General features: G+C 42.1%; 8 protein-coding genes across 39 annotated transcripts; 6 read left to right on the forward strand and 2 right to left on the reverse strand.

Annotated features, from left to right (window-relative positions):
• The first annotated feature begins 1,665 nt into the window (after window positions 1–1,665).
• Window positions 1,666–14,299, forward strand: slc38a11 (solute carrier family 38 member 11). Of its 2 annotated transcripts, XM_054787236.1 has the most exons (12): window positions 1,666–1,734; window positions 1,810–1,915; window positions 2,396–2,470; window positions 3,173–3,307; window positions 4,116–4,181; window positions 4,259–4,365; window positions 4,435–4,514; window positions 4,999–5,069; window positions 11,491–11,652; window positions 11,729–11,841; window positions 13,352–13,483; window positions 13,553–14,299. In XM_054787236.1, exons 1-12 carry the CDS (start codon window positions 1,723–1,725, stop codon window positions 13,790–13,792), a joined length of 1,299 nt encoding a protein of 432 aa, XP_054643211.1. In that variant the 5' UTR covers window positions 1,666–1,722; the 3' UTR covers window positions 13,793–14,299. The 2 variants fall into 2 exon arrangements, with proteins under 2 accessions (XP_054643211.1, XP_054643212.1); XM_054787237.1 differs by lacking the exon at window positions 11,729–11,841.
• Window positions 14,300–15,020: 721 nt separating this feature from the next.
• On the forward strand, window positions 15,021–48,266 carry cobll1b (cordon-bleu WH2 repeat protein-like 1b). 4 transcript variants are annotated; one of them, XM_054787207.1, is made up of 14 exons: window positions 15,021–15,398; window positions 15,484–15,543; window positions 38,103–38,291; window positions 39,033–39,237; window positions 39,610–39,835; window positions 39,921–39,962; window positions 40,025–40,119; window positions 41,717–41,956; window positions 42,015–42,126; window positions 44,071–44,212; window positions 44,287–44,369; window positions 45,101–46,212; window positions 47,514–47,641; window positions 47,712–48,266. In XM_054787207.1, the coding sequence occupies exons 1-13, from the start codon at window positions 15,370–15,372 to the stop codon at window positions 47,607–47,609; spliced, it is 2,631 nt and encodes an 876-aa protein (XP_054643182.1). In that variant the 5' UTR covers window positions 15,021–15,369; the 3' UTR covers window positions 47,610–47,641; window positions 47,712–48,266. The 4 variants fall into 4 exon arrangements, with proteins under 4 accessions (XP_054643182.1, XP_054643183.1, XP_054643184.1 ...); XM_054787208.1 differs by having other exon boundaries at window positions 40,028–40,119; XM_054787209.1 differs by lacking the exons at window positions 15,021–15,398; window positions 15,484–15,543 and adding an exon at window positions 33,137–33,332.
• A 4,138-nt stretch (window positions 48,267–52,404) lies between these two features.
• scn1laa (sodium channel, voltage-gated, type I-like, alpha) lies at window positions 52,405–88,692 on the forward strand. Of its 2 annotated transcripts, XM_054786947.1 has the most exons (27): window positions 52,405–52,720; window positions 57,904–58,220; window positions 58,417–58,534; window positions 59,519–59,609; window positions 59,687–59,815; window positions 60,325–60,416; window positions 62,116–62,379; window positions 63,214–63,277; window positions 63,342–63,483; window positions 66,702–66,908; window positions 68,022–68,270; window positions 71,232–71,573; window positions 74,186–74,306; window positions 75,019–75,257; window positions 75,333–75,506; window positions 75,589–75,945; window positions 76,088–76,570; window positions 78,610–78,742; window positions 78,829–78,983; window positions 79,069–79,242; window positions 81,151–81,273; window positions 83,124–83,399; window positions 83,458–83,514; window positions 83,605–83,742; window positions 84,501–84,605; window positions 84,670–84,940; window positions 85,016–88,692. In XM_054786947.1, the coding sequence occupies exons 2-27, from the start codon at window positions 57,957–57,959 to the stop codon at window positions 86,194–86,196; spliced, it is 5,949 nt and encodes a 1,982-aa protein (XP_054642922.1). In that variant the 5' UTR covers window positions 52,405–52,720; window positions 57,904–57,956; the 3' UTR covers window positions 86,197–88,692. The 2 variants fall into 2 exon arrangements, with proteins under 2 accessions (XP_054642922.1, XP_054642921.1); XM_054786946.1 differs by lacking the exon at window positions 71,232–71,573.
• Window positions 88,693–93,997: 5,305 nt separating this feature from the next.
• LOC129187924 (tetratricopeptide repeat protein 21B-like) lies at window positions 93,998–114,279 on the reverse strand. Of its 16 annotated transcripts, none has more exons than XM_054787759.1 (29): window positions 114,191–114,279; window positions 112,940–113,069; window positions 112,764–112,874; window positions 112,535–112,701; window positions 112,364–112,477; window positions 110,810–110,967; window positions 109,679–109,763; window positions 109,501–109,599; window positions 109,231–109,423; window positions 107,495–107,592; window positions 107,156–107,248; window positions 106,952–107,081; window positions 106,075–106,232; window positions 105,738–105,965; window positions 104,704–104,942; window positions 104,544–104,616; window positions 102,286–102,396; window positions 102,078–102,216; window positions 101,205–101,311; window positions 97,836–98,024; window positions 97,595–97,705; window positions 97,439–97,520; window positions 97,212–97,362; window positions 96,984–97,142; window positions 96,729–96,924; window positions 95,103–95,327; window positions 94,617–94,737; window positions 94,461–94,528; window positions 93,998–94,376 (listed from the first exon to the last, which is right to left on the reverse strand). In XM_054787759.1, the coding sequence occupies exons 1-29, from the start codon at window positions 114,212–114,214 to the stop codon at window positions 94,299–94,301; spliced, it is 3,837 nt and encodes a 1,278-aa protein (XP_054643734.1). In that variant the 5' UTR covers window positions 114,215–114,279; the 3' UTR covers window positions 93,998–94,298. The 16 variants fall into 16 exon arrangements, with proteins under 16 accessions (XP_054643734.1, XP_054643733.1, XP_054643735.1 ...); XM_054787758.1 differs by having other exon boundaries at window positions 93,999–94,376; window positions 107,156–107,356; window positions 112,535–112,599; XM_054787754.1 differs by having other exon boundaries at window positions 94,000–94,376; window positions 107,156–107,356.
• A 1,156-nt stretch (window positions 114,280–115,435) lies between these two features.
• Window positions 115,436–137,011, forward strand: ttc21b (tetratricopeptide repeat domain 21B). Of its 2 annotated transcripts, XM_054787735.1 has the most exons (29): window positions 115,448–115,850; window positions 116,001–116,130; window positions 116,771–116,881; window positions 116,964–117,130; window positions 117,188–117,310; window positions 117,437–117,594; window positions 118,806–118,890; window positions 118,971–119,069; window positions 119,159–119,351; window positions 120,383–120,480; window positions 120,565–120,765; window positions 120,840–120,969; window positions 121,689–121,846; window positions 122,336–122,557; window positions 122,628–122,866; window positions 127,597–127,669; window positions 130,229–130,339; window positions 130,402–130,540; window positions 130,831–130,937; window positions 131,098–131,286; window positions 131,417–131,527; window positions 131,602–131,683; window positions 133,863–134,013; window positions 134,085–134,246; window positions 134,329–134,524; window positions 135,083–135,307; window positions 135,373–135,493; window positions 135,578–135,645; window positions 136,392–137,011. In XM_054787735.1, the coding sequence occupies exons 1-29, from the start codon at window positions 115,827–115,829 to the stop codon at window positions 136,467–136,469; spliced, it is 3,951 nt and encodes a 1,316-aa protein (XP_054643710.1). In that variant the 5' UTR covers window positions 115,448–115,826; the 3' UTR covers window positions 136,470–137,011. The 2 variants fall into 2 exon arrangements, with proteins under 2 accessions (XP_054643711.1, XP_054643710.1); XM_054787736.1 differs by lacking the exons at window positions 135,373–135,493; window positions 135,578–135,645; window positions 136,392–137,011 and having other exon boundaries at window positions 115,436–115,850; window positions 135,087–135,283.
• Window positions 137,012–138,684: 1,673 nt separating this feature from the next.
• galnt3 (UDP-N-acetyl-alpha-D-galactosamine:polypeptide N-acetylgalactosaminyltransferase 3 (GalNAc-T3)) lies at window positions 138,685–146,455 on the forward strand. Of its 4 annotated transcripts, none has more exons than XM_054787134.1 (13): window positions 138,685–138,836; window positions 138,898–139,085; window positions 139,272–139,410; window positions 140,356–140,903; window positions 142,367–142,539; window positions 143,255–143,404; window positions 143,470–143,704; window positions 143,770–143,887; window positions 144,045–144,245; window positions 145,442–145,573; window positions 145,639–145,740; window positions 145,810–145,965; window positions 146,045–146,455. In XM_054787134.1, the coding sequence occupies exons 3-13, from the start codon at window positions 139,408–139,410 to the stop codon at window positions 146,156–146,158; spliced, it is 1,932 nt and encodes a 643-aa protein (XP_054643109.1). In that variant the 5' UTR covers window positions 138,685–138,836; window positions 138,898–139,085; window positions 139,272–139,407; the 3' UTR covers window positions 146,159–146,455. The 4 variants fall into 4 exon arrangements, with proteins under 4 accessions (XP_054643109.1, XP_054643110.1, XP_054643108.1 ...); XM_054787135.1 differs by having other exon boundaries at window positions 138,898–139,081; XM_054787133.1 differs by lacking the exons at window positions 138,685–138,836; window positions 138,898–139,085 and having other exon boundaries at window positions 139,174–139,410.
• Window positions 146,456–149,771: 3,316 nt separating this feature from the next.
• Window positions 149,772–179,561, reverse strand: csrnp3 (cysteine-serine-rich nuclear protein 3). Of its 2 annotated transcripts, XM_054787137.1 has the most exons (6): window positions 179,363–179,561; window positions 178,894–178,937; window positions 156,510–156,679; window positions 154,522–154,781; window positions 153,402–153,698; window positions 149,772–153,083 (listed from the first exon to the last, which is right to left on the reverse strand). In XM_054787137.1, the coding sequence occupies exons 3-6, from the start codon at window positions 156,658–156,660 to the stop codon at window positions 152,085–152,087; spliced, it is 1,707 nt and encodes a 568-aa protein (XP_054643112.1). In that variant the 5' UTR covers window positions 156,661–156,679; window positions 178,894–178,937; window positions 179,363–179,561; the 3' UTR covers window positions 149,772–152,084. The 2 variants fall into 2 exon arrangements, with proteins under 2 accessions (XP_054643112.1, XP_054643113.1); XM_054787138.1 differs by lacking the exons at window positions 178,894–178,937; window positions 179,363–179,561 and adding an exon at window positions 164,464–164,765.
• Window positions 179,562–184,793: 5,232 nt separating this feature from the next.
• Window positions 184,794–226,741, forward strand: xirp2b (xin actin binding repeat containing 2b). Of its 7 annotated transcripts, none has more exons than XM_054786985.1 (8): window positions 207,527–207,759; window positions 209,635–209,780; window positions 212,427–212,516; window positions 215,426–215,480; window positions 215,558–215,646; window positions 215,841–224,577; window positions 226,394–226,524; window positions 226,591–226,721. In XM_054786985.1, the coding sequence occupies exons 2-7, from the start codon at window positions 209,730–209,732 to the stop codon at window positions 226,483–226,485; spliced, it is 9,114 nt and encodes a 3,037-aa protein (XP_054642960.1). In that variant the 5' UTR covers window positions 207,527–207,759; window positions 209,635–209,729; the 3' UTR covers window positions 226,486–226,524; window positions 226,591–226,721. The 7 variants fall into 7 exon arrangements, with proteins under 7 accessions (XP_054642962.1, XP_054642966.1, XP_054642960.1 ...); XM_054786986.1 differs by having other exon boundaries at window positions 207,528–207,937; window positions 226,594–226,741; XM_054786984.1 differs by having other exon boundaries at window positions 207,528–207,759; window positions 226,594–226,741.
• Window positions 226,742–228,630: the final 1,889 nt, after the last annotated feature.

Here is a 228,630-nt window from a genome sequence, read left to right on the forward strand (position 1 = left end):
TGGCTTTTTATTGCAGATTTGAATCATCTGGCAACAGGCACAATAATCCCTGATAAAAATAATCCTTACTAATAACACAGTCTGCTGGGAACCCCAGATGCCACTCAGCTCCCCTAGAGAACATATTTCTAGCAACACACACAAGTCTTATTTATGTCTTATTTTCTCTTTTTATGTCTACTACATTGGGTAATAGGAGCCTAAAGGTGACTATAGCTGTGTTATTTCACTTCTAGAGGGCTCTAATAATGTTAAAAAGCATATTTAGAAGGTCATAAACATTTTCAATGTCATTTATTATGTCTTATTTCCTCTTATTATGTCTACCATTATGGGGAATAGGAGTTTAATGTTGACTGAAGGGGTGTTATTTCATTTCTAGAAGGCTCTAATAATGTTAAAAAGCATATTTAGAAGGTCATAAACAGGTTTTCTATTCTTATATATGTTATTTTTTCGTATTACGTCTACTATATTCGGTAATAGTGTAAAGATGACTATAGGGGTGTTACTTTATGTCCAGAGGTCTCTAATAATGTTTAAAAGCGTATTTAGAAGGTCGTAAACAGGTGTTCTATGTCTATATGTCTTATTTTTTTCTTATTATGTCTACTATATTGGGTAATAGGAATGTAAAGGTGACTATAGGGGTGCTATTTCATGTCTAGAGGGCTCTAATAATGCTAAAGAGCATATTTAGAAGGTCATAAACAGGTCTTCTATGTCTTATGTCTTATTTTCTCTTATTATGTCTACTGTGTTGGGGAGATGAGTTTAATGTTGAGTAAAGGGGTGTTATTTCATTTTTAGAGGACTCTAGAAATGTAAAAAATCATATTTAAAAGATAATAAACAGGTTTTCTTTGTCTTATTTTTTCTTATTATGTCTACTATATTGGGTAATAGGAGCATAAAGGTGAATATCTGTGTGTTATTTCATGCCCAGAGGGCTCCAATAATGTTAAGCTGTATTTGTCTATGTCTTATGTGTTATTTTCTCTTCTTATGTCTACTATTTTAGGTTATAGGACAAATGCTAGAATTGAAGTTGTAAATGTCTACACTTTGTTCATATAGGTTCCCTTCGACATATCAGACATGTCACTTGTATTCTAATATGTTTGAATTAATAATAGACAACAGTCTACCACCAAACAGCCATCATTTATTTCCATACATTTCCAGTGGTATGTGGTATGTACTGTAACATCATTGCTTTGCTCCTCTTTCCTTTTCTTATTAAAAAAAAACAAATGTTGTGCAACTGCCAAGAGTTGTGTATCTAAAAGGAAGGTGTTATTGACGCATATGAAGTGTTTAGTTGTTGCATTCTTGCATGAGAATGAGATTTGGTGTGAAAGCTTGATCCTCTCATGCGAGTGGTGTGAGTGAACACTTGGTCTTTTGTCTTATTTTCAATCGTTGCATTGATCCAATGCTGCACTGTAACACGTGCTTGCTGACTTTACAACATTTCATCAATCATGACACATCCACAATTGTAAAAGTTTAAAAAAAAAAGTAGAGGAAATATGAATTGTAAGGTCAAACCTTGTTTGATTCCACTCACAACCTGCTGGGGGCGCCATTGCAATGTTTTGAAAGTTGCTGCTGTGCTAAAATGAGATTTTTCAGCATGATTTTGGCATTTGCACACAGGCGGTCCTGAGATAAGGACCAGCAGGGACCAGCAGGGACCAGCAGGGACCAACGGATGCGTCAATGGATAAGCAGGTAAGCTGCACGTGACAACTTGTCTTGTGTTGCTTTTTCTTTTTTCAGCCACCTTGTTCTTTTCTTGCTTTGCAGTTGAACGAAGGAGGAAGTTTACTTCCTTCAGAAAAAGTTGCAAGATATTCTATGATATCTGCGTGCTTTAATTTTGTCAATTCCATCATCGGATCCGGTGTGATAGGTAAGGATGCTTTTATGTCTCCAGTGAAATGAAAACAAACAAAAATGCAGTGCTTGTAAAGAGCCATGTTGCATTATTATTATTATTATTATTATTATTGTTGTTGTTGTTGTTGTTGTTGTTGTTGTTGTGTGCAAAAGTATCAGCTTTCATAAGACAACATGCAAGTGTGGCATGCAAGTGTTAGTTGATCATATGACCAGCGCCTGTTTGACCCCCTTCAACTCTTAAACTCTTGCAGCCTCACATTACCCCCACCTCACTGCTGGGTCACGCAGCACCCCACCAGGCGTAATATATCATTCCTTCAAAATCAGTAAAAGGCTTTTTTGGATGCATAATTTCACCATTTGATGTGATTTCTAATTGATGAATTTAGCCTGTCAGGAGTGTGTGATGGAACTTTATTACTACTTATTATTACTGCAACTGATGGTGTGGAGTTTTTCTAGCATTTTTACAAATGTTTTTTATGAGCAGGTTTGCCATACGCATTCAACCAAGCAGGACTTCCTTTGGGCTTTTTGCTTCTGATCCTGGTTGCTTTCATCACAGGTACCTTCTTCTCTTTCTTCAAATTCACATTAGTCACATTATATCTATGTCCTATTATTATGTCTTTGTCTTATTATTATATCTATGTCTTATTATTATATCTATGTCTTATTATTATGTCTTTGTCTTATTATTATATCTATGTCTTATTATTATGTCTATGTCTTATTATTATATCTATGTGTTATTATTATGTTTGTCTTATATCTGTCTTATCATTGTTATTATTATTATATCTTCTTATTATGTTGTTATTATCATGTGTAGCTGTTATAATAATGTGCACTTGTATTTATGTGTGTGTGTGTAATGTATGTATGTATAACGGATGTGATAACAGGGGTGTCCAAACTTTTTCCAGCAAGGCTTGCTTACTGAAAAATCAAAGGATGCGGGGGGACCACTTTGATATTTTTATATATTTTTAGGCCAAAAAAATTATATTATTGTTTTTCTTCTTATTATAAGTAATTATACTTATGTGTTGTGTTGAAATAATAGCTATTAGTATCAACATTTCATCTTTGTCATCTACATTGTGCCCTTTTGCTCTATTCTTCCCATGTTTACTGTTGTTTGGTGTTCAATTTTATCTTTTAAATATGCCACCGGCCAATAAAAAAATGGCAGTTTGGACACCTGTATGTTGTAATAATGTGTAGGTGTGTGCATGTGTTGTCATGGTGTGTGTTGTGATGTCAGACTACACCATCATCCTGCTGATAAGAGGAGGTCATCTGTCACGAGCCAACAGCTACCAGCGTTTGGTGCAAAGCGCCTTTGGTGTTCCAGGACTTGTGCTTTTATCGGCACTGCAGTTCCTGTATCCGTTCATTGGTGAGTCCCAGAAAGATGACTTGTTGTCCTGCGTGACTACCACTTCTTAGGTGTCACTCATTCAAGTCAGTCGGCTACTTGATTGATTTGTCAGGCATTGATGAAGTCACCAATTCTAATAATCGTGGCTACAGTGGATGAATATTGCTGCAATATGTTTAGGGCTGTCAACGCGTGAATGGAAGTTTCCTTTAGGGATACTAGTTTTTAACGTCCTGTTTGAGTCTCGGCCCACACCGTGGATGTGGAGCCACAAGCCGGAACAAATATTGATGAGAAATGGAAAAAGAAAAGGTTATTTTGATTGGTAAATTTAGCTTCAAAGCCCCGGCAGATGACTCTCGCAACAAGACCAAAGTTATTCGTATCTAGAGTTGAGTCATACAGAGAACATCGACTCTCAAATGCCAGACAGAAGTGAGAAGGTTTTGAGGTGAAAAGAAAAAGGCTAAAAATACAGCATAGTAGTCCATGTGTGAAGAGGGGGACAAAGTTAAATGGTGTGTTCAAGGACTGCCCTACAAAGTGGGACAAGTTGCGTCTCACGTTAAACATTCAAAAACTGGCGGATTTCTAACTGTATATTATTTTCTGAATAAACTAATGGCCCATATTTCCAAAGTGGATATCCCCTTGCATCAAACTTGATGTACTTATTTATTTCTTTTTTGTATGATTTTGCCTGAACGTGTCCCACGGCCCGGTGGTCCTGGAGCCCTGCCTTACAGCATGTTTGGGGATATGATGTCGCACATGTGGAGCTTGTGCTGCTTTCATAAGTCATTACTGCTTTGTGTTTCTTCCTCAGCGATGATCAGCTACAACATCACCACCGCTGACACGCTCACCAAAGTATTTCAGAGAATTCCTGGAGGTATACTATCCTACCCTACTGCACTACACACACCAAATACTGCCAGTACTCCTCAGTACCTCTTACTTTTGTTGTAGTTGGTCCAGAGCACATCCTGGCCAACCGCCGCTTTGTCATCATTGTGAGCACGCTGATGTGCACGCTGCCGCTCTCGCTCTACCGAAATATCCACAAACTTGGCAAGGTGAGCGCTTCGATTGCACAACATCAGCTTGTCTTGCGTGTCTTGTAAACCATGCGCCTGTGTCGGCAGGCGTCCTTCCTGTCCATGCTGCTGACACTCATCATCCTGCTCATCGTCATTGTCAGAGCGGCGACCTTGGGACCACAAATGTATGAAAGCCATCTGTGATCATATTAAAGGGGACCTATTATACTCATTTTTGGGCCTTTGTATTGAGTTGGCCTCCTGTAGAGCAGCTACACACGATAACCCGCATGAAAGCTTTCTAGATCTTCCAGACTCTGCACATCTTCCTGCAGTGTTTCCTGCCTCTCGCCCAAACTGTCTGGGTAATTTACTCCACCCCTCCTCCAGGTACGCCTCCCACCGAGCGCACGCCACTGTTATCAGTCACACTCCCAAAGCACTCCCGACAAGTTCCGGAGAGTTGCCAAACCCCTTTTGTCCGATTAGGCTTAGGACACTGAGAAATTGTTACTAACATCTTGCTCTTCTGACTCTTCAACACCACCAAGTAACATCGGAAAGCATAATAGGTCCCATTTCAATGGATTATTTGTAATGTGATAGTGTGCTACAGCATGACAGGTGTTATCCCGATAGATCAATACGAGTGTGTGTGCTTGCTTGCAGCCCCCCAACACAGGATGCTTGGATGTTTGCAAAATGGAACGCCATCCAGGCCGTCGGTGTCATGTCTTCTGGTGAGTTGACGTCACCTCATGCAGCTTTATCAAATGTGATCCATTTAATTTCATTTCATTCATCAAATGTTCATTGAAACATTTCAGATCATCAAACACAATTCAAACTTTATTATGAACTCATTCAATACCAAACATGTATATATACGATTTTATCAACAAAAGACACTACCACCACCATACTTGACCTTTGCTCTGATGTTCTTTTTCTGAAATGCGATGTAATGCCAGATGTAATGGGACACACAACTTCCAAAAGTTCAACTTTTGTCTCATCAAACCACAGAGTATTTTCCCAAAAGTCTTGGGGATCATCAAGATGTTTTTTGGCAAAATTGAGACGAGCCTTAATGTTGTTTTTGTTTAGCAGCAGTTTTGGTCTTGGAACTCTGCCATGCAGGCCGTGTTTTGCCCAGTGTCTTTCTTATGGTGGAGTGATGAACACTGACCTGAACTGAGGTGGTGAGGTCTGCACTTCTTTGGATGTTGTTGTGGGGTCTTTTGTGACCTCTCAGCTAAGTCGTGGCTGCGCTCTTAGGGTCATTTTGGTTGGCCACCCCTCCTGGGAAGGTTCACCACTGTTTTGGCCAATTGTGGATAATGGCTCTCACTGTGGTTGGCTGGAGTACACCACTGTATATATTAGGGATGTCACGAGACACAGTTCACTAGCATCATTTGTTCATTGTGAATTTCTCTTGGAGATCAATAAAGTATCTACCGTATCTAGATGACACGATACACAAGATTTGTGTCTATGAGAACGACAAAAGACGAGATTTCAGCTTTACTTTTTAGAAAAGTACAATGAAAGAATATAAAAACCCTGCGAGACAAAGGGACTGTATGACTGACACAAGCGATCACTCCTCCCCGCTTCCTGTCTGTTTTATCCTCCGAGTTTTTTCTTTGTTATTTTTTAAGCAATGGCCTTAAACTTTTGATCAGCTGATAAACAGCCTATTTCGGTTTGTTTGTTTTTGCTTTTGCATATTCTAGCGCTACTTAAAACCTCATTCAGATCCAAATGTGCAAAATGCAAATTCTAGCTACAGTATTTTTCAAATGGTCTTAAGATTTTGATCATATTTATTTCATTGTTTGGGCATGGATGTCATTGGAAGTTGACAAAAATGGAGAGTTCCAGACAGTGGATGCCCTCCGTTAAGCCATCTTCACCACCTGGAGCAACATTCCCACTCGCCTCCTGGAAACACTGGCATCAAGCACGCCCAAAGCCATTTTTCACCTCATTAGCAAGAATGGCACACAATGTAGCCGCAAGAGGATACAAGCCAGTGTCTTATTGTGCCGGTCCTAAGCCCGGATAAATACAGAGGGTTGTGTCAGGAAGGGCATCCAACGTAAAACTTTTGCCAAATCAAACATGTGAATCAAACCTATGACTTCCATACTGGATCGGTCGGGGCCCGGGTTAACAACAACCGCCATCGGTGCTATTGACCTATAGGGTGCTTGTGGAAATTGGACTACTGTTGGTCAAAGAAGGAGAGGAGTAAAGTGTGTCTGTAGGAAGAGAGAGAAGAGGAACACCAAGAGAATAGGACTGAGAGTAGGGACGTTGAATGTTGGAACTATGACAGGAAAAGATAGAGAGTTGGTTGACATGATGCAGAGAAGGAAGGTAGACATACTGTGTGTCCAGGAGACCAGGTGGAAAGGTAGCAAGGTTAGAAGTTTAGGAGCAGGGTTCAAGTTGTTCTATCATGGTGTAGATAGGAAGAGAAAGGGAGTAGGAGTTATCTTGAAGGAGGAGTTTGTTAGGAATGTCCTGGAGGTAAAAAGAGTGTCAGATAGAGTGATGAGTCTGAAGCTAGAAATGGAAGGTGTGATGGTCAATGTTGTTAGTGGGTGTGCTCCACAGGTAGGATGTCAGCTGGAGGAGAAGGAGAAATTCTGGTTGGACTTGGATGAAGTGATGCAGAGCATACCTAGAAGAGAGAGAGTTGTCATTGGTGCAGACCTCAATGGACATGTTGGTGCAGGAAACAGAGGTGATGAGGAGGCCATGGGCAGGTTGGGTATCCAGGACAGGAATGCAGAAGGACAGATGGTGGTTGACTTTGCAAAAAGGATGGAAATGGCTATAGTGAATACTTTCTTCCAGAAGAGGCAGGAACATAGCATGACCTATAAGAGTGGAGGTAGGAGCACACAGCTAGTCTACATCTTGTGTAGACGCTGTCATCTGAAGGAGATCAGTGACTGTAAAGTAGTGGTAGGCCATAGTGTAGACAAACAGCATAGGATGGTGGTGTGGAGGATGACTCTGGTGGGGAGGAAGATGAAGAGGACAAAGACAGAGCAGAGGACAAAATGGCGGAAGCTGAAAAAGGAAGAGTGTTGCATGACTTTTAGGAAGGAGTTAAGACAGGCTGTGAGTGGTCAGGAGGTGCTTCCAGATGACTGGACAACTACAGCTAATGTGATCAGGGAGACAGGCAGGAGAGTACTTGGTGTGGCATCTGGAAGGAAAGTAGACAAGGAGACTTGGTGGTGGAATGAGGAGGTACAGGAGTGTATACAGAGAAAGAGGTTAGCTAAGAAGAAGTGGGACACTGAGAGGACTGAGGAGAGTAGACAGGAGTACAGAGAGATGCAGCGTAAGGTGAAAGTAGAGGTAGCAAAGGCCAAACAAGGCGCTTATGATGACTTGTATGCTAGGTTGGATAGTAAGGAGGGAGAGACTGATCTATACAGGTTGGCGAGACAGAGAGACAGAGATGGGAAGGACGTGCAGCAGGTTAAGGTGATTAAGGACAGGGATGGAAGTCTATTGACAAGTGCCAGTAGTGTGATGGAGGATGGAAAGAATACTTTGAAGAGCTGATGAACGTGGAAAATGAGAGAGAACAAAGACTAGAAGAGGTGACTTTTGTGGACCAGGAAGTAGCAAAGATTGGTCAGGATGAAGTGAGGAGGGCATTGAAGAGGATGAAGAGTGGAAAGGCCGTCGGTCCTGATGATACACCTGTAGAGGTTTGGAAGTGTCTAGGAGAGGTGGCAGTAGAGTTCCTGACTGGGTTGTTCAACAGGATCTTAGATCATGAAAAGATGGCTGAGGAATGGAGGAGAAGTGTGCTGGTGCCCATTTTGAAGAACAAGGGAGATGTGCAGAGCTGTGGCAACTCCAGAGGAATAAAGCTGATGAGCCATACAATGAAGTTATGGGAAAGAGTAGTTGAAGCTAGACTAAGGACACAAGTAAGCATTTGTGAGCAGAAGTATGGTTTCATGCCAAAAAAGAGTACTACAGACGCAGTATTTGCTTTGAGGATGTTGATAGAGAAGTACAGAGAAGGCCAGACGGAGCTGCGTTGTGTTTTTGTAGATGTGGAGAAAGCTTATGACAGAGTGCCCAGAGAGGAACTGTGCTATTGTATGAGGAAGTCTGGAGTGGCAGAGAAGTATGTTAGAGCGGTACAGGACATGTATGAGGACTGGAAGACAGTGGTGAGGTGTGCTGTAGGTGTGACAGAGGAGCTCAAGGTGGAGGTGGGACTGCATCAGGGATCAGCTCTGAGCCCCTTCTTGTTTGCTATGGTGATGGACAGACTGACAGACGAGGTTAGACAGGAATCTCCATGGACTATGATGTTTGCAGATGACATTGTGATCTGCAGTGAGAGCAGGGAACAGGTGGAGGAGAAGCTAGAGAGGTGGAGGTTTGCCCTGGAAAGGAGAGGAATGAAGGTTAGCTGCAGTAAGACAGAGTACATGTGTGTGAATGAGAGGGACCCAAGTGGAAGAGTGAGCTTACAGGGAGAAGAGATCAAGAAGGTGGAGGATTTTAGGTACTTAGGGTCAACAGTCCAGAGCAATGGAGAGTGTGGAAAAGAGGTGAAGAAGCGTGTACAGGTAGGATGGTACGGGTGGAGAAAAGTGTCAGGTGTGATGTGTGATAGAAGAGTTTCAGCTAAAATGAAGGGAAAGGTGTACAAAACTGTGGTTAGACCAGTGATGTTGTTTGGTCTAAACACAGTGTCAATGAGGAAAAGACAGGAGACAGAGCTGGACGTAGCAGAGATGAAGATGCTGAGGTTCTCTCTGGGAGTGACCAGGAAGGATAGGATCAGGAATGAGTACATCAGAGGGACAGCACATGTTAAAAGTTTTGGAGATAAAGTCAGAGAGGCCAGACTGAGATGGTTTGGACATGTCCAGAGGAGAGATAGGGAATATATAGGTAGAAGGATGCTGAGTTTGGAACTGCCAGGCAGAAGGCCTAGAGGAAGACCAAAGAGGAGGTTTATGGATGTAGTGAAAGAGGACATGAAGGTAGTTGGTGTGAGAGAAGAGGATGCAGAATACAGGGTTAGATGGAGGCAATTGATTCGCTGTGGCGACCCCTGAAGGGAAAAGCCGAAAGGAGAAGAAGAAGAAGCAAGAATGGCACAGCTCCTCATTCTGGATTGGCTGACGACCAGTCCAGGGTCTACCCCGCCTCTCGCCCAATATGGACCCCAGTGGGGGCAAAGCAGCATAGAAAAGGGATGGATGGATGGACAGTATGAATTCATTCTAATCTGTCAATTTAACAGAATAATGCCAACCAAAATAAAAATCCAAGCAAGAGAAAAGCCTTTTCTGTTTCTTTCTTGTACAGAACAAACTATTCATGTTAGCAATTTCATTCAATACTCTTTCATAATCATCTCTTTAAATAATCACTTGAGCCATCAGTGCTGATGAAAGAATGCGTTGTTGGTGGAACATGCAGTCAAGGATATGAGCTGGAAGGGATTCAAGAAGAAAAAGATCTTCATTCAGAGAGAGAGAAGAGAGGCCAGCATGCTTGTATTCATCAGAAAGATAACAAGCGGTGGCCCTGAGGAAACAACCTGATGGATAGAAAGCAGTATTATGATGCATGTGCTGCATGCATGACGAAACTTACGCACTACAAAAGACAAGCTTTAATGTTGGCTAATTTAGTCACATCCTTCCATCTTCTACCTCCTATACGAGGTCGAGTAACAGGAGCAGCAGCCTAAGCAGGCAAGCCCAGACTTCCTTCTCCCCGTTACTTCATCCAGCTCCTCCTGGCAAGCCCCGAGGCATTCCCAGGGCAGCTGAAAGACATAGTCTCTCCAACGTGTCCCGGGTCTTCACCGAGGCCTCTACCGGTCGGACGTGCCCTGAACACCTCCCCACCTCATCTGGCTCCTCTCAATGCGGAGGAGCAAAGCTTCTACTCCACGTTTCTTCCGGATGACAGTGCTTCTCACCTTATCTCTAAGGGAGAGACCAGCCACCCTTTGGAGAAAATCATTTCGGCCGCTTGTTCCCGCCATCTTGTCCTTTCGGCGGTCAGTACCCAAAGCTCATGACCATAGGTGAGGGTAGGAACGTAGATCCCCGCTAAACTGAGAGCTTTGCCTTCCGCATCAGCTCCCTCTTCACTGCAACGGGCCGATGCAGAGTCCACATCACTGCAGACGTTGCACCGATCCGCCTGTCCATCTCACGCTCCATCCTTCCCTCACTCGTGAACAACACCCCAAGGTGCTTAAACTCCTCCACTCGGGGCAGGATCTCATCCCCGACCCGGACATGGCCCGCCACCTTTTTCCAGGCGAGAACCATGGACTCTGACTTGGTGGTGCTGATTCTCATCCCATACGCAGCTGCAAACCCATCCGGTGATAGTTGAAGGTCATGGCCTGATGAAGTCAGCAAGAACCACATCATCTGCAAAAAGCAGAGACCCAATCCTGCAGCTTCCAAACCAGAACCCCTGAATGCCCCGGCTGTGCCTACAAATTCTGTCCATAAAAGTAATGAAGTGAATCGGTGACAAAGGGCAGCCCTGGTGGAGTCCAACCCTCACTGGAAACGAGTCTGACTTACTGCCGGCAATGCGAACCACTCTGACATCGGTCATACGGGGAACGACCCCCTAAACGAACCTCCTGGCCCTGCCACAAGGAGCTTTTTGACAACCTCTGCAACCGCAGCCCCAGAGATAGAAGAGCCCCAAGGCACTGCTTCCCTCTTCTGAGTGGATGGTGGTCCAGTCTGGAAGTCGTTCTCCATGGCTTCTGTAAACTCCTCCCATGTCCGAGTTTTTTGCGTCAACGACCACGAGGGTCACAAGACCGCTTGGCCTGCCGGTACCTGTCAGAACCGGTGCCCCATGGGCCAAAAATGTAGGCCCCGCCACCGGATGCTGGTCATTGTGCCCCACCTCCAAAAACTCTGTCCAATGATTTTTGTCTTCATAGTCTGTTGAGCCACGTTTAGTGTTAGTATGTGTCATGTGATGATGCATTATGTAATGATATCATTGGGGATTTGACTTCTTCCTGCTTCTTTTCACATTCTTTGCAACTCTTTTGTTTTTCATAATGCAAGTTAGTTGACTGCAAAAGGTTGTTTTCATTCACGTGTTTGTCTCCAGCCTTCATATGTCACCACAACAGCTTTCTCATCTACGGCTCTCTGGAGCCGCCCACGCTGGCCAACTGGACTCGGGTGACTCACATCTCAGTGGGCTCGTCACTCGTCATCAGCGCCACCTTTGCGTTGGGAGGCTACGCCACCTTCACGGGATACACGCAAGGTAGAACACCAGCACTCGCACTCGATGTCTTTCCACCTCCAGGCCACACGCTGACCGTGTTTTTCGTATTTAACAGGAGACCTCTTTGAAAACTACTGCAGAAATGATAATCTGGCAACCTTTGGCCGTTTCTGTTTTGGCCTCAGCATCATCACAACATTTCCACTGGAATGTTTTGTTACTAGAGAGGTACGCTCATTAGATTATATTGTAGCATTTATTTATATTTGCCATGTTTTGTAGCTAAAGACAAATGTTCATTTTAAAAACAACCTCCGCTTTGCGCTGTGCTTGGCAGAGGTTACGTTTTTGCTGGCGTTTTTCTGTTTTTAAAAAAACTTGAAAAGTTCTGAATGGATTTGGATGAAATTTTCAGGAACTGTCTGAAATGGGATATGGAAGGACTGATTATATTTTGCGGGTGATCCAGATCACCATCTGGATCAAGGAATTTTTTCAAGGATTCTTTAACATTGCGAGAAACAACCATTTTCAGCATTTCTGCATATAACTACACAAAACTCCACTCCACCTTCCCTGTATATTGCTCTATCATGCTAGACGTTAGCTAATGTTAGCATGTTAGCATTGTTAGCATGCTAATGTTAACATAGTAGAATTTTTTGCTATTTTCATAGATAGATACATGTATAAACACTTACCACTATCATGCTAGGTGTTAGCATGTTGACTTTAGCATGTTAGCATTGTTAGCATGCTAATGTTAACATAGTAGAATTTTTTGCTATTTTCATAGGTAGACATGTATAAACACTGACCACTTCAAGATTCAAGATTCAAGAGAGTTTTATTGTCATGTGCATAGTACAACAGCAGTTATACCATGCAATGAAAATCTTATTCTGTTCATTCTCCCAAGAAAAGAAAGAAAACAAATGAAAGAATAAGAACATAAGAAACATAAACACATAAACATATATACCAATAAATTAAGCAACAACAACAGACGAGACATTAATACAAGTAAATAATACAAATAAATAAATAAATAAAGTGCTATGAGTGTGTGCGTGTGTTGCGTGCGGCGTGTGCGAGTGCTTCGTTGAGGAGCCTGATGGCCTGTGGGTAAAAGCTGTTTGCCAGCCTTGTGGTCCTGGACTTCAAACTCGTCAGCACTATCATGCTAGGTGTTAGCATGTTGACTTTAGCATGTTAGCATTGCTAGCATGCTAACAGTAGCATAGTAGCATTTTAGCCATTTCCATAGGTAGACACTATTATGCTAGATGTTAGCATGTTAGTATTGCTAGCATGCTAACATGAGCATATTGGCATTTTTTGAGATTTTCATGAATATAAACTTAAGCAGACATTTAGTGCTATCACGCTATCATGGTCAAGGAATCTAAATATATAGATAAAATAAATGTAGGACTAATATTTACGGTGTAAATCAGGGTTAGGTCCTTGGCGGAGGTCTGTGCTCTCCGAAAATATTATTTGTTGTATGATTTATCTGTACTTCCACTGGAGTAATCATGATGGAAAAATTAAAGGCAAAATCGCAAAATCGTTCAATGATCTTGAAAAATGCTCCAAGTGAAAAGTATCGGTATGGGTATTGGTGATACTGAGTCTGTTTACTTGGTATTAGATTGATAGCATACTCATCATTTATTTTCTAATAACCGCAATATGACGTGTAAAATGAAACGAAGGTGTGTTTTGCTTTGGTCAGGTGATATGCAACGCTGTCTGTGGTCGGGCGCTGTCAGCGGTGGAGCACGTATGCGTGACTGTGGTCATCGTTGCAGTTTGCACGGCCGTATCGTTGGCCTACGACTGTCTGGGAATTGTTCTGGCTCTGAATGTAAGTCGTAACTCCTTCTCTTAGTGTTCCGCATATGAAACCTTCTCATCTGATTGCTGTTCTTCTCAGGGAGTTGTGAGCGCCACACCTCTGATCTTCATCATCCCCTCCGCGTGCTACCTCAAGCTGTCCTCCGCTCGCTGGTATCACAGCGAAATGTTGATTCCCATCATTTTCATCCTTTTGGGCGTGTTTGTCATGGTCACTGGCTTGACCTTGACGGGTCTTAACCCCCAAGACTGTTCACACGGGGTGGAGATGTTCTACTGTGCAGACGCCAACGTCTCTGCTACTCAAGCACCTGTGTGACAGGTGTGGACACGCCCACTGTGATCACGCCTATGGAAGCGTATTGTATCATAATACAGACAGAATGCAGCGTTTACAGTATTCTATGATTTACTCATATTCTTATCGCCTTTGTGGTCACAGATGCTTTTTGTTTTCTCTTGCATTTGTTTCGCTTGCATTTGATCAAAGTGGAAGCACTTGTGGTTGATGTTGAGGATGCGCGACCCCACAAATTTGCCACTTTTTGAAAAAAGAAATGCAGTTTCAATGATTTGTGTGTCACAGTTACATTTGTAAAGAAATGTAACATCATTGTGACACGAGGAGCACTTGCTGACATCCGTGCTTTTGCGAAGGTTCTGATGGATTATTCCATGACGCTGGTGTCCAAAATGAGGCCGGGGGTCAGCTTGTTTTTATACTGTCCCCTTGGAATATTTTAGATTTAGGGTTTTTTTTTAATATAAAATAAAAAAAGTGTTTTGTCTACTTTTCTGAAGAGATGAAATTATTGTATTCATTAGTTGTAAGCATTAAAAGTATATAATAAAATAGCATACATGTAGTTTGTATTTAGTCTTTTTCCTGTCAGGAGCTGCCACAGTGAGTTCATCACGAGTTATTTGGGCTTCGTTTTTCTCCTGCTGGTGTCGTAACTTCCCCTGAGTTCACCTGGAAACAAACAGACATTTAGTGTGCTCGTTGCACCGAATGCTCCATGATGAGGGCAGAAAAAAAAACACGGAGCACACAAAAAACCTTATCAGCCGCCTGAAACGCCTGAAAAGTGCAAAAGGTTTGCCAGAGTGGCGTCACACCAGCTGCTCAAGGAATGTGCCCGAATACAGCACACCTTGCTGGGCCGCAGCAGGCGGCTCCTCCCCCTCTATACTCTGGTTCTGCTGGTAGTAGGGATGTGCTAGTAGTCATGTCAGGAGATTTGATTAGGACACGTCAACAGATGCAGTTGATCAACTTGTCCTTCTTACTTCCAGATGTGTACAAACTACACTTCAATCTACATTTTTTTTTAAGTAGATATAAAAAAAGTTACCTGTGTTGAGAAACAGAAAGTTATCGTCCACTGCATCAAACTGAGAGCTGCTGTATTTCTAATATGATCAAATGAACTAAGAAAACAAAGATGTCTATTATACTGTAGTGAGCGTACGCTGTGTTTCCAACTCCGGCCACACGGGGTCACTGTTGACACATGAACGCCGCCATTCAATGGAAGAAGACAACAAAGTCTTGCTTGTGTGTGTTTTCCTTTCACTTTTGACTTTTCCCAGCCATTCTTGGGTGTTAATTTTCAAAGATTTGGTGTGTTATGGATTTGTGGTGAGCCAGGGCACGGTTGTGTTTGTGAACCGCCCCGTCGGGATGGACGGAGGGACGATAGGAACGCCCCACTTTCACAGCTGCTTCTTTTGCAGCTAAACTTGCCGTCATGGAGGACTGCTGTGTACAGGATCACATGTAAATACCTCTACAAACACGAATGGCTGCCTTAGAAAAAGGATAACAACATAAAGACGAATGGGTGGCTCATTTTTTGTTTCTGGTGTTGGTTTGGTTTGGTTTGGTGACGACTCATGGATGTCGAAAGGCTGCTGCATTCACGGTAAGTCTACTTTTTTCTGTTTATGTTCAACTTTGGTAAAAAAAAAAAAACTTTGTAAAAAAGCTTCTTCTGTGTCCTCGTCAAGTCCGGTGAACCTGGTGGAGCCAATGAGTGTAGTGATGGATGATGATTTACCTGCTAAGAGGTAAGCAACATTTGTCACCAGCCTGATTGGGCACTGCGTGCGTGCGTGCGTGCGTGCGTGTGCGTGTGTGTGTGTGTGTGTGTGTGTGTGTGAGTGTGTGCGCGCGTGTGTGTGTGTGTGTGCGTGTGTGTTCACAATGAAAGCTTTGTTGCTAAAGGTCATTGACACAACTAACATTCCTTTCAGTGAGCACAGTTGCTGAAATCACACTTGTTGTAGATGTTCGCAACGATCTTTGAACACCCCCCCCCCCCCCCCCCCCATTTCCTGCTCTCCCGCGTTTACTGGGAATTTGCCGTGACCATATGTTATGTTGTTATGTTGAGGTCATGGGAAATATTTAGCACTCATGCCATGGAGCGGATGTCCCCCCCCACACACACACACACTTCCTAGCATGTTTAAATGATTTATTTACTAAATCAAGGGTGTCCAAAGCAAAGTGTGGGGGAGGGGGGGCTATTTGCGGCTTGTGGCTGTTTTTTCATTGGCCAAATATAAATTGACAAGGACAAAAAGGAAAACTGCAGTAATTTGACAAGAATTAAGTCCAACAGAAAAGATGTTTTGTTTTTTTTGCCATTTTAGTAGTTGAAATATTCAAGAAAAAAGACATATTTTTTAAAGCTGTAATATTACGAGAGACGAACAAAACAATTAATAAAATTGGAATTTTTAGAAAATTAGGTTGCGGAAACAGTTGTTATAATATGAGAATAAAGTGAAAATATTATGGGGAAAGTCATAATATGAGAAGAAATTTGCAAGACAAAACTTTGAAATTGTTGGAAAATTTAAAAAAAACAGTATTTTAGTATTTTATGAGAGAAAAATATGTTTTTTTTTTATCATAATAAGAGAAACAAAACTGTTTTTCGGAAAATGAAGTTGGGGAAAAAGTTATAATATTCTGGGAATAAAGTCAAAATATTAGGAGAAGATCATTTACAAGAAAAAAGCTGAAATTGTTGGAAACATTAAAAAAAACAGCAGAAATGGAAAATAAAACTGCTCTAGTTTGATGAGAATAAAGACAAAATATTATGGGAATAAAATCAAAATGATGAGAAGAAAATTTACAAAAGTTGCAAAAATGGAAAAATGCATCACAATAAAGCCAAAATATTACCAGGAAAAAGGTCTAAAATTGACCATAGGTATGAATGTGAGTGTGAATGGTGCCCTGCCATTGGCTGCCCACCAGTCCAGGGTGTACCCCGCCTGTCGCCCAAGTCAGCTGGGATAGGCTCCAGCATGCCCCTGGGCGACCCTAAAGAGGAGAAGAGGTATAGAAAATGGATGGATGGATGGAGGTTTGGGAAAACATGGTACTATTATGGGAATAGTGTCAAAATATTCCAAAAAGAACATTTATGAAGATAATTTAAGAAGAAAGTTGAAAGAATTGGGGAAAAAAAGGTAGAAAAAATGTGGGCACCCCTGTTGTGAGCAACATTGTGAGCAGTACACATACTTTTAGTTGAGGACGGGATGGAATTTCCCATTAGTTCTGGTTCAGGGAGATGATGTCAGCTGCTCGTCTTCCAGCGGTTGGAATCATTAAAAAAGGAGGCGTGACTTTCCAGCGCTTGTTCCTGTGCTTTGGCAGCATCAGATATCATGGATATGTTTTCCCTCTTTAAGTTGAAGGTGAGAGAAAGCCTAGGAGGTTTTGACACGTGCAAAGTTTCCATTCCGACCCGGTAGGCAGCAAGTTCTACTACGGCGTATTTTACACCCTGCAATCTTCCAGGACACACCAGGAGACATGATCTGTTCCAGGGTTAAACTAGAAGACTTTTCATGTGAATGCTTAACTGCTGAAGAAAAAATGCTACTATGATAATGTTAGCATGCTACCGCTGACATGCTCAGACCTAACATGATGGCAGTAACTGTTGATACAAGTTTCTACATAACAGCTAAAAAACAGCTGAAATGTTACTATGCTAACGTTAGTGTTAGCAATGATAACATTAGCATGCAAAACCCAGCAAGATAGTGCTGTCTGCCAATGTTAATACTCATGAAAATGCTATGCTAATGTTATCATGCTTAAATGCTACTATGCCATGTTAACGTTAGCGTGCCAACAATGATAACATGCTAATGTTAGCATGCAACATGTAGCATAGTGCAGCTAAGTGTATGTGTATATTAATACACAAAAATGCTACTATGCTAATGTAAGCATTCTAACACTAACCTGCTAACACCTAACACGATGGCAGTAAGTGTTGATATACTGTAAGTTTGTACTTGTGTTACTACACTACTGTTACTATGCTACGGTTAGCCTTAGGCACCTTAACTTTGTAAAGAAGTGACAGCATGGCATGTCCCACTTGACAGAGTGGAAAAAAAAGTTCTCCTCCCATCCCGTGTGGAAGTGGTACGTTTTTGGCTTCATAAGTTAAGAAGAAATAAATTCGAGGCTAACTGGTTGACTGGTTAGCTTGCTAGCTAGCGGCCGTCTCAAGTCCAAGCATAATGGTTTTTCACGACGTGCTGGTGGTCCCGGGTGGTAACCCCCATGAAAAGCGAGGTATTGAGTTTACTACAATCAGTATTTGTTGTTTGGCATGGTATTGCTCATAACGAGTCGTAGCAGAGTGTGCAAATGTGCACTTCATGTTGCCACCGGGTCATTCTAAACAGGATGGCTCTTCCAAGCCAGTCCTTTCTGGAAAGCCGCTGACATGTTAAGAATTCATGTGTCAAGTCATGTGATTGTGTAACTGTACGATCCAATAAGCCTTGGACACACGTACTGCAGTAGGGATGCACGTGCACACAGTTGCTCACATGCACGCACTTGACAGCAAAGAGATGCCACGGCATGGCGCACAAGCCTTCTTGGAGATGCTTGGGATGAGACACCACCAAGGTGCTCTCATTGATTGTAATTGTTGTTATGATCCAGAATGATGTGACGCGTACAGTAGAGAGGCAGAGAAAGATGAAGAAAGATCAGCATGTACGGTCCAGTGCTGTTGTTTAGTTTGTCCTGAAGGCTTTTCCTGTGTCTGGTTTGTGCTCCTCATCTGTGATTGCTTTCACCTGGTCTCGTCAGGTATGCCCAGCTCTTCATCTCCTTCTAACCTTGTGCTGACCAGCTGGGGCTTGTCTGCTGATGAAGTGCACACCGTCAGATGATGCACCACTCCTCTGGAAAATGCTCCCGCAACGTCCTGAAAGGAAAAGTGCACTTGTTTTGGCGTTATTCCCATCATCTGCCGTCCTCGCATGGGACATGAACACACACGTCTTTCTCTTTTCTCTGTCTTCTAAAGATATAAAAACAGGTAAAAAGAGGCAGCTAAGAATGCACGTCACGGGACACACTTATTCCACCTACAAAGTCGTCTGAAAAAAACTCCAAAAAGCGCCACCAACGCTCCATTTCCATCATGTGACCTGCACATTACCCAAGCTACAGCGACATTGTTATTATCTGTAAACTGACATGTGCATGCATGCGTGTGTGTGGCATCTGCTAGTCTGTCTGTGCCACATAGGCTAGATGACGGAGGGTTGATTCGGCATCTGTTTGGTTCTATAGCGGAATGAACGGAGAGAGTGAGCCTTCGATCATCTAATTCAGCCTCTTTGTGGAGGTGGGGCTACTTGTGAGTGGTAGCACCAAATTAGCCTGCTGAGAAAGTATATGCTAACATGACTGAAGTCACAGAAGCGATGGTTTCTAAGGCGAACGCAACAGCCCCAGTGTGGGATTATTTCGGTTTTAAACAGAATGAACAAGGTGAGCACATGAACATCGATGAACTGATATGTCGCATTTGTTGGAAAGTAGTGACAACGAAGCAGTGGAACACGGCCGACTTGTATGCGCACCTGAAATGCAACCATGCTTTTCAGTTTTAACAACTGATGGGAAAAAAAAACTACCACTGGAGGTGCAGCAGAGCCTTTGTCCCAACAGCCAATGCTTACTGAGGCGTTCGGTTGGCAATGTCAATATCACCAAAATAGCACAAAAGGGTGTGCGCTCACAGACAGAGTCGCTCGCTACATTGCAAAAGAAATGCAACCATTCAATAGATAAATTTTATGCCACATAACTAATGAAAAATGGTCTCAAAAATGTCAATAGTATCGATTATCAATGATAATTTGTAACAATTATCGGCCAGCAAAATTTGTGATCGTGGCAGGCCTAGCGTTAACAAACCATGCAGTGGTAGAATTGCACCAACCCAAAATCAAGTGGAAAAGACGCACCAGATCGGCCGGGCCAGACGGTCGACTGTCCATGGAGTAAGTCACCATAAATGTTAAAGGGTCTTTCACTTGTATCGCGCTTTTCCACCTCCAAGGCCCTCAAAGCGCTTTGACACTGCTAGCACATTTACCTCCTGATGACGCATCATCAGGAGCAGCTTTATCGATTATTGTGACAGGCCTAGTTAGCGCGAACAATTCTCCCTTCATTTTGATGCAGTCTCTTGGAGCAGTGTCCTCCTCGCCATATACACCAAGCCTTTCCATCCACGGTGACACTGTATGCTGCTCAGTGCAGCACAAACACCCCATTTCGGTCGGCATACCTTGGCAAGCTCCACATTCACACCACCAAGCCATGCCCTTCCCGACTTCTTGCGCCCAGTCTGCTCTGATGTTTCCCTCTCCTGTGGGCTCTGCTTCTAAAACCTGTAGCCCATCCTCTGAGTGTTCGAGTTCTGGATCCTCATTTGTCCAAAAGCCTGCCGTGATTGTGGCTGATGGGCAAAATTCCACAAAAAGTGCACTTTTCCTTATAATATGAGAATGCCGGGATGTTTGATGTCATGGATGCGCTCTGCCTGACAGGGCGTAAAAGGATAATATGGCGACGCTCCAAGAGGCTGGGAATAATGGTGGTCTTTGTCGTCACGCATTGACCGTAAATACCAGACAATATTGAACAATCACATGCTTTATGAAGACAGATGCTCATTGCCGATAATCACAACATATCTTTCATTTCTACATGATGGTGTCTTCATAAAATATTTCTATTTCGCCCCGAAGGCGTTTGGACGCTGGTATAAGTTCTGTAACAAATCCCTTCCAAGACGGGACAGTTCCAGGCTTCCCACTCTTGGGCTGTGCATGAAATGCAGCATGAATTAGCTCTTTGTGCGCCGCTAACAAGAACTTTCACTTGTCTGCAATAACATTCCAGCATTGTATGCAGCACGTTGATCTGATTAGCCGTGTTTACGGGAGATATTTATGCAGATAATGGCGGACAGAGCCTGACCTTGACTTCCTGGACAAGTTTTACTCTCGCTGCCTTGAAAAGTACAATCGTCGTCTTCTTTTGTGTCATCATCAAATATCCAGCTAAGTATCATTCAGCCACGTCCTCGTTTCAGGTCCCACATGAAGGAGGCTGGCCTCTGAGGGTGGTTAGTAGAGGGGGGCAGGTGGTGACAATGTGGTCCGCCAGGCCCCACTTCCTCAGCGATGCTTTCAAGCGTCCAATCCCAGTTCGCAGGCGCTTCGGCAGGGTCCATCTCTTTTGATGCCGACTCCCGGGTACCTGATGCAGCGATGGATACGTGTGGACCCTTCCAACTCCCACTCCAGCTTCCAGGATGCCAGCAGCCGTGTGTCTGTTGAGGTCCTCAGGGATGGAACTAAGCAGCTCTTGTGCCGCCTTGCTGTAAGGACGGCTTGGGGAGACACCGTCGTGGTGGTGTTGTGCAGAATGTGCCAGTCGTGTGTCAGGGCCTTCCTGGCTAGGGCAAGGGTGGCAGCCCCCCGTCGGAGGCTGGCTGGGGCTATTCCCACTAGCACTGGCAGGTGGAAGACGGGAGTGGGCTTAAAACAGACAATTATGGTTCGTACCGTCTTGACATGGGGGCTTCTACACCAGACTGGAGCACAGTGTTCAGCTGCAGAGAAGACCAGGGCTTGCGTGGAGATGCGCAGCACCTTGGCAGAGGCACCCCAACCAGTACCTGCGAGACGTTGAATTACTGACACCCTTTCAGACACTTTGGCCGTCACCTCTTCAAGATGTTGTTTGAAGGATGGTGTTCTGTCCAAATGTACGTACGTACCTCGGGGCTTCCATGCGCTTGTTCTTGATGAGTACAGTCAGTTCCCTTTTGGCTTGTCTATGGTTGAGATGGTAGGCTGCTGGTGCTGTCTTGCTGCATGGATAGGCTGCCAGGACACCCATGTCCTGGTTGAGCCCACCTTAAGTTGCTTCCCATGTTGGTCGTCGTATCATAATGGCCAGGTCATGGGCGTAGCCATATTTCTGTGATGTTGTCTGTGGTAGGTCGTGGATGTAGATGTTGAACAACAGAGAGCGAGGACAGACCCCTGTGGAACGCTGTTCCTCAGCCTCCTCAGGCTGCTGCCTCTCAGCATCTCCATGATGGATTTCACCATATGCCGGTTTGGTGTGGTCTTCTAACAGCTGGGAGGTCAGGAACACTACTCCAGCCTTCTCCTTCTCTTGAAAGCTGTCCTCAATATCCTGAGTGAGTAGTATCACCTGGGCCCCGTGGGAGCTGGGGGTCCATCACTGGCTTGATGCGGCTATGGATGAACCGCTTAGTCAATATGGTTACAGAGCCAATGTTTCAACTTCTATGGCACTGATGGAAACCACGGAGGAAATCACTACTGCTATGGACAATAGAAGATATGCAGTAGCAGTATTCATGGATCTGACAAAAGCCTGACATACAATTAATCACAATATCTTAATTTCAAAATTAGAAAGGTATGGAATTAGAGGATTCGTTTTTAATTGGGTGAAAAGCTACCTAGCAAAGAGAAAACAATTTGTAAAGCTAGGAGAATACACATCTGGGGGTTTATACACCACGTGTGGAGTACCCCAGGGGTCCATACTGGGACCAAAACTGTTCAATTTGTATGTCAACAACATTTGTAAAGTAACAAAGGACTTAAAATTGGTCTTATTTGCGGATGATATGACATACTGTATATGTACTTTATTTATCCCACAGCAGGGAAATTCACTTGTTACAGCAGCAAGCAAGATACGCAAGTAAAGAATACATCGTGACTACAACATGGTTCAGGTGGTGCAGGTGTTGTAGAGCCTGACAGCGGTCGGTATGAAGGACCTGCGGAACCTCTCCTACTTACCACTGCCTTTTGTTCTGGTGAAAGCACACAAGAACTCATTAAAAAGGTCAAGGGTGAAAAGGTCATATTAAAGTCATGGTTTGACAGGAACAGATTATCCCTGAATTTTTTTTTTTTTTTTTTTTTTTTTTTCCCCCTGTCCTGTCCAGCCTTTAAAGCAGATAGAATTGTATACCTAAATGCCGTCAAGTGCTCAACAGATTTATTCTGCCAGAGAGAAGTGTGATATACACTTCCCCTGTCATACAAAATTTATTCGACCTTGATGCTTGTTATAAAGCAAATTTGGAGCGCCCGGACCGGAGCAGGAGGGGACAGAGAAGAAGAGAAAAGGAAACGGGGGGGGGGGCGAGAGGGGACAAAAACAAAAAAAAGAGAGACAAGAGACAAGGACAACAGCAGCAACAACAACAATTGTGACAGAACAACAGAAACATACCGAACGACATCAGCAAATAAATGTCCGTGACAACTATAAAGACGAACAAGGATAAAGGACAAATCAATATCAACAACCACAATGACAAAGCTGTCAATGACAATCAGACATAATAGCAGTCATGAAATGATGACCTATGACAGTGATCACAATGACAATACTGCATTGAAACAGTCGCACACAATAGCAGTCATGAAATGATGAACTATGACAGTGATCACCATGATAATACCGCATTGAAACAGTCACACATAACTGTAGTAATGAAATGATTATCCATGATAGTGAATAGAATCAAAGTTACTGTAATGCACATCATTGTAAAAAAAAAAAAATACATATACACACATATATACATACATACACATACATAAATACATATATACATATATATATATATATATATATATATACACATATATACCGCACATACACACATATATATATATAGTCATACTGCTGAAATCACCGTCGCTGTAATAAAACCAACAACATAATAACACCCTGGATAACTCAGTGAGTAATGTGGGGAAGTACGTATGTACTGTGAGTGTGCATATGTACAGGTATCTCTGTATGTAAGGAAGACTTCATATATATATAAAGGTGCAGGAATGTGTGGGCGTGTGATTGTCACTGAGAGTGCATGAAAGGAAAGGGGCCGCCTTCCACCTCCCAGAGAGCCCCGCCCCAAATAGCAAGGCCGGGCCCCGGCCGCCAGAAGGCCACCAGGCCCATAGGGGCAGGCAGCACAAAGAACAGTGCCCCAAGAGCCAGCCCAGAGAGCCCCCCCCCCCCGGGAAGACCAGTAAGGGGCCGAAGAGAGGTAATCCCAGCCAAGGACAGGGCGCCAGCGGGCCGGAGGACTGCCAACCCCCGAGACCAGCGAGAGATCACACCCCACAAAGGCAGACGGGTACCGGGGGCCACAAACCGGCAGGCCCAGAGACGCCTCCACAGCCGGAAAGAAGCCCGCCCGCGCCGGAAGCGCCAATTCCCCCCCACCGCCACCCCCACCCCCAGGGAGCGGAGCCCGGCCCGCCCCGGGCCAACCCCCGCCCGACCCCCGACACAGGGCCGCCCCGCCTAGGGATGCAGGAGGCACACCCTCCACCCACCCGGCGGAGGCACGGGCGGCAGAGATGTATCGCCCAGCACCTGACCCCACGGAGCAAACCCCTGTATGCCCCCCCCAAATAAATAACTAAAATAAATAAATAAATAAAAATACACACACGCACGCACATACACACTCCTACGCACCCACACACACGCACATAAACACTCCTACGCACAAACACACCCCTATGCGCACGCTCATACACACTCTTACTTACTCAAGCGCGCACACACACACACACACACACACACACACACACACACACACACACACAGTGGTCGACTGCCCGACACCCGGAAGCCCCACCCTATCCCCCGTTGGTAACCCAAGGAGCAGCGGAGCCGGGGACCCCGGGGTCCCAGACATACGATTCAGAACCCAGGGGCGGAGAGCGCAGACCGCCGGGGAGCAGGAAGACACCCGGCCACACCCCCCCAGCGGTAGGACGCCGCCAGCGAGGCAGACAGGGGAGTCAGCGAGGAGGAGAGCGGGAAACCGAGCAGGCAGGCGGGAAAACGGGCGAGCAGCCAGGCGAACCACCACACAGCGCCAACCGAGACCCGCGGGCCAGCAAACCCCGAAGAGAGAGCGGGAGCACCACACCCCAAGCCGCAGGGAGGCCAAGCACCAGCGCCGAGAAGGCGAGACCAGCAGCCGACCAGCCGACGGCCCCCACATACCACCAGAAGCCAGACCAGCCACATGCCACCAGAGCCGACAGCGCACCACCCGCGCACCGGAGCCCCACCCCCGACAAGCCCACAGACAGACCGGGGGAGGCGAGGACACAGACAGCGGCCCGGCAGCGCACAAAGCGCAACGGCGACAGACGCCCAAGCGCCCGGCAGAGCACGACCCCCCCCAGCGAGCCCGGCCCCAGGGCACCCGCCCCCCCACCCCCACCCCGCCACCCAGGCCCACAGTACCCGCAAGCATGACCAAGCCCCAACCCACCAGCTGGCCCGGCGCCCCAGCAGCCGCCACAGCGCAGCAACCACCGGCCGCCGCGACAGCACACGGGCCACCCGAAGCACCAGCACCGCCCCCCGGAGACCGCCGAACCCGCCCCAAGAGCGCAGAGGCGCCCGCGGCACGTGTCAGTCCAGGGGGGGCACCGCAAGCCGCCCCCCCCGGCGCAAGCCCCGGCATCAACAGGCCCCAGAGGGCCACCCCAGGGAAGGGCAGGCGAACCAGACAAGGGCACCCCACAGGCCAGGCCGCCCCGGGCGAGCCACCGCGACGGCCAGGCCCCCGGCCACACCGCCGACCCTGGCGGGCAGACGCCGAGGTGCACGAGGCACCCCAATCCAGCCCGCCCCACCCGTGTATGTGATAAGGTGTGATAGTGTCTATGATGCAATTAAAAAAAAATAAATAAATAAATAAAATAAAATAAAAGAGGATGGTGTATCTGTGTGCATGTATATGGAGTGTATGTGGATGATAGCTAATGATGCAATTAAAATCGGGGGACAGCTGCCGCTCGGAGGGCCCCTCACCTGGCCAGCCCCCCCAAACCCTAAGTGTCTACTCTGCGATTAAAATTGGGGGGCAACAGGTCAGTGGCACAGCAGGAGCAAAGGAGCCCCGCAAGGCAGCTCCCCTCCCCAATCACGCCCGACCGTAGGCCACCCCCCAATGTCCTATATATATGTGAGGTGGTGCAGTGGCACAGGAAGGACGGGGGCCCCACACCCCAACGCCGCCCAAACCGAGCAGGGGGGGGACCAAGGACACATGACCGACCGGCCGATTATCCCTGAATTTAAGTCAAACTAAAATAATGCTATTTGGAAATAGCAGAAGGGATACGTGTGAGGCTCCAGCATGCCCCCGCGACCCTAATGAGGATGAAGCGGTATAGAAAATGGATGGATGGATGGATGGATGGATGGATGGATGGATGGATGGATGGATACGTGTGACCAAATACAAATTAATGGAGTGGATATTGAAAAAGTGGAAGAATATAAATTCCTTGGGGTTATAATAAATGAAAAAATGAGTTGGAAATCTCATATTAAATATATACAACAAAAGGTGGCGAGAAATATATCTATATTGAATAAAGCAAAATATATTTTTGATCATAAATCACTCCACACTCTACTGTTCCTTAGTATTAGCATATTTCATGTATTGTGTGGAGATATGGGAAATAATTACAAAAGTAATCTTCACTCACTCACTGTACTCATAATGTATTCATTCATGATACCAAGTATAGACAACATACACACCTTTATTTTTAATATCACATATTAGTATCATTCATGATACCAAGTATAGACAACATACACACCTTTATTTTTAATATCACATATTAGTGATGATCATTCATGATACCAAGTATAGACAACATACACACCTTTATTTTTAATATCACATATTAGTGATGATCATTCATAATACCAAGTATAGACAACATACACACCTTTATTTTTAATATCACATATTAGTGATGATCATTCATAATACCAAGTATAGACAACATACACACCTTTATTTTTAATATCACATATTAGTGATGATCATTCATGATACCAAGTATAGACAACATACAAACCCCAGACTTAGTACACTTACAACCCGCTAGAATAATGTATAAAGTTAATAAGAATTCGTTACCCAAAAACCTCATACAGTATTTCTCAATCAGAGAGGAGAAATATGATCTTAGAGGAAAGTTCAACTTAAAACATTGATATGCCAGAACTAGGCTGAAAAGCCACAGCATTTCTGTATGTGGAATTAAACTATGGAAGGGATTGAGTAAAGAACTCAAACAAAGTCCAGAGATGAGCACATTCATAAACAATACAAGCAGTTGATGTTTGCTAAATACAAGGCAGAAGAGTCTTCATCATCACAATGATGTTCTGTCAGGTTTGTTTTTTTTTGTTTGTTTTGTTAAAAAAAAAAGTTTTGTTCTCTATTCATATTTATTTTGAACATTTATTTATTTATTTTTATTATTATTATTATTAATGTATATGTATGTGCGTGTATATATATATATATATATATATATATATATATATATATGTGTGTGTGTGTGTGTGTGTATATATATATATGTATGTATGTATGTGTGTATGCAAACCTACATACAGTATGCTTTATATATATATATATATATATATATATATATATATATATATATACTGCTAAAAAAAAAGAGAGGAACACTTGGAAAACACATCAGATCTAAACTGGGGAAAAATGATGTTGAATATGTTTCCTGATAATAAGTGGGTGATGTATTAGTAACAAAATGATGCCACATCATTTGATAGAAATGAAAATGATCACCCTATAGAGGGGGGAAATCAAAAACACCCCAAAAATGAAAGTGAAAAAATGATGCAGCACACTGGTCCATTTAGCTAAAATGTCATTGTAGCAACTCAAAATGATTCTCAGTAGTTTGTGTGGCCCCCACGTGCTTGTACGCATGCCTGACAACGTCGGGGCATGCTCCTAATGAGACTACGGATGGTGTCCTGGGGGATCTCCTCCCAGATCTGGACCAGGGCATCACTGCGGTACCTGGACGCATGGAGGAGATTCCAGGAGACAGGTAGTTACTCCAGGAGAACATCATTTTTCCCCCAGTTTAGATCTGATGTGTTTTTGAAGTGTTCCTCTTAATTTTTTTGAGCAGTATATATATATATAATATATATAATAAAGCATATGTAGGTTTGCATACTCACTATGTCTGTCACATTAGGGGCATTTCATAGAGTAGAATAGGCTTGTATTGTTGTTTGACACAACAAAATAGTGTTCTTGTTGTGTGATGGACCACCGGTCTCCCCAAATGCTAAATAAGATGGCACATGTCGCTGTTTTTGTCCTCCAGTCTGACTTGCAGAAAGCAAAGCTGTGTCCGAGTCAGGCAGCGTAAGTGATAACGTAATCACGGTCTCTGCAGTGCGCTCGTTGCTCAAGCGGTGTCGCATTAGCGCGTGTGTGTTATCAAACTGCTGATTCCACGTTGACCTTTTTTTTTCTCCACTGTTTCTTTTGCAAGCATTTGTTCAGTTGTCATTGTGAAATTGGTAAATACGCCAGCTCTCATAGTCCTCACTTTCACACACAAGCCTGAAACATCACCTGGGGTCCCACATGAAAGAGGCTGGCCTTCACCTTGTTTGTGCTCCATAGCACAGATATCCTCGTTATGGCCCACTGGTTGCTAATGTTGCTTCTTCATCCAGTTATGGCTCTCTTTGGTGGGGGCTGGGTGCATAACCTGCAGTTCTCCACCAAAATGCTAGGGGCAGTGTTTTCCTGAGAGTGTGCTTGACTAGCTATTTAGCTTCCTGTGTAGCAGTTGGAAGCAAAGGTGGCTGAAGTGCATCCGGGTGCTTGTTGGAGCTGGAACCGCTCATCTTTCTAGCATATTCATAGAAGAGCTCATATTTGCAGACTGCTTTTGCTGCAGGAAAAAAACAGAAATGCGCTGTAGCAATATGGCGCCTCGAGTCCCGCCCACGTCTCTGAAGAGACGTTTTGGTTGATGTTTCATGTTTTTCAACCAATCCTGCTCAAATGTGCTTGTCACTTCCTTAAAAGTGTTTCAGGAGTAGAGGAGTTATCTTCCATAAACATGCTGTAAATATCATTGAACAAGGAAATTTAAAAAAAAACAAAAAAACTGCAAAAATGTTAATCAGGTGCAATTTTACAAGAATAGAGTCAAAATATTAAGAGGAAAAAGTAGTCATTTAATGAGAATAATGCAATATTATGAGGAAAACTATTATTATTATTATTATTATTATTATTATTATGAGCAACAACAAAACAATGAATAAAGTTGTCATTAAAAAAAAGGTTGTAGAAAAAATGATAAAGTTATGAGAATAAAGTTAAAGAAGTTTGAAGTAGTTGGAAAAAACTGTAGTTTTACAAGAATAAAGTCAAAATATTAAGAGAAAAAAGTTGTATTGTAACTTTTATGAGACTATCTAATTTTATGAGAATAAACTTGTAATATTATGAGGAAAAATAATGTCACTTTCGTAGCGCAGAGTTGAAATATTAATGAAAAAAGATGTTGTTTTTGTTAGTGGTAATATTATGAGAAACAAGAAAACATGAATGAATAAAGTTGCCATTTATGGAAAATTTGGTTGCAGAAAAAGTTATGTTCCGAGAATAAAGTCAAAGAAAGTTGAAATAGATGGAAAATCATTTTTAAAAACTGCAGAAAACATAAAAAAACACTGTATTTTTATGAGAAAGTCCAAATATTAAGGGGAAAAAAGTCGTCTTCTGACAAGAAGAAAAGTTTTACGAGGAATTACGTGCAATTTTACAAGAATAAACTTGTTATATTATGAGGAAAAATAATGTGATTTTAGTAGCATAGAGTTGGGAATAAATGGGAATGGGAATAAAGTCATAATACAGCGAAAAGAACATTTATGAAGATTATTGAAAAAGAAAGTTGAAATATTTGGGGAAAAAAACCCTGCAAAAATGAGGAAAAAAGAGCAAAGAGTGAATTGATATTGTGAGCGTTTTCACCCTCATGCTGCATACAGCCAACTTTTTAGCATCCTTTCATGTTTCACTGCGTGCCCTCGCTGGGCAAAGTTAGCTGTGCTAAGCTGTGCTTTGCTTGGTGTCGTGTAAAAGTGCACACTATCTTACTATGCTGGAACTAGAAGGATGTGAGTAGAATGAATGAATGAATGAATGAATAAGGGATATGATCAGGAAAAAAAATGTGAGGAAAAAAGCAAAGCCAAAGTGTAGACTTAATAAAGAATGGACACAGGAAGTGGAGAGTTCTTCCAGAGGTCCTTGTTGTCTTCCCCTCACTAATCTCCTTCCATCCAACACACTTTAATGGCCTCTTCTTAAAGGCTTGTGTTTACTGGGACCGCCTTCTCACCAAAGCAGCAGCTGCTCCCCAACGGCTTGCGTCTTTCCTCGGGGATCAAGTGCCCCGTGGACGTGTGACACTGCAGCTCCATGCTGGTTGTATAAATACAGTATAAGTACTTTTACTACAAGGTTTGGGCTGGGGGGTCACAAAGAAAGGACACCTGCAACCTGCACCTTGAAGTCTCAAGCAAATCCCAAGTGGCTGCGGTGAGACTCAAACAGTCACATGGTCACATGGTCACATGTCAGCCATATTCAATTCCTGATGGAAGACTGCTTCTCCATTTCCTCTTCACCACCCCACCCCCTGCAGATATTAGTTAGCATTCCAATGTCCTCCTCTCATTCACTCATGGACCACTTCATCCATCTTTAATCATCTTAACCCCCACCTTGGCCCCCTGGCCTCACAACAGAGTCATCATCGTCACTCACAAGTCATGCAAGTCATCATTTATCAAGCTTAGGAGCAATATCGAATCACCCTCTCTACCGCCACTATCATTGTATTATCCATCCATCCATCCATTTTCTATACCGCTTCTCCTCATTAGGTGATGGTATCATTGTATCATGTTACCATCATGGTGTCATCATATCATCTTGTCATGTCTAATCATGGTATCATCATGATGTCATCATATCGTATTATGTATGATTGTATCATGCTGTCATCTTGTCATTGTACCATCATATCATGCTATCATCATCATGTTATCATATCATGGTATCATCATGGAAGGATTGTCTCATCATTGTATCATGCAATAATAATGCTATCATTGTATCGTCATGTCATCGTATCATGCTGGCATGATATTATTGTGTCATCATATCATTGTATCGTGGTACGATTGTATCATATGGTATCGTTGTATCATCATATAATGTCATTGTATCATGCTAACATCATGGTATCATTGTATCATTATATGGTATCATTGTGTCATCGTATGATGCTGTCAACATATTGTATCATGGTATCATCGTGGTGTTATTGTATCATCGTATCATTATATGTCATCGTATCATCACATCATAGTATCATTGTATCATGGTATCAACATCGTATCATGGCATTATTGTATCATCATATCGTATTATTGTGTCATCTTTTGGTAACATTGTATCAATCACTGTATCATCGTATTATGATTTCACCATGGTATTATTGTATCATATCACTGTGTCATTGTATCTTGATATCATAATCATCTCGGTATCAACATGGTATCATGGCATCATGATATCATTGTACCTGCATATCATGGTAGCACCATATCATTCTATCATCATATCATGGTATCATCATGGTTTCTTGGTATCATTGTATCATGGCACCATGATATAATATGATATTACAGTATTGTATTTTCATAGCACCATGGTATCATTGTATCATCATGTCATTGTATCTTGGTATTATCATGGTATCATCATGGTATGATGCTTTTACTTGAGTGAAAATTACACACAAGATGGCTTTTCATCATTAAAATAAAGCCATGGTGAAAGTGGCATCTAGTTAGTTAGTGGTGGTAGGTAGTACATGTGGCTTGCATGAGTTAGTTGGTAGGTAGTGTTAGTTAGTAGCTAGTACATGTGGCTTGCATGAGTTAGTTGGTAGGTAGTGTTAGTTAGTAGGTAGTACATGTGGCTTGCATGAGTTAGTTGGTAGGTAGTGTTAGTTAGTAGCTAGTACATGTGGTTTGCATGAGTTAGTTGGTAGGTAGTGTTAGTTAGTAGCTAGTACATGTGGCTTGCATGAGTTAGTTGGTAGGTAGTGTTAGTTAGTAGCTAGTACATGTGGCTTGCATGAGTTAGTTGGTAGGTAGTGTTAGTTAGTAGGTAGTACCTGTGGTTTGCATGAGTTAGTTGGTAGGTAGTGTTAGTTAGTAGCTAGTACATGTGGCTTGCATGAGTTAGTTGGTAGGTAGTGTTAGTTAGTAGCTAGTACCTGTGGTTTGCATGAGTTAGTTGGTAGGTAGTGTTAGTTAGTAGCTAGTACATGTGGTTTGCATGAGTTAGTTGGTAGGTAGTGTTAGTTAGTAGCTAGTACATGTGGTTTGCATGAGTTAGTTGGTAGGTAGTGTTAGTTAGTAGCTAGTACATGTGGTTTGCATGAGTTAGTTGGTAGGTAGTGTTAGTTAGTAGCTAGTACATGTGGCTTGCATGAGTTAGTTGGTAGGTAGTGTTAGTTAGTAGCTAGTACATGTGGTTTGCATGAGTTAGTTGGTAGGTAGTGTTAGTTAGTAGCTGGTACATGTGGCTTGCATGAGTTAGTTGGTAGGTAGTGTTAGTAGGTAGTACATGTGGTTTGCATGAGTTAGTTGGTAGGTAGTGTTAGTTAGTAGCTAGTACATGTGGTTTGCATGAGTTAGTTGGTAGGTAGTGTTAGTTAGTAGCTAGTACATGTGGCTTGCATGAGTTAGTTGGTAGGTAGTGTTAGTTAGTAGCTAGTACATGTGGTTTGCATGAGTTAGTTGGTAGGTAGTGTTAGTTAGTAGCTGGTACATGTGGTTTACATGGAGGATCTGCCAGTGTTGTCTTGCTGCAGGATGGTAGTGTGGGGTTTCCTTGCAGGTGTGCAGCTGGGGCTGAAAGCATGCTAAGTGTGCTATGAGTGTATTTATGCTCTTACTGATGTGTATTAGAGTTGGATGAAGTTATTCTCCTTAGTAAAAATGTCTGCTGACAGGATTTAGGAGTGAATCAGAGGTGAGGTGTGGCTTGTCAAACGTTTCACAATGCAAAGCAAACACAAACGCTATTAATAAACGGCGCCCGATGAAATGAAATTAGGGAGTGGGGGAGCGTCCCAAGTCTTTTGGTTTTTTTCAACTTCTGCTGTGATAATGAAATCATTCCAGCCCTGATGAGCTCAGTGCTGATGATAAGATAGATTGTCATGCTGACGTTGCTTGGAATGTCCTGCTGGCCCCGCCCACAGGTTCATGTCTGCACAGGGAGGAGGCAAAGCTGCTTACCTTTCTTGTCATGACCGCGGGGGAGTGCTATCAACACACACGCCAAGCAGGATTTAGGCAGAGGAGACGTGTTTGGGATTGTGCAGCTCAGGCGTGGCATTAAGGTGGGGGCCCTTGGAGGTTCTGCTCCGTAGTCTTCAGTGTATCTTGACAGCCCCACAGGGAGATCCAGACAGCATGGAGGTTATCTGAGCTGAGGCAGAGTGAGGTAAGCGTGTGGAATGAAATGTTGGCAAAGTGAGAGGAAGGAAAAGCAGGTCCTTCACACCTGCTCTCCACTTTATTTTGTACATTTTGTCTAAAATATTGGTGCTCGGCAGTCGCAGAACCTTTCCTTAACTCACTGAAGAGGCAATTTGTGGCAACATTGTTTTCATGTTACACTCTACTGAGGCAGAATATGTGTTTTATTGTTACATTCTACTGAGGCATGTTGCAGCCTGTGCGGCCAAATTCTTCACATATGTGAGTAAAAAATGATCATTTTCTTTCTATGAAATCATAATCTTGCCCCTCCGTGGGGCCAACCTTGGCACCCAGGAGCTGCTGTACATGTACCGCTTTTTATTTGCCTCACAGAAATGCACTGGATGGGATGATGGCAGCTGGAATGTAGGAACTTGGGAGGTTTCTTTCCCAAATAGTTGGCCACAAAGCAATCACTTGGTCTTTTCTGCAATCAAATGAATGGCTGTCTTTGGTACAAATGCTGTAGATGCTATACGTACTAGAAACAGTCTTCTCTGTCATGCAGTCCCAACCAGACCACTGCAGCATCCCCCACCTTGTCATGCATGCCCCATTTAGAAACACACTTGAACAAGAAACTTTTTCTATTATTTTCTTTAAACCAGCAAATATGGAAAAATCAGCTGTCATTTTTACAAGAATGCCATAATATTACAAGGAAAATTAAATCTTGTTAGCAGCATAAAGATGAAATATACAAGAAAAAAGACACATTTTTGAAAGTTGTAATATTATTTTTTTTTAAATAAAGTTGTAATTTTTTGGAAAATTTGGTTGCCGAAAAAGTTACAGTGATGCAAGAATAAAGTCAAAATATTATGGCAATAAAGTCATAATTCTTGTAAAATTGCAACTTATTTTCTAATAATACTACAAAAATTGAAGGAAATTTGGAACACTGAAATATTTGGAACATTTAAAAAAACTACAGCAACAATGTGGAAAAAAGAGTGACGCTGATATGAATAATTAGCTTTTTCACCTACTGCATACGACAAAGCCAAGATGCTCAGGTGCCCTTTTTCTTGACGTATATCTACTGTATATCTTCTTGGCATAGAAAATAGTAGAAAAGTTGCGTCCCTTTGTTTTCACTATGTGGCCGTGCCTGGTAGAAACAGCTTGGGACACCCCTGGTGTACAGTACACTGTATCACACAGCATACAGGACAACGCTACACCAGTGCTCTTGTAGTTGACTTGGACTTTGATGTAGTTTGTTCCATGTGGTAAAAGATGTCGTGAATAAATGAAATGAGCACGTATGGAAGTGAAAGGGTGAACTGGACAGTGATGTGTCACATGACTATGTTTGTAAACACTTCCTTTTTGAATATTCCTCAAGTGTCCCTGATGTTGTGTCCTGTGAGTTTGTTGTTGAAGCGCAGCGGGCAGATACCTGGTGGCACGATGACAGCGTGGGCGTGTTACTTCCTGCTCTGTCTCGTACTTAACTATGTGTCGGCTGCCGTTGAACAGGCTTGTTTGCCAGCGTCACACCCTCCTGGGAAGCCCTCGTCAAAAGAGGCACAGGCACAGTCAAGCTGCAACACGTCTAGCTGCTTTAAAAAAAAGAAAAAGAATAAATAGGCGAGCAAAAAGCAGCTCCCACCCTGCATAGGCTAAGGCACATACTTCTACTTCCCTAATGAATGCATACTTAATTCTCCTGAGTTACTTGCAAGTAGAGCTGGTAAGAAGTAGGAAAAAGCAGCGAGCATGCAGTCGTGCAGTGCAAATAATTGCAAAGCCAAACAAGCAAGCGGGACCTTGAAGTCGGGACTTTGCACTCAGCAAACAGCAGCCATTCTGTATTTGCTGTGCTTTGCTACTGTTTTTTCCATTTCCTGTCATTTTGTTGTCGTATTTAGTGAACTTGTGAGGGTCCCCAACCGACTGAACATTTCACTTTTATTGGGCAACTAGAAACATAACGATCTGATCACGTTTCATTGATATTTATTGGAGTTCATCACATCATTGCAGTATGTTGAAGTCATCATGTGTTCCAGTACATCGAGTGTGACGGTTGAACTCTGGTTGCCTGCGATGCCAATCTCCTCACCTTCTCAGCTGGCAAGCGTAAAAACACTTTAACCAGCATTCATATTAAACAAGACACCCCCCTCAACTTAAATGATGGAGGTGCCTCGCAGGTGCGCTTCTTGTCTTAATCTTTTACATTGTTGATGCTCACGCAAGTGTAAAAACAAGTTAAGCACTGTGAAAACAACTGAAGACCTAGCTTAGTTTTCATAACAGGCAACACGGACCATGTACCAGGTGACACGTACCAGGTGACACGTACCAGGTAACACATAACAGGTGACACGTACCAGGTGACAGATGGTTTCATGGTGATTCCACTTCACATAAGGTCAGGTATATTTTATTCTTCACTCTTCTAAAGGTAGAGTGTGATTCTATGTATGATGGGGTCCGACGTGACGTGACGTGACGTGACGTGATGTGACGTGACGTGACGTGACGGCATATGATGACGTATGATGGCTGCTCTTTTTAACTTTAGACTTTCTTGGATCTTTGTTTGAAATCCGAGTGGCCAACCTGAGGGGCGTTGCTGTAAAAGTGTATGTTTAGTTACATGTGATGTTTAGTTACATGTGATGTTTAGTTACATGTGATGTTTAGTTACATGTGAGGTGTTTCTTCAGCTGGTAAAGTAAGGAATGGACACTTGGTGCTTGTACTCACGTCATGTACAATCGCTTCATATGATGGAACCAGATTAGACATGTGCTTTTTTACATGTGTTCAATGAAGTGTCCTGTATCAGTGTTCGTCTTGAATGAACCTGGTGATTGCTGTCTGTACTATGAAGCTGTACTGTATATCGTGTACTGTACATTTGCAGAGGGCTTGGTTTCACTACTTCACACCTTTTGTTGGATTCTACTTTATTATTGAAGGGATTCTGTTTGACTATGACGGCTAACAGCTAAGCAGTCCTGTTCATCTTTGCTCTTTGTTTGTTTGTGATGGTGAGAGGCACATGATTGACCCACATCTGACTGGACCAATCAGCACAAAGCTTTGTGAGAGACTTTCTTTCACTGAGTAAAAATATGATTTACATCTTCTCTTCATCTGCATGCATGTTAGCGACACTTAAAGGCTTGAAATATTACAGACGGCTCTCAGTATGATGCACAACACTTCCACAGTACTACCACAACATGGAATTATATGTATTATTATTACTTTTGACATTCTAAGAATGATAGAATATAATATTTGCCATCAGTCACAAGTCATGCACGTCATCATTTATCAAGCTTAGGAACAATGTCGATTCAACATCTCCACCTCTGGTATCACTGTATTATCTTATCATCGTACAGTATCATTGTAACATCATATCATCATGTCATACCATTGTATCATGATAATATCATTGTGGTTTCAGGTAGCATTGTATCATAATATCATTGTGTCATCATATCATGGTATCATCATAGTGTAATGGTAGCATGGTATCATTGTCAGGCCAGTGTGAGCCTGGATAGGTGCCAGCTCTCGTGTGACCTGAAGTGAGTGAGTGAATGAATGAATGAAGTAGAATAGATATTAGTGGTGTTCTGAAAGGTATACTGTACGTATTACCTGAGGTGAGTATGAAGTGTATGGAATAAATGTAAATGATATCGTTTAAGGACTGGCAGCCCCCATAGCATAGCAAAGCATAGTACATGGTAGCACATGATAGCACAGCATAGTACATGGTAGCACATGATGGCATAGTACATGGTAGCACATGATAGCACAGCATAGTACATAATAGCACATGATGGCATAGCATAGTACATGGTAGCACATGATGGCATAGCATAGTACATGGTAGCACATGATGGCATAGTACATGGTAGCACATGATAGCACAGCATAGTACATGGTAGCACATGATAGCACAGCATAGTACATGGTAGCACATGATAGCATAGCATAGTACATAGTAGCACATGATGGCATAGCATAGTACATAGTAGCACATGATAGCATAGCATAGTACATAGTAGCACATGATAGCATAGCATAGTACATACCTGTAGTAGCACATGATGGCATAGTACATGGTAGCACATGATAGCACAGCATAGTACATGGTAGCACATGATAGCACAGCATAGTACATGGTAGCACATGATAGCATAGCATAGTACATGGTAGCACATGATGGCATAGTACATGGTAGCACATGATAGCACAGCATAGTACATGGTAGCACATGATAGCACAGCATAGTACATGGTAGCACATGATAGCACAGCATAGTACATGGTAGCACATGATAGCATAGCATAGTACATGGTAGCACATGATAGCACAGCATAGTACATGGTAGCACATGATAGCATAGCATAGTACATGGTAGCATAGCGCAGCAAGAGGTGTGTGAGTGGTGTGACCTTGCATTGCTGAGATTCCTCCATAGCCCACATGACACTTGAATTGAAGGCGATGGTTGTGTAAAAAGCGGCTTTATCAGAGGCGGTGCAGACAAAATGTTCACTACTTCAACGCCCCCCAAACCCCCCTTTGACATGTTTCCAACATCAATGCTTTGTCTTTCTAAAGCCTGAAGGCCAGGCCTTCGTGTCCAATCTGATTGGAGGAAACAAACGTAGTGATTGAAAAGGGCAGACAGTTTGTGGTGTCTGCCTCCTAGCAAGCATTCCCAAAGTCATTTCTACATTTCTTTCATCAACAGGGTGTCCACCAAGAGCAAAGCCCCGTCCCCACCAGCACTCAACACTTTGGATTCCTCCCATTTCTCCCACTGGTATCCAGGAAGCGCTCCTTTCACGATGGACCACAAGGACAATCTCACCAATAAAGACCTCTCTCTGGTTGTGGTTTTGCCGGACGGTGTGGAAAAGATGACCACGGTTCACGGCAGGTAAAAAAAAAAAAAGTACCACAGACAAGAGGCTACTCTACCAGGCCAAAGAACCCTAAAAGAACCTTCTTGATCTGTGGGGATGTAAGACGTCACCTACCTCAGCGATGCTAGGACATAAGTACAGTAGTAATAAACATAAAACATATCAAGTAGAGGTGCGCCATAATTACTGGATGAGGGAATTATGACATCATACTCATAATCTCATCCGATAACATTAAAAATATCTTAAAAAAAACACTCCTATAAAGCGAGATTACCTATACTTCACGGGTGAGCAAATCAAGCGCTCCTTTTTTCTCCTGCCTGAAGGATGTTGTACCAAATGCTGCGCCATGAGGGGGGAAAAAAACATGGAGCACACAAAAAAAACCTTATCAGCCCCCAGAAACGCCGTCACCGTGGCATTTGCAGAGTTCATAGGTTTGACCTCTGTGGCGTCACACTGGACGTCCGGAGCGTGTGCCTAAATACAGTGCACCTTGCTGGTGCATGTCGTGATATTTGATTGGGACAAATCAACAAATCCTAATTTGTTCCATTCCTTCTTACCTCCAGGTGTGCACAAACTACACTTCCATTTAAATAGCTTTGGAATAAAAGTTATCGGAATGGTGAATGGGAGGATTTACTGTACTCCCAAATTTGCTTTGGTGCAACTTTGCATTGGAGAACTGGTACGAGAAGCCGTCCTCTTTCCAACATGCAAATCCTGTATGTGTTCTCCGTGTCTGGCAGCAAACCTCTCATGGATCTGCTGGTGACGCTCTGCGCCAGGTATCACCTCAACCCGTCGAGTCACACGCTAGAACTGATGACGGCCGGCCGGCACAACATCAAGCTCAAGCCCAGCGCTCTCATCGGAACCCTGGATGCAGAGAAGATCTTACTCAGACCCAAAGGGGATGATAAGAACAAGAAGAGCGGTCCTCACGTGCCAGAGGTACATCAGCGGCATCTCGTATGGGCTAAACCACGCTTGTCCAAAGTACATTCACACATTGTAACAATACCCTTATCAAGAAAACTAAAAAAGTGATAATAATTAAAGCAAAAATGGAAAAAAAATTGAAAAATGAGTATGTTCTAAAGAAAAGTTCTAATGTTATGGGAATAAAGTCAAAATATACCAAAATTATTTGAGAAGACAGTTGAAATATTTGGAAAATTAACAAAAAAACCCCACCAAAAATGGGGAAAAAAGAGCAACGAGTGAAGTTGATATGAAGACCAAGCTGACATGAAATATCATCCTCTCACTTCTCACTGGCTGGCAGAAAGATGTTTGATCTCATGGTATCTTCTTGTCCTGCAGGCCACAGTCCGGATGGTGATAAACTACAAGAAGACCCAGAAAACTATTCTAAGGGTGAATCCCCAAGTTCCCCTGACTGAGCTCCTCGCAGCAATCTGTGAGAAATGTGAATTTGCAGAGGAGACCACCGTTCTACTGAGAGACGTGCACTCACTGACCCCTTTGGACTTGTCCTGTTCCCTCAATGATTATGCAATCAGGGAGCTTTATGCAAGAGACACCAGAGGTAAACATTGCCATGAAATGTTGTTTTTCATGCACGCCAGCTCACTTGCTTTGCACACTTACACTTATCACTCTCACTTTCCTAGGCGCTGCTTCTCCCACATGCCCATCCTCCCCCACCCATGCAGGTATACTCTTTTATTCCTTCTTTTTGCTCATTTCTGTGGCTCCATCACACATCTTCCTCCAGCAGCAGTTCCACCTGGGAAAGATAAGCATCAGAAAGAAAAAGAAAACAAAGGCCTCTTCAGCAAGTTTAGAAAAAGCAAGAAAACCTCTGAGCAGGTACGTTTCCTTCCGGGACCACCAGCAAATGGCCCAAAAATCTAAATGTCTCTTTTTCACACAATAAACACAGAAGAAAAATTATATTCTTACCAGAAAAAAAGAATAAACTTATGAGGAAATCGTAATATTATGACAAAAAAAAGAAGAGGTCGTTTTTGGAAAATGAGGTTGGCTAAAAAGTTATAATATTATGGGAATAAAGTCAACATTTTATGGCAATAAAGTCAGAATTACGAGGAAAAAAATGTCCAGAAATGGCAAAAACAGCTTTTATTGTACAATAAAGACAAAAAAATAAATGACCTTCCGGGACCACCAGCCATGTGCAGAAAAGTCTAAATGTCTATTTTTCACCCTCCTGCTCGCTTGATGTTGACGTTCTCCACCAACTCCAGATCACCAATTGTGACACATTCATCCCTCATTTGTGGCAGTTAATTGGTTCCAGACCTGACTGCGATAAGTGAATTTCCACCAAGTAGGATTCAGTATTAATAAATGGAACATTTTCATAGTTCTAAATGCAGTTTTTAACGTTATTGGAGCCCCGTGGACATGAAATAACACCCCTATGTAGTTTACACCACTTTTGTAATGCGCAGGCTACAGGATCACTACAGGGACACGAGATAGCCATGGCTTGAAACATTAGCAAGCTAGCGAGCTAGCTAGTTAGCCTCCAACTTATTTACTATGTTCTAAACTTAAGAAAGGGTTAAAGATGGAGTGGGGAAGAAGGACAAAGAAGCCAGAAATGTACCACTTCCTCACTGAATGGGAGGAAAACCTCTATTGCCTCATGTCATGTATCAATAACGGAACATATTTTTGCACTAATAATACGCCATAGTCAACCCCGAAACAGCCATCATGTATTACGTGTTTATAAACAATTTCCGGCTTATTTTCTGAGGAAAAAGAATAAATGTCATATTTTTTGGGCAGAAAATGGGCAAACCTGTGGGGGCATGAATGCTGAAAAATGTGTGGCGATGTACTGTACCGTTATATACACTTAAGGGCCACTTCATTAGGAACGCCTGAACACGCTCATGACATCCCATCAGCTTCCAAGGAAAAGAGAGAGACGTGTCTGTGCCATCTAAAGTTATAAAAACAGCTAAAAAGAGGCAGCTAATGAAAGCATGTAATGGGATACACCTATTTGGACTAGAAAGCCCTCTAAAAAAGCTCCAACAAGGTTTAGTGGTGTTCCATCCATGCTACTAGCTAGTGCTAGCTAGTGCTAGTGCTAGTATCATGAAAGTAGCTAGTGACAGCTACTTTCATGATAACATGGAATACTTCCTTCCTGGGTGCATTGATGTCACATAGCAAAATAGAAAGGAACGCTACACCTAGCGTCAAAAACAAAAACACAGCAGCAGTGGCAGCAGCTCCAATATGTAGTGTACCTTTGGCTAGTGGCCTGAGGCATTCTTAGATGCCTCTTTTTATCTCTTTTTATATCTTTAGAAGGCACAGACACGTCGACATTGAGAGGGAGGTTTGTTCACGTAGCGTTTCCATTGGTTGCCTGTGTGCCGTGTGCTTTGGCTTATCTTGCCCCCCGCTGGATGTTTGCTTTCAAAAGGCCACGACGGCTAGCGCCCCCGCTTCCCCAGTGCTGGTGAGCAAGCCTCGACCGCTCAGCATGGCCTTGCCCAGCTCCACCTCTCCTCCGCTCGGGTCCCCGACGTCACCCGTCAGCGACGCGCCCAAGAAGAGACGAGCACCTCAGCCGCCCATCCGCGTGTCTCAGAGCTGCCGCGCCGACCCACGCACCCGCCAGAGACTCTACTCAGAACCAAACCCCCCACTGGACTCTGATCAGGTTGGTCAAGCATACATTCCAGGTGGTGGGTGTGTTTCTGATGATGTTTGTGGCGTAGGTGTCGGGTTTAAGCCGCGGCTCCTCAGCAGAGTCGTCTCTGAAGAGAACCAAACGCAAAGCTCCTCCGCCTCCGACACCACAAACTCTTCCTCCTCAAGGAAACACTCAAGGTTTGTTTTTCTTCCACCAATGTACTCATTCACTGCTTTTGATGGCCTCTTATTGCTGTCTTATTCAGCACAGTAGCGTTTATGAGACTCTTGTGCCCCCTGGTGGTCATCATCGCACTGCAGAACCTTGGAATCATCACACACATCAAAATGTTAACAACACTTGAAAATGGGCAAGAATGTACGTTTTGAACTGTTGGATCTTCTAAGTAGAGCTTCAAAATGCAAAAAGAAGAAATGGGAAGGAGACAAAACAAAGAAGCATTCCAGTGAAATAGGTTGAAGAGCACAGCCTTTAAAAGGCAAAACGTTGGTGAAGATGAGGATTGAATGTGACGTAGTGTCGGGTATTCACATGTCGTCATCTTTTCATGCCAAAGGCAGAAAAGCTTTCTCTCTTAGAAGGCGGTGGGATTGTTGAGCTACATAAGCGAAGCGCGCCATTGCTGCCGAGGTTGGATGCAGTAAATCAGTCATTTCAAACTTCTCAAAAACATCCTGAGGCTCGAGGAACAAAAAAGTCAAGTGGTAGACCCAAAAAAGTGAGCCTGATGATCCCATTGGCCATCTGTCAAGACACGGGACCATCCTCAGCCCAAATGAAGGTTGTTACTGGTGCCGAGTGCGATCCAATAACCGTCAGACGCCATCTGCCAGAGAAGAAACATCTTCAAAGGCCTGGTCTCCTTCAAGGTTTGGAATTTGCAGGAGAGCACCAAACATGGGACATTGAAAGGTGGAAGAAGGTTTTATTCTCCCTTGACGGTCCTGACGGCTTCCAACGTTACTGGCATGACAAGGAGATCCCACCTGAGATGTTTTCCACCATCATGATCCTTCCATGGAACAATGCAGCTTCAGGTTGCGCAGGGGCGTCAAATGGCAGCCAGCTATGTGGAGATGTTGCAGGGGGGCTCCCTCATGACTGAAGGCCCTCGTCTGTGTGGTGATGACTGCTGTTTCCACAGGACAACGCTGCACTTCCTAATCAGTACTTAATAATGAACTGATGGTACTTTCTATGACTCTTAGAAAACCTTGTGGGTTCCCGTTGTTGTCCTGGAATATGAAAGAAAAAGTGTGTTTTCAGGTTCTTGCTCGGTTTGCGTGTTGGGGGTGGGATGAAGCTGCTTTCCGGTAATTGTCCAGACATATTTGAGGAGGATTGTGTCGTCCTGTGAGGGAAGCCCCACCCCCGCCTGAACACAAACATTTAAAGCAACAATAAGACTATTTCATCTTTCTTAAAAACAAACCTAGCGTGTGTTTACACGAGAAGAAGCGCTCTGTCGCCACCCGGGATTCACCAAGAGGAAGTTTGACCTCCATGATCACGGCACTGAAAACATTTCTGCCAGTTTCCTTGTTTCTCCTCATCTGCTCGTCACGCTCACGCTGCTCAGCAGATGTCAATCACAGCCTGAGATCTGCAGTACCTTTATGACTTCATTTACCTATTATACCATTATGACCTTTATGACTTGATTCCCATCATATTAGAACTTTTTCCACAACCTCATTTTCTGGAAATGACAATTTTGTTTTATTTTTGTTAGAATTTGACTTTTTTTCCTCTTCATATTTGGACTTTATTCCTGCAAATTACTCTCATAATATTGCGACTTTAAAAAAAGGGTCTTTTTTTTCTTTAATATTTCAACTTAATGCTACTAAAATAACGTTACTTGTTTTACATAATATTACAAGTTTATTCTTGTAAAAATTCCAACCTTTTACCGTTGTCAATTTTATTCTTGTAATTATGACTTTATTCCCATAATATTATGAATGGATTCCCATGATTTGACTTTATTTTGTCTTGTTTCCCATAACATTGGAACTTTTTTTCAATATTTCAAGTCCATGCCAGTGCAATGATGTAACTTTTTGTACGTAATATTCCAAGTGGAACATTTCCCAAATAGCGTGCCGCTGTGTTTGCAGACGTTGAGGAGGTTCAAACGCTGCAGGAGATCATGGAGGAAACGTCAGCCGCTGGCGTCCAGAGAGAGGAGCCAAGTGTCAGCTCCGTGTCGGCCAAAGACCTTGGGGAAGATCAGCCTCATGATCTGTCCTCAGATGGCAAGTACGAACTCCTCTTAAGCTCTCATCACAACATCAGACACTTTCAGTCCTCCTTACGTGCTTTTATTCTGGCAGGCAACCGCAGGACAGCGTTCACGCTCTGCCACTTCACACGCGTGTCGCAACACCAGATGGCACACAGTCAGCTCACCTGGCAGGTATGCATAGACCAACAGCATGAACGGAGTGAGACCTTGTGCCAGTCATACAGTCTCTTTGTCCCGCTGGGTGGAGGCGGGGCTGCCAGCATACACACATAGTAGAAATTCTATTAGCAGATTGCAATATATTATCTTCATCATTAGCTTCCACAGTCAATCCCGCCTCTAAACGTGAACTGAGGCGAAGACAAGTTCATACAAGATGCTAAGTCCTGACTGGAAGCAGTGTGCATTATCTAGCCTTTTCAAATTTTGATTTAAGCATAGTTTGTGCACACCTGGAGGTAAGAAGGACCGGAACAAATTAGGATTTGACCAACTGCACCTGTTGATGTGTCCTAATCAAATATGGCGGCATCACTACTAGCAGGAGAACCAAGGTGTAGAAGGGGAGGAGCCACCTGCTGTGGCCCAGCAAGGTGCACTGTATTCAGGCACACGCCCCGAGCAGCCGGTGAGACGCCACGGAGGTCTCTTTTCAAACACAAAAAACATATTTTTTCTAGAATATTTCATGTCTGTTACTAAAATGATATTACATTTCTTATATAATAATACTAGTTTATTCTTCAAATAAAATGGTGACTATTTCTTGCTAGAATATTGCTTTATTCCCATAATATTTAGACTTTACTCTGGTGGACATCCATGGAAGATTTCAGTTGTTTGATGCCGAGTGTGGAATGGTATGATCCATTTGAGGTGTGAAATGTTTGTGTTTCGTGCAGAGAGTGTCGTGTGTCAGGTTGGAGACGAACATCATCATCACGAGTCCACATCTGACGATCCTGTGAGTGTCAAAGAGGAGCGCGGTGATGCAACAAGTCACCTCCAGGAGTCACCGCAGGATGCAGGAACATCCGTTGAGGAAAAGACTGCCAAGTCCAGGCAGGAGATGGAGATCATCAGCACGTCACGCCCTGCTGGTGAGGACGTGGAAGTTCAAACGGAACTCACAGAGCAAGCTCTGCCTTCTGTGGAGGAGATGCGACCCACAGAGCTGGAATGGAAGCAAGCCTCAGAGGTTTCCTCGTGCCGTCTTGCATCTCCAAAAGCCGGCGTGAAGGTGGAGCCAAAGCCCAAAGCGTCCAATGAGCTGACGAGGGACTACCTTCCCAAGGTGGGGATGACCACCTACACCGTGGTGCCTCCCAAACCCAACGAGAAGCTGAGATACTTTGAAGTTGCACTGACACTGGAGTCGCCGCCCCCCCTCGCAGCACAAGAAGGGGAGGGGCCGCACCCCCACATACCCAGGGACCAATCACTGAGCGGCACCGCCGCCACCCAAGACACTGTCCATGGACGTCTGCATGAAGCCTGCAGCTCACCTCCAGCAGGTTCATCAGGGGAGCCAAAGGCCACCAGAACCCCGCCCGCAACCAAACCCAAGCCCGGTTCTTTCCGCATGTCCAAACACAAAAAGACACCTGGATATTACGTAACCTCGGCCGCAGAGAAGAGCCCGGGTGTCTGTCCTGCTTCTCAAGTAGATAACCCAACGTTACCTCCTGCACTTCCCGCTCAGCCACTAGAGGGCGCCGACGAGCAGGCGAGCCCTAAAAGGGACGTGGGGGTGACGAGGCGGAGCGATCCGCCATCCAAAGAGTCCAGCTTTGGGTTAAGCTTGGAAAAGCTGCGGAGCTTTGCCGCGCCGAGGCCTTATTCTCCCAAAACGCCGTCCCGCTTCGCCCAGGCTGTGTCCTCGGCTGTGAAACGCAGCCACTCTTTGTCCCGCGGCCCCAAATCACCCACTCACTCACCCCTCAAACCCTGCCCCCCTCCCAGTCCTGAACATCTCTATTCACTCATTCACAAAGATGCACTCTTCCATGTCAAGGTCAGTTCCTACTTTTACTCCACAAACCTTCTCTGACGAAAGCTTTTCTCTAGCGCCACCTCGTGAAACATGAAAGCATAACACGTTCATATTGTTACAATACGCCAACAAGTTATACAGATTTCTAGAAAAAAGCAGCATCTCAGCTTTGTCTAATAAGTGCTCTTTTTGCCCATTTTTGCTGGGGTTTTTTCCAAATATTTCAACTTTTTTCTGAAACAATCTTTGTAATATTAGGACTTTATTGATTATTTATTTCATTAGGATTTATTCCCATCATATGTCCACTTTATTTCCATAACATTTTTTTTATATTTTATACCAACCTATTTTTCCAAAAATTACAACTTTGTTTTCTTTGTTGTTTTTCATATTGCAACTTTTTTTTTAAGAAAAAGTTATTTTTTCTTGACTATTTCATGTCCGTGCTGCTAAAGTGACATATTTCTTGCTAATAATACTGCAGTCATTAAAATTGTGACTCTCTTATTATTATTTTCTTATTATTCTCGTATTTTGACTTTGTTCTTGTAATATTTTGACTTTATTCCCATAATATTCAAACTTTTATCCCACCTCATTTCCCCAAAATTACAACTTTATTTTATTTGTTTTTTTCTTGAACATTTAATCTCTTTTGCTACTAAAATACAGTAAATACATTTTATGACACAATATTACTATTTATGTTTACTGTTTACTCTCAAATTCTACATTGTTTTTTTTTCATTTCTCATGTGTTTTTTTTTATTTTCCAACTATTTCAACTTTCTTTTTGTAAATTCTCTTCTTGTAATTTGGACTTTATTCCAATAATATTGAGACTTTATTCTCGTAATATTATAACTCCCCCCCACCTGATTTTCCAAGAATGACAACTTTATTTGTTTTGTTTGTTTCTCATAATATTTATAATATGAACATATTATATATATATATAATATTTAATATACTATAATATTACAATAATATTTAGAACTATATATACAATATATACTGTATAAAAAACACATTTTGTCTGTAATATTTCAACTTTATGCTACTAAAATGAGATTATTTTTCCTCATAATATTACCATTTTATTCTTGTAAAATTTCCCTTTTTGCTGCTGCTACTGCTTGTTTTGTTAACTTACATGAATGAATGAAAAGAATGAATGAATGAATGAATTGGAGCGCATTGACGAGCAGCTGTGTGTTCATGCAGGAATGCTGATGATTCTAATGTCATCAGGCTGGAACAGCACGAAAAGAACGAAAATAACGTCACATCAGGAGTCACATGTGTTTGCAAATGTTCAGGGCGATGAGAGCGGCGAGGCGGGGGGGGTGCCAGGAGGGGTGGAAGGTGCAGCGTTAAGCGCGCTGGCGGAGATGGCGGTGGAGAGTTACCCGTAGCGGAGCCTCATGACGACGTGTCTTCATCTACTGTAAGAAAAGTCGGCGCTGTGCGATCAGACATCTTTTCATGCCTGAAGGATGATTGTGTTTTATTTCCAGGAGAACATCCTGTCTGGATGTTTGGATGCCAAGACCCCCCAGCACGCTGGAGTTTTACCTCCTTTGCCTTCATTCCTGATTCAGAAGTCATTTCATTAAGTAACAGCCTGCCTTGAATTGCATAATTTAATTATTTTTGTGTGATGCTCTAACTTCCTGTGTTCAGTAGCAAATAAGAAGAATTCCATAAATGACCAAGATGATTTTCAGACTTGTGTTCATCAATATTGGCTCTATTTTTGAAAAGTATGAAAGTCCAGGTCAGGCTTACGGTACTAATATCATTTCTATTTAAATGTATGACTTGTATGCAAATAATAAAGGGGAAGTAGAACGCAGTGGACACTTCTCATGCTGTAGCGAAGCCTCTGAGGGAGAAGTGAAGGGAACACAGCTTCAAGAGGAAGGAGGTAAGTAAGCTTACCATACAGACTAAAAAGATCTATTTTTATACATTACTCAGAACATATCAGGATGAAGTTCAAATGTGGCGCAGCGGTCCCTCATAACATGACTGTTTTTCACAAATTCATGAATAAATTATGCTGTTTTGTGGTTTCATTAGTCCAGAAATTGCACATGTAAGCACATTGTACATATTTCTTAACCAAATGAAGCATTTCCAAGCATAAAAATGTCTAAATGAACTAACTAAATGAAGTAAAATACAAATACATGGCAGAAGAAGCATTGTAAATGTGAATGTAGTATTCTACATTGGCCACTAGGTGTCGGTGTTGGGTGAGACAGGCACTAGACTCCTCGTTAGGGTTCCACATTTACTGTGACACTGCCCCAGCAGGAGTTTTATTTACATCTTACATGGCTTATTTGTAAAGGAGTGTAAAGGTGACTATAGGGGTGTTATTTAGTGTCTAGAGGGCTCTGATCATGTTAAAAGTGTATTTAGAAGGTGGTAAACAGGTTTTCTCTGTCTTATTTTCTCTTATTATGTCTACTGTATTGGGTAATAGAAGCATAAAGGTGACTATAGGGGTGTTATTTTGTGTCTAGAGGGCTTTAATAATGTTAAAAACCAGATTTAGAAGGTGGTAAGAAGGTTTATTATGCCTAATATGTCTTATTTTCTCTTATTACGTCTACTATATTGAATAATAGAAGTGTAAAGGTGACTATAGGGGTGTTTTTTGGTGTCTAGAGGGATCTAATAATGTTGAAAAGTGTATTTAGAAAGTGGTAAGCAGGTTTTGTGTGACCTATATGTTGCATTTTCTTGTATTATGGCAACAATGTTAGGTAATAGGAGGGTAAAGGTGACTATAGGGGTGTTATTTCATATCTAGAGGGCTCTAATAATGTTAAAAGCCGTATTTAGAAAGTCAAACTGGTTTCCAATACTCTAATTACAAAAATATTCCCTTTATTAACATTCAATCCTATATCGCGGTCAGGTATGTAACCAATTAACCGCCATAAAACGATGATGATGATGATGATGATGCAAAAAAAAAACTCGACTGTATTTCTCTATGATCACCACAACCACTAGAGGGCGTATTTACACTAGTAGCGGCTTATGTTATACTGCATTGTAGTAACGTAAAAAAAAAAAAAAAAACCTTTCATTGAACATTTCAAAAGTGTATGCCAGTGATAAAGAAAATAGAGAGAGTGTTTGTGATGCTTGGATACTTGGCGTACATGCTGTCTGTTTCAGATATCAACTCAGGAGACCCATGGGCGTTGTCAGCAGGTTTGACGACTTTCAAAAGGGTCAAACTGAAAATATGACATGTGCAGTCGAGACATCCACGTGTAGAGTGCATAGCTGCTATATAAAGTGTGAAATTAGTGTAAATAATGTGCCCTTGTACTGCCTACACCATCTTGGACGAGCTCCCAAATGGCAGGTAATTTACATAAAGACTTGTTTCGACAGTGAAATAATGAGTTCGCTAACAACATCTCTCACAAACTTTGAATTAGATGCCGGCGATGTCGCCTTAAACGAAATATGTATGCAGTATTTTGTTTTTGTTGAAGTGCGTGCTAGGCTAGCACCGTCATGAGTTTGCTTGACTGATGCAACATTTTGTTCAATAAAGTTCCATTGAAAGCGAAGGCGTTCTTGGCTTGCAGTACCTGACACGACCGCCCGAGGGTGCTGAAACAATTAAATGAATGAAAAGTGACAACATTTTCCAGCCTTTATTTCTCGGGAGAAAATGTGATCTCTTTGGGTTAATCCAGTATTTTATGATTTATCCTCATAAATGAAAATGTGGTGCAACAGGGATTTTATTTCAGACTATTAAAGCCTCAGGATGTTTTTTAATAGAATGTCTCGTTAGAGTCCGAAGCAGTACTTTACTATGTTCAACATTTTGACAGGGTTTTTTTTCCCCAACTAGAAGCATCCAAATGATGGAGAAATACATTGTTGAACTAGTGTTTATAAAATGTGCTATCTTGGTTTGAGTTAGTGAATCTATGGAATGTACAAGTAGTAGTAGTAGTAGTAGTAGTGGTAGTACTTTATTAATCCCACAGCAGGGAAATTCATCTGTTACAGCAGCAAGCAAGATACACAAGTAAAGAATGCATAGTCATTGGCAATGCATGCAATGCATACACGAGTTTCACTTAAGGAATTGAAATACACATTTTCAAAAATTTACTCATTTATGTAACTTTTTGTATAAATATATATTACTATTCATTTATTCATGTATTTAATTTATTGGTGGCCAGCCTCAGTCCGCCATATTGTTTTATGTGGCCCGCAAAAGCATGGAAATAATGCACAATAAAAAGACACTTTTTTAATTTTTTTTTTTTTTTTTACAGTATTTACGTATATATATTTTAAAGGGGTTTTTTTGTACTTCTTTTTACTTTTTATATAGTATTTTTTTATTTTATTTTTAACCTTATTTTAAAAATGTTTTACATATATATTTACTTTTTTATATACATCCATATACTTTATTTATATACAATAGTCATATTAAGTAAAAAAAAAATTTGAGTATTTTTTTTTTTTACCTTTTATATAGCACTCTTTGGTTTATTTTATTTTATTTTTCATCTTGATTGAAAAATGTTTCACATATTTTTACTTTTATACTTTTATATCATCCATCCATCCATTTTCTATGCCGCTTCTCCTCTTTAGGGTCACGGGGGCATGCCGGAGCCTATCCCAGCTGACTTCATTAAGTTAAAATCATTTAAAAATCATTTTACAGTAAATGTTTTAATTTGATTATTTTTTTATATAGTACTTTTTAATATTGTTATATTTTATTTTAATATTTTAAAAATGTGTTATATACTTTTTTATATATTCATATATTACGTTAATTACTATTTTTTCTTTTTTATATAGTATTTAATATTGTTTTATTTTATTTTCAATATTTAAATTATTTTAATTATATTATATAGTCAATTATATAATATAAATATAATATATAATATAATTAGAAATAATGTAATTATATTAATTAATTATTCATATATTTACTTTTTTATACAGTATATTCATATTATGTTAAGTTAAAAAATAACTTTAAAAAATCATTTTTACAGTATATTTACATTTTATTTTTTATTTTTTTTACTTTATCACTTTTTAGTTGAGCACTTTTTATTTTATTTGTAATATTTCAAAAATGTATCACATGTATGTTTTTACTTTTCATATATTCATATTTAAGTAAAAAGTCATTTGAAAATCATTTTACAGTATATATATTTTAATTTGATTTTGTTTTTCTTTTATATATAGTACTTTTTAATATTGGTATTTTTAATTTTGTTTTTAATATTTAAAAAATGTTTTGTATATATCACATTTTTATGTATTCATGTTAAGTAAAAAAAATCATTTTACAATATATATATTTAAATTTGTTTTAATGTTTTATGAAGTACTTTTTAATATTTTATTTTAAAAATGTTTAAAGTTTTATATATTTTTTACTTTGTTATATATTATTAAGTTTAAAAAATCATTAAAAAACTACAAAAAATAATAATAATCCAAAAGACACATATGCTGCTGAAAGGATGTTATTTTTTCTCATAAAATTACATTAAAATTGTAACTTTTAACTTTTTTCTTGTAAATTTTTCTTCTCACAACTTACTTTATTCTCATAATATTATCACTTTTCCACAACAAATGAAAGACATAAATGACATTATTATAATACTCTCATAATATTACGACTTTAAATTAAAATCATTCTTTTTTCCGTTAATATTTCTACTCTATGCTACTAAAATGAGATGATTTTTCCTCAACATATGACAAGTCTATTCTCGTAACAATGCAACCTTTGTGCTTGTCAGAATGACTTTATTATTTTATTAATAATTGGACTTTCTTCTGATGTCATTACATCTGTTTTTGTATATTATGAACTATGAACTATTTCAACTTTCTTCTGGTAATATTACGACTTGATTCCCACAATATTCTAACTTTTGCCCCGCCTTAATGATGTAACTTGTTGTTACCAGATGTCACCACCAGATGGCGGCAGATCACCCGAGGTCTTCCTGCAGAGGAAGCTTTAACAAATGCATACAAACCAAAAGCAACACAGTTTTTAAAGGGCTTTCCAGGCATCCTCCTCTGTTGGCCATCTTTGTGTGAACTTTGTACTCCAACCTCCCAACCTGTGACCTAAGCTGATTTTTTTTTTTTTTCAAACAGCCCCAAAAGTGAACCTCAAGATGTTTTGCTCACATCTGCTTCAGTGAGACACGTATTGCACTCATCCACTTGATCTTCATATCCATTTGCCAGCGTGGTCCAGTGGAGCAGACAGCGAGGAGGCGTCTCTGCCCTCTTTTGGTACCCAGGAAGCTGCGGTCCGCCTCTCAGAGAGGCTCACAGAGGGCGGACGAGGCGAGCGCTCTCTTTCCAGCGGGCTTGGAAGTCCTTCAAAGCTTTCCAACTGCCGGCGCCGAGGTCTGAAGCCCCTAATTAGGACATTTTCTGGAGTGGGGGGTCGTCTGGGAAAGATGGAAAACTAACAGTGAGTACAACTTTATGTCCTGATGCTGCTTGTGTGTATTTCATGTACTTTTTGCAGAGTTTCGTGCGCTATCACGCACTGCTTTGACCTTCTGATGATATTTGATGCGATAAAAAGAAAGACTAATGAATGTACTTGAATGTATTTCCATGTTTCCAGAAGGCATGTAAATAGAAAACAGGGCTGATGGTGCGTCTGAGGTGGAGTGCAGCAGTTAATGGGCACTTCCTGTTTGCTTGGCTGTCAGCAGCGTTATTAGATTGCCGTCAAATCCATCCTGCCCTGTTTGCTGTGCACATGGCGTGCGTGTGAAATACATCTCCATGCAGACTGGGCCGCCAACGCCCTAAACCAGCAACATGTTCACGGTGTTGTCTGCGAGCGGGGAGCGGGCGGGCCAGCCGGCACGGCTGAGGAGCACTTAGGAGCAGCCCGTGGACGTCCCGTGGGAGCTTGTAGACATTATACGGTGTGAGCACATCAAAGGAAACTCATCAGATTCAGAAGGTGCCTTGGAAAACATAACAGAATCGACAAACATGATTCCATCTCTTGTTGTGGTTGGTCAGTTAGCTTTTTGTCTTTTTTTAATGTAAGAAAAGGTGAAGTCATGTATGAGCACGCGTACACGTGCCACTGGTAAAACCATTTCCATCATTTCTATTCATTATTATATCATATTATAAAAGAACTATTTCAATTAATACATTATTTAGATTTATTATTGTATAATATTTCATAATAAACAATTCATAAATCCAAAATGAATAATCTAATAATAAATACAAAATGTCAATTGTTTTAACAGTGGTATACTGTATACTGTATGTGTACGCGTTCATTTGATTATATCATATATATATCATTAGTACAATTCATTATTAATTGCTTTGTTTTCATTATATATAAATGTATGATCATTTATTATTATATAATATCTAATAATATTATAACCTAATAATATTACATACATACAAAATAATGATAAATTAAGTACAAAATCATTTAAAAACTACAAAAACATTTTTTTAAATCCAAAAGACACGCATGCTACTGAAAGGATGTTATTTTTTCTCAAAAAATTACGTTAAAATTGTAACTTTTTTCTTGTTAATGAGAGATGAGATGGTTTTTTTTCTTAATATCTTGATTTTATTTTGGTAAAATTACAGCTGTTTTTTTCACTTCTGCTGTGTTTTTCTTCTTGTAATTTTTTCTTCTCACAACTGAGACTTGATTCTCGTAATATTATCACTTTTTCCACGACCAAATTAAATCAATAAATGACATTATTGTAATTCTGTCATAATATTACAACTTTAAATAAAAATCTTTTTTTTCCGTTAATATTTCAACTCTATGCTACTAAAATGAGATGATTTTTCCTCATCGTATGACAAGTCTATTCTCGGAACAATGCAATATATGTCAAATGAATGAATTCAAACGAAAAACAGCCAATAATTTTGAGATGTTTATGCTTTATGCTTGCTGCTTCTTTGCCAAGTGTTGGGGCCCTTGAACGCACCATAGTTAAACGTTGCATAATTCCATCTTTGGTTATCATTGATAGTGTCGAGTGTGTATACGTTTTATGCTGTGAAGGTGTTTCATAAGAAATGTGTGAGGCACATTAAAGGGCCGAAACCTGGATTGTGTGGCTGGTGAACAATGGCAATTGAAGAGAGAAGGGATCTGAATCTCATCTAATCATTTACAACACTCAATTTGATTGCAAATGTTGACCCCAAATCGGAGGAGAACGTCAACATCAAGCTAGCGGGAGGGTTTTGCAGGGGGAGGAGCGCTGTGTCAGAAATAGCCAATTTTATGGGCGTTGATTTTCTCCATTTGCTGGCGGTCAAGTTAAAACACAATAACAACACAAAACGGCATTGTAAGATACACTGGGATAAAAGTAATTATACTACCATCAAATCATCCATTTAAGGCTCCATTTAGTATTGAAACGAGTACAGCAATCCTTCATTGGCTCCACCCCCCACCGTGATGAATCCATGGACGTGATAAGCATGATTCCTCCTCAGGAAAAAACAAAACCTGTTTACCACCTTCTAAATATGCGTTTTTAACATGATTAGAGCTCTCTAGACATGAAATAACACCCCTATAGTCACCTTTACACTCCTATTACCCAATATAGTAGACATAATAAGAGAAAATGAGACATAGAAAACCTGTTTACCACCTTCTAAATATGCTTCTCATCATGATTAGAGCCCTCTAGACATGAAATAACACCCCTATAGCCACCTTTACACTCCTATTACACAGTATAGTAGACATAATAAGACAAAATAAGACATTTAAGACAGTTTACCTAGCAGAATAGGTGGCAGACAGGAAGTGACATCGGGGGTTGACGGTTGAGTTTTAGCTTGTTGTGGGCGATGGCCGCACCAGTAAGCTGTGTTATGATGATGACTATGATGTTATTATTATTATTATAAATGATCATTTATTAACTTTGAATCCCCGATATGTGCATAGAGTCATTTTACCGACCGGCACATAGTGCATGTATACACAGGCTAGCATTGATAGGCAAAAGACAGGCACGGTGCTTTGTATTGGCGTAGATTAAAATACACACGTAAAGAAGATGTATTCAGAAGGATATTATTATGAAAGAGTAGGAAGTAGTCAGTGTAAGGTGTTTATGAGAGCACCTGCTGTGTTCAGTAGTCCTGTCACATTACGAGAGCTAAAATGTCAAAAACAGCATGTTAATGGCGGTAACTCATTTATTTCATCAATTACCTTAACATTTTTACCGTCGTTAACGACATCCAGCTCAAAAACACCTCTCTAGTCCTTGGAACCACACTTTCTCATTGGCACGCGACGACCGCGAGATGCATTCAGGGACACCTCGAAAATCGCAAGAACATCTTTACTGTGAGCGCATGTGTGGTGTCACTAAAGAGAAAGACAAAGGAAAACAGTAAGTGCATATTCTTCTCTCTCTCTAACGTAACTCTTAGCTGAGGAAGAACAATTTGATGCATTTAAGTATGCTCGGGAATCCCGAAAATACATGCACAGTCAAAACATGTGAATTCAACTTCAGTTACGTGGTGTGTTTGAACGCAACTCTTCATTCAATTGTTGCTACCATTGAAGAGACTAGCGTTAGGCAAATACATTGGACAGTGGATATTTTTAATATTTTTATTTATGTATTTATTTATTGTGTGTGTGTCGGTGGGAGGATGTGCGTTGTGCTCCAACGTTGACATGTTGGATGCACGCCGGCGATGCTGACAGGTTTCAGATAAGGCCGAGTGAAGCTTCAAAGCTTCATCTGGTATCTGGAGTGGCATGTGAGGAGTTGCCGGCAGACGTCTTTAGAGGTTAGCGGCGGCTCCACCGCATCATGCCAACATGCAGGCAAGGTTCAACCATTTTGGATTTCAGACAAACATTCCCTCCAATGACTGAAGTGTCAAAAGTATCCATACGTTGACTCAAGAATCCATTTTACAGCATGAAGAGCTGGTATCAATATTTCAATGTCGATCCACACATCACTTGAGCAAGGAACTCTCTCAGTGTGAATGTGTCAGCCTGTATTATGTCTCATTATGTATTAGTATATTGGCAATAGGAGTGTAAAGCTGACTATAGGGGTGTTATTTCATGTCTAGAGAGCTCTAATAATGTTAAAGTGTTTTAGAAGGTGGTAAACGGGTTTTCTATGCTTATTGTGTTTTAGTTTCTCTAATTATGTCTACTATATTAGGTAATAGGAGTGTAGAGCTGACAATAGAGGTGTTATGTCATGTCTAGAGGGCTTTACTGTAATAATGTTAAAAAAAACTATTTAGAAGGTTGTGAACAGGTTTTCTATGCCTTCTATGTCTTATTTTCTCTTATTATGTCTACTATATTGGTAATAGCAGTGTAAAGCTGACTATAGGGGTGTTATTTCATGTCTAGAGGGCTCTAATCATGTTATTTTTTCCACTGGTTTGCCTGTGGGACCCAGCATCACCCCTTCATGACTCAAACTGCTCAAATCTATCAAATATCTTATATTTCGTGAGAAGAATAAGTGCAAAATAAGACAAGTTTAATGAACATTTCAGGAACAAGAGGTTTTGATCCATGAAGTGTGTCTGTTAAGGTTTTTCTATTTGCTTTAGTTGAGTTTGACTTGACTTTGAAGCATCGTAAAAGTAAACATACACAAATAAATCCCTCCTTCATGGCGGTGATAATTGAATGTCCGCAAAGTAGGATTCAATATTAATCAATAGAATGTTTTTGTAGTTATGGCATAAAAAAACAACCTTTCCAACCTTCTAAATACGTGTTTTGACATTATTAGAACCCTCCAGACATGAAATAACACCCCTATAATCAAAATGCTATGGAAAGAAATGCTATGAAATATAACAATATGGAAGATAAAGACTATGCAATATAAACAATATGGAGGATGAAAACACGGGATAGAAAGTTCGGCGTTACGCTGCGTGAGGTCAAGCTTGTGCACCCCAGTGCTTGATTGGTCAGCTTGTTAGTGATTGATTCCATGCAAAGCAAAGTGTGCACGTATACAATGATGATGCCATGATACTGAAGGTAAAAAGCTCTGCAGTCTGAAGAGCATTCATATTTAATGTTGCAATGGACTCCCTCACACATCACAGCAGTCAGGCCTATTAGCAGGATGAATGTGTTCAGGCTGCTCAGGGAGGGAAGTCTCACCTGCCATTCATCATCCTCACGTCACATCTTCATTTTATCCAAGATAATTAGCTCTAATTTTACCTCCGCTGGCAGGAATTTGGATGTTCCTGCCTTCAGATGATGAAATAAGTCAGCTCAACCTCTTCATCGTGTGTCAAGCACATGCTGGTACATCGTACTTAAAGCACATGCTAGTACTGCTAGCACGTCACTACTATCAGGAGAACCAGAGTATAGAGCGGAGGGAGCCGCCTGCTGTGGCCCAGCAAGGTGCACTGTATTCGGACCCACGCTCAGAGCAGCCGGTGTGACGCCACGTAGGTCTCTGACAAACCTTTTGCACTTTTCCAACGCCGCGGCGCTGCCGTTTCAGGTGGCTGATAAGGTTTTTTGTGTGCTCCATGGGTTTTTTCTCTACTATGATGTCGTCGGTTGGCTTGAATGAAATCCTACTCTCGTGTGTCCAGGCCTTTCTGACGGGGGAGGCTGGCCGTTCCGTCTGAAGGTGCAGGATGAAAAGATGGCGCAGCTGCTTGTACCGCCAGGACCAGACAGCTTCCGCCGCTTTAGTCGTGAGTCCCTCGCCGCCATCGAGAAGCGGGTCGCCGAAGACCACGCCAAAAAACCCAAGGGAGAGAAGAGGAAGCGCAACGATGCGGACGAACTCAAACCCAGTCGCGACTTGGAGGCGGGCAAGTCCCTCCCCCTGGTGTACGGGGACGTTCCCAAAGGCATGGTGTCCACACCGGTGGAGGACTTGGATCCGTACTACAGGAATCAGAAAGTAGGTTTCTTTTAGCAGTCATGTGAGCGCCCGGAAGGAAGATGTCAGGTCAGGATTGATGTGTGTTGACATGATGTGCATCAGCAGCCCAGCAAATAGGATTAGTTGGGTCTGTGCGCTGAACAACAGGCCAAGTGCGGCTTAATGATGTGAAGTGCTGATGTGATTAGTCAACTGTCTTTTGTCTCCTCTGCAGACTTTCATCGTAATAAACAAAGGAAACGTCATCTTCCGATTCAATGCTGCTCCCGCCTTGTACCTCCTGAGTCCCTTCAACCCCCTCAGAAGAATATCCATTTGGATTTTGGTTCACTCATATCCTTTTTGTCACCTGATACGTTTGCTGCCTTCTGTCTTCCACGCTGCCTTTCTGGTATGACGTGCTCTGTATGCGCTACAAACTCGCTCAGCGTCCGGGATTCCTTCCAGTACGGAGAGAAAGTTCTGTCTTTTTATCCAATCAAAGAAGAAACATTTGCGAGGAAAAAAATGATTTACAAACCCCCCAAAAAAAGATTTGTAACCAAAAAAAAAGTAACCCCAAAACATATTTGCCATAAAAAAAAAAAACGATTTGCAAGCAAAAAAAGAGTTAAAAAAAAGATGATGAAATATGCGAGTTTTTTTGGGAGGTTTTTTTGCTTGCAAATCGTTTATTTTGCTTGCAGGTGCCATTTGACAGCAACAGCGTTTGTTGACATCAGAGTCGTAGGGAGATACACGGCGTAACAAACACGTGGACCGCACGAAGGACACGACCACCCTCACGCACGACTTATCTACACCTGTCTCGTCCCATTTGACAGCACCGCTATGTTTTTTTTTGGTTGACAAACTGCTGTTACAGTATAGGCTTGTTGTCCTTTTGTTTTGTCCAAGGGTGTCCACTACAGGTCAAATGATGTCAAATGTTTGACTTGTCCACTTACATGTCAAGTTATTTAAACGTAAAACTGTGCATCCTTTGACAGACCTCTCTGCACAGACTTTTTGTGGCATGAGTGCAGAAAGAGTTAAAAAAAAGGGATTGCCCTCCAAGCATAACATCACAACGAGGTAGTTAAATGTTCATTTGTCATTTGAAATTGTGTTTACATTATTTTGTGCATGTCAAACTATAATTATTGTCTATAAAATGTGCTTTTGGGTATCATTACTTTCTGTGGGAACATTTACCTCGGTTAGAGCCCGTTTTGTTTTGTGTACAGATTAGTGACGTTAACCGAGGCGCCGCAGTACTTGGTTTAGATGAATGCTGATGTCGATTGTGTGACGTTTCCTTGACATGTGCGTGTGCACATTGTTCAGCGTGGTGATCATGTGCACCATCCTCACCAACTGTGCTTTTATGACACTCAGTCGGCAGCCCGACTGGGCAAAGAATGTGGAGTAAGTCTTTTCTTGACGTCCCACAACAAGGAGCGCTGATGTTGGCGACGGTGGCGTGATGCGTTTGTCTCCAACAGGTACACGTTCACTGGCATCTACACCTTTGAATCCTTGGTGAAAATCTTAGCCCGGGGCTTCTGCATAGGCAAGTTCACCTTCCTTAGAGACCCGTGGAACTGGCTGGACTTCTCCGTCATCGTTATGGCGTGAGTATTTTCACTCTAAAGTGTACATTTAAAGACAAAATTAACTGAGAGAGTAAACAGTGTCTGAAAACGCCACAAAAAAAGCCACAGATGTATTCTGTTCCTGGAGGAACACCCCCGATACACAATATGGACTTTTAAAGACTTCTCCTCAAGTTTGACTGCTGTGCTTTCCTGTCATGTGTGTCTTTTTAGCCAATCAAACAAAAAATGATTTTCAAGGAAAAAAAGATTTGTAAGCAAAAAAACATTTGTAACCAAAAAAAAAGATTTTATCCGTTATTTTTGTTTGCAACTCTTTTTCTTTTGCGTGCCAAACGTTTTTTTGTTTGATTGAATAAAAAGAGATTGGCGAGCAAAAAACGGATTTGCAAGCACAAAGCAAAAAGATGCAAAACAATAATAATGGATGAAATAATGCAAATCTTTTTTTTGTTTGCAACTCTTTGCTTTTTGCTTGCAAATGTGTACTTTTTGTTTGTTTGATAAAAAGATATATTTTCCTGCAGGTATGTCACCGAGTTTGTGAACCTGGGAAACTTTTCGGCTCTGCGAACGTTCAGAGTGCTGAGAGCTTTCAAGGCTATTTCTGTGATCCCAGGTGAGATGTAGCTAGCCAGTGCTTCTCGCACGAGACGCGTCCGTTGGAAGGTTGGAAGGACCCTGTGTATAGCAGTCACCTGTCCAACGCGGCCAGCGGCCACCCATTTTGTCTCCCTTGGTCAATATCTGACTGCATATAGCGGCCAAATTACCAACTCAAGTAGAAGCTTCATGCACGGAAAAGTTTTGTTTTTCAATCAATGAAGCCGTCGTGTGTAGACTTTAATTACTGAGTCCTAGCTCAGTCACAATCATTCACAAGATCCACACAAACTGTCAGTTGTTCCACATAAAAAAGCCGTCTTCTTTTGAGCTTGCTATTTCCTGGTCAAACATGTAACTTTAAGAGCATTTGCACCAAAACATTACCGCAAAGTAGGCTGGGAACAGGACGTGCTCCCAGCGACGCTACAATAAAAAAAAAACATACGCTAGCATGCATGCGGCAGCGGGAGCAAAACTGAGTTGGGTTGTACTTAATTGAAGTATTTTAGAATGTACTCACGTTATTTTTCATCAATCCTCATCCACAAATCCATCAAAGTCCTCATCTTCTGTATTCGACACAAACAAAGCCGTCTTCTTTTCCGTTCGCTACTAGTCTGTTAACTTGTCAGTGTTATTCAGCTCCGAAGCAAAGAAGGAAACTTCTCCTGTTGCTTCTGCTGTAATGCTAAAGCTGTAATGACACTCTGTCGTATAAAAAGTAAAATATTAAAAACAAGCGTAAGACATTACTAGCACAGCTTTGTTCTGTGGGTGGTGGATAATAACAAGCCTAGTAGATTCAAGAGTTTTATTGTCATATGCATAGTAAAACAGGCCGTTATACTAAGCAGTGAAATTCTTATTCTGTTCATTCTCCCAAGAAAAGAAAGAAAACACAAGAAAAAGAATAAGAACATCAGTAGTGCTGTACAACTTTTATCCGCAGTCACACAGTGCCATCTACTGGTCAACATTATTATTCCCCCCCCCTTTTTTTTTTTCCTTTTTTTTCCTCTACTGGTCAACATTCAAACTGGACACCAACCTGTCTATAGAGGCCACCTGTCTATAGCGGCCACTTTTGCAGACTCCCTCTAGTGGCCGCTATAGACAAGTTTGACTGTACATATAAAATATTTTTACATAATGAAAATAAAACAAAATGAAAAATATAACTATATTAAGAAAGCACTATGTAAAAAAGTAAAATGTTAAAATATATGTAAAAAAAATAGATAAAAAGAAAATCTGTGCATTTTTATTGTGCATTATTTCCAGGCTTTCAAGGGCAAAAAATGTTTGTCAAAACTGACAGAATACAGCAAGAAAAATGAAGTGTCTTTTATTTTTAAAAATGTTTGTAATGTTTTTAATGACGTTTTACTTGATACAAAGCAAACGTAACATAGCTAACACAAGCTGACAACTGAGACTGAGTTGGAAAGCGCCACAGTGTTTCGGGTGTGTGTAACTTTTATGCTAATAAGCTAGCGTGTGCTCGTTGAGCCACTTGTCCGATGCTACCTATGCCGTATCTCACCTGCAACGAAGCGACACGAAGGAGCGGGACAGGAGGACACTAGCATGCTAACATTACATTTGACCATCATGCTAGGTTAGGCTTTCATTTAAGGCGTGTAGCGAAGGCTGCTAGCGAGTGTTCCACCGCAATAGTGTTTCTTTGCTGAGCGTGTGCGTGTGTTTGGTAGGCCTGAAGACCATCGTGGGTGCGTTGTTCCAGTCGGTGAAGAAGCTTTCAGACGTGATGATCCTCACCGTCTTCTGCTTGAGCGTCTTCGCCCTCATCGGCCTGCAGTTGTTCATGGGCCATTTGAAGCAAAAGTGCGTGTTCATGCCCGTACACAACCACTCCATCGTCAACGCCACGTCCTCCGACGACACCTACATCAACGCGGCGCACCCCGCCCACCGGGAAGCGGCGTTCAACTGGACCGAGTACTCGCTGGATCGGAGTGAGTAGTTGACTCGTCATCATCAGGGAAGGAATGTTCTTTTCTTTGGAACTTTCACGGTGACGTGCCATTTTTTTATTGTTTCAAATACCGTGTTTGCATATTCATAGGATTTTGTGGGATGGTTTTTGTTTTTTTCTGTTGTTGTGTTAGCTCGGCTCTCTTGTGAATCATCAATATACTTCAATCAATCGATACATCAGGAAATAACTTCAATTCATCTCTGCATTCTTTAGTTGTTTAAATGAATCATTTCTTGGAATTCATATCATCAATATACTTTAGGGTTTAAAATAAATAAATAACTTCAATGAATGAATTTGCTGAAATGAATAATTTATTTATATTTTAATTTATTGAAATGAATAATTTATATCAATATACTTTCAAATATATTTATTGTATTTTATGTATTTTTAATTCTATTTTTTAAAATAAAGAAATAAATAACTTGATTTTATGATTAAAATATGAATTTCTGGGAATAAACATGTTTATTGAAATTGATGTCATCAATAAATAACGTAAATGAATTATGAAACAAATGATGGATGTAATTAAGAAATGAATGAAATGTCTTGTATTCCTTATGAATGGGTGAAAAGAATGAATGAATTTCTGGAAATGATAACGTCGAGCAGACACATGAGGTGAATTTGCACAAAGTATTGATATGGGATCGGTATCGCCGATACCAGCCTGATTTTGACTCCGTACGGGATGGAAAATGAAGTGAGCGGTATCGCACACGACGACACAATGACCACCGCCGCCACGAATGACGAATGGTGACTTCATGTTGAGTAATCCCCGATGTTGTGTGCTGTCGTCCAGGAAATTACTACTACCTGCCGGACAAACGGGATCCTTTGCTGTGTGGAAACGGCAGCGAGGCCGGGTAAGAAATGTTGGCAAAATGGGACACGGTGCAGAATGTGAACGATGCGATGCTTTCCATGCAGGCAGTGTCCGGAGGGCTTTTCATGCATCAAAGTGGGGAAGAACCCAGACTACGATTACACCAGCTTTGACTCGTTCGGATGGGCCTTCCTGTCTCTCTTCCGACTCATGACGCAGGATTACTGGGAGAACCTCTACCAGCAGGCAGGCAGCAACGCCTTTCCTTTGTGCTTGCGCAGGGGCGTCAAACTCACACATCACAGTCCTAGTCACTTGTCACTGTGAAAGCAAATACACGTACAATTATCACACATTTCATTAGCATTTCTATGTTCTATGTTCTATGTTCTATGTTCTATTTTCTATTTTCTATTTTCTAATCAAGCTGCAACGACTGTTCAACTCCCACTCATTTATTCCTTTTAGCTTTACCTCGCTTTTATTCCATCGGCAGCAAATCCGTCACAACTGACTAAACAAATACATTTTGCAAGAAAATGAAGTGTTTTTTTCTACATTAATATGTTAGTTTTGACTTAATATAATATAAATATATAAAAAGGTTTTTCAAAAGTAATATATATAAAATATTTAAATGATATTAAAAATAAAAAAAGCTATATTAAAAAGTACTAGATAAAGTTAAAAAAAGTAACAAACAATATATGTATGTATGTATATATATATATATATATATATATATATATATATATATATATATTGTAAAGAAAAATAAATAAACAAAATACAAAAAGTTCATTATTTTCAGGATTTTGAAAATTAAGTGTCTTTTATTTTTTTACATTTTTAAATTATTTTTTTACTTAATATAATATGAATATATAACAAAGTAAAAGAATATATAATATATATAAAATATATAAACATTATATTGAAATGATATTGAAAATACAATAAAAAATACAACTATATAAAAAATTACTATATAAAAAAGTCTAATTAAATTTTAAGAAAAAATAAAATTAAATTTACATACAAATATTGTAAAAAAAAAAAATATATATATATATATATATATTAGGTACAATTTAAAATGAAAAATAAGTGCTTTTTTTATATGTGCATTATTTCCAGGCTTTTGTGGGCAAAAATGTTTGTCAAAATTGACGAAATACACTAAGCAAGAAAAATTAAGTGTCTTTTTCTTCTTTTTAGATTTTTGTGATTGTTTTAAAATTATTTTTTAATAAATATGATAGAAAAAAGTGAAAAATATATATAGTGTATATATAAAATATTTTTTTAATAACATTAAAAAGAAAATAAAAAATATAACTATATTAAAAACTACTATATAAAAAAAGAAAAAGAATAAAAAATAAATAAATAAAATAGAAATATTGAAAAAAAACATTAAAAAAAAGTTATTTCCATGGTTTTGCAGGCAAAAAATGAAATGAAGCAAGAAAAATGAAGTGTCTTTTTATTTTTGTGATTTTTTTTACTTAATATAATATGAATATATAAAAGTTAAAAATATATGATATATCTAAAATATATTTTTTAGTCATCTTAAAAATAAACTAAACTAAAAAAACTAGAATTATATTCATAAGTGCTATTTAAAAAAAGTAAAATAAAATTCAAATATATATAAAAATATTGTAAAACAAAAAAAAAACAATTAAATGAATGAAGAAAGTCGGTGCTTTTGTTATGATGCATTATTTCCAGGCTACACAAAACAATACGGGGCCGTGAGTTTGCTTGACGGAGGCTCTGAAGAAAGCGGTGTTGTCATCCGTGCTATCACAGCACGCGTGAGACATGAAGGATGAACACACCAGCCTGCACCTCAATGCGAACGAGCCATGTTTTCCAAAGTACAATTGCAAGAACACTTGCAGGTAAAAGTGGATTCATCTCTGATGAGATTTGGTAAAGGATCTTGTTTCAGGGATGAGCTGATGGATGCCTCAGCTTTTTCCAGGGAAGCCCGTCGTCTGAACACGGAGCGTTAGCGCTTGACCTTTTACCTTTCAAACGATGTGTTTGTTCAGGCGCTTTGTCCTTTTTCAAAAAAGCAGCTGAGCTTCTCACGTTACCGTGTTTGCAAAGAAATGCAAGGTGGAAATGGGGCGCAGGTGCAGAAGGAACCGAGACAAACACGGGATGATCAACGCTTGACTTTGTAATGTTGAGCTTCTCTCGTTACAAACTCATGCAATAAACGTTGCAAACCGCCACCACAACCACCTTTCACTGCTCCGCTTGGCACTGGGAAGGACAGATGAACAAAGACACGCTGCTTGTCATAAAGAGAAAGCCTGGAAATAATCCACAACGAACAGGCACTGATTTTATTTTTTTTTTGTACAATAGTTTTGTGTACACTATAATTTTTTAAACCTTTTTTATAACAGTACTTTCTGATATAGTTTTTTAAATTTTATATTTAATATCATTTAAAAATATTTGATATATACATATATTTTTACTTATATATATATATACATTATATTCATATTAAGTAAAAAAAATCACAAACATTTAAAAAATGAAAAAGACAGTAAAAAGGCACTGATTTTTTAAAAGATTTTATTTAATGTTTTTTTGCAATATTTGTACATACATATATATTCATATACGTATATATATATAATTTTTTAATGTTTTTTACTTTACCTTGGTATGATAGCACGTATGACAACACCTCTTTCTTCTTCAAGCAAACTCACGGCCCGTATTGTTTTATGTCGCCCACGAAGGCCTGGAAAGAATGCACAATAAAAAGTCACTGATTATTTTATTTTATTTTATTTTGTATTTTTTCAATATTTTTATATATATTTAAATTGTTATTTTTTAACTTCTTTTTACTTTTATCTTTGCTACTTTTTAATATAGTTCTATTTTTAATTTAATTTAATTTTTCTGTATTTATATTAAGTAAAAAAAAAGTAAAAATTAAAAAAATTAAAAAGACACTTTAAAAAGCCACTGTTTTTTTTACTATATATATTTTTTTCATTTAATTTTTGTTTTACCTTTTTACTTTTTCAAGGAAATAACAGACAATAAAAAGGCACTGATTTTTTTTCTTTTTTTTTACAGTATTTTTTTACAATATATATTTTGATTTTGTTTTTTATATAGTAGTTTTTAAATGTAGTTCTATTTTTTTATTTTATTTAATTTTTTAACGTTAATATAAATATTTTATAGATATATATGTTTACCCATTTGGTATGTTCATATTATATGATGTTATGTAACAAACATTTTGTGCTATAATGACACGTCATTGTTCTTGCTAAATGTATTTGTTTCGTCCGTAGTAGTGCTCGTCCAAGTACTTGTGAAATGCTATTGCTGATGGAGCAAACACGTCGTGGTGAGGATGCGTGAGGGGATGGAGGAGCAAAGCGTGCGTTCAAACGAGCGTGTGTTTGTTGGGACAGACGCTGCGGGCGTCCGGAAAGCCTTACATGGTGTTCTTCGTGCTGGTGATCTTCCTGGGCTCCTTCTACCTCATCAACTTGATCCTGGCCGTGGTGGCGATGGCGTACGAGGAGCAGAGCCAGGCCACCATCAAGGAGGCTCAGGAGAAGGAGGAGGAGTTCCAGGCCATGTTGGAGCAGCTCAAACGACAGCAAGAAGACGCTCAGGTCAGACGCGGTCATGGATGTCCTCACCGTTTCTCATCACTTTGGCCCCACACTCATTTTCCAAAATTACCTCTTTATTTTTGTTGTTTCTCATAATATTACTACTTGACAAAAAATGATATTCTTTTCTTGAATATTTCACCGCTATGCTACTAAAATGATATTATTTCCCTCATAATATTACCGTTATTTTCTCCGTAGAATACCATTTTTTCTCTTAATATTTTGACTTTATTCCCATTTTCCCAAGCTTCATTTTCCAAAAATGACCTCTTTATTTTATTTGATTTTTTTTTTTCATAATATTCCAATTTTGTAAAAAAAGAACATATTTTTTCTTTAATATTAAAATGACATTATTTTTCCTATAATATTATCAGTTTATTCTCATAAAATTGTGACTATTTTCTTTTAATATTTGGACTTTATTCTTGTAAAATGACTGCCCTTTCCCCCTTTTGGCTGTTTTTTCAACTTTTCCAAAGCTAAGTTTAATCAATTTTTCTTTTGTAATATTTACATTTTATTTGGATATTATAACTTTTTGGCCAACCTAATTTTCCAAAAATGACAACTTTTATTTTCCTTTTGGTTTTTCATAGTATTATGACTTAAAAATAGTTTTCAACTCTCTGCTGCTAAAATGATATTATTTTACTTCATCAAATTACAATTTTATTCTCCCTAAAATTGTGATTTTTTTTTCCCATTACGATACAATTTTTGTGACTTCATTTTCATAGTAATATAACTTTTTCCCCAACCTAATTTTCCAAAAATGGCCTTTTTAGTTATTTATTTTTCATAAGATTGCGACTTTAAAAAAAAGAACACATTTTTCCTTTAATATTTCAGCTTGATGCTACTAAAATGCTATTATTTTTCCTCCAAATATGAGGAGTTTATTTCCATAAATTGCAACCTTTGTGACTTCCTTAAGAGCCAAGAGTGCCAAAGGTGTTTTGTTGTTTTGGTGAAATGATGGCTGTTTTGTTCAAGGCTGTCCGTGCATCAAAGGTAAATGTCACATTCTCTAATCCAATCCTAGAAATGCTTGATTGCGTTACGAGAGATCAAATGGAACACTTGACATTCTGCTTCGTCCCCGCCTAGGCTGTGGCGTCGGCGTCCGGCGAGCGCGGGGAGGTCGGCGACGACGCCGGCGGCGCCGAGAGCTCCTCCGAAACCTCAAAGCTCAGCTCCAAAAGCGCCAAAGAGAGATGCAACAGGCGCAGGAAAAGGAAGGAGGAAGAGAAGGTCCCCAAGTCCGAATCTCAGGATAGCATCAAGAAGGCCCGATGCCGCTTCTCCGTGGAGCCCGACTTACTCAACTGTGACACCAAGTCCTCCTCGGCCCACCAGGTTCACCACCCTCCTTTTGCGCTCTCGTTTCTCCCGCTTCCTGTTTTTATGTGAACGTAACGAGTCGTGACGCTCATCAAGCATGACGGAGCAGAAGAAAACACTTTTGAAATCACATTGAACGCAACATGACAGCAGAAATGCAACACTTTTAGAAAGTAGCATATCACAAAGTTTTACAAATAATCAAGGGAAAACATATCTAAAAATATTAAATAAAATGAAAACATAAGTGCTTGGGATTTTTTAGGATTTTTTACTGAATATAATATGAATGTAAAATAATGTAAAAAATGATATGTATATAAAATATTTTAAATAATATTAAACATTAGATAAAAATAAAAATAGAGCTGTATAAAAAAGTACCATATAAAAAAAGTAAAAAAACGTTTTAGAAAAATATGAAAATTAAATCACATTTTAAAAAGTGCCTTTTTGGTTGTTTTTTTTTACATTTTTTTTGTGATTTAAAATTTTTTTATAATACAAATATAAAAAGAAGTTTTATATATATTGTTTAAGCAATATTAAAAATAAAATAAAATACAAAATAGAACTATATTAAAAAGTCAAATATAAATGTATATAAAAATATTGTAAAAAATATTAAATAAAGTTTAAAAATAAGTGTCATTTTTATTATTTTTTATTTTTGAGTTAATATTAAAAAGTACTATATAAAAAAGTAAAACGTTTTTTAAAAATCTAATTAAAATACATATAAATATATTGTAAAAAAAATTATAACATTAAAAAAATATTGTCTTTTTGATTTTTTAAAATGTTTTTTTTACTGAATATGATATGAATATATAAAATAGTTATCGTAAATATATATGTTGTCCAAATAATATTACAAATAAAATAAAATAAAAAATAGAACTATATTAAAAAATAAAAAAAATTTTATATGAATACTTAGACGTTTTATATACAGTATATATATATAATGTATGTATATATATATATATATATAAATATTTTAAGCAATATGAAAAATAAAATAAAATAGAAAATAAAACTATATTAAAAAGTAAAAAGAAGTTTAAAAAGGCAATAAGTAAGTGTCTTTAATTTTTTTAAAATGTTTTGACAATGATGGGGGCTCTGCTTCTTCCTGCTCCCTGTCGGACATGTTGGCTGCTGTTAAATGTACTAAACGTGATGGAATCATGCGCCGTTAGATTGTGAAGGCGGTGAGCTTTTAGGCTTTCATACGCTGCCTGACCAAAACAAAGACCTGACTCTCTAATTCAAGAGTTTTTTTTATTGTCATGTGCATAGTAAAACAGCAGTTATACTATGCAATGAAAATCTTATTCTGTTCATACTCCCAAGAAAAGAAAGGAAACACAAGAAAGAATAAGAACATAGAAACATAAACACATAAACATATATACCAATAAATTAAGCAATGCCAAGTCACAACCGTTATTTGTCCACCACTTTGGTAATGCAGGCTATTTGACCGCTTATTGCACGCGTGCACCAGTGATCCAATGGGAGACTTTTATGACTTGTCAGCTTAGTTCAGTCCAGGTGGTGACTTGTTTTGGGCAGGCAGTGTACCGCCAATAAGCTTTATCATTGACATAGATTTATTAGTAGTAGTATTGTTATTATCATACATACTGTATAGTCTTATTAGGGCTGTCAAAGTTAACCCTAACACCCCCAGTGTTGTTGACACACAATTAACATGTGCATGTCCTGTTTGACCCCCCGCCCACTCTGTAGTTGGAGGAAAGGCAGCAGTGACAGTGAAGGTACAAGCGGGAACAAGTACTCAGCAGAAATGGACAAAGAAAAGGGTGTAACGTCCTAAATTTATGAGGAAAAAAATCGTAAATATACAAGAATAAAGTTGTAACTTAAAAAAGGCATAAATCTACGAGAAATAAAGGGTTTTTTACTCATAAATTTATGACTTTATTCTCAAAATTAATCGGATTATTATTCTTTTTTTCCAATGTGGCCCTAAATATTCTCGTAAATTTGCGACTTTTTTCTCAAAATCTCAGATTATTATTCTTTTTTTTACAATGTGGCCCTTGATATTGTCATAAATGTACAAGTTTATTCTAATAAATTTACAGCTTTATTCTGGTAAATTTACGACTTCATTCAAGTTTTTCCACTGTGGGCCTAAATGTTCTTGGAAATTTACTATTTTATTTTTGAAATCTCAGACTCTCATGACTTGTTTAACAATGTGGCCTTCAATGTTCTCGTAAATTTACAACTTTATTCTCACAAATGTATGACTTTATTCTGGTAAATTTACAACTTTATTCTTATTAATGCAGGACTTTTATATTTATGACTTTCTCAAATGATTGTTGTTTTTTCCCAATGTGGTGCTAATTCCATTTGGGAGCAAATATGAGGTGAAAGCAAAAGGGTAAAATCCTGCAGATGAGAACGCTGGAAGGTGCGTTCAAGGACCGTCAAACAAAGTGGGACGAAGCACCGCTGGCATTAAACATGCAAAAAGTAGGGGGTTTCTAACAGGATATCATTTTTGTGTTCGAAGGGACTGACAGCCCTAATCGTGATTATCTTGGACTTCATGTTGGGGTTTTGTTGTGCGCCGCATGCTCTGCTGACGTGTCTGTGCAGTAGCTGTTGTTATTTTCATCAAATGGAATGACGCCTCCAACGCTTCTTTTTGTCCCCATCATCATCATCACCTTCTTCTTCTTCTCATTGCTGACGATGTCACCAAGATGCTTTTTATTTCAACCACCATCATCACCGCTTCCTCCATCCTCGTCGCCACGGCACAAGCGGCTTTTCATTTGCTTTCTTTTCAGCGCTCGTGCGCATTGGCCATCGCCATCATCATCGTCACCATCTCCATCATGGCACCCCTGGTTGATATGAGCATCTGAAAGTTGTTTCTTCTTCACGCTCGCCGTGTATTCGTCCTTGCTACTGAAGAATATCTTTCTCTCTTAGTCCTTTCTGAGTATTCACGGACCCCCATTCTCATCCAGACGGAACAGCAGGACCAGCGTTTTCAGTGATGTGGGCTCAGAAAATGAGTTTGCGGACGATGAGAACAGCATTTTTGAGGACAGCCAGACCGGAAGGAGCTCTTTGTTTTTCCCCCGCCACAGCAGCAGCGTCAGCCAGTCCAGCTTCTTTCCGCATCCGCTGCTCTCGCCCTGCAGGACCAAGCGCAGCTCTGTAGACTGCAACGGTGTGGTGTCCTTAATGGGGGCCCATTCTATCCCATTGTCGCCCCTGGGCCGCTTTCTTCCTAAAGTGACAGTAGATATGAGCTCCGCTAGAGACAAAGTAAGAAAGGCTCGTGGGGCCTGCTTGTCACATATCCTCTCTTTTTGTCCTTTTCCTCTTCAGTACAGGATGCAAACAATGATCAATAAGTGGGGGCTGTAACGCTGGTTAATAGATACAAAGTGAGGGCACCACTCACACTTCAGCAACCATCTTTGTCACAGTACATTATTCATCCATCCACCCATCCATTCATTTTATTCCGCTTATCTGGGTCCGGGTCGCCGGGGCAACAGTCTCAGTAGGAAAACCCAGACTTCCCGGTCTCCGGCCACCTCTTGCTGTTCCACCGGGAGGACACCGATACCCCTTTCCCACTGCTGGGGCAGATTGACTTCAGAGCTGGAGTTGAGCCTTGAACAGGCTCTACACCAGATCCATTGTCCTTTGTCCTGGGGGGGCGTGTCTTTACGTCACCAGTGTTACGCCCCCCGACACAATCCATCAACTTTGCTTAAATACGTTATATATTGTTTGTAATGTTCTGCATCGTTCCCTTTTTTGAAATTTGCAAAAACTGACGTTTATAGTTGACGGTGCCAGCCAGGACGAGCTTTTCATCTGTTGTCCCTGGACAGATGTTGCTCATTGTCTCCCTAAAACAACAGTAAAAGGATGATAAAAAGAACAGTGCAAATATAAAAGATTAGTGAAACAGATGCAACAAGATAATTGACCACAGTGCAGACGTTGGATCAAATGACCAATGACCAACACCCACAATACTTCAACATGAATCACGCCAAGGGAGAAACAAATGACAGCTCAGTGGGGATAACATGAAAAAACTTAGAATATATACACAGTATAAGTAATAAATACTGTACTATTAATGTTAGTACGAGTGATGACATGTATGATGTGTTAGGAACCAGTTTTTTAGATATTTTTGGAATAAAGTATATGAACTCAGTTCTCTAATGATCTGGGGGAGGGAGTCCCACTCCTGTGTAGCTGTGACTGAAAAGGCATCCGACTAAAAGTGTTTTTCCAGAGAGGAACAAAGCAGTCTCCTCGTGCCCCTCGTGTTACCTTGAGAGATGTTCCGTATGTTTGCAAGCTGACTGAGGGGAGCAGATGACAGACCGTGGATGATTTTCTATATCAGTCCCAATTTAAAAGGTGATGTTTTTGTAAGACGATACAGTGTCTTATCGTTTTGTAGAGTGATTCTATAGGTTTTACAGTACTTTTATTTGCCTGTGACCAGGACTTAAGACGGTAGGTGACATGTGGCAGGACCATAGCATGCATGAACATTTCAGGTGTGGTCTTATGTACTGGAAATTTGAAATATTATATTTGACACGATTACAGACCTTTTTTATTTGAGATTGAAATGTTAGTTTAGAATAGGATACCAAGATATTTGAATTCTGACACAACTTGAATCTTTCCCCCATTTGCATAAATATCTGTCTGATTATTGGCAATGTTGGATTTAGAAAACAACTTAGCAACTGTTTTGTTTACACTGAGTTTTAAGCGGGACTGCTTCAGCCATTCTGAGACATGAGCCGTGGACTGTGTGTTTTTACCATGTGTATAAATGACGGTATCGTCTGCATACATTTGAATGAGGACGTTGGGACAGTCTGAAGGAAGATTGTTGATATAAATTGAAAATAGCAAACGCCCTAAAATGGAACCTTGCGGAACACCTGTGGACAGAGGGGGTGGAGGGGAATGGTGGTCCCTAAGTCCGACTGACTGTGATCGATTTGATAAATATGATTCTATCCATTTCATTGCATCGGAGGAAAAATTGAATTTGCTTAGTGCTCAACAATATTCTATGATTTACAGTATCGAAAGCTTTTATGATATTTTCTATGAACAACAATTAGCAGTCTCTGTGGAGTGTTGAGCTCTGAAACTAAAGAGTTGGCAGTTACTCAAATTTGGCATCCACCTGTTCTGTTGATGGCATATAACCACATTGCTTGTGACAAGCAAAGTCTGTTCCTTCACATTTGAGCACCTGTGAGACATCCTCTCAGGGATGGGCGGAAGAACCTGCTTTGGAGATGCTTTGGAGAATTCCGTTCCCCAGAGGATTAAGGCAGAGCTAGATAACAATGGTGGGCCGCACGGTGGCCTGGTGGTTAGCATGTTGCTCACACAGTCAGGAGATTGGGCAGGAACATCTGGGTTGGGGTCTCCGTTTGGGCATCTCTGTGTGGAGTTTGCATGTTCTCCCTGTGCATGCGTGGGTTGTTTGCGGGTGCATGTTATGTTCATCGGAGACTATGGAGGTATGAATGTGAGTGTGAATGCTTGTTTGTCTATTTGTGCCCCGCCATTGGCTGGCAACCAGTCCAGGGTGTACCCTGACTCTCGCCCCAAGTCAGCTGGGCTAGGCTCCAGCATGCCCCGTGACACTAGTGAGGACAAGCGGCATAGAAAATGGATGGATGAATAACAATGGTGCTCACAGTAAATATTCATACCAAGGACACAGCTACTCCCACGATGATGTGTGAGATGAACAATGGCTCAATGGCTGTCCCATCCCAAGCAAGCCATGTTTACTAAATGTATTTGGTGTTTGTATGATGTGATGACTGATGACTTGGCCGTCTTAGCATTCACACAAGCGTTTCTCCCGACAGGCTGACAACACCACGGACACGGAGGGAGGAACAAACCAGGAAGGCGCAGACTTTCCCGAGCACCCAGAGGTCAGGGACAGAGCTCATAGCGTTGCAAGTGTCATAACCAGCACCGTGGAAGGTCGGTACTGAGCAGCCACAATGTTTCAGCCTGCTTGTAGTTACCTCCGCCAAGGAGGTTATGTTTTTGCCAGCATTTATCTGTTTGTTTGTTTGTGTTCAAAATAACTTAAAGTTCTGAATGGATTTGGATGAAATTTTCAGGAATTGTTGAAAATAGGATATTGTACAACTGATTAAATTTTGGGGCTGATCCGGATCACCGTCTGGATCCAGGAATTGTTTTTAGGATTCTTTAACATTGCGAGATAGGACCATTTTCGGCATTTGTGCATATAACTCCACACAAAAGAAAACATACAGGACACGTTTTCAACAAGTTCTGCAAAATATCAAAGACTGATCCAGATAATGGAATCATTCTGGATACTATGATACAGAATATGGAAAAAAATAGGGGACACTGTGAAATTTGGAGTGTGCCAACGGATTTGTTGTATCTTCAAAAGCTATGGAGCGAGAGCCAGAAGAAAACCGCCATTACGGAAAATGCCATTTTTGTGAATAACTACTGAACTGATATTGATCATTAAGAATCCTATTGCTAATGCTATGTTTCATGGTCAAGGAATCTAAATGTGGAGATTAGATTGTGTAGACTAATATTGATGCTGTAAATCACAATGTGAGGGGAACTATGGCGGAGGTCTGCGCTCTCTAAGTGCTTTTCTAGTTATTTGTATTTTGAAAATGTCCTTGTTTTTTTGCACCAGAGCTTGAGGAATCGAGGCAGAAGTGTCCTCCCTGCTGGTATAACTTTGCACACACCTTTCTCATCTGGGAATGTTGTCCAGCCTGGCTGAAGATTAAGAAGATTGTCAAACTAATTGTGATGGATCCGTTTGTGGACTTAACCATCACGATCTGCATCGTCCTGAACACCTTGTTCATGGCCATGGAGCATTACCCAATGACCAAGAGTTTCTCCAGCATCCTGGCTGTGGGCAATATGGTGAGTGACGTTTTGTGGCGTTAGAAGTGGGATCTCCCATGTTTGTGACAAGCCGCTGTGTGTGTTTTTGCCAAGGTGTTCACCGGCATCTTCACGGCTGAAATGGTCCTCAAGATCATCGCTTTGGATCCGTACTATTACTTTCAGGAAGGGTGGAACATTTTTGATGGGATCATTGTCAGTTTGAGCTTGATGGAGCTGTGCTTGGCCAACGTGGTTGGCATGTCGGTCTTGAGATCTTTCAGATTGGTGAGTTCCAACACGCACCACCGGGCCAAAAATGGGGTTAGTTTGATCCGTTTTGTCCGCCTTGTCTTTTCTTTCTCGACAGCTGCGAGTGTTCAAGTTGGCCAAGTCATGGCCCACGCTCAACACCCTCATCAAAATCATTGGTAACTCCGTGGGGGCTTTGGGCAATCTGACGCTGGTGCTGGCCATTATTGTCTTCATCTTTGCTGTGGTGGGCATGCAGCTTTTTGGGAAAAGCTACAAGGACTGTGTGTGTAAAATCTCCAGCGACTGCACTCTGCCCCGTTGGCACATGAATGACTTCTTCCATTCGTTCCTCATTGTGTTCCGAGTGCTATGTGGAGAGTGGATAGAGACCATGTGGGACTGCATGGAAGTGGCTGGAACAACCATGTGCATCATTGTCTACATGATGGTCATGGTTATTGGAAACCTCGTGGTACATTTTTCATCTCTTGTTGTCAATTCACGAGTCCCAGTCATCGATAGGTCGAGCTAAATGATGCAAAGCCTTTTATTAGAACGCGTACCCTATGCAACGATAAACATCCCAAAGTCGATATCATGTTATTGTCCGACAGGTGCTGAATCTGTTCCTGGCCTTGCTGCTGAGTTCTTTCAGCGCGGACAACCTGGCCGCGACAGAGGACGACAGCGACACAAACAATTTGCAAATCGCGATCGGACGGATCCACAACGGCATCGCCTTCGTCAGATCGCTGCTTCAGAGCAGCTGCAACAGCGTTTGTCTGAGGAAGAGCAGGCAAAACCAGACAGTCGATAAATCTTCCCTGGATGACTTCCACAAAGCTTCCGGACCCAACGGCGTCCCCAACCACACCATCAAGGAGCTACCGAGGAACGGCAACGGCGACGTGACCGGAGTGGACAAAAGCGGGGACAAGTACATAGTCTGCAGCAAGACGGACGATTCCATCATGTCGTTCATCAACAACCCCAGCCTGACGGTCAACGTTCCCATCGCGGCGGGGGAGTCCGACTTTGAAAACCTCAACACGGAAGACTTCAGCAGTGTCTCGTCTGACGCGGGGGGATGCCGGGTGGTAAGGATGCTCTTTAACTTTCTTCTGCTTTGCTGACAGATATTTTCCACCAAGAATTACCTGAAGTTGTGTACCAAAATCATCAATTGTAGAGTATATAAGACATATTAGGCAAAAAAAAAAAATGTTCACGACCTTATCAATTACAAACAATTACTCATGGTTTTTCGCCTGTTGCTGGTGGTCCTGGAAAGTAGCCCCCATGAAAAGATGGAAACGTGGCCTTGGGGTCAATCGTGTCTTGAAAAGAAGCATACAGTATGGAGGGGTTTTTTCATCTGGGAATGTTATTGCAGTCCCATGGAAGCAATGGCCAATTTGGAAATGAGTGCAATAAAACACATCCCTTGAACAAGGAGAGGCCATCCAGACAAGAACATAGCAGTTATGCACGTAACCTTATGTAGCATTCAGTCTGAAGTGTTTGTTTAGTTTGGATGGAGGAAACACGATACTGTCATTTAACACGTGTTGCCCAAAAACATTGTCCATGATGCATCATGTTTAGGGAGCACTTTACCGTACATTCCACTCATCATGGAAATGTACACTAATCACCCTAAACCCTTTTAGCAGACTGCCCATTTTACTTAACTTGATTCTACATTTGTGGGTGTGTTTTTATTGACACAGAAAATATCTTTTTTCTCTTGGTTTATACTTTCAAAGGAGAGGTCTCCATTCCAAAAGTAGTGTAATATTAATTGCGTGTGCTATTCATTTGTTCTTCCAAATCAGTGAGAGATTGAGAGTGGTAAGACTGAAGCGTAATTGGTGGCGCAAACACATTAAGTTTAGTGCTGGGAGCGTATGGCAGCAACATGTTACATCATTCCCCGCACTGCATTAGCCCGTCCCAGGACTCCTCCGTGTCCGCTCCAAGCCTGTTCTCATCCACTCCCTCTTCGGGCACACCCTGGCTTAAACGCTGAGAGACAGCACACACTCCACATGATGTTATTACCGATACATTACACCACTTGTACCATTTATACATAGCACTTCATCACATCCAACATCCAACAGTTTGCTTCTGCAGTGCATACATAATAATGCTTGCTTTTTATTCATATTCAATCATCTGTGTGTTATTGTGCTTATAGTTTGTTTCTATGAAACTACATATAGTCATCCCTCCTTTATCAAGGTTCATTTTTTGTACTTAGAGCATAGGAAACCTGTTTACAACCTTCTAAATATGCTTTTTTAATCATTATTAGAGCCCTCTACACATAAAATAATGTCACGTTTACACTTCTATTACCCAATATAGTAGACATAATAAGAGAAAATGAGACATAATATAGACTCACACATGTTTTATTCACTATTGTCTCATCAATGTAACATTACTGACACCTAGTGACCGGTGTAGAATACTACATATCATCACAATGTCTTTGAATGCATCTTTGAATGCATTATATTTGTATTTTACATCATTTAGTCATTTTTATGTTTGAAAATCCAAAAAATACACAACATTTGCTTTCACTTGCCTATTTTTGGACTAATAGTAGGCCATATTCAACCACCAAACAGCCTGGTTTATTATTTCATGTATTTTGGAAAAGCTGTGATAGAGTGTGGGGGGGATTGCTGTATTTCTAACATTGGTTCATTGGAAGTATGAGACACAGTGAAGCAGAGAAGCAGATCTTACTTAAATTCAGTTGCAAATGCTGGAGGATTCTGTTGGCTGTCTTTCAAATGAAGGTGCTGAGCCTAACCCGAACCCTCTTAAACCTTTGGTTTAACCTTTCATTCATTTCATCTGAATGCTTCTTCGCAATAAAAGGCTTTTTTGTCTCACTCCCATTTCTTCTTTTTGCACTTTGAAGCTCTACTTAGAACCTCTTAAGATCCAACAGTGCGAAATGGACATTCTTCACACGTCAACTGTTATTAACGTCAGTCGTTTCATTATTTATACGTGAAAAGTAATGCAAATGAAAGTGTTTTAGTTTGCTTTTGTCTTTTTCAAGCACTGGAGCGAGATGTCCTAAAAGTCAGATGTTTGTTTGGCTTCATCTGATTAGATTGTGGATGACGATGGCCAGCTCAGCTCCTCTGAGGGCAGCACGGTGGACTTTGGGGAAAACAGAGATGGAGGAGAGTCGGTGGACTTTGAATTAGAGGAATCCATGGAGCCTGACGCCTGCTTTCCTAACGGTGAGTATGATTTGTCCAAAAAAGCCGCTACGCTACGAAGCTCTGCGCTCCAAGTAAACCAGAGTCTGTGGTTTCTTCCTGCTCAGGCTGCGTGCAAAGGTTTCAGTGTTGTCAAGTCAATGTGGAGGTGGGCCGGTGGAAAATGTGGTGGACTCTCAGAAAGACCTGTTTCCGGATTGTGGAGCACAACTGGTTTGAGAGCTACATCATCTTCATGATCCTGCTTAGCAGCGGTGCTCTAGTAAGTCCGTTTCTATCTGGATACCATCATTCCTCTTAGGGACGTTCTTCCTGCCAAAATGGATCTCCTCCATGTTCACATCCAGGCTTTTGAGGATGTCTACATTGAGACCAGGAAGAACATCAAAACCGTGCTGGAGTACGCCGACAAGATGTTCACCTACATCTTCATCTTGGAGATGTTGCTGAAGTGGGTGGCCTACGGCTTTGCCAAGTATTTCACCAACGCCTGGTGTTGGCTCGACTTCCTCATTGTTGCTGTAAGTCCCACAACTCCAAGTACCAATCACCAATAGTACCTGCTGTGTACAACTACTACATATAGTACCTGCAGTGTACAACTACTACCTGTATACTGTTGTAGTCACTATGTATTCTTTACTTGCGTATCTTGCTTGCTGCTGTAACAAGTCAATTTCCCCGCTGTGGGATAAATAAAGTACAAATACCTGTATACAGGTATACCTGCATACCTGTACAGCATACAACACAGGTGGGAGCAAGTCAGTATTTTGAGTCTAAGTCATGTCTCGAGTCAAGACAAGACAGGTCGAGTCGAGCCTGAAGTCTTGAAATGTTCGAGTCTTTCCAAGTCATAAGCTGTGTTCAGTGCAGGGGTGTCATACTCAAGTTATCAGGGGGCCGCTGGAGGCAAGGCTGGGAGGCTGAGAGTCATGCTGGGAATCTCAGGGTACCTCATGATGCGATACCATATGGTGATACATGGAAAAATCAGCATTCCATTAACTCGACACTCGTTTCTCCACAAGCGTGGTAACGAACGAGATGGTTGTGCGTGTTTATTCTTTTCTTCACTTCTTTTGTTCTGCCAAGTCCTTATCAGACGTCGTCTCGTTTCTTCTTCTGCTTTCATTTCTTCTTCTTCTGTGACTTTCGCCCAATTTTCTGCCGTTCTCGTGAGGAGCTCCTCCGAGATGACGTGTAAGATGGTGACTCCACTCACTGAGAAGTAACGGAATAGAAGTTTATAGCGGCTGTATTTTAGTCAGAATGATAATGTTGACAAACATGCTCATCCACAGCAGGGTTTAGTATCACTGTACTTGGATATATACTGTAGATATTCATTGTGGTACTTGGCTTCGAAAAAGTTGCTGAAGTTACGTGTTTAGATAGATTAATACTTCATTCATCTCCAAGTGCTGTGGGGTAGCGTTCTGTCTAGTGACTCCCCTGTTCATTTCTCCATGGGACACACTCACTCTTAGTTGCACCCTACGAGTAACACCGCCTCAGCTCAGACCTCTGATGTGACCCGGCTGGTCACAAATGGCCCGCAGGCCAAGGGTTTGGGACCCCTGGTTTAGCGTCTCTCAAAGAAAATACCATTTTAACAATGTAACAATCTTATTACATTTGAAAACTACAATGAATGTATTTTGAATTGTTTTATTTCTGCATTCATGTCATCCACGCACTCGTTGTTTGTTCTTAAACCTGATTGGACGTTAATAGGTGCATTCCATCAGGCAGATTCTGTGGGAAAATGTGTTGTCTTGCTGGATATGACATCACGATTGCATTAGGGTCAGAGGTTAGGGTTTGGGGGTCAGGGGTTAGGGTTGGGGGGGATTAGGGGTCAGGGGTTAGGGTTGGGGTGAATCCAAAAAAATAAAAAACTCAAAATAGATTCATTGTATTCGTCAAATGTTATTTGAATACGTTGGATGGGGACACATTTTACTCAACACACTCACTGCAAATCTCAAGTGCTTTCAAGTCATCAGACTCAATTTCAAGTCACAAGTCCAAGTGGAGTTGCAAGTCTTTGACGGTATTGTCAAGTCAAGTCCAAAGTCAGCAAACTTGTGACTCCAGTTTGACTCGAGTCCCAACAGCGATCACGTTCCCCATGACGAGATGAGCAACAAGCAGCAACGAGCTTTACGCCTCCCGCCCGTTAGCAAATACACACTAGAAGGATGAAATATTGGCTGCCAGTGACATGTACTTTAAACTTTCGTTCAAGTTCAACGTGGTTTTAGAAAATGAGCTCATAACACGATTCCCTGCTTCCAGTGAATACCTGCTCCTCTTTGTGGTTTGGGTCCATAATAACTGCAGCATTTATACTTCACTTCTCGGGGAAAGTGATTTCAAGTGTGCGTTGGGTCAATAATGTGACGCTGGGAGTCGGTGTGTTCCAGGTGTCTCTGGTCAGCCTGACAGCCAACGCCATGGGATTTGCTGAACTTGGTGCCATCAAGTCTCTCAGAACCCTGCGAGCCCTGAGGCCCCTGAGAGCCTTGTCAAGGTTCGAGGGCATGAGGGTGAGTCCTTTCTTGTCATGTGTCATTTTACAATCGAACCAGTGTTCATCTAACTCAGCGCTGAGCCATATTTTAGTCATGAGTCATTCCTATACACGGTATTTATTCACTGCATAAATATGTCATTTTGTCGTCTTATTTAGTGCAATTTTTACATTAAATGTTTGCATGCAGACATATTCTTCTTCATTTTCTTGACAAAATGCCTTCATAAATTCCTCTAAAATGCACCTTGGAAATGTAATTATGATTATGTGCGTTAATGTTTCAAAAAATGACATTGACGCAAGACGACACATTTGCTTGGTTTGACCTAAATAAAAGTATAAGTAAATAAAATAAATACATAAATGAAAGCATAAATAAAAATATTTAAAAATTTGAATATTACTTAACGTCTAAACTAAAAAAGACAAATAAAAGTGTAAAAAATAATTTGAAAATAATAAAAATGACATTATAAAAGGGGTAAAACATAATTTAAAATACATACAAATAAAAATGACTTAGATAAAAGTGTAAAAACAGAATTTAAAATACAGTAAATACAAATAAAAATGACTTAAATAAAAGTGTAAAAAATATAATTTAAAAATAAATAAAATTGAATTAAATAAAAGTCAAAAAATAATTTCAAATTAATAAATACAAAATGACGTAAATAAAAGTGGGTTGCAACTAAATGACCTTTGGAAAACGTTGCTCCCAGGTCGAGGCCAGCTGAGAAGGGGAGACAGACCAAGCTTCAGCGACATTGTTATGGTAGCAGCTAACAGGAAGAACTATTTTTCTGGCGTAGAGACGCAGCGCCTCGCGCCGCTACCAAGTGTTAGCAGGCAATGCGATAGATCACCAACCCGTACTGACTGGGAAACAACAGCAAGCATATGAACAACTAGGAATACACAACCAAATGATGTGTAAAGTGTTAGTTTCTACACAGCTAGATGGACTGTGTTGTGATATCATGTGCTATGTGCTCCATGTATCACAATCAGTATCATGGTGACTTACTCCATAGACACTTGTTCATCTGGTCCAACTGGTCTGGGGCGTCTTTTCCACTTGGTTTCGGGTAGGTGGAAAAAAGTTTCGACCACTGCAGGGATTGTTAGCGCGAACAATTCTTGGTTCGTTGTGATGCAGTCTCTTGGAGCAGTGTCCTCGCCATACACATCCATAGTAACACTGTATGCCACACATGCAGCAGAAACACTCCTCACTCATTGTGTCGGCATGACTTGGCAAGCTCCACATTTACAGCACCGAGTCATGCCGGTCCTGACTCTCTCGGCCCACCCGTCTGCTCATTCTCCGTATATTCAGGCTGAGATAAGCTTCTGGGTCCTCATTTGTCCAAAAGCAGTCTTTGGTGGCAGCTCTTGCAAAGTCTGCCATGATTAGTAGATGCAAACAGACACGCGCTTTCTATGCTGCTATTGTTGATGGAAGTAGCGTTAGTTCCTATCTATGTTGCTATGTGACATCAATGCACCCAGGAAAGAAGTTCCGCTAATTTTTAAAATGATCAAAATAGTTAAGTATGACATGTTATCATGAATGCTCCCAGCATGGATGGAAAACCATAAAACCTTGTTGGAGCTTTTTTAGAGGGCCTTATAGTCAAAATATGTGTATCCCATTACATGCAACGTTAGCGCCCTCATGCTAACTATTTTTACATCTTTACAACACACAGAAAAGGGAAAGACATGTGCGTCCATGTTTCATAAATTCCAAAAAAAGCGCACTTTCCCTTTAAGAAGACTCAGACCCGAGCTAAATGCACATGTTGTGTCAAATATTCCCAGAATAAAGTGAATGTTTTGTGTTTATTTGATGTTGTGCAGGTGGTTGTCAATGCCCTGCTGGGGGCCATTCCATCCATCTTCAACGTGCTGTTGGTGTGCCTCATCTTCTGGCTCATCTTCAGCATCATGGGAGTGAACCTGTTTGCGGGGAAGTACTACCACTGCGTCAACAGATCCACAGATGAGCGTTTTCTGCCCTCAGAAGTGAGGAACATGACGGAATGTCTGGCCTTGGGGAAGGAGGCGGCTCGTTGGAAGAATATTAAGATCAACTTTGACAACGTGGGACTGGGTTACCTGGCACTGCTGCAAGTGGTGGGTATATCAATATCTCACGCATGAGGTCCTCCATTAAAATGGAACATGCACACAGGCTACTTTCAAGGGTTGGATGGACATCATGTACGCTGCAGTCGACTCCCCAAGCAAGGTGATGACTTGTGACGTTTCTCTTTTACAATGTACAACAACAAAAGATGATAAATGTACTATGATTGGATTTTGTCTTGGCTTGTTCCAGCCCGAGGAACAGCCCGCCTATGAGATCAACCTGAAGATGTATCTGTATTTTGTTGTGTTCATCATTTTCGGAGCATTCTTCACTCTCAATCTCTTCATTGGCGTCATCATAGACAATTTCAACCAGCAAAAGAAAAAGATAAGTGTTTTATGCTTGTATAACTACACGTTCACCTGCAGAAAAACACCAAAGATGCATCCAGGGACACAAGCTCAGATTTGTTTTCCCGACACAAACACAGTAAATATTCACAACTCAGCATTCACGACCCCCCACAGTCACACATATTTAGTCTTTTTTTTTTTTAGGCGCTTTCTTTCCACAGAAAGCACATCTCGTTCACCGTGAGCTGCTAATCATTTGTAAATACTTGGTAATACAAGTCAATGTACAGCATGAATGTACCACTGTAAGGCCCACAATTGTTTGTTTTAACTTTTTGCTTTGTCCACATTGGACAGCAGCTCCAACTTATTGTTTTTAGGGGTGTCTTGATCCGATATTAGATATCGGTCTGATATCAGCCAAAGTAAGCAATATTGGAATATATCAGTCAGCACCTGATTCCAATATTGGCACTCCAATGCAAGCAGTCCATTCCTTGTATTCATGCACGTTTAGCAGGGGGGTACGACTGACGTCAGCCGTGCGGATGTATGTTTCATTAAAGTCAGAAAAAGACGTTGCAGACGACTTTATTGTCAATAAAAGTGTACACCACATGCATCAAGAAGTAAATGGATCTCTTTTCCTCATACCGACAGTTGATGACTATCATCCATATTTGATACTGACCAGCCAGGACAGTCGTTTGTACAACTTCCCTACATCTACGCAGATTCAATATTTCAGCTTGTCAAGTGTTGGTTTTCACGTTCCTCTCATCCGCTCTATACTTTGGAGGCCAAGACATCTTCATGACTGAAGAACAGAAGAAGTACTACAACGCCATGAAGAAGCTGGGCTCCAAGAAGCCCCAGAAACCGATTCCCAGACCGTCGGTACGCAGCCTGAACATCGGATCGGTCGTCATTCTCCTCTGATTGCCTGTCTGCTTGTTTTCAGAACAAGTTCCAAGGCTACATCTTTGACATCACCACCAAGCAAGCGTTTGATGTTGTCATCATGGTTCTGATCTGGCTGAACATGGTGGCGATGATGGTGGAAACGGACGACCAGTCCGAACAAAAGAAAGAAATCCTCAGCTGGATCAACGGTGTCTTCATTTGCGTCTTCACGGGCGAGTGTTTGCTGAAGATGATCGCACTCCGCCATTATTTTTTCACAAACGGTTGGAATGTGTTTGATTTTATCGTCGTGGTTCTCTCCATCATCGGTACGACCCGTGGTGTTGCGGTACATTCTGATCCGGGTGTGCGCTTTACTAACAGCCTTTGCTTTCCTTCCTCAGGTATGTCTCTCTCTGAGCTGATTGAGAAATATTTTGTGTCGCCGACCTTGTTCCGGGTCATCCGACTGGCTCGAATCGGACGCGTCCTCCGCCTTATTAAAAGTGCCAAAGGGATCCGTACGCTCTTGTTTGCCTTGATGATGTCACTTCCTGCCTTGTTCAACATTGGCCTCTTGCTCTTTTTGGTGATGTTCATCTACGCCATCTTTGGCATGTCAAACTTTGCGTACCTGAAGAGGGAAGCGGGCATCGACGACCTTTTCAATTTCGAGACCTTCGGCAACAGCATGATCTGCCTGTTTCAGATCACCACCTCGGCTGGGTGGGACGGCTTGCTCGCCCCGATCCTCAACAAGTACGAAGACGATTGCAACAGCGCCATGGAGCACCCTGGCAGTTCTGTCAAAGGAGACTGCGGTTCTCCTTCTGTGGGCATCGCCTTCTTTGTGAGCTACATCATCATCTGCTTCCTGATTGTCATCAACATGTACATTGCAGTCATTCTGGAGAACTTTGGCGTAGCCACTGAGGAGAGCGCCGACCCGCTGAGTGAGGACGACTTTGAAATGTTCTACGAGGTTTGGGAGAAGTTTGATCCGCGTGCAACCCAGTTTATGGAATACAACAAGCTTTCTGAGTTTGCTGACGCTTTGGACCCGCCGTTACGTATAGCCACGCCTAACAGGATCGAATTGATCTCCATGGATCTTCCCATGGTGAGTGGGGAACGCATCCACTGCCTGGACATCCTCTTTGCCTTCACCAAACGGGTTCTTGGCGAGGGAGGGGAGATGGACATCCTAAGGGGACAAATGGAAGAGAGGTTCATGGCCTCCAATCCTTCCAAAGTGTCATACGAGCCCATCACCACCACGCTCCGCCGCAAGCAGGAGGACACCTCGGCTGTGGTCATCCAGAGAGCCTTCAGAGAGCATCTGAGGAGGCTGGCGACTGATAAAACCTCAGATGAGGCCAAAGACGACATCCCCAAGGACGAGAAGCCCGTCGACAAGGAAGATCCGGTCACGGACAAGCTTGTTTCCAGCTCAGACAAGAAAGAATCCTCAACTCTGTCTCAACCTTCTTGTAACAGCGTGACAACAAGCGGGAGGAACACGTCTGAAAAAGACAACAGTGAACTGGAGCTCACAGGCAAGGACGTCACCGAGCGTGATGCGTGAGAATGTGGGAGATGCCGCAAAGACGTTGTGATTCATGACAAAATGTTTACAGCGGCACTGGACTCCTCGTGGTGTGGACCTCTATGCCAAAGAACCTGAAGGTTGGTGCCTAAAGGGAAAGATGGCAGTAAAAGCGTCTTTCAGGAGGGATGGATGGGTGTGGGACGTGTTCCAAAAGACACTTGAGTTCATGCTTGAACTTCTGTTGCAGCTAGTGTCGTCTTGGATTCCAACTATATCACGGACTCTTCTGTTGCCTACTTCTTCTGCAGCATTGTGTGGGATGTCTTTTCTTTTTGCACGACTGATTGCCTTTTTATACGCTTTCTTTTTCTTTAACTTTTCAAAGGTGTTCTGTCGGGGGTCAGGGAACTGCTCCAATGCTAGCTGTGCTGCGAACAGCGCGTAGAATACTTGAAAAGTCCAACAGACGATGCTGCAGTTCATGTTGTTTCTGGAATTATGCATGTGTACCATCTTCATCAGCTTGTTTGTTCCCTTGCTTCGTGATATGAGGAGTCAAGACGTGGATTTTTCTAGAAAGGGAAACAGAAATGTTGCAACAATTCTTCTTGCCAACACGTGTGTGGTTGGAAAGTTAGTTTATTTCTCTTTGACATCAACATGCCTGTGAATATTCTCATTCATCCTGGCAACATCTGTCTTAGAAGATGCTCAAAGACTAGGTGGGACACACTAGTCAGACTAGATAGGACAGCTCTAGCTTGAGAGGTGAAAGTGATACCATCGAAACTATCGTAGGTGGGCAGAGGCCCACTCCATTGTATCCTAACCATGGTCATTTGAAGACGTCCTCCTTTAGAGGATAAATAGATTGGATCTTGCACCGAGCTCTCAGACTGGAGCTGTCCTATCTAGTCTGCCTGGTCAGTGTCCCACCGAGTTTTTGATCAGAGGCCAAACGTCTTCTAAGACAACCTCAACATCCCAGTTGGCATCCATTCAGTGCCCTGGGTTTACATGAACATGCATTTGTGTCAGAGTTGAAGGTCATGCAGGGATGTGGACTCTGCATCGGTCTGTTGTGGTGAAGGGGGAGCTGAGCCGAAAAGCAAAGCTCTCAATTTGCCGGTCCATCTACGTTCCTACCCTCACCTATGGTCGTGAGCTTTGGGTAGTGACCAAAAGGACAAGATCGCGGGTACAAGCGGCCGAAATGAGTTTTCTCATGGGGGTGGCTGGGCTCTCCCTTAGAGATAAGGTGACAAGCACTGTCATCCGGGAGAAACTTGGAGTAGAACCTCTGCTCTGAGCTAGATGAGGTGGCTCAGGCATCTGGTCAGGATGCCTCCCTGGGGAGGTGTTCAGGTCCGACCGGTAGGAGGGCTCAGGGAAGTCCCAGGACACGTGGGAGAGACTATGTCTCTCAGCTGGCCTGGGAATGTCTCGGGATCCGCCCGGAGGAGCTGGATTAAGTCGCCGTGGAGAGGGAAGTCTGAGCTTCCCTGCTCAGGCTGCTGCCCCCGTGACCCGACCTCGGATAAGCAAAAGAAGATGGATGTGTGGACAAAAATTTTTTAAAAAGTACAGTTTTCCTTTTAAGTTCAATGAAAGAGTGAATGGCAAAAGCAGAAGAAGCTGTGAGATTTAGCACGCAGATGCATGTTTCTAACAAAGAGGTCATCTTTTAAAGGGGAAATGAAGTCGTTCTGATTGTTTGATGTTTATTGTCAAGAAGGACTGTTCCAAAAGACAAACGATCAGCCACTAAAGCGTTTGCAGCCTTTTTGTTTTGTGGTTCCACTGGCCCGTCACTCATCAGCAACTTGGCAGGGGAACAACTTTGCACATTCAATTTTGTTGTGATATTTGTGAAGGGCATCTCAGGTCACTGCGTTTCTCAGTGTACCATTCTTCCATATTGCTGATTACATTCAACTTTTATCATCAAACTGCTAAAAATAGACCATTATCAGTAATATTGTCTCAGTTGGGCGGAGGTGTCGCACAAGTTTCACGCTCATGTCTTTCGTTGTGGTCCTCACCCTGTTGGTTGTTGAGCAGGTACAAAGTTGTGGCTTTCAAATAATATTGGTTTAGTAAAAATGTCTGTGAACACGTGTGCCCTAAAAAAGACGACCGCTGCTGACATGAGTGCATTTTAGTCCAGTGTGTCTTTTTAATGTTTTGGTGGGACTTTTTCAAATGTTTTTTTTTTTACCTGGCCGTCTTTATTATCATGATAAATATCAAAATTAGAGGTATGCAGGACTGAACGTGGGCACGCGGCCCCTCCTCTCTACTTGTGTTTACATTGGACGTGTGGCTTTTTTGTCACTGATGGCCGTTCGTGTTTTGTGGAGTGTTTCATACATGAATGCGAGTGTATGTTGTGCACGTCATGAAAACATTCAATACGTAACTGCTTTGGGTGGATGATGACACAGACGTAATATCTCCCATCATAAATATGCATAATGCTGTAGCGCATGGATGCACTGCATGCAACACTGCTGTAACCCATTTCAGTGAAAAGCCAACAGAATAAAGACTACATGTACCTCAAGTATGCGTCATGCTTTTATTTTCTACCACTTATTCTGTTCAGGGACAAGTCGCCTTTGTAAGTATTTACACGTTATTACTCTTCCGTGAAAAGTACAAATATTGCGAGTTATGAGATGAAACCACTTTTTTTCCAAGAAAAGTACATCTGGAAAAGCAGATACATGCTTTTCATTGGTTACAATTTGGAGATATATTCTTTTATTCTAACAGCTGTGAAATTAGTCTCAAGGACAGTTTCCAATTGCATTCAAACAGGAGTACAGGCAATCACTACGCTGGAGAGAGCGATGAGCAGCCAACCAAGGGTTAGCAAAGTCCAATCCAGCTCCGAAGAGGAACCCTGTTCCGCTTTCTTTTATGAACTGTGTGAGTTTCACTGATTCACGGGCACTTGAGGAAGACTCAAGTTTCATTGACTCACATGTTGACAAAGATTCAAGTTTCACTGACTCGTGGTTTGACTATGACTCCAGTTTCACTGACCTTCGGGTACTCGGCGAAGACTAGAGTTTCACTGACTAACGGGTGCTCATTGAAGACTCAAGTTTCTCTAACTCTCGGGCACTCAAAGACTGGAGTTTCATTGACTAACACGTTGATGAAGACTCGTGTGTAACTGACTCGCGGGTGCTTGACGAAGACTCAGGTTTCACTGACTCAAAGGTCCTCGACGAAGACTAAAGTTTCACTGACGGGTACTCGACAAAGACTTGAGTTTCACTGACTCATGGGTACTCGACGAAAACTCGAGTTTCACTGACTGACTGGTACTTGAAGACTCGCGTTTGATTAACTCACAGGTGCTCGATGGAGACTCAACTTCCACTGACTCACGGGTACTAAAGTTTCACTGACAGGTACTCGACAAAAACTCAAGTTTCACTGATTCATGGGTACTCAACAAAGATTTGAGTTTCACTGACTCACAGGTTGCCAAAAACTCATGGGTACTCGACAAAGACTCAAGTTTCACTCACTCGTGGCTTGACCATGACTCAAGTTTCACTGTCTCATGGGTGCTCAACAAAGATTTGAGTGTCACTGACTCGTGGTTTAATCATGACTAAAGTTTCACTCACTCTCGGGTACTCGACGAATACTCAAGTTTCACTCACTCGTGGCTTGACCATGACTCAAGTTTCACTGACTCATGGGTGCTCAACAAAGATTTGAGTGTCACAGACTCATGGTTTGATCATGACTAAAGTTTCACTCACTCTCGGGTACTCGACGAATACTTGAGTTTCACTGCTTCACTCCAAGAAATCTGCCATTGGCCCATGAAAGCCATGCGTATGTGTGGTGTTAGATGAAGTGTATACTGTACGTGTAAGCATGGCATGTGAGGGCGTGGATGAAGAGTTGTTGCTATTGTGGCTACAAATGAGCTCCCAGTGTGCGACGTGCGTACGTCCAGTATTCGAGTATTAGCCATCATATTATTGCTATGATTTGTGATGATGACGAACGTGTTCTATTCTGGTTTGTGAGTGTGCTCTGCGGCTTCTGCCGGAAGCAATTAGGGTCTTAAGTGGGTTGAAGATTGGATGAATTATTCATAATAGTCCAAATATTCATTGCAGTCCAACATGCTTTTTACTGCGTGTGACAGCGGTACCCTAAGTACCTAACAAGAGGATGGTGACCACTCATTGATGATTCTCTCTCGCATGGACTGTTACTTCCCAACCGTCCATCCATTTTCTATAGCGCCTATCCTCACCCGGGTCGTGGGAATGCTGGAGCCTATCCCAGCTGACTTTGTGTGAGAGGAGGGGTGCCCTGGACCGGTCCACTTCCAAACCAAAAACAGTAAAATCCTCCTTGGTGGAGGAAACTCCTTAGAAACTCACAAGTTTTTTACTGTATCGGGATGCACGGGTACTCGTCTTCGTTAATTCCTTCACTTACTCAGCCCTGCTACCGCTAGCTAAGTTAGATAATAAAGGATAGTCTTTGGTATGATTTGTATAAATGTATTTCAATTTCACTGAATCACAGGTGCTCGACGAAGCCTTGAGTTTTACTGTCTCTTGGGTACTCGAGTAAGAGTTTCACTGACTCACGTGTTGACGAAGACTCAAGTTTCACTAACTCGCGAGTACTCAACAAAGACTCGAATTTCACTAACCCGCAGGTTGCCAAACACTCAAACTTCACTGACTCATGATTAGTCGACCTTTCACTGTCACATGGGCACTCGAGTTTCATTGACTCACGTGTTGACGAAGACTCGAGTTTCTCTTACTCACAGGTGCCGAACGAACATTCGAGTTTCACTGACTTGTGGTTTGGACCATGACTCAAGTTTCACTGACTCACAAGTGCTCAATGAACACTCAGGTTTCACTGACTCACAGGTTGCCCAAGACTTGGTTCCACTGACTCACAGTTACTCAATGAAGACTCAGGTTTTACTGACTCACGCGCACTCGATGAAGACTCGAGGTTCACTGACTCCCGGGTACTCAGTGAAGACTCGAGGTTCACACGATTCGCCGGTAGTCAACAAAGACTCATGTTTTTACTGATTCGCCGGCACACGAAGACAAAAGTTTCACTGATTCATGGTTGCAACGTGTTGTGCATGTGCTTTGTGACGAGTGACTCAAGCGAATCGATGCTGATGACCTGATTCACTTCGTGTGTGAGTCATGATAAGTAGTTTGCCATCATTACCGTGCAGTAATTGTGACTTGAGTGAATGTGCGTGACTCATGCTGGTAGAGTCGGTAGAAGGAATGGCGTTTCTGTGCAGTGTTTGCGTTGATCATCTTGTTGCAACATGGCCTGCATCCGGATCCACGAGCGTGCTGCCGTTCTGTGAAATAAGGTCCGTTTGGCTTCGGACGCTACCGCTGGAGTGCGCGGAGGAGAAATGTGAGAATGTAAGAACTCTATGTCAGAACTCTAATTCTATTTGCCATAGCTCGGATGTCGATTCCATTAGATTAGCTCGTGGTGAGTTCCTCCTCTGCTCACCAACATTCAAGTGACTCGAGCACTAAAAGTCTTCCCACTTGAAAAAGGTCGGAAAGGGAGCAGTGGGGGTAAAAGAGCAAGTATGGGATCATGTCAGTGACAGGCCAACACACGCTAAGGCTAATGTAGCACATAAAAGAGTTGATTAGCAAGGAAGCGGCCGCAGGTTGGGTATGATTGGGATCAATAACGCTCCATAGAAACCACAACGGAGATGGCCATTAGAATCCAACAGCAGCACATCCCAGGGCGAGCATATTCCACAGTCTTTCCTCTAAAAGCTTTTCAGAAGCATTCCTTGTAAGTGCAGCAACACATGCAATATTTATTGCTTTTTGCAACGTACAACACCTCAATCATGTAAATACTCTCCGCCACTTTTATTCCAAACCTCATTTGAATGGCAAAGATGACGCGCCGCGAGCGCTGGCGAGGTCACGACTTGTGACAGCGTGTCGTCAAGTGAAGCGCACCGCGTTGGACACCAGCATGGACACCGACACCAACGTGATTTACGCTCCAGCTGATCACAGTTAACGATTATGTGCCAGAGTTGCTGCTAAATAATATCTGACAGGACCTCTCTTGGAACAGTCGTACCCGTGCCGGACACACGCGGCTTCTGCTATTGAATGAACGCTGTCAGCGTCAACAGTTCAAACGTAGCAGTCGATGCAGTGTTATATAACACCCCGGCAACAGTTTAGCCACCGCCCCCATGCAAATACAATTCCACGGGTAAACAATGCACAGACAACAACAAACTTGCCTCTTTGCTCCAAAAAAAATAACAAATCATCCTAACCAATATAAATATACCTTCGGTTTTATTCAAACCAGATACATACATTATAAACTTTATTATATTACAATTTAAATCATCGAATAATATATACACTTATATGTGTGTGTTATTTGGATGTTAAAAAGATAGTTCTAAAGGTCTGTCCCTGTAAGAGAGAATGCATTTTGTATTATTTGTGTTGGCAGTTATACATTAACCCGGTCAGGTAGGCTGTAATCAAGTAAATGTATTAGATTAGGAATGCGCCACCCTAAGGCCATATCTATAGGTCAATATTGGTCTTACAGTAATTAAATGGCAAACAGAGAATGAGATAACTGCTTTTTTTAACACCTAGCATGGGAATGGCTGATTTAAGAATAGCGTGTGATGAGCGCCCCCTGGTGGCTAATGCTTGTAATTACAACGACGTGGGTTAAATCGTCCGACCCAAAACAATCACTATTTTTCGAAAGGTAAGGGACTCATTTGGAGTAATATCGTTATTAAACCCTACGTTGGCGTTATTTGTAATGTTATTTTTTATCCTTTGGCGAGATCTCAATATTTTTGGGGGATCTGGCAAAATTGTTTCCATGAAGAGCGTTGTACTTCCGTGTTGAGAGGATGTTTCCGTTGAAACTTCAAATTAATAGCAGCACATTCGTAGAGTTTGTGATTATGAGCGTTATTTATCGGGCAAGCAGTGCACACAAGTGAAACAATCCCATGTATTGCTAAATGATGTCTTTCGGTATCAGTACTCATTAAAGACGTGTCTCTACAACACTAGCTAGGACAGGATGTTACCATTTTATTTTCAAAGGACCAGCCGAATAACCATCACGGACTTGAAAACGTCTTCCTATCGTTACAGTATCTCTTTATACCTTATATTTGTGCATTAGGGGATGCGGAAATGCTGACGATGGAAATAAAATGATGCCTTTCCACCCGATTTTCGCTATGTGGAATCATAGTTTAAGCCGGAAGGGGTTATGACCGGAAGTGTGTCTTGAATTTTTTTCTCCATGTCCCCTAGATTTTTATTGATTATATTATGTTACAAAAATGAAATAACCAGTCACTAAAAAGGAAAAAAAAACATCAAAAACAAATGTTGCACTTGCTGCCATTTGCTAAGCCTGTTATGAATGATTGTAAAAATGAAGCAAATCATTTGTAAAGCAGCATATCCTCCCTATCGCTGCGCGATGACGTCATGCGGCCCACAAACTGGGTTCAACTGGGTTCTACGCATGTGCAGAACGCGTCTAGTCCGGTCGGCCTATTTTTCGCCAGTAGCATGTTAAGTATGTGTAATGTGCGCCATCCGATCTATTTTACGGCATCAGTTATGTCCCCCCCCCACTCCCAAACACGTTCTCAAGAGTTGAGAAATTACAACACAGTCGATCTTTTTTTTTTTTTTTACGTCACATCCATGGTGCAAGTGGACAATTTAGTAGTCTTTAGTAGTTTACTATTGCGTAGTGACGCCACGTAAGTGTGATGGTGAATAAAGACGGAAGAAACATCCACATGCTCGCGAGTCTGTAATAGAGTGAATAACGAAAAGAACCCCCCAAAATCTTACATGTAAGACAAGTAATAATGTTACAATTTCACTGAAAACATATCCTGGAGCGTTAACAAAGGTTTTATTCGTTGGATGAATGAATGAATTGTGGTCCAACTTTGAGGTGTCAAAGCATGAATCCACGGCATCTGTCGGCTGGTGAACAGCCTATGCAACAATTCATGCAATTAAACTGGAATCCTACATTTGGGGTGAAAGCTGGACCGCTTACGGCCTCAAAGCAGCACAAGCTGGCTCCAAGATGTCCTTTCTAATGCCCAAGTAATTGGGATAAGTAGCAAGCACCTGCAGAGACAAGAGTACACACATGAACACATGAATCATGCAGGGTTAGGGAAAATAAAACAGAACCACCCAGAGAGAGCTCACTTTATGGCAGACGTCGATGGCATCCACATTTTCTTTTGCTTTCAGGTAATTCAAAGCAAGTTTGTATCCTGAAAAAGACACACACGTTGTTATCACCTTCAACGTGAGCTCATGTAAACGTAGCAACGGAGCTGGACGTGTGATAGGAGGACGTACCAATGGTCGGGTTGGACTGGTTTCCGTATTTCCAAGCCAATTTATAGTTGAACGCTGCGTCATGGAAGGCCTGCTGTTTTTCCATCATGAAACCTCGATATGCGTATGCTTTGAAGCATGACTGCAGAGGAAACGGTACGTATGACAATCATGTTCACATGCTCACAAACTCCTGCTCCGCCAATAAAGCCCTCTAAAAAAGCCCCAACAAGGTTTAGTGGTGTTCTATCCATGCTGTGAGCGTGTAGTGACACGTACATTCATGATAACATGTCGTACTTGCAATATTTTGGTCATTTTAAACAACATTTTCTTTTAAGACAAGACGTTTTCATTGATGGTTTAGTTACACTTTTAACACAACATGAAGGGGATGTCATGATGTTAAAATGCCAAAATGCTCCTAAAGTGGCCAAATGAACTTTGTCAGACAGCAAGGATTAGTTGCGCTTTATGATTTATTGTGCCTAACTCGTAGTGAGTGACCTTGTTGTGATGGAGGCATCTCTTCAGGAGGTCATCGGCCAGGTCGTACTTCCCTGAGTAGATGTAGATGTTCGCCAGGAGCAGCCAGCTCTTCTCAAACTGGTCGGCGTCAACAACACTCCAAGTCATCCTGGCGATGTGTTTTAATTGGCTCCTGGCTTGAGCGGGTTGCTTTAACACCATGAAGGACGTGGCCATGGCCAACAGGGCTGGGACGTGGTTTTTCTGCTCAAAACAGGATCAAGACAGCTGCGCTAGCCCCTCCCCTTCCTGTCTGTCACTGGTTTTACTTCAAGCCGTACCATGGATGGAAATCTCTTTGTGGTAGACGGGTTGACATACGATTCAAAAGCCATAGTTTAAAAAAATTCGATATGATTCCATACAGCGTACAAACGATACAGTTGGATTGGACGTGATTTGTTGACGTAGACGTTGGTCTTACGTTATAAAATAAAGAAGACAATTGTACAACATTGGCATTCTTACAGATAAAATGATAAAATGATGATTTTTTTTTTCAAAATTTAAAAATAAAATCATTTGTAAATAACTGCATCAAATTTTACGTAAAAGGATATCAATTTTGGAAATATGGGCCATTATTTTATTCCAAAAAGTAAGATACAGTTACAAGTCCCCCGGTTTTTGCATGTTTAATGCGAGCAACGATTTGTCCCACTTTGTTGGACAGTCCTTGAATGCACCATCTGACTTTTTCCCACGCTGTCAGACTACTATACTGTATTTTTACCCTTCAAATTAAAGGTTGTTGCTTTTGATACTTCGATTATTATGCCACATACATTCATGAACAAATGATGTTGACAATAATATCGTTTCTGTAGGACAATTATTGTCCAGCAACATTTGGTATCATGACAGGCCTGTACGTAAGTTTTGCTGATGCGTTGAAAATCTTTCCCGCTGACTAGCTAGCGCGCTGCTAATGCTAGCGCTGCTACTGCTATTTACATCCATTCTGGGCTTCAGTCATCCTAAGCTACGAAAATTGTTATGCCGGCAGCCCAGGCTACCACGTTGTTAAAAAGACGGACCGTCAAGCGGTTGCTCGTCTTGTATTGTTGTATTGTATTGTATGTACTTTATTCATCCCACAGCGGGGAAATTTACTTGTTACAGCAGCAAGCAAGCAAGACAAGTAAAGAGAACAGTAAAGTAAAGTAAAGTAAAGCATCGTGACTACACATGGTTCAGGTGGTGCAGGTGTTGTAGAGCCTGACAGCGGTACGATCCATTCATCTACGGATTTATGACTGATTCTCATCCCTCCAGGAGGCTGATACCGATGCAGCCGCGTCTCTTGCTTGTCAAACACTTAACCGGTCGCATCGGATGCTGTAAATGACAAAAACAATTTTCCTTATTGACCCGCATGATTGCGCCAAGTCACTGGCATGTGTGAGTGACAGGAAGACAAGCTTGGACTCCCCTAAGGGAGAAGTCATGTGGCAACGGCCGGTTTGCATGGATACTGTCAGCCTCTCAACCTTGAATCTACGACAACCCCACGCGGCTTTTTCAGACAGTTTTCCGGGTAAATTCGTATCTCTTCGGGAACGTAACTTTTCCACTTCCAGTTAACTCCAATATGTTCAGTCTTACCATACTTGTTGCGATGTCTGTGAATACCGAGAGGGCTTTGTCTACGTTGGCCTTCTGCTTGGTGGCCAGTAAGCAGTAGCTCTCCAGGATACGAAGCTGGACGTGTCCTGCTGGGGTCTCTGGCTTGATCTCCTTCAGGAGCTGCTGAGCTGTTGTCGTGGCAACCAACTCCATCTCCTGTTTCTCTGTGGAAGCCCTGATGGGAGAATATGGTGACTTGTCCAGCCTCGTGTCTCCTGCCCATCATCTACTTACCCGATTCCACCATCTAAATGAAACAACTCTACCCCCATGGTGTCGTTATTGATATTTAGGTAGATTTCAATCATCTTCTCGAGAGCATTTTGACCCCACTTGTTGTCTTTTCGTGCCTGGTTGAGGTGTTGCAGGGCAGCATGAGGTTCTCCTGTGTGCCTGAGCACCGAGCACAAGTTCATCGCAGAATGTGGACAACATCATCTTCAAAAAGCATTGCAAGCTTACCAAAGATAAAGTCCTTTACAGTAGTTGAAGCCAGGATCAAACCACGCCCTGGAAGAGCGGTTTTCCGCTCTATCAAAATATCTGGGCACCTCTTCCAACTTCCCCACCCTCCTCAGCAGGTCAATGAAGCGTGAAAAAGTAGCATAGTTGTCTTAAAAGGGGGACAAAAATCTCAAACATACGCAGAGATTTTCTCCAAATTCTAAGAAACGTGGTGATTTGTGCACCTGGCTTGCGCTCCAACAGTTGCTGATAGCGGAAGACCGCCTGCTCATAGTCTTGCCTCCTGAACATAAGGTCAGCCATCATCTAAACACAAACACATGTTGAAAAGAAGTTCTGCTAAGAAGACGAGGAGCAGACATGAGGCCAAAGATACACACCAGAGTTGCATCCTCATTAAACTGGTCCTTCTTCAAGATGACGCTGCATTGCTCCTGGCACGCATCCACCTCGTCTAGGGTGAGGAACATCTGCGCCAAGTCCAGCATCACCTATGAAGAAATCATATCCTCTTCCGTATGTAAAGTGACTCAAGGTAGGGATGAGAGTGTAAAAGATGCTCAGGCTGGTCAAGCACAGCTGCGGGGAGGACATAGGAGGTTTTCATTCCGCAGTACGGACCTTGTGATCGCTCTCACAATACACAAGCGCTTCTTTGTAGAACTTGATGGCTCTCTCGTAGCCCCTCTGACCGGTGTAGTGTTGCGCGATCTCAGCGCAGATCTTGGCGGCGAGCTGCTTCTGCGCGGGGACGGCGTCAGGCGCCTCCGATTCCACTCGCTTCAGCACCTTGGCCTGGACGTCTTGCGCCTGGCAACGCCACACCAATAGATACCAACATCTCAGCGGGAAGGTCATTAACAGCTGTCGCTATGACTACTACGATATATATTAAGCCTCGGTCACAACTGGTCGTACGGGCTCCTATGTGCAAGAAATGTGCGGAGGGCGCGCGTGTGACGTGTTGATTTTGGCGCCACAGAAATTCTTTGTCATGTCAAACAAAGTCTACAGACGCTTACGTCTTTTTCAGGTTGCGAAACAAACTTACGCACTTTGTACGTTTCGTGCATCGTCCGTATGGCCAACGTGTGTGTTTCGTACATTTTGCTGGTGTCGGGTTTTGGGAATAATGTCAATTTTTTCTGTACATCGCACTTGCGGACTCTGTACGTGTGTCGTGCGCCACACGTGTGTACCCCGCTGGTTTCAGCCAGCCGCACGCAGGACTCCAACAGAGGACCTTTGGAATGGCAGTTGAAAGCGCTAACTGCCGTTTAGCGCAGCTCTTAAGGCTGAGGGAATACGGCTTTTTACCACTGTACACTTGCGCAGACGCACTGCATGGCATCTATTACACGTGTACCCCACATACGTAATTAGGGCGGTATTTCTTACGTGCTCCGTGCATGTCGAGTTAGCCAGTCGTGTGTTGCCCGAACGACGAGAGTGCAAGATGCAAGGGTTCCTATGGCTGTGCTTGATATGCTTCATTGTATCTGTATTTGTATTCATCATTGATGTTTGTTTGCTGTGGCTCTACTGTAATATATAGAGAAATATATATTTACATATGATTCCTACAATGCATATTGTTATTTATGTGAGCAGCCTGTGGTGCATGTGTGCATGTGCTGCCTGAGGTCACGGTTGGCGAGTAAAGACCACCTACATGCTGGCCAAGTCTTTTAATAAGCCTCATGAAGGAAAAGAAACCCCAATCTATGCCACATATTACGTATGGTTATTGACCATTCATGTTCATTAAATAAATAATACCACAGCACGTGACGTCACAGAAGCTCCCTGGTAAAAAAATGCGAGTGGAGGAAGTGACGTAGGTCTCGTGCGTGTGCAGAGCCAGTCATGTTTCCGGTACGGCTCTTATGTGGTTGGTACGCACAACATAAACGTCAGGCGTAGTTCTTGCAACCTTCAAATGAAGCCTGCATGGAACACAAGGTCAGTACTTTTATTGCAAGTTTGACAGACGTTGGTCTTGCAACTGGCAGATGATGTGGTCCTGCTGGCTTCATCGAGCCTTCAACGCTCACTGGATCGGGTCGCAGTGTGAAGCTGCCGGGATGACCGAATCAGCACCGCCAAGTACGAGTCTATGGTTCTCGCTTAGAAAAGGGTGGCGTGCCATCTCGGGGTCGGGGATGAGATCCTGTACCCGGTGGAGGACTTTAAGTACCTTGGGCTCTTGTTCACGAGTGCGGGAAGGATGGAGCACAAGATGGACAGGCGGATCGGTGCGGCGTCTGCAGTGATGTGGACTTTGCATTGATCCGCTGTGGTGAACACGGAGCTGACCGAAAGGTCAAGTTCTCAATTTGGCGGTGGCTCAATTGCATGGCCAAATTATCATAGATCCGGTTGAGACTGATCAGGGTTTTATGCTGCCGATTCCGATACCTCATCCATGAGTGAGATCAGCCGGATGAACTGTACATTAATGATGAGTAATCACTTATTGTTTCAGGAGACTTTCAGTGTGAGACTACAGTTTTTCTGACTGTGGCGGTGCGCCGTCTGGTGCATTCAGGAACACGTAGCGGGGCTCCAAATGAGAGAGCAGTCGGCGGAACCCGGTTTCTTCCACGACTGTGCAAGGCTGGTCATCTGGTCCGATGAATTCCGTTATTTTTCCAGTTATTTGTTTGCTGCGTTAGCTGGCGTTAAGAAGTCGCTACTTCGGCTGCCTTGCTGTCATTCTCTGCTCTTCAAATGCCGCATTCAGTTTGTTGTGAAGAAGCTTTTTAACGAGGTATTTTTTCCTGGCCTTCTTTGCAGGATGCAAACTTTACATCACTCTGACGCCACGGCAGACATGTTTGTTTGGGGTTTGTCGCCGTACACCTGCGCAGTGTGAAGGAAAGGGGGAGGGGACGCTACACTGCACGCCAACCGCAGCCTGTGTGCCACAGGTGATCAATTGGCCGATAGTGATCAGTGGCCAAGCGATCGCAGCATCCCTAGCATGTACAGACTAAATAGTCATTTGTACAAGCTACACATCACTAAAATAAAAATGCAAGGCTGGCCACAATAAAAGGTCACTCCAAAAGGCAGCTTTACAGCAGCACAATGCCACAGATGTGGTGAGGGTGCGTGAGGTAGGCATGGCGACTGCAGGAATGTCCACAGTAACGGATTCCACCGTCGGGAGTTGACATCTCTACTCTACTCCATTCATTTTCAATGGAACCTGCGCCACAGGGCCATTATCCGAAGTCACCGTCCGGCCAAGCGACAAGCAAAATTCATGCGTTTTGTGCTCGGCTTGAGACGAGATCCCAGAAACTGGAAAAATGTTCAACTTTTCATTGCTGTCGCCCAGACGAGGACCAACGAGTAGGAGTTTCATTGACCAACCAATGAGTGGAGAGTTTGCTCTCGCAGGTAAACATGGAGGAAAAAAGTAACACTCGGCGCGTCAGATTTCCAGGAGCTATTTGATATTTCAAAAACAGAATATAGATATGAACAAAAACAGCAGCGGCATGAGAACTTGTCGGCGCCAAAGTAAACGTATCATCAATGTACACTGACATTTATGTTATGTAAGTTTATCTCCGATACTAGCAAGATCCGGTACTAGCGAGAGTACTCCATCAACACCGGACTACTTGATACCCCAAAATTCCCTCCAAATCTCAAAGCCAATCAAAATAGTGGGAGACTCTTAAGTTGTCGCTCATCGGTGTAACCCTAATCCTGACCCCTGACCCTAACCCCAGCCGCTCGTCGCCTCCCGTGTGTAGGGTTTCACCAATCACGACCGTTTGGAACCCAAATTTGTCAACAATATTCAAGAGAAATACAACTTTGGTGTACACATTTGACATCTTTGAGTTGAGCTCATGAAAGACAGAAGCCACAACCAAAGTATTGAATGCTTGCCTTGGTTTGCGATAAAAGCATTTTCATACAAATCCAATACAGATGCCTTTGTTTACAGAGAAGCAGCGAAGTAGAAGTACTTACTCTTTGCAGGGAGATTAAGGCTTCCTCGCCTTTGTCATCTTTATTTTGGACCTTTGCCAGCAGCATGAGATAACGGCAGTGGTTTGACAGGACACATCTTCTGTTCACTTCATAGCAAGCAAAGCAATTCAAAGGTTCTGGTTAGCTTGCACGTTGGAGGCTTTCTACTGCAGTTGGAGACGTTTCTCAGGAAACGCAGCATTGCTGTCCAATGAAAAGCATCTCACCTCCAATGCTTGGCTTTTATTGAAATTTATGATTCTTTCCATTGGACAGCAAAAGTTTGAAAATGCACAAAAAGATTTCACAACTGACCTCATAAAATGATGACATTTTAGTAGTAGCATCATGTTGAAATATTCAAGAAAAAAGCTGTTACTTTTTAAAAAATTGCAATACTATGAGAAACAAACAAAACAACAAATAAGGTTGTAATTTTTGGAAAATTAGGTTGCAGAGAAAGTTTGAATCTTGAAGTCGAAATATTGTGGGAATAAAGTCAGAATTACCAGATGGAAATTTACAAGGAGAAATTTGAAATGGAAAAGACGGCTGTAATTTTACAAGAATGAAATCCAAATATTAAGAGAAATAAGTTGTAAACTACCAAGAAAAACCCTGGCAATATTGGCAATATTAGCTGGGCAATATTAATAGAGATGAAGACGTGAATTTCATAAATTTACAAGAAAAATGACTTTATTCTTGTAAATTAAGACGTTTTTTCTTCTAAACCTTTTTTTCTTAAATTTATGACTTTGACAAAATGTTTTTTTCAAATGTGGCCCAAATACTCCGTCGTAAGAAACAAATTAGGTTGGAGAAGAAGTCCTAAAATTAGGAAAAGAAACTGAAAGTGCGTTGGCTGTGTACCTGGCTCATGGGCGACGGCGTGGCGCAGAACCGCCTCACAGCGCTCGTACTGCTTCATCTTCATGAGCAGCTCGGCCAGGTCGTAACGCAGGAAGTTGTGTTGCTCAGTCGTCAGCGCGGCCTCGTAGTGATGTATTGCCTGTTCGCAGGACATTCGTCAACGCCGGCTGCTTCTGGGGGCGCATTCTTCAACCCAGTAAATACAAACCTTGTCGAAGTAATGCGCCTTGACCAGAAATTTGCCAAATTTACTGACGAGAGCGGCATCATCTGGGTTTTTGTCCAGCGCATGCTCATAGACCTCAATGGCTTTCTCTGGCTGAGGATAGAATCTTTTCAAGATGAGTGAGTTTTATGAAATAATTTGTTTATATGCTTCACTGATCATGTTTTTTCATCAAGCGCTGAGACGCTGAACTTTGTTTGGTGGTCTTTGAACGCACCATAGTTCCTGTAACTTAAGACCAGAGTTTGTTTTGTCGATAGAGTACCTTTACATTTGATACCGTAAAGGGTCGTATCAGCTTTGATTAAATATGTTACATATTGTTTGGAATTATGTTCTACATTGTTCTGCTTTTGAAAGCCATTTGACATTTGTAGTTGATGGCGAGCTAGCCCCCGCTGCTCAGCTTCATGTGTCAATAGTTTTGGAGGAGAAAAGAAGGGAGATGAAATAGAGAACGTTTAGAACGTAGACTTAAGCCTGAAGACATGGAGATGAAGATTGGTGGCATTCCAAACACGGAATGGTAAGTGGAAGTGACTCTGATTAGTCTTTTAAATCTACTTCTTAAAGCGCGTAAAGGGGTCTTCAGAGCATGATTTACAGTATGTTAGATTTCGGTGTGAAAAGATGTATATTATATAAGATGTATAATGCTTTACAGCCTTGTCGCTATCATGGAAGTGTTTACAAGACATGATGTAAACAAGACATGACTTACTCTGTTCTGTGGCAACCTTGTCGTTTTTCCTGTGTACCGGTGGAATAACACACTTTTTCAAAATGCATTTATAGCGTACTTTCAAGCCAAATACTTCTTGTAAAGGTGTTCCTTCATAGCAGTCATCAGTGAAATGATCACTGCAAAGAACAGAACTCAAGGTGGGCGTCCAACTGTCTCTCGATCGTCCATTGTTGTTTTAAACCTTCCTCTTTTGGAAAAGAAAACAAACGTACAGTATGACTGGGTACTATAAACATCCAGCAGCAACACAACCTTTTGGCATGACTACTTTTTAGATGGAAAATATACTGAACCAAGTCCACCATTTACCCCCACAAGTGTTAGTTTACTCTGCTTTATAGCTGAGAGGTGTCACCCCGATGGAAATGAGGCTGAACAGCGAGAGCTAGCTCGTCATGGCTGGCGTCAACTATCAATTATAATATATTATTGTAATATTATATAAATACAGTAGTACCTCGCATAACGTAAACCTCCTTTTACGTAAATTCCACTGAACGTAAAGAATTGATTTAAAGTTTTTGCATTGTATTACAGAAGAAATTCCATGTAACGTAAAGCGTCAAGTTGGTGCAAGTTCAGACCTCATCAACACTTGGTGACGCCTTCTGACGCTTCACGCTCTCATTGGCTGATTTTCGGGGCACCACCTCTGCTCTCATCTCATTGGCTGATTTTCGGGGCACCGCCTCCGCTCTCATCTCATTGGCTGATTATCGGGGCACCGCCTACGCTCTCATCTCATTGGCTGAGTTATCCAGCACGTACGTGAGTTTGTGTGTGAGACAGGCTTCTCCCTTCAACCTCCTTCCTCATCGTAGTCTCCCTTAAACTAACTTAAACAATGAAGTTAAGTTACAAATTAACATTTGGCACACAGCATTATCGTGTAGTGCGTGTGCGTTTGTCTGTGAGACCAGCTGACTCTTAGACTCTTTGAGTCGCGTTTCGACTCAGGCTAGTCCTCCTCCTCCTCCTCCTCCTCCTCCTCCTCCTCCTTCCTGCCTCCACTTGCGTGCTCCTGATCAAGACATCTCGTGAACGGTAGGATTGTTTTTGTTTTTCAGTTTTATTCATTTACAGTAATCTTATTTATTACCTTATTTTATATTGGAATGTTACTCTACTATGTTTATGCTGTTTTTCATATTTGGTGGACTTTGAATATTTTGAAGGGCCAAAGGGGTGAGTTTGGGAAGATCTTGGAACAAATTAGGCTATTTACATGTATTTTACGCTTCGTATAACATCAAATCTCTATAACATAAAGGTTCTCGGAACAGATGATTTACGTTGTATGGGCGTCTACTGTATTTATAATTATATTATAATAATTATAATATAAACTATAATATTTCGTCTTGCTTTGTTTTATTTTGAAGGGATTAAGTTTGTTATGACATGTTTGCAGAGCTGCTGGAAGTGTGAATTTGTCTTGGAGATAAGTCAAGTAGATATCTTTCACCGTGTAAACCACAAAGTTGTTGCTACCTACCTCTAAAATGTGCATGTAAGCTTCCCCCAGTAAGACGTAAGTGTGAGCGCTGGGTAGCTTGTCCACTATTTCCCTGGAGAATCATGAGACATAAAAGACATGAAGAGCATTTGTTGTATCTTTGGTTACTCTGCTGCATCGCTACATGCTTACTGCTCACCTGTAGCAGCTCACATACAGACGCTTGTCCTTTTTGTGGTTCAGGTAAATGTCTGCCATCTTTTCCTTGGCTTGGATGTAGTACAGCTGCTCGGGTGTGATGTTTCTGAGCATGCTCAGCGCCAGCTCCGTGTCGCCGTGCAGCAACGCCAAGTCTACGTTGGCGATAGTGACGCAAAGCTCTTCGGGAGTCCCCGAGAACTCATTAATGGCGTCCTGCATGACTTGGGCTGCTTCTTGCTGTAATATTACATCTGTTTTTAACTATACAGTCCTTCCATTGTCGGAAATATTCTTGGATGACCTTCTGAACATCAGCTGGCGAGCTGCTGCTAGCTCACGAGCTACCAGTTAGAGACCCCTCTGGTAGAGTCGCTGTCTTAAAGCTGGATACACTGCGTGATTATGTTAAACAACTAGTGTTTTAAAGACCAGAGGTAATTATATTGATAACGAGAGAGCAAGGTTGGGAAGTGAGTTAGCACGTACCCCATGAACATGACAGCTCTTGTAAAAGAGAGCTACGAACTAACCACATTGCTCGTATGTTTGAAAGACAAAATGTCACTGTGGCGTTCTTAGCGACGTCGTTTTTTGATCCTTCCATCCCTGTCGACTTTTCCTATCACTGTGAAGCAGAATCCACCAAGCGTTGGATTGTTCACCCACCAAGAAGTCACATTTGGTGTCCCAAGACCAGAGACTAGGCAGACAACTACGCGGCTAGCTAGCTGCCACCAGAGAGACGAGGCAAAGTGTGTAAACAAACATGGCAGGAAAGTGGAATAGCAATGAAATGGAAAGGCCGATCGCACACGCTGGCATTGATCAGCTTAGCCTGTAACAGCTGCCATCAATTTACGCCACATTTATCAGACTATTTTTTCTTCTCACGGCACTAAGGGGCAAAGGGCCTCCTCTTACGCCATAAAGAACGGGACAATTCCGTTTTTTAGAGACGCTTGGCAACCCTGACTGTACACCCAAAACACAACACAAACGTATTTCAAAATCAACACCAGCATTGAACAGCACCTGTTTATCGCTGAGCCGCAAAGCCTCGGCTAACTCCAAGAAGATGGAGACACAGTCGGCAGGACTCAGCTCAATCTTCTTGTTTTTGGACTTAGTTGTTGTGGATCCAGCCCTGCAGACGCCTGGAAGACTCACTGCCATTTGCAAAATATGAATAGCCTCGCTCAGCTCCCCCATCTTCTTCTTTGCCTGAGCTTTGATCAGGAGATACAACGGATGTTCTCGAATCTGGAATGAGCATGTGGCGTAGCTGCACAGATCTAGGTCTAAACTTCGAATGAAAAAAGTGACAAACTGAAAAGCCGAACAAGGGGAGGGATTCAGTTGATGATCTTACCTGGAAGTTGTGGCTGAGGCAGAGTTCCAGTGACTGGAAACACAAAGAGAAGTTCCCACGCAACAAGTGGATCTGTGCCATGAGCAGATGGGCGTCAGTGTGAGAAGGGCATTGTTCCAGACAGTGATGCAGACTGCTCTGAGCAGCATCAACATCGCCTGAATGAACACAAACATACGCCAGTTCAAAATCAGACCAAACATTTCGTGCAGGGGCGTCAAACCGGCGTTCACTGCGGGCCACGTTGCATTTATGGATGCCCCCAGAGGGCCGCCTGGAACTGGTAAAGCATATAAATATATAATCACCTCCTGATAGGATTACACATTTCATTATTTACTCACTTACTTACATTGAAATTACAAGTCAAGGTGCCAAGCAGAAACTGGAGAAAATACATGAAAGATTGTGTCTTTTTAAACAATGGTCACACTTTACAATAAGGTACACAAAAATACAGTAGTTGCTGAGGAACTAATGAAGAACTGATGAGGAACTAATGAGTACAGTAGTTACTGAGGAACTAATAAAGAACTCATGAGGAACTAATGAGTAGTGGTTAGAGTTAGGTACGGTAGGTTCCTTCCTCATTAACTACTGTAATTTTGTGTACCTTATTGTAAAGTGTTACCAAAATAATTTAATAATTGAATTTAATAAAATAAAAATTAATAATATCAAAATGTAGGCATATATGTAACAGTTTAGATTCATAAAATAACAAATCATTATTAATAAAGATAAAATACAACTAAATAATACACTTTTTTTTTTAAGTGTCTCCTTATGTGCAATTTTCAAGCTTTTGCGGTCCACATGAAACAAATTTGGCCCCCGGGCTTTGACTTTGACACCAGCGCTTGAGCGCCATCCTCACCAGACTGGTATCTGACTTTGGCCTGGAGGAAGACCCCTTGAAGGAGACCCGGTACAATCTTGACCACGGTATCCAACAAGGCGGCACAGCGTCTGAGCTGCGGAGGAGGAGACTGGCCCTGAGCCGCAGGCTGAAACAAAAACAGTCAAGGTGATTTGGACAACAAGCCCCCTCCAAGGTGGACACGTCAACCCTAGGTTGTACCTTAGCAGGGCACAGGGCTAGATACTCCTTGACGATCTCCAGCAGGAAGTCAGGGTTGAGCTTCTGAAAGTACTCCACACTCAGAGGTAGACCCTGCAGAGTAGAGAAGTGGGTTTCCACGGCGTCATCCAGCAGCTTGGTTACCTCTTCTTGGGGCCGGTGCTTCTTCACCGCCACCAGCGCACGCAGATACAGGATCTCCTGACAATATTCACCACCACCAAAAATCACTACACACTGCAGGGGCACATTCCCTGACCACAGAAACGATCCTACGTGATGAGCAATACTTCCTGCATAAGGTAAGTCGAGTAGAAAATGGACGGACGAAGGATTTACCCCTGATCTTCCGGTGGATTGTTGAATTTCTGTCAGAAATTCCAAATCTTTCTCTGCTTCTTCAAGGCAGCCCTCCATCAGCTGACACCAAATGATGCCTGCAGGGAAGAAAGAATGAACACCGTAGCTTTACAAAGGACTTGACACATGTTGCGGTACCCCAGCATCACCTTTTGCCGGTGTGAACTTTGTCCCCGCAGTGGTATGCAATTTTGCATGCCAATGAGTAAATTGGTGGTTTACAGGTGTGAAGTATGTGTACCGGGCTCGGGGCTGTGTGCCAGTGCACAAAAAACATTTTAAAATGTTGTCTTCTAGCCAGCGATTCCTTCCCTTACACTGTCAGCTGCCTCCTTTATTCTCGTTTATTGCCTCCTTCCTGCTCTTTGCACATTCTTTATCTGCAGCTGCGAGAAAATCCAGACTTACCTTACTTTTTGGCATGGCCTTCTTCTCTGGAGTTCAATATTAGTGATGGAAATTCCGGCTCTTTTTAGAGAGCCGGTGTAACATATGGCCGCATGCTATGTTGTTGTGGAGTCGCGGAGATGTGACGTGTGGGGTCATGAAGGTTTTTGCTTTTTGTTTTGTGAGACCAACTGTGATAATAAGTCGTGTGAGCAGACGGTTGTAATTGGTGCTTTCTTCAACACAACTCTTGGCTCAGCTCACTAAAAAGGGCCAGTTTTTTTGGCGCCCAAGTGGCTCCTCAGATTTTTTTTTTTTAGTGTGAATGTGTTCTACACCGTTTCTGTCATTTGTTTGCCATTTTTATCATGCTAATATTAGCATAGTAGCATTTTTTGCCATTTTCATTAGTTTTAACATTGGCAGACACTTAGTGCTATCACGCTAGGTTTAGTATGCTAATGTTAGTATTGCTAACATGCTAACATTAGCATAGTAACTGTTTTTGTATTAACACATACAGACACTTAGCTCTACTGTATAATGTTAGCATGTTAGCATGCTCATTTTAGCATCGTAGCTTAACTTATTTAAACACTCAGTGCTATCATGCTAGTTTATTACCAAATTATGTGTATTGTGTAAAATGAATTACTAATGTAAAAAACGCATGACATCGGATGTCTATTATTTAAATTGAATTATTTGAATCCTCAAAGAACAGCTACAAAAAATAGCAAATAAAGTACACAAACAAGGCCCATATCAATTGACAAGATCAAATCTCGGCATGCAAATGTTTAAAGATTTACAATCAAACAACACAACACCAACAAAACACCACCACCAGAGTGTGAAAACGCAGCATCCAGACAACAGTTGTGTCTTTACTGAAGATTGGCATTCAAAACTTCCCAGTGTCCCTCCCTGCTGTTCGTGTGCTGCTTTGTTGCGCTCCGTGTGCCGTGTGTGTGTTTAACGCCGCCCCTCCCCCTGCTCAGTGTGCACACAGGGATGCCGCCACACACAAGAAAGACGAGGAAATCGGCTCCCAAATGTCTCCCGACGACACGAGCCGGCTCTTAGAGCCGATTCGTGCGCGACCAATACATCACTCTTCCGTATCTTGTAGGTGTCTTGCAAATGGAGGAATTAATGAAGCTCCTGGGGTGATGCCCGTTGTTGCGTGGCGTCACGCCATCATGAATTGTGCGTAATTTATGCGTAAGCAGAACGCAAACAGTTCACAAACTCGTCTTGATGCTTTTCAGGCGTGCGGTAAATACAGTAAATAAATAACACGGGCAAAGGTGTAAATGCTGCTTTACCAATCAGGGCAGAGAGGCTGGTCTCATCCAGAGCCATGGCGGTCTTGTACCACTTCATGGCCTCCTTGATTCTACCTTGAAGCACCATGAGATAGCCCGACTCCGTGGCTAAATCCGAGTGTCCTGATGTCAGACCGAAGGCTTTCTCCACCATTCTGAACAGCTGTTCCAGCACTTTCTTGTTTCGGCCGCACTAGAAGGAATGAGAAAACATGCTGTTCTGTAAATGACACACAAACTCCAACAAAACCAGACGACAGTTTGTCTTACAGCTCGGCTAAATGCGAAACACATCTTGTAAGCAAGCTCTGGGTTGTGTGGTTCCAGGACCTCCAGACTGCTGATGAGTTTGGAAAGAGTCTTTGCCGACTGCCCGGTGGGATACAGAAACAATTTCAGTACACATCGATGATATCACCATTTCAACTGTAAAAGTCCATTGGTGCACCTCAGCCGTATCTCCACTGACACACAAAGAATGCAGAGTAATCATTTGGAGGGCATCCAGATTGTTGGTATCCATTTGTAGAATGCTGAAACAAGATGTGGCTTGCTTTACAGGTAGGGGTGTCATGAGACGACACACGACATTGGGTCTACGAGACAAGACGAGACTTTGACATTGCAGTTGTCCCTCGATTGTCGCGGTTAATTGGTTCCAGGCCATATCAAGATAAGTAGGATTCCTTATTTATAAGTGGAATATTTTCCTTGTAACAGCATAGAAAACCCGTTGAAGACCTTCTAAATGTGTTTTTAGAGACATGAAATAACACCGCGATGGTCACCTTTACAGTCCTATGACCCAACATAGCAGACACGCTCAGAGAAAATAAGACATTACATAAGACTCACACGTTAGCATTCATACTTGGTGGCGATTGTCTCATCAATGTAACTTTCCTGACGCCTCGTGGTCGATGTGGTAGCCATGACTCATGCCAGTCACTGGCGCTCTCCACGCTGCTCACCATGACAACAGCTGGCGTCACACACCAGGCCCCGCCTCTTCAAGGCACACGCATTTTACACAACGTATAACATCTAAATGCCTTATATTTGTATTTCCCTTTATTCAGCCATTTTTAGGATTGAAATTGATTCATGTTTTGACTAATAACGGGCCGTATCATGTATGAATTCATTTTTGAAAAAACTATGTAGCCGTGATGTCGCGAGGGACGACTGTACTTTTAATAAGAGTGCAATGAAAAAATATATGACAAAACATTGCAATCTACTCATTTCTTTTCTACTACCTCGCACTCTTCTGCACTTTGTGTGTATATGCTAGCGGCCCCGCCTCCACCCCTTGAGACAAAGAGACTGTGTGACTGACAAAATTCAGATTCTTCCTGCCTGACGAGGAAAACAGACACGCGTGCACATGGCAGTATATTGATTATCCACTTCATTTTCATCCATTGTGTGATTAATTGATTCATTTATTATCGTCCCAGCACTCGTGCACATGAATCTCATGACACCCCTATCTATAATAGAAGCCACGTGCCAAAGTGGTTGTTTAAGCTCTTTTTGGTCCTAAAGTGTCTTGCAGTCATTTTTTTGCACGATTTACCTGAAAGCTGCATCGATGGTTTGCTCCCAGTCTTGGAGCTTTAAAAACAACTTCATCTTCTTAATGACAGCAGGCAGGAACCCAGGGAAACTGGCAATGATTCTGTTAGCCACGTCTAATGCTCCATCGTAGGTTTGGCAATATTCACAGTATTGCACCTGCAGGACCGTCGCAATTATGAGCGCCACACATGGGAGGCCATGGCGCCTCTAGGCCATTCATTTGCACGACACGGCCATCATCACGAGCCACCGTCCAGCCAAGCAACAAGCCAAATACGGGCTATCAACTATCAACCAGACGAGGACCAATCAGCAGGACTTTCACTGATCGACCAGGATGCTATTTAGCACTCTCTCGCAGGTAAAAATGGACGAAAAAAATACCGTTTCAAATTTCCCGGATCTATTTGATATTTCTAAAAAAAAAGAAGAAAGCGATATAACAAAAAATAAAGAGCAGCATGGGAACATATCAGGCAAGTTTGCATTCATTTATCTATCTTCAGTACTAGCAAGGTCTGGTAATAGCAAGAGTACATGATCAACACCGGCCACTTTTCCTCCTCTGAACTACTTTTATACCACAAACTTCCCTCCAAAAAAAACTTTAATCAAAAACAAAGTCCAGGCTGGTACTGGTGGGTGGTGGCTCTGTATTCATTTTGTACTTTTGATTTGATGTAGTTCCTGTCATAGATTTACACAGTACATAATAAATAAGATCAATTCAATGCCTGCAACGTTCGTATATTTTGCTGATGCGTTGAAAATATTTCCCGGTGACTAGGTAGCGCTGCTAATGCTACAGTATTTACATCCATTGTGGTCTTCAGTCATGCTAAGCCAGGAAAATCGTTTCGCCGGCAGCCCAGCTCTCACATTGTTTAAGAGATGGACTGTCTAGCAGTGGCTCGTCTTGTGATACCCGGCGCATGTCTCTACAATCCATTCATCTCAGGATTTATGGCTGATTCTTATCCATCCAGGAGGCTGCTGCATCTCTCTGCTGCTTGTCAAAACCGGATATCCGGTCGCATCGATTTATCCTTCACGCTCTGGATGTGAGTACGCCGCCTCCCGTGTGCAGGGTTTGCAACGCGTCTGCAATGAGTTTTGCCAATGGCAGTCGTTTGTCGCCTCCCGTGTGTGGAGCCCATGATTGAAACACGCCAAATGCCATAGTTTTAATGATGAAAATGAATGTTATCAAGGAATACTTCAGTTATTGAGGGAAGACACGAGGGAGCTGATGAAATGTGACACATCTCAGGAACTGAAATCAGCATGGATGTTATCAACATGGCTTAAATATGTTATATATTGTTTGTAATTATGTTGTATGTTGTTCTGTTTTTGAAGGCGAACAGTAAATTCACAAACATGACATTTGCAGTTGATGGCACCAGCGATGACAAGCTTTGTTCAGTTTCATTTCCGGAAGTGACACCATTGGATTACTACCACCCGGGTAAACAAACATGGCGGTGTACGAGATCAAATCGTACACCACCAAGTTGATGCATCATGTCAGGGACCCTTTTAATATTCTCACCTTCCCCATGAGTGCAAAAAGATCTTTCGTCCCTTCATCAAAGCATTTTCCAGCCTTCCTGGCATGATCGTCTTTCCCACACGTCACATCTATCCACGCTTTCAGGATTACCCCCTGAACAACAACAGTCAGTTGTACACACGTCAATCCATCATAACTTTGCTGTCTCACCTCTTTGGAGCCATTGGAGAGCTTGATCATTCGCTCGGTGTATTCTCTGGCTTTATCGTGTCGCCCTATGGTCCAGAGAAACATCCCAGCATGATACAGGCTCTGGTGAGATGCACTGTTGCGATCCTCTCTGATTTTAGCTTCATATTCATGAATGACATCTTTGTCTGGGAATCCGAAGACAAGTATTGAAATACCATCCACGGTCACAGTGACTGTGTTGGCTTACCTGGCTGGATCTTTCTTTTCTCCGCATAGATGAGAGCCATCATGGTGCAGAGAGACACCTCTGCTCGATCTTTGATTGAGTCCAGCTCTGCTGCGGCTTCTCCAACCTGGCCTGCAGATGAATGTTGACATCTATGTTGTAATGACACCTCATTGGACACCCTGACCCCAGCATACCTTGCATTAAGATGCCGTATGCATGGAAGACACTGAAGATAGGGTCACTACGAAATGTAGTCTGTGCAGCTGCTGCAGTGTTGGCAACATGGTTGAAATATTTCTCATTGCAGTAATGTCTAATCAAAGCCTGGGAACAACAAAGTACACTTTGTTATGTATTTCATGACAAAATAAGAAAACAGCCACACACAGCCTTAATGTTTGACCATTTCTCAACCATTTCAAATCAATCTCAGAGGTCCCAGCTCATATCCATCGTTTGTTGATCAAAATCTAACATTGATGCTGGAATGTAGATAGTATAAAAGCGCTGTTTAGTAAGCCCTACTGGGAACATGCCACTTTGTGCATCTGTTCCTTTAATGCCAACACCCGACTTGAGAGATGCACGAAATTGAGTCCACGAGAACGAGACAAGATTTTTACATTAACTTTAAGAAAAGTCCATACATCCATCTCCCTCCATCTCCATCTCCACTCGGTGTCCAAGAGGTATGCTGACCAGATGCCGGAGCCACCTCATCTGGCTCCAATCAATGCGGAGGAGTAGCGTTTCTACTTCGAGTTTCTCACAGATGACAGTGCTTCTCACCTTATCTCTAAGGGAGAGCCCAGGAGAGCCCAGCCACCCTACGAAGAAAACTCATTTCGGTCGCCTGTACCCGCCATCTGTGAGGCTAGGAACGTAGATGGACCGTAAATTTGCCTTTGGGCTTAGCTCCTTCGTCACCACAACGAACCGATGTAGACACCACATCACTGCAGACGCCTCACCAATTCACCTGTTCATGTTGCATTCCATCCTTCCCTCACTCGTGAATAAGACCCCAAGGTACTTAAACCTCCTCCGCGGATGGCACTCCGCCCTTTCCTGGACGAGAACCATGGACTCGGACTTGGAGATGCTGATTCTCATTCCGGCCGCTTCACACTCGGCTGCGAACCGATCCAGTGAGAGTTGAAGTTCATGGCTCGATGAAGCCAGCAGGACTTCATCGACAGTCCCTGCATGAGCTCCCGTGGCAAAATCTAATTTCTTTCAATTCATAATTTGTATTTTCTTTGTTTTTGGTTATTGGTCGATTGAACTGGCTTTGAAACACACAACGACTATCTCGTTCAAATCGTAAAACCAAATGTAACAGTATTTACTGCAGTTTATAATTCGTCTGTGTAGGCTCTCAGTCGTACAGCAGTTGTCCATCGAGGCAGTTTATAATGATATCAAATGATAAGTAACGTATTTACCATCGTTGTGTCTTTATTCTCCATCTTGTCTGACGGGTTTTTAAGTGTACACAGCTGAAACGTTGCTTGACTGTGTGCTATGTGGTTACCACATGGATGCATTTAACTTGAAAGCACTGTCTGATCATATGTCATATAGCATATATCATATGATATGACGCCGCATGCCGGCTGCACGTCTATTGCAGGCGTACCTAATCTTATGACCAAGGAGCTCTGAAGAAAAACCACACACAGCAATGTAGCAAACAACAAGTCTTTATCAAAGTAATTCAAAAATACACAATTAAATAAAATAAACATAATATTAGCGAACAAGGCATTCTCGAGCAATGCAGTTTGCAGTAAGGGCAAAACCATTTAGTGAGATTACTGGGGGGAGCTCGAATGCCCCTTTTTATTCCCACAGAATACTTCGTCTCCTCCTGAACCGAAATCATTAAAATAAAAACTTACTTCAATATCTGAAAAATATTAAAGAGAGAAAGAAAGGTATAAACAAGTTATCGTATTTTAACGTGTAGTCCAAACTAAAAGTACCGCCCATTGGGAGGCGAGTATGTAGTCGCTCATAAAGACAGGACGTGCCAAAAAACAGTGACAGTAAAGTAATACAACAAAAAAACGACTCATGAATCACAACAAAAATATCCATCAGCTATTGCTTAACATTTATCAGTTCCGTATTTTGCTGGGTTTCGACCATGTGCGCACGTCACTTCCGGTGTTCAAGCTGCCACATACACACAGTATGTTTATGCAATATTTGGGAGATTAACGCGAATAACGGTGCATGTCGTTGTGTGCTCCAATTGTGTGAATATACGTGAAAACATGAAATAGTTGTTAAACAAGACGATGGAAAATGAGTGAAACTCAGTGTCTGACATACCGAAAGTAATGCTTGTTGTTACAATAGGATTGTGATGGAATGTTCCGGCTTGGCACAAGTTGCAGGGGGAGTGTTTTGAGTGTCACACTATACCGAAAGAGAGTCAGGTCTAGTTTTACAAGTAAGAATTGTACCTGCTGTAAAATTTTAAATAATGTTGAAGTGAGCAACAATGTTTTAACTTCGAATTTAATATAAATTGTGCTTCTGTTGCTCACTGTAAACTGGAGCATGTTTCCTCGGCTGCACTCCACGAGAGCCACAGCTGGTTAGCAAACGCCACAAAAGGCGGCTTCTCGGCGTTTTCTCAACTTTGTTCCCATTATTATGGCCTATCTTAGTAATAGAGTTTTCCCAAATACATATTTGAACCACAGTAAATATATGCGGAATTTTTGCTGTGATTTGATGCTTGTTTCCCCCCCATTTGAGGCGTGTCGACAAGAACCGGATGTGACGTCATGTGAAATCCAGCAATTGGAAAATAGGTCTTTTAATCACTTGTATTTTCCACTGTATCCGGCTAGTGGCAGTATGGCGCGCACCACAGAGAAAAACACACCGAAGAAGAGAATGATCAGTCTGCGGTTACTAAGACAACGAAAGAAGCGTGAGATTCAATATGGCGAATGCTCGACTACAACTGCAGTAGTTGTTGTTTACCATACACGGCGCTACCAGGCGGGTAAAGAGGTTCTTGTTCGCAGTTCAGTTGTTCCATAGGCACACCGTTTTTCAACCAAGATGGAGAATGAAGAGACAGCATTGGTAAGGTTTTTTTTACTCATTTATTTACAAGCCACGATTCAACTGTACAAATACAATAAATGTTGGCCGTGCTTAAACCGTGTTAAAAACTAATCCGTACAGATCATAAAAGGTTAACAAGATGCTCATGCCAATGCTGTTCTTTTTTAGGCTTTAATCAGATACTATTGCAATGAAAAGTACTTCAACCACGCTGTGGATGCTGCAGCAGCTGCGCTAACAAAATTCAGAGGCGACCCTGTTCTGCGTTTCCTTCATGCTTATGGCACTTTAATGCAAGGTAAGATGCACATCATATATCTGCTACGGCTGTCAAAAATACCGCGTTAACAGCGGCAACTCGTTTATTTCGTTAATAATTTGGTTAAAATGTTTACCGTTGTTGGCGCATGCGCAATCGTGTCAAGCCACGTCTCTTGTGAAGACAAGACCCAGCCTCAATAGCGCCCCCAACTTCCTTATTGTCACTATACCATCACGAGATGCATTCACGAACACACCGAAAATCACAGAAACATTTTTAGTGTGTGCGTATGTGTGGTCTAAAACAGAAAGACAAAGAAACACAGCTAGCGGATATTCTTATCTGTCACTAACGTAACTCTCATTGCGGAAGTACAATTCCAGAAACTACATCTACACTCAAAACACGTGATCTCAACTCAAGTTGCATGGTGTCATTGAATGCAACCCTTCATGGCTCATGATAAATAACCTTTTAGCTTGATTTAAACTTGCAGTTCATTATATATATATTTGTGTCCTGTCATTTGTCATTCTCTTCATAAAATACAGCAAAAATGGGCATCTTTCACAAATGGTGGCATCATTCTGAATCATGATTAATTAATTTATTTGACAGCCCTATTATCTGCTTTTGTGAGCTACTTTATACTTACATACTCATAAATGAACGGCAGATCATATTGGAGAAGCCACAGCAGAGCTGGACACAATAAAAGACACGCCAGACATGTCCCTCTGCACTCTGATGGCACTCGTCTATGCTGAGAAAAAGAAGACAAAACCAGGTAAGCCTCCAAAGTCTTTCTTCCTTGACGTAAACACGTGTCAGACAGAACCTTGGCGATGTTTGTGTCTTTGTATTCACAGACAAAGAAGTCATTCAAGAACTGGAAACTAAAATTAAAGAGGATCGCAAAAGCGCGTCTCCTCAGAGTCTGTATCACGCCGGGATGTTTCTCTGGTTGCTGGGCCGACATGACAAAGCACGGGAATACACAGAGCGAATGATCAAACTCTCCAATGGCTCCAAACAGGTGAGGCAGTAAGACGGGTGAGATTTTGTGTGAACGTGACGGGTATTTATTGTCCAGGGAGTCATCCTGAAAGCATGGATAGACGTGACATGCGGGAAAGAAGCATACGCCCGAAAGGCTGGAAAATACTTTGATGAAGGACTCAAAGATGGAGCAGATGTTTTTGCTGTAATGGGAAAGGTGAGATACTTCCATTTTTCGAGTTTGTTGTCTCAGCTACACCCAAAATCATTGCAATTTGTCCCGTTTTGTATGCATCCTCATGCTGTGGTTGTTGTCAACTATTTCCTGTCTCTTCCATCACAGGCACAATACTATGAATATCGGCAGAACTACTCAGGAGCATTGGACGTGGTCAACAAAGTGATTGCCAGTTTCCCCACCTTCTTGCCTGCTCTCATTAAGAAGATGAAGCTGTTTTTAAACCTCCAAGACTGGGAGCAAACCACGGAGACGGCTATCAGGTAAACCACGTGGCGGTTTTCACCATCATTCCATCGCAAGTCGCCGCGCACCGGTTCCCGATTTCAAGGTATACCACGGTATGAAAAAGTTGCGCTTTCAAAACCACTAAAACAGTGCGTCACGCCGTTTCAACCAGTGATGTCACAAGATCTCGCAAGATTAATATGTGACAAGAGTTCTCGTTTGAGAAAAAAACAACAACAAATAAATGAATTAATCATATATGAATCATCAATTAATAAACGAAAACAAACTTGCCCAAGTCATCGCAAAAGGAATGATGCTGTTTAATACAGTTCAAAAGCCAGCATTTCAAGAAATGCTGCAAATGTTCGACTGTACCAATTGTGTGTGAGAAAATATATGTCACAAACGAAAATCCCACAACTTTACAACTGTGAAAGATGACATATTAAGAGGAACTATTGCATTATTATCATGTATTATTATTACCTCCGCCAAGGAGGTTATGTTTTTGCCAGCGTTTATCTGTTCGTTCATTTGTGTTCAAAATAACTTGAAAAGTTCGAAATGAATTTGGATGACATGCTCAGGAATTGTCGAAAATAGGAAATGGCAGAACTGATTAAATTCTGGGGGTGATCTGGATCACCACATGGATCCAGGAATTTTTTTAAAGGATTCTTCAACATTGCAAGAGAGGGTCATTTTCAGCATTTGTGCATATAACTCCACAAAAACTGGTCAGAGCACTTGGAAAAAAAAATACAGGACAAGTTTCCAACAGGTTCTACACCCTTTCAAAGATTGATCCAGATAATGGAATCATTGCGGATACTATGATCCAGAATAGGTAAAAATAGGGAACCTTTGGAATTTTCATTATAGGAAGACAACAAATGAAGCTATAAACCTGCAGCAAACACCAACAATGTAAATCCGATTCATCCCTTTCAGACACTCATAAATGTGAACACAAAACACATTTAATAGACAAGAATGACAGTTTTACATGCACAAAACAACACAAACATAATTACAAATGAATGGATAACTGAACATTTAACATCACTTTTAGCTAGTTTTGCAGATGCTTTTTTAAACTGTATTTTTTAACTAATAGTGTGTGTGTGACTCTTGATTATTAAGCATAAAACCCATCTTGCCACTTCAGTTCTGCCTTATCAGCAGAAGTGGATAATGTATGATTATTCAAGATTACCGCTGACACGCTGCTTTCTCATTTCAGGGTTCTCCAAATGAATAAAAATGACTTGGATGCTCTACAGATGCTAACGCTGCATTGTTTATGTAAAAATGGAGATATAGCTGAGGTATGTGTACACAAAGTCTACCTCTTGTTAAATAGGAGTGCCCTTCTGGTCGCTCATGCTGTTTGTGTCCAACATGACAGTCGACAAAGCACCTTTCCAACATCACCAGCAGCCTGGACGCACGGGAGCCACACAATCCCGAGCTGGCGTACAGGACGTCTCTCGCATTTAGCAGAGTCGTAAGACACGTTCCTGTTGTCCTCTTTGGCCACAGTTGTGTCCGGTGTGGAATTTTAGCAACTCCGACGTGCTTTGTCATTCCTTCTAGTGCGCGCGGAACGAGAAAGTGCTGGAGCAGGTGTTCAGGATGGTGGAGAAAGCCTTCAGTGCGGCACCAGGGAACTCCGATATTGCCACAGAGTTGGGCTATCTTCTGGTCCTTCAGGGTAGAATCAAGGAGGCCATGAAGTGGTATAAGACTGCCATGACGCTGGACGAGACCAGCCTCTCTGCACTGACTGGTCAGTAACTTTGTAGGTAATTCTGCACTGTTGGATCATAAGGAAGTCAAAATATTAAGAAAAAAAAATATTCCAACGAGAAAAAAATTTAAATTTTCTGAGAATAAACTCATAGTATGATGAGGGAAAATAATGTCATTTTAGTAGCATAGAGTTGAAATATTAAAGAAAAAATATGATGGGTTTTTTTTTACAGTCATGATATTATGAGAAACAAAAATTAAGAGGTAATTTTTGGAAAATTAAGTTGGGGAAGAAGTTATAATATTATGGGAAAAAAAAACATAATTTCAAGAAAGAAATGTCAGAAATGGGGGAAAAACAGCTGTAATTGCACAATAAAGATAAACTATTAAGACAAAAAAATCGTTTTCTTCTCCCTTGACGGTCCTGATGGCTTCCAACGTTACTGGCATAACAAGGAGATCCCACCTGAGATGTTTTCCAGCATCATGATCCTTCAATGGAACAATGGAGCTTCAGGTTGCGCAGGGGCGTCAAACGGCAGAAGGCTATGTGGAGATGTTGCAGGGGGACATCCCTCATGACTGAAGGCCCTCGTCTGTGTGGTGATGACTGCTGTTTCAACAGGACAACGCTGCACTTCACAAAGAGGAATAAGCCCACTCTTTTGGACCGTCCTGCGTGTTCCCCTCATCTAAATCCAATGGAGAAAAATGGACATGAGTTCCAGACAGTGGATGCCCTCTGTGAAGCCATCTTCACCACCTGGAGCAACATTCCCACTAGCCTCCTGGAAACACTGGCATCAAGCCACGATGAACAAAAATGGTGCAACATTTTATTTCTATTTCAGGGTTAAACCTTTGATCAGCTGATCAACAGCCTATTTCACTCCAATGCTTCTTTGCAGTGAATTGCTTTTTTGTCTCATTCCCATTTCTTCTTTTTGCATTTTGAAGCTCAACTTAAAAGATCCAACAGTGCAAAATGTACATTCTTCACATTTTCAATTGGTGGTGTTAACATTTGGATGAGGAGTGTATGCATCTGATGATTTTGTTGTGCAGGTATCATTCGGTGCCAGTTGATAGAGGGCCGCCTTGAAGATGCGGACCAACAACTGGAATTCCTCACAGAAATTCAGCAGTCAATAGGAAAATCAGGGGTATCGCTATTTCAAGACTGTTAAAGCCTTTTTTACTTTCAAAAGCATTTTCTACAAATTGATTTGTTTTTTTAATCACATAAGGACCTCCTGTATCTGCGTGCGCTGGTGGCGGTGAAGAAGCACCGGCCCCAAGAAGAGGTAACCAAGCTGCTGGATGACGCCGTGGAAACCCACTTCTCTACTCTGCAGGGTCTACCTCTGAGTGTGGAGTACTTTCAGAAGCTCAACCCTGACTTCCTGCTGGAGATCGTCAAGGAGTATCTAGCCCTGTGCCCTGCTAAGGTACAACCTAGGGTTGACGTGTCCACCTTGGAGGGGGCTTGTTGTCCAAATCACCTTGACTGTTTTTGTTTCAGCCTGCGGCTCAGGGCCAGTCTCCTCCTCCGCAGCTCAGACGCTGTGCCGCCTTGTTGGATACCGTGGTCAAGATTGTACCGGGTCTCCTTCAAGGGGTCTTCCTCCAGGCCAAAGTCAGATACCAGTCTGGTGAGGATGGCGCTCAAGCGCTGGTGTCAAAGTCAAAGCCCGGGGGCCAAATTTGTTTCATGTGGACCGCAAAAGCTTGAAAATTGCACATAAGGAGACACTTAAAAAAAAAAGTGTATTATTTAGTTGTATTTTATCTTTATTAATAATGATTTGTTATTTTATGAATCTAAACTGTTACATATATGCCTACATTTTGATATTATTAATTTTTATTTTATTAAATTCAATTATTAAATTATTTTGGTAACACTTTACAATAAGGTACACAAAATTACAGTAGTTAATGAGGAAGGAACCTACCGTACCTAACTCTAACCACTACTCATTAGTTCCTCATGAGTTCTTTATTAGTTCCTCAGTAACTACTGTACTCATTAGTTCCTCATCAGTTCTTCATTAGTTCCTCAGCAACTACTGTATTTTTGTGTACCTTATTGTAAAGTGTGACCATTGTTTAAAAAGACACAATCTTTCATGTATTTTCTCCAGTTTCTGCTTGGCACCTTGACTTGTAATTTCAATGTAAGTAAGTGAGTAAATAATGAAATGTGTAATCCTATCAGGAGGTGATTATATATTTATATGCTTTACCAGTTCCAGGCGGCCCTCTGGGGGCATCCATAAATGCAACGTGGCCCGCAGTGAACGCCGGTTTGACGCCCCTGCACGAAATGTTTGGTCTGATTTTGAACTGGCGTATGTTTGTGTTCATTCAGGCGATGTTGATGCTGCTCAGAGCAGTCTGCATCACTGTCTGGAACAATGCCCTTCTCACACTGACGCCCATCTGCTCATGGCACAGATCCACTTGTTGCGTGGGAACTCCTCTTTGTGTTTCCAGTCACTGGAAGTCTGCCTCAGCCACAACTTTCAGGTAAGATCATCAACATCATCCTCATATTTGGTGTTGAACAATATGATGCTACTGTTAGCATATTAGCATTGCTAGCATGATGATATTAGCATAGTAGCATTTTTTGCGATTTTCATGAATATGAACTTAAGCACACTTACCACCATCATGCTAGGTGTTATTAGCATGCATAATTAACAAAACATAATTATACGAACATTTTTAGAATTTTCAGAAGTAGGCACTTATACAAACACATGCTGACGTTAGCATGTTGCCATTCTTTAAGTCATTCAAACCCTTCCATGGTATGTTTTAATGGTCAAGACATCTAAATAGTTAAATAAAACAAATGTAGGACAAACATGTATGGTGTAAATCACAATATGGGGGTAACTATGCCGCTCGACGGAGGTCTGTGCTCTCCGAGTGCTTTTGTAGTTCTCTTCTGTTTTGTTTGGAGAACCCACTTTTTTAAGTTTAGAGCGGCTTCACCACATTCTATTTCAGATTCGAGAACATCCATTGTACCTCCTGATCAAAGCTCAGGCAAAGAAGAAAACGGGAGAGCTGACGGAGGCTATCCAGACTTTACAAATGGCAATGAGTCTTCCTGGCGTCTGCAGGGCCGGATCAGCAAAGTCCAAAAGCAGGACGATGGAGCTGAGTCCTGCAGACTGTGTCTCCATCTTCTTGGAGTTAGCTGAGGCCCTGTGGCTTAATGGAGAGCAGGTAGGTATAAATCATACGCAGCGTGTAGAATATATCATGTGGGGACTCGCATACTAAATCAACGTTCCAGCATGAAGCAGCCAAGGTCATGCAGGACGCCATCAACGAGTTCTCTGGGACTCCCGAAGAGCTTCGCGTCACGATTGCCAACGCGGACCTGGCCTTGCTTCGAGGCGACACTGAGCTGGCACTGAGCATGCTCAGAAACATCACACCCGAGCAGCCGTACTACATCCAAGCCACGGAGAAGATGGCAGACATTTACCTGAACCACAAAAAGGATAAGCATCTGTATGTAAGCTGTTACAGGTGAGCAGTCGCTGTGGTGGTCCTCGTTTTGCAGCGTTTAGTGGTAATGACGTACTGCCGTAATTTATTAACTCATTCAAGCCATTTTTCAAAAGACAGCCCCTTCAGTAGCCTTGGCTGATCTTTCAAGGCACACAGAATATTGTGTTCTATGGCTATATAAACATGGAACCTACTAAAAGAAACATTAGACTCCCGTCTTTCATCAGAAAAAAAGGCTTGTTTCTAGCTACAGTCAAACCTGTCTTAGCGGCCACCTGTATAGAACGGCCACCTGCCTATAGCAGCCACTGAAAATTTGCGTGTTATAGACCCTGTGTATCACCTGTCACCTGTCCAACGCGGCCAGCAGCCACCCATTTTGTATCCCTTGCTCAACATCTGACCGCATATAGCGGCCAAATTACCGACTCAAGTAGAAGCTTCATGCACGAAAAACTTTCGTTTTTTAAGCAATGAAGCCGTCGTGTGTAGACTTTTAATTACTGAGTCGTAGCTCAGTCACAATCATTCACAAGATCCACACAAACTGTCAGTTGTTCCACATTAAAAAAGCCGTCTTCTTTGGAGCTTGTTGCAGACAGTGACACCGTTTATTTCCTGGTGTGAGACAATGTGCACTGGTCAATACTGTAATGCCGCTTGTTGTGGGGAAGGAGAGACTCACGTCACGATGCACTTTAATGGCTTTATTAACAGCGGTTTATTAACCTAGTAGTTCTTTACAACTTTTATCCGCAGTCCCACAGTGCCCTTTACTGGTCAACATGTAACAGTATAATTACTGTATATGTACACTAAGTCCCCAACTAACGAACACAATTGGTTCCAGACGACCGTTCTTATGTCAAATCGTTCTTAAGTCGAACCAAAATTAATATTAGCAATGATATAGGTACTACATGTACAGGTATACATATACAGTATATGTGTATGTATGTAAATATTAGTTTGGATGCAGTAGTAATATTAAATGAGGATAATTAATGAAAGAAACAATAATAAAAATGATATAATAATACGTAATGATAAATGTTATTTACCTTTGAAGAGGAGTGGTTGAGCATACGTCGGTGTAGTGGAGGAGGAGACGGAGATATTGAAGAAAGGACAAATCTTCGTCGTCGTTAGACTCCTCTTTGTAATGATAATGGATGCCATTGGTACAGAAGTCTTCACATGTTCCATAATGCGAACCTTGCCTTTGTAAATTGTTCCTATGGTTGAGCGATTCACTTCATAAGCACACTCTAAATTAGCCATTTTCTCGCCACCGTCCAACTTCCTGGTGATGGCCACCTTCGTTTCCATAGAAATTGCTTGACGTTTCCTGCCACTACTACTAGCACTTGCACTTGATTTATCAGCCATGAACGGATAACAAACGTCTCTGTAAAGTATCAAATGGGATACAAACGGCGTGCTCCGAGATGTTATCAGCGACAAGTGCAGACGAAATGAGAAAGATCGCGCGAGAGGGATGCTGCTACCCACCATTCACAGTGGCGGAATGGCACGCAATACAAAAATAGCACTTTTGTACTTCGAAAAAATTTAAATGACAAAATATGGCAATTTTCAAAAAAAAAATCATGAAAAAAATAGACGAGTCGGCTTGTGTTTGTATCGGCGAGTGTTCGCACGTCGAGTGTTCGTTACTAGGGGACCTAGTGTATCTGCAAACACAACAAGCTTCTAACCACAGACATGTTAATATGTGCGCGCACAAATTCAAAATGGCCACCAACCTGTCTATAACGGCCACCTGCCTATAGCGGCCACTTTGGCCTTTTCCCTTTGGTGGCCGCTTTAGACAGGTTTGACTGTATTTCCGTTCTTTAGTAATCAGCAGTAGAACATAGGTCAGTTTCTTGAAAATATCAGTTCCTGACTAAAAAAGGGAGAAAACCAGCTTTTTCTGAAAAGATACATTTCAAGCATAACCTTCACTTAGACACAAATATTTTTTGCTTTTGTGACAACTGAAATATCTAAACAACTACATCAACATCAACAACACAAAAAGGCTTGTTTTACATCAAAATAACAATTTATTATTTATTATTTATTTAAACAATCCAAATATAACACCATCAACTATTTACAATTTTCACATTGGGAACTGAACTAGGTTTGTGCATGTGTGCACACGTGTGCATGTGCATGTGCTGAAATGTCCCTACAATGTGTAACCTTCTGCACACTACACTCCTTCACGCTCTCTCACTTCCCCCTTCCTGTCATGTGCGATCCTCCCTGCACACGATCCCTGCCGAGCTCTTATCAAATGCACTTCCACCACCTTGTGGATGTTTTTATGGCTTAAAATTGCTCTGAAATCTTAATGCATTAGTGCAGAGTTACATCATCAAAAAACGTAAAAAACGTATGAATACGTTGTTGGGATTGAAAGAGTTAATACTAGTTATAATCAGTTCACACTAGTTAATAAACCAGTTAATACTAGTTAACATTACGGGTGCACCATAATCATTGGGCCGATATGAGGGATTTATGGCATCATACTGATAAATCCGATAACATTAAAAATAGCTCAGATGACTGATTAATTTAAAAAAAATACTCCAATCAGTCGAGATTACCGGGTGAGCAAATGAAGCAAATGAAGGGGGGGGGAGGAGGAGCCATGGAGCACCCAAAACACCTTCTCAGCCACCTGAAACCCCTGAAAAGTGCAAATGGTTTGCAAGAGACCTCCGTGGCGTCACATCGGCTGCTCGGAGCGTGTGCCCAAATACAGTGCACCTTGCTGGGTGACTCCTCCCACTTTATACATCCTATACCACACTAAAGTACAGTCAAACTTGTCTATAGCGGCCACTAGAGGGAGTCTGCAAAAGTGGCCGCTGTAAACAGGTGGCCTCTATAGACAGGTTGGCGTCCAGTTTGAACGTTGATCAGTAGAGGAAAAAAAAGGGGGGGGGGGGGAATAATAATGTTGACCAGTAGAGGACACTGTAGGACTGCAGATAAAAGTTGTACAGCACTACTAGGCTTGTTATTATCCACGACCCACAGAACAAAGCTGTGCTAGTAATGTCTTATACTTGTTTTTAATATTTTACTTTTTATACGGCAGAGTTGTCATTACAGCTTTAGTTCATCAGGAAGTGACGGGAGGTGACGGTGGGCGTCCCAAGCAGGAGAGCTAGGCTCAGTGCTAGCTGTGAGTTTGGAGAGAGTGTGTTTATGTTGGCGTGGATGTAAAGTCCTGCAGTGTTCTCCGCTGTTAATAAAGCCATTAAAGTGCATTGGCGACGTGAGTCTCTCCTTCCCCACAACAAGCGGCATTACAGTATTGACCAGTGCACACCAGGAAATAAACGGTGTCATTTCTTACAGGCATTGGCTGGACAGCTATGGAGTGGGGCTTGTTTAACCTTTGCCTTGTGGGCAAGCAGGAAGGAGAGACGATGCTGAGAGATGTGTGTGTGTTCTGAGCTGCTGTCTGGTGGCCGCGTTCAATAAATAAAGTTGGCAGAAGCAACAGGAGAAGTTTCCTTCTTTGCTTCGGAGCTGAATAACACTGACAAGTTAACAGACTAGTAGTGAACGGAAAAGAAGACGGCTTTGTTTGTGTCGAATACAGAAGATGAGGACTTTGATGGATTTGTGGATGAGGATTGATGAAAAATAACGTGTGTACATTCTAAAATACTTCAATTTAGTACAACCCAACTCAGTTTTGCTCCCGCTGCCGCATGCATGCTAGCGTTTTTTTTTTTTTTTATTGTAGCGTCGCTGGGAGCACGTCCTGTTCCCAGCCTACTTTGCGGTAATGTTTTGGTGCAAATGCTCTTAAAGTTACATGTTTGACCAGGAAATAGCAAGCTCAAAAGAAGACTGCTTTTTTATGTGGAACAACTGACAGTTTGTGTGGATCTTGTGAATGATTGTGACTGAGCTAGGACTCAGTAATTAAAGTCTACACACGACGGCTTCATTGATTGAAAAACAAAACTTTTTCTTGCATGAAGCTTCTACTTGAGTTGGTAATTTGGCCGCTATATGCAGTCAGATATTGACCAAGGGAGACAAAATGGGTGGCCGCTGGCCGCGTTGGACAGGTGACTGCTATACACAGGGTCTATAACATGTGCATTTGCTGCGGGGGATTTTTTCAGTGGCCGCTATAGGCAGGTGGCCGTTCTATAAAGGTGGCCGCTAAGACAGGTTTGACTGTAGTTGGAAAAAAAAGAAGATACCATGCATCTTTAGTTAATACAGTAAAATGATTACTACGGTCCGAAAAGAAAAAGAGAAGTAGAGGACTGAGAAAGAACATCACTTTTGTTCTATTTTGTTTACTTTTTAAACTCTAACCTTTTATGTTGTCTCCCAAGCGTGAGGCAGATTCTCCTGGGTGCAGTGCCCCAAAGAAAAGGACAGTGAAAAGTAAAATCAAGGTTGGTTGCAAGCCAGCCATCATAAAGGACAAACATGCAGAACACGTGAAAGTATCAGCTCCTATGAAGTGGACTGATGATTAAGCAGTGTAGTGGTCTCGTCTCGTCTTGACACGTCGTCCTCCCAATAATCCAGTCGGTCTCTCCCTCCCTTGCAACGCCCCTTCCAGTGTGTGCAAGACAACCATTCTTTCTGGAGATGCACAATAGAACTCGTCTGTAGAGCCAGGAGCACCTGCATATCTCTGTAGTCAGTATTTAATAGTAACATATTTCATACAATATATTTGACTTTTTCTGCAGGGAAATTGTGGACAAGCTACCGAGTCCTCACACATTAGTCTTACTGGGGGACGCTTACATGCACATTCTCGAGGTAGGTGGCAGTGTTTTTTTTTTTAATACTCTGGTCATATCCTGTTGCGGAGGTTCATGTGACGTCACATCCGGTTCTTGTCAGTCGCGCTTCAAAAGAGATTGGGGCAATCAAGCGTCAAATCAGAGCAAAAATGCCGCATATATTTGCCGTTCTTGCATGTGGGAATCGTTCAAATATGTATATGGGAAAACAATAGGAATAAGATAGTCCATCATAACGGGGGAAAAAAGTCGAGGAGACACTTTTGCTAACCAGCTGTGGCTCTCACGGAGGGTTTGTAAGTGAGGCTTGCTAGCTAGCTTCTATCAGCCCGGAAATAGTGTGTAAAATCCAGCTATAAAATTATGGAGCTCAAACGGTGAAGGGAAACGATGAAGGACATATACAAGAATGTATTCATGCACACTGATTGGGTGAAAGACGGCAAACTGACATGTTACAAACCTTATTTTCATGATGGCTGATGCTGCTCACCTAACCGGGTCTAGGTCACGTGGTTGAACCCCTGCAACGTGTGTTCCCATTGCGACCTACTGTCCTCTTTTGGTATTGCAGCAACCACACGGTATGTTTAAGTCATAGTTGGGAATTTTTGACTTGAAGTTGTATGACATCCCCAACAGCAATGGACTATATAAAATTCCCAACTATCCCTTTGATACAACCCACAGAACAGATTTTCATTTACTTTAGGTTCAGTTAGCGATTGTTACTCGAGCATTTGTAACCCCCACCAGTATGAACACTTACAGACCCTTTCCAAAAAACTAGAATATCATGGAAAAGTTGTTTAATTTCCATAATTCCATTCAAAAAGTTAAACTTTCATAGATTATAGATTCAGGGCCCACAATTTAAACGATTTCAAGTGTTTATTTGTTTATTTTTACGTAATTTGGGCTTCCAGCTCATAAAACCCACGAAAACAGGAATTCAAAAAATTAGAATACTGTGAAGAAATCACCATTTACTTCTCAGTTTTTGCAGGAAAAAAAAAGAAAGAAATTAGGATCACATCAAATCAATCAAAATATGGTACTTTCAAAACGATATGTCAATCTTCAATACTTGGTTGGGAATCCCTTTGCCTCGATCACTGCCTCGATGCCACGTGGCATTGAAGCAATCAGCCTGTGGCATTGCCTGGGAGTTATGGAAGCCCAGATTTCCTTGATGCTTGCTGTCAGTTCTTCTTTGTTGTTGGGTCTGGTGCCCCTCATTTTCCTCTTGAGAATACCCCATAGATTCTCAATGGGGTTTAGGTCCGCTGAGTTGGCTGGCCAGTCAAGCACTGTGATGGCATGGGCATCAAACCAGGTTTTGGTGCTTCTGGCGGTATGGGCAGGGGCCAGGTCCTGCTGGAAGATGAAATCTGCATCTCCATACAGATCCTCAGCAGAAGGAATCATGAAGTCCTCTAAAACATTCTGGTAGACTGTTGCGGTGACCTTGGATTTAAGAAAGCAGAGTTTACCAACACCTGCACCGGACATTGCACCCCAAATCATGACGGACTGTGGATATTTCACACTGGACCTCAGGCAGCTTGGGTTCTGTTCCTCACCCGTCTTCCTCCAAACCCTTGGACCTTGATTCCCAAATGAAAGGCACACTTTACTTTCATGGGAAAAGAGGACCTTGGACCACTGGCCAACAGTCCAGTCCTTCTTCTCCTTGGCCCAGTGGAGACGCTTCCTACATTGGCTCAGGTTCAGAAGTGGCTTGACCCGAGGAACCCGACAGTTGTAGCCCATCTCCCGGATGCGTCTGAATGTGGTGGTTTTTGAAGCTGTGACTCCCGCCTCATTCCACTCTTTCTGGATCTCTGCCAGATTCTTGAATCTTCCCTGTTTGATAATCCGCTGAAGCCCACGGTCATCTCTTTTGCTGGTGCATCTTCTCCTGCCACATTTTGCTTTTCCTCTAGACTTTCCATTGATATGCTTGGACACAGCACTCTGTGAACAACCAGCCTCCTTAGCTATGAACTTTTGTGGCTTACCCATCCTATGGAGGGTATCAATGATGGTCTTCTGGCCAGTTGTCATGTCTGCAGTCTTCCCCATATTGAACCGAAATTAGACAATTGAACCAAACTGAAGCAATGTAATGACACCTGGGGAAGCCTGTGCAGGTGATATGACTTTAGTAGATGATTAGTGTGTGACACTCAGTTTAAAACATTCATGCCCTGCAAAATTTGGGCTGATTTCTTCACAGTATTCTAATTTTTGGAATTCCTGTTTTCGTGGGTTTAATGAGCTGGAAGCCCAAATTATGTAAAAATAAACAAATAAACACTTGAAATCGTTTAAATTGTGGGCCCTGAATCTATAATCTATGAAAGTTTAACTTTTTGAATGGAATTATGGAAATTAAACAACTTTCCCATGACATTCTAATTTTTTGGAAAGGGTCTGTACATTGCATAGCATTTGGTAGATAATGTAATGACTGTGACGTACTCTTATTGTACGATGTACAATGACAATGTACATGTACATGTACAATGTACATGACAATAAAACTCTCTTGAATCTTGATGTGTGAATGAAGCCGGAGAAAGCCATTGAGGTCTACGAGCACGCCCTGGAGAAAACGCCCAAAGATGGCGCTCTGGCCAGCAAGTTTGGGAAAGCTCTGGTCAAGACTCATTACTACGCCAAGGTTTGTATCAGCGTTTGCACGTATGTTCCCGCCAGTGTTGACACAAAGCTCCTGTTCCCCAGGCAATACATTACTATGAAGCCGCCCTGAAGACCGAGCAGCAGAACTTCCTGCGCTACGACCTGGCGGAGCTGCTGATGAAGATGAAGCAGTACGAGCGCTGTGAGAAAGTTCTGCATGATGCTCTCTCCCATGAGCCAGGTAAACAACATCATACTCCTCCTATACAGCCAACGCAGTCACAGCATCTCTGCTACGGCAAATAAAATACAACAGGTGTCCACGTCCACAGAGCCATTTACGGCCCGTGGCTGTTTTTTTTTTATTGGCCCTTGGCACATTAGTAATTTACGAGAATAAAGTCATATTAAACTAGAAAAGCACACGGAGAGCGCAGATATTATTTTTAAATTATTGTTTATCTGAGCTATTTTTAATGTTATGGGGTTTATCGTGCACCCACAGTTTTAATGTCATTTTTATGGTGGAAGTGAACGAAGTGGCTGGCCTCTCGGAGGATTGCCGGTATCTGCTGCTGCTGGCAAAGGTCCAGAATAAGGTTGATAAAACAGAAGAAGCCTTGCTGTCCCTGCAAAGGGTGAGTAGTTTGACTTCTTTGGTGTTTATTTTCTATCTACATATTGTGCCATTGTCTCTGGAAAAGAAAAGTACACTTTGGATTGATACAAATCAGCATGAAATATGTATCTTTTAGTGTTTTGTGGGTTAATTGTTGTCTATTGGTGTGGCGTTGCCAGGCGCGAGACGTCCAGGCCAAGGTGCTGAAGCGAGTGGAATCGGAGGCGCCTGACGCCGTCCCCGCGCAGAAGCAGCTCGCCGCCAAGATCTGCGCTGAGATCGCGCAACACTACACCAGTCAGAGGGGCTACGAGAGAGCCATCAAGTTCTACAAAGAAGCGCTTGTGTATTGTGAGAGCGATCACAAGGTCCGTACTGCGGAATGAAAACCTCCTATGTCCTCCCCGCAGCTGTGCTTGACCAGCCTGAGCATCTTTTACACTCTCATCCCTACCTTGAGTCACTTTACATACGGAAGAGGATATGATTTCTTCATAGGTGATGCTGGACTTGGCGCAGATGTTCCTCACCCTAGACGAGGTGGATGCGTGCCAGGAGCAATGCAGCGTCATCTTGAAGAAGGACCAGTTTAATGAGGATGCAACTCTGGTGTGTATCTTTGGCCTCATGTCTGCTCCTCGTCTTCTTAGCAGAACTTCTTTTCAACATGTGTTTGTGTTTAGATGATGGCTGACCTTATGTTCAGGAGGCAAGACTATGAGCAGGCGGTCTTCCGCTATCAGCAACTGTTGGAGCGCAAGCCAGGTGCACAAATCACGTTTCCCCCACTAATACGCTCTTTTATTTGTGCAGTAATGTCTTATGCCACCACTAGCTGCCTTGTTTTAATGGCATTTATACACAGCACCCACTAAAGCAGAACATAGTACAACTGATCACGGCCCCGACGGCCTATGGTTGTTGTTATATTGGCCCGCAGCACTTTCTAAATATACAGTGAAACAAGAAAACTTCAAAAAACAGCAAAAATAGAAAAAATAGCAGTCATTTTAGAATACAATACCTTTATTGTCATTATACAAAGCTTCTCCTGTTTCAGTACAAACATTAATAAAAAGCGCAAAACACACTACACTATCAACTATGTATTGCACAGAACTACAGTTTCCCTCCATTCATTGCACGGATGAGGAATAGTGAGCTAGTTTTGGCAGCAGCAGTAACAGTGAACGGAATATCAGTGTTTTACATGTGAGACTTCAGGATGGTGACAGCTCTCAGAAAGAAACTTTCTCAGCCTGTTTGTCCTTACTTTAGTGCATCAGTAGCGCCTTCCAGATGGCAGCAGCTCAAACAGATGAAAACCGTGATGAAGTGTCCTTGATGATGCTCTGAGGTCTGCTGAGACCCCGGGAGGAGTAAACGTCTGTCGGGGGGGCAGACGGCAGCCACCGATCCTCTGAGAATTAGGAGAATAAAGACCAAATATTAAGACAATTAACTCATAATATCAAGAGAAAAGAGTAAAGTTGCAATTTTTAGAAAATTAGGTTGGGGAAAAAGTTATATTGTGGTAATAAGGTGAGACTAAAGTCATAATATTACAAGCAAAGAATGGACAAGAAGAAAGTTGAAATATTTGTTAAAATAATGAAAATCACAATTATAAGCTACAGTGGTGTGAAACAGTGTTTGCCCCCTTCCTGATTTATTTTTTTTTAATGTTTAATTCAGATCATCAAACAAATGTAAATATTAGTCAATGACAACACAACTGATCACTTGATGCACTTTTTAAATGAAACTTTGTATTATTAAGGGAGAAAAAAACATCCAAAGCTACATGTCCCTGTGTGAAAACGTGATTGCCCCCCAAACCTAATAACTGGTTGGGCCCCCCTTAGCAGCAACACCAGCAATCAAACGTTTGGGATAACTTGCAATGAGTCTCTTTCAGCGCTGGGGAGGAATTTAGCAGTATTGTTGTCATTCAGACACATTGGAGGCTTTTCCTTTTGAAGGTCATGCCACAGCATCTCAATAGGATTCAGGTCAGGACTTGGACTAGACCACTCCAAAGTCTTCAGCCATTCAGAGGTGGACTTGCTGGTGTGTTTTTTCTTTTTGGGACGCACACCTTCCAAAAAGTTTCCCAAAGGTCTTGAGGAACATCAAGATGTTTCTGGCAAAATTGAGACGAGCCTTAATGTTGTTTTTGTTCAGCAGTGGTTTTGGTCTTGGAACTCTGCCATGCAGGCCGTTTTTGCCCAGCGTCTTTCTTATGGTGGAGTCATGAACACTGACCTGAACTGAGACAAGCGAGGCCTGCACTTCTTTGGATGTTGTTGTGGAGTCTTTTGTGACCTCTCAGATGAGTCGTCGCTGCGCTCTTGTTGGTTGGCCGGCTACTCATGGGAAGGTTCACCAGTGTTCCATCTTTTGGCCATTTGTGGATAATGGCTCTCACTGTGGTTGGCTGGAGTCCCAAAGCTCTAGATATGGCTTTGGAACCTTTTCCACTTGAACTCAGGTGTGATAAACAACAGTTGTGTGATAAACAAGTTCTCCTGTGACAGTGGGACACCACTTTTTCACGCAGGTGTTCAGTTGTGTTGTCATTGACTAATTTAAATTTGTTTGATGATCTGAAACATTTAAATGGGACAAACATGCAAAAAAAAAGAAATCAGGAGGGGGGCTAACACTTTTTCACACCACTGTATATATTTTCTCTGTGATTGGCTGGCGAGCAGTCCAGGGTGTACCCTGCCTCATGCCTGAAGTCAGCTGGGATAGGCTCCCGCATACCCTGGCAAGCCTAGTGAGGACAAGTGACATAGAAGAATTAATATCTATTAATATGTTTGTTCATGTATATGAATTGTAACTAATATCTGTTGAAATATTTGAAAAAAAAAAAAGATTATCTGATGTCTTATTATATGTTTTATCTTTTTAACCTTTTTGTTTATTTGAATTGAAGACAACTACCCAACTCTATCCCGCCTTATTGACCTGCTGAGGAGGGCAGGGAAGTTGGAAGACGTGCCCAGATGTTTTGATAGGGCAGAAAAACATTCTTCCAGGGCCAAGTTTGACCCCGGCTTCAACTACTGTAAAGGACTTTATCTTTGGTAAGTTTGCCGTGTGACTATACAGTATGCAGTATATATTGTATATCTTTAAATGTGTGGTTGATGCTCAGGTACACAGGGGAACCTAATGCAGCTCTGCGGCACTTCAACCAGGCACGTAGAGACAATGACTGGGGTCAAAATGCCATCTACAACATGATAGAAATCTACCTCAACCCTGACAACGACACCATGGGAGGAGAAGTGTTTGAGAATTTGGATGGTGAAATCGGGTGAGTCAAAAGAAGCATGGAAAAAAAAAAAGATGAGGCCGGGGCACGAGAAGTGTTTCAACCCATCTGCCCGTCCGGCCAGGAACTCCACGGAGAAGCAGGAGACGGAGCAGGTTGCCTTGAGAACGGCCGAGAGGCTGGTGAAGGAGATCAAGCCGCAGACGCCAGGAGGACACGTCCAGCTGCGTATCCTGGAGAACTACTGTTTACTGGCCACCAAGCAGAAGGCCAACATCGAGAAAGCCCTCTCGGTGTTCACAGAGATTGCAACCAATGAGGTGAGAGAAGCTGGCTGTGGCCCAGCAAGGGGCACGCTATTCGCGCACACGCTCCAAGCAGCCGGTGTGCCGCCACGGAGGTCTCTGGCAAACACTTTTCAGGCATTTCTCGTGGCTGATAAGGTTTTTTGTGTGCTCCATGGGTTTTTTTTTCCCCTCATCGTAGAGCATTTGGTACGACTAGCACGCAAAATGTTTCTGAAACAGAGAATGTTTAAAAGTGAGCACGGGGTGGTTAACGTCGCAGGCAGAAGAAAAAAGGAGCGATTGATTTGCTCACTCGAACAGTGCGGGTAATCGCTCATTAGAGCGTTTTAATGATTTATTGGTATGATGTCATAATTCTGTTTTATCGGCCGGATAATTATCGTGCACCCCTGAGATATCCAGCACTTGCATGCATGACCTGACTTACCTGGGCAGATCCACGTGAATGTAGTAGAGCTTATGGACTCTACTTCATGTCGCTCTACGGAGTGAAGTGAAAGCAGTGCGAGGCAGAAGGGGGCGGGGTCGGTCTTGATCCTGTTTGAACCAGGATGTTTGGCTTTCATCCAGAAAGACCACGTACCAGCACTGCTGGCCATGGCAACGGCCTACATGATGCTCAAACAAACTCCCCGAGCGAGGAACCAACTCAAACGCATCGCAAAGATGACTTGGAACATTGTTGACGCTGACGAGTTTGAGAAGAGCTGGCTGCTCCTGGCGGATATTTACATCCATTCCGGGAAGTACGACCTGGCCGACGACCTCCTAAAGAGATGCCTCAATCATAACAAGGTTGCTATTGTTGCTCAGATACCACCCATCTTCATTATTACTGAATAAAAAGCTTCTCTCTGCAGTCGTGCTGTAAAGCCTACGAGTATCGGGGCTTCATCATGGAAAAGGAGCAGGCCTTCCGGGACGCGGCATTCAACTACGACCTGGCCTGGAAATATGGAAACCAGTCCAACCCGTCTATTGGTATGCCAGCCCGCATCACACCCCCAGTCTACAAAAGTGGAATAAAATGTTTGCATGGATGATAATCTTACACGTGCTTTTCAGGGTACAAGCTGGCGTTCAACTTCCTGAAAGCAAAACGGCATTTTGACGCCATTGATGTGTGCCACAAGGTAAAATACACTCCTGATCCAGATGTTAAGACCAGTTGAAAATGTGAAGAATGTACATTTTGCACTGTTGGATCTTTTAAGCAGAGCTTCAAAATGTAAAAAGAAGAAATGGGAAGTGAGACAAAAAAGCAATTTATTGCCAAGAAACATTCAAGTGAAATAGGCTGATAAGATCACACCTAAAAAAAACAAAACAACTAAAAACAATTTTTGTAAATCCATCCCCAAATGTTCTCCATTGGATTTCGATGAGGGGAACTCGCAGGATGGTCCAAAAGAGTGAGCTTATTCCTCTTTGTGAAGTGCAGCGTTGTCCTGTTGAAACAGCAGTCATCACCACACAGACGAGGGCCTTCAGTCAGGTGCGCTGCGAAAAAAGACCTCGCTTATGCAGCTCAACAATCCCGCCGCCTTCAAAGAGAGAAAGCTTTTTTGCCTTTGCCATCAAAAGATGATGACAGTGTGAATAACCGACACTAAATCACATTCAATCCTCATCTTGACCAACATTTTGCCTTTTAAAGGCTGTGCTCTTCAACTTATTTCACTTGAATGCTTCTTGTTTGTCTCCCTCCCATTTCCTCTTTTTGCATTTTGAAGCTCTACTTAGAACCTCCTTAAGATTCAACACTGCAAATTCTTGCCATTCATCGATGTTTGCCACAAGGTGAACTATGTCAGTATGTTTGCACCTGAAAAGACTTCCACATAATCCCAATGGATGAATGTATGTCTTCAATCTGCAGGTGCTTTCTGCTCATCCAAATTATCCAAAAATGAGGAAGGACATCTTGGACAAAGCTCGCGCTGCCTTGAGGCCGTGACATGTCTCCTTCAGCTGAGGCACAGGTGTCACACTCGAGGCCGCCACATCGCAATGCCTGGAAATAATGCACGTCAAAAATGTGTTGTCAATTTTTACACAACAAATATACATAAGTTTACAAAAAAAGGTGTCCTGGCATGTATTGGGAGATTTTGTTGTCGTTGTGGTTTGGGTGGAATACCCCTCCGTCCACACAAACCAACCCACTGTATCTTAATGACTGTTGTTTGGTACCATGAGTGAAGGCTTGGATCTCACACCATCCCCTCTGCCTAAAACTGTCCTATCTAGCCAGAATTGGCAACTACACCACTGGTGCCCTGTGCTCTTCCCTGATGAGAGCAAGTTCAACCTGAGCACATGCGACAGACGTGAAAGGGTCTGGAGATGCCGTGGAGAACGTTATGCTGCCTGCAACATCATTCAGCATGACCGCTTTGGTGGTGGGTCAGTGATAGTCTGGGGAGGCATATCCCTGGAAGGACGCACAGACCTCTACAGGTTAGATAACGGCACCCTGACTGCTATTAGGTATCGGGATAAAATCCTTGGACCCATTGTCAGAACCTACGCTGCTGCAGTGGAACCTGGGTTCCTCCTGGTCCACGACAATGCCCGACCTCATGTGGCTAGTGTATGCGGGTAGTTCCTGGTGGATGAAGGAATTGATACCATTGACTGGCCCCCACGTTCACCTGACCTAAACCCAATAGAACACCTCTGGGACATTATGTTTAGGTCCATCCGGCGCCGCCAGGTTGCTCCTCAGACTGTCCAGGAGCTCATTGATTCCCTGGTCCAGATCTGGGAGGAGATCCCCCAGGACACCATCCGTAGTCTCATTAGGAGCATGCCCCCACGTTGTCAGGCATGCGTACAAGCACGTGGGGGCCACACAAACTACTGAGAATCATTTTGAGTTGCTACAATGACATTTTAGCTAAATGGACCAGTGTGCTGCATCATTTTTTCACTTTCATTTTTGGGGTGTCTTTGATTTCCCCCCTCTATAGGGTGATCATGTTCATTTCTATCAAATGATGTGGCATCATTTTGTTACTAATACATCACCCACTTATTATCAGGAAACATATTCAACATCATTTTTCCCCCAGTTTAGATCTGATGTGTTTTCCAAGTGTTCCTCTTTTTTTTGAGCAGTATACATCTTTGGGAGTGAGCATTTGGGTTTAAAAAAGAACGTATGTCTTTGGTATTGGATGAGTAAAGAGCTGCGCTGGGCAACCACTTGGCAGCCTGGGGCTACTGTAGGAAGAAGTCCACACAAGCACGCAAGCTATACACACGTGTTAAACAAACAACAGAAGCACTGTAGGATAAAACAGTAGAAGAACTTGGTACATATGTACAGGTTGTACAAAGTTGTGTCTTTAAATACACAGACTGTCTTTTTCAGCCATTTTACCAAACAAAAAATATCAAGCCCTTCAGAGATGTCACCCCACCCTGCCCCAGAATAAGCATCCCCCCGCCCCGCATCCACCACACCACAGCAACACCGCCCCCGAAGGGAGAGAGGAAGGGATACCCCACCCCAAGCCCAACTGCACATCTGAAAGCCCCCACCACACGCATGCTGGGTATCCCACCACACAGGCCCGAAGACGAACAGAGCCCCCAGAGCAACCGACAACACCTAACAGCTGCCAGTCACCGGGGGAACGGCCATAAGATCTGGACGATAGCACACAGTACTCATACGTCACACATACCATCCACAAATACAAAAAAATACAATATGTAATTAGTTAAAAAAAACAACAACATTAAAACCGCCTTCCTTCAACAGGGGAGACAGCTGGGCACAAGCACCCGTGCCCCCACCAAGGGGAGAGGCTGGAGGCATTGTGAGTGAGCGTGTGGTTAGGCTAGTCGCTAGCAGCTAGTAGCTAGCCGGTGTGCTGTGGCGAGGTGTCACTACGCCAGTAACAATGTCAATAAGAATAACAATAACAATGTGGTTGATATGCAGCTCACGTGATGGAAATGGAGCCTTGTTGGCGCTTTTTGGACTTTTTTTTTCCATCAAGCACATTAATTAGCTGCCTCTTTTTTAGCAGTTTTTATGTCTTTAGAAGGCACAGAAAAGAGATGTGTGCTCATGGGCTTTCAGTACTGTGCAATCACGTGATTTGTGACGCAAACAAATTGCTCTTCCAGGAGTTTAAGGGGAAGTGATAAAATAGTGTGACCACACAGGCAAACATTAACAAGCCGTAATAATGAGTCCTAAACAGATAGGACGGGATTCCCGGGGGGGGGGGCGGAAGCAGTCTCCTCCTCCGAACATCACTTCTTCACCCGCGCCATGTGAAGTAAAGCCGGGAGCTCCTAGGGTTTGCTGGTGAGTTCCTTCTTTTTCAAACGATCCCAAATAATAAAGAAGCTTCTGATGTTGTTTGCAGAACGAAGGCGAGTGAACTTTGGCCAGGATGTTCCCGTGAGGAGCCCATTAGACGCACTGCAGGATAAAGCGTTCCTCCGCTATTTGTAACCCAGCAACGGCCTGGATGAATGAACAAAACCCCACCGACACCATCGTTCATCCATTCATTCACCCGTTCGTTCATCCAACACCACTTCTTCGAAGTACGTAAGTAAGATTGTTGTTAGATGTGTGCACCCCCGCCCTCCCCCCACCACATGCTTGAGTTTGACACGCAGCGGTGGTGTTTGCGCATGCGTGCCAACTGGTTCCCGCCCTCTACCTGAGTGAGAGCAGCGCACCTGGATCCAACGAGACGGAAGTTTCCTCAAGTAGGACTCGTTTTTGTTACAGTTTCATCGTCTCGCCGCCAAATAAGTAGAAGAAAGCAGCAGCGGTGCCGGAATGAGGATGATGGCGGCGCCACCTCGCAGGGAGACCTAACTCCAGCCGTCTTTTGTTGATGATTTGGGCTCTGATTCACTGACTCATGGTAAGTGTTTATTTGTTTCCTGCCCGGAAGGAATCTACTTGTTTGCTTTACTGATTTGTGCCACATTTGCATGGAACCTTGGGATTAAAGGCCGCTTTTGGCAGCATCGTTTGGAAAAAAAACTTTAAGCTAGCTAAACTGCTTGTGCTAACTCACGGGTGACAAACTGAAGACCCAAATCACATTGTTTATGTGGAAATAATGCAGAAGAAAAAGGCACTTATTTTTTTTATAACTTTACAGTTTTTTTAGATGTTATATTTATTTTTAACATTTGACTTTATATAGCAGTTTTTTATCGTTAGTTTCTTTATATATTTTACTTGATATATATTTTGCTCTATATAAAGTAAATACCAAAACAAAATTGAAATGTTTTCAAATATTTTTACAATTTTGTATAATTAATTTTGTTATATAGTACTGTTAATAATTTTTTTTTTGGTTTTTAGTAAGTAAAACATCAAAATAAAAAAATCAAAATGCTTATTTTTTCTGTATATTTCTAAAAAATGTTTACATCTTACTTTTTATATCATAGAATTTTTAAATATTTTTTTACTTCATATATTCACATTAAAAATAAAATAAAGACGCTTAATTTTTCTTGCCAAATATATTTCTATATTTACTTTTTTAAACAATATTTTTAGTTTTTACTTTTTATGTAGTACTTTTTACCAGTATTTATATATATTTATTTCATACTGTATATTATATTAAGTAAAACATTAAAAAATCTAAATTTTCTTGCTGCTCAATATTTTTTTTAACAATATTAAATTTTTTTGTAACTTGTTTTGTTATATTGTACCTTTTTTTTTAAAAGTTTTTTTAATGTTTAATGTGTTTACATTTATATTAAGTAAAAAAAAAAAAAAAAATCCAAAAGGCGCATCGTTGTTCCTGCTAAATGTATTCTTTTGTATCCTGTTGAGGGTGAAGCGTGTCTCTGAATGCGGCGCTGCAGAGACTCCAGTCCATCCAAGAAGAAGAATGAGCTCCCTGCGCAGACTGCTCCGAAGGAGACTTCACCCTCTTAAAGTGGCGATTGTGGCGATGGTCTTTGTCACGTTCATGTTCTTCATGCAATGGGAAGTGGGGGGCCAAGGTCCGCAGGAGGACCCGTGGCTCAAGGAGATCAAGCAGAAGCGGGACAGCATGCTGGGCATGGTGATGGGAGCTGTTCATAACTTCAGGGAAGCCATGCCAAAGATGCAGATTAAAGCTCCTGTCCGTCAGAGGGACAGTGCCGACAACACGTCCTGTTTGCCGGGGTACTACACACCGGCCGAGCTCAAACCGGCCCTGGAGAGGCCGCCGCAGAACCCGCTGGCTCCCGGCGCCGGCGGGAAGGCCTTCATCACCGACTCTCTGAGCCCCGAGGAGCAGAAGGAGAAGCAGACAGGCCAAGAGAAGCACTGCTTCAACCAGTACGCCAGTGATCGCATCTCCTTGAGCCGAGACCTGGGCCCCGACACCAGACCGCCAGAGTACGTGGACTTCTGCACCCTTGGGTGTCACCTTTTACCTCCGTCTTGTTAGTGCACGCCAAACATTGCTCACTCCTTTTATAAATAATTGCTCAGCACTCACGCCTGCTTTCCTGCACCTTCATAACTCGCAGGCTGATCGTAATAAGAGTTGTACTCAGTTATCATGGGAAGTCATGGAAATCACAACCAAAACGTGCACTTTTGCACTTCTGACAAAACCTCCAAAATGTGCCAACAAGGCTCCGTTTCCATCGTGTGAGCTGCATAGGAACCACGTTATTATTATTATTATTATTATTATTATTATTATTATTATTATTAACATTGTTACGCCCAAGAACTACCTTACTGCCATAGTGACACCATACCACACTGGCTAGCTACTAGCCGGCTAGCAACTAGCTTCACCACACACTCGCTCACAATGCGGCAGGCCACTAGCCAAAGGTATCACTACATATTAGCTGCTGCCACTTTACTTTAAATGAGCTAACTAAGTATTCCACGTTATCATGGATGCCCCTGTTACTACAGTACACACAGCACGGATAGTTACTACAGTACACACAGCACGGATAGAACACCACAGCAGTGTTCCCATAGGAATGTACATGTGTTCCAGACAGCCCAAATATGGACTAAAACATTACGTAGAATAATTCCATGCGGAAAACAAAGCGAAGGCCAGGTCGTATACAGTGTATAGCTGGACGACTTTGGTCACGTGACTGGAATGGGTCGGCAATGTCGTTTTTGGCTGTCATGGAAAAGACAAGCTGCCACATTTGGAAGCCGTTTCAGGGCACCCGGACGCCTCTTCAGTGTGGATGAAAGGCTGAAACATCAAAATGTTTCCGTGTGGATGCGTTTGAGCGCTACATTGCGCAGACTAATGTGTTAGGCCCGTCGTTTGGTCGTATGAAAACCGAGAAATCATTTTAGTCCAAAAAAGGACTGGTACAAAAACTGAGGTTTTATTGTGCAGTCAAGCCTCCGTTTTCAGACATCAGTTTTTGTATGATCTGGTTTGGATTCTTAAGTGAGTCATGCTGGAATATTACACGTTACCAACCGTTTTTACCCTTTTGGGAGCGTTGCTAGCTTATTCAGCCATCTTGGATGGCACACCTAACAATACTACGATATCCTGTAAGGCTCATTTGGCAAACAACTAGAATTCTCTAAAATGTGTTTCGGGTTCATATTTTTGGGTGTAAATGATTTTGTATGATTCAGTTTTGGATGGACTTTTTGGAGCTCTTTTAAGGAACAAGTGGAACACCAACAAATCTTTCATGTGGCTTTTGGCAGCACTGCTGCTGCATGTCAGCGTGAGGACATGTTGGACATCACAGACTCAGGACTGTTTGAAAAGAGTCAGCACACACAGACACGGGGGGGGCGGGGGCTACCCTTGTAAAAGCTGGACCGCTGAAGACAGATCTATCTTTGTACTGCAGATGTATCGAGCAAACCTTCAAGCGCTGCCCCCCCTTGCCAACCACCAGCGTGATCATCGTGTTTCACAACGAGGCTTGGAGCACCCTGCTGAGGACGGTGTACAGCGTCCTCCACGCGTCCCCCGCCATTCTCCTCAAGGAGATTATCCTGGTGGACGATGCCAGCACTGACGGTAAACGGGTCCCTTTTGGGGGTTTGGGTGGTGGGAGAGGAAGTCCATGAAGTGGGTTGTAGGTAGACGAGTTGCTGGAGCGAACTTTCCTAAGAAGCAGTGAAAGTGTTGGGCTTAGAAGTGAGTCAGCAGCCTGGGGCAGGAAGCAGTCAGTCTTGGGGGAGAGCAAGTGTTGCATATTGGGAACCTGAGAGTTTCTACAAATACTATAGTGTACCGATCCCATGTCTGCGTTTGCCTTCAAACATGACAAAACTAAAATGCTATAAAATGCTAGCAGTTAGCATGCTAGCACCTAGCAAGATACCACTCTGTGAAAAGTGCCAGGGTAGTTCGATAGTGCCCCTACATCATGCCATGTCTTTATTTGCATTTAAACATGACAAAATAAATTAAAATGCTAACATGTTAGCGGTTACCATGCTAGCACCTAGTAAGATACCTCTCTATGTGAAAAGTGCCAAGGCAGTTCGATAGTGCCCCTACATCATGTCATGTCTGTATTTACATGTAGACATTAGTAAATTAGCTAGCATGCTAACACTTAGCATGCTAGCATATAGCCTTGAAGCCCTGGCAGTCTTTTTTCTACAAACTGGTTTGACCAAATAAAATATCTTGCCACACTGAGGATTAGCAGTAAAGATTTGTTTGCATTCCACGAATGCTAAAGTTTTATCCACTCAACTGCTGTCTTTTTCTTCTCAACTTTCAGAGGTGCTGAAGGACGAGCTGGACGAGTACCTGAAAGCTTTGAGTATTGTTCGTGTGGTTCGGCAAAAAGAGAGGAAGGGCCTCATCACGGCTCGGTTGCTGGGCGCCTCCGTGGCCACCGGTGACACGCTCACCTTCCTGGATGCGCACTGTGAGGCCGCACCCCGCATGCCAGACACGTCAACGTGGGTGTGATGGTAATTGCTGTCTTTCCAGGTGAATGCTTCCATGGTTGGCTGGAGCCGCTGCTTGCCAGGATAGCGGAGAACTCCAACGTGGTGGTCAGTCCCGACATAACCACCATCGACCTCAACACCTTTGATTTCATGAAGCCGTCCCCGTACGGCCAGCACCACAACCGGGGAAACTTTGACTGGAGCCTGACCTTTGGATGGGAGAGTCTTCCGGATCATGAGAAGAGGAAGAGGAGGGATGCAACCTACCCTATCATGTAAGCCCGGGGTCCTCTGAACATCCACGTTGAGTCAGCTCCTTTTTAATTGAAGTACCCTGCAGGACTCCTACGTTTGCTGGCGGCCTCTTCTCCATCTCCAAGGAATACTTCTACCACGTTGGAAGCTACGACGAGCAGATGGAGATCTGGGGTGGAGAGAATATTGAAATGTCTTTCAGGGTAAGACGCTGCAAAAGCATCAAAGACTTTCAAATGTTCACTAGACCAGACCGGGGTGGTTCCCGCTTAGTCCCAACCAACCAGAACAAATGGAGCGGCATGTCTTGGTGGAAAGGTGGCCCCAACAAGTCAGGTATGTTCTCCCTGTGACCTGCAGGTGTGGCAGTGCGGCGGACAGCTGGAGATCATCCCGTGCTCCGTTGTCGGCCATGTTTTCCGCACCAAGAGCCCCCACACCTTCCCCAAGGGCACTCAGGTGATCGCCCGCAACCAGGTCCGACTGGCGGAGGTGTGGATGGACGAGTACAAGGAGATCTTCTACCGGCGTAATCAGCAGGCGGGACAGATGGCCAAAGAGGTAGGTGGTATTTATCCCAACAGTTCTTCCTTCTAATGCGCTTCACGACCTCCATTGGCCGCCTCAAGGCAAGTTACAACATATCTTCTCTTCAGCACCGTCACTCCGCTGCTGCACAAGGAAACACTCGAGTCAAAAAGAAAAATGGCCCTCATGAAAGGGGCAGCCTAAAACAGGCCCGTCCAGGGTGTGACCCCATGTTTGTATTGGCCTACAAAACACTCTAAATGCATAGCATAGCATAGCATAGCATAGCATAGCATAGCATAGCATAGCATAGCATAGCAGCAATGAAACATCAGCCTTACTTTTACGAGAAAGTCCAATAATAGAAGTTATTTTAGAGAATAACATTATATTATAATGAATATGTCACTTTTTATATAATTGCATAAAGTTATATAAAATAAAAAAAATTAAATATTAAAGATAAAAGATGTTTTTTTTTTTTTTAAGCCAGAATATTATGAAAAAGAAAAATTAGGTGGTGGAAAAAGTTGTTCCAAGGGAGGGGGGGGGGCAGCTACACTTTCCACGTTTGAGGTTAAATGCTCGGCGGGCCGCATTAAGACGCTTGGCGGGCCTGATGTGGCCTGTGGGCCGCAGTTTGCCCTTCCCTGGAATAAAGTCGTAACTATCGGAAGAAAAAAAAATAAAATCAGCTAAAATGGGAAACGGCTGTAGTTTTACAAGACTAAACTCCAAATATTAAGATGGATGAAAAAGTCAGTCATGAGGGGAAAAAACATGGAATATGAAGAAAAAAGGAGCAAAAATGCTTTGCTTTTTTTGAAATGTTATACTACAGGAAATAACACAAGTTGTAATGTTTAGCAAATTAGCTTGGGAACAAAAAGTCCTAAAATTTAAAAACATCAAAACCGGGGGAAAAGAGCCGAGCGTGAAGTTGTTATTCATGTTTTCACTTGAGACAAAGCTGAGGTGCACTCTTTTCTTGGATAACATGGAAGTTGTTGGCACATCTTTCCAAAATAAAGTGTCGTCCTGCTGACATGTGGTCTCACCGGTGCCATAAAAAGCCCCCTGAATGCCCACCTCGCATTCCTCACACAGTCCTCAGCCCTCGTTAGCAGTGGGGGCGGAGCATCGCTGTCACGTGACTGCTGCTGTTTTAGCCAAAATGTTTGTTCGTCAGTCTTTGTCATCCTTTTGGTGTTTTTATTGACCCCCCCAAGAGAACCTTTGGAGACATCTCCAGACGTGTGGACCTGCGTGAGCGGCTGCAGTGCAAGAGCTTCTCCTGGTATTTGAAGAACGTCTACCCGGAGATCTTCATGGCCGACCTCAACCCTGTCCGCTTTGGCGCGGTAAGACTGGACGCTTGACGCAATCATGTGACTATGACGTGGTACTTCTGTCGTCCCACCTGTAGGTGAAAAACGTGGGCAAGGACTGGTGTTTGGATGCAGGAGAGAACAACGAGGGCGGCAAAGGCGTGATCATGTACCCGTGTCACGGACTGGGGGGGAACCAGGTCAGCCTTGCATCTCCAATCTGGTTTCACCTGTCGATCAATCAGCGCCTCCGTCTCCTCCCCTTGCAGTATTTTGAGTTGTCCACGCACCACGAGCTGCGACACAACATCCAGAAGGAGCTGTGCCTGCAGGGGGGGGCCGAGGGGGCCGTCAGGCTGGAGTTGTGCCAGTACAAGGGCGGGAACACCTTTGCGGGACCCGAGCAGAAATGGGAGCTGAAGGACGTTAGTGTGACCTTTTTATTTCCAACTGAAGCCTTCGGCGGAAGCTCAGTCACACGCTGATGTTCCTTTTGTTGTCTAGAACAAGCTCCTCCTCCTGCCCACACGGAGCATGTGTCTCAGCGCCCGCCCCGAGCATCCCGCCCTGGCGCCCTGCGACCCCACCGACAGCTTCCAGCTCTGGTTCTTCATCTGAGTCACAGCAGCACCAGATGGACTTTTAACTTATTTTACATAAGAAGCGATCAACTAGGAACATGATTCGTGTTTGACAAAAGTATTGGGACAGTTGGGCCATTCCAGAACAGCTGGCTGTGTCCCAAGACTTTTGTCCATGTAGTGCAGTATTAAGCATGGAAAGAAATTCACTTTTTTTTTTTTTTTTTATACACCCAATTTGTGCGCCAAAGAGAGTGAAAGTGAAAATCTGAAACACAACTATGAGATTTGTCCTTCAAATTTCTGTTTTTATGACAATAGATTCTTCCACTGCCCTGATGTCATTTCATTCTACACGGGGGGGGGGCTACTAGTCAGGGACAGAGTCGTACGTCCCCTGGGGGCGGCTATTGGGTACAAAAGGAAAAAAAGGGGGAGTCAATTGGATTACTACAGAGCCCCCGCGGGGATATGGAGAAGAAAAATTGATGGCAAACATTTTTTTTGCAAGCTCTGGCCAGACAAGTGGAGACCTCCACCCCTGGGGGTGATCCAACCACGGCCAACGGTCCACAGCAAGCGGGGCCTTCAGCGTCAGCATCGGGGGGAGAGTTTCTGGCCCTGACGAAAGACTTTGGACAGCAGAAAAGAGATGAATATCTGCTGCCTCCGAGCCTCACTCTCACCTCATCCCACTTCTGACACCACTTTTCACAGCGTTCTACCGCCAGGCCCCCAAAACACTGAAGAAAAACGGTAAGTGAGGGTTTTCATTGTGCAATGAAAGCAGTGCACAAGAATGTGGAGGAAAGTGCAAAAGTACTACGGAAACAATATTTCCAGCCACTTGATCCTTCCCTCTTAATGTCTGCTGCCAGCTCTCCAACCTCAATCATCAATTAGCAACAATAACACAACACAAACTACTAGAAGGCCGCCACCACAATTTGAAACAAACCTCTTTTGACATTTCAAATGGGGAGGGAAAAAAAACACTCACTTCCGGAAGTGACGTTTCGGAAGTTTGGAAAACACTAAAAACAAAATATAGAAATAACGGAATAAAAAAATAAAAGGAATAAAAAACAGATAAACACAAAATAAAGACAAAAATTAAAATAAACACATGAAAAAACTAAAGAAAAATAAGGATAGACATTTAAAAAAAATGACAAAACTAAAGATAAAGAAAAATAAAAGAAAAAATAAAACAAGATAAAAACTAAAACAAAAAAAATAAAATAAGATGAAAGTAATGAAGATAAAAACAATCAAAAGAAAGAAAAATATATAAAAAAAAACAAGATAAAAATAAACAGGTAAAAAAATGGAAAAATAAAAGATAAAATAAAGCAAAACAAGAAAAATACAGCTAAAAATAAATAAAATAAAAACAAAGATAAAAAAAAACAGAACAGCAAAGATAAAAATAAATAAAAGATTTTTTAAGAAACTGTACCGGGCTATATTGTCGTCACGCTGCAATGACATTAGAATACGATATCATCCAAGGATTATACGAGGGTTGCTGGGATGGGCCTGCTTGGGACCCAGAGGGTTGTAGCGACATGCACGTTCACGAGCCTGTGCATCGACGATGGCTTTCTGTCTGACTATACACTCATATAAAGCAGTCATTAAAACTTACCAACCTAACCCTCTAACCCAGTGGTCCCTAACCCCCGGGCCGCGGAAAGAAAAAATAACTTCCATTATTCCTTTTTTGTTGTTTTATTTTGAAAAGTGGCCGGATTCTCTCTGTTACATCCGTCTCACTTGACGCATGTCCATCGTGCGTGTGCTAACTTTCTCTCTACTGCTGCTGTATTTGTACCATTTTTCTTTCACCTCATATTTGGTATCAAATGCTGATACTATGTGGGAATGCATGAAGGTAAGTTTGGATGTCTTATTGAGTGCTAATGTGCACATTTGTCTTAAGTTAATTCATGCTAGCGCTGCCTTTTACCACACACGTCAAACAGCCATGTCATCATCATGGAAACACTTGGCTGGGACTTGAACTGGTGGATGGGGGGTCAGCATTCATTTTGTGCTTTTAATTTGATGTTATTCATGTCTTAGTTTTACACAATACATCATAAATAAGATACATTAGATCGCTATAATGTGCCGGGATTGGAATACAGGATATAACGCCCCCCCGTGGTTGCCTGTTCAGGTTGGGACAAAATGCGCATGACAGCTGGTGAATGTGTTTTTATATGGACATTTTTACATCTTGAAATTTCCACTTTGTGATAGTCTGTGGAGATCCGACTGTGGTTGTTCCTTTCGATAACGTGATGGTTGATGCATCAACTCTACCGCATTCATTGACAGATACGATGGAATAAACATAATGCCGTATGTCCATCCCATAGCGATACTGCCCTGGTATCCGTAATATCATGGATGCATGCGCCCCCCTCTGCTTGCGATCAACGAGGAGGCCGCTTAAAATGGTTTATCTTTAAAAACGCTGAAGAAAACGGCTAGCATAAGGCGTGAGATACACCTCGTCTCCCCTCTATCATCCTGTATCATCCTACAGTAGCTTTGGCGTCATCGTGCACTCCGTGTTCCCGTCCGTCTTCCTGTACACGCCTACGATACGTTCATGGTCCCGCCACCACGGCTGGAGCAGGTAAAGGCGTAGACTTACCAATTGGTTGCCCCGTCTTCTCCGCTGCTTCCAACCACTTGCGGCGCCTCCACTGCTTGTCAACACCAGAATGGCATTTTCTTTATATTCACGTGTCACGAGCATCATAAAAGTCATAAAGACGTGTGTCAAGTGGCATCGTTATCAGCAGCAGCTTTTAACCCTCTTGGTGAGGTAATCTGTTTACATGTTACATGTTTTCACATGGGGCCGCACGGTGGTCTAGTGGTTAGCACGTTGGCCAACACAGTAACAGCCTGGAGATCGATTCTCCCTTGGGCATTTCTGTGTGGAGTTTGCATGTTCTCCCGTGTGCGCGTGGGTTTTCTCCAGCTTCCAAAAACATGCAGGTGACGTTAATTGTTCTCTAAATTGTCCATAGGTATGAATGTGAGTGAATGGTTGTTTATCTATATGTGCCCTGCCACTGGCTGGCGACCAGTCCAGGGTGTACCCCGCCTGTCGCCCGAAGTCAGCTGGGATAGGCTCCAGCATGCTCCCGTTACCCTAATGAGGAGAAGCGGCATAGAAAATGGATGGATGGATGTTTTCACATCATTCCAAAGTGGCAGCAATAATAAGAATTATTATTATTACTAGTAAACTAGGGACAACAGGACAACGTGGATCGATACGACCAGCTCGTCATGCTCTAAAATTGATACTATCAGTACTTTTGATACTTCAGTCATTTGCGGCGATGGCCGATCGTAAATGAAGCCATGTGTGAATTGTGAACAACGTTTTCATTCATATCATACTTCTTAATCATTTTTTTCTTTTTTAAATGGATTAAAAAAACATTTTCACGTATTCTATTTGCTTTTTGTTTAAAAAGAAATAAATGGTTGATTTATTTAAATGAACAAATGAATGTGTTCATGCTATGACATGACTTTTTCAAAGTACTCGCAGCCCCGACAGTGGTCACTAGAGGGCGCTTCAGACTGTCGTCGGGTGAGTCACCCTCGCAGTGACGTCATGATGAAGACCAAATGACATTTATTTCAAAAGCATGTAGAAAATAAAGCAAGCAGCTTTCCGTCTAAACACGTAAAATGTATCATCACGTTGTGCAAAACGTTTGCATTTCACAAAATCTAAAAGATCCCAAATGAAAGTCCAGGCACATGAAGCTTTACAACTCACAATCGGCATTTCAAAAATGTTTAAGATATCAACTATCGACTTAGCACAATAAATACACGTGGCAATATATCATTCAGAATAAATACTGTGAAAATGAAAGATGCAACATCAGCAGAGTGTCAGCCCTCACGTGGAAGCTTTGGCAAAAGAAATCTGCACGAGAAGGGCTTGGCCTGAAACACACACACACACACACACACACACACACACACACACAAGGTCCAGGCTACTCCGCAGAACCAGTACACGTCCAGGAGGACGGCACCGATGTGACTTCCGGTGGCTCGCGTTGGCTAACGTTTCATTCATTCGAAGCTGTGATTGTCATCCTTTTAATGTCAGGCAAACATCAGCAGAACGATTGGCCACGCCTCCAGCTGTCGCACGCAACATATCAGTGCCACGTAGATAAACATTAGCGTGGCGATTCCCCTTTCTGTGCCGTTCAAAGCACAAGCATGTGCACCCGGCAAGTGGTTGATCACATGACTTCAGGTAACCGTGTTGTGTGCTCGCCGTACGTTTCAATCAGAGCTTTTGCAGACGTTTCAAAGTGCGAGTTCATATTTTACATCCCTGTATTGAGGAAACACTTATCAGGTTTACGCCGTTCAAGTACAGGTGGTCCTCTACTACCGACGCGCTCCCATAAAGTACTTAAAAACTACGGAAGAATACCGTACACCTCTGCCACACCGAGGAAGAATAACATCGCTTATTAGTTCACTTTTTACACTTCGCAACGTCTCCCGAGTGGCAGTGCGCCAAAGGAAAGGAAAGGAAAGGAAAGGAAAGGAAAGGAAAGGAAAGTCATCACCGTGGAAGTGAAAATCAACAGAGACACGTCCACCAGTACTGGCCGCCACCATCATGACGGATAAAGATGAGAGATGCACCATATCTTTATTTTTTATCTTTATCTTTATCTTCAAACCAATACTGAGAAGCCATGACCTTTTTGCATCCACTTTTTACATAGTTTGTGCACACCTGGAGACGAATTAGGATTTGACCAAGTGTGCCTTTTGAAATATCCTGACTTTACTACGACCACCACATCACCACGATTAGAGTATGGAGGGGGAGGAGGCCCCCGCCGTGGCCCAGCAAGGTGCACTGTATTGGGGCACATGTGCCGAGCGGCTGGAGTGACGCCACGGAGGTCTGTTTTCAAAGACCGTGGCGCAGGCGTGTCAGGTGGCTGATAAGGTTTTGTGTGTGCTCCATGGGTTTGTTCCCCTCAGTGCAGAGCATTTGGTACCACTAGAACATGAAACATGACAGGCCGTTAACGTCACGGGCAGGAGAAAAAAGGAGCGCTTGATTTGCTCACATGCACAGTAGAGGTAATCTTTCCTTTTTTGTTGGTGTTTTTGGCCAAAGATGCTGATGTTTTCATTGGAGCGTTATGGGAGCTATTTTTAATGTTAATTGGCGATTATGATGGTGCACCCTAACAAAGATGGCTGATGCTGATGAAGGCTGTAGGGGTCATGGATTTGGAGATGTGGGACTGATGTCGTTGTTGTGTTTGGTCTTTCTATGAATACGATACGGCCTTCATGTGTTGCACGTGCAGCGAGAGTTGATGTCGCTGTCGTTATGGTAACGACTAAAGCTCCACCCCCATCAGTCTCAGGAAAGGAAGTCCATGCTAAGCGGAGGACCACCCGTGTTGATAAGACGTGCGTGCCTTTGGGCCTCGGCTTTCGGGTCCAATGTGACCTTTTGTGTGACTCCAAACATCCAAACTCAGGCTTTCTCAGCTTCCCAAATGACAGAAAAGCATCGAATAGTCAGCAAAACAAGCACAATGTACACCGTGGGTGCGCCTTTGTCTCTTCTGTAAAACAATAGCAATGTGTCCCCTGCGATTCCCAAAAAGAGCATGCGCATTATCAAAACTGACAATATATTTACGTGTACACACAATCCTAAGCAATAATAAAGCAACACATTCGACACGTAGACATAGAAAAGTACAATATCGGTTTCCAGGATGTATCAATCGTATGATTGATCCCACGATGGAAAATGAAAGGCGTGACGTCGCTGATGCTTTTTTTTTTTTGAAGGTGAGATGAAGCAAACGGCCAAGAATGACCCCCCCCCCCGAGTGGGCGGGGTTGTCGAGGGTCCTGGCGTGTCTTCACAGGGCGGGTAAGGACAGGTTCTTGGTACTGCTGGCTAGCAAGCTGAGGTCGGGATGTGCGTTGATGTTGACGTTCGGCTGCGGCGGCGGCTCGGAGCTCGCACACGAGCCACGGGGGCTGAAGGGAACGTTATTGTTCAGGTAGTTGTGAAACTGCGTCTGGTTCTGGGACGGGTCCGCAAAATCCACTTGGGACGGCTTGTCCTGCTCAGGTGTGGTGTAATGGGATACATTAGTACTCAGATTACAATGCGTGGAGTATTGTTCCTGATTGGGGAAGACGCCCTGCTGGGTTTGGGGGTTGCCGATTGGCTCTGGGAATGCTAAGGTGTCCCCGTAGGCCTCGCCCGATTGGCTGCTTTGGCCATTTGGGGCGGAGCTAGAGGTGCCCAGCTGATAGTAGTCAGCAGGGGAGGAGTTGATTAAATAAGTGCTTCCGTTCATGTGGTTGTCGTAACACAAGACGGACGCCAACGGCGCCTCCGTGTGGCACGTGTCTGACCTCTCCTCGTCTTCATCCTCGTCTTCATCCTCCTCTGAGTCGCTGTTGGCTAAACTCTGAGTGCTGGAGTCTGAAATGCCGCTGAAAACGCTGCTACTGTCCTCCTCGTCCTCATTCTCCTCTTCCTCCTCATCCTCCTCCTCCTCTTCCTCCTCCTCATCATCGTCATCGTCATCGTCCTCGTCCTCCTCCAGCGGTGCCTCCATCTCGTCCGACGTCTGCAGGTGCACACCGGTGCTTTGGGGAACGGCGTCCGACAGCGTGAAGTCCAGCCTGTGCTGAGACAGAACCAGAGGGTTGGTGGCGGTGCTGTCGTTGCCATGGTAACCGTTGGGGGTGGACGCTTGCTCCTGCTCGCGACTCTTCTCCAGTTCCAGCTTCATGATGGTGTGCAGGAAGTGCGTCCGAACGCGGATGGGATTAAACTCCACTCTGCCGCTGGAGTTGCTGCAGCCTTCCTTGCTGCAGCCGCACGGGAAGGACATGCGATCCACCTGGAGGCACGCAAAGCACTTCCTGTCAGCCACCCCGCCGCTGCACACGCTCGCAGACAAACATGCACATGCTTGACATGCCAGACATGCCAGCGTTTGTAGCCAAAGATGCTAATGTTTTCGGCAAAACTTAAATGAGGGATGACTTAGCTTTGTGTCATTATTCATAAATGCTGTTTCTTTATATTCGTTTCTGTTGTACTGCAGGATGTGCAGTTGCATCCTTTACGTATCACCATGACAGTATGGAGGACCTCTTTTGGACCTTCTTCACCGTGTGTGAGCAAGCGGTTCTGCTTGGTAGAACCAAGGACTCACCTGGCACTTGATTCCTGCATTGCTGCAGGCGCAGGTCTCAGGCTCACAGAAGACTCTGCAATCACAGCCGCAGTCCTCCCGGGACATTCGAATGGCCCGAAGTTCATGCTTCTCCTCTACGTCGATTTTCTTGACGCCCGAGGAGCGGAGCAGGGCCCGCCTCTTTTTGGTGGTGAGTGGCTGCAGGAAGAAGTACTCGTCCACTTCCGTGTTGTCCAGGTCGATGTCGTCGTCGGAGATGTCCTCCGCCGTCAGCGTGTTGGCCTCCTCGGACTCGACTGTGCCGTTCTTGGTCAACTTCAAAAAGAAAACCCAATCATCTTGGATGGTATGATGCATGATTATATTTGTATTATCATACTAGTAGCTTTCATTATAAGACAAATACAAGCAATCTCCATCCAAAGCGTATCTCAGCTTCTATTGTTTATTCATAAGTCAAGTGCAGATATTTTCTTCTATCTTCGATGTGCTTTGGCCTCTTGTCCTCACAAGTCAAATACAAATACAAGGCAGAAGAAGCATTGTACTTGTGAATGTAGTATTCTACATTGGCCACTAGGTGTCGGTGTTGGATGAGACAGGCACGAAACCCCTCACTAAGGTTTCCTAGGGAACACATTTACTGTGACACTGCTGAAGCAGGAGTTTTATTTACGTCTTACATGAATTATTTACTCTTATTCTGCCTACTGTATTGGCTAATACCAGTGGAAAGACACTTCAAGAAAAATACAAGGAACTGCTGATGTGTGAGTCTGTTATCTTATTTATGTCGAACGTCATGTCATGTCATGTCTACTATGTTGGGTCATAGGAGTGGAAAGGTGATCATAGGGGTGTTATTTCATGTCTAGAGGGCTCTAGTAATGTTAAAAAGTGTATTTAGAAGATCGTAAACAGTGTTTTTATGCCATAACTACGTAAATATTCCATTTATTAATACTGAATCCTACTAGCGTGGTCGGGTGTGGAACCAATTAACCGCCATAAACGAGGGACGGCTGTTCTTTGTTTGGCTGTACGAAAACCAAGACAGTGTACAAAAGATTTTTGTCAATGAAAAATGAAATAGTAGGAAAGCGAAGGTTCGGGCGCGCATGGGTTCAGGCGAGGGTACCTTGAGCTTGATGGAGTTGAGTTTCTCCTCCTTGAGGTGGTCTCTCAGCATGTCTCTGTGGAGCCTCTCCTGCTCCATGGCAAACTCCCCCAGCGAGTACTGCTTGACCCAGCTGTGCCTGTTGGACATGCCCAGCGTGCTGCCCCCCTGGCTGGGCACGCTGGTGAAGCCCTGGCGCCGGCTGAAGTAGTACACCGTGACCTTCTCAAAGTGCACCCGCCGCGTGCACACACGCTTCTCCCGCTTCAGGATGGAGCCGGCTGCAGAGGAGGAAGTCAGGTTACACGGTGTCCTCTCCATCTTGACACACGTTTGGACCAAACTCCATCTTTGAATGCACTTTTTCAATCTTTTCACTTTGAAAGCCCGTCTCACATCTGTCATGTCACGTGACACGCATTAGCTGGAATAAAAGCACGTCAGGATATTTCATCGTGCATTTCTGTCTTATATCTACTTTTCTTGTTTACTTGTACTTGCGGGCCGTAAACAATTTTGGACACTTTTTGACATGACAGGCTGAAACATTGTGGACTGCAACATTCATGTGGAATTGGTGATGAATAACAGCATACTGTACGCAAACAGGCGTAAATGATGGATGTTAACCAAAAAACACTAACCGGGCGTAATCCACTGTACGCTACTTCAAATGATCAAACTCATCTGGCAGCAAAAAATCAAATGTGTTGAACGAAATTAAAGGCTACAAGAACATTTTTTTTGCTTACAGTCGTCCCTCGTTAATGGCGGTTAATTGGTTACATTAACAATTAAGGAATGGAATATTTTCATACTTCATATTTACTACATATTTTCAGCTTCTAAATACAGTCGTCCCTCGCTACATCACACTTTTTCAAATATCCACGAATAAATGATCACCTTTTCGTGGTAAAATACAGCTTACAATTAGTAAAACAATACGCATATTTAAACTGTACTTATTCTTGGCCTAAATGAAGCATTTCCAAGCATAAAAATGTCTAAATGATCCAACTAAATGAAGTAAAATACAAATACAAGGTAGAAGAAGCATTGTAAATGTGAATGTAGTATTCTACATTGGCCACTAGGTGTCAGTGTTGGGTGAGACAGACACTAGACTCTTCACTAAGGTTCCCTTGGAAACGCATTTACTGTGACACTGCTTCAGCAGGAGTTTTATTTACATCTTATGTGGCTTATTTACTCTTATGTCTACTATAATGGCTAACAGGAGTGTAAAGGTGACAATAGGGGTGTTATTTCATGTCTAGAGGGCTCTAATAATGTTAAAAACCATACTTAGAAGGTCATAAACAGATACATCTTATTTTTCTTATTATGTCTACTATATTGGGTAATAGGAGCGTAAAGGTGACTATGGGGTGCTATTTCATGTCTACAGGGCTCTAATCATGTTAAAAAGCATATTTAGAAGGTTGTAAACAAGTTTTCTCTGCCATAATTGAAGATATTCAATTTATTTTGTTTAATCCCACTTTGCGGAAATGTACTGTACTTACTGCGGTTGGGTATGTAACCAAATAACCACCATAAACGAGGGATTACTCTACATTTTTTAACATTATTAGAGCCCTCTAGATATGAAATAACACCCCGATAGTCACCTTTACCCTCCTATTAGCCAATATAGTAGACATAATAAAAGAAAGAGACATAAATAAGATAACATGTTTCGCTTTTTGAGTTTGCTGTGAGTGTATTTCATCCCGCATTGGAATAGTAAGTAGAGGCAGTAAGGTGCAAAGGTATTCTTGGGGACGGGGGCGATGGGTACATGCACAGCAGCATGAGTGTGGTGCACGGCCAGATGAAGCGCCATCATGTCTTATGTGCTGTGCCGGCGTGCTGATGCTTTTTTCCTCATGAAGGAAGGAAGCAGGCTGCCTTTCTCTCTCAGCACGGCCTCTCCTGTGCATGGCTAGGACCGGCCATGCATGCCGGCCGTCAAACATTCCTTCGTGCACGTGAATGACACTCACGGGTGAAAGGACCAGAGGCAGATGGGTTAATGCTGTCGCTGCTATTCCCGCTCTCGCTGCAGGATACTTCATCATCAGACTCCCTTAAGGAGGAGCACGGGGAGGAGGCGGCTTCCACCTCCTCGAATTTCCTTTTCAGTATTCCGCTCATGGCCTTGACACATCTGCACCTGGAACACAAAGACACAGCCGGGGCCATGCATTATTTCATATCCACTTTAGGGGCCTCCATAATCCTACACACACTCAATTAGCAGCACACACACACACACACACACACACACACACACACACACACACACACACACAGGGCTCGTCTCTCCCTGACGCTCCCCCGGCAATTCATCAGCTTGCACAAAGGAACCTCCATGGCAGCCGAAGCTGCTAATTACATCCTACACGTACAGGAAGTTCATTTCATTCTTCTACTGAGACAATGATCATGTTGCATTTTAGAACGGTCCATGCCATGTCATACCATCATCTATCATATCATCATGCCATCATATCATATCATCGTACCATCATATCACCATATCATACTATCATGTCATATCATCATACCATCATACCATCATATCATACCATCATATCATATCATCCTACCATCATATATCATTATATCATACCATCATATCATATCATACCATCATGTCATCATATATCATACCATCATATCATCATACCATCATGTCATCATATATCATACCATCATATCATACCATCATATATCATACCATCATATCATCATATATCATACCATCATATCACCATACATCATATGTCATACCATCATATATCATACCATCATATACTGTATCATACCATCATATCATCATACCATCATATCATCATACCATCATATATCATACCATCATATCACCATACCATTATACCATCATATCATACCATCATATATCATACCATCATATCATCATATATCACACCATCATATATCATACCATCATATCACCATACATCATATGTCATACCATCATATCATCATACCATCATATCATCATATATCATATCATACCATCATATATCATACCATCATATATCATATCATCATACCATCATATCATCATATATCATATCATACCATCATATATCATACCATATATCATATCATATCATACCATCATATATCATACCATATATCATATCATCATATATCATATCATCATATCTCATACCATAATATCATCATATATCATATCGTCATATCATATCATATCATATATCATACCATCATACCATCATATATCATACCATCATATCATTATATATCATACCATATCATCATATATAATGCCATCATATCATCATATCATATCATCAAAGATGATATGCTCACTGCAAGACATTTATAAAACTAGAGTCCTACGCAGAACACACAACCTCATCAAGGACAGCACACATCCACAACACTCATTATTCACACTCCTACCGTCAGGCAGACGCTACAGGAGTTTGAAGTCCAGGACCACAAGGCTGGCAAACAGCTTTTACCCACAGGCCATCAGGCTTCTCAACGAAGCACTCACACACGCCGCACGCAACACACTCACACACTCATAGCACTTTATTTATTTATTTATTTATTTGTATTATTTATCTGTATTAATGTCTCTTCTGTTGTTGTTGCTTAATTTATTGGTATTTATGTTTCTTATGTTCTTATTCTTTCTTGTGTTTTCTTTCTTTTCTTGGGAGAATGAACAGAATAAGAATTTCATTGCATAGCAGAACCACCAGTTTTACTGTGCATATGACAATAAAACTCTTGAATCTCTTGAATCTTGAATCATCATACCATCATATATCATACCATCATATCATCATACCATCATATATCATACCATCATATATCATACCATCATATCATCATACCATCATATATCATACCATCATATCATCATATATCATACCATCATATCATCATACCATCATATATCATACCATCATATGTCATACCATCATACCATCATATATCATACCATCATATATCATACCATCATATGTCATACCATCATATATCATACCATCATATCATCATATATCATACCATCATATCACCATACCATCATATCATACCATCATAGCATCATATATCATAGCATCATATATCATACCATCATATCACCATACCATCATATCATACCATCATAGCATCATACCATCATATCATCATATATCATACCATCATATCATCATATATCATACCATCATATCATCATACCATCATATGTCATACCATCATATATCATACCATCATATATCATACCATCATATCATCAAATATCACACCATCATATATCATACCATCATATATCATATCATATATCATACCATCATATCATCATACCATCATATATCATACCATCATATCATCATATATCATACCATCATATATCATACCATCATATGTCATACCATATATCACCATATATCATACCATCATATATCATATCATCATATATCATACCATCATATCATCATACCATCATATATCATACCATCATATATCATACCATCATATCACCATACCATCATATGTCATACCATCATATCATCATATATCATACCATCATATCATCATACCATCATATGTCATACCATCATATATCATACCATCATATCATCATACCATCATACCATCATATACCATACCATCATATATCATACCATCATATATCATACCATCATATCATCAAATATCACACCATCATATATCATACCATCATATATCATACCATCATATGTCATACCATCATATCATCATATATCATACCATCATATATCATACCATCATATCATCATATATCATACCATCATATCACCATACCATCATATATCATACCATCATATATCATACCATCATATCATCATACCATCATATACCATACCATCATATATCATACCATCATATCACCATATATCATACCATCATATATCATACCATCATATCACCATACCATCTTATGTCATACCATCATATCATCACATATCATACCATCATATCATCATACCATCATATGTCATACCATCATATATCATACCATCATATCATCATACCATCATACCATCATATACCATACCATCATATATATCATACCATCATATCACCATATATCATACCATCATATATCATACCATCATATCATCAAATATCACACCATCATATATCATACCATCATATATCATACCATCATATCATCATACCATCATACCATCATATATCATACCATCATATCACCATACCATCATATGTCATACCATCATATATCATACCATCATATATCATACCATCATATCATCATACCATCATACCACCATATATCATACCATCATATATCATACCATCATATCACCATACCATCATATGTCATACCATCATATCATCATATATCATACCATCATATCATCATATATCATACCATCATATCATCATACCATCATATGTCATACCATCATATATCATACCATCATATCATCATACCATCATACCATCATATACCATACCATCATATATCATACCATCATATCACCATATATCATACCATCATATATCATACCATCATATCATCAAATAGCACACCATCATATATCATACCATCATATATCATACCATCATATCATCATATATCATACCATCATATCATCATACCATCATATATCATACCATCATATATCATACCATCATATCATCATATATCATACCATCATATCACCATACCATCATGTCATAGCATCATATCATCATATATCATACCATCATATCATCATACATCACACCATCATATATCATACCATCATATATCATATCATCATATATCATACCATCATATGTCATACCATCATATATCATACCATCATATCATAATATATCATATCATCATATATCATACCATCATATCATCATATATCATACCATCATATATCATACCATCATATCATATATCACACCATCATATATCATACCATCATATCATCATATATCATACCATCATATATCATACCATCATATCATCATATATCATACCATCATATCATCATACCATCATATATCATACCATCATATATCATATCATCATATCATCATATATCATACCATCATATATCATACCATCATATCATCATACCATCATATATCATATCATCATATATCATACCATCATATCATCATACCATCATATATCATACCATCATATCTCATACCATCATATCATCATACCATCATACCATCATATATCATACCATCATATCATCATATATCATACCATCATATATCATACCATCATATGTCATACCATATATCACCATATATCATACCATCATATATCATATTATCATATATCATACCATCATATCATCATACCATCATATATCATACCATCATATCATCATATATCATACCATCATATCATCATACCATCATATGTCATACCATCATATCATCATATATCATACCATCATATATCATACCATCATATCATCATATATCATACCATCATATCATCATACCATCATATGTCATACCATCATATCATCATATATCATACCATCATATATCATACCATCATATATCATACCATCATATGTCATACCATATATCACCATATATCATACCATCATATATCATATTATCATATATCACACCATCATATCATCATATATCACACCATCATATATCATACCATCATATATCATACCATCATATATCACACCATCATATCATCATATATCATACCATCATATATCATACCATCATATCACCATATATCATACCATCATATATCATATCATCATATATCATGCATGACAATAGCATACACTGTATACTGTAGTAGTGGTGTGCAAAGGTCTTTGGCCATCATTCATGTAAAACAGTACAGATAGTACATATAGTATAGTACATATAGTACATACAGTATAGTACATATAGTACATGCAGTATAGTACATATATTACATACAGTATAGTACATACAATAGTACGTACAGTACATATAATAGTACATATGGTACATACAGTAGTCACACTGGAGACTTTCCCTATCAGTGTCTTCATGCATTGCCTGCATGCATGTTATTCACACTTGAACAATACACAAGCATCCAGCTAGGTGGCAGCACTGATCCAACTAATCAGCAGGCTGCCTGTTGACGCCAGTAGAAGTACACAGTAGGAGGAATACACAGTACGACTAGTACACAGTAGAGAGTAGTAGACAGTAGAAGTAGTACAGAGTAAGAGAAGTACACAGTAGTAGAAGTACACAGTAGGAGTAGTACACAGTAGAAGTAGTACACAGTAGGAGAAGTACACAGTAGAAGTATTACACAGTAGGAGTAGTAGACAGTAGAAGTAGTACAGCGTAGGAGTAGTATACAGTAGAAGTGGTACAGAGTGGGAGCAGTACAGCGTGGTAGAAGTACACAGTAGGAGTAGTACAGAGGAAGACTGGTGTGCAGGGCTGACAGAGGATGAGTCATGGAGAAGTTAGTGAGAGAAAAGGAGAATGAACGAGTGAATGAATGAATGAAAGAAACGTAGAAAGATTGGCGTGTGAATCATTTGTTGTGTGGTTTAGTGTCAGTGTTCCAAATGGACGTGTAAACATCGCTTGGAAATAGTCTGAAGTTGTCGCACACGTTATCTCAGCTGACTTTATTCTCATCATCAGGTGCTTGTATGCAGAAACCACCGCTGCTTTCTTGTCTTGCACTGATTGGCAGCTTGGGGAAGAGTAAAGCATCGTCTATCTGTCAGAGCAGCTTGTGGGGGAGTTCCATTCATCCATCCGGGCTCTGCTATCCACTCATTCCACATGCAAATGCTTCCTGCGAGACATCACGCCTGACAGGAGAACAGGAGCAGATAGGAGAACCTCCACTGCCACAAAGACACAAAGACAGACGAAGGGATCATCATTCCCTGAGGGTTAGCAATTTTTCTTTCTTTTTTTAGGACTGCGGAAGTGAGAGAGAGGGAGTTCAGTGCTGGGTTGGGTGGACATCATCCAACACCAACGGATGGATGCATGGATACAATGTCTTAGCGAGGACTGCATCTCTAATTAGCATCACCCTCACTAGCACAAGACCTACAGATGATATGGATGGATGGATGAATGCATGCATGCATGGATGGATGCATGGATGACAAATGGATGGTGGATGCATGGATGATGAATGAATGGATGGATGACGGATGGATGTGTGGAAGTATGGATGGATGGATGGATGGATGACAGATGAATGGATGGATGAATGTATGCATGGATGAATGTGTGCATGGATGAATGTATGCATGGATGGATGGATTCATGATGTGTGTGTGGAAGTATGGATGGATGGATGACAGATGAATGGATGGATGAATGTATGCATGGATGAATGTGTGCATGGATGAATGTATGCATGGATGGATGGATTCATGATGTGTGTGTGTGTGTGTGTGTGTGTGTGTGTGTTGTCTGTGTGCTGATGCTGCATGAGGCTGTGATGGTAAAAGTGGTTTCCATGGAGATTCCAACTACTGTGCTCCCATGTGACAACAAATAGCACATCAAGTCCCTCATTAGAAGAAAACCAAGGCAAATATAAAACTATTCTATCATAATACACGCGTCATCATGTAGGATAGCATAGATAAGATAGCATGCATAGGATGGATAGATAGGGTAGGATAGATAAGATAGGATGAATAGGATGGATAGACAGGGTAGGATAGATAAGATAGGATGGATAGATAGGGTAGGATAGATAAGATAGGATGGATAGATAGGGTAGGATAGATAAGATAGGATGGATAGATAGGGTAGGATAGATAAGATAGGATGGATAGACAGGGTAGGATAGATAAGATAGGATGGATAGATAGGGTAGGATAGATAAGATAGGATGGATAGGATGGATAGACAGGGTAGGATAGATAAGATAGGATGGATAGATAGGGTAGGATAGATAAGAAAGGATGGATAGGATGGATAGACAGGGTAGGATAGATAAGATAGGATGGATAGATAGGGTAGGATAGATAAGAAAGGATGGATAGGATGGATAGACAGGGTAGGATAGATAAGAAAGGATGGATAGACGGGGTAGGATAGATAAGAAAGGATGGATAGGATGGATAGATAGGGTAGGATAGATAAGAAAGGATGGATAGGATGGATAGATAGGGTAGGATAGATAAGAAAGGATGGATAGGATGGATAGACAGGGTAGGATAGATAAGAAAGGATGGATAGATAGGGTTGGATAGATAAGATAGGATGGATAGACGGGGTAGGATAGATAAGAAAGGATGGATAGGATGGATAGACGGGGTAGGATAGATAAGAAAGGATGGAAAGGATGGATAGACAGGGTAGGATAGATAAGATAGGATGGATAGACGGGGTAGGATAGATAAGATAGGATGGATAGATAGGGTAGGATAGATAAGAAAGGATGGATAGGATGGATAGATAGGGTAGGATAGATAAGAAAGGATGGATAGGATGGATAGACAGGGTAGGATAGATAAGATAGGATGGATAGACGGGGTAGGATAGATAAGATAGGATGGATAGATAGGGTAGGATAGATAAGAAAGGATGGATAGGATGGATAGACAGGGTAGGATAGATAAGAAAGGATGGATAGATAGGGTAGGATAGATAAGAAAGGATGGATAGGATGGATAGACAGGGTAGGATAGATAAGAAAGGATGGATAGATAGGGTAGGATAGATAAGAAAGGATGGATAGGATGGAGATCCCAGAGAAAAACACTGCAGCATAAAAGTCCATGTGGTAAAAAGCCTGCAGGAAAGCAGCCTGTCTTATCCTGGAGTCCAATGCTTGCTCTAACACACAACTATCAAAAGCAGCAATCATGTGACAACATACAAACTAGCATGCAGCATCATGCCAGGACCCCCCCCCCCCCGGGAACGACTGACCTGCTTCCAGTGGCCGACTCCCGACTCCTTTCACCTTCCTCTCACAGCACGTTTAAAAAAGCAGCATGATGGATGAGGAGCATCCCATGTTGGTCTCACTCCACTGACTGCTAGTGACCCCCCCCAGGTTCATCATGGCCAAAACCAAAGGGGGGGTGTGTGGATACTTTATTAAGAAGATGACATCTTTCACACTTTCACCCCTCTTTGTCACAATGTCACTCTTTCCATCCGCACAAAGACTCATTAGCTGCTGCAAGGAAGCAAGGAAGGAGGCTGAATGGAGGCACCGCCAGCCTGACAAGTCACATGGTCACATGGTCACATGGGTGGCTTGTCTAGAACGAGTGAGCAATGCAGAGAGAGAGAGAAAGAGAGAGAGTGAAGCAGGCGTGCCTCCTCTCCTGCTGTCTGCAGATATTTTTACCAACAGGGGAGGGGGCAGTGGGGATGGGGGGCAGAGGTATGAAGCAGGAGGGGGTAATGTCAGGAAAATGGATGAGGAGGTGGATTTGGGAGAAATGGGAGGGGGGGAAAGAAAAGCGAGAGGAGGATTGGAACCATCCCAGCCCACAAATAATAATAATAATAATAATAATAATAATAATAATAATAATAATAATAATAATAATAATAATATTGATAATAATAGTAATAATAACAACAATAATAATAATAATAATAATAATAATAATAATAACAATAATAATAATAATAATAATAGTAATAATAACAACAATAATAATAATAATAATAATAATAATAATAATAATAATAATAATAATAATAATACCATCAACAACAACAACAACAATAATAACACTATCTCAAAATTCCTATGTACCAAACAATGCATAGGACACACCCAAATTCACACTTTAAATAATAACATATTAAAGAAAAAATGCGTTTGTTTTTTTTAAACTCGTAAAATTATGAGAAACAAAACAAAATAAAGTTGTCATTTTTGGCAAATGAGGTTGGGGAAAAAGTTAAATAGAATAACTTCAAAATAATATGGGAATAAAACTATAATAATATTATGGGAATAAAGTCAAAATATTAAGGGAATAAAGTCAAAATATTAAGGGAATAAAGTCATAATTCCCAAAAATAAAATTTACAAGAAAAAGTTGAAAGTTGGAAAATAAAAATAAATGAAATGGAAAAAAAGCTGTGATTTAATGAGCAAAAAGTCAAAATATTAAGAAAAAAAGGATTCTAATGAGAAAAAGAGTGGCAATTTTATGAGAATAACGTTGTAACATTATGAACGTAGAGAGAAAAAATGCGTTATTTTAAAAAAAGGTCAAATTATGAGAAAGAAAACATAATAAAGTTGTACTTTGGGAATAGTATATCAGGAATAATAAAGTTTTTGCACCTATATGACAAAGCCGACATGCACTTTTATCTTGAAATACTGTATATGTCGCTTCTTAGCAAATAAGGTGAGGGTTACTTCTTAGCATATTTAGCGTATCAGTGAAACACCTCTCAGAAGTTGTATCAACAATTCCAAAAATGTTATCACGCATGTTATTATCAAGTACTACATAGGACTACATACGATACTGTCAAAGTACAGTGGTGTGCCGACTCATGCTGGCCACAGTTTGACCCTGGAACGGACTATTCCTATGTCAACATGTGTATTCCACCCCATACTAAAGAATACACAAGCAGATGCTCGTTTCATGGATCGAGCCCTTCCTGCTGAGCGAGTCGAGGTGCCTGATGGGCTTGGGGTCAGGACGAATGTCACGTATGCTGTGTATATCCTTGCTGAGCTGCATTCCATTTGCCCACATAAAGTCCTGTGCTTCCTGTTACAGGAAAACTTCAAGCTTGCAGTCGGAAGAACATTAGCGTCGTTAAGGACAGTGATCAGTTTCCACTGTAATATATTACAGCAAAGGGACAAGCTGGAGGAATGCTTGACGATGGTGAACATGAGGCGTTTACGTTCATCACGTGCATGTTTAGTAAATGTAAAACAGCATCCCTTAAGGTTGCTGAGGTGCTTAATACAGCGTCTGTGATGGCATGGCGATTAAAAACCAATACCGCCTGTCATTATCTCTGCTTTAGCTCCGTCTGACTCCCGGTGGGGCTGGGTGTGTGTGTGTGTGTGTGTGTGTGTGTGGGGGTGGGGGTGGGAGCTCCTCAAGCAGCCGCTACAGCGCGCGGGTTTCATGCCAGGCAGGTAGCCAGCACCGGGCTTTTACTGCTTTTTTGTCAGCTAGGTGGGCACACGGCGGGCACACGGCGGGCACTCCGCGGGAGCACCGAGCTTCAACATCAACAGTAAAGTCACACAAAACAAAGACTATTGGAGGAAAGTCACTGCAGCTAAAGAAGCCAAACATCAACACACTTATTCTTCTTGTCATTCCCCTCCTTTTTTATCACGTCTAGTGACGCTTCACAATAGTACTGCGGGAAAGTGTGAAATCCACGCCTCATTGAACGCATCTGCTGATGCTTCCCAAGACAAACAACAACAAGGGAGTATAACGAGTGTCTTCTTTTTACATTCTTTTATTGAAAAGGAGAAATAGGACCACTTGGCTACCACGTTTCAACCAATACGGTACCGATACCCGCTACCTGGGAATCCATACCTGTACTCAGCGTTACTGATTTTTTAGTTATGTTTGTGTGTGTCTGTGCGGTAGTAAAGGTTAATGGACTACTTTAATTGAAGTTATTTAACACAATATATATAAAACAAACTTGGCCACCTCAAACACGACACATCACGATGCAGACAGCCAACACTCACTGAGACGTTTGGTGGAAAATGTAAATACAAACGCAACAGTGCAAAATTGTGTATGTTCACAGAAAGTCATTGCAAAAGAACTTTTTATTATTAAGGGAGAAAAAAAACAAAGCTACATGGCCCTGTTTGAAAAAGTGAAAAACATAACTGAGATGCTTTGACATCTATCAGTGTGGAAAAAGTTATAAAGCCATTTCTAAAGCTTTGGGACTCCAGCCAACCACAGTGAGAGCCATTATCCACAAATGGCGAAAACATGGAACAGTGGTGAACCTTGCCAGGAGTGGCCGGCCAACCAAAATGACCCCACGATCCGAGAGGTCACAAAAGACCCCACAAAAACATCCAAAGAGCCGCAGGCCTCACTTGCCTCAGTTAAGGTCAGTGTTCATGACTCCACCATAAGAAAGATGCTGGGCAAAAACGGCCTGCATGGCAGAGTTCCAAGACCAAAACCACTGCTGAACAAAAACAACATCTCAATTTTGCCAGAAAACATCACACACACCGCAGTCACATGGAGAGATACAGCCAAGACATAGACCCACTGGGGGGAACAAAAACACATCTCAGAGATAGTTAGCAAGTTAGCAAACAACACAGGTGGCGTTCTGATTCTCATTTAGACGCCTTACTTTCCCCTCAATCTCTTCATCTTACTGAGACATTTTGGACAATTCCAAGCATACCTGGCAACATGTGAAAATAAAGGACGCTTGAAAAGGGTAAATAAGGCAAAATGAGGAACATGAAAGCACCGTGGTGCTGTTTTATTATTGAAGCTTTTCAGTCTTTTCTCCTAAATGCTTTTTAAATATGCAGTTTGCAAAGGAGGCCATGCAGAGGAAGTGCGCTCAGATGATTTCCACGCAAAAACATTGGAATGTTTGATTAAAAACATTGGCATATTTGGCCAAAAATATCTGCAAAAACATTGGAATGTTTGGCTGGACGTGGCTACGCTACTCCGCTGTCGATAGTCTGTGATGTGCAGGAGCCCCGCCCACATGCGCCGAGGGTCTGAAGTGGAATAGTAGCCCTCCAGCTTCTGTCTGTACTGTCTTTTGGCCTCTCGTATGGACCTCCTCAGGTCATATCTGGCCTTTTTGTAGTCATCAGCGGTGCCCATGACAAATGCAGGTGACAAATGCAATCTCCTTCTCAATACAGATAAGACTAAAGAGATGATCATCGACCCAAGAACAAGGGAAAAGGAGCCGCATAGACCCCTGTTTATTGATGAGACTGAGGTGGAGAGGGTGAAAACCTTCAAGTTCCTTGGCACACACATCAGCGAGGACCTCACCTGGTCTCACAACACCCAACAAATGATGAAGAAGTCCCAAAGGAGACTGTACTTCCTGAGAAGACTGAGGAAATTTGGCATGTCCACCACAATCCTGAGTTGCTTCTACAGATGCACTATGGAAAGTGTCCTTACCGCCTCCATCACTGTTTGGTACGGTAACTGTACAACACGTGATAGGAAGGCACTCCAGCGGGTGATCAAGACCTCACAGAACATTGTTGGGGCAGCCCTCCCCTCACTGCAAGACATTTATAAATCTAGAGTCCTACGAAGAACACACAACCTCATCAAGGACAGCACACATCCACAACACTCATTATTCACACTCCTACCGTCAGGCAGACGCTACAGGAGTTTGAAGTCCAGGACCACAAGGCTGGCAAACAGCTTTTACCCACAGGCCATCAGGCTTCTCAACGAAGCACTCACACACGTCGCACGCAACACACACACACACACTCATAGCACTTTTATTTATTTATTTATTTATTTATTTATTTATTTATTTATTTATTTGTATTAATGTCTCTTCTGTTGTTGTTGCTTAATTTATTGGTATTTATGTTTCTTATGTTCTTATTCTTTCTTGTGTTTTCTTTCTTTTCTTGGGAGAATGAACAGAATAAGAATTTCATTGCATAGTATAACTGCTGTCTTACTGTGCATATGACAATAAAACTCTTGAATCTTGAATCTTGAATCAAAAACATTAACAAAAACATCTGCATCTTTGGCTAAACACCAAACATGGCGAGATTACACGTACTGTGCGAGTGGGCAAATCAAGTGCTCCTTTTTTCTCCTGCCTGTGACGTTAACGACCTGTCTTAACTTTCCTTGAACTCACTTGTAAACAAGCATTCACTATCTGAGGAAGACATTTTGCGTGCTAGTTGTACCAAATGCTCCGCGAAAAGGGGGGAAAAAAAAGGGTTTGCCAGAGACCTTCGTGGTGTCACACCGGCATGTGCCCGAATACAGTGCACCTTGTTGGGCCACAGCAGGTGGCTCCTCCCCCTCTACACTCTGGTTCTCCTGGTAGTGGTGATGCGGTAGTCGTAACGTCAAGATATGTGATTAGGACACATCAAGAAATCCTCATTTCTTCCAGTCCTTCTTACCGCCAGGTGTGCACAAACTATGCTTAAATCTTGTCGTCTAATCAATTTGTCCTCACACCGTCCCTGGAAGTCTGTCCGAGCGTGGGGACATGTTCCATCCTATGACGTAAGAAACAAACACTGAAGGGATGCCGTGCACTGGCTTGCCTGGCATGACCTACATTCCCATTCCACGTTCCAAAACCATGAAGACAGAAATGATCTGCCAGCAAGCTATGCATTCATAATGAGGTCATATGCAAAACACTTGGCTGGCACCAGCGTGGTGCATGAAAGGTGCATGACTGGGAAACATGAAGGTAATAATCAGCATCCAACCAAACAACAAGTCAATCAAATATGCAAAGCCTTTTAGGAATACAAACACATGCCTGCCGTTATTTTACACTGCAACCCGCCACCGCACATCCTCAACAAATGAGAGTTCAGCGAGCCAAAAGCACCGGGCTGTCATCCGACTATCTCGCGCAGCCCTTCAAGGAAAACACACTTTTTGGGGGGGGAATTTTGCCCATCATCCACAATCCTTTTTTAGACATGAACACACGTCTTTCTCTTTTGTGTGCCTTCTAAAGATGTAAAAACTGGTAGAAAGAGGCAGCTAATTAAGGCATGGAATGGGACACACCTCCAAAAAGCCCCCCCAAGGTTTCATGGTTTGTGAGCGTGTAGTAGCAGGCACATTCATGATGATCTTTCCACCATGAACAACATAAACATGCAAAAACAAAACATTTCTAGCTGTATTTGATTTTTTGGAATAAAATATATTATTACCCATATTATTACTCATATTTCCAAAACTGAATAAAATGTGTTATTTAAAAATGTATTTTTGCTTGGGGGGCCCCTGCCTTCAGGCATCAGGGAGGGAAGTTTACACCATCTGTGTACGAGCACACACCCACACTAGATGGCAGCCGTTACACTTGGCGACTATTCAGCTCCACCTTCTTGACTTAAACCGGAGGCCCCCGTCCCGTGGAACATTGGACTGCTTTGGCACAACAAGAAAACTGGAAAAACCCCACAAAAACCCCCAAAAGTGATGATACCCCTGCTATTTCTAGTTCTAAACATATTTCTGTTTTTTGCAAACTTTTCATCTCCCACAGCGTCCATGAAAACGACATGCACATCCATCATGGCCGATTATGCAAATTAGACGATGACATCATCTCCCCCGCTGCAAATAGGTAAAAAATAAATAATAATAATAATAAAGTTTAAGATAGTTTAATGGTTTTTAAATGGTAATCTGAGTGACTATTGGACAAAAATCAATGTCAACAAAGTGGGGTGCACTACTTGGCAGTAAGCAGCAGGGGCGCTGTTGAGTCATTCCATGAAGGTTCCTTTATGACCAAAGATTTTTTTTAGACTGAATTTATGTAACTGATGTTACTGCGTTTCAATTTTATGATTTTTTTTCAAATTATGCAAAAAAAATGTTCAAATAAAATTGAAAAAGAAAAATGTGTGTGCGTTAAACTAGGGTGTTTTAAAAGTCGCATTAAAGATATTCAATGTAAAAAAAAATCAGTGCAAAAAAAATTCTCTGCAAATTATTTTGATGTTTCATTTGATGGAGGATTGAAATAATCTGAGGTTCGCAATATTACAAGAATAAAGTCCTACATTTACAAGAAAAAAAGTCCCTTTGATAAATATGAAACAATGACACGTAACATTACCACTTTATTCTCGTAATCCTACGACTTAAATAGAGAACTTTATTCTCGTAAATCTATAACTTTTTCTCATAAATTTACGACTTAAATGTACGACTTTATTACTTTTTTCTCATAAATGTACGACTTTATTCTCATAATATTACGACTTTTTTCTCATAAATTTAAGCCTTTAATCTCGTAATTTTATGACTTAAATGTACAACTTTATTCTCGTAAATTTACAACTTTTTTCTTCTAAATTTCTGTCTTTTATTCTCATAAATTTGCGACTTTATTCTAATAAATTTATGACTTAAATGTATGACTTTATTCTCGTAAATTTATGACTTTTCTCGTTAATGTACGACTTTGTTGTCATACTATTACGACTTTTTTCTTGTAAATTTCCGCCTTTTATTTTTGTACATTTCTGACTTTATTCTTGTAAATGTATGACTTTTTCTCTCGTAAGTGTACAACTTTATTCTCCTAAATTTACAACCTTTCTTCTCGTAAATGTACACCTTTATACTTGTAAATTTACAACTTAAATGTATGACTCTATTCTCGTAAATGTACAACGTTCTTTTCCGACTTTATTCTCGTGAATTTAGGACTTTTTTTCTCGTAAGCGTCCAACTTTATTCTCGGAAATTTATGACTTCATTCTTGTAGATTTATGACTTTTTTCCACATAAGTGTACAACGTTATTCTCCTAAATTTCTTACTTTATTCTTGTAAATTTATGCCTTTTTTTCTCGTAAATGTACGACTTTTTTCTCATACATTTGTGACTTATATGTACGACTTTATTCTTGTAAAGGTACAACTTTTTAAATCGTAAATTTACGGTTTTATTCTCGTAATTCATCGCAGATGTTTTTTTTCTCAACACTCAGGATAAGTGGCATAGAAGACGGACGGACGGACGGACGGCCCCAATACTTCGTCGTAGTTTCAAAACTCACACATACACCATTTTTTGTAAGACCCGTATCATGTGACTAAGCACGTTACGCCTGATTGGCTGGCGTGAGACGCAATCGATAGATTGCGTCTTAATTCCCAGTAAGCGTTAACGTCAACTTTGCAACATGAAATTGATATGCATTGAATTTTATGAAGTGAATTTTAAAACAGTGTTTGAACAAAGTGAACCTTTTAAACTGGATTTGAATCGAGTGAATTTCAAAACACGCATTTTGCTGACAATTTTTTTATTTATTGAAATGGGAAAAAAAATGAATTCACAAAATTAAAATACAAAAAAATCAAGTTATATTAAATGAATAAAGAAACAATCATTCCCCACTAGTCTGCTGAAAAGAAACATAATAATATAATATATTCATAAACATTACAAATAATACTATTGTACTTTCAATTTAATATTTTTTTTTTAAATATATTTTTTATGCAATTATTTATTATTTTTAGGTTATTACCTATGACGCAATAATATATTATAGTCATAAATAACACTGTTGCATTTTTCATTTAACATTTTTATTTATAAAACACATTCTTTATGTAATTATTTCTTATTTTTAGGTTATTTACCGCTGAAAAAATATCACAAATGCTTTTGTTCTTTAAAAAAAAAAGTTTTATAATCACAAAAGACGCATATCCAGCCTGCGTCGGCGCTCATTCAGCACCTGCGTGGCGCTCGGCGGCCTTGGAGGAGGTCATGGAGAGGAAGCTCCATCGAGAGAGAGGGAGAGAGAGAGAACTAGAAGGTAGGGTCTCAGCTGGACTCCCCGGGGGGCACGGATGATTATACGGCAACAGATGATGCCCGTGGAGGACCACAACCCCCCCATCCCCCATACACTAATTGTATGTTTGCCACATCTACACGTTTATGCAAATGAGGCTTCACACGCTCTCTGTACATTTGCTGGCGCGCACTCGCCTCAGGCTGCAGACTCATCTGCTCCACACACATTCAAAGGAGGGGGTGGGGGGAGCCGTGTGCTGATGGTGGTAGTGGAGGGGTGGGCAGGGAGGGGGGCAGGCACACAGCTCAGCGCCAGTGGAGGAGCTGCAGCCTCCTTCCCGCAGCTACACAACACACATTCCTTCCCAATAAAGAAAACCACGCAGCGCAACAAAAGATGACTCCTGTACCTTTACAGGATCTGTCAGGCGTGTCCAAAGTGGGGGCGCTCTGTTCATGAGACGACAAGAGGGCTCACTCCGTTCATGCCGTTGTTCTATGTAACAAACGTGCCAAGGAGCTGAAAGCAGTGCACAGAGTGAATCCTCTTCCAGCCTGTTTGGAGGATGCACATGGCGATTTATTGATTGATTTATTATCCAGCTCATTTTCATAACGCCGAGTGCCCACGAGACACTTTTTGCTTGTCATGTTTTAATCTCGTGAGATCTTGTGACAACCCGAGCCCAAAGTGTGGCCCGGGGGGCCATTTGCAGCACGTGACTGTTTTTTCATCGGCCGTCAGCACATATTAAAAATACAATAAAACAAGAAAACCAACAAAAGCGACAAAACCCCCCCCCAAATTGAAACAGAGCAGTCATCTTATGACAATAAAGTAGAAATATTCGAATCAAGCCATAATATTACTGGAGCACTGCAATGCGTGAACGCTGAAACAGAATGAACAGATGAAGGAAAAAATGGAAATGAGCAGGAAAGTCACGCGCTTCGAAGCAGAACAGGCGTGGAAATGTGCTGAAATCTAAAATGGATGGATGAATGATACCTAGCATGATAGCACAAGTGTTTATATGAGTCTCTACTATTAAAACGGTTAAAATGATACTATGCTAACGTTACCAGGCAACACCCAGCATGGTAGAGCTCAGCGTCTGCGTAGGTTAATGCTCATGAAAATGTCAACAAAAAAGCTACTATGCTAATATTACGATGCTAGCGCAAACATGCTAACACCTAACACGATACTGTAGCCTTTATATAGGTTAGCATGCAAAACCTAGCACGATGTTGCTAAATGTCTGCCAATGATAATACCAAAAATGTTTACATAGGTTTCTGATCATGAATACAGCTACAATCGTGACGGTCATTTGCTGCTGCGCCTCGTTCTCTTTTTCTCTCTCTCTCTCTCTCTCTCTCCCACAGCTGGGCGCACAGCAGGGGCCGGGACAACTGGACACACCGGCAGCTAATTATCCTCCCTCCTACTTATACCTGAGTAGGAGCAGCTGTGAGACGCCGGTTCCTTCCTTGCTGCTGGTCAGAACATTCACGGCATCTCTACTCTAGCATTCCCAAGTTTCGGCGTCTCTACAGCTGGGTGCTCCAGTTGTCCCTCTGTTCTGCCTTTTGCATAGTTTATTTTGTGTGTACACCCTTTTCCTGGAGTTCCGCTACCCACGGACTCCAGCGCTTTCTGTTTGCTCCCGCCTAAGACTATTAAAAGAACTGTCACCACTCACCTTGCTGCTGCACTTTGTGGTCCGCCGCACACTCACACGTAACAACAATGTTACTATGCTTATGTTGGGACGATAACAATGCTTAACGGTAGCATGCTAAACCTAACATGATAGTGCTAAGTGCCTGCCAATGGTAATACCAACAAAAATGGCTAAAAATGCTATAAAGTAATATTAGAACAAAAAACTTTACAAGCATAACTTGGTAAGACTATGGGGAAAGAAATATTCCCCATAAACATCCAGCAGGCAAGCCTTATCATTTCTATACAAGCTCTATCGTGGTTGTGAACGTCATATTGGTAAATGTAAAACAATGCCACATGACTACATGGTGGGGGCTCATGTCCCCACACATTCTGATTTGCTTTCATGCTCTCTCTAAAAATGTGCCAATGAAAATGTGAGTGTGTGTGTCTTGGACTAAACTTGAACTATTCATAAATGCACGTTTAGCGTGCTCATATTAGCTCGACAGGCCTCACGTACGTTCCGCATGCATCACACGCAATCACAACATCTACTGCTTTAATAACGCATGATATACACGATAACGCTGTGCTAACGTCTCGGGTCGCCGCTGATGAAAACAGGAAATACGAAAAGCAATTGCAGCACCAAGGAAGAATACACGGCATTTTGGTCAGGTGGTGTATCAGTCCGATAATTATCAGGCCAATATGAGGGATGGCATACCCGTAAATCCAATAACATTAAAAATAGCTCCGCTAGACATGAAATAACACCTTATAGTCACCTTTACACTCCTATGGCCCAATGTAGTAGACATAATAAGACATATTAGGCATAATAAACCTCTTAACCACCTTCTAAATATGCTATTTAACGTGATTAGAGCCCTCTAAACATGAAATAACACCCCTGTAGTCACCTTTACACTCCTATGGCCCTATGTAGTAGACATAATAAGACATATTAGGCATAATAAACCTCTTAACCACCTTCTAAATATGCTATTTAACGTGATTAGAGCCCTCTAAACATGAAATAACACCCCTGTAGTCACCTTTACACTCCTATGGCCCTATGTAGTAGACATAATAAGACATATTAGGCATAATAAACCTCTTAACCACCTTCTAAATATGCTATTTAACGTGATTAGAGCCCTCTAAACATGAAATAACACCCCTGTAGTCACCTTTACACTCCTATGGCCCAATGTAGTAGACATAATAAAAGAAAATAGGACATATTAGAAGAAAAACACCTTGGACCCTTTCAAGTCACCGCTCCACACTTCCTGCTTACTCTATGTACAGTATATCTATGCACATGTATTTCTACGTGCGTGGAGCCTAGCATTATTATTATGAGAAGAAGTGATGTCATGGAGGCTTCTGATCCTTCTTAAAGTCCCAAACAGACTCATTTGCTGTCAATTAGTCATGAAAAAGTCAACATTTGGTCGCAGACAGCAAGTCAAACATGACATTGAAGCCTGTCACATCCAACTCATGTCCGACTTATTGGAGTCATCCTCCTCCTGGTGTGTTCCTTGCACATCTGATCTGCTGGTGCTTTTCGTGCCATTTTCATATTTCATTTTCATTGATACATTATTTGCATGCATGCAGCGATCATATTCTTCCTCGTTTCCTTGGAAAGATGCCTTCTACGTTCCTCTGAAGTGCACTTTGGACATGTCCTTACTTCTGTTCACCTTTCCAAAGAAGATTTGAAAAAAGCAAACATTTATTTGCTTGGTTTGACTTAAATGGAAGTGTAAAAAAGACGTCAACAAAATAAGGGAATAATTAAATAAATCAATATGAAAATGACAATGACTTACAAACAAGTATAAAAAATATTGATGAATAATGACTTAAATAAAAATGTAAAAAGGTAATAAAACCAATTAAATGATGACTTACAAATGTAAATAAATGAATACAAATAAAAAATGACTTGAATAAAAGATGCAGATGAATGTTTTCCTTTTTCCTTTGGCGCAGGAAAGGCGGTGGATGCAGACAATCGATGGAATAAAAACGTGACGGCATCACAAAGCTGAGGCGTGAAAGCCCAGCGCTCCCAAAGCATCGCCTGTTCCTGCTGCGTGGATCATGTGACTTGCATCTCATGTTCACGACCATGCGCATCATGTACAAATGTAAACAACAGCTTCACTTTTCATTCATTCATTCATTCATTCACTTCCTAGCCTGTGTTCTATTCACCATTCCAGCTAAGATCAATGACCCAATCACTTCACTCTCCAATAGTCGCCGGGTGCAAAAGGTGGCCTACAAAAGCAAATAACCCCCGGGCCTCTAATTAGCTCCACTGGCATTAAGAGCTGTGGCTGTAGGCAACCTTCCGACATCGTGTTTATCAACTCCAGCCTCCGGCAGCTTTATATGCCTCTACATTATAGATATGTAGAAGTAGATAATAGACATAATAAGACAAGTTAGACATAGAAAACCTGTTATGACCTTTTAAATATGCTTTTTTAACATTATTACAGCCCTCTAAACATGAAATAACACCCCTATAGTCACCTCTACACTCCTATTGTGTAATAGGAGAATAGAGGTGACTATAGGAGTAGACATAAGAGAAAATAAGACATATTGAGCATAGAAAACCTGTTTATGACCTTCTACAATGCTTTTCAACATTATTTGAGGCCTCTAGACATGAAATAACACCCCTAGAGTCACCTTTACACTCCTATTGCCCAATATAGCAGACATACAGTAATAAGAGGAAGTAAGGCATATTAAGCATAGAAAACATGTTTACGACCTTCTAAATATGCTTTTTCACATTACTAGAGCCCTCTAGACATGAAATAAGATAAAATATGCCTTTATTAGTCCCACAAGGGGAAATTACAGGCTTACAGCAGCAAAAACAGAGTAAAAAAGCACACAAGAGCATAAAAAGTGCAAAATAACACCCCTATAGTCACCTATTACTCTCCTATTACTCATGATAGTAGACATAAGAGAAAATAAGATTGTTTACAAGACACGCACACACAACTGTTGCTACGACGCCTGGCTGATAACTCGACGCCGTGCGCCGTTGATGCGGCGCAAAGTCAACACAGACATCTGCACCAGCCTCACTGGATTACAGCGAGACATCCTCTCATACGTCCTGTCAGGTGGCGCCTCGCTTTTCCTCTCTGTTTCCAACCTTCCAAAAATGATGAACATTATGAGAGCCGTCCAGACATGAAATAAATGCTAAATGGTTCACTTGGCACTCAAAGCGCTTTGACAGTGTTAGCACATTTACCTCCTGATGACGCAGCATCAGGAGCACCTGGGGGCTCAGTATCTTGCACAAGGATACTTCGACGTGCAACCATCAGGTTGGGAGACGACCACTCTACCACCCCGCCATGCCGCCATAACAGCCCTCTAGTCATGATATAGACGGACACATGTTATCATTGGGACACTTCCTGGCGTTTCAGGTGGCTCGTTAGGTTTTTTGTCAGGAGCATTTGGCACAACGTCCTTCCTCTTAAAGTGAATGTTTGTTTACAAGCGAGCTCAGGGCAAGTTAGGACAGGCCGTTAACGTCACAGGCAGGAGAAAAAAGGAGTGCCTGATTTGCTCACCTGCACAGTACGGATAATCTCACCTCAGTGGAACGCTTTTTGAAATCATTGGTTATCAGAGCTATTATGACGACGTCTTAATTCCCTCATATCGGCCCGATAATCATCGTGCACCCCTATTTATAATTATGTCACATTGTTTTCATTTAAAACTAGAATTATTCTCTACAAAAGGCATTTTTGTTCATATTTTAGGAACAAATGAATGAGATTGACATGATTTCCTACGGGAAAAAATGCCTCGGTTTTCCTACGTTTTGGTTTGTGTTGGACCTTTTGGAAGGAAACAAAGAGGAAAAGCGAGGCGCCACCTGACAGGACGTATGAGAGGATGTCTCGCTGTAATCCAGTGAGGCTGATGCAGATGTCTATGTTGACTTTGCGCCGCATCAACAGCGCACGGCGCCGGGTTATCAGCCAGGCGTCGGAGCAACAGTTGTGTGTGCGTGTCTTTTTTTAAACGTGGAAACACAAAAGTTGTGAGTGAATCTAGGATGAATCAAGCCTGCAAGCTTACCTTTAAGGAAAGATATTAGACTGCGGCTTCCTGCGTCTGGTGTCCTGTGGAGGATGGAGACATAATAAAAGAAAATGAGCTTCTGCAGCAGGTTATGTAACATACGGCAAGCTGATGGAAGACAGCACAATGAAGGGAAGTTTGCCATGGATGAGGGATGCATGGGTGGTGGGGGGCATCCCGGGGAGGGAGGGTGCTAGACTTCCTGTACTGCAGTGGACTCTGCAGGGAACCACACTGGCCTTACTTCAGCCGGGATTGTGTCATGTGACACACACATGTGCACCCCCCTCCTCTAATGATTTGAGCCACACTGATGTAGCAGCACAAAGAACATGGTATCACATTGTGATCAATGCCATGGTATCACACATCCATGTTCCTTTACACACAAATATCCATGCAGTGTATGAATCATCCATGCGTGCAATATGCAAACAAACTTGCTTATTGTCTGCCCACCGCTCACCATTCATGTCGCCGTGCAGACAATTAAATCAAGGCCCCTCCCTCCGCTCCAAGCACAACCTCCAGCGGGCTGCAGTGGCACCATCCAAGCTCCCCGATGCTGCTATAGACGAACCGGCGCTACGGTTGACGCCACGAAGCCTTCTTCCAGCCAGCCGGAAGGAGGGCTGGGAACAATGGTGCGGCATCAGACTGACAGGCTAGCAGCCAACGTGACTCCCTGCGTCCAATCAGGGCTCAAACACCAGGAATCAGCCGCAGAGCCTTTGCACGCTTTTGTGCACCGGCGCAAAGCGAGCTGTCACATTATTATGCGCCGCGCAGACGAGAATGCAATCAAACGCAAACACCACAGACTTCATTTTTGATAAGATACTGGGTAAAATATGTTGTTTGACGCTTTTTACAGCATGGGCATCCTCGCCACTTCCCGGTTCGAACGTGCTCCCTCACTCTATCGCCGTTTCCCCCAAAATAAGTCAATTCATAAATGATCGCTGTTTCGTGGTTGACTATTATTAGTCAAACAATACTGGAAGTAAAATTGTGGTCACTAGGCCTCACTTATGTTACACTGATGAGACATACTTATTATAACTTATCATAACTTGTATGGAGTCACCCACGTCATGACAGAGTGGAAAGAAGTACGCCACCCATTCTGCCTGCAAGTGGTACGTTTTTGCCTTCCTTCGTTGTCTTTCTTCCCCACTCTATTTCAAACCCTTTCTTAAAGTTAGAATAAATAAGTTGGAGGCTAATTAGAAATACACTAGGTCCCCAACTTACGAACACAATTGGTTCCAGACGACCGTTCTTATGTTGAATTGTTCTTAAGTAGGGGAAAAGGTAATATTACCAATGATATACTGTAGGTACTACATGTACGTGTATACATATACAGTATATGTGTATGTATGTAAATATGAGTTTGGATGCAGTAGTAATATTAAACCAGGATAATTAATGAAAAAAACAATAATAAAAGTGATATAATAATACGTAATGATAAATGTTATTTACCTTTGAAGAGGAGTGGTCGAGCATACGTCGTTGTGGTGGAGGAGGAGGAGATATTGAAAAAATGACAAGTCGTCGTCGTGGTTAGACTCTTCTAAAAGAGGTAGTGTTCTGTGGGTGGTGTAGAATTAAGCAGGCCTATTAACTCTTCATAAACTTTAATCACACGCTCTGTCCGGGTTGTATCATTTATCTTTCCATTTAGCTTGACTTTTTTTGTATTCACTATGTCTATGCATTGCATGCATTGTCTATGACTATGCATTCTTTACTTGTGTATCTTGCTTGCTGCTGTAACAGATGAATTTCCCTGCTGTGGGATTAATAAAGTACTACTACTACTTACACTGTATCTCCCCGGCGTCTAACTCTTCCTCTGTTGGTCTCATTAGCGCTAAGGCTTTCTGTGTTGGTCCCATTAGCAGTGTCACAGTGCCCTCTACTGGTCAAGCATGTACAGTAGCAGTAGAAATACTGATTGAGCGACTACAAGGCAAAATAAAATAAAATATAGACCAGTCGGCTTGTGTTTGTATCCGTGAGTGTTCGCTAGTTGGGTGTTCGTAAGTTGGGGACCTAGTGTAACTCGTTAGCTCGGTATCTAGCGGCGGCTGTCTTTTGTGTCCCTTCAGAGACCCCGTAGCCTGATCATTAGCAGTATGTCCCAAACAAATAATAATCGGAGGGCAGGGGTGTTATCTCATGTGGTACGTTTTTGCATTTGTAATTTGGCTTTCTTCCCCACTTCATTTCAAACCCTGTCTAAAATTTAGAATGAACACATGGGAGGCTAATTAGTTGTACCTTGTTAGCTAGCTCGGTAGGTATTGAAGTAGCATCTTTTATGTCCCTTCAGCTATTCCGTAGCCTGCTCGTCAGCGTTGCCCAATGTTGTGTAAACCACTGATCTGTATTATATATCTGGATAGCTCATTGGCGATGACTTGTGAAGCCACACGGCCGCCATATTACCACTCGAAGGAAACGCTTGTCGGACAATGACTTATGTGAGAACTTGTGAGTTGTTAAGTGTGTTGTTAGTTTGTTACCCACTCACACTAAATGCAAGGTTAGTCTTCACACTAACCTCGCACAACAGGTGTGCTTGAGCTTAGTCATAAGGACTCGTATGATCATTTTTAAACATTCTGTGGATATCATACCATACCTGAGTCATAAGGGCTTTACACGGGGGGCCGTGGGGGATATGGAAACAAACAACCACCACTAGACTACTAAATCATTTCCGTTTGCGTGCAAATATAAAAAAATACGTTTTTTTTGTTTACCCGAATTTCAAATGAACCCCCATATGGGGACAATGTTTATATATTATTACATATTATATTACATTTTACATATTACATATATTCCATATATTCCATTCCTTCCATATTACATATATTACATATTATTCCTGTGGTTTTTGTTCAAATATATTTCTATATCAGAAAAGAGCTTATTTCTATTTCATAACACAAACAAAAAAATTAGCATAATGTGAAATAATTTTAAAACTTGTCTCTTTTATAATTCATATTTTGTACAGACGAGAGCATAGTGAATTGTATGAAAGTAAGAATAAAAAGTAAAGGATCATGACCATGGATTTTAGTGGAAAAAAGGGATGGGATATGCAGTTCAAATGAAAATCTCTTTCTAGAGGAGTAAAACTATCATTGCTATAGGGGAGTGCTGAGCCAGGGTGCACAGTAGAATTTTGTCCCAAAGGCAATGAGAATTGGAAGGGGAAAAGTACATTTAATATAGCCAAAAGATAGAGAATAACGTATCAAATGGTTTTTAAGGGACGAAGGTTGCGTTACTTGAAGGAATGGGAGAATCTCCCCGCTTTTTAATGTCAAATATAGATGTTCTGTTAGCCTCTTCATCTGCTTTGTACACTATGTACGCTGTGCCAATGTAGTCGACATGTGAGTGCTAAGATGGCCTCTCTGTGGCTTCAGCGGCTTGCACTGCGGCGTGCGACGTATGAGCTATCCAGATATATAATACAGATCAATGGGTGTAAACATGGAAAAATAGGAGTTTAAAAGTGACTGTGGGGTGTTATTTCATCTCTACAAAGGCTATAATAATGGTAAAAACCGCTTTTAGAAGCTTATAAAGTCGTTTTCTAAGCTCTAACTACGAAAATAATACATTTTTTTTAATCTTAATCCTACTTTTCGTGGTAATTAATACTTCTCTGACAGTGTCAATCAATGCTGAACGTTGTCATTAATAAGTCAGCGCTTCTCCGTGGATATAAAAAATGCACAATAGTTTTGTATTAAATGCATTTACTGCCATTATCGGTTATTACAGACAACTATTTTGACCACGTGCCATTCTTTTCACGTGTGGCATTATTCGTTGTAGAAATGAGTATTCACCTCTGTTGACCGGAATGACTGAATTATACCGCCCCCCTTTGGTCGCATTGTGGAATGGCACCTATTAAGCACCAAGCAGACATGGCTTCCTTTGTTCTTGAAAAAAACATCCTGTGGAGCGCCTGTTGGATTGAATGCCCCATTACGTGTGGATTACACATGAATAATGGATACTATAAACTATGGGAAGCTGCTAAGAATTTTGAGCTTGTCTCTCAACTGCTGGATCTCCTGTTGTCTTCACTGTACTGTATTTACAGAGGCGCGTGCTTCTCTTGTGGGTCACTAGATGGTGGTATTATGGTTTTCTAAATGACACAACTTTTTAGCTTCATGAGTAGGGCAAAATATAAAAAAAAAAGAAGCTCTCGGCATGATGCAGTGCAAATGACAATATATTCTAAACATAAATATTAAACACAAATGTGTGTAAATAAAAAGAAAATGGAAAAAGATGTAAATAGCATTTATTTAAAATAAATTAAATACATACTGTATATAAAATACAATATAATATTAAACCAGCGTTACAACTCTTCATGGCTCATAATAACCTGGTTAAAGTGTGTAACTACAACAGAATATTAGGGCCACATTGGAAAAAAATGTGGGATTTCGAGAATAAAAGTCATACCTTTACGAAAATAAAAGTGTTAAATGTATGAGAATAAAGTGTCAATATGAGGTGTGGTGGTGTCGTACGGGTCAGAGGGAAAATAGAGCATAGCTGTTCAGGAAGGAAGGAAATTTTCCTCTTGCTTCAGGCAAGCTTTTATTTATAACGTGGCAGCAAAACACAGCAGTGCAGCACAGACAGATTAGCACGGGTTAGCATCATCTCACTTCCGCCTTCCTTACCCCGCTTACAACTTTTTTCTCCTAAATGTACCACTCCTTTTCTCCTTTGTTTACAACTTTTATTAATTTACGATTTTACTTTAGAAAATTTACCACTTTTATTCTCGTAAATTTACAACTTTTTTCTCGCCACATTTACGACTTTTTTTCTCGTGAATTGAAAATAATACGTCGTCAATTTATGAGAATAAAATTGTGAATTTACAACTTTTTTCTTGTAAACTTATGACTTTGTTTCTCGTAAATTTATGACTTTTACTCCCATCAGTATTGCTTTTCTTCTTGTAAATGTACTACTTTTATTCTTGTAAACGTATGGCTTTTATTCTTGTAAATTGACAAGTTTTTTCCCTCGGAAATTTACGACTTTTATCCTCGAAATTTCAGATTTTTTTTTTTTTCAATTTGGCTGGAATACTCCGACGTACATATGAAATGTTAGCTACTATTAAAGAGACTCATGGATTTTCAGACATGTGTTCTGTCTTTTATCTTGAGTTAAATGTGTCGTTCATTCGGAGCTGTTAGTACACACAAATACATGCTGAATTATATTCACTTTTTGTTCATTTGTGGTTTTGTGCATAAAATACAGTAAAAATGGGCATATTTCACACATATTCGCAGATGGTGATTAATCACAAAGGATTAATTAGGTTCACATTTTTAACCATTTGCCATGCCTAAAAAAAGCAAACAAACATGAAAATATAGTTTACAATAAAATATAATGACATCGTAACCACAAAGAAAACAGATTGAAACATGTCAAAAGAAAGAAAAAAGTATGTGCACTGCAATACTGTATCATAATAAGTAATAATACATGATAATAAATAATAATATATCATAATAAATAATAATAATAAATAATAGGCAAGTGGTGAAATGTGGAGTGTTTGTGTTTTCTGTTTAGTTTCCTGGTTAGGTGGCGTTAGGCGGCGTACAAGCTTGAGGAGTTTTACCGCACATCGCCACTCTTTGCCTTAAATATTGACGATGTTTACAAAGTGCAGAGTGTTTGTTTGTGCATGTGTTACAGTGAGGGAGCAGACTACTTCCTGGGTGGTTGTGGGTGATGATGCACAGACGGCTCAGAGAGTGAAAGTCCCTGCGCCGTTATCCAGATCCTCACCAACGCGTAACGCAACACCAGAAGCTGATCTGTGATGGAGGGCAGCCAGAATGTCGGCTTTGTTTCCCAAGCGTGCAGGAGTAGGAGGATGAGGAGGAGTAGGAGGAGCGCTCTGTGCTTGTTTGTGCAAGGAAGAAAGTGATCTTCCCGAGTAACCTGATGGCTGCAGGATGGATGAGCGAGCAGGCTTTACATGACACTCCGCAGGGGGGCCTCACGTGAATAATGCATCACCGACACCTCCATCCAGCCCATCGTAAGGTTTGTCAAATGATGACTGCACTTCCTGGTGTTGCAATGTTTGCACGTCACTGTTAGCATCTTCTCGGTGCCGCTGTGAGGCTGCAAAGAAAGCCAGCGCCTGTTGACGGTGCTGACCCGGAGCCCCCGTGATGCCGGCACACCCCAGTGGAAGATGAGGGAAGCAGACCGTATTTTAAGGAGTAAAGATCATCTGGATCTTTATTAGTAAGGATCGTTTGCTCGTGAGTACAATCATTGTCGTGTCGCACGCGCGTTGTCACAAAAAGAACATTCAAGACGTGTTGTGGACACACAACAGTGTTCTTTTCATAGCACGGACATCTTTGCTATCTGATTTGGAAGATTTTGGACCATTTCTACTCTCTCTCTGCTGCATTTTGTGCGGTTGTTAGAAATGTCGATGACACGCAAGGCGCATTCTGCGGAAGCCACGGTCCCAAGCTGACGGTCACGTGACCAAATCAAATCAAGAACAACGTATTCCTTGCATCTCATAACACTCAATCCCTTCTTTACATCCATCCATCCATTTTCTATGCTCCTTATTAGGGTCGCGGGGGTATGCTGGAGCCTATCCTAGCTGACTTGTGCGAGAGGCGGGGTCCACCCTGGACTGGTCGCCAGCCCCCTTCTTTACATGATTATTATTATTCTCATGACATGATTATTTCATGGTGAATTGAATGTAAGAATAAGGGACTTTTGAGGCTTATTATTGTAATCAAATGCAAAAACACACTCAACTCAAGTCAGTTCCGTTCATTGCAAGCATGGAAACCAATCCAATATTGGACACCCTTTTTTAAAATCAATATTTAGCTGTTTTTTCATTCATTTTAGTCAGCAACCGCTTGCAGGTATTTTGAAACCCTCTTTAAGAAATGAAAATAAAAAATAAAATTAAAATAGATTTTAAAAACAGTTTACACCTTGTGTATGCATGTAGCTGTTACTACATGCTCACACCATGGATAGAAACCCACTAAACCTTGTTGGAGGCTTGTAAGAGGGCTTCATAGTCAAGATAGATGTGTCCCATTCCGTGCATAAATAGCTGCCTCCTTTGTTTTAGCTGTTTTTATATCTTTAGAATGCACGGAAATGAGAAAGACATGTGTTCACGTCTCACAAAAGGATTGTGGGTGATGGGCAAAGTTGCCATAGAAAGTGCACTTTTCCTTTAAGACCAGCATTGAACTTGTGAGTGTTGTGTTCTACGTTGGTCACTAGGTGTCAGACAAGCACCGTGGAAGCACCAGGCTTGGACAACCAGCTTTTATTGCAGCTTGAAATGATCGCAAAAGGCACAATAATGATAACATACTACTGCTACTAGTACTGATTATAATAATAATAATAAGAAGAAGAAGAAGAAGAAGAAGGGTTACTATTACAGCCATAGCCCACAACAACGCCACTCATTCTGCTCTCCTATGAAGTGCTTATTTCCCTTGATGGTACGTCCACTATATTGACTAATAGGAGTGTAACAGTGACTGTAGGGGTGTTGTTTCATGTCTAGAGGGCTCCAATAATGTTAAAAAGCGTATTTAGAAGGTGGTAAACAGGGTTTCTATGCCATAACTACGAAAATATTCCATTTATAAAGAAGGAATGGGGCTCCAATAAACCGCGATAAAGGCGGGATGAGGTTTAGGGCCTGTACCTAATGTTGTGGCCAGTGTGCCTGTGGTGCTGATCTGTCATGCTATGCTAATATTTGCTACGTGGCGAACGCTTAAATGACATAATGTGTCGCAGCACACGTGCATGCGTGATTAGTAGTTGGTCTGTATGAGTCATATTGGGGGCGGGGCGAGGGTGGGGGCCAGCGTATCCTTGGCAACGCCAACAAATGAGCTCCTGCACGACATTAAACGATAGCTGGTTTGTAGGAATCAGTGTGGATGTCAAAAGGAGCCGTGAAGCACATCAGCTGGGCGTGTTTCACGTCTCTCCACACGTGCTCGCACATAACCCATCAAAGATGAGATATTAGAACGATGGTTTCCTTTGTATTGCCATCGTTTGGTCAGAGGAAGCATGGAGGCACTGCCTGCGTTCCATGCTGACTGATGGGAAAAGGCTCTGGTGCTGCCACGCGCAGACGAATGCTTAAATAAGCGGGGATTACTCACACCTGAATGTCCTTCAATGTCTTTTTTGCCAAGTCACTACAAGACTGCGCTTACCAGGTCTGGCCACAAGATGGCGCACATCACTCACGAAGCTCCACAAGGCCAAAAAATAGTCATCGAATATTCATGTGAGGCGCCCTGTACAATATTGGGGACAAGTATTGTTAAATTAACTGTTATAACTGTTAGTTCCATCTTAATAGCCCCCCACATTGTTTTTTCATATTAATGTGTTCATTCAGATGCAGAGCTGCAGTACTTATTTTCGTCACCGGGTGGCAGCCGCGGTAGGAGTGTTCACTTGAGACGGCGCTTCCTCTTCCGGAGTAGCAGAGCGCAGATGACGCAATCAGCAGTGGTCCTCATTACAGACGCCGTGCTGACATTTTGTTTATTATTTGGTGTTTCAGGTGGGATTGTGTATGAAGTAATGCATTTGTTATTATCAGTATTGGCTTATTAGTAATGGCGCTGGATTCCATTTCAGTTATGTGTGGAACATTGACTGTTTTACTGTACTTAGCTGGCGTTGGCATGCACGGCTAAGGTCAGCCGCTAGCTGCGCGTCATTTTGGATAAGGTGTGTTCCATTCGCACATTTATATTAGCATTTCAGTGATATTTATGTTGTTTCATTGATTGTTAAATGTGCTGTAATTCAAAGTGTATGGAAGATGCACTTTTCTAATTGATGCACCGCTATATGAATATAAGGTATATTTCTACAGTATAAACTAGCAGCAACAGTAGTAAACTAGTAGCGGTGGTAGCAGAGCGCATTTGGTACAACTAGCATACAAAATGTCTTCCTCGTTCATAAATACACATGACTTGATGGAAAATGTCCTTTATGCCAATAGATGGTAATCATGTGAGATGTTGAGAGTGGCGTGGGAACTTTATGTCAGCGATGGGAAGGGTGTCAATTTTGGGACACATCATCAGTAGTGTACCTTTGAACCAGTGGGTGTGTGGGCCTTACAACAGGAGACACTCTCCTCAAAGGATGATCAAGCCAGAGCCTGTCCTGCCCACTGGGTCATCGCTCAGGCTTCCCCCTTCCTCACACGCCCCACCCTTGAGTAAGGGCAGGAAGGAAGGGGGTGGGTCTAAAACTTCTTTAGGGTCATCAGGCGGGTACCCTCCTTCATTGGTGTTTCCATGATAGGCCCACTGAGAGGCCCATGGCACCTCCAAAGAGCTCATCGGCAACACCTGGCGTCCCAGGTGTGTGCCCCCCTCTGCTTTGAGCCCAGCAAGGGTCCTTGCGTTTGATCCATAGCCACCGGATGCTTCTTTCAGACGCTTCAGAGACTGATCGTATTGTCTGTCGCAGAGCCTGTCCATGAATGCTGAGGTCTTCATCAGCCTGATGGTAGAATAAGCCTCTGCATCATGTTCAGCTGGATGGACCTTGGCCTTCCATCCTTGTTGTGCACTTCCTGCCAGATCTGTGTAGCGCAGTTTCTTTCGTTCATAGGCCTCTTCTGTGGAATCGTCCCATGGGACGATGATCTCTCTGATGTAGACCACCTTTAGTGAGGGGGACCATAGCACCAAGTCTGGCCTGAGGGTGGTGGTTGCCATCTCTGGAGGAAAGATTAGTTGCTTGCCAAGATGGACTAGCGTCTTCCAGTCCTGGGCCATGGCTAGCTGTCTACCTTCTGGTTTTGTGGTGGGGGGTTAGGCTGTTTCTGTCCCTCTCGAACGAATGTTGGCACAGAGATGGAATTGGCAGCTCTCAAGGGCAAGGAGTTGATGGTGTTCCTCTTGCTCTCAAGGGCTGCTGCCAGGCTCTTGAGGACCTGATTGTGCCTGCAGGTGTGAGGTTGGTCCTACAGCCGGTCAAGATGTGTTTGAGAGTCGCTGAATCTGGGCAGATGGCGCAGGTGAAGTGAAGTGAACTCAGGGGAAGTTACGACAGGCCGTTAACATCACAGGCAGGAAAAAAAGGAGCGCTTGATTTGCTCACCTGTACAGATAATCGCGCCTCATTGGAGTGTTTTTTTTAAATGATCGATTATTGGAGCTATTTTTAATGTTATCTGATTTATCGGTATGACGTCATAATTCCCTCATATCAGCCCTATAATTATCTTGCACCCCAAAAATAATGAGAATAAAATCACTTGAACTGAACATTAGCCCAGCGTATGACTCATCTTAGCTGTGTTTATTTCCTCTTATTTTGGGGTCCTTTTTATGTACTGCATGCATATATAGATAGTTTTACATTAGGTAAGATTAGATTGTAGTAGTTTTAAAGATAAATGCTGCATTTGTGCTCGTGCAGAGGCGGCAATAAAAATGATATAGTGTATTATGTTACATTCAAGTTGACAAGTTAATTCTTTGGAAAGGTTTGAATGACTTGAAGAATGTTAACATGCTAACATTCGCATGGTAACCTAGCATAATAAAATAAGTGTTTATATAAGTGCCTGCCTCTGAAAATGTAGTATAATTATGTTAGCATGCTAACATCCTACCACTAGCATGATAGTGCTAAAAGTGTCTGCTTAAGATCATGTTCAAAATAGCAATAGCAAAAAATGGTCATATGCTAATGTTAGCATGATAGCAATGCTACCATGCTAACACCTAGCATGATAGCACAATGTGCTGGGAAGGTTAAATGTCCTGAACAAGTGCCATGACCAATTTTTTTTTGTTATATGCACAAATGCCGAAAATGGTCCTATCTTGCAATGTTAAAGAATCCTTGAAAAAAATTCCTGGATCCAGACGGTGATCCGGATCACCCCCAAAATTTAATCACTCCTTCTATATCCCATTTCCGACAATTCCTGAAAACTTCATCCAAATCCATTCACAACTTTTCCAGTTATTTTAAACACAAACAAACAAATAGATAAACGCCGGCCAAAACATAACCTCCACGCTGCACTTGGCAGAGGTAGTAAATATGACCGCTGGTGCACATACTCTATGCATGTTGTAGTATTTGTACTATATGTGTGAGGAATTATATCAGGAATGCTTAAACAACAAGAAGTGTCCTCACAATTCTTGATTTATTTAGTATTTAATGATATAATTAGTTTTACTGGTTACATACTGAGAAGAAATGAAATCACGTGTTTCATGCAAGTCAAGTGGATGCTAATCCAACAGGAATAAAAGGATTCATTAAGGCTCCCGGTCGTCCGGCTCGGTTATGAATTCACTTCCACGCCACCAGCGGCTCTGCAGCTTGTGTGACCTGTGATTTAATATGCTTACCGTGCACGGCAGCAGAGATTAATTAGGCACGATACCTTCTGCATAACGACCGCTCACCGCTAATAAAGCCTTTTAGTGGGAATCGGTTAGTGGTGGTCCACTGGTAGCTTTTCGAGGCGGGATAACGTGTCCCGTGTGCCCGTGAGGGACAAGGTGATGTTACAGCAGCAGCACCGTGACGTCCGGTAGAAAAGGAAATGGACAACATTTCATCTAAAGTATATATCATGAGTGTACTGTACATTGCACAAGCTCATGGGCGTGCATGTGACTCCAGCTAGCAGCTCTCCGGTACGACTTGTTCTTCAGTCGACTCCACACGGTACAGCAGGGGTGTCCAAAGTGTAGCTCAGGGGCCATTTGCGGCAAATTCACCTAATGTGTCTGGAAAAGTAACGTATTTCATATCATAGAATAAACAATACAAGACTTTTCATTCTTTTTTTCATTCAATAAATTCTTCATTTCAATCATTTCATAATTAATAGAAGTTTTTTGAGGGAGCGGGGTGATTTACAGGATAGACAAAACAGGACAGAATCATCTAAAATGTGTGAAAATAGTATTTCAAACAAAAGAAAAAAAAATGAGTAAAACATTAAAAGCATTATTATAAATAAGTGATGAACTAGTAAGAAGTACTTTGAGAGGGAAAAGGTTACTGACAGTTCCCACATGGCTCCGTTTGCCATCCGTCATCCTTTCAGCAGACAAACACGACCTCACGTGACTGAAGTGCCCAAAATAACAATGTTGGGATTAGAGAGCTGGTATCGGAAGTATGGATATTTCAGCACTGATATCTAGAAAGCAGAAACACGAGCAAAGAAGGCTTTGAGCTGGCGGTGACACGTTGAGCTTTGAATGCCAGAGTGGAAGAAAGCTTTGGACGTGAGATGTTTGACTGTGAGAGTGGACAGGTGAAATGGTAGCGATGGAAAGGTTGCATGTTGGTAGCATTGATCGTTCCATCGCTGTTGACCACAATGTGGGTCATGAGGCTTCTTCTTTTGTCACTTGAGACGTCTTATTTTTAGGCTTCTTTGGTGTCTTCTGCTGTCCGGCTCGAGTGTCAGGCCGGTCGATGTCACAGGACAAGCAGCTGCTAAATATATTCCTGTTGCCACCCGTGTTTGGCTAGCCTGCTCCAAAATACATGTACAGTATCAATCATTAGCGCTGAAGCTATTTGGTGCTGGTGCAGCGTGTGGCTTGCTCCAGCTTCTCCAGTAGGACAAGGAACATGGAATGTTGCGGTGCAGGCAAACGTCAGGTGATGTTGGTCCACAAACTGATGGGCGCTGATGGCGGAGACAGCTCGGAGCCTGGCGCTGTAATCGAGTCCAGACTCGCTTGGCTGTCATTCATGCTTCATTCTGGGGTCATCCAGGGCTTTGTTTCACAAACATAATGTAGAATGAATGGAAGAATAGTTTGGAAGCTGAGATGAAGCAGCAGTGAAATGCTGTTCAGATGTATAAATGTTGAAATGTAGAACGGATATAAGGTCTCCATAAGAAAGAAAACCAAGCACAATGTTAAATGTAATCTGATATTATGAACTCATTCAATTCCAGACATTTTTCAAAAGACAACCCCTTCAGGAGCGCGCATTCTAGACCATTTGGACTGATCTTTCAAGGCCCACAGAATATTGTGTTCTATGGTTATATAAACATGGATCCTACCAAAAGAAACATTAGACTCCCGTCTTTCATCAGAAAAAAAAACTTTGTTTCTACCTTTTTCTGTTCTTTAGTCATCAGCAGTAGAACGTAGGTAAGTTTCAGGAAAACATCAGTTCCCAACTAAAAAAGGGAGAAAAACAGCTTTTTGTGTAAAGATACATTTCAAGCAGAACTTGAAGCATCAAAATAACATTTACTTACAAATTTACAAATATTATTTACAAATATATTATTTACAAATATTTACAAATATAATATATTATTTACAGATATAACACCATCAAATATTTACAATTTTCACATTTGGAACTAAACTGCATGTGCATGCTTGTCCGCTCCTCTACACGCTCTTCACCTACGATTGCGTGGCCTCCCAGAACAACACCAGCATCATTAAATTTGCGGATGACACTACAGTCATCGGTCTGATCACTGGTGGTGTTGAAACATCATACAGAAGAGAGGTGGCGGACCTCATAGCTTGGTGTCGTGATAACAATCTCCTTCTCAATACAGAGAAGACTAAAGAGATGTATGAGCGCCTTGACAGGAAGGAGGAAGTGAGAGAGCTGCATTCTAGGGAAATGTTAATGCACGGACATGCACACATGCGCGCGCAAACGTGTACACACAAAGTTTAGTTCCAAATGTGAAAATTGTAAGTAGTTCACTGTGTTATATTTGTAAATAAATGATAACATAAAGCAAGCCTTTTGTGTGTTGTTGATGTTGGTGGAGTTATTTGGATATTTGATCTTCCACAAAAGCAAACAAATATTTGAAAGTTCTGCTTGAAATGTATCTTTTCACAAAAAGCTGCTTTTCTCCCTTTTCTAGTCAGGAACTGATATTTTCCTGAAACTTGACCAAATTCTACTGCTGATTACTAAAGAATGCAAAAAGGTGGAAACAAACCTTTCCGATGAAGATTCAAGATTCAAGAGTTTTATTGTCATATGCACAGTAAAACAGCAGTTCTACTATGCAATGAAAATCTTATTCTGTTCATTCTCCCAAGAAAAGAAAGAAAACACAAGAAAAAGAATAAGAAAAAGAAAGACGGGAGTCTAATGTTTCTTCTGGAAGGTTCCATGTTTATGTAACGTGCCCTGCTTCACCCTGTCCGCTCGGGGGCCCGAACACTACCTTCGCAATGGGAGACGAGAGCGCTGATCACATGGCCAAAAGCCCAAACCGTCAACCACGTGTTCAGCGCAGCTCTTAAGGCAGAGGGAGTGAGGTTTACCAATGTACGCTTGCGCAGCCTCCCAGGTATGTAGCCATAAGACACAATATTCTGTGGGCCTTGGAAGATCTAATGGAAATGGTCTAAAATGGCCGCTACTGAAGGGTTGTCTTTGGAAAAACGACTGGGATTGAATGAGTTTAGCATTTTGCCTTCCGGTCCGTTATTTTGAATAAAATGTGTGAATGAACAGACGCATCCTTTCCAGGCAACCAATCAGTATCTACCAACGTTCACTGTTTGGATTAGATGATGGATTAGATGAAGTTCTGTGGAAGAAGTCGCAGCATCTGATCTCCTTGGCTTTATTCACAAAAGTGTAGAAAAGCAAATCAAATGTGTGAAGAAATCAAATGCCAAATCCTGTGGAGAAGCTTGCTGGAACGTTTGAGTGAGAGGTCAAGAGTGTCGTCCGTGGTGGGTTCTATCTTTCACAGCATGAGAGCTGGAGGCTAAAATGTGCTCGGGGCTTTGGAAGCGGCGTAAACACTTTTTTGTCTTGGCTGGAGGATGAAGTGTGTGAATGCAAAATCTCTTGACGTTCTTCTTGTTAGAAGAGCTGTTCAGGTGTTCCTAGAAATGTCAATGCCATCTACTAGAAGGATGCCGTGGTGGACGTTATAGTACGGCGACACGTTCACAGTTGTCCATTTTGTGGCGTTTCGTGTTCCATCTACCCATCTTCTACTGTACTGCTTATCCAGATTGGGTCATGGGGGCAGCAGCCTAAGCAGGGAAGCCCAGACTTCACAGATACGCCTGACTTCCATTCATGTCCTGTGGACCTCTTCCGCTGTGGGTGCCAAACCCTCCCTACAGGACTTGTTCTGAAGCTTCCTGTGAAGATGTTAGCATGTTAGTGGCTTGGGGGTGTGTCAGTACTTTACTGACTTACTTCACAGTCATGGGTCACTCAAACAGTCATGGGTCGCTCTTACACAGTCATGGGTCACTCTTACACAGTCATGGGTCACTCAAACAGTCATGGGTCGCTCTTACACAGTCATGGGTCACTCTTACACAGTCATGGGTCACTCAAACAGTCATGGGTCGCTCTTACACAGTCATGGGTCACTCTTACACAGTCATGGGTCACTCTTACACAGTCATGGGTCGTTCTTACACAGTCATGGGTCACTCTTACACAGTCATGGGTCGTTCTTACACAGTCATGGGTCACTCTTACACAGTCATGGGTGGCTCTTACACAGTCATGGGTCGCTCTTAAACGGTCATGGGTCACTCTTACACAGTCATGGGTCACTCTTACACAGTCATGGGTGGCTCTTACACAGTCATGGGTCGCTCTTAAACGGTCATGGGTCACTCTTACACAGTCATGGGTGGCTCTGAGAGCCACGTCTTGCAGTGTTAATGCTTGCTGTGGTGTTTCTTCTGCACGTTAGCAGCGTTAGAGCACATTAGCATGCAAATGTGTGCATTGTCTTGCTGAGATGTGACATGGCGTATGCAGTCGTGAAGGTTTGCTTTCTTTCTCGGGGTGTCGGAAGCGCAGTAATGAGGCGCATAGTGAGCAGCGACTGACTTGGCAGATAATAAAAGTTTAAATTTGTCTTATTTGCAATGCTAATGTCATTGTTCAGAGGAAGCAGATGTGCAGGGAGAGCTCGTGCACAGGCATTAGCCCGCTGACATTATTGGGTGGTGATTTAGCGGCTTGTGTGAACATGGCCGCCTGTCTAATTCCCTGCTTGACTTATTGCTTCAGCCCCTCCTCTTCCCCCACAGCATTGTAAAGGTGTGATCGTACATGTGTGTTTGAACACACACGAGTACAACGTCGCACTTCTCGTAGTCACGCCCTGAGCCACAAGCGCAGGTTTAGTGTAGAGCAGGGGTCACCAAGGTTTGTCCTTGTGAGAGCTACTTTTACAAAATGAAAATGGCCAAGAGCTACTCATTTTTGTAACATTTCTTTTCAGAGCTTATTTTAAACCCAAACAAAGCGGATATGCTTGTTTTACCAGAACATGAACAACATGCTGGTGTCCACAACTCACATGTTGTATTTCACAATGCATTTCTTTCTACTGTTCTTTCATTATTAACTGGACACCTGAATGAAAAGCAGGCTTGCGGGCACCTCGTGGTCGTGGGGGCTACCTGGTGCCCGCGGGCACCACGTTGGTGACCCCTGGTGTAGAGTGAGATTAGGAAATCATGGTGTCACTTTGAAAGGACGAGGAGATGCACGAAGCCTCTTGAGAGCGTTTACACTCCATTCCGCTTTTCATGCGAGGGTTCAAAAGTTAAAGTGGGAAGTTTCCTTGCTGCAGGATGCAAACACATTTCTTCTATTCTCATTTTTCATCCAAGGAGCGGGAGAGGCACCTGAGGGAGCTTTTTCTTCCAAATGCACAAACAATCAAAGCAGAATCGAGGTGTTTTTGTCAGCCCTGCAGTGTCTATAATGAGCGTCCTCTTCCTCACGCCCCCAGCCGCATTTCCATAAATTACAATATGCACGTCCAATACGTGGAGACGTTGGCGTTGCAATACTTCCAGCAAAGAGCTTTTCAGTTGCATTCAAAGACACCATGTCATTTACGTTGAATTCACATGTTTTGAGTGGACTTTCTGGGACTTCCAAGCATCCTTAAATGCATCAACTCGTACTCTAAGAGTTCCGTTAGTGAGAGAGAGAATATCTACTATTCTTTATTTGGACCACACGTAATGAAGACGTTGTTATGTTTGGATTGTCCCTGAACGCATTTCGCTGTCAACGAGGAAGCACCTTTTATGACCTTTATTCTTCTAAAATTGTGAACATTTTTTCTTGTTATAATACGACTTTTTCTCTTCATATTTTGACTTTATTCTCGTAAAAATTACAACAGTTTTTTTTCATTTCTGCTGTTTTTTTTAAATTAAATTTTCCAACTATGTCAACTTTTTTCTTGTAAATTATTTTTTCCCATAATATTTTTGCCTTTATTCATTTAAAATAATTTTCCACAACCTAATTGTCATGTTGAGTGTTGTCGCTTTGCTGCCGCCTGTCTGTTTTCTGTTGCAGTGCATAGCATACCTAATTACTCATGTGAAGCACCTGTGGCCAATTACCTGCACCTTTATCAGCTGCTGCCAGACCACAACCAAGTGCCACTTATTCCTTTGCCAACCCTGCTACCTGCTACCTGCTACCTGCTACCTGCTACCCGCTACCCGCTACCTGCTACCTGCTACCTGCACCTTCCTTCCTTGGCTCTCAACTGGTCTTTATTCCTTGCTGTCTTTTGCCATTAGTGTTTTGCTTCCTGTACTGCATACGTTTTCCTGCAGCTCCCTTAGTTTGATGTGTGTTTTTTCTCCTGCCTTTGCAGTGTTTTTTGTTTGTCTTTTTTGGCCTTAGCCTTGAGCTCCTTAGTTGTTGTTTTTGTATTTTTGTTGTATTTTTGCACTTTATTACCTGCGGTAATAAATTGTATTCTTGCGCCAAGCGCTGTGTCCTGTCTGCATTACGGGTTCCAACATTTGGCTTACAGCCAACCGTGACACTGATTTTCCAAAAATTACAACTTTATTTGTTGTTTTGTTATTTTGTAATATTATTAATTATTCATAATATTATTATTATTAAATATAAAAAAATAAATCTGCTAATTATTTCAACTTTATGCTACTAAAATGATGTTATTGTCCTCATAATATTACGACTTAAAAAACTAACATATTTTTCTTTAATATTTTTAAATAATAGTAATATATATTTTTAGAATAATTAAATAAATAATGAATAAATTATTTAATAAGAATCTTTACTACTAATTACAACTGTTTTTTTCATTTCTGCTGGGTTTTTTAAAATGTAATTTTCCAACAATTTCATCTTTCTTATAAATTATTACTTTTTTTCCTGTAATATTTTTGGCTTTATTCATGTAGCATCATTTTCTGCAACCTAATTATCCAAAAGTTACTTTGTTAGTTTTTGTGTTTAAACTCATGTTGTGTGTCCTCATAATACGATCGCGTTCATCTCGTAAACAATCACAGCTTTTTTTCCACATGATATTTTGACTTTATTTTTGTAAAATGTTTTTTTTTTCATTTTTGCTGCTAGTGTTTGTTTCGTTGTAGTTTTGTTGTTAAAGGACATTTTTAGAATGTGCCGTGGGCCACACTTTGGAGATCCTTGCTTTAAATCAATGCTTCTGAGTTAAATTGGTATGAATTTCCTGTTGTGGTTAATTATGTGTTCATGATCATGAGGGCATGAACGCATCCAACCGTGCTGTGCTCCATGACTTCTAATGTCTGCTTGTGTAACAATATCATTAGTGCTGCCTGTGTGTGTGCGTGTGCGTGTGTGTGTGCGTGTGAGACACTAACGACTGCTTCCTGTCGTGGTCCTTTACATTGTCACACATTGTTAGCTGATTTGGTGATTTGGTTTGATGGCGGGACGTGTCCTCCATCAGTATGCAGCAGAGCAGTGCGTTATAGAAATATACTGCGTAGTATATAGACGTGTAGTGTGCAGAAGCTCATCATTCTTTGTGATCTACAGCCCTCCTTCATCCCAGGCGTCTTTTACGACCCCCCACTCCCCGTTGATCCAAAGAGGAAATTAATTTTCCAAAAGCAGGAGTGAAAAAGCGGAGCACTTTTAGCCGGGATAGCTGCCTTGGACGCCAATTCATGAGAGCGCTGCAACGCATCACTGCACCGCACAAAAATCATCAGAAAGCGGCTTCCGAAAGGAAGAGGAAGCTTTGATTGCCGTCACACGTGACTTATAGTGGAATGTGGAAAAGATACGACGCATTGACGTGCGTCCCTTGGCGCATGCGTGCACAAGCCAAATGAAAAAAAGATGGCATTATTGTGGTTCCTATATCACTATGATATCATCCATGCCACATGTATCATGCATGCGTGTGCCAGCTAGTTAGCAGAAGGTGATTGCTGATGAGAGTCTCGTTAATGAGTTGTGTCTGACTTTGGAAAACGTGCAAGAGACCAGGCAATAGCCTGATACAAATACACACTCCATACATCTAAAAGCTACAGGATGTGATTGGTGGGCTTGTAGTGCGTTATTTCCTGCGTGTATACCACGCCTCTCTGTGAACACACTCTCCTCCCATTTCGGATCAACATTTGCAATAATAATAATAATTTGTAATGACACTCGGTGATGAAATGATGAAATGAAACCAAGAAAAGAAGACCTAAAGAGGCTACAATGCCACACCTTCAGGTACCCACACAGATGCCATTGTGGTATCGTTTGCTAATGCTTCGATACCGCTGCCGAATCGTTACTTTTGTGATGAGCCGGTACTTTAAAAACATGCAAACTTTGTCCATTTTGAATTTGTGACAAAGACCAGTCCAGGGGTGTCCAAACTACAGCCTGTGGGCCATTTTAAGCCTGTGGTTTTTATTGGCCCACGGCACATTTAAAAAATATGATTTAACAAGAAAACTAAAACAAAAATACAAACAAATCAGCAGTAATTTTTATTACATTACAATAATAAAGGCAAAAAATATGAAGAGCAAAAAGTAGTCATCATTTTACAAGAATAAAGTGAGAAAAACAAGGTCAAGAGGTTTGGTTTAGTTTAGTTTAGTTTATTTGAACATGAAGTTTCCAATGGAATACATCTCATGAATCATTCTTTAACAGTTCCACATGTCCAAAAGGAGTAGGAAGAAGCAAAGCTTATTTAATCCTACCCCCCATCCAAATCTATATCTTGTACAGTACATGTTGTTCACTTCCTGCTTTCCATGTCATGTTTTCAGTGATAGGATAACACATAATAGATAATGGTGAGATAGCCCTCCCCCCGAAAAAGAAAGAACATTCATAATAATGATAATAATGATGACCATACTAAATAAATAAATAAGAACAAGGCTTTTTTTTTTTTTTAACACAACAAAGAAAATTAAAATAAATAAATAAATAAAAAATTTCATTAATAAAAAAAAAATAAATAAATAAAATAAAATAACAAACCTGACAGAACAATCAGGACTCTTCTGCCTTGTATTTAACAAACATCAACTGCTTGTATTGTTTTTTGAATTTGCTCATCTCTGTACATTGTTTGAGTTCTTTACTCAATCCGTTCCATAATTTAATTCCACACACGGAAATGCTGTTGGTTTTCAGCGTTGTTCTCGCATATAAATGTTTTAGGTTTAATTTTCCTCTAAGATCATATTTCTCCTCTCTGATTAAGAAATACTTAATTGGGTTTTTGGGTAACGAGTTATTATTAACTTTATACATTATTCTAGCGGTTTGAAAGTGTACTAAATCTGTGAATTTTAATATCTGTGATTTTAAAAATAAAGGGTTTGTATGTTGTCTATACTTGGTATTATGAATGATCCTCACTAATATGTGATATTAAAAATAAAGGTGTGTATGTTGTCTATATTTGGTATTATGAATGATCCTCACTAATATGTGATATTAAAAATAAAGGTGTGTATGTTGTCTATACTTGGCATTATGAATGATCATCACTAATATGTGATATTAAAAATAAAGGTGTGTATGTTGTCTATACTTGGTATTATGAATGATCATCACTAATATGTGATATTAAAAATAAAGGTGTGTATGTTGTCTATACTTGGTATCATGAATGATCATCACTAATATGTGATATTAAAAATAAAGGTGTGTATGTTGTCTATATTTGGTATTATGAATGATCCTCACCATCTTTTTTGCAGTACAGTGAGTGAGTGAAGATTGCTTTTGTAATTATTTCCCATATCTCCACACAATACATGAAATATGCTAATACTAAGGAACAGTACAGAGTGTGGAGTGATTTTTGATCAAGAACATATTTTGCTTTATTCAATATAGAGATATTTCTCGCCACCTTTTGTTGTATATTTTTAATATGAGATTTCCAACTCATTTTTTCATCTATTATAACCCCAAGGAATTTATATTCTTCCACTTTTTCAATATCCGTTCCATTAATTTGTATTTGGTCGTACGTGTCCTTTCTACTATTACCAAATAGCATTATTTTAGTTTTACTTAAGTTCAGGGATAATCTGTTCTTGTCAAACCATGACTTTAATATGACCATTTCATCCTTGACCTTTTTAATGAGTTCTTGTGTGCTTTCACCAGAACAGAAAGCGGTGGTATCATCGGCGAATAAGACCAATTTTAATTTGTTTGTTACTTTGCAGATGTCGTTAATGTACAAGTTAAACAGTTTTGGTCCCAGTATGGACCCCTGTGGTACTCCACACGTATTGTGTAGACTCCCAGATGTATATTCTCCTAGCTTTACAAATTGTTTCCTCTTTGCTAGGTAGCTTTTAACCCAATTTAAGACCAAACCTCTAATTCCGTACCTTTCTAATTTTGAAATTAAAATAGTGTGATTAATTGTATCGAAAACTTTTGTCAGATCCATGAATACAGCAGCTGCGCATCTTCTGTTGTCCATAGCAGTAGTGATTTCCTCCGTGATTTCCATCAGTGCCATAGAAGTTGAAATGTTGGCTCTGTAACCATATTGACTACTTGCCAATAATTCATTCTTATTAATAAATTTGTCCAACCTATTATTAAATAGCTTCTCCACAATTTTCGAGAATTGTGGTAACAAGGAAACTGGTCGATAATTTGTAAATTGGTGTTTGTCTCCTTTTTTGAAAATTGGAACCACCTTGGCTGTTTTCATTTTGCTTGGAAATATTCCAGTCTGAAATGATAAGTTACTAATATATGTTAACGGGTCTGCGATCTCATTGATGACCCTTTTAATTGTTTCCATTTCGATTCCATGACAATCAGTTGATGTTTTTGCCTTATAATGGTTAACAATGTCAGTGATCTCCTTTTTGGTTACAGCAGTGAGAAACATAGAATTAAGATTCCTATCAATGATATCAATCCCTTCATCAATTGTGTCTTGTTTTGGAATTTCTTCTTCCAGTTTTTGTCCAATATTTACAAAATATTCATTAAACATTTCAGCTACCGCATTCATGTCATTCCTGTAAGTGTTTCCAACCATGAAATAGGGAGGATAGTCTGCTTTCTTAATGTTGTTCTTTATAATACTATTTAAGATGCCCCAAGTTGCTCTCATGTTATTTTTGTTCTTATTTAGTACGTGACTATAATATTCCCTCTTACACACTCTCAAGATAGTTGTCAACTTGTTTTTGTAAGTCTTATACTTTTGTTCTGCTTCTTTAGTCTGTTGAATGATGAATGTCCTGTATAATGTGTTCTTCTTCTTACAGGCGTTTTTTAGTCCTTTTGTCATCCATGGCTGCTGGTTTTTCTTTTGCTTCTTGGGCTTTTCTTGCCAGGGACAGTTCTTATCGTAGAGCTCCATATAAGTACCAAGGAAGCTGTCATATGCCTCGTCCACGTCTATTGCACTGTAGACACTCTCCCAACTTTGTTCTTCTAGTCCTATCTTGAAGGCACGGATGTTGTCCTCTGTACGCAATCTTTGAAAAGTCTTTTTTGCCTCCACCTGTTTTTTCTTATAATGTTCATTGTAGATTGTAAACACTGGAAGATGATCACTGATGTCACTAATTAGCAGGCCACTGATGGTGTTGTTATCCAAGTCATTGGTGAATATATTATGGATGGGGGGGGCACAGTGCTCTGGTATTCTACTTGGTCTAATGATTTTAGGATATAAACTCAAGCTATACATTGTATCTATAAAGTCATCTATTTCCTTGCACTTGTGTGAGTTCAAGAGGTCAATATTGAAGTCTCCACATATAAAAATAGTTTTTTGACCTATGTCTGTAAACGTTGTCTTAATCCAATCCTCAAACATTCCAATCTTTGACTTTGGAGTTCTGTACACACAACTTATTAACACATTTTTGCTTTTTTCTTTACAGATTTCAATTGTTATACATTCTAAAATGTTATCAATGACAAATGACATATTCTTTACCATTTTGTAGTTCAAATGTTTGTCCACGTATAAGGCCACACCTCCTCCATTTGCATTGTTCCTGTTTGCACACATCATTTCATATCCTTCCAGCTCGAAGTCCATTCCTTTGTTAGCATTAATCCAAGTTTATGAGATTGCTATAACTTTGAAAGGTTCTTTGAATTGATTCAAATATTGTTTAATATTAGTAAAGTTTGCGTTCAAGCTTCTGCTGTTTATGTGTATGATGGATAACTTGTCGTCATTGATGAAGCTGTTGTTGTATTGCTCCTCCGTATAATAACGGCAGTCGTTTGTAATGTGAGAGAAAAAATTTGAGTCTGGGTTAATGTCTTTTTCCATATCCAATTGTTTGTGATCTGTAAAGTGAAAAGTGTCCAATTGTAAATCTTCTTGTAGCATATTAAAGCTGTTTTCCTCCATGTTGGGAGACCTCAATATCTTTCTAGGTCCTTGATGTCTTTGACAGCAAGAACTCTGGCCTCTGGTCCTCCATTTGCTTTGATGAAGATTTTACAGTTTGCACTCCATGTTCCTTGGATCTTTCCTTGCTTCCTCAGATCACGTGCTTTCTTCGCAATCTCAGCGTTGCGCTTGGTCAGGTGGTCATTCATGTAGACGTTTGTTCCTTTCAGCTTCTTTCCCTGTTTCAGCAGAGCAACCTTGTATTTCCTGTTGGTGAATTTGACGATGATGACGGGTGTAGTAGGTTCCTCCCATACAGTGGGATGCAAGTATCAATAGATTGGATGTCTACATCCACCTCCTTCGATTGCAAAAAATCAACAACTTGTTGCTCTGTTGAGGCGACATCCATTTCGTCTGGTTCTTCAGTATTCGCCACTGCTCTGGCATAGGACCTTGGTTTGATTCGAAGTCCCGTCACGACCACGTCGTTCATTCGTGTGTTCTGATCCATGTCATCTATGGTGTTTTTCAGCTTCTCAATGATTTTATCCTTTTCTTCACATTCATTTTTGAGAGTGGCTCCCAGTGCATCATAACTTTCCTGTAATTTTTTATTCTCCACTCTCAGCCCTTGCATTTCCTTCCTTAATATCCCCATTTCATTTTGAAATGCTTCTCTCTGAACTTGAACTTCATCTTTCATACCTTGCATTTCTCTTTGTATGGCGTTGGTAGTCTCTAGCAGACTATAAGTTAGTTTTTGCATGGAGTTGGAATTCTCCACAAGTTGCTGCATCTGTTTTCCATAATCCTCCGTGGTTTTCGCCATGGCATACTCACTCTTTTCCATTGAACTTCTTTCTTGCTTTTTTGCGCGGTGTTTAACCTTCTGCAAGGCTGTCGCTGTTGCTTTGTCTATATTTCCACTCAGGTGTGTCAACTGGTTAATTGTGTCATCCCTGTAGGGTCTCGGCGGCGGTTGTGGTAATAGGTGAGCACCTCCAGTTGTCTCAGGAATCTGTTCTAGATCGACTTCTTCCGTATATATGACTGAATCTGGAGTACTTCGACCAGAACTGCTAGAGCCACCGCTTGTTACGCTTCTTCTCCCTCGAGCCTTTGACATTGTTACTGTTGCTTGGTAACGCCGTCAGTTAGCCGTTGGCTTGTGGTGCAATGCCTTCGGTGATTAATCTTCGTTATAACGGCGAGTTTATCTCTCACCAGTATCTCACCAAAGTCCCACCAGTCCTCGTGGGCCGAAAAGCTGCACAGGAAAACTCCAAATGTTATCCTGTTATTGAAATCAGGCTTCAAACCGCGGCTAGCATGATAGCTTGCTTGTAACAATCGGCTGTCGGCTCCACCTGATTGTCTCTTTTGGTGAGTTTAGTCCACTCGCGGGTCCGAAATGAGGCAGAAGTCTCAGCACTCACTTGCAAAGTTGTAATCACAAGTTGTGATCACGAACTGTATTCACCAGGGTCGCAAAAGTTTAAAACTCCGGTAATAGTGGACGGAGCTGTTCCGTGAGCGTCCTTTCCGTACAACAGGAAGTGACGGTCAAGGAGGTCAAGGTAAAGGTAAAGAGTTGAAACATTAAAGGAGAAAAAGGAAACATTAAAGGAGAAAAAGGCATGAATATGAATTTCATATCGTGGTCAATCATGGTGATCATCCAACACATCATGTTGATCTTTGGAGGAATCAAAGCGAACAAAAAAACTAACAACAAAAGTGGGACAACACAGCAAAAGCCATGGAGTTGAAATTTGGGACACCTGCTTGGGGTAGGGGTTGGGGTTAGGGTTAGGGTTGGGTTTGGGGTTAGGGTTGGGGTCGGGGTTGAGGTTAGGGTTAGGGTTAGGGTTAGGGATACCCTCATCCTAACCCTAGTCTGATAGACTGTATTTAAAATGGTTGAATATTTCATGTTTTGAATATAATTTTACCAAAATATTTCCATCAACTGTATTAACACTCATCAGACACGTTGACGTAGTTGTGCCTCTACGCTGATATTCCTCATGTCAAATATGAGAATGTATAATGGCAACGTGCTGAGATAAAAGTGTGTCTTTGGAGGCGTGTTCTCGCCATCGCCGAGGCGTCTCTCCTATTTAATTGGGCGGCGTGACAAAGAAAAGAGCCCACGGGTGTTCCCAGCGCTGATTTACATTCTCAACTCCAGGCTCGCCGGCAAACACTTGTTGTTTGGGCTTTTATTTGGGAGGAGCAGCAGGCCGAGAGCCAAAAGCCCCGCAGCATGACTTAGAAAGCGAAGGGAATTTATTCACACATTTGCTGCTTTTGCTTGACGGAAATACAAAGTGTTTGACAAAGTGGTAACTGGGGGTGTGGTAGCCATGGCAACCAAACAAATGATGTTTGGGAAACGTTGCATTGGTCTTTCATAAGCTTCTTTCTTACAAAGCTGTCCCTGGTCAAGTAGTGGGCGGAGTCATCTAGCTCGGAGCGGGCGATGTCTGTGAGGAAGGAGGTTTCTGTAAAAAGTCAGATGATCCATTTGGTGGTCATAAACAGGCCCTCGGGACACATATTGCTCGTATAAAAGTGCAATAAGAAGTCCATTTTGCACCACAGGGGACTTTTAAAGAGACAGCTAAGCTAAGTCGAGCAATGCTAGCCAGTTACACAGCTTCCCATGAAACTGTCAGATAGGCCACGCCCACTGGGCTCTTTGCTGATGGCAGGGTGTCGGTGCCTTGCTCAAGCGCACATCGACAAAAAAAAAGCATGACCCTCGGGTCCAAAGTAAAGAAATAGAAACAAATAACCAACTTTAAATAACCTACTTTTCTTTTCATGAAGGTTTTATTGTTGAGTTGTGCTGCCATGGCAACATCCTTCATCGTCTCTGTGGGGGCTTACCAGCTTGCAGATTTCATTTTTGGGACATTGGAGACGTGTCCTTGGCTGCCGCCTCCGTGTCCTCCCAAGTAGCTGACACGACTACAGCACACCAGTCCCCCAAAGCAGAAATACTAGAAATAATCCACACGTCAGTTAGCCACACGCCTGCTGTGTTAATTGCTAAGAGCAGTTGAAAGATGGTAAGAATGTACATTTTGCACTGTTGGATCTTCTAAGGAGAGCTTCAAAATGCAAAAAGAAGAAATGGGAGTGAGACAAAAAAGCAATTTATTGCAAAGAAGGATTCAAGTGAAATACTGTAGGCTTAAAGACCATCGGTCAAAAAAACCCTGAAATCGAAATAAAATGTTGCACCATTTTTGTTCATGCTTGATGCCAGTGTTTCCAGGAGGCTGGTTGGAATGTTGCTCCAGGTGGTGAAGATGGCGTCACGGAGGGCATCCACTGTCAGGAACTCATGTCCATTTTTGTAAACCCACCCCCAAATGTTCTCCATTGGATTTCGATGAGGGGAACACGCAGGATGGTCCAAAAGATTGAGCTTATTCCTCTTTGTGAAGTGCAGCGTTGTCCTGTTGAAAAAGCCAGTCATCACCACACAGACGAGGGCCTTCATTCACGAACATGTCCACATAGCCGGCTGCCGTTTGCCGCCCCTGCGCAACCTGAAGAAAACTTTCTTCCACCTTTCAATGTCCCATGTTTGGTGCCCTCCTGCAAATTCCAAACCTTGAAGGAGACCAGGCCTTTGAAGATGTTTCTTTTCTGGCAGATGGCGTCTGATGGTTATTGGACTGCACTCGGCACCAGTAACAACCTTCATTTGGGCCGAGGATGGTCCCGTGTCTTGACGGACAGCTGATGGAATCCTCCAGTGACATTTTTTTTGGTCTACCGCTTGACTTTCCACAAATATTGCAAATTCTTGAAAATTTCCAACTGCTTTTAAAATTTGGATCAGGATTGTATATGATGGGGTTGAGGTCCATCCATCCATCCATCCATCCACCCATCCACCCATCCATCCATCCACCCATCCATCCATCCATCTTCTTCCGTTTATACGAGGTGGGGTCGCGGGGGCAGCAGCCAAAGCAGGGAAGCCACATCATCTAGCTCCTCTCGGCGGAGCCGAAGGCCAGTTGAGAGACATAGTCTCTCCAACATGTCCTGGGTCTTCCCCGAGGCCTCCTACCAGTCGGACGTGCCCTGAACACCTCCCCAGGGAGGCATCCTGACCAGATGCCGGAGCCACCTCGTCTGGTTCCTCTCAATGCGGAGGAGCAGTGGTTTCTCCCGCATGACGCTGCTTCTCTAAGGGTGAGCCCAGCCACCCTAAGGAGGAAATTTATTTGGGCCGCTTGTATCCGCCACCTTATTCTTGCGGACACTACCCAAAGCTCATGACCGCAGGTTCTTCCACACCAGCATCATCATCATCATCAGTCAAGCCTTGATGGGGCGTACGTTGGGGTGCGGTCATGCTGAAACAGGAAAGGTGTTCCCAAGTGAAATAAGAACAGGTGGCCCATGAGAAGATGAGAAGATATTCTTGCTGGAGTTGGGGGGGTTGAGATGCCTGGCAGACATAAATATGGGTTTAGCTTTTACAAGATTCCAGAGTCAGGCCGGCGCCACCGTCTCCGTCTGGGCCGAACAACAAGATGAGCAGGCGTGCACTTCAACACTGGAAGGCGTCTGCTGTCAGATTTACTGGCCATCATTACATCACTGACCCCATTGCACACCCCCTGCAGTGTTTATTGTCACCTGGCTGGCGTCCATGTTGCACCACTGCATCACGAGGGACGGTGTGTGTGTGTGTGTGTGTGTGTGTGTGTGTGTGTGTGTGTGTGTGCGTTATGACGGACTGTGGCAGCTGCTGTGATGATGAAAGCTTAGTGGCCACACCAGCATCTGCAGGGGGGTGCTTCCATGTTGATCTGAGGGGGGGGCTTGACAGCGGAGGCCCGTGTTCTGCCAGTGGGCGGAGGTTAGAAAATAAAATCAGCCGTCACTCTCTGCACGTCGGACAGAGGTGACACAAAGTGCTGGAGCTGGTCTCCAAGGCGGCCTGGGATTGGATTTGGACCCTGCAGGCTGGGGGTGTGGGATTCTACCTGTTGAGCTCCACTTTTTGTACTTTTTTGTAGCCGGTAGGTCGTGAGTGAATGGGACTTGGCAGTGTGTTGCTTTGCTGCAAGGGACGGATTGGGAATCATGTTTGACGCTAAAAGATGTTTGCAACTTGAAATGCTGCTAAAGGAATCACGCTGACCTTGAAAGAAACACGAGCCTTCATGCTTAACTTGAAAATAGGCCACATTTATTTTGGTAAGGCACCTCCATGACTTCACTCTCTCCTTATGTGAGCCCCCCCATCCAAAATAGATAGCCTCGGACCCTCATGCTCCTACGTTTTTCATCTTTTATACTTTCTATAAATACATGACTAACCTGGAATGTGCAACATTGGCAATGAAATCCTTTTTCACATTCAGATGTTAAGTAGAACATGTTGTCTTTCACCGGGGGGGTCCAAACTTCCAAAATGAAAGGATGCAGTTTAAGCGATATGCTACGAATTACCTCCTTCCTGATTTCTTATTTCTTTGCATGTTTGTCACACTACAATGTTTCAGATGCTCACACAAATGTAAATATTAGTCAATGACAACACAACTCAACACTTGATGCACTTTTTAAATCTAATTTTTATTATCAAGGGAGAAAAAAAACGGCCTGCATGGCAGAGTTCCAAGATCAACCACTTATTAGCTTTAGGGGGCAATCACTTTTTCACACAGAGACATGCAGCTTTGGATGTTTTTTCTCCCTTAATAATACAAAGTTTCATTTAAAAAGTGTTGAGTTGTGTTGTCATTGACTAATATTTCCATTTGTTTGATGATCTGAAACACTGAAGTGGGACAAACATGCAAAAAAAGCAGATAAAATAAAATAATAAGTCAATGACTAAACCTTTTCCCCAACCTAATTTTCCAAAAATGTTTTTTTAATATTTAAGTCCATTTTGCTAAAATGACATTATTTTTCCTCATATTACCTCTTTATCATGTTATTTTTTTTATTCTCAAAAACTTTTTTCTCATAAAATTACAGCTGTTTTTTTTTCCATTTATGCTTTTTTTTCCTCCAACTTTTTCAACTCTTTTCTTGTAAATTTTCTTCTGGTAATTTTGACTTTATTCTCCCAACATAACTTTTTCCACAACATAATTTTCCAAAAATCACAACTATATTTATAGTTTTGTGTTACAATTTTAAAAATAACATATTTCAGCTTTATGCTACTAAAATGATGTTATTTTTCCTCATAATATTATGCTATATTTATATATTTATTCTCGAAAGATTTCTGCTGATTTTTCTTTTTTAAAAAAAAAACATATAAATGATATCATTAGAACGTGCTGCGGGCCACAAATGGTCCCTGAGCCGCACTTTGGACACCCCTGTGTTACACTTTCCAAACTACTTTCTTCCAAGCTTTTAAAGTCATGGTTGCAACCCGCCATTAAACTAACAGAAGAAGAAGAAGAAGAAGGATGTTCTGCGTGGGGAACACTGACCCGGACTATAATTTGCAGTTATTTTTAATGGTTTGGCTGGTCCTGCGACTTGTACTCCGGAGTGACTTATACATGTTTTTTATCACACTGACAGCCGCAAGACGCCACTCTCGGCTTGTGTGCCAGTGTTATATAGCGTATGTGCCATGTTGTTACACTTCAATACCCTAGATGGCACTAATGTGTTAGGCATCTGTGGAATATGTCTGTCGTACGGAGGAGCTCTCGCTATGCTAGAGACAAGATGTTGCCGCCTGCTTTGAAACAATGCCACCCAAACAAGAGATAAGTTTCTCTCTTTTTAACACGTTTGGTTCATATCATGATGATATTGTGCAGATGTTTGGTGTTATTCAGGTGTTTAAACGTTGCCAACATGCTGAAGAAGTTGTATTTAAGAAAAGTGCGTGAAAGGTGAAGCCACTTTCTTGTCTTCAGCTGCTGGCAGCACACGTTGATGCTGAGCAGGACCTCCTGAAACATTTCAAGCACAGGAAGCAAGCACCCCGCCGCTGACCCGCCGTAAGACCATCATGTACCAGGCCGCTGTCGCCCAGCCAGCAGACCAGGCCATGCTGAGCAGGGTACATTTCATATGTAGCATGAAGCTCCTGCTGGCCCGTTTGACATCAGAAGCCGTGCTTTCATGATGCTGATGTGTTTGTCGTCCTTGTCTGCCGTGCTGCAACACGCAGGTAATGTCACCTTTAATGCTGATATTGTCACGCCGTATTGGTGGAGGCGATGACAGTTTTGCAGCAGGGATCAGAAGCCTTCCAAGGCCGTGTGTATAAATAGCAAGGAAGCACGACTCTCTCTGGACAGCCTTTATCAGGAAGTGAAAACGCTAAACCCTCACTTTTCAAGACTTTTAAGGCTTTCCAGTCAATCCGTGGAGTGTAACCTCTTCCAAGACGCTTTGCAGACATCGCTTTCATTGAGTTTCCCATAAAATAAAACATTATGTAACTGGCTTTATTCATTTCACGGACAAAGTGTCCCCATCACACCTTTATTCCATAACATTGCTGTCATTTAAGCGTAAAAACAAGTTAAGCACACACTTGGTGTGAGGCACAGAGATTGCAGGGTGGACTTCATACAACATTCTTAACTGTCATACAAGTGTAAAAAGAAGTTAAACACTGTATAGTCGTCCCTCGCTATATTGCACCCTCACTACGTCGCTGTTGGAGACATCCCAGCACACATGCTGTGGCTTGGACGGACATGTGATGGCTGAGACATGGACATACCATGGCTGAGACATGGACATGTCATGGCTGAGACATGGACATGTCATGGCTGAGACATGGACTATATGCCTGAAAAAATGTCTCACTCCGTTCATGCTGCTGTTGTATGGAACAAACGTGCCAAGATGCTGAAAGCAATGCACAGAGTGAACCCTCTTTATTGATTTATTATTGTCCCAGGCCTGGTGCCCATGAGACATTTTTCATGAATGACAAATCTTGGCACGTTTTCACCTTGTGAGATCCTGTGGCACACCTACAGACTAGAACTTCATTGTCGCAGTTACAGGAGAGACGTCTCATGAAACTCCCTGCCTCCTGTTAGGTCAGGGAGGAGTCAGAGGTCTGCTCCCTGCCTGGGGGGCTGGCCAGTGTGAGGAAACACTTTGAGAGCCAGGAAAGTTCTGCTAGCACATCTCATGTGACCCACTTCCATTTCCAGCACAGAAGTGTGCAGGTAGAAACATCATGCATGAAAGACAGTTAGGTTCCTGCACGCGTTCCTTCACGGCTTCCTCTCATGCATGTTTGGCTCATGCTAGACCACGCTCATTTCTTCTCAAAGTAGAAGTGAGGATATGGGTGTTCCTGGTGGAAAGCCTTTTTGCTGCATGCACCATTTGGAACCAAGCTGAATTTGAGTCTCACGGCTTTTTCAGCTTGTTTCTGCTTCTTTGGTGGCTTGCTGGACTGAAGCAGGACATTTTGGCAATTTGACCTCAGCAGCCACGCGTGTGCGGGTTCGGGCTGTCCAGCTCATATTCAATGAGGGCCACATCACAGTTATGGCCACTTGGAGCAGCAAATGTACTCATCAGAATACAAATGTAGAATTGCCTCATGAAATGACACAATTGCACGTGCATGTAACCATTTTTATTGAATGTATTATTAGGATATATTATTTACAGATTTTTAAACAAATTGATTACTTGCTTTGATTTGGTACGTCAACATGACATGCAGATATTCAAGCATATGTTTATGGTATACAAATATGTTGTTGCAGGATCGGACAGTATTCAAGTTTGCATGCAGTGTGATTTGTCTGTCAAAATTGAAAGAAAAAATACATTTGGAAGAAAGATGGAGGAATTTATTGATTGCACATTTTTTACAGGCTTTTGCCAGCCGCATTAAATGATGTGACGGACCTTGAGTTTGACATCTGTGGGTTAGGAGGTTAGGATTAGAGTCATGGGGTCAGGGTCAGGGGGTTAGGGTTGCAGTTAGGGGGTTAGGGTTAGGGTTACGGGGTTAGGATAATGTTTAGAAGATTAGGATTCAGGGGTTCGGGTTAGAGTTACAGGCTTAGAATTTGGGGGTTAGGATTAAGGCTGGGGTTAGTGGGTTAGGAGGTTAGATTGAAGTCAGGGTTAGGTTTAGGGTGATGGGGTTAGGTTCAGAGTTAGAGGGTTAGGATTTGGGGTTTAGGATTAGGGTTAGTTTTAGAGAGTTAGGATTAGTGTCAAAGGGTTAGGATTAGAGGGTTAGGATTCAGGGGTTGGGATTAGGGTTAGTGGGTTAGTTTTAGGGTTATGGTTAGAGACTAAAGGTTAGGGGGTTAGGTTTCGGGGGTTGATGGGCAATGATGTTTAAAAGGTTGGTCAGTAAACACAAAGAATAACATTGCTTATTAACGTTTTACACTTTATTATGTCTCCCAAGAGTTTCAGTAAATTGAATGAAACTTGATTGAAGGGAAGGATTTTATTGCGCTATGTGTATTATTGTGAAACTATAGGCATAACAGGAAACAGGCATATTGGTAATACCAATAAGAACACACGTGCATGTGCACTACGATGGCAGTGTGTTATATGGACATGGTGGGTCCACCAAGAAGAATGTGGCAGTGTGATGATTATCTACGGAGCATAAAAGCAAGCTGGTGCTTGGCGCCAAGGTGTGCATCCACAGCAACTATTCCACACACCCGCTGCACATCTGATCTCATTCTTTTCATCATCGCAGGAAATGTCACACTCAGAGGTCTCAGGGTCAAGCGGCAGCCGACAGGTGGTCTCAGGTGGTCAGCAACGACTTTCCAGCCAAGAAACCACGGTACTTCACTTCTCATCTATCTGTTTTATCACTCTATGACAGGATGCCTTATGGCTCCATCACTGAATCTGTCTTTTAGATGAGTCCGTTGCAAAACCTGGTCAAAAATGCAGCTGTTTTATTAACATTTAAAGGGTCCCTGCCATGATTGATCAACTTTGCTTAAATATGTTATGCAGTCCTGATCAAAATCTTAAGAGCAGTTGAAAAATTGCTAGAATGATCATTTTGCACATTCGGATCTTAATGAGGTTTTAAGTAGAGCTACAATATGCAAAAACAAGAAGGGGGAGTGAGACAACAAACATTTGGAACTTGTAATTTAAACAAAACAACAAAAAAAACAACTGAAATAGGCTGTTTATCAGCTGATCAAAAGTTTAAGACCACAGGCTATAAAAGCCCAAATCTGCCCAAAATAATTCATTGTCTGTCATCATTCCCACTGTCATGCCCTCCTGGTGGTGAAGCTAAGAAGCGTCCTCTTTTCCAACATGGTGGGATTGTGGAGCTGCATAAGCGAGGCCTCTCGCAGCGTGCAATGGCTGCTGAGGTTGGGAGCAGGAAATCAGCCATTCTACATTTTTGGAAAGATCCTGAGCATTTTGGAACAAAAAAGTCAAGCGGTCGACCCAAAAACATCACACCTGCGCTGAGCCGGAGGATCCGATTGGCTGTCATCAAGACACAGGGCGGTCTTCCACCCACATGAAGGCCTTACTGGTGCCGACTGCAGCGCAATAACCATCAGACGCCATCTGCAGGAAAAGGCTTTAAAAAACAAAAAAGGAATTCAAAGACCTTGTCTCCTTCAACAAGACTTTGCCAGGGAGCATCAAACATGGGACATTGAAAGGTGGAACAAAGTTGTATTTTCTGATGAGAACAAATGTAACCTTGACGGTCCAGATGGCTTCCAACGTTACTGGCATGACAAGGAGATCCCACCTGAGATGTTTTCTACCCAGCACAGTGGAGGGGGGTCCATCATGGTCTGGGGTGCTTTTTCATTCAGTGGAACACCGGAGCTTCAGGTGGTGCAGGGTCGTCAAACGGATGCAGATGTTGCGGCGGGCATCCCTCATGACCGAGGGCCCTCGTCTGTGTGGTACCAGCTGGGTTCTTCAACAGGACAACGCTGCAGGTCACAATGCTGGCTTGACCAAGGACTTCTTCAGGGAGAATAACATCACTCTTTTAGACCATCCTGCATGTTCCCCTCATTTAAATCCCATAGAGAACATTTGGGATGGATGGCAAGGGAAGTTTCTAAAAATGGCCATCAGTTCCAGACAGTTGATGCCCTTGGTGAAGCCATCTTCACCACTTGGAGCAATGTTCCCACTCGCTTCCTGGAAGCACTGGCATCAAGCATGCCCAAAGCCATTTTGGAAGTGATGAACAAGAACAGTGGAGCTCCTCATTACTGAGTCCTACTGACAACATTTTTTGTTCTTCTTTGGAGAGTTTTTTTTGTTATTTTTTGTGCGATTGACTTAAACTTTTGATCAGCTGATAAACAGCCTATTTCAGTTGAATTGTTGTTTTCAGTAAATTACTTTTTAAATGTTTTTTGTCCCACGCCTCCTTCTTGTTTTTGCATATTGTAGCTCTACTTAAAACCTCATTAAGATCCTAATGTGCAAAATGATCATTCTAGACATTTTTCAACTGGTCTTAGGATTTTGATCAGGTCTGTATATTGTTTGGAATTATGTTCTACATTGTTCCATTTTTGAAAACAAATGGTAAATTCACAAAAATGACATTTATAGTTGATGGCGCCAGCCATGATGAGCTAGCTCTTGCTGTTCAGCCTCATTTCCGGAAGTGACGCCATCGGGGTACTATCACTCAGGTAAGCAAACACGACGGTGTACGAAACAGAGGATGTTTACCTTGATTATAGCCAAGATTTGAGCCATGTGTCAATAGTTCTCAAGGAGAAAGAAGAGAGAAACATTTGGAGATGAAATAGAGAACTTATAGAACATGGACATGGACAAGACATTGAGATGAAGACTGGTCGATTCAAAACAGAGAATGGTAAGTGAAAATAACACTGGAGTTGATTATCCTTCAATTATTCTTTTAAATCGGCTTCTTAATGAATGTAAAGTGGTCTTTATAGTCTCATTTATGTTAGATTCTGTCACCTTTGTAGCCGCCGCCCCCACAGAAAACACACATTTGGCTGTGAAAAGATGTTTATAGAAGATGTATAATGCTTTACAGCCTTGTCGCTGTCATGGAATAGTGTGTAGAAGACATGATGTTAACAAGACATGATTTACTCTGTTCTGTCGCGACTTTGACGTCGTTCTTCTGTCTTTTTTTTCCTGTGTATCGGCGGAATACTGTGGCATGACTCCTACAGTATTTTGATGAAAAATATATTCAACCAAGTCAAGGATCTACCTCGAGAAGGATCTGTTTATTCTGCTCTCGCTAAGAGGTGTCACCCCGATGATGTCACTTCCGGAAATGAGGCTGAACTGTGAGAGCTAGCTTGTCATGGCTGGCGCCATCAACTATAAATGTCCCTTTTTGTGAATTTAGAGTTTGCTTTCAACAAATGGAACAATGTAGAACATAATTACAAACAATATATAACATATTTAAGCAATTTTGCTGAATCATGTCAAGGGACCCTTTAACATGGTTAGCATTGTGGATGTAGTTTGCAGTTTGCATTTTACAACGCGGTCAATTGTGAATGCAGAATTTTTTATTGGATTTGTCCTACTGGAGGTATGACAGTAGCATCAATATGGATACCATAAGAGATAACAATAAATCACAACATTTTTCCCACACCTTTTAAACAAACTTAGCTAATTTTGTGTCCAGCAGAGCGTATTTGTTCAAATGATTTCTAACTGCTTGTGTCTCTTTTAAAACACGCATAGGTGTCAGACAGTGACAATAACTTGGATAACAATGATAAAAAGCATGAAAATGAAGGTAAGTTATTGATTTCCATTGCGCCATTGTCGCTAGCAAGCTCACGGAAGTGGCGGCTCTTCTCTCTTTCTGAACAGAAGAGGAATTTCCCAGGTACACGACAAAAGAACTGAGAGCTCACTTTGAAAGAACCATAGAGGAGGCCGCCCCACACAAACCAATCAAGGTGATCATTTGCATTTCACAAGTTCAATTATTCACATTCTGTGTCTTTCTGGTAGATCTGTGTGTCCATAACGGAACAAAAGGTTATTTGATGTGAAGTTTTATGTGCAGGTATAAGTCATGATGTGGAATTATATTTTATGGGGATTTCAAGTTATTTACACACAAAAATCTGACTTTTGCTCTTTGAATAAGATTGGACGTGACATCAGTCGATCTAAGTGGTCCTCAAATGTAAGCCAGAGCAACACAGCGACTAACGAGGTGCACACGGTGGCGGCAGCAGAAGAAACAACGGAAGCCATGATGGATGAGCAGGACTTTCCACCACCACCACCACCAGCGATTGAGGATTCTGATTACCTTCCACCTCCGCCGCCAGATTTACTCCAAATGCCATCAGACAGTGAAAATAATCCAGTCGGCCATTACTCACCTGAGCCTCAAGGACCAGCAAACCCGTCAAAGAACCTTCTTAGCAGAGAAGCTTACTTAAAGCAAAAGAGCATGTCTGAGCTGAAACGTCTGTACAAGCACATCCACCCCGAGCTTCGGAAAAATATCGAAGAGGACTTCTACAACGAGTACAACGAGACTGTGAACAACCAGCGTGACGGCCAAGAGTACACGTACGAGGAGGACGCTGACGTCACCGATGAAGAATACGAATGGGAAGAGATTCTACCCGGTGATGTTCAGGCGAGGCGTTGGATTTTTGAAAATAAGCCACTTGATGCCATCAAGGATGAATCCCCAGATGAAGATGGCGACAACAAGAGAATTAGCGAAAAGGAGATGATTCTGGGAAAGGATGTGAGACGCACGGCGTGGATGTTTGAGACAAAGACCATGGATGAGCTGGGTCCACGTGACGCCAACTCCACAGAGTATAAGTTCAACAAATTTGACAAAGGAGACGTGCGTGCTGCAGCGTGGTTGTTCGAAACCCAAACCATGGACAGTCTAAATAAAATGCACAAGGAGGAGGAGCTAACGAAAGAGATCATTTTTACAGGAGAGGATGGAAACGCCACCATTTACATGGTTGACAATAAGCACATGGGAAAGCTCGGGCACACGGAGACCATCGACGAGAGCCACCTGCTGAGCTTGAGAACTGTGTTGGAAGAAATCAACGACGAGGTGAAAACTATCACGAGCACATTTGACACTCAGTTTAAGTGCATCATCATGGGACAGTCCAGTCAGATGCTGGAGATTATATCCGTGCGCAAAATTGAAACCGAACTGGAGAGCTCCATCGCGTCCCGTTGGCTTTTTGATACCCAACCTCTCAATGTGGACGACCCTCCTTCCTTGCTGAAGCTGGTGTGTAGTCTCTCCATGGAAGACAGCAACAAAGGGGACTGGGGCCGATGGCTGTTTGAAATAAAGACCTTGAATTCCCTCGACGAGCTGGAAAGTTCAAACACAGAGAAGGAGATAGTCGGGGCAGACGTGCGCAAACACTGCTTAGTGTTTGAAACCCAACCCATGGATTCTCTCAAGGATGATTCCAATGCCAAACCTCAGTCTGTTGAAGACATCATCGGGGGCAACGTTAGATCGGCCAGGAACTTCTTTGAAAGCAGCCCTCAAACTGAGAGGAAGAACCGCCCTGAAGTGGGAAAACTTCAAGAGACGTTGGTGAACGGAGAAATGAAAGGTGATGTGAGGCACCAGAAGTGGCGCTTCGAGAGTCAGCCTTTAGAGCACATCCGAGACGAGAGGAAAGAGGTGACTCGCACGGTCAACATTGAGGAGGACCTCACGCAGGAAGACGGCATACGTTGCAGAGCAGACGTTTGTAAAAACCGCTGGGTGTTTGAGACTCAGCCGATGGACACGTTAAAAGATGACTCTAACAGCCTCCCCCTGACCAAGGAGGAAATCATTGCGGGAAACGTGAAGTTAGCCAGGCATTACTTTGAGACGATCCCGACCGAGGAGCCCAAGGAGCTCGCAGAGGTGGGCAAGCTGAAAAGGAGAGATGAAATGGAGGAGGAGAGGGGAGATGTTCGACACCAAAAATGGAGATTTGAAAGCCAACCTTTGGAGCAGATTCGAGACGACAAGAAGGAGGTCATCCGAACAATCGATTTGGAAGAAATTGACAAAGTGGACGTGTCAAACTACACACAAATGTTTGAGAGCACAGATTTTAACCGACGGGATGAGTCTCAAAGGATCCTTGTGGAGGGCGTCACAAGCGGCTCGGTGCGCTCTAACAAAAACCTGTTTGAGTCGGGGCTCCTGTATGCCATGCAAGACAGCTCGGGACATTGCCACCAGGTGAAAACCGTGCGTCACGAAGAGGTGGTGAGCGGAGATGTTACAACATATAAATGGATGTTTGAAACGCGGCCAATCGACCAATTTGATGAAAGCATTGACAAATACCAAATCATTAAGGGTATATCCAAACAGGAAATAGAATCTGGAGACGTTAAAACTGCCAAGTGGCTCTTTGAAACCCAGCCTCTTGATTCCATTAAGTACTTCAGCAACATTGAGGACGAGGAAATGGAAAGTAAAGGTCAAGATGTGATGAAGGGAGACGTAAAATCCTGCAAGTGGCTGTTTGAGACCCAACCGATGGACGTCCTGTATGAAAAGGTGGACATAAAGAGTGAAAATCAATGTGAAGAAATTCCAAAGGGAGATGTTAAAACATGTACGTGGCTTTTTGAGACACAAGCGCTTGATAGCATACGTGACGAGACAGAGACCACACTGAAAACATGCACTGTCAATCAAGAGGACATTCGGGGGAAAGACGTGAGAACAGCGTGTTTTCTTTTCGAGACGGAGAAACTGGAGAATCTCTCTGGGAAGGATACAAGCGCTTTTAAGCGCATCACCGAGATTGACATCGCTACTAGAAATGTGTCAAGAAAGAAGTACATTTTTGAACACAACACATCCGATATCATCACATCGACTTCTGAGGAAGAGATGCAACATCTCAAGAGAGTGCAGACTGAGGATATACAGAAAGGGAACGTCCTGACCTGCAGATGGCTCTTTGAAAACCAATCCATAGACGGCATACACGAGGGCCAAGAGGAATCGGCGAGGGGCTGCACTGTAACGGATGTACACGGAGGGGACGTAGAGAAGGGCCGCTTCATCTTTGAGACCTTCTCCTTGGATAAAATCAAGGACGCAGCCTCTGAAACTGAGCTGTCCACAACGCAGATTGTTTGCGGTGACGAAGAGAAGGGGGACGTGAGAAATTACACCATGATGTTTGAAACCCAACCTCTTTACGCCATCCAGGACAAGGACGGCTATTACCATGAGGTCACCACTGTCACCAGCGAAGAGGTGACACGAGGCGATGTGGTGGGAAGACAGTGGTTGTTTGAAACCAAACCCCTTGACGCCATCAAGGACTCGGACGAGGTTTATGTCATAAAATCTGTCACACAGCAGGACGAGCAAAAAGGAGATGTGACCTCAGCAAAGTGGAGGTTTGAGACCCAACCTCTTGACAGGATTTGTGAAGATGGTAAGCTGCTGATGAAGACCGTGGAGGACATTCAAGGTGGAAATGTTAAAATGAATAAAGATCGTTTTGAGTCAGACGCCGCGTGCCAGGAGTCTGTCAGAACAGTCGACGTCAGCGAGATACAAAAGGGTGACGTCAGGACAGCCAGGTGGAGATTTGAAACCCAGTCCATTGACAAAATCAGAAGCTTGAGCTCAGAAAACCTGATCGAGAGCGTTAAAAAGGACGAGGTGGCGAAGGGAGACGTGAAACATTCCGTTTGGCTCTTTGAGAAAAATCCTCTCGACCACATCAAGGAGGTAGACGAGGACGAGGAGACGTACGTCGCTCAAGAGGAAATTCTCAAAGCAGATGTAAAGTCAACAACGTGGCTCTTTGAAACGACGCCTTTTGATGACTTTAACGAGACGAGAACAGAGAAGACAGAAATTCTGGGCAAGAGCGTCAAGGGAACGCTTGAGGAGCTTTACAGTCAGAAAATGGTGACATCCAAAGGAATACTGATTGAATCTGATGAAATTGGAGACGTTAGGATGGCAAAATATCATCTTATGAATCAGCAAAGTCCTGAGATTCAGCGAGAGGAAGTCATCAGAGGGGATTTGCAGACTATCATGATGAACCTACTAAACAGACAGGAAAAACAGAAGCGACAGGTGGTCATCGAGTCAGAAGAGAAGGGTCATATCAGTACCACAGTGCGGCAGCTATTCAACCAAGGGAGGACTAAAAGTATTGAAAAGGAAGAAATTATACGAGGGGACATCCAGGAAGCCATAGATAAGCTTTTTGGTGAAAGTAGCTCAGCCAAACATGGAATGCTCATTCAGGAGGACGAGAAAGGAGACGTTCGGATGACCATATATTCCCTTCTAAACAAACAAGACTGTGTTCATGTTGAAAAAGAAGGTGTTGTAAGAGGGGACATAAAGAGCACTCTGCAAAGACTCTCCAGCCAGGATCAGCCCGACCTGACCAAGAAGATAACGATAGATGACACAGAGAAGGGAAATGTTCATTTTTATTCCACATGTATCGAATCTGGGGCCCTCAGTTATCTAAAACAGCTCCATTTAGAACCCGATGAAGAGCCAACCGACACGGTTGAGAAAGAAAAGATCATCGGAGGTGATATCGAGGCCACCAAAGTCATCCTCAGTCGCAACCCAACTCAAGTTGAGCGCACGGTGGATGATGTCATACCTGGCGACGTTCATAACACGGTGAAAGTTTTCATGACGGAACCCGTCTTGTCATCGGAGAGTCACCAAAAAGAGGAGATTGTCAAAGGGAATTTGAAAGCTGCTTTGACTTCCTTGTCTGAGTCAGTGAACCAGACTGTTGTTGTAGAGAAAGAGGAGGTGGTGAAAGGCAACATTCCCAAAACTCTGCGATGCCTGGAGAGGGCGCAAAATCGTCACAAGGAAATGGACAAGCCGGATATCATCCCTGGAAACATCAAAGGAGCTCTGAGATCTCTTGAGAAATCCACAACTTCGAGGGTGGAAGCTGCCGTTGAGGATCTCGTTCCTGGAGATGTCAAGGCCACGCTGAGATGTCTCGAGCTAGCCAAGCAGTCGGTGCGGGAAGTGGAAAAGGAAGAAATCGTGAGGGGAGATATTCACACAGCCATACAATGCCTAAACGATGCTTCCGCTGAAAAGAGAGTGTGCCAGCAGGAGATAGATGTTCAGGGGGACGTCAAAGGAACAATTCAGCTCCTAATGGAGCCTACATCCTCTCCTAAAATGCAAAGGAGCTGGAGCATGGAAGAGCTGAAAGGTGGTGTCAAGATGTCAATCAAGTCTTTATACGAGACGCACGAGCAAGCTGAGGTAGAAAAAGAGGAAGTGGTAAAGGGTGATGTGAAAGGCACCATCAAGTCACTCCTGGAAACGGCACAGCGTGAAACTCCCAAAGTGAGACACGGTGCCTACAGAAGAATCCGAGTGAAGCAGAGGCCTCCCGTGAAGAATTTGAATGCTGAAGCACAGAGGAACGCGCAGAAAATAAAAACTGCCGTTTCGGCTGCGAGTCAGTCTGTCACCAATGAAACTGAAAGCGTGCAATCAAAGTCTTGTACAGTGGAGCGGAGCACCAAGCTAGCAAAAACCGTAGTGGAGCACAAAACAATCAAACAAAATCACGGCATTAAAACATTAAAAACAGACTTCTGCAATCTGAAGCCAAAAGGAATGATACGATTAAATAAAACCAAAGTAGAAACCAAACTTCACACCCTGAAAGCACCAACGTCAGAGCCCGATCTGCCTCTTCCTCCTCCTCCACCAGTGCTCGACATCGACCTTCCCCCTCCTCCAATGCCTCCGCCACCCTCTGTGGACTCTGACATTGATCACCTTCCTCCTCCACCCCCACCACTTACCAATGAGGAGGACTTCCTCCCACCGCCTCCGCCTCAGCAAGAACTGGGAAGACTTCCAGCACAGGCGGTTCAGGTCTCACCGGCGGAGGCCAAAAAGATGACAGTCAAGAAAGTGAAAGCTCCAACTTTGTGCCCCGTCCCCAAGCTCGAGTTGAAAGTGGAATCCTACCATGAAGCAGGAGTGACCAAGTCCATGACGACCACAAGGACATCGAAAACATCTGAAGTCCCTCCACCACCGGCAAGGAAAGTTTGCATCCCTCCTATAAAAGTCACTCCTCCTCCTTCCCCTCCTCCTCAAATGAGAGGGAAAGCCAGTAAATTTAACACCCCGTTAATAAAAGCAGAGGAAAAGTACCGCAAGCTGAAAGAGGACAGCACTCCTCCAAGCACTCCAACTCCTCCTTACGTAAATGACGCCCTTACCGCGTCTCTTCAGATCATTGCTGCTGAGGACGGAAAGCAGACAGTAGAACAGAGCTCAGACTCCTCCACATCCAAGCAGGGCAACGTCACCTCCATTCAGCAAAGGATCCTCACAGGCTCCAACACAGTATCATCTGCCAAGCAGGAAATGGTCTCTAATGAGACCTCCAATGTCGTCTCTATTCAAAAGGCCTCCTCCGTGACTTCCACCAGACAAAAGACTCTCAAAACCGTCTCGGTTTCCTCCAAACTGTCAACTCGGGCTGTCGTTGCCGAGCAAGTTCACACTGCAGTCGCTGGGTTAGCAAAAACAGAAAAAGAAACAGCTGACGAGAAAAAACGCGTGAAAAGTCTGACAGTGAAGACATCTGAGAAATCTGAAAGGAAGAAGGACGACGCTGTTGAAAAAGTCACACCCGAAACACCTGAGCAGAATTTAAAGAAATCCCAAACGGAGACTGAGACAAAAAAAGAAACATCAGAGAAAGCAGCTAAAGTGAGTGACCCTGATAATAAAAGCACAAGTGGAGAAAAGGTCTCTGATGCAGTGAAGACGACAGAAAAGACAGAAGCTACGGTCACAATTAAAACTGGCACAGCAAACCAAAAGGTGGGAAAGCGTAACAACCATGAAACACAGCCTGATGTGAAGATGGCAGAAGAGAAGGAGGTGGAAGAGAAGCTTCCGGCAATCAATGAGTCAACAAAGATCAAAGCAGAGTTAAAGCAGGAGATAAAGACCTTAAATGTCATTGACAGCCAGCCAGAAGCTTCAACACCAACAAAGAAGAAAAAGAAATCCAAAAAGTCTAAAGGGGGGGCACAATCAGGTCAAAGTAAAGACGCTGGCGCGGAATCAAAGGCGGCCATGACGGAAAGAACTAATCAAACACTTCAAGCCGTTGTTGTTTCAGAAGAGCACGTTGAAGTCAAGAAGGAAGAACAACAAAAGGCTCCTCAAAATCAACTTGAGGGATCACGAAAGAAGAAAGCGGTGACAGTCGTTCAACGGGAAAGTCGAGCGGACCCAATTAAAACGGCGCTTGAGTTGCAGCAAAACGAAAAAGTAAAATCAACATCAAAAGTGGAAGTGCCAGGCTTCATTTCTCACATGGCAGGCATCCAAGCACTTTCCAAAACTGTGCTTGGGGGGTCTGCTGCGGAAGAAACAACTCAAAAAGTTGATACGAAGGAGAAGCGTGGATGTGAGATTGTTGAAGAGTCGGCTACGGGTACCAGAATATCCAAGATCAGCATCGGTTCTACCAAAGTCCAGAACCAAACAAAGACCTCGCATGAGAGCAGGAAAGGGGAAACAATTCAAGTCAAGTCTGCTGATCTTCGAGCTCCCTCGCCGTCACTGAGGACACGGCCTCCCTCGCCGACATTCATCACCATCGAGTCAATCCGAAGGACAGATTCGCCCCAGAGAGTCACCCCATCGCCTACGTTGCTGCACAGGCCAGCCACGCCTCCCACGCCACCGCCGCGCCGCTGCGAAACCCCCATGGCACGCCTCACCAGAATCACACCCTCGCCCACCTTTGACAAAGCCGAGAACTTGGAGAGGCTCAAAGACACGACGGCCAAGCTCTTACGTGGCGTCACCCCGCCTCCGCTCATTTCTCCACAACTGATCTCTGAGAAGAAATCGGAAATCGTGGAAACACCCGCGACATTCCATCAGCAGATCAAACCTGCCACCTGCAGCCCAGAGGAGGCGCCCGGCAAGAATTTATTAGAGGAACCTGCAAAGACAGAAAAGGATGCCTCTGAAGATCCAGAGGCTTTGAATGCAAATGACCCCCAAAGTAGCTCTGAGATCCAGCGTGTGCCTGAAGACACCTCTGAGCCATCATCTGCTTCAGTGAAAGAAATGAAAGAGTTCTTTCAGGAGGCCCAGAAAGCTGAAATGAATAAAACCTACACACGCAAGGAACCCATTGCTATTCCTGAACGACTTGGCCCGGACCTGGAGCAAAGCCTGGAGGAACGTTCCATTATCATCCCACTTCCCAGTGAAGCGAAGGAAGACATCTCCGATCAGGGCGTTCCCACTTTCGATATCCAGGCAGTCATGGATGTTTTTGAAATGAATGAGCAAAGTTTCTCTTTGGTTGAAGAGCAGCGGGATCAGGAGGAGCCCATGTCAAGCTGGGAAGAAGCAACAGCCAACACATCAAAGCGGCAAAGCCCTCCAGAGATGCAGGGGGGCTTAGAGCAGAGCGCCGCCCCGCCTCCTCAGGAAAATGTGCGAGAAATCAAACCTGCAGATCCAACAGCACTTTCTGAGAGCAAATCAATCACAGAGCATTTCTCAAAGGTTGACGAATTTGGGAGCAAAGTCACGACGACACGTGTCAGTCCGCAGTATGGCGGCACGTCGACACACCCGCCGCCGCCTTTCTCCTACGCCGACGCCGTGAAAAGGAAAGCGGTGGCGGCCAGGAGAACACAAACGTACGACCAAGAGGCCACAGAGAACTTGCTGAAAAACTTTCACCAAACGTGGAAAGAGAGCGAGACGGTCTTCGAGAGTCTCGGCTACGCCATGTCGGAGGAGATGACGTCACAGGTTGTGTCGCGTCATCAGACGAGCGCCGTCTCCGGTAAAGAACCACCAAGCATGAGCAACACCATGTGCTTGTGCTGCACATTGGCATGTTTACACCCTTTTTTTGGGGGGGGGGTGAGTGTAACAAATGCCAGCTGGTGTGCGGTCGTGTGTTCCGGAAACTTCACTTCCTGCACCTTAAAGGAAAAGAGACCTTTTTAAAAAATATTTGCCCATCATCCACGATCCTTATGTGAGACTTGAACACACGTCTTTCTCTTTTCTGTACATTCTAAAGTAGATGTTAGCATGCTAACAGCTATCATGTTAGCATTGCTGGCATGTTAAAATTTGCATATTGTTTTTTTTTTTGCTCTTTTCAGAGTTCTAAACTTACATATGCAGTATTTTAATATTCGATGCTAGCACGGTAACACCGAGCATGTTAGCATTACTAACATGCTAAAATTAGCATATTAGATCTTTTTGGTATTTTCAAAGCTTTTAAAGCTTACATATACAGTGTTTTCATGTTCAGTGCTAGCATGCTAATAGCAAGCATGTCAGCATTACTAGCATTGTTACTTTTTTTGCTATTTTCAAAAGTATAAACTTACATAGATGGTGGTTTTGTGTTCGGTGTTAGCATTGCTAGTATGCTAACTTTAGAAGGCACAGAAAAGAGAAAGATGTGCGTTTGTGTTTCACATAAGGATTGTGGCAAAATTGAAAAAAATGCACTTTTCCTTCAAGAGCTGTGCTGGACAATGAAATGACAACCCAGGGCTTTTAGCCTATTGGCTAGCGCTTCTCGGCTTAACCCTCATTCGGAGGGGATGTGTGGTTGCTGGTTCAAACCCTGGCATGTGTGCAGGGATGGGCTGCACGTATGACTACAGTTACACAACCACGGGTGTCCAAAGTGCGGCCCACGGCTGTTTTTTGGCCTGCATCAAATGAAATATAACAAAATATAAAAAGAAAAATGTTTAAAAATAGCAAAAATTAAAAATCAGAAGTAATTAAAAAAAAAAAAAGTTAAAATATGAAGTGAAAAAAGTTGAAATCCAACTAGAAAAAGTCTTTTAATTTTATGAGAATAACATTGTAATATTATGAGGAAAAGTAACGTCATTTTAGTCGTATTAAAGAAAAAAGTTTTCTTAAAGTGATTATATTATGAGAAACAAATAAAACAAAATTAAGTTGTCATTTTTGGAAAATTAGGGGAAAAAGTTACGTTATGGGAATCAGGTCAAAAAGGGATGGGAATAAAGTCATAATATTGAAGATATTATTTTTTTCCCAACTATTTCTACTTTTTTCTTGTAAATTTTCTTCTCGTAATTTTATGACTTCATTCCCATAATATTCTTCTTTTCCTCCAACCTAAATTTTCTTTTTTTATTCAATATTTCAACTCTACGCTTCTAAAATGATGTCATTTTTCCTCATCATATCACAAGTTTACTCTGGTAAAATTGCAACTTTTATTCTCCTTAAAATGCGTCTTTTTCTTCTCTTCATATTTTGACTTTATTCTTGTGAAATTATGGCCATTTTTTTTCCATTTCTGCTTGTTTTTATTAAACTTTCCAACGAGTGTAACTTTCTTCTTGTAATATGATGACTTTATTCTCCTAATATTCTAACTTTAATATGAAGTCATGTTAAAAATGATTAGAAATGAATACAAAACAGAATAGTTCATTTTCTAGAGGGGATAGTCTTGCTTTTGTGTCATAATGCCTTGAATGCATTTTGCGTGCGTTGTGTGGATCCTAGAACATGCCGGGTTTGCTAAGCCTGTGCAATTTTTTAATCTCTCATTTGAGCAATTTATGATTTTTTTCACTTTATTCCCCTGACAGGCTCGAGTGCCGAGGTCGGAGCTGTGCACGGTGTGTCGACGGAGGGTTTACCCGATGGATGGGTGGGTCGTGGACAGAAAGAAGTACCATAAGTCCTGTTTCTTCTGTGAGCACTGCAAAACCAAGTTAAGGTAAATAAAGGTGGCGTTCATCAAAATACACATTTCACCAACACAACACTCTTTTTTTTTCGCTAGCAGCCTGGGAAATTACGTCTCTCTCCACGGACGCTTCTTCTGTCTGCACCACTACAAACAACTCCTCAAGTCCAAAGGGATGTACCATAATGGACTGGAGCAGAAAGCCCCCACAGGAATTGGGGGATCCGTCCTTGCGGAGCAGAAAGTGGAATGGAGATATTCAAAAAGCAGCTTAAGCTGGGCTGACAGGGATAACGCACACGCTGGTGGAAGGCAAACCACAAAAGCATTTGATGAGAGCAAAGCACAGGCTAGCAAGATATCAGTGGTTTGGCCCCCACAGGCCCGTTCCCCAAAGAAAAGCTTTCAAGTGGAGGAAGACATTCACCTTGCTAAACCACTCTGGCCCCCGCAAGACAATTCCCCCAAACAGCAGCGTAGGGAGGATGTTCCTTAAACAAGCAGATGTTGAACTGAGGAGGAAAAGATTGGATGAGGTGGAGTTTGAAGGATGAAACGTACGTGAAGAAAGGATGCGTAGCTGCCATGTTGGATTCTACATCACCAGCAAAAGAGAGCAAGTGTGGGACAAAAACTTCTTTTATTTATTTTACTGTCAAGCACTCAAATGTATTCACTGATTGGCCAAAAATGACAAGACAACATTTCCTTGTCAAAGTCAGGGCGCACGATGATTATCTGGCCAATAGGATAAATCCGATTTGTTAACCAATCATTTAAAAAAATGCTCCAATGAGGCTTTTTTCTCCTGCCTGTGACGTTAAAATCATGTGATTCATCAGCTTTGCTGAAATGTGTTCTATGTTGTTTGGAATGATCTTCTACATTGTTCAAGTTTTGGCGAAGCTCTGCCGGAGGTGAGCGTTGAAGACTCGACGAACGGGAGACTCTCCCGGACGTTCCCAGCACACCCTCACTACATGTGTGGGTCTCACAGGTGTGTCCGGCATCCCCCCCGCCATCTAATCCAAGTCATCACCAGGTGGTGATCAGTTGACAGCTCAGCCCTTCTCTTCACCCGTCAGGTCTGATGATGCGACTACAAAGTCCATCATAGCCCTGCGGCCTAGGGTGTCCTGGTGCCAAGTGCACTTGTGGACGTCCTTGTGTTGGACATGGTGTTTGTGATGGACATCCTTGTGTTGGACATGGTGTTTGTGATGGACAAACTGTGGTTTGCACTGAAGTCCAATCACATCACACCGACGGGTTCAGATCGGGGAGGTCATTCCTCCCAATCACGCCCCTCCATGTCACACTGTCATTGCCCACATGGGCGTTGAGTCTCCCAGTAGAACGACGGAGTCACCAGTTGGGGTGCTCTCCATCACCCCTCTGATGGACTCCAAGAAGGCTGGGAACTCTGAACTCTTAATCTGTTCTGTGGCAACTCTGACGTCCTTCTTCTTGTCTTTTTTTTTTCCTGTGTACCACCACAGGAATAGCATCCTTTTTCAAAATGCGTTTATAGCATACTTTCAAGTTGGCCTGTGACGATAATCAGTGAATCGATTAATCAAACAATAAAAAAAAAAGGACGTGTGCATGCATTTGTTTTGTATTCCTCGTCTCTCTTTCAGGCTGGATGACAAACATTTTGTCGATAGCATTGATTATCGACGATAATTTGTAGCACAATTCTTGACCAACAAAATGTGTTATCGTGACAGGCCTACTTTCAAGCCAAATGCGTCTTGTTAAGGTGTTCCTTCATAGCAGTCATCAGTGAAATGATCACTGCAAAGAACAGACCTCGAGGTGGGCGTCCATCTGTCTCTCGTTCTCTGCACTTGCTTCGTCCATTGTTGTCTTAAAGCTTCCTCTTTTGGAAAAGAAAACAAACTTACAATATAACTGGGATTCTGTAAACATCCAGCAGCAACACAACATTTTGGCATGACTACTATTTTGATGAAAAATAGACTGAACCAAGTCCACTATCTGCCTGGAGAAGCGTTTGTTTACTCTGCTTTAGCTGAGCTGTGTCACCCTGATGATGTCACTTCCGGAAATGAGGCTGAGCTGCAAACTATAAATCAACTATAAATATCATTTTTGCAAATGTACCGTTTGCTT

This window comes from Dunckerocampus dactyliophorus, chromosome 9, assembly GCF_027744805.1.
Source record: "Dunckerocampus dactyliophorus isolate RoL2022-P2 chromosome 9, RoL_Ddac_1.1, whole genome shotgun sequence".
Classification (NCBI taxonomy): Eukaryota; Metazoa; Chordata; class Actinopteri; order Syngnathiformes; family Syngnathidae; genus Dunckerocampus; species Dunckerocampus dactyliophorus.

Bases quoted from the DNA above. Each gene is read 5' to 3' on its own strand.
- csrnp3 (XM_054787137.1), bottom strand. From the start codon at position 156,660: ATGAGCGGAATACTGAAAAGGAAATTCGAGGAGGTGGAAGCCGCCTCC. The intron at 154,782-156,509 runs GTGAGTGTCATT...CCTCCTCTGCAG, and splicing joins TGCCTCTGGTCCTTTCACCC to CCGGCTCCATCCTGAAGCGG. The intron at 153,699-154,521 runs GTACCCTCGCCT...TTCTTTTTGAAG, and splicing joins TCAACTCCATCAAGCTCAAG to TTGACCAAGAACGGCACAGT.
- ttc21b (XM_054787735.1), top strand. From the start codon at position 115,827: ATGGAGAATGAAGAGACAGCATTG. The intron at 116,131-116,770 runs GTAAGATGCACA...AATGAACGGCAG, and splicing joins TTATGGCACTTTAATGCAAG to ATCATATTGGAGAAGCCACA. The intron at 120,766-120,839 runs GTACAACCTAGG...TTTTTGTTTCAG, and splicing joins TAGCCCTGTGCCCTGCTAAG to CCTGCGGCTCAGGGCCAGTC.
- LOC129187924 (XM_054787754.1), bottom strand. From the start codon at position 114,214: ATGGAGAATAAAGACACAACGATG. The intron at 106,233-106,951 runs GTGAGGATGGCG...GTGTTCATTCAG, and splicing joins CAAAGTCAGATACCAGTCTG to GCGATGTTGATGCTGCTCAG. The intron at 97,521-97,594 runs GTGTGTATCTTT...GTTTGTGTTTAG, and splicing joins TTAATGAGGATGCAACTCTG to ATGATGGCTGACCTTATGTT.
- scn1laa (XM_054786947.1), top strand. From the start codon at position 57,957: ATGGCGCAGCTGCTTGTACCGCCAGGACCAGACAGCTTCCGCCGCTTT. The intron at 74,307-75,018 runs GTCGGTACTGAG...TTTTTGCACCAG, and splicing joins CATAACCAGCACCGTGGAAG to AGCTTGAGGAATCGAGGCAG. The intron at 84,606-84,669 runs GTACGCAGCCTG...GCTTGTTTTCAG, and splicing joins AACCGATTCCCAGACCGTCG to AACAAGTTCCAAGGCTACAT.
- galnt3 (XM_054787134.1), top strand. The intron at 140,904-142,366 runs GTACGTGGACTT...TTTGTACTGCAG, and splicing joins CCCGACACCAGACCGCCAGA to ATGTATCGAGCAAACCTTCA. The intron at 143,405-143,469 runs GTGAGGCCGCAC...CTGTCTTTCCAG, and splicing joins CACCTTCCTGGATGCGCACT to GTGAATGCTTCCATGGTTGG.
- cobll1b (XM_054787207.1), top strand. From the start codon at position 15,370: ATGGATGTCGAAAGGCTGCTGCATTCACG. The intron at 41,957-42,014 runs GTTGGTCAAGCA...TTTGTGGCGTAG, and splicing joins CCCCACTGGACTCTGATCAG to GTGTCGGGTTTAAGCCGCGG. The intron at 44,370-45,100 runs GTATGCATAGAC...TGTTTCGTGCAG, and splicing joins ACAGTCAGCTCACCTGGCAG to AGAGTGTCGTGTGTCAGGTT.
- slc38a11 (XM_054787236.1), top strand. The intron at 1,916-2,395 runs GTAAGGATGCTT...TTTTATGAGCAG, and splicing joins CATCGGATCCGGTGTGATAG to GTTTGCCATACGCATTCAAC. The intron at 3,308-4,115 runs GTGAGTCCCAGA...TTTCTTCCTCAG, and splicing joins GTTCCTGTATCCGTTCATTG to CGATGATCAGCTACAACATC.
- xirp2b (XM_054786985.1), top strand. From the start codon at position 209,730: ATGTACCAGGCCGCTGTCGCCCAGCCAGCAGACCAGGCCATGCTGAGC. The intron at 215,481-215,557 runs GTAAGTTATTGA...CTTTCTGAACAG, and splicing joins TAAAAAGCATGAAAATGAAG to AAGAGGAATTTCCCAGGTAC. The intron at 224,578-226,393 runs GTAAAGAACCAC...TTCCCCTGACAG, and splicing joins TCAGACGAGCGCCGTCTCCG to GCTCGAGTGCCGAGGTCGGA.